This window comes from Somniosus microcephalus, chromosome 13 (assembly GCF_052327205.1).
Source record: "Somniosus microcephalus isolate GS21.2 chromosome 13, FLI_Smic_1.0, whole genome shotgun sequence".
NCBI classification, from domain to species: domain Eukaryota; kingdom Metazoa; phylum Chordata; class Chondrichthyes; order Squaliformes; family Somniosidae; genus Somniosus; species Somniosus microcephalus.
Genome location: NC_140999.1, coordinates 34,741,955 through 35,030,312, shown reverse-complemented (window position 1 = coordinate 35,030,312; position 288,358 = coordinate 34,741,955). Strand labels below are relative to the sequence as shown.

The 288,358-nt window shown below is 46.2% G+C and overlaps 1 protein-coding gene across 1 annotated transcript; it reads left to right on the top strand.

The window, feature by feature from the left end:
- Positions 1–49,236: 49,236 nt before the first annotated feature.
- On the top strand, positions 49,237–197,921 carry zap70 (zeta chain of T cell receptor associated protein kinase 70). The gene is made up of 13 exons (XM_086004737.1): positions 49,237–49,456; positions 101,287–101,747; positions 146,177–146,337; positions 155,538–155,676; positions 160,309–160,390; positions 168,112–168,143; positions 169,828–169,888; positions 171,564–171,741; positions 172,195–172,401; positions 177,991–178,183; positions 181,363–181,503; positions 190,310–190,422; positions 197,210–197,921. Exons 2-13 carry the CDS (start codon positions 101,346–101,348, stop codon positions 197,295–197,297), a joined length of 1,797 nt encoding a protein of 598 aa, XP_085860863.1. The 5' UTR covers positions 49,237–49,456; positions 101,287–101,345; the 3' UTR covers positions 197,298–197,921.
- The last annotated feature ends 90,437 nt before the right edge of the window (positions 197,922–288,358 follow it).

The window sequence follows — 288,358 nt, the reverse complement described above, 5'->3', positions numbered from 1 at the left end:
ATACGCCCACAAGTCACAGCGAACGTTACTCAAATCTCTAAGGACCTGATGAGCACCAAACGCTTCGAGCGTTTCTCCAAATGGAACACTCTCATAAAGACAGTAGCACGCCTAACCCACATAGCTCATACCTTCTCCCAGTCTACACAAGAGAGGAGCTGCCATGGGTGGCACATCTGTCGTAAGAGTCCCTCTGAAGAGGAGCTCAAGAGAGCCGAACTCCTTGTGATAAAGAGTGTCCAACACGAGTGTTACTCAGAAGAGTTGAAGTGCATAGCAGCAGAACGCAACCTACCCCCTCACAGAAGTCTATGGAAGCTGCATCCTATCGTCGCCACCGATGGACTTCTCAGAGGTGGTTCTTCTTTTGTCGCCAGAGGACTCCAGTGACAAGTAGAGTTAGGACTATGTGGAGTCGTTAACAACCCCAGACGGGGGGTGTTCTGGACTTATTACATGCAGATAGCACCCTCTAGTGATAGTTAGGGTATAGCAGTGTTAGTATACTGCAATAGGTCATTTGACCTTGTTCCTGTTTTAACCCAGAAGTAGTATTCCAGAAAGAACCTACTGAGTTATGGAGAATCTCCCATGAGGGATTCTCAATCCTGTGGCATCTCATCTTATATGCTGGGCAGGACGCAATGTCTGTGAGTATCTTTGTTTGTTAACATGATAGCAACTTTGTCAGTGTAGTATTTGACAATACTTTGTTTATAAGAAGTTATTAGTTGTTAGCTACAGAAGTTTAGCTCAAGTGCTATTTAGTTATACAATTAGTCTATTCTATTGTTATAAATATGTTTATATCTTATGTAACATCTAATGTATAGTACTCAGTTCTCTGTATAAAACATACTTTGTCTTTGTTTACAGTTTCACAAATTTGTTCAAGTACAGCTTCAAAACAGCAAACCCGCTTGTCGAAGAATTATTTGAATGAATGTTTAGCTGGCTGGATAACTAGATAGGTGCACGTCTAGCGAGACCAGTACAGTCACCCATGAGAACTGCTGTGCCCTTATTGCACGCATCTCTAATTTCCCGTTTAATGCCTTCCCCTACCTCAGCATTACTGTTTGGGGGTCTGTATACAACTCCCACTAATGTTTTCTGCCCCTTGGTATTTCTCAGCTCTACCCATACAGATTCCACATCATCAGAGCTAATATCCTTCCTTACTATTGTGTTAATCTCCTCTTTAACCAGCAATGCTACCCCGCCGCCTTTTCCTTTTTGCCTGTCCTTCCTGAATATTGAAAAAACCTGGATATTGAATTCCCAGCCTTGGTCACCCTGGAGCCATGTCTCCGTAATCACAATTATATCATATCCGTTTACATCTATTTACGCAGTTCCACCTTATTACGAATGCTCCTCGCATTAAGACACATAGCCTTCAGGCTTTTTTTTTAACACACTTAGACCTTTTAGAATTATTGTTTACTGTGGCCATGTTTGACTTACACCCTTAATTTCTCTGCCTTCCACTTTTGCTTTTCTCCTTCCTGTCTTTTGTTTCTATCCTTTCCTCTGTCTCCCTGCACAGGTTCCCAACCCCCTGCCATTTAAGTTTAAACCCTCCCCAACAGCACTAGCAAACACTCCCCCTAGGACATCGGTCCCAGTCCTGCCCAGGTGCAAACCATCCAGTTTGTATTGGTCCCACCTCCCCCAGAACAGGTTCCAATGTCCCAAGAATTTGAATCCCTCCCCCTTGCACCATTCTTCTAGCCACATATTCATCTGAAATATCCTTCTATTTCTACTCTGACTAGCACGTGGCAGTGGTAGCAATCCTGAGATTACTACCTTTGAAGTCCTATTTTTTAATTTACCTCCTAACTCCCTATATTCAGCTTTTAGGACCTCATCCCATTTTTTACCTATATCGTTGGTACCTATGTGCACCACGACAACTGGCTGTTCACCCTCCCCCTCCAGAATGCCCTGCAGCTGCTCTGAGATATCCTTGACCCTTGCACCAGGGTGGCAACATACCATCCTGGAGTCTCGTTTGCGGCCGCAGAAACACCTATCTATTCCCCTTACAATAGAATCCCCTATCACTATAGCTCTCCCGCTCTTTTTCCTCCCGCCCCGTGCAGCAGAACCACCCATGGTGGCAGGAAGTTGGCTGCTGCTGCCTTCCCCCGATAAGCCATCCTCCAAAGCGGTATACCTGTTTGAGAGGGGGATGGCCACAGGTGACCCCTGCACTGCCTGCCTGCACCTACTACTCTGCCTGGCGGTCACCCATTCCCTTCCTGCCTGTCCAGCCTTTACCTGCGGTGTGACCAACTGATGAAACAAAAAAAAAGTGTGTGATGCATGTCCGGTGATTTCTTCAAGGGAGAACCAGACCAAATACAATAAGTTGAGAGGGGAAGTGAAGATCAAAATTAGATTGGCAAAGAGAGCATATGAGAGTAGAATGGCGGTTAACATAAACGGGAACCCAAAACTTCTCCCGGCATGTAAACAGTAAGCAGGTAGTAAGAGGCGGGGTGGGTATAAAATAAGGTGATACATGCTTAGAGGTGCAGGGCAAGGCTAGAATACTCAGTGAGTACTTTGTATCGGTGTTTACTAAGAAGGTGGATGCTGACAAAATATCGGTCGAAGTGGAAACGGTAGAAGCAATGGAAGTGGTGAAAATTGATAGACAGGATATACTAGAAAGGCTGGGTATGCTTAGAGTGGATTAGTCACCTGGTCCAGATAGCTTGCATCCCAGGCTGCTAAGGGATTGGGGAGGAGATAGCAGAAGGGCTTGCCATAATTTTCCATCTTCCCCAGATGCGGGGGAGGTGCCTAAGGTTTAGAAAGTGGCAAATGTGACACCATTGCTCAAGAAAGGGTGTAAGGAAAATCATGGTAACTACAGGCCGGTCAGTTTAACATCAATGGTGGGTAAAGTTTTAGAAACAATAGTCAAGGAAAAAACTAACGGGCACTTGGAGAGGTTTAAGCTAATTAAGTCGAGCCAACACGGATTTGTAAAAGGCAGATCGCATTTGACTAAGCTAATTGAATTTTTGACAAAGTAACAGGGAGGATTGATGAAGGGAATGAAATGGATGTTGTCTACATGGATTTTTGGAAGGCATTTGACAAATTACCACATAGAAGGCTGGTTAACAAAATTGAGGCTCATGGAATAGGTGGGTCAGTGGCAGCTTGGATAAGGAATTGGCTTAAGGACAGAAAACAGCGAGTTGTGGTAAATGGCTGTTTTTCAGACTGGAGGATGGTAGACAGTGGTGTTCCCCAAGGGTCAGTGCTGGGGTCATTGCTTTTTGTGATATATATAAATGACCTGGATATTGGATTACAGAGTAGAATTTCTAAATTTGCCGATGACACCAAGCTTGGGGGTGTGGCAAACAGTGAGGATGATACCAATTGACTGCAACAGGACATAGAAAGGCTAGCAGAATGGGCAGACAAGTGGCAGCTGGAATTTAGTACAGAGAAGAGTGAGGTGATGCTTTTTGGCAGAAGGAACAGGGAGAGGCAATATACACTTAATGGCACAATTTAAAGAGTTTGCAGGGACAGAGGGACCTGGGAGTTAATGTGCATAGGTCCCTGAAGGTGGCAGGACATATTGAGAGAGTGGTTAGCAAAGCATATGGGATCTTGGGCTTCATAAATAGAAGTATCGAGTACAAAAGTAGTGAAGTTATGCTGAACCTTTATAAAGCGCTGGTTAGGCCACAACTGGAGTATTGCATCCAGGTCTGGTCAGCTTACTTTAGGAAGGATGTGAAGGCCCTTGAGAGGGTGCAGAGGAGATTTAGCAGAATGGTTCCGGGGATGGGGGATCTTAGCTACAAGGACAGGTTGGAGAAGCTGGATTTGTTTTCATTAGAGCAAAGGAGGTTGAGGGGTGATTTGATAGCGGTGTACGAGATTATGACGGGTTTGCATAGGCTAAAGGGGGGATGGTTGTTTCCACTAGTTGATGGTATAGGACTAGGGGACACAGATTTAAGGTTTTGGGCAAGAGATACAGGGAGGAAAAACTTTTTTACGCAGCGAGTGGTGAGGACTTGGAGCTCGCTGCCAACAGAAGTGGTGGAAGCGGAGACACTCAATGTTTTCAAGGGGAGACTCGAGAGGCACTTGAGGGCAATAAACTTGCAGGGCTCTGGGGATAGAGCGGGGGAATGGGACTGACTGGATTGCTCCACAGAGAGCCGGCACGGACTCGATGGGCAGAATGGCCTCCTTCTGTGCCGTTATGACTCTATGACTTCCAACTCCTGTTGATGCACAGATTGCACGCTGCAAGATTCAGTAGACAGCACATGCTCAGAATACGCAGCTATGACTGAAACGTCTCTTAATTTTTGTGAGGTAAAAATATCAAGCTGAGGCTCAGGCTTTTGAGATAGCCTGAGGACTCAAAGTATAAACTGAAATGAAAGTATTAAAAGACACAGAAGACAATTCAAATGGGCAAACAATCATGTTTTTGTGGTTTAAAAAAATTTGTTTAAATTCCATTTTGGACAATTCGGTTACTTAGAAAGTGGTGGTGGAAAATATTTATAATGCATTTAGAGCAATTTGTGGAGAAAAGATGAGAATGGCAAATGATTAGCAGAGCAAGCAGATTCAAATCAGTTTTTCACTATTTCTCTATGACAGGCACTGTGCTCAGAATTATATTGGAAATTCTATTAATGCGCCATCTACTGGCATCAAGGGGAATGGTTCCAGGTGAGAGTAGCAAATAGTTGCTGACATTTTTAATGAGAATGTGCATATGAATATGTATACCTAGGACTATTCATTGGAAGACACAACACCGATACTGATTTTAATAAGATATGGATTCTAGTCTCTCTCCCTAGACATTTCGGCCTAGAAATTTGATGGCGTCGCACCTGTTTTTTGGGCGCTAAATGGGCGCCTAAGCCTCCAATATGGCGGCCAAAAAGTGCACGCTCATTACAAGCCAGAAGTGCGCCGCCTGCCAAATTGGTAGAGGCAAAAAAAAAGGCGTCCAGGGCCCATGCCTGAAACAAGCCATTTGCATATGCCAATAAGGGGCCTAACGTCTGTTTGGGCCCCTGGCTGCATTCATGAAAACGAGATCTGCATGTGGCCTAACAGGAACCGCGACTGTTTTCCATTAAAAAGGTAGGTTTGTTAAAAATACCTGAATGTGGGTATGGGTCGGACGCAAATATACACCCAGCCGGATTTTAAGTTACAATTTAAGTTACAATTGACTTCAATTAAATCGGCTGTCCGACCCAAAACCTGCACCGTTCTTGCTGGGCAGCTTAGATTAAAATTGGGCCATATGTGTAGCAAAATTATAAACTTCCTCCACAGTTATATCAGTCAAGTTATTTACACCACTGCTCATGTATAACACACATTACTGAATTCTGCATTTGCAAAGGAACCCTGGCAGTCTATTAGTAGGGATCTGTAGCATGCTGAGAGCATCACAAGAAGAACCCGGAGGCTGATTTTCATGACATGAATGATATTATGTGGGCTAATGACTTGGGGAGGGCTACTGTCAATCTCAAGCATTTTAAATCCCTTCATAGCCTCGCCCCTCTCTATCTCCGTAACCCCATCAGCCCCACAATGCCTCCCCCCACCCTCCCACAACTGTAACTTTCTCCAACTCTGGCCTCTTGTGCATCCCCCATTCTCTTCATCCACTTTCGCAGCCATGCCCTTCAGACGCATCAACCCCATGTTTTGGAATTCCCTTCCCAAACCCCTGTGTCTCTCCATCTCATTCTTTTCCTTTCAGACTCACTTTAAATCCCATGCCTATATCAAATTTCTCTTTCCACTATCTTTTTGGTACAAATTAAACAAAAAATAAATCTTTATGGTATTTCTGATTCTGCTATTCACCCTACTGAGGAGAGGTGGCTGCAATCAACACAACTTCGGGCATTCTGTGGGTTCATCTAAACACACAGCAAAGTTCATGGCTGCAAATTTAATTCTGGAGGCGGGATAGGGTGGGTCAGCTGGTTTCTGGGTTCCGGTCCCGCCCCCAGCTGCCTCCACTCTGCAGACGTGATTTTCCCTTGATTGGCCTTGGTAAGCCCGCCTGTGGGCTTACCAACCAATTAACATGAAGCGGGTCTGATGACGTCATTTGATGACGCATCATCTGCCGGTTTCCTTAAAGGGACCATGCACAAATTTATTTTGACAGTTGATCTGTCAGTGTTTGACAGCATTGAGGTGCTGCAAACACTGACAATCACTGCACAATGGTGAACACTTGCACCCAGGCTCTCCAATGACTCCCTCCATATGCTTATGGAGGGAGTCACAGCATCAGGGGAGGTTCTCTTCCCTTCCAAGGGCAGAAGAGGCCTCCCCAGGACACCAACTTACCTTAAACCTCCACCCAACCCTCTCTATCTACTTTATCACTTCCCCATCTCACTAGCTACCCCTCATACTCACCCTCATCCTACTGCAAGCATACCAACTAACAACACACAAGGGTAGGCACTTGAGAGGTTTAGCCAATGTCCATGTGAAGTTTCTGGTAATGTGTTGTCATACAGTGTAATATCTTTTTCCAAAAGTGCCCCTTATTGGACAGATCTGAGCGCACATTGAGAAGTGTATTACTGAGTTCCAGTGATTGTTCAGTCATAACTCGCCAGCCCCCCCTCCCCCCCCCCCGCTATAGTGATGAGTGTGCATGGAATGGCTTGGACATTAAAGGGATGCTTCACGGTGCTGGTGTGGGATAGTGTCAACCTGGAGCATCATGTGACAGCCAGGGTTTACAGCATTAAGTGAAGAAAATCTGGCCATGGTGATGCCATCGCTGGCCTCCCGGCCAGCAATTTTGTCAGGGGCTGATGCCCTGTGTCCAGTGCAGCAGCAGGTGGGTGTGGAGGAGGTTGGCGCTCCTGGCGCTGATGCTGCTGCTGTGGCTGGTTGTGGTGCTGCTGCAGCTGCTCTTTCTCCGAATCTGACGCCCAGGTTGAGAGGATGTAAATGGTTCCCATCCCGTTGCTATAGATTTCAGTTGCAGCAAGAAGCTTGCAAGCGCACACTCAAAGTGGCCTGAAATTATTCCAATCACTGCAGATGGGGGTCAGCTTGACCAGTCACAAGGTCAGTAGATTTGCAAAATCTTATCCCAAACCTCCAACAACAAAGTTGTTGCATTTGAATGTCAGCCATGTTACAGGAGCGCTTTTAATGTGCTGCACCAATGACTACAAATCATGTCCTCGAGAAACTCGTCTCCTTGCAGCTGGCCTGTTTCTGGCAAGACGGGAAACAGGAGCCAGAACCACTATGAAGATAGGATTAACAAGGTAGTTAACAGGCTCTTAACTGCCTTAGCTACCTGTCCTACCGGTTCCCGTCGGGTCAGTTTGGGAGCGGCTGACCCAACACTCAAGAAAATTGCCTGGGGGTGGGGTGGAGGCGGGTTGGGTGTCTGAAGCCATTTTGACAGATTTTCATTGCCAACCCGCCTCCAAACCCACCTCCTCAGGGCTATTAAAAATGAGCTCAAAGCCTCACATCAAAAAAAAGGAATTATTAGAACATTAAGATATCATAAGAGACTCAGCAGTTATTTTTTTTTTACTTCAAAATAGATCTTATCTAATTTCTAATGCCATTTTATGCTCTGATACATTTTTGTACAATTAGCAACAATAACATCTGACAAATATTTTTGTGATCTTGCAGCCGCTAAAGGTGTTTCCATTTTTGGAGCAGGTTTAAGTTGTGTACCTTTATCAGTGAGCCTTTGGGTAAGTATTTTTTTTGGAAGTAATATTTTATTTAATTAAAAATATTTCTGCGGGAAAGTACAAATGAATCCACATAAGACATCAATCATGAGAAGCACAGCCCAAAGCAAGACAAGTGTTATTTTACTGTGGAGATTGATGATAAAGTTAAAAATAACTATATAAAGTGCTTAAAAATGATTTAGGTAATTTCATATTTATATGTAATTTTAAACATCTCAATTGCATCATATAATCAGAAAATGTCAGAGTCATAGGTGCCAGGAGGTTTTAAGAAAATAAGTTTTCTATGCAAAGTTAAAGTTTATTCAAAAGTTTGAATTCCATAGGGAGACTATTTGAATACTTGAGCTGTATTTTGCTTAATAATGCTATGCTTGAATTTCTACTTTGATTTCTTCTGATGCTTTAATTTAAATACACATTTAGGGAAAGCTTGTTGATGAAATCTATATTTTTGGGGCATTTCAAAATAATTGTATGCTTTTGAATAATTAAATACAAGACAGGGATAAAAACTCAACCTCCTGAAAAATGTTACAGTAATGGAAATATGTAGCTTTCTGACACAATATTCCCTCTTCTATATTGAGTTACCAGTTATAGGGACAAAGATTAATTATTTACTGAGGACAATGTAAAGGAACACTAACCAACATTGATTACCTAAACACAAATGCTTATAATCATATAAATATCACTATCAGTTAAACCAAATTTTATTGAACTTCTCTCAGTCCAACTATGTTAGTATTTAATTTTATGCTGACAATATGCATTAGATTTATTGTTGACAGTTTGTGTTAGATTTGTACTTATAAGCTAATGTGGCCACACTGACATTTTTCTTTGTGTAAAATTTTGACAGAGAGGATGTAATAGTTCTAATCTGATGTCTACTACGTAGCAAAATGTAGAACATTATATTAACACAAAGCAACTGGTATTAGAAAAACACAAAAATCTAATTACATTTGTTTTCCTCATTTGAGTTATCGGTAAGAAAAGAAAGCAGTGGAATCCACTGACCCCAGTTTTTATTAGCTATTCCTACTGATCCTTAATGTTACTTTCAACAGGTTAATGCCTCCAGTAAGATAGTGGAAATAGAAATTTGATATAGGTGTGTTAATCCTTCATGTTATAACATTGCCAATAGTACTTTCGATCCTTATATTGCAAAGAATTATTTAAGATAGCAGCTTGATCCCGGAATTCAAATAAAACCTATACATACAAAATAAGTGGCTGGCATCTATGCTTGTCAGGTACAAGCCTCTGTACAATTTAAAAAATAAATACAAATTTGATATTTGAAAAATGATGTGATGATGAAGTCTGTGAACTACCAACAGAACAAAATGATAGCAAACACATTTCTCCCGCTAACCCCCAAAATGATAATCTCGTAATCTCAGTTAGAACCTAAAAAATTAGAGAAAAATAAATAAGAAGCAAAGGTAGAAATGAATGAAAAAAACTATAAGAAACATTACCAGCATGAGAGCATCAAGTGTGCAATTAGTCATATCACAGAATTATAAATATACTGCGTAACTTCTGAATAAATGAGATCAAGTCTGGATTTTACTATTGTCAAAGTATTTGTACTTTGAACCAGAAATATTTATATAAAATATAGACATTTCCAAAGGAGTTATGGCGTTCTTTTGTTGATTTGGTCAAATAGTTTTCTTTTGTTAATGACATAAATGGCACAATTAATTACCAGTTCAGTTTTAAACTGCTGTCACCTCCGTGAAGAAAGTAAGAACTATATTCATGCAAATGTCTTGCTTAAATAGCCAATATGCCACAGAAGCAGTAAACATAAAATTGTCAAATAAGATTAAATTCTTGTGATCTTAATCATGCCATTTATCATGCTATCTGTATGCAAATCTTGTTCATTTAACTGGGTATATCTTAACAACATTTTATAATGCCGTATTTAATTCTTTAGGCTTTCAAGCAATTAATAAATAAGTACTTATCCATAAAAATAAGTTACGTTTAGAGCAAATTGATGGAATAAAATTACACTTGCAGCTGTGCAGTTCTTGTAGAAGACACAAAATTACTTTTCTGTTTCCTTTTGGATGCTTTTAACTCACATTTTCCAATATGACATCCACTGATTGCTGTCATTTTATACATATTTGGGCATTTTGTTTATGCCTCTGTTTCTCTGAAGTTGCATTTGATAAAACCACAGCGCATGCATTATGATAAAAATGGTGGGAACTGTTGCCAAGACCTATCTACTTGGTTAGGCAGGCACTTAAAGTCAGATCATTTTACAGACTAGTCCCAGTAGTGCCATTTCAGGGATTTTCTTTTGCGAGATCAGATCCAAAATTAGCTTCTTTTAACTTATTCTGCCCTTTGTGTGCCACCACACACACAATCATTAGTGCAGTTTTATCAAGTGGTAACTAACTATTTTCACTATAATTTCAACATTTTCAGGAGCTGGAATAATGAGGATGGAGTCAAGTTAAGATCAGTAGACACTTTCCAAATTAATCTTGTGACAAAAATATTAATTGGAATGTTAAAAAAATTGCTTTTAGGAGGGAGCATGTGGGAAGAAAGGAAATTGCTAACAAAAAGACTTTGAGTGCCCAAGTAGCCTTACAATATAGCAGAAAATCCGAGTGAATCCTTGACATACCCTTGATCACTTTTCTCTCAGTATCAATTTCATTTCATGTTATCTTAATGAACATTAAACTTATCTGAAATGGTTTGTTCTGTTTCATTCTTTAAAGTGATGAAATTGAAAGTAAGATGTGAGTTAGACTGTCGAAAAAAAAACATTCAAAGGTGGAATGTGGATTCGGCAGCGTTACTAATTAATTTGAGTTATCTGAAGTATTTGTGTGTTTTGCAATTTCTGATTTTTTTGTTCTTTTTACTGTTTAAGTAAAATGTGGCGGTCGTATTGCCTTTTGTGAAATTTTTAAAAGGCTACAGAATGATTGACTGGGCTCTGATTTAAATGAAACACTTCCCCCACCCTGAGTAATGTTGTTTTAAGAGCGTCTTTATTTTGATAGTGTGTCTATTCCATGTAACCGAAGTAATTATTTTTCCTGTAATGCACAGTTCAGAACATTAATCTCTTCTTGCTTATCTATTCTGAAAAACAGCTACTATATGTAAACACTAGAATTTTCCATTGACTCGATCTACTCAGAAACAAGAGCGTGACAGAATTTCTCAGTCATTAGTTAATGGTTTCTTTTTCAACTATGAGAATGATCATTTTTAACAGTAAAAAGTGTAAACTGAAAATGTGTAAACGCTTACTTTATTCAAGGGAAGAAACAGCAACAGCTCCTGGTACGTTAGGCTGCAAAAAAATAGATTTACTTAATGGAGATTTGCAGCTAAGCGTAGTTTGATTAAAAGAAAGATTATGGCTGGTCTAGTGTATATTGAGGATCGCACACCTCTGTTTGTGTTATGCCTAATTATGCACTTCAATATTTCTGTATCAGTAAAGTTTGTCACTTTTTATTTCAACATTAGAATGAATTAATGAAAAAAAAGAATATGTGCAAAACTCTTAGTAGGTTTTGAAGAATGGCCTCCACTGGAAATATTAAATAGTCTTTTCTCTTTTCAGATGCTGATGGGCCTGTTGTACCAGTATTTTCAGTTTTTATTTCAAAGTGTCAGCATCTGATATTTTTTATCCATCAAAGAATTAATTTACTAGCAGTGATTAGAAACAAATTTTCTTCCTAAATCTACTGACAGAGCAGCAGTTTGTCAAATACTAACTTAAGTGACATTGATTTTGTTTGAACATCTATTCCAACAGACTTGCTGTATCCAAGTACTACACACGGAAAAAAAAGAACCACAGCAGCATAGAAAATTATGTATGATTCTTAAATTCTTCGGTGCTGTGTAGTTAGAGCTGCATTCAGCCTGCACTTACCAATTTAGGTCATAAAAAAAAATAATTAGTAACGCTGTAGAATCCACATTCCCCCTTTGAATGTTTTTTTTCAACAGTCTAACTCACATCTTACTTTCAATTTCATCACTTTAAAGAATGAAACCAAACAAACCATTTCAGATAAGTGTAATGTTCATTAAGATAACATGAGATGAAATTGACATACTGAGAGAAAAGTGATCAAGGGTATGTCAAGGATTCACTCGGATTTTCTGCTATATTGTAAGGCTACTTGAGATCGCTATGCTGTATTGATGAAGAAGTGATTTCAGTTTATGATTTTGGAGGCTCAGTAAATGCTATATTTAAAAAGAAATCCTAACTGATACGTATGAACAATGGCGGATAGGAAAGGGCCCTCTGGTCCATCCAGCCTGTGCCACACAATTGTGATACCCTGTGTATCACAACATATATACTCCCCACCCCACCCGAAACCATGTGCTCTGCTGGGAGAGGCGAAAAACCAGGTAAAAACCCAGGACAATTTGGGGGGGGGGGGGGGGCGGGAATTGGGAAATTCCACTCTGACCCCTTTAGGCAATTGAGACTAGTCCAGGAGATCACTCTGACCCTGATAATGTTATGTGGTACCTACTTTTGAATGAGATGATCATTGCCCCAGCCAGAAACAGGTTCCACTCTCGCTTGAAGGAAATCAGCGAATTATTATTGGATCTGTGTACGTTTCAATTAACAGTTAGTTGGTGCAGTGCAGTTTGGCAAAATGACACTAAGCTGCGGGTACAGCACTTTATTTACACAAAACAAAGGAAAGGAATATATATGGGTGTTAATTGGCTGAGCTTTTGGCTACGATAAAATTCCGAAGTGTTTTTAAAATCCTGCTCAAACAATTACAATTTATTTTCTTTTACATTCAGTTTTGACCAATGATTGAGGCCTATGAAAATGTATACTGAAACTTTTAACTGGTTGTGCACGTCTCCCGAGGATGTGTTCCAGAGTTCAGTTCATGTGTCATGCGTGTCAATCGCTGTTTTATAAGCAGTGTCGCTGCCGAATGCCTCACATTTCTGACTGTCTGTGTGCAACTGCAGATGTGGCATTCTGACAGCATACAACGAATGATATATGTAACGGTGCCAGTTGGCTAATGTGTGTAACTTGCGAGAAATTGACATGAAGCTTTTCTTACGCCAAAGTAAGACGGGTAAGTACAAAAATGCTTTGAAAGATTTATTTATCGAGTGTCTTTAGCTTACCCACTCTGGATAAATGTAGACTTCATGCTGGTGTAAAATGTCAATCAGGAATCGAGATTCTGTCAAGATTCACATGTCATAGTTGGTGTAAAAAGCACAGACTTTCCTCAATTAAATTTCAAAAGAACAATAAGTTTGCAACAAGAATCATAACAAAATATTCAAGTGCTGTTGTGGTCATTTAGGATGATCATTGCTAAGTGGTTTCTGCTTTGCAGTAGCACTAAAATTGCAGTATAACTTCAGATTTGGGTCCTCACCTGACTATAGAGGGGAGTGATGGGAGGTCCACTGGACTGGCCAGTTTCATATCACTGGGGTTTGACACTACATGAAGTATAACTACAGTGCAAAAACTAATCTGGCTTGCAAAGTGCTAAGGGGACTCACAGGGCTTCTTGGACACTTCATAAACTTATATAGAACTAACTTAAATATATTGAATGGGGCGCCGCAAACGCCTCCTGCGAAATTCAGCGGGATGTTAGCGGTGGCGCTAACCGTTAGCATCCCACGGCGCTGCCGGTGATGACGCCCCGCTCACACCCCGGTCGCGATCTTCGGTAGCGCCCCCTGAATTACTGCTGGATGCTATGTCTGACGGGGTCAGGGGGGCCTACCTGCGGCCGGGGCAGTGCTATTTAAAGGCGAGGTGCTGGGCGGCCATTTTTGTTGCTGGCCGCCTGCCAGCACCTGCCTCCCCTGCCGTCCCCGGCCTCCTAACCCGCCCCCCCCCCCCTGCAGAGTACCGGCTGCGCTCCATGAGCCTGGCACTTCTCTTGAATGCTGGGCTTTTCTGCCTGCACTTCGACCCCTGGTGGCCCAGCTGGGCCCCGGGTCGCGCTAAGAAGGGGAGGAAGGCTTGCAATACCGTGGCACGTAACGCCGGGATATTCCCTCGCAGCGTCCCAAGAGGGAGGCGGGGTGCTTCCAGTAGCGCCCCGCTTCCCTCTTGGGGCACTACCACTCAATTTCAGCCGCGGGGACACTAATTTAGCGCCCCGGCAAAGTTAGCGTCCCTAATGTAGTGCAACACAATTTTACCCCCTTAAGATTTACCTGTCAGGAGTAGAACTTAATGCGTTCATGTAGTCAAACATCCACAGAGCTCTCTCCTGAATCTGACAGTCCAAATTGCAGACAAGCAGTATAAACAAGGTACCACAGGTATTGGATACTGTCATTACCTTTCAGAAATTGATAGTGACACTATAACTGCATGTCTAATATTTCAATTCAGCTGACAGAATAGTCACTAAAAGATTCTGATCTGATGATGGACTGAGTTTTAAGTTGGGTTTCTGACAGTTTGTCTATTTCCAAGGAATATTAATCTTAGAAAATTACTTTTTGTCCAAATTCCTAATTTTTAATAGTTATTTTCTGGATCTTATGAAATATGTATTAAGTAATGAGAAAAAGAGAAACAATGACAGAATCATATATATCGGGAACAAATCAGTAACAACTTAACATAGCAACTGAAGCACAAAGAAAGATATTATATTAGATTTAGTATTTATCAGTCAACCAGAACTGGATAGTAAACAGAGCGTTGGTGAATAGTTGTATTCTTGTGACCATTATAGAGTTCAATTTAACATTGCAATTTAGGCAAAGGCCACTAATTTTGAGCTATGAGAAGATCTCTAGGGAGGATCAATGAGAACTGGACTCAGAAACTAAAACATTAAAACAGACTGTAATATTATTATCATATATATGTGAAGCGGTTTGCATCGGACTGGGCACTTTATAAACTTACTTGTGGATGCTTTTTGTATTAAGGGTATGTTGAATATCCCACACACTTTCATCTAACATTAATAATTAACTGGATGAGGAGCAGAACACTGGATGAATTTGGACGTGCTCCTTTGTTATTGAGCTCAATACAAGATACAAAGTCAGAGCTGTTATTTGCGCTCTGCACTACCAGGTATACTACAGATTGGTATCTGCAGTATAATAGCATCCTAAGGGATGTGGAAAGCAAACATATGTCTATGGAGGGATGGGGAGAAACACTGCAAGACCAAGACAACAGTGGCTGAATAAGGCGGTCAAAAATAACATCAAGGCCGAGCAGAAATATTTGAAAATCTATGTGAGAAAACAAACAGTAGCGAGGACTCAAAGATATAGAAAAGCAAGATGAGATTGAAAGCAATATAAGAAGCCGGCAACAGAAGATTGCAGATAACAGTGAAGGATCCAAATTCTTTTGGGGCTAAGTATGCGGTGTGAAACAATACTTAAGGGTTAAATGAAATAGAAATATTACAGAGAAGCAGAAAACAGCAGATATATTAAATAAGTTCTTCATATTAGTCTTCACAAATCAATATTGTGCACAAGTTGTACAACTACTGTAGTTATTTTAGATCTAGAATCATAACATATTCAGACCTTAATGACGCATCGTGGGAAGTAAGTGGATATTTTAAATTTAGATTTAAGCAAAGCTTTTGATAAAGTGCCACAATGGTGACTAGTTTACAAGGTCGGAAGGCATAACACAGTTGAAATACTGCTGAAATAAATTGAAAAATGGCTGAAAGATAGGAAGCAAAAGATAGTTGTTTATGGGCAGGATTAGGATGGAAGTAACTAATTTGCAGAGTGCCCCAGGGATCAGTGTGGATGTTACTGTTTATAATGTACATAAATCATTTGATCATCGGGCAGAAACAATACTCTGCAAGTTTGCAAATAACAGCAAAATTAGAGGGATTGCAAACAACAGAGAGCAGGTCGATCAAATAGAGAAAAACAAGGATAGACTGCGAAGTTGATGTGATTTAATGTGGACAAATGCAAAGTCATGAGACTGGGAAAGTATAAGCTAAATTATATTATTCTACAGGACACAACAAAGGAGATGGATTTGGGGATACTGGTGGATAGAATGCTGAAGCCATTGGCACAGTGTACGGCAGTTGCAAAGGAGTCATGAGGATTGGAGGCCAAAGGCGAGGGAGCTGGGAATTTGCGAGGGTACCTGGATAGTTTATCCAAAAGGCGAATAGTGAGAAAAGTGGAATTGGAGGAAGGTAGGAGGACGTGCTAAGGGAGATCGGAAACTGATCAGACATTGCTTTATCTTTGATTGAGACCCTAGCCACTGTGAGGCCACGAAAGAAGATAAGATTGAGGAGGAGGCCAACGATATGGGATTTGGGTCCAGCCTAGTTTCTGGGCGTTCTGGTGAACTCCCACTGAGGCTATTGCAAGTGTATGCCAGAGCAACATTGTATTTTCAGGGCCAAGGTTTGTGACATAAAAAAAGCATTAACAATTACATATTTCATAATAATATAATTAAACTTAAATATAAAAATATCTTTTGTGCCTTTAAGCAGTTTCATTATATTTTTTTACGTGAAGGCCTCAGCTTGGAGTTGACACTATTTGCCAGAGATGTGACTCTTAGATGAAGTCAGATTCTTCAGTCTGATCTGCAATGTGCACAATGGCACAGCGCGCTTCTGTAGAACTTTACCAGTCCAAATGGAAAAATATTCTTCTCAGCCTCCAATAGTATGTGACATATAGTAATAGCCATATATGACTAGCTAATGGAAATATCTACATCCAATTACAATATCAACATGAGATAATATCAACAGATTTACTGTTCAAATACTGCAGCTGACTTTCTGTTTGGTTGTTTTTCAAAATTATTTAAAGAAAAGCGAGAGAATAAATTTCAGAAGCTCTATTCAGTTAAATTTATATTAAGTGTTTTTTTGAAACAGAAGCAGTCTGTGAATGTGAAAGATACTAATGATAACACAACTTCTGTAGCTTTTGGGATGCCACCCTAGCCATAGAAGACATCCTAATAGAATCATAGAATGGTTACAGCACAGAAGGAGGCCATTCAGCCCATCAAGCCCATGCCGGCTCTCTGCAAGAGCTAGTCCCAATCCCCTATCCTTTCCCCGTAGCCCTGCAAATTTTTTTCCTTCAGGTACTTATACAATTCCCTTTTGAAAGCCACGATTGAGTCTGCCTTCACCACACTCTCAGGCAGTGCATTCCAGATCCTAACCACTCGCTGCATAAATTTTTTTTTCCTCATGTTGCCTTTGGTTCTTCTGCCAATCACCTTAAATCTGTGTCCTCTGGTTCTCGAACCTGTCGCCAATGGGAACAGTTTCTCTCTATCTACTCTGTCTAGACCCCTCATGATTTTGAACACCTCTATCAGATCTCCTTTCAACCTTCTCTGCCCTAAGGAGAACAACCTCAGCTTCTCCAGTCTATCCACGTAACTGAAGTCCCTCAGCCCTGGAACCATTCTTGTAAATCTTTTCTGCACTCTTTCTAAGGCCTTCATATCCTTTGTAAACTGCGGTGCCCAGAATTGGAAACAATACTCCAGTGTTTTATAAAGGTTCATCATAACTTCCTTGCTTTTGTACTCTATGGGCTCGATTTTCCAAGCCCCCGAGGAGGCAGGAGTGGTGGGAAAATTGCAGAATCAGGGGGCAGGAACCCATCCCGCCCCCAACCCGCCTCCATGCCAATGTCCCAGGAGGCGGGTACCCGACCTGTGCTGGGAGCCGCCTCCCCGAGGCGGGAAGGAGATTAGTGTTAATTAACTGCCTGTTAACAGGTAGTTAACAGGCAGTTTTTTTGCCTAATCCCTATTTTTAGCCCTGAAGTGTGGGCTGTCCGACGGCTCCAAACCACGCCAAGTTAGCGAGGCGGACCGTCGGTCTGCAGGGGTTGGAGGGGTCGAGATGCCCATTGTGCTGGTGAGTGATGGGTGCATGTGTGCAGAGGTAAGTGTGTGAGGTAAGTCTAAAGTGTTTTAATAAGTTTTACTTACCTTTACTTTCTCCTGCAGGCTTCCTTCCTTCAGTTCTCGGGAATCCCTCAGCTCACCGGCACAGAAAGCAGAATGGCCGCTGAACTGTCAAAAGCTGCAGCCTCTGCTTTCTGGTCTGGAGAGATCTCTAACTGAGTCTGAGTAGAAAGACTCAAGTTAGAAGACAGATTGTCAGTGTTTGACAGCTTCACAGAGCTGTCAAACGCTGATTTTTCATCTGTCAAATGCTCTTGACAGATGAAATGTCAATCGCTGACGTCATCAGTAACCAAGTGTCCCTTAATTGACCTGCTGAGCCCACTGGGCGGGCTTAACAAGGTCAATCAAGGGAAAATAGCGTGGGTTGGCCACAAGTCGATGGAGGTGGGACTACAACCCAAAACGTGGGTGTCCCGCCTCCAAAAGCTCCCCATTGACAAAATCCAGCCCTATGCCTCTATTTATGAAGCCCAGGATCCCGTATGCTTTTTTAACCACGTTCTCAACCTGCCCTGCCACCTTCAATGATTTGTGCACATTTACCCCCAGGTCTCTCTGTTTCTGCACCCACTTTAGGATTGTACCCTTTAGTTTATATTGCCTCTCCTCATTGTTACTACCAAAATATATCGCTTCACACTTCTCTGCGTTAAATTTCATCTGCCACGTGTCCGCCCATTCCACCAGCCTGTCTATGTCCTCTTGAAGTCTATCATGTAGAGTCCGCGCCTTAATAATACACGGACTGTGGGAGAACAATAAAACAGGTATTTACTGAACAGAGAGTAAACGTCAGACTGAAGTACAGAAGCCTGCTAGGGCTTTTTATACAGGTGTGGTCACTGCCGGTACTGCAGTATAAAATCAGTTCTTCTCTTAAAGGTACATACACAACAATTCCTCCCCTTTTAGATAAACAGTATATAACATTCATTTAACAACTAAATAATAACTAATTACAATTACAATTTTCTCGGCACTATATACATCAACTGAAATAATTATTTATAAGTTCAGTCTTTGAGGAGGCTTCCTGATCCTGACTGGATAGCCCCTTTCTCGAGTATCCTGTTCTTGCGGTGGAGTTGATTCTGGCTCATTGTCATTGGTTGGTTCATCAGCTTCCAATACCACTGCTAAATGTACACTCTCAGGAGCCGCAAGCCTACATTTCGTTGTACTGCGCTTGTGCTCTAACAATGACAATAAAAGTTGATTTGATTTGATTTGATTTGATTTGATTTGAGGTAGACGCAACCTGTACTTCGGGTTCATTACCAGGTGCACATGCTCGTGGTATAGGTTTGGCTTGGTCCTGTGACTCTAGAATCTGGTCAGCATGGCGTCTCACGATGCTCTCTCCAACGTCCACTGTGTACATTAGTGGTCCCTGCTGTGTGCATATCGTTCCTGGCTGCCATTTTTCTGTTCGGTAGTCGCGGGCCAAGACTGGTTGTCCTATCTTGAAGCTCCTGGTTGGCTTCTCGTTGATATGCTGGAATTGCTTATCCTCAGCATCTCGTCTTATGTTTGGTTTGAGCAAATCCAGGCGACATCTTAGCCTTCGGTTGAAGAACATTATGGCTGGAGCTTGGTTGGTGACTGCATGTGTCGCATTCCGGTAAGCAAACAGGAAATTATCTACCTTGTGTTGTAGTGGTATGTCGTCGTTATACATCGCCTTTATTGCCTTTTTAAAGGTCTGAACAAACCTCTCAGCCAATCCATTTGTGGCTGGATGATATGGGGCAGATGTATAATGTTTCACCCCATTATCCCTCAGAAACCTCCGGAAATCCTCGGACACAAACTGTGGCCCATTGTTGGAGCAAATCTGTTCTGGCAAGCCATTCCTGGCGAAGATGGTCCGTAGGACTGCAATAGTTTTCTCCGTGGTGGTGGAGGACATTTTGATGACCTCTGGCCATTTCGAATGGGCATCCACGGCGATTAGAAACATTGAGTCCATAAATGGACCAGCAAAATCAATGTGTACCCGTTGCCATGGAGATGAGGGCCACTCCCATGGGTGTAGAGGGGCCTGTGGTGGTGCATTTTGGACTTTCTGGCATCCTGAACAGCTCTTGGTCAGGTCCTCGATTTGTTTATCAATTCCCGGCCACCACACATAAGCCCTGGCTAGGCTTTTCATTTTTACCCCTCCCAGATGACCCTCATGAAGCTCATTGAGCACTCTGTCTCTCAACTTGGGTGGAATTACCACTCGGGATCCACACACCAAGGTCCCCCGGCACACTGACAGCTGTTCTCTCCTTGGCGAGAATGCTGGCAACAGTGAGTTGCCATGTGCTGGCCAACCCTTCACCGTCAAATCATAGACCCGAGAGAGTGTCGGGTCATTTCGGGTTTCCTTCTCTATACTTGAGTTTGTAACAAGCAGACATTCGACTATGGTCGCATGGAATATCTCAACAGGGTCCACTGTAGGTGCTTCCTCTACCGTAGGCAACGGTAGACGCGACAGCTCATCAGCGTTTCCATGCTACTTCGTACCCTTGTACTCTATGTCGTACTGATGTGCCCCTAGAAAAAGTGACCATCTTTGCAGCCGTTGCGCCGTCATCGCCGGAACGCCCTTCTTTGGGTTAAAAATGGAGACCAGGGGCTGATGATCAGTCAGTAGGGTGAATTTCTGCCCGTGCAGATAGTGATTGAACTTCTTCACCCCCCACACCAGGCTGAGGGCCTCCCTGTCAATCTGGGCATAGTTATGCTCGGCTGAGGTTAACGAGCACGATGCAAAGGCTATTGGCCTCTCTGAACCGTCAAGGAATTTGTGTGACAGCACCGCTCCAATGCCGTAGGGAGACGCATCACATGCCAACCGAATCGGTAGTGTTGGGTTGTAGTGGGCCAATACTTCTTTTGAAGTGATTAGGCATTTACATTTCTGAAAGGCATGCTTACACTCATCGCTCCATTTCCATGTTACTCCAGTTTGCAGCAGGGCGTTCAGTGGGTGCAGAATTGTAGATAAATTCGGCAAGAACTTATGGTAGTAGTTCACCAGCCCGAGAAACGACCTCAGTTGCGACACATTTTCCGATGCTGGAGCCTTGACTACAGCCTCAATCTTGTCCGGCGACTTATGCAACCCTTCCTCATCAATCATGTGGCCACAATACGAGATTTGTCTCCTGAAGAACTCGCATTTGGGGCGGTTGACTCGTAGCCCATATTCCTGCAATCTAGTGAGCACCTGCTCCAGGTTGGCAAGGTGTTCACTGTCATTTTCGCCCGTAACCAGGATGTCGTCCAAATAACACTGGGTCCCTGGGATCCCTTGCAGGACTTGTTCCATCGCCCTCTGCCAAATAGCCGGGGCTGATGCTACCCCGAATACCAGTCGATTGTACTGGTAAAGGCCTTTGTGAGTGTTTATCGTGAGGTATTTCCTAGATGCTTCTTCCACCTCCATTTGTACATACGCTTGGGCCAGATCAATCTTCGTAAAGCATTTCCCTCCAGATAGTGAGGCGAAAATATCTTCTATCCGTGGAAGTGGATATTGTACTGTGTGCAGGACTGGGTTCACAGTTACCTTGAAGTCCCCACAGATGCGAACCTTCTTTGGCTCCCCAGGCGTGCTGCTCAATGATTTCTTCATTACAGGAATGATGGGTGTGGCTCACTCGCTCCAGTCCACCTTGGACAGCACACCCGAACGCTCCAGACTCTCTAGTTCTGCTTCAACGGCTGGGCAGATCGCGTATGGCACCGGTCTGGCCTTAAAAAATTTTGGGTTTGCGTTATCTTCGATTTTTATCATTGCCTTTACTCCTTTTAGAGTCCCAAGTCCTTGTTGGAACACCTCTTTCGCGTCAGTTAGAATTTGTGACCGTCGTCCAGGTGTGACGTCATCATCCTTTTTGTCAGTCACAGTTAGCGCCTGAATGGAATGCCAATCCAATTGTATTTTTCGGATCCATTCTGTCAGGGTTGGGGAGCCACGGGGCCGTATAAATACGAGGCCGTGCTCTCCGGGCGAGGTAGGATCTGGACCCAAGTGCAGAAACCAGACAAGAGAAACATATACCGTACTTTGTTTGAACTTTACTAGATTTACACATAACTAGATTAACACAAGGAACACAGCAATATACATAAGAACTAGAGACAAGAGAACTCGAGACAAACACAAAACATACATAAAAACTAGAGACAAGTTACAAGACAGCTAGTCAAGATAGGAACTCAGGACAGCTTCCATGAGGAAGCCCACTTGTCTATACTGAGCTTGCGACAAGCTACCACAAGGGGCAACCAGCTTGCTGAGGCTAAACTCCAGACAAGCTACCCCAAGGGTAATCGGCTTATCAATGCAAAGCTCAAGACAAGATCCCAACGGCTCCCACATAGCAACACGCTAGTCCAAACAGCACCTTACCAAGACAAGCAACTTAACAGAACAAGACTTAAATACATCTTAAATCCAGAGACAAGAACACAGACTTAGATACATAGCTCGAGAGAACTAGAACACAGACTTAGGTACATAGCTCGAGAGAACTATGGCAGCCAGCTTGTGAAGGCAAGCTGCCATAGAGCAAAGGCTAATCACACAGAGCACCTAGTCGAGACAGAGGATATTGTCAAGACTAACTCCCTGGTCCACCCTAGTGAGGACTGAGCAAAGAGTGAAACAACCATAGAACTTATATACCAAGAAAACCAGGTGCAACCCATGTACTGCTAACAAGCTGTTAAGAATTAACACAGGAAGCTAAGGAACAAACAAGTGAAGGTGCCATCTAGAGGTTACAAAAGGAACTGACTGGCACCCTCACACATTCACGTCCCAATAATGGTGGTCCTCCATCTTGTAGTATATATAGATACATTTTCTGTGTTTCCTTGCCGTTGTGTTTAACTGGCACCCTTATTTTTCCTCTGGGGTATACTTTTTGCCCCGTGTATGTCTTCAATACAATGGACGTGTCCTTTAAGGGTATGTGTGAGAATAGCCGCTCATAGTCTCGTCGATTCATGACAGTTAGGGCTGATCCTGTATCCAATTCCATCTTTACTTGGGACCCTGCTATCATGAGGGTGACCCAAATGGTTCGGTGGTCCTCCTTTGCGATCACGTTGTGTAACTTTAGACAACTTAGTCTCCTACTCCCGGAGTCATTATCACTATCCTGATCTTCCGAACTACTGTCTGTCATTTTTTTTACTTTCTTGTACTTTTCCTTAGTAGTTCTTGTAGTGTTGGTTTTCTTTCCCGACCTGCAGACTCTTGCTATATGCCCCATTGTCCCGCATTGCCTGCATACTTTGTCCTTAAACCAGCAGTCCTTCTGATCATGGGTTGTTCTGCCGCAGCGATAGCACTTTTCTGCTCCATACGCCATTTCGGTGGCGCTGTATTCTTGTGGTTTCTGTTGTATTTCCGCAGCTCCCCGTGCTGCTGCTTCGTAGGATACTGCCACGCTGAAAGCCTGTTCTAGCGTCAGGTCCTTTTCCGAAAGTAGTCGTTTCTGGGTTCCTTCACTCTGGAGCCCGCAGACAAACTTATCCCGTAAAGTGTCTGCCAGTCCTGCTCCGAACTGGCAGTGCTTCGATAACTTGCGTAGTTCCGTAAGATAGTCAGCATTGTTCTCATCTCTGTGCTGGTTTCTGTATTGGTTTGTATGTGGGTTCAATGACGACACATTCATGAAAGAGAATGACTTTTTATCTAAAGTATGTTCAACTCAGTTAACAGCATTACAGGAGACACCATCTTAGAGATCCATCTAAAACAAAACTAAAACTAAACTGCTTGTCTCTCACATGCCCTCTGCTGGTCAGGCATAAATAATCAATCAGGCAAATATGCTGGTAAGGCATCATAATCAAACAGGCAAATACCAACACTATTTGCTGATATCATTACATCTCCCTTTCTTAAAACAAAAGTATTTTACTTTTATCTAACAACATGTTTTCTTTGTATTACTCTGCATTTAACTGTAACACTTAATGAACTTACATTATCATTATCATTATCAAGGTTTTTTAACCTTGTTTTGTGTGTTCACATGAAATATGTAAATACACGAGAACTTGAAGAAAGAATAAGATAACATTACTTCCTTCTATAATAAGAGTCCTTAAACTTGCTCAATGAGTCTCTCAGGAGGCTTCACGCGTCTTGAGGACTTTCTGATTGATTGTCCTTGAATCTGAGTTGTTGCCTCAGATGATGATTTCTCAGCTGTGTGATCAGGTTGTTCAACAGTATCAGTCTTTTGACCTGCTGTGTGATCAGGTTGTTCAACAGTGTCAGTCTTTTGACCTGCTGTGGCTGGTCCCATGAGAAGATCTCGATGATTTCTTCGCAGCACAGCACCCTCATCTGTCTGAATGGTGTATGATCTTGGTTGGACTTCACTCAGGACAGTTCCCTTCTGAGTCCATATGTTTGTTTTGTCTTTGAACCTTACTTGGTCACCAGTGTGGAGTTCAGGTAGGTTTTGTGTTCCTCTGTCATAGTAGTACTTTTGCTTTTCTTTCTGTTGTTCTTTGAACTTCCTCACTTTCTCCCCCTCTTTTGTTTTCAGGGGGTTCTCCGGGATGGGTAGGTTTGACCTTAGCAGACGTCCCATAAGGAGTTGGGCTGGTGACATACCACACTCGAGCGGCGTTGTGCGGTATACAAGCATGCTCTGGTAGAAGTCAGTTCCACTGTCTTTTGCCTTGTACATCAGTCTTTTCACTGTCTGGACCGATTTTTCCACTAGTCCATTGGACTGTGGAAAGTGAGGACTTGACGTTGTGTGGACAAAGTCCCACTCTTTGGCAAAGTGTCGGAAACTTGCATTGTAAAACTGGGGTCCGTTGTCTGTGAAGACCTCGCTTGCCACGCCATGTCTGGAGAATATGGCTTTCATACATGTTATCACAGCATCTGCAGTGGTGGTGTACAGTCTACAAACCTCTGGATACAGGGAGTAATAGTCTGTGACTACAAGATAGTCCTTCCCTTGACATACGAATAGGTCAGCGCCTACCTTCTGGTAAGGTCTGTCTGGCGCTGGGTGTGGCTTTAGTGGTTCTACCGGATTGCTTGCTCGATATTTCAGGCATATTGTGCAGTTTGACACCTCATTTGTCACATCTTGGTTGATTCGTGGCCAGTACATCACCTCTCGTGCTCTTTTCTTACACTTTTCGATTCCCAGATGTCCTCCATGGATTCTTTTTAGCATCTCTTTTCTCAGACTCTTTGGGATAACTATTTTACTTCCTTTGTAGATGATGTCTTCGACCACTGATAGTTCCGCCCTGCAGTTCCAGTACTCTGCCATGTCAGGTGAGCAGTCTTGCTTCATGTTGGGCCATCCATCCAAGATGCTTTTCCTCAGTCGTCTCATTGTTTCATCTTTGTTTGTCTCAGTCTTTATGAGCTCCATTTTTGCATCTGCTATGGGCAGTGCACTTGTGATCATGTCCACGTAGGCATTCACTTTTTCATCCATTTTGGTGTTTGCGGGCTCACTTGGGTCAACAGCTCTGGACAACGTGTCTGCTGTATACATCAGCTTACCCGGTGTGTACGCAACATTCAGTGTATAGCGTTGCAGCCTGATCATCATTCTTTGTATTCTAAGCGGACAGCTATTTAGTGGCTTTTGGAACAATGCAATCAAGGGCTTATGGTCAGTCTCTACACTGATTGCTTGTCCTGCCACAAACTGGTGAAATCTTTCACAGGCGTATGTGATGCTGAGCAGCTCCTTTTCTATTTGAGCATATCGTGCCTCCGCGTCTGTCATTGAGCGCGATGCATATGCAATAGGTTGCCAGTAGTCATATTTTTGCAGAAGAACGGCACCGAGCCCACTCTGTGATGCATCTGATGATATCTTGATGGGTCTCGCTGGGTCATAAAACCTCAGAACTGGTTCCTCTGTGAGCAGTTTCTTTAGATCGCTCCATGACTTCTCATGCTCATGATTCCATTCCCATTCTATGTTCTTTTCAGTTAGTCGTCTCAGTGGCGTCATCTTTTCTGAGAGGTTGGATATGAATTTACCCATGTAGTTGATCATTCCATTAAACCTCTGCACGTCCTTTTTGCATTGTGGCTTTGGCATATTCTCAATGGCGGACACCTTTCTGGGATCTGGTCTGATGCCCTCACTGCTAAGGATATCTCCCACGAATGTCAGTTCTGTCACCCCGAGCTGGCATTTCTCTCTATTCAGCTTCAGGTTTGTTTTCCTTGTTGCTTCCAGCACTTTTTTCAGTCTCTCGTCATGCTCAGTTCTTGTGGTTCCCCATACTATGATGTCATCCATTGATGTATCAACTCCCTCCAGGTGCTCATAGATCATATGGATAGTTTTGTGGTACACTTCAGGAGCTGAGGCAATGCCAAATGGTAACCTTAGGAATCTGTATCTGCCAAATGGACTGTTGAACGTGCACAGTCTTGAACTTGCTTCGTCCAGTTTCATCTGCCAAAATCCTGATGATGCATCTAACTTGCTGAAATACTTTGCATTTGCAAACTGTGCCATGATTTCCTCACGTGTAGGAAGCTTGAAGTGCTCTCTCTTTATTGCTCTGTTTAGATCTCTTGGATCCAGGCAAATTCTGAGCTTTCCATTCTTTTTGTCCACAACGACGAGGGAACTCACCCACTCAGTTGGCTCATCTATCTTCTGAATCACGTTCAGGCTTTCCATCCTGTCCAACTCTGCCTTCAGTTGCTTTTGAAGAGCAAACAGAACTTTTCTGCATGGATGTATGACCGTTGGCATACTTTTATCTACTCTGATCGTGTGTTCTCCTGGAAGGCAGCCTAGACCCTGAAATAGGTCGTTGTACTCTTTCATGAGTTCATCATAGACTGTCTCTCCTTCGCTTTCCACAACGAGGACTCTCTTTACCAGGTTCAGTCTCTCACAGGCTTTTAAACCTAGTATGGCCTGCACATCCTTTGGCACCACGATTAATGCTAGCGTGTGCTCTCTGTCCTTGTGTGTCACTTTGACAATGCATCTTCCTTTCACTGGTATATCAGTACCTGAGTATCCTGTCACTTTCACTTTTATTCCATGTAGCTTTGGTCTGGGTCTAATTTTCTTAAAATCAGTCTCTGATATCACATTAACTTGTGCTCCAGTATCCAATTTAAATGGAATATGTATGTCATTCACTTTTAGTGTCAACATCCAGTCTCTTTTTTCTTCTTTGTTTTCAGACACAACATCCACATTGAACTCCTCTATCTCGCTTTCATCTACTGTATGGACCTTGCTTTGTTGCGCTTGGTTCTTACAGCAACGGGCATAATGGTTGTTTTTGTTGCAACTATTGCATGTTTTACCATATGCTGGACACTTTTTTGGTGGATGCTGTGTACCGCATCGACTACATGACTTTCGATTGTCCCTTTCATTTTTGTTCGCTGGCCACGCCTCTTTTTTCACATTGGCGCTCTTTTTGTTAAACGGTTTGTGTCCGTTCTTTCTCACTGCATCCATGTTGCAGCTACTGTCACTGAACAGCTCTTTTGCCTGCGACTTCACAGTCTCTGTAGCCCTACACAGTGCTATGGCTTTTCCCAGGTCTAGATTTTGCTCTCTTAGCAGTCTTTCCCTTAGACCATTATCTGGAATACCACACACCAGTCTGTCTTTTATCAGCGAGTCTGTCAGTCCCCCAAATTCACATGTTTTGCTTCAGTTTCTCAGTTCAGTCACATACTGATCAATAGTCTCACCCGTTTTCTGTACACATGTGAAAAATCTGTGCCTCTCAAACATCACGTTATGTTTAGGTATGCAGTAGGCCTCAAACTGTTCCATTATTTTATCTAGTTTCATATTGTCTCCATCAGCAGCGAATGTGAAGTTATTATACACCTCCAGCGCTTCATCACCCACGACATGTAAGAACACTGACGCTTTCATTTTATCACTTTTCTCGTCAGCTCCGATTGCCGCTAAATACAACTCCAAACGTTGTTTGAATCTCCTCCAATTTTCAGCCACATTACCTGTCAACTGAAGCTTCGCCGGTGGGTGTAAACCTTCCATTTTTTCACTTCGTTAGCTATTCTCCAATGGTAAGTAACGATGTTCTCTTTTGGCTTGCTAATATGTGGAGAGCTGATTTAACTTCAGATTTTTCCTCTTCATCTCTTTCAATCACTTCTGACACCATATATTGGTTTGTATGTGGGTTCAATGATGACACATTCATGAAAGAGAATGACTTTTTATCTAAAGTATGTTCAACTCAGTTAACAGCATTACAGGAGACACCATCTTAGAGATCCATCTAAAACGAAACTAAAACTAAACTGCTTGTCTCTCACATGCCCTCTGCTGGTCAGGCATAAATAATCAATCAGGCAAATATGCTGGTAAGGCATCATAATCAAACAGGCAAATACCATCACTATTTGCTGATATCATTACAGTTTCTTTTATGGAACTTGAATCTTTCTGCTATCAGCAGCGGTGTAGGGTTTAGGTGTTCCTGTAAGATATTAACAATCTCTTCAAAACTTTTCTCCATTGGTTTAGCTGGGGTAATTAAATTCCACAATAGGCCATACGTTCTCGCGCCCATTAAATTTAATAATACCGACGCCTTCTTTCCATTGGCCACCTCATTGGCATTGCAGTACACTTCAATTCTTTCCACATATGTGGTCCAGTCTTCTACCTCGTTGTCGAATGCAGTGATACTGCCACTCTTCGGCATCTTGGGTGATTTAAAATGGCGCCTCCCACGCTTTTTCTTCTTCCCCAATGGAATAAAATGGCGCCTCCCACGCTTTTCCTTCTTCCCCAATGGAATAAAATGGCACCTCCCGCGCTTTTCCTTCTTCCCCTTGCTGCCACGCTGCTCCTAGCATTCTACAGGGTAATGGCGGCGACCCGCGGCTTCGGCGCGTCTCACTTTTCCTTCCCCTCGTTTATTTTCTCTCCGCTGCCCAGTTCTTGAGCACCGACCGTGCCCTGTGCGCTCCACCCTCTCTCTCTCTCTTTCCTCCCGGCAATGCTGCGCGGCCCCTTTGTAGAGCCACTCGATCGAGCTCGAGCCCGCCGCAGTCCGGAAGGGTCAGCGCACTACCTGCTACCAGCACGATTTGCTGGAACACCTTGACTGGGGAGCCAAGCCCAGCTCTCCACAGCCTCTCCCGCAATTCTCCGAACTCTGATGGCTCCTTGGGCGGTTGCCCGCGGTCGACGCCCATTGCTCTGACTTCGACCTCCAAGAAGCTTCTTCTCAGGGAAAGATCCCCGTGAGGTGATGCAGTACTGCAGGTGAGTTCGAACCTGCTCGTCGCCACTGTAGAGTCCGTGCCTTAATAATACACGGACTGCGGGAGAACAATAAAACAGGTATTTACTGAACAGAGAGTAAACGTCAGACTGAAGTACAGAAGCCTGCTGGGCTTTTTATACAGGTGTGGTCACTGCCGGTACTGCAGTATAACATCAGTTCTTCTCTTAAAGGTACATACACAACATATCACTATCCTCCTCACTGTTTACTATACTTCCAAGTTTTGTGTCATCTTCAAATTTTGAAATTGTGCCCTGTACACCCAAGTCTAAGTCATTAATATATATCAAGAAAAGCAGTGGTCCTAATAACGACCCCTGGGGAACACCACTGTATACCTTCCTCCAGTCCGAAAAACAACCATTCACCACTACTCTCTGTTTCCTGTCACTTAGCCAATTTTGTATCCAAGCTGCCACTGTCCCTTTTATTCCATGGGTTTCAACTTTGCTGGCAAGCCTATTATGTGGCACTTTATCAAATGCCTTTTTGGAAGTAAGCCAGGGTCAGCGAGGCGAGCTGTGGGTCTGCTGCAGTGTAAGTGTGCAAATGACAGCTGCAGAGGTGGTGTGTTGGGTGCAATAGTGCACAGGTAAGTATGACAGGTGAGAGAATGTAGTGAGAAACATTTTTATTCTGTTTATATGTATCTGCAGGTGACAAGATTTAATGGTTCTGTTAAGCCTCATCTGTTCGGAAGAATTGACAGGTGGCTTCTGCAATCTCACATGTAGCTGCCATCTGTTTTCTCCTAAAGAGAGAGTCATTGGTGAGCCTGGATACAAGGGCTCATCTTTGGACAGTGATTGTCAGTGTTTGACAGCACCTCAATTCTGTCAAACACTGACAATTCATCTGTCAAAAAATTATGGTGCCTGTCACTTTAACAAAACTGGCAGATGAAGCGTCATACACTGACATCATTTGACACTGGCTTTCCCTTAACTGGCCAGCAAGTCCGCAGGGCGGGCTTAACAAGGTCAATCAGGGGAAAATAGCGTCAGGTCATCAGACGTCGCTGGGGGCGGGACTAGAACCCGGAAACCAGCAGTCCTGCCCCCAACGCACCTCCTCAGGTAAGATCCAGGCCCTAGTGTCATTACAGCTCAGAAGGAGGCCATTCGGCCCATCGAGTCCATGCCGGCTCTCTGTGGAGCAATCTAATCAGTCCCATTCCCCCGCTCTATCCCCGTAGCCCTGAAAGTTTATTTCCTTCAAGTGCCTAGCCAGTTTCCCCTTGAAAACATTGAGTGTCTCCGATTCCACCACTTCCGTTGGCAGCGAGTTCCAGGTCCTCACCACTCATTGTGTATAAAAGTTTTCCCTCACATCCCCCCTGTATCTTTTGCCCAAAACCTTAAATCTGTGTCCCCTAGTCCTTGCACCATCAACTAGTGGGAACAACTTTTCCCCGTCTAGCCTATCCAAACCCATCATTATCTTGTACACCTCTGTCAAATCACCCCTCAACCTCCTTTGCTCTAATGAAAACAAATCCAGCTTCTCCAACCTGTCCTTGTAGCTAAAATCCCCCATCCCCGTAACCATTCTGGTAAATCTCCTCTGCACCCTCTCAAGGGCCTTCACATCCTTTCTAAAGTGAGCTGACCAGACCTGGACGCAATACTCCAGTTGTGGCCTAACCAGCGCTTTATAAGGGTTCAGCATAACTTCTCTAATTTTGTACTCAATACCTCTATTTATGAAGCCCAAGATCCCATATGCTTTGCTAACCACTCTCTCAATATGTCCTGCCACCTTCAGGGATCTATGCACATTGACTCCCAGGTCCCTCTGTCCCTGCACACTCTTTAAAACTGTACCATTAAGTGCAAATTGCCTCTCCCTGTTACTTCTGCCAAAAAGCATCACCGCACACTTCTCTGTACTAAATTCCAGCTGCCACTTGTCTGCCCATTCTGCTAGCCTTTCTATGTCCTGTTGCAGTCGATTGATATCATCCTCACTGTTTGCCACACCCCCAAGTTTGGTGTCATCATCAAATTTAGAAACTCTACTCTGTATTCCAATATCCAGGTCATTTATATATATCAAAAAAAGCAGTGGCCCCAGTACTGACCCTTGGGGAACACCACTGTCTACCATCCTCCAGTCTGAAAAACAGCCATTTACCACAACTCGCTGTTTTCTGTCCTTGAGCCAATTCCTTATCCAAGCTGCCACTGACCCACCTATTCCATGAGCCTCAATTTTGTTAACCGGCCTTCTATGTGGTACTTTGTCAAACGCCTTCCTAAAATCCATGTAGACAACATCCATTGCATTCCTTTCATTAATCCTCTCTGTTACTTTGTCAAAAAATTCAATTAGATTAGTCAAACACGATCTGCCTTTTACAAATCCGTGTTGGCTCTCCTTAATTAGTTTAAACCTATCCAAGTGCCCGTTAATTTTTTCCTTGATTATTGTTTCTAAAACTTTACCCACCGCTGATGTTAAACTGTAGTTACTAGGATTGTCCTTACACCCTTTCTTGAACAATGGTGTCACATTTGCCACTTTCCAATCCTCAGGCACTTCCCCTTCATCTAGGGAAGATTAGAAAATTATGGCAAGCGCTTCCGTCATCTCCTCCCCCAATTCCCTTCGCAACCTGGGATGCAAGCCATCTGGACCAGGCAACTTATCCACTCTAAGCATACCCAGCCCTTCTAGTACATCCTGTCTATCAATTTTCACCCCTTCTATTGCTTCTACCTTTTCCACTTCTACCGATATTTTGTCAGCATCCACCTCCTTAGTAAACACCGATACAAACTACTCATTGAGCATTCTAGTCTTGCCCTGCGCCTCTAAGCATATATCACCTTCTTTGTCGCTAATAGGCCCCACCCCACTTCTTACTACCCGCTTACTGTTTACATGCCGGTAGAAGATTTTTGGGTTCCCTTTTATGTTAACCGCCATTCTACTCTCATATTTTCTCTTTGCCAATCTCATTTTCATCTTCACTTCCCCTCTCAACTTATTGTATTTGGTCTGGTTCTCCCTTGAGGAATTCACCTGACATGCATCATAAAACCTCTTTTTATGTTTCATCATCTTCTCAATCTCCCTCATCATCCAAGGAGCCCTTGCATTGGTTCCCTTACCCTTTCCTCTTGTTAGAATGTACCTAGCCTGTACTTGGAACATCTCCTCCTTAAAGATCACCCATTGTTCCGTTACAGTTTTTCCTGTCAGTCTTTGGTTCCATTTTACCCTGGCTAGATCCTTTCGCATCCCATTGAAGTTAGCCCTATTCCAGTTTAGAAGTTCCACTCTAGATTGTTCCTTGCTCCTCTCCATTGCTAATCTAAATCTTATGATATGATGATCACTCGTACCCAAGTGTTCCCCCACAGACACAAGGTTGACCTGGCCCACCTCATTCCTCAGCACCAGATCCAGCAATGCCTCCTTCCTAGCTGGGCCAAGAACATACTGATCAAGGAAATTCTCCTGAACACATTTCAGAAATTCCTCCCCTCCTTTCCCTTTACCCTAGCATTATCCCAATCGATATTTGGGTAATTAAAGTCCCCCAATATCACCACTCTATAGCTCTTGCATATCTCTGCAATTTCCCTGCAGATTTGCTCCTCTACCTCCCCCTCACTATGTGGAGACTGACAGAATACCCCCAATAGCGTGAGCATGCCCTTTTTGCTCCTGAACGCTAACCAAATGGATTCTGTCCTTGTCCCAAGAACATCCTCTCTTTCCAACACTACAATGTCTTCTTTAATCAGCACTGCCACCCCACCTCCCTTTTTTCCTTCCCTATCTTTTCTGAACACTTTGTACCCTCAAATATTAAGTGCCCAGTCCTCACTGCTTTTAAGCCATGTTTCCGTTATTGCGACATCATATTGCCATACGGCTAATTGTGCTTGTAGCTCACCTTATTCACCTCACTTTGTGCATTTACGTACATGCATTGTAAACCCATTTTTGAATTTTTCATAGTCTTTCTTAGTCTGCTCCTCTCTAATCTACTTGACCAAGTTAACGCTTGTTTCCTTTTGGCATATCAGAAGAACATGTGATGTCTCACTCAAAGGACAGACTTTTAATGTGATCAGGGCCATCTGTTTACAAGTTCTGCTTTTCCATTTTTTCAGGTAATCACAGATACTAGCACTTCCTTATCTGATGATAGCCTCCTGACGTGATTAACTTCTGATTAGTATGCAAGTTCCAATAGTCTTTCTTCTGTCTTACTGCATCAGCTGTTGTTTTTAGGTTTTAGCTCGGTATATTTAACTACAGATGGCATGATGGTAAGGTAGGCAGCAAAGGTGTCAATATCTAAATCCTTACAGACTCCCCACTTTGAGGCTGAAGAACAATTTCTGGTCCCTCATTACTTAATCAATTATGCTAATTCATATTATTTATACATTTGCCATGACAATCGCTGCATCACACGCTTAAGCCAACATGCCAAGATAATGAAAACAATTAATACAATCACTTGTGCTATGACAAAGCACATGGAGATCATTTGATACCATGGGTGCGTTCCCACGTTATAGACCAATTCCCACCACTCTTGATCCCCTAACTTTTGTAGTTGTCGCTCAGCTGCCTCATTGTCCTGTTTCATCTCTACCAGGTGCTGTGTGGATACCTGTGCTTGGGCCAAAATAGCCTTGAGATTTAGGGATAGTAAAGGGATCAGATGCAGGGCATCACAGTCTGCTTGGCCTCTGCCTGCAGTGAAATGTTGATTTAGATCTCAGTTACATTGTGAATTTCGACCCACATAAGGGTGTGATCTCCCACCCGAGTAATTTCCGTAGGGGTCAGGCAGAAGGAAGGACTACTTGTAGGACAGGTCACACCCCCATAAGTGAACGTACTAGCACTAGTGGGGTTGCAGTATCTGACGTAATAAAACTCACTACGCACTTGGTTTGAGTATAAAGCAAGGCTTTAATCAACTTGTTTCAGAACATGGAGGTCTAGTTGTACTTCACTAGTTCCTTGTCTTACAAAATGTCCCTGGCAAGCTGGGGCCAACGCCCGAGTATTTATACTCCTTGGACGGCGCCACCAGCTGGCCGTCCAGCGTTATTTCACGAGTAGTTTCTTGATGAATGATGAGATTTATAACAGTATCTACCTTTATTTTGATAAGCTGACCTCGTCTCTCTCCAACTATTTGTCACTCAGACTGTACATTCTAGACCCTCTTCTCCCATCGTGAACCCACATATTCCATTGGAGCATATCACAACGGCAAATCCAAGACCCTGCCACCAATCGGCAACACAAAGATCACACCCTTATGTGGGTCGAAATTCACAACGTAACTGAGATCTAAATCAACATATCACTGCAGGTCGGCGGCATTCCATTCTTCATGGAGCCCCTTCACTAAATGTTTAGGGTAGGTCTCAAAATCTTTAAGGGCATCCCCTTCTAATGTCCTCACCGACTCCACTCTAAACACTTCCATAGGTTTTCCATTAATATGGGTAGGGTCAATAGCAGGGGCAGGACCATCTTCCCCTTTGTAGTATTATAATATTTCCTGACCAGATAGACATTTCAATATCTCCATTGCTTATCTTGTCATTTGAATTCTTTTCAGTCTAGCTATTGTGGAAGATTGATAAGAAAGCAAAGAGAGGACATGAAAAAATATTGGCAAGTAAAATCAAGGAAAACCCAAAGACTTTTTATAAATACATAAAGAGCAAGAGGATAACTAAAGAAAGAGTAGGGCCTATTAGAGACTGAAAAGGTAACCTTCGTGTTGAGGAGGAAGATGTGGGTATGGTTCTTAATGAATACTTTGGGCTGGATTTTCTCAATGGAGACGTGCTGGAGGCAGGACTTCTGGTTTCCGGGTTTCAGTCCCGCCACCAGTGACGTCTGACCAACCCACGCTATTCTCCCTTGATTGGCCTTGTTACCGGCCAATTAAGGGAAAGCTGGTGACAGATGATGTCAGCGTTCATCTGTCGAAAAAATTTTGACAGATGAATTGTCAGCGTTTGACAGTGTTGAGAAGCTGTCAAACACTGACAATCTCTGTTCTAAGGTGCGCACAGGCTCACCAAGACCTCTCTCCTCAGCAGAAAGCAGATGGCTGCTGCATCTGAGAATGCAGCAGCCATTCTGTCATCTCTGCCGTTGAGATGAGGCACTTTCGGATCCTCAACGGTTGAAGCCTGCAGGAAGAAGCAAAGGTAAGGAAACTTTTTCCAACACTTTACACTCACCTCTCATACTTACCTGTCCACACTTGCACCCATCACTCACCTCTACAGCTGACACTTCGATCCCTCTCACCCCCACAGACCCACTGCTCGCCACGCTGACCCTGGCAAGGTTCGCAGCCGTCGGGAAGCCCACAATTGCAGGCGCAAAATGGGGAAAAGCCTCAAAATTGCCTGTTAACTACCTGTTAATGGGCAGTTAATTGGCTTTAATCCCCTTCCCGCCTCGAGGAGATGGGTCCCTGCGCGACTCGGGGACCCGCCTCCCGGGAAGATGGCACGGAGGTGGATTGGGAGTGGGGTCGGTACCCACTCCCAGTTTCTGCCATTTTCCCAGCAGTCAAGCCTCTATACCCGCCTCCCTAGGGCTGGGAAAATTCCCCCCAATTGCGTCTGTCTTCGCAAAAGAGAGGGACAATGCAGGCATTGTAGTTGAGGAGGAGTGTGAAATATTAGCTGAGATAATCACAGTGGGGGGAATGTTAACCTAAAAAAAAGGTGGGTTTGGAGCATGGGGGTAGTTAAAATGATAAAAATTAGATTCCCGACGTGAACACGCCTCCAACCCGCCCACTTCCAGTTTTAACGGAGGCGGGACGGGAAGCAGGATGGCGACGGGCAGCCAACACGCTCCCAGGAGACGCGACGTCCATTTCAATATTATAATGAGGCTGGAAGCCTCTTTTTTTTTTACCTCCATTGTGTTTTTAATTGCATGTGGACGGTTTTTACACAATTCATAAAACCCGGCTGTTACAGCAAGGCGGGTACTGCTGGATCCAGCAGGTAAGTGCCTTTATACCTACCTCCTGGATCCAGGGTCCCTACCCAACCCAGCCCCATGATCATAGATACATAGAAGATAGGAGCAGGAGTAGGCCATTTGGCCCCTCGAGCCTGTTCCGCCATTTAATGCGATCATGGCTGATCATCCAAATTCAGTACCCTGTCCCTGCTTTCTCCCCATATCCCTTGATCCCCTTAGCCTTAAGAAATATATCTAACTCCTTCTTGAATATATTTAATGAATTGGCCTCAACTGCCTTCTGTGGTAGAGAATTCCACAGGTTCACCACTCTCTGGGTGAAAAAATTCCTCCTCATCTCTGCTCTAAATGGCTTACCCCTTATCCTTAGACTGTGACCCCTGGTTTTGGACTCCCCAACCATCGGGAACATCCTTCCTGTATCTAGTCTGTCTAGTCCTGTTAGAATTTTATAAGTTTCAATGAGATCCCCTCTCATTCTTCTAAACTCCAGCGAGTACAAGCCCAATCGACCCAATCTCTCCTCATACGTCATTCCTGCCATCCCAGGTATCAGCCTGGTGAATCTTCGCTGCATTCTTTCCATGGCAAGAACAGCCTTCCTCAGATAAGGTGACCAAAACTGCACACAATACACAAGATGTGGTCTCACCAAGGCCCTGTACAACTGCAGCAAGACATCCTTTTTCCTGTACTCAAACCCTCTCGCTATGAAAGCCAACATACCATTTGCCTTCTTAACCGCCTGCTGCACCTGCATGCTTACCTTCAGCGACTGGTGCACAAGGACACCCAGGTCTCGTTGCACTTCCCCTTTTCCCAATCTATTGCCATTCAGATAATAATCTGTCTTCCTGTTTTTGACACCAAAGTGGATAACCTCGCATTTATCCACGTTATACTGCATTTGCCATGCTTCTGCCCAATCACCCAACCTGTCCAAATCATACTGGAGTTTTTCGGCATCCTCCTCACAGCACACACGATCACCCAGCTTTGTGTTGTCTGCAAACTTGGAGATATTGCGTCTAGTTTCCTCATCTAGATCATTTATATATATTGTGAATAGCTGGGGTCCTAGCACTGATCCCTGCGGTACCCCACTAGTCACTGCCTGCCATTCGGAAAAGGACCCGTTTATTCCAACTCTTTGCTTCCTGTCTGCCAACCAGTTCTCGATCCAAGACAGTACCTTACCCCCAATCCCGTGTGCTTTAACTTTGCACGCTAATCTCTTATGTGGGACCTTATCGAAAGCCTTCTGAAAGTCCAAATACACCACATCCACTGGTTCTCCCTTATCTATTCTACCAGTTACATCCTCATAACATTCCGGTAGATTAGTCAAGCATGATTTACCTTTTGTAAATCCATGTTGACTTTGTCCGATCCTGTCACTGTTTTCCAAGTGCTCTGCTATTACATCTTTTATAATGGACTCTAGCATTTTCCCCACTACCGATGTCAGACTTACCGGTCTATAATTCCCCGTTTTCTCTCTACCGCCTTTTTTAAATAGTGGGGTTACATTAGCTACCCTCCAATCCATGGGAACTGTTCCATAATCTATAGAATTTTGGAAGATGACCAGCAATGCATCTACTATTTCTAGGGTCACTTCCTTAAGTATCGGAGACCCCCCACGAGTTCCTCTGGTCCTCCTCCCACCAATGATGCTGAGGCCAGCCACGATCCTCCCGTGGCCGGTCATAAACTTCTCTTCACCCACCCCGGATCCTCTCTCCCCCACCCCACGATCTCTGCCTGACCCTCTCCCCGCCCCCCCCCGATCTTTTTAACAGCCTGGCCCGATGCCCGATCTCTGCCCAGTGCCCCCCGCCGATCCTTTTAATGGCCTCCCGGGTTTCCTGACCGCTTCGGATCACCCCCACCCCCAACTCGCACTCCTCCTTAAAATCCAGCCCAGTGAGAGAGGAAATATTAAGGGGTTTAGCATCTTTGAAAGTAGATAAACACCAGGCCCAATTGAAATGTACCCCAGGCTGTTGAGAGAAGCAAGGGAGAAAATAACGGAGGGTCCGACCATCATTTTCCAATCCTCTCTGGCTACAGATGAGGCATTGGAGGACTGGAGGACTGCTAACATTGTACCGTTGTTTAAAAAGGGAGAAAGGGATAGACCAAGTAATTACAGGCCAGTCAGCCTTACCTCGGTGGTGGGCAAATCAATGGAAAGGAATCTGAGGGACAGTATAAATCGGCAGTTAGAAAGGCACGGATTAATCAAGGACAGTCAGCATGGATTTGTTACGGGAAGGTCATGTCTAACTAACTTGATTGAATTTTTTGAGGAGGTAACAAGGAGGGTCGATGAGGTTAGCGCGTTTGATGTAGTCTACATGGATTTTTTTAGCAAGGCTTTTAACAAGGTCCCACATGGCAGAGTGGTCAGAAAAGTAAAAGACCATGGGATTCAAGGGAAAGTGGCAAATTGGATCCAAAATGGGCTCACTTGCAGGAAGCAAAGGGTAATGGTTGACGGGTGTTTTTGTAACTGGAAGGATGTTTCCAGTGGGGTTCCACAGGGCTCAGTACTAGGTCCTTTGCTTTTGGTATATATCAATGATTTAGACTTCAGTGTAGGGGCGTGATTAAGAAGTTTGCAGATGATACAAAAATTGGCTGTGTTGTTGATAGTGAGGAAGAAATCTGTAGACTGCAGGAAGATATCAACGGACTGGTCAGGTGGGCAGAAAAGTGGCAAATCAAATTCAATCCAGAGAAGTGTGAGGTAATGCATTTGGGGAGGGCTAATAAAGCAAGGGAATACACAATAAATGGTAGGATACTGAGAAGTGTAGAGGAACAGAGAGGCCTTGGAGTGCATGCCCACAGATCCCTGAAGGCAGCAGGACAGGTAGATAAGGTGGTTAAGAAGGCATACGGAATGCTTGCCTTTATTAACCGAGGCATAGAATATAAGAGCAGGGAGGTTATGCTTGAACTATATAAAACACTAGTTAGGCCACAGCTAGATTTCTGTGTACAGTTCTGGTCACCACATTACAGGATCGATGTGATTGCACCAGAGAGGGTACAGAGGAGATTTACGAGGATGTTGCCGGGACTGGAGAATTTTAGCTGTGAGGAAAGATTGGATAGGCTGGGGTTTATTTCTTTGGAACAGAGGAGGCTGAGATGGATAAAATTATGAGGGGCCTAGACAGAGTGGATAGGAAGGACCTATTTTCCTTAACAGAAAGGCCAATAACCAGGGGGCATAGATTTAAAGTAATTGGCAGAATGGTTAGAGGGGAGTTGAACTATTTTCACCCAGAGGGTGGTGGGGGTCTGGAACCCGCTGCCTGAAAGGGTGGTAGAGGCAGAGACCTTCATTTCATTTAAAAGGTACTTGGATATGCACTTGAAGTGCCGTAACCTAGAGGCTTACGGACCAAGAGCTGGAAAGTGGGATTAGGCTAGATAGCTCTTTTTTGGCTGGCACAGACACAATGGGCCGAATGGCCTCCTACTATAATTTATATGATTCTATGATAGCTGCTATATCTCATCAAAGGCTCCTTGTTGTAAATGCAAGCTGGGATGCTTTGGGGGTTAAATTGGTTAGCCCCTGAAAACGAGCATGGGTATCGCTAGCCGCGCTGTTAATGGGCTGCACACATCAGCAGGGGGACAATATGGTTACATACTAGCACTACATAAAGCTAGCCTGCACTACTTAAAGCTGGCCTGCACCTCTTAAAGGGAAGGTGCATTTTGGCTGCTGGAGATTCTAAGATCATTGGGAACAGTGTGCTGTGCAACAATCAGCAATACCTGACCGTGGGAGAGAGCGGGCACCAAGGTTTTCAGATACTGCACTGGAGGTCTTGTGAAGGAGATGGAATGGAGGAGAGATGTTCTGTACCATCGGTGGGGGTGGGTGGTGAAACGAAGGCCCTGCAGACACATGTTCAGAAGGCATTGGCAAGCAATAGCGGAGGAGGTCAATGCCAGAGTATAGCGCCAAGAACATGAATGCAGTGCAGCAGAAAGTTTAATTATCTCACATGAGTGGTCAAGGTCAGTGAATGCCATCCTGAGAGAGGACAGCAGCTTCTTGCTCCATGGAGCCACTGCCACTCCCCCGCGGCGGTGTCTCAGCAATACTAGCAATCTGTTGGAGGACAAAATGCTGAACTGCTGTGACACCCTGCCAGTCCCTTTCAATACTGGTAAGCGCAGCCATAATGGCAGCAAAAAAAGAAAGACTTGCATTTATATAGCGCCTTTCACAATGTCCTAAAGCGCTTTACAGCCAATGAAGTACTTTTGAAGTGTGTGGTGATTATTCCTTGATTAGTAAAAGTATTGTGATTCGTTGTTTGTTAACTGCCTTGGGATATGTGTTGTAATCTCATTGGTAGTTGATGATCACATGATGTGTTGTGGCTACCTTAAATTCAGTCCTTTTCTAGCTTTAGTTGGGACTGGATGTGGAAAGATATGCTGCTGATTTTAAAGTTAATAAAGCCTAGCTTTGGAAGGCCAATCTATTCTTTATTTCAATTTATTAACTTTATGGTAGAATGGAGCGATATCTTCAACCAGAACGATTCAAGGCTGACCCCAATTCTGCTGGAGTGGATGATAAATGGAAACATTGGTATTGTACATTTAAAAACTTTTTGGGCGTGTTGGATCAAGAGGCTCTAAATAAGCTGAATATGCTGATCAACTACATTGACCCGGATGTATATAAATATATTTTGCACTGTAAAACTTATGAAGAGGCTATTTCTACATTGGAAAAGATTTTTGTTAAACCAAAGAATGAGGTATTTGCACGTCATCTTCTATCTGCCCGTAGGCAGCAGGTGGGAGAATCTTTGGATACTTATTTACAAGCACTTCGGTGCCTTAGTGTTGACTGTAATTATAAGGCTGTGACGGCTGAAGAATATAAGGACGAATCGGTACGGGATGCTTTTATTAATGGATTACTGTCTAGATCAATTCGTCAGCGGTTGTTAGAAAATAAGACTCTGGATCTTAAAAGTGCTTTTGAGCAAGCTTCTACATTGGATGTGGCTCAGAGAAGTTCAGATTCTTATGCTCTTTTTAATCGGCCTGCGACTATGGTTTCGGCAGTTTCGGATGAAAAGGAATTATGTGGACTTAATGGGAGTGGTTTACTAGATTTTGAAACAGTTTCTACTTCGGCGGCCGTTGCCTCTAGGATTCAGAAGTGTTATTTTTGTGGGAATATCCGGCACCCTCGTCTGAAGTGTCCTGCTCGGGAGGCTGTGTGTAGTAAATGCGGCAAGAGAGGTCATTATGCACGTGTGTGCAAATCATCAGGTTCAATTACCTTCCCTTCTCCTGGTGTGGGAGGGTCTTCCTCCACTACCTCTTCTGTGACTATTCAGCCTTTAGATAGGGCGTTTATTGCATCAATTTCTGCTGCATTTGCTCATGGCCTAAACAAAGCTATAGTTACGGTTCAAGTTAATGGGTTGGAAGTGAAGGCCCTTATAGATACGGGCAGTACTGAGAGTTTTATAAGTCTTCAGTTTGCGAAGGAGAAGCATTTGAAAATTTCGCCTGTTACGTATCAGGTGTGTATGGCTCAGACGACCCTTACTTCACAAATAGCTGGTTGTTGCTTTGTGAAAATGGTTCTTCTAGGTAATACGTATACTGATATACGCCTATCTGTTTTGCCTAATCTCTGTGCGGATATTTTGATTGGACATGATGTGCTTCAGTTACACGAGTCTCTTAGTCTTTCATTTGGAGGGACTAAGCCACCTTTATCTATTTGTGGATTAACCTCTTTATCTATTCCTCCATTATCACTTTTTTCCAATTTGATGTCGGATTGTAAGCCAATTGCTACCAAGTCAAGAAGTTATAGTAGTCAGGATAGAGAATTTATTAATTCTGAAGTTCAACGTCTCTTATTGGAAGGAATCATTGAACCTAGTTGTTCGCCTTGGCGAGCACAGGTAGTTGTCACGACTAATGAGAGACACAAGAAACGAATGGTGATAGACTATTCCCAAACTATTAATAGGTATACTCAATTAGACACGTACCCTTTGCCTAAGATTGATGAGCTTATCAATAAAGTATCTCAGTATAAAGTTTTTAGCACTATTGATTTAAAGAGTGCTTATCATCAGATTCCTATTGTTAAGAAGGATCAACCATATACAGCCTTTGAGGCTGGTGGAAAGCTGTATCAGTTTTGCCGAATACCATTTGGTGTTACTAATGGTGTTGCTTGTTTTCAACGGGCAATGGATGCTTTTATAAGTGATAACTCCCTCTCTGACACCTTTTCATACTTAGATGACATCAAAGTGTGTGGCAAATCAAGGGTGGAGCATGATTCTAATTTAAAAAGATTCCTTCAAGCTGCGGAAAAAGTTGGTTTAATTTTTAACAAAGAGAAATGTATCTTTTCGACTACTGAGGTAAATCTATTGGGGTATATTATTTCGGGAAATAAGATTAAACCAGATCCAGAACGTCTGCAACCATTGATCGATTTACCTTGTCCTACTAATTCTAAGGCTTTGCAACGAGTTGTTGGACTGTTTTCTTATTATTCTAATTGGAGTGCAAATTTTTCACGGAAGATCCAGCCTCTTATTCGGGTTACGACATATCCTCTATCATGGGAGGCCAGGACATGTTTTGAGAATTTTAAAAAGGATATTTTAGGAGCAGTTGTGCATTCCATTGATGAGCAGGTTCCCTTTGTGATTGAGACGGATGCTTCAGATTTTGCAATTGGGGCTACTTTGAACCAAAATGGAAGACCTGTGGCCTTTTTCTCACGTACTTTGAATAATAGTGAAAAAAGACATTCCTCAATAGAAAAAGAGGCATACGCAATAGTAGAAGCATTGCGTAAATGGAGACATTATTTATCGGGGCGACATTTCACATTGGTAACTGATCAAAAATCTGTGTCCTTTATGTTTGATGTTAAACATTTTGGAAAGATTAAAAATGATAAAATAATGAGATGGAGGATTGAGTTGGCATGTTACCATTTTGACATAGTTTATCGTCCGGGGAAGGATAATGTTGCTGCTGATGCACTGTCGAGGGCTTATTGTTCTGTGATTCACGGAGATACGCTTATTAATCTTCACAATGCCTTATGTCATCCTGGGGTTACGAGGATGATACACTTTGTACGCAGTAAGAACTTGCCTTTTTCAGTTGAAGACGTCAAGCGGATGACTTCATCATGTTCTATCTGTGCTCGGTGTAAACCGAATTTCTTTAAGCCTCAACGAGCTCATCTTATAAAGGCTACTTCTCCTTTTGAACGTTTGAGTGTCGATTTTAAGGGACCTCTTCCTTCAACTACTCAAAACCGATATATATTTACTGTTGTGGACGAGTTTTCAAGGTTCCCTTTTGCTTTTCCTTGTGCAGATGTATCAGCTGCTACAGTTATTAAATGTTTGACTCAACTTTTTGTCATCTTTGGGATGCCTGCGTATATCCATTTGGATCAGGGAAGTTCTTTTATGTCTTCCCAGTTGAAGGAATACCTTCAGAGTCGGGGAATTTCGACTAGTAGAACTACCCCGTATAATCCCCAGGGTAATGGACAGTGTGAACGATACAATGGGGTGATCTGGAAGGCAGTTATGTTGGCGTTGACATCCCGGAACCTTAAGAATACACAGTGGGAAATGGTGCTGCCTGATGCCCTGCATTCCATTAGATCATTGCTTTCAACGGCTACTAATGTGACCCCCCATGAAAGGCTCTTTAACTATCCGCGGAGATCTACTACAGGATATTTGGTACCTTCATGGCTTACTATGCAGGGACCTGTGTTGCTTCGACGCCATGTTAGATTGTCAAAATATGACCCCTTGGTGGAGGAGGTGGAGCTGTTGGAGGCAAATTCCCAATATGCTCATATTCGATTCCAAGATGGGAAAGAAAGTACTGTTTCAATTAAAGACTTGGCTCCTTGTGGGGGCCAGCCCTCTTCTGAGGATATTAATAATGGTCATGATTCGGATAATGTGGATGCTGTTACAGATACTACGAATGTTTCCAATCCGATTGCAGATAATCATACTTCTATTAGTCAGCCTTTGATAGATGTTTATGACCGTCCCAGTTCATCTTCTGATGGGATTTCTAATCCGGAAACCGTTGAGAATCGGGATATGGATAGCCTTCCTGTTGAAGATACTTCTGTGCCTTCTGGCGTGGGAGGGCAAGGAATTTCACCAAGGTTAAGAAGGTCGACACGAACAAGATATCCAGTCGACCGATTGAAAATGGACTTTTAAATTGATAGTAATGTTTTAAAAATTGTTGAAATATTATAGTATATTGTTTTAGTTGAGAGATACTTAATACTTATGCGTAATGTTATTATTTGTTGTTGTTCATTTAGTATTGTGTTATGTAAATAGTTTTATTCTCGTGCATAGTTTAGTTGTAAATAATTAATTGTAAATTGTAAAAGCTATTAGGTTGGAGTATATTTTAAAAGGAGGGGTGAATGTGGTGATTATTCCTTGATTAGTAAAAGTATTGTGATTCGTTGTTTGTTAACTGCCTTGGGATATGTGTTGTAATCTCATTGGTAGTTGATGATCACATGATGTGTTGTGGCTACCTTAAATTCAGTCCTTTTCTAGCTTTAGTTGGGACTGGATGTGGAAAGATATGCTGCTGATTTTAAAGTTAATAAAGCCTAGCTTTGGAAGGCCAATCTATTCTTTATTTCAAAGTGTAATCACTCTTGTAATGTAGGAAACATGGCAGCCAATTGCATTCAACAAGCTCCCACAAACAGCAATGTGATAATGACCAGATGATCTGCTTTGTTATGTTGATTGAGGGATAAATATTGGCCCTGAAATTAGGATCGGGGGCTTGCCGCGCATGCAAGCCCCCGATGTGCACTTACCCAGTGCGCCGACATCTGAAGCCCGGGCCTGCTCGCATTTCCTGTCACTGGCCCGGTTCAGATGTCAGCGCGCTGTGCTTACCTGATCCAGCGGCGCAGTTAGTGCGATGTGCTGGCTCGGATCAGGTGAGCACTGTGCAGCCAATCAGGGGAGGGGAAACTCATTCATGAGTTTGACAGTAAGAGCTGTCAAACTCATGAAAAGTATGGGCTGCCAAAACACTACTTTAACTTTAAATAAAATTTTAAAAAACATCCCACTGATTATATTAACTATAAATAAGTTTAAAAAAACGTTTTAAACAATTAATCAATTTTTTGTAAAAAATAAGTTAAAAAAAAATAGGGTCTAAAACTAAACTTACCTTACTGTAAATTCTTTAAAAATAATAAACCTGTGGAAAAAAAATTTCTACATTGTACTAAAAGCCCACTTACCTGAAAAACTAAATACTTACGTCTGGTTTTTCCACGCGTAAAGACCGGAGGCCTTTACACGCGCGCAACTCTGAAAAAAAAAAGGAATTTCACTGCGCACACGCTGCCTGTGCAGTCGCGCGCGCTCTGCCTCTTAACCCCTTGTGTCAGAGGACATGAAATGCCGGCTTTCAGCGCATGCGCTGTGCATGCTGAAAACCAGCAATTCCTCTGGGCACAAGCGTGAGTACCCCGTCCTTACTCACGCGTTGTGCCTGGAATTACTGGGCCATTGGCCAGGATACTGGGGACCACTCCACTGCACTTCTTCAAAATTTTGCCATGGGATCTTTTATGTACACCTGAGAGAGCAGATGGGGCTTCGGTTTAACGTCTCATCTGAAAGGCAGCACATCTAGCACTCCCTCAGTGCTGCACTGAAGTGTCGGCCTAGATTATTGTGCTCTAGTCTCTGGAGTGGGATTTGAACCCACAACTTTCTGATGCAGAGAGAAGAGTGCTATCCACTGAGCCACGGCTGACACTGAGGTTGTGTGGCAAAAGTCTGAGCTTCCACTGCAGCAAACAGACCTTGACTGGCTTCTGCTTGTGCTGCAATGGAAGCTGAGACATCGGCCATCAGACGCTGCATCATGGTTGGGTCCGCAAGTGCGCTAATGGAGTTGGTCATCACTTCCAAGCTGGAAAGGATGGGCTCCAAGCTCTGCGCAAAGCCCTGTGCCAAGTTGGTGCCGGACTCCTCCATGCTCCTTGACATTGCACGCAGGCTTTCTGGCAGGCCTGGCAATGCACGAAGCATTTCATTGTGCATACCTATCAGCCTTTTTCTGTAGCCTGCCCTATTGAAGTGCTCATCTGAGTCCTCTGCAGCAGAACTCGTGTGCAACCTCGTCCTTCGGGGAGCTGGCACCTGCGCTACCCTTGTCCCCTGCCCTGGTTGCAGGCAACTTGTGCTCGGTGTCTCACCATGTGCAGATCCCATGTCTAAGCTAGCCTCTAAAGTACAGAAAACTCTCGTTTAAACGGCACCTAAATATCCGGAATTCTCTATTAACCGGCAAAATTCTTACTCCGAAAACAACACCTCAATAACCGGAAATGTTGCCGAGTCCGAGTCTGAGTCTCCCGCAGTGGCTGAGTTAGTCAGTGGGGGTAGTTCTCCAAACTGCCACTACTCAGCTCCTTGGCGCTGTCGGACGTCCAAACACCTCAATAACAGGAGTCTACTCTTTGTTTGTTAAAAATAGCCTCGGTGGATAACCCTCTTCGTCATCCAGAATTTTTAATCAACCGGCACCATCCCAGTCCCGTCAGTGCTGGATACCAAAGAGTTTCCTGTATGTGGCATGTCAGTATCTGAGCCGGTGGCTGTGAGTGTGAAATCGAGTGACGGTGGTTCTTCATCATCACTGCCTCTTTCCCCCTGCAGTTCTTGCTCCTCCACCACTGCCTGGCCAGGGTGCAGCTCTTGGGTATCTTAAAGGAGAAAGGCACAATGGTAGGTTTATGGTGAGGTGAAGGGGGGAAAGCAAGAGGTGCATGCTTACACCATCTGCAGTTTCTAAATCAGAAGAAATTGTGGGATGAAGGGGAAGTGCGATTTGAGAAGGAGGATTAGGTATGAGGATACCATCATCTTCAATTGTTTCAGCCCCACCACTGGCCACGGGCTCAGCGATGGCCGCTCCACTGATGGTGGCCACTATCTCCTCCATTGGGGTAAGGACATGCAGCCATGCCTGTCCCCCGCTGGTTAACTCCTACTGCTGTTGGTTATGCATCAACTTGTCCTGCAAGAGAGAGGGAAGTGCATCAGTGAGTGACGTGCAATCTGTTTTGGCTGATGTGGCTGCCCTGGATGAATATGGGAGTATGTGCAAGCTGTGGTATGTGGTCGTGAGGCTTGCAGCAGCGGTAAGTGTGTGAGGGTGAGGTAAAGCTATGATTGTGAGGTATGAGTTCTGTTTGATAGGGGTTGTTGGTAGGTGAGTGATGGGGGTGTGGTGCATTGAGCAGTGTGTGAGGCTAATGGTGCAGTTGGTAGCATATGGCATTTGAAGATGAATTCACTGACCTTGACCAGTGGTGTGAGGTCATTGAACTTTTTGCAACTCTGCATCCAGGTCATCGGAGCTTGACTTCTGGCATTGACCGTCATGGCTACCTGCTCCCACTGCCTTCACAGGGTTTGTCTGGAGGGCCTCCTGGCCCCTTGTCGATAGAGGACCTGTGCAGTTTTAGTCACCTTATCTGAGGAAGGATGTTCTTGCCATGGAAGGAGTTCAACGAAGATTCACCAGGCTGATACCTGGGATGGCAGGAATGACGTATGAGGAGAGATTGGGTCGATTGGGCTTATACTCGCTGGAGTTTAGAAGAATGAGAGGGGATCTCATTGAAACTTATAAAATTCTGACAGGACTGGACAGACTAGATGCAGGAAGGATGTTCCCGATGGTCGGGGAGTCCAGAACCAGGGGTCACAGTCTAAGGATAAGGGGTAAGCCATTTAGGACAGAAATGAGGAGGAATTTCTTCACCCAGAGAGTGGTGAACCTGTGGAATTCTCTACCACAGAAGGCATTAGAGGCCAATTCATTAAATATATTCAAGAAGGAGTTGGATATATTTCTTAAGGCTAAAGGGATCAAGGGATATGGGGAGAAAGCAGGGACAGGGTACTGAATTTGGATGATCAGCCATGATCGCATTGAATGGCGGAGCAGGCTCGAGGGGCCGAAAGGCCTACTCCTGCTCCTATCTTCTATGTTTCTATGTTTCTCTCTCCTCCTGTCCACCTCCTCCACCAAGGTCTCCAGTGCAGCATCTGAGAACCTTGGTGCATGCTCTTTCCCCTGTTGCGCTATTAGTCAGTGTTCTTGCAGGTCAGACTCTGTTCCCCAGCCACTTCCAGCACCTGCTCCAGCCAGAATGCGCCTCCCCTTGAAGAGGTTCAGGCTGGCTTTAAGTAGTGCAGGTTAGCTTTAAGTGGTGCTAGCCTTGCACAAACTTGAGCCCTCTGCTGAGGCGCTTAGCCACTCAACAGTGCGTTTAGCGTTGCCTCAATGCTGCAATCATTTAAATTAGCAGGCAGCACAAATTTTGCGTGCTGCCTGCCTCAGAAGCAATGGGCATGGGTTAAACGCGCATTGCGATCCCTGCGCCCGTTTTCGGGGGCTATCGAAAATAGCCCCCCACAGAGCTTACAGCAATTCGGAGAATATAGTATTACACAGAATATATAAAAGTAGAGTTTACAGCAATAATATAGTACAAATATACAGTAATAGAAGATACAACAATATACAGAGTATATATCATTAATACAGATTATGCAGATCATTTCTGTGGTAAGAATGTTAAAACTGGAAACTTATGGTACATTTACACTACAACTATAATGTCATAGCTGTAGCTATAATGTAAATGCAGCCTGAATCCACGCTCAAGACCCAACCTGGCATTAGAGTGAAGCAGAGTGGGACTCAACAGGAGGGGCCTTCACTCCATTTCACTTCAGAGTTAGGTTTTAACATTTGCTTTACACTAATGGTGCAAGGCTGAAACCACTTTGCACTGATGCTAGACTTGCAGTGTAAATGCACTCTAGCCTGAGAAAAGTGCACATTGTCGCTAATATGCAGGCAAAATTGTGATATTTTGACATGTTAAAAAATAAACAACATGCTTGGTACACTTGGCAGTACTACAGTAGGAAGTAGGTCACAGTTCCGAGAAATTGATACTCCTTCTATCTGCCTACAAGTTCCGCCACGTAACCTCTGCGTTTTCTTATCACAACATATTTTGCTGATTATGTCTGAATAAAACGACTTTAGTCAATAACTGCTTTCCCTCATCACATCTGAGGGAATATATTTCACAGTATTTACTAGTTTTGGAAAAGTTACCATTCCATCGCTTAAGGAACAAAGTAAGCAACGTTCGGAGAAAATAATTCGACTTTATAAATGACGTAAAATCTAAACGATACAGGAGGTAAGCTTTCTTGTATGTTCATATACAGTGTGCATTTGTATATCCAGTACTTGTGATGAAAAAAAAAACACTTGTTTAAATAATTTTAAAGAATCCTTTTAGGCTGTGCTATATAATGGCAGAAAAATACTGTATGCCTGTTGTGAAAACAAGATTTACAAATATACCCAGAGCTTTAACTGATGCAGCTAAAAAAATTTTAAAGTGCGATGTGACATTATTGCATCATTCAACCATGTTAAACACAAAAATAGGACACAGCTAGGAAAAGTCGAAACATAAGATTTAGTCTCTTTTAGTGCTTTCAAGGATTATGTAATTGTAGGTAAAAATGGAACCTATCAATTGAAATTAGTTTGATTTTAAATTTATATGAAGTATAGCAAAGTGTCATGATGAAATCATAAAATTCTTTTAATGAGAACCAAATACTTAAAAAGATTTAAAACCTTTGAAAAGATTGATTTTAGCACTTTGCTCAATAAAAAGCCACGGTTTTGTGCAAAGGGATTTCCACATATCACATTATTAAATATTTTTACATATCAGATCCATTTGATCATTTTATACCGTATCTCAGAGAGTGGTTCACCTACCATCTGAGTTATTTTGTTTTGTTCTAGTTTTATTACACTGAAATTCTAAATTGCAGATCGCCATTTATGAAGCATTTTGACCAGATTTCAGAAATATTGCATAATTTTGTCATTATGTTAATATGATGAAGGATCCCTTTTATCACAGGAGAGTGAGATTTTATCAGATAAGCCAATTAAACAAACAACGCTGTAAAGTGACAAATACATACTTACAATAAATTGAACAGAAAGACAGTTAAAACATAGCAATATACTTTGTTTAAAACACAGATGTAATTTCAAGTAACCTTTTCTTGTAGTTTTCAATTTGAATAAAGGCCTCAAATGGATTTGCAAATAGCACCAGATAGCACAGCTTCAATTTTAGGCACCCTCACATTCATAGGCTGTATGTATTACATGCTGATTGGCACCTGCAGGAAATGCCTTACTGATGTATAACTAATATGAGAAAGAAAGAAACGACAATCACTGAATATTAATTTATTTACTCCTGAGTATATTGATGCTGAAAGGTATAACACTTCCGATGGTAGTTAGCTTGACACCATATGGTAAAACTCCAGTCTAGTGTGAAGCCAATTTTTAAAAGTGCCAAGATGGTCTAAGGAATTCCTGGGAGCTGGGTATTCTTTTTTAAAGTTAGTAGAAAGTAAATTTTGCTGCTTGCTCGCTCATAACATTAAAAAAGAACTACCCAAGACTGGTTGGGACGAGCACTTTGTACAAAGCGTTGTAATTGACAATATAACTTGGGGCTGCTGGCTATGCATCACTCTATCCAGATCCCAGTATCTGTAGCGCAGCAACATCTTAAGCGTATTGACCCTGAGATTTCACGGGAGTTGTCCTAATTTCCCACTTTGGTAGGAGTTCAGCTGAGCCCCTGGAGAAACAGCATAAACGGCTTTTCAACTGTTGACATCATTTTTACGGGGGATCCATTGATCTCGTGCCAAAGTTACAGTGAAAGACTGGGCGATCCCCTGTGGAAATTAAGGTCATTGCGATTAGTTCTTAGCAATGATTACGATGGCTGACTGTTATTTCTTATACCTGACTTTTTTATGTTCTTATGTAAAATTATATTGTATAAAATTCTGTACTGCACTTGATAGCACTCAGACAAGTTATAATCTGACTAAATGCTGGCAAGAGTCAACAGTTTGAAGAGATTTACTAAATTTGTCAGAAACTATTTGTAAATATGCATAATGCATGATCCTTTATGCATAAATGATGGAACATACAGTCACATGAAACTGTCTTTTGAAACTGCAAAGCAGAAAAAAATCCACATTAGAAGGAAAGAAAGAAAAGAAAGAAATGATAGAAAGAAAGGAAAGAAAGAAATAAAGGAAAGAAAGAAAAGAAACAATAGAAAAAAAGATAGAAAGAAAGGAAAGATAGAAAGGAAAGAAAGAAACAATAGAAAGAAAGAAAGATAGAAAGAAAAGAAAGAAAGAAAGAAAGAAAGAAAGAAAGAAAGAACTTGCAGTTATATAGCTCCTTTCATTGCTTCAGGATATCCCAAAATTGTTCACAGCCAATGACCTATTTTTGAAGTGCAGTCACTTTTACGTGTCGGCAAACTCGGCAGTCGATTTGCACACAGCAAAGTTCCACAAATAGCAAATGAAATAAATAACCAGTTAATCTGTTTTTATGGCATTGTTTGAGAGATAAATGTTGATCAGGACACTAGGAGAAATCTTCTTTGAATAGTGCCATGCAATCTTTTACCTCCACTTGAACGGATAGACTGGGCATGGCCTAATGTCTCATCCAAAATATAGGCACTCCCAAGAAGACAGCACTCTCTCCATAGAGCATAGAAGTGTCAGCCTGTGTTTAAGTGCTATGAAAATAAAAGTATATTTTTACTACTAACTAGACTATATTAATATAGTCATTTGTGTATAATTTCAGTTACTTTCTCTTTCTCTTATTGTATGTTGTGTGGGAACCAATTTCTGTTATTAAATCTTAATTAATCCAGAAAGGCTTACTAATCCAATGCAGTTCCACAGAGTGTCACAGAGTCAATAATATTTTAGTTAATAGAGGGAGAAGGAAAAGAGATACAGACATGAAAATTAGGACGGTTGAGAAAAATATTAGTTCTAATCTGCTAGCTTTTGGTCTGGGCCCATTTGGGTCCTCACAGCACACGCTCAGACCAAAAGACCCGAGGATCACCAGGAATTGGTCCTCGGGCCTTATTTACATATTCAGGGTGAACTGCTGGCGACTGCTGCACCTCCAGAGGCAGTTTGCTCCACGAGAAAAGTAAATTTTGGACAGCCTGCCTCGCCGGCAGCGACCCTCGGGTTAGGTCTGGGACGTGGTGGGTGGAGCAGGCAACAGGGATGCCCGATTGCCAGGACTATGGAATCAGGGGGAGCACTCCTGCTCATTGTGGCTTCACAGAAAGGGTTTTTTTTTACAAAGAAAAAATATATTTTACCTTTAGTTGGTGGCAGAAGGGGCCTCTGAAGAATTGTGAGCAGCGCAGGCCAGACACCGGCCCCACTAATCAGGAACACATTTTACACAGGGGTCCTCCAACATGCTTTAGGCCTCTAATTAACATATTCAAGGGCCTACTTCTTCCCGGGGTGTCTAAAAAATGGGTTCAAGGCCGGCGCACACGTTTGCTCCCATTTTACGCCTGAAGAACGGGTGCAACACATAGCAATTTTTACCCCGCTATCTTTCTACTTGCCACCTAATTAGACACTAGATAGATGGTGATATAATAGCAAGACAGAATAGAGATACCATAATATCCCTGCAGAAGAAAACAAACGTCAACTTCTGATGACATCATCAGAAAGCTTCGAAGGTTAAATTGTAGTAGGCTCAAAACTACTGCACAACAGAGGTGTTGGAGGAGGATGGAGTGATCAACCGTGTCAAAGGCTGCAGACAGGTTGAGAAGGATGAGGAGGGATAGTTTACCTTTGTCCCAGTAATAAACAAGGAGAGAAAGGCAGTCAGACAGATAATGAAAATAGAAAGGAGAAACCGAGTTAGTAGACAAACAAGAATTACACAGACAAAAATGGTAAGAGGAAGGCCACAAGTATCTGAGAAGGTCAGCGTGACTGGAAAACAGGAAGAGGAAAAGACAAAGGTTAGGAGGCATACAACCGAAATGTACTGAAGCAGAGTGAAAATGTCTTTTATTAAACAGCCATAACTGGCATTTGATCCAAGCCTGCTACTGAAGATTACCATTGAATAAGGTAAAAAACAGAATAAAATCTATATGTATTGAAACCATATCAGGATTAGATAGCAGAAAGAGCTGCTGAAATAATACTATTCCAAAAAGATGAGGAGTCTGAATTTGCTGGAGGAAGACAAGGTAACATAAATAACATTAACTTGTATTTATGTTTTAGCTTTGCTTTAAAAAATAAAGATCCGAGCATTGTTCATCCTTGCAAATGGGATCCAAGCTGCATGTCATTTTCTAATGCTTGACCTGGGAACATGCTACAATATTTGATTTGGACGTTATTGTATGTTCACAAGGAGCAGAAGCCAATACTTCAGAGTAATTTAAATGGAAAAACTGCTTTTTGAGTGATTTCTGCCTTTCAGAACGTTTTGGTGAGAATATTTTATCCACCTGTTGTTCCTTTTGAATTAGATATAACATTTAACAGAAAATCTCTAGCAGAGGTGCCTGCGCAGGTAGAAGTAGAAGAGAGCTGGCTGCTGTTGTATTTGTCAGAACAATGTTGGTGCTTGTTGGAGATTCCTGTATGGTTTTGTTTATCTTTCAAGTATACATTACGTGGGTCTCTCTTGCTCATCCTTCTACAAACCTGTTAAAAAATTGTCTTTGTAAAAGAAAATGTGAACGAATTTCTTTTGCACTTTCAGTAATTATGCATTGATAGAAGCTTAGGGCCAGGTGATTTGGAAGGACGGAAGAATGTATCAAAGGGAAGAATGTATCCAAATATTTATGTGCTGCTGATATTGTGATATTTCACATTTCCTAAGTTGACTCAAATGTTAACCTTCAAGACTACTTTATAGCTCTTGCCATTCGAATCATTAGGAGAATGATTTCACAATGTGGCAGCAGTTTCTTGACTGTGCTAATTACGCTTCATACTTTTGGCATAAATGTGCCCAAGTATATGCACAATCTACAGGAAACTATTTTTCAGTCAGGCCTCAGCACACTGCTTAATTACTTTTAAATCTTAAAGTGAAGTACATGGCAATGCAACTTTTTCTCAGTTCCACAGAAAAGTCAAAATATAGGATTAGGGCACTGAATATTGTAAACACTGCAGGCATAGCAACAACAACAACAACTTGTATTTATATAGCACCTTTAACATAGTAAAACGTCCCAAGGCACTTCACAGGAGTGTTATAAGACAAAAAATTGACACTGAGCCACATAAGAAATTAGGGCAGATGACCAAAAGCTTGGTCAAAAAGGTAGGTTTTAAGGAGTGCCTTAAAGGAGGAAAGCGAGGTAGAGAGGTTTAAGGAGGAAGTTCCAGAGCTTGGGGCCTAAGCAGCTGATGGTTGAGCGATTATAATCAGGGATGCCCAAGAGGGCAGAATTTGAGGAGTGCAGATATCTCGAGGGGTTGTGGGGTTGAAGGAGATTACAGAGATAGAGAGGGACAAGGCCATGGAGGGATGTGAAAACAAGGGTGAGAATTTTGAAATCAATGCCTTGCTTAACCGGGAGTCAATGTAGGTCAACGAGCATAGGGGTGATGGGTGAACAGGACTTGGTGTGAGTTACGACACAGGCAGCCAAGTTTTGGATGACCTCAAGTTTACACAGGGTAGAATATGGGAGGCCAGCCAGTTGGTAAGTTCAATTAAATAGAGGTGTGATATTCATCATCTAGAATCGGGGCAGAGGGTATTTAAAAATAATAATAATAATAAATTTAATTAATTACACAGAATGGGAGACTGCTAGAGGAACTCCGGCTGCGTGTTGATGAGCTTGAGACCAAGCTTCAGACACTGCGACACATCAGGGAGGGGGAGTGTTACCTGGACTTTGTGTTTCAGGAGGTAGTCACACCAATTAGATTAATTGATTCAGATGTAGTCCGTGGTCAGGGACAGGATTGGTGTGACTAGAAGTGAGGCAGGTAAGGGGATCCAGGAGGTAGTGTTGGAGGAGCCGCAGCCCTTGCTCTTGTCCAACAGGTTTGAGGCTCTTACTCCCTGTGAGGATGGGAATGGGGACTGCGGGGAGGATGAGCAACCTGGCCACAGCACCGTGGAGCGGGGTGCCATTCAAGTGGGGGGAGTTAAAAGAAATGTTGTAGTGGTAGGGGATAGTATCATTAGGGGGATAGGTAGGGTTCTTTGCAGCCGAGAGCGAGAGTCCCGAAGGCTGTGTTGCCTGCCCGGTGCCAGGGTTAAGGACATCTCCTCTGGGCTGGAGAGAAACTTGGAGTGGGAGGGGGCGGATCCAGTTGTTGTGGTCCATGTTGGTACCAACGACATAGATAGGACAAGGAAAGAGGTTCTGCTGAGGGAGTTTGAGCAGCTAGGGGCCAAATTAAAAAGCAGAACCACAAGGGTAATAATCTCTGGATTACTACCTGAGCCACGTGCAAATTTGGCTAGGGTAATTAAAATTAGAGAGTTAAATGCGTGGCTCAAAGACTGGTGTGGGAGAAATGGGTTTTGCTTCCTGGGACACTGGCATCAGTACTGGGACAGGAGAGAGCTGTTCCGTTGGGACGGACTTCACTTGGCCAGTGCTGGGACTAGAATCCTGGTGAATTGAATAACTAGGGCTGTAGAGAGGGCTTTAAACTAATTAGTGGGGGGGGAGGTTTTAAGAGAGCGAAAAATAAAAATGACAGCGGAGAAGGCAATTGAGCAAGGTAGCAGAGGGGGAATTAAAAACCAGAGCATGTCAGGAAGGGACAGAATGTATATGATGATAAAGGTAAAGTAGTAAAAGGGGTAAAAGCAGGAATAAATTGTCAGAAAACATATTTGAAAGTTCTTTATCTGAATGCACGCAGCATTCGTAACAAAATAGACGAGTTGACGGTACAAATAACTACACATGGTTATGATCTGGTGGCCATTACGGAAACATGGCTGCAAGATGATCATGACTGGGAACTAATCATACAAGGGTATTTGACAATTAGGAAGGACAGACAGGAAGGAAAGGGAGGTGGAGTTGCTATGTTAATCAAGGATGGAATCACTGCAATAGTCAGAAATTATATTGGGTCAAAGGATCAGGATAGTGAAACAGTTTGGGTGGAGATAAGGAATAATAAGGGGAAAAAGTCACTAGTGGGTGTAGTCTATAGGCCTCCTAGCAGTTGCAACTCTGTTGGTCGGAGTATAAATCAGGAAATGGTTGGGGCTTGTAATAAGGGAACAGCTATAATCATGGGGGATTTTAACTTTCATATTGACTGGACTAATCAAATTGGGCACGGCAGCCTTGAGGAAGAGCTCATAGAGTGTATTAGGGACGGGTTCTTTGAGCAGTATGTAACTGAACCAACCAGAGGGCAGGCAATCTTAGATCTGGTCCTGTGTAATGAGACAGGATTAATAAAAAATGTCCTAGTAAAGGATCCCCTTGGAATGAGTGACCATAATATGGTTGACTTCCAAATTCAGTTTGAGGGTGAGAGAGTTGGATCTCAAACCAGCGTACTGAGCTTAAATAAAGGAGACTATGAAGGTATGAGAGTAGAATTGACTAAAGTGGACTGGGAAAACAGATTAAAGTGTAAGACGGTACAAGAGCAGTGGTCTACATTCAAGGAGATATTTCACATCTTTCAAGATAAATATATTCCACTGAGGAAAAAGGGAAGTAAAAGAAAAGACAGCCATCCGTGGCTTAGTAAAGTAATAAAGGATAGTATCCGACTGAAAACAAGGGCATATAAAGTAGCCAAATCTAGTGGGAGGATAGAAGATTGGGAAACATTTAAAAGCCAGCAAAGAATAACTAAAAGATTAATTAAGAAAGGGAAGATAGATTATGAAAGTAAACTAGCAAAAAATATAAAAACAGATAGCAAGAGTTTCTACAGCTATATAAAAAGAAAAAGGGTGGCTAAAGTGAACGTTGGTCTCTTAGAGGATGAGACCGGAAAACTAGTGGTGGGGAACATGGAGATGGCAAAGACGCTGAACAAATATTTTGTATCAGTCTTTACAGTAGAGGACACTAAAAATATCCCAACACTGGACAAACGGGGGGCAATGGGGGCGGGGGGGGCGGGGGTGCGGAGGAGCTAAACATGATTAAAATCACTAAGGAGGTGGTACTCGGTAAAATAATGGGACTTAAGGCGGATAAATCCCCCAGACCTGATGGCCTACATCCTAGGGTCTTGAGAGAAGTAACGGTAGGGATTGTGGATGCATTGGTGATTATTTTCCAAAACTCCCTGGACTCAGGAAAGGTCCCGGCAGATTGGAAAACTGCTAATGTAACACCCTTATTTAAGAAGGGAAGTAGACAAAAAGCTGGATACTATAGACCAGTTAGCTTAACATCTGTGGTTGGTAAAATGTTGGAGTCCATTATTAAGGAACAGTAACAGAGCATTTGGATAAACATAATTTAATAGGACAGAGTCAGCATGGTTTTATGAAGGGGAAGTCATGTTTGACAAATTTGCTCAAATTCTTTGAGGACGTAACATACAGGGTGGATAAAGGGGAACCAGTGGATGTAGTGTATTTGGACTTCCAAAAGGCATTTGACAAGGTGCCACACAAAAGATTACTGATCAAGATAAAAAAAATCACGGGATTGGGGGTAATATACTGACATGGGTGGAAGATTGGCTATCTAACAGAAAACAGAGAGTTGGGATAAATGGTTCGTTCTCGGGCTGGCAATCAGTAACTAGTGGTGTTCCGCAGGGGTCAGTGCTGGGACCCCAACTTTTTACAATCTATATTAATGATTTGGAGGAAGGGACCGAGTGCAACATATCCAAGTTTGCTGACGATACAAAGATGGGAGGGAAAACAGTGAGTGAGGAGGACATAAAAAACCTGCAAAAGGACATAGACAGGCTAAGTGAGTGGGCAGAGATTTGGCAGATGGAATATAATATTGGAAAGTGTGAGGTTATGCACTTTGCCAGAAAAAATCAAAGTGCAAGTTATTATCTAAATGGAGAGAAACTGCAAAGTGCTACAGTACAAAGGGATCTGGGGGTCCTGGTGCATGAAACACAAAAAGTTAGTATGCAGGTGCAGCAGGTGATCAGAAAGGCCAATGGAATCTTGGCTTTTATTGCAAGGGGGATGGAGTATAAAAGCAGGGAAGTCTTGCTTCTGTTATACAGGGTACTGGTGAGGCCACGCCTGGAATACTGCGTACAGTTTTGGTTTCCATATTTAATAAAAGATATACTTGCTCTCGAGGCAGTTCAGAGAAGGTTCACTCGGTTGATTCCGGAGATGAGGGGGTTGACTTATGAGGAAAGGTTGAGTAGGTTGGGCCTCCCAATATTTAACTGGAGAAAATTTCTGCTCATCCAGTACTCGATGTAATTTAGAGACCGTGGAGGGGTAGTGAGAAGTGGTAGTGAGGTAGAGCTGGGTGTCGTCAGTGTACATGTGGAAACTGACGCTGTATTTTTGGATGATGTCGCCAAGGGGCAGCATATAGATGAGAAATAGGAGGGGGCAAGGATAGATCCTTGGGGGACCCCAGAGGTAATGATGCAGGAGTAGGAAGAGAAGCCATTGCAGGTGATTTTCTGGCTACGATTAGATAGATAAGAATGGAACCAGGCGAGTCCCACCCAGCTGGACGATGGTGGAGAGGTGTTGGAGGAGGATGGAGTGGTCAACCGTGTCAAAGGATGCAAACAGATCGAGAAGGATGAGGAGGGATAGTTTACCTTTGTCACAGTCACAAAGGATATCCTTTGTGACTTTGATGAGAACCGTTTCGGTACTGTGGTAGGGGCGCAAACCAGATTGGAGGGATTCAAACGTGGAGTTGCGGGAATGATGGGCACGGATTTGGGAAGCGACAACACATTCAAGGACTTTGGAGAGGAAAGGGAGGTTGGAGATGGGGCGGTAGTTTGCAAGGACGGAGGGGTCAAGAGTTGCATTTTTGAGAGGGGTGATGACAGCAGATTTTAAGGAGAGGGGGACAGTACCTGAGGAGAGCAAACCATTAACAATGTCAGCTAACATGGGAGCCAGAAAAGGAAGTTGGGTGGTTAGCACTTTAGTGGGAATAGGGTCGAGGGAGCAGGAAGTGGGTCTCATGGACAGGATGAGTGTGGAGAGGTCAAGAGGGGAGATCTGAGAGAAAATGGAGAAAGATGTGAGTTCAAGGCTGGGGCAGGGGTGAACCTTAGAGGAAGTTTGGCCCGGTGGGCTAGGGAAAGGAAGGGAAGTGGCAGCTGAATGGATGGTCTCAATCTTAGAGACAAAGAAGCCCATGAGCTCCTTGCACTTGTTGTTGGAGATGAGTGTGGAGGAGACAGGGGAGAGGGGTTAGCAGTAGAAAATAGTAGCCGGGGGTTATCTTTGCATTCCAAAATGATCCTGGAATAGTGAGCAGTTTTGGCAGACAAGAGCAGGACCCAATAATTCTTTATGTGGTCCAGCCAGATCTGGCGGTGAATAGCTAAACCAGTTGTCCACTGTGGTAAACCACTGTTTGTATTCCTGTTTGTCCTGTTTGTATTCCACTGTGTACATGCCTGGACATGCCTCGGCTGACTCCTCCCACAGGTCCTAGTATAAAGGTGACTGCTCCCCAGCCCTTAGTATCATGGACCGGTCGACCACGCGAGGCAGACCTCCATTCTGTTGTTAATAAAAGCCTTTAGTTACTCTTCTAACTCTCAGTCTTTTATGAGTAATTGATAGCGCATCATCCACCATATCCATTCAAGTCTGCATCCCTTGGACTTGAGGGAGCGAAGATGTAGGCCGTACCAGAGGGAATGGCCAGGGTGAGAGAGAGTAATGTTTTTAATAGGGAATAGGGCATCAAAGGTGGTAATGAAGCTGTGGTTGAGCAGATTGGTAGCAGCAGAAATGCCGTGGTGAATGGAGGGCCAAAGGCTGGACAGTTGGGATTTTGTAAGTGCAGTTGTAAGAGAGTTGGGAGAGAGTTTTTCTCAGGGGTGGACACAGAAGGAAGTAGGATTGGGTGAGGTAAGGGGGATGTGGGTGGAGAGCGATATGAGGAAATCGTGAGAGATAGTCTTATTTTCGATTGACACAGTGGGAGTAGCGAGGCCACGAGAGTTGGCAAGGTCAAGGGGGTGGCCGTGAACATGGGTTGTGGAGATCACATGGAGGGAGAGATTAAGGGAGGATAGGAGGGTTATGAGAGCATGATGAATTGAGATGGAGGTTGAAATCACCGAGGACGAAAAGTCGTTCGGTAAAGAGGCTGAGGGAGGAACGCAGTGAGGATATCTCGGTGATAACATTTTTATGGTACTTGGCTGGGCGGTAGAGATAGAGAATTTTAAATGAAAGGTGAGTGAGTGGAATAAGGTGAGGTGCTCAAAGCAGGAGAAAGTGCCGGAGGAGTAGGGGGACAGGCCAAGTGATTTGGTGATGAGAGCCACACCGCCACCACGGCAGTCTGGTCAGGGCAAATGGTGGATGGTATCGCCGGCAGGGAGGCTTCATTTAAGGGTAAGGTGTCATCACCCCTCAGTCAAGTTTCTGTCAGAGCCATGATGTCGATGCAATCATCCACGATAAGCTCATGGATGGCAAGGGCCTTGTTCACAAATGAACGGGCATTCGGCAGGGCGATGCGGAGAGGGTTGGTGATGGCTGATCCACTGCCCACATCCACAGGGTCAGCGCTGAGAGGGGTGAGTTGGATGGGGAGGAGATTTACAAGATTAGCCCCCCGCAGGTGCGCTGGATGGGAAGGTCAGTCAGAGAGTAGGATGGGACAGTTGGGGTTGCTACTCGTGAGGAGACAGCAACTAGTGCCTCGATGGGCCCTTCAGAGGATGCCAAGAGAGGCACAGAGGGAAGCTGTAGGCTTATCTAAGAGGGAGTCAAACCCAGGATGGCGGCAGCAGAGTAGGAAGGTTGAAGAGTAACGAAGGGTTGGGGTAGGGATTTGGGAGGGCAGAGTATCCAAGAGAGGAGAGATGAAGGGCGGCATGACGACAGGAGAGACCAATCAGGGAGGGATAGAGAGAAAAGAAAAAGGGGGGATAAAAAGGTGGAAATAGAAGTGAATAGCTCGGGTCCAGAGCGGCAGCCAAAATGTGCACGTGAAAGGACACAGGGAAAAACTCATATTACATAGGCCTGGTTATGTAGCAATTATAGGGATGCATATTTCCTGGTAGGGAATAGGTTGGTGACAATAGTAGGGTGTCCAGAGTTAAAGTCGGAGGTCCCGTGGAGGGAAAGAATTGACACAGGTAGGATGGAGTCAGCGCGGAGCATCGACGAACTGTTGTCCAAGCTCGGAGAAAGGAGCAGCAGACGAATGAAGTCCAGAAGCAACTACAGAAAGCACTGACACATAGCTGCTGTGCTTATTTTGAAAAGAAATATTTCAAAATGTATGCAGGGCTATTCATCTCATAACAGACTATGTTATTTGCATATGTTACAAGTTACCATTGTTAATGATCAGACCCTCGCCTGTGAGTCAGAAGGTTTTGGATTCAAGTTCCACTTCAGAGACTTGAGCACATAGATCTAGGCTGACACTCCAGTGCAGTACTGAGGGAGTGCTGCACTGTCGGAGGTGCCGCCTTTTGGATGAGACGTTAAACCGAGGTCCCGTCTGCTCTCTCAGGTGGACGTAAAAGATCTCATGGCACTATTTTGAAGAAGAGCAGGGGAGTTATCCCCGGTGTCCTGGTCAATATTTATCCCTCAATCAACATCACTAAAACAGATGATCTGGCCATTATCACATTGCTGTTTGTGGGAGCTTGCTGTGCGCAAACTGGCTGCCACGTTTCCTACATTACAACAGTGACTACACTTCAAAAAGTACTTCATTGGCTGCAAAGCGCTTTGGGACGTCCGGTGGTCGTGAAAGGCGCTATATAAATGCAAGTCTTTCTTTCTTTTTAAATGCCTGAGAAATATCGGGAGCTACGGTTGTTAATTACCATTAATTTTATAGATCAAACAAGCATACCAGTAACTATAATTGTGATTTAGATAGCTTCACCGTCTGAAATTTCAACTTGTTTCACTGTTACTTTTACAAAATACTTACAACTTCATCTTTTTTTGTTTGAAATGTCTAAATGCTTAATCACCGTGTAGTCATAGAAACATAGAAACATAGAAGATAGGAGCAGGAGTAGGCCATTCGGCCCCTCGAGCCTGCTCCGCCATTCAATGCGATCATGGCTGATCATCCAAGTTCAGTACCCGGTACCTGCTTTCTCCCCATACCCCTTGATCCCTTTAGCCTTAAGAAATATATCCAACTCCTTCTTGAATATATTTAATGAATTGGCCTCTACTGCCTTCTGTGGTAGAGAATTCCACAGGTTCACCACTCTCTGGGTGAAGAAATTCCTCCTCATTTCTGTCCTAAAAGGCCTACCCCTTATCCTTAGACTGTGACCCCTGGTTTTGGATTCCCCGACCATCGGGAACATCCTCCCTGCATCCAGTCTGTCCAGCCCTGCCAGAATTTTATAAGTTTCAATGAGATCCCCTCTCATTCTTCTAAACTCCAGCGAGTACAAGCCCAATCGACCCAATCTCTCCTCATACGTCATTCCTGCCATCCCAGGTATCAGCCTGGTGAATCTTCGCTGAACTCCTTCCATGGCAAGAATATCCTTCCTCAGATAAGGCGACCAAAACTGCGCACAATACTCAAGATGTGGTCTCACCAAGGCCCTGTACAACTGTAGCAAGACATCCTTGTTCCTATACTCAAACCCTCTCGCTATGAAGGCCAACATACCATTTGCCTTCTTAACCGCCTGCTGCACCTCCATGCTTACCTTCAGCGACTGGTGCACAAGGACACCCAGGTCTCGTTGCACTTCCCCTTCTCCCAATCTATTGCCATTCAGATAATAATCTGCCTTCCTGTTTTTGACACCAAAGTGGATAACCGCACATTTATCCATGTTATATTGCATCTGCCATGCTTCTGCCCAATCACCCAACCTGTCCAAATCATCCTGTAGTTTCTTGACATCCTCCTCACAGCACACACGTCAACCCAGATTTGTGTCATCTGCAAATTTGGAGATACTACATCTAGTTCCCTTGTCTAGATCATTAATATATATTGTGAATAGCTGGGGTCCAAGGACTGATCCCTGTGGCACCCCACTAGTCACTGCCTGCCGCTCAGAAAAAGACATGTTTATTCCAACTCCTTGCTTTCTATCTGCCAACCAGTTCTCTATCCAAGTCAATGGCCCAGAACTTGGTGTCGGGGGCTTGCCGCGCGTGCAAGCCCCCGATGTGCACTTACCCGGTGCGCCGACATCTGAAACCTGGCCCGCAGTGGATTTCCTGTCAGTGGCCCGGTTCTGATGTCGGCGCGCTGTGCTAACCTGACCCAGCGGCGTAGTTAGTGAGATGTGCCGGCTGGGATCAGGTGAGCACTGTTCAGCCAATCAGGGGAGGGGAAACTTCATTCATAAGTTTGAGAGTAAGAACTGTCAAACTCATGAAAAGTACTGCACCCCAAAACACTACTTAAACTTTAAATAAAATTTTAAAAAACATCCCAATCATTAAATTAAGTAAAAATAAGTTAAAAAAAATAATTTAAACAATAATTTTTTTTTGTTGAAAAAAATAAATTTTTAATAAAAAGGGTCTAAAACTAAACTTACCTTATTGTAGATTCTTTAAAATAATAAACCTGTGGAATTTTTTTTTCTAAATTGCACTAAAACACCACTTACCTGTAAAAATGAATACTTACGTGTGCTTTTTACAAGCGTAAAGACCGGAGGCCTTTACACATGCGCAAATCCCCCAAAACAGAGGAAATCCAAGACGCACGCGCTGCCCCCTACAGCGCACGCGCTAGCCTCTTCACCTCTTGGGTTAGAGGAGAGGAAATGCCGGTTTTCAGCGCATGCGCTGTGCATGCTGAAAACCGGCATTTCCTCTGGCCAGACGCGTGAGTACCCCTTCCATACTCACGCGTTTGGGGAGGAATTACTGCCCCAATACCTTGCCCCTAATCCCACGTTCCTTAACTTTACACGCTAATCTCTTATGTGGGACCTTATCGAAAGCCTTCTGAAAGTCCAAATACACCACATCCACTGGTTCTCCCTTATCTATTTTACTAGTTACATCCTCAAAAAATTCCAGTAGATTAGTCAAGCACGATTTACCTTTTGTAAATCCATGTTGACTTTGTCCGATCCTGTTACTGTTTTCCAAGTGATCTGCTATTACATCTTTTATAATGGACTCTAGCATTTTCCCCACTACCGACGTCAGGCTTACCGGTCTGTAATTCCCCATTTTCTCTCTACCACTTTTTTTGAACAGTGGGGTAACATTAGCTACCCTCCAATCCATGGGTACTGTTCCAGATTCCATCGAATGTTCATGGTAAACAAAATTTACCCCTCACATGAAGTGAAAGAAATTGTGAAATACTTGCATTTTATTCCCTCAAGAATATAACATTCAAATGCATTCAAAAGGCTATTTTTCAAATGTTAACAACTTTCATTTCCATACATGTATTTCATAGTTTTCTTATTTTAAATATGGAGTAAGTAGCATATCTGATTGATTGGATATCTTAATTCACATTGTTGTGCTTTATAGTTTTACAGGCCAAATTCTATTTCTTAACAATTCATGTTATGTTAAAGTTTTAGCCTTAAACAGGTGCCGTGCTCTTGATTATCACTTTTACAGTTGTGGAAAAGCATTTTCCATTCAGCAACATCCTACTTGTGACCACAAAATATCGTAAGTAGGTATCTGCAAACCATAGTCGCAAGAGTTTGTGACATTTGCCTCCGATTATGCAATTTAATATTATTTATTCAGCATGTTAATGCCAGGCCTTTTCTTGGTATTTAGATTACCAGTTTAACCCAGTAAATACCACATTTCTTTATGGTTCATTTTTGCAGAAAGGCTCTTCCTGCTGCCCGTATTCCTCACAGAAGGCTGTGGAGGCCAAGTCACTGACTATATTTAAGAAGGAGATAGATAGATTTCTAGACACAAAAGGCATCAAGGGATATGGGGAGAGAGCGAGAATATTGTATTGAGTTAGAGGATCAGCCATGATCATATTGAATGGCGGAGCAGGCTCGAAGGGCCGACTGGCCTACTCCTGCTCCTATTTTTCTATGTTTCTATCTCCCAGTATTACTCTGAGTCAGCAAGTGGGGCATGCACAAAATAAGCCTGATGGTGCCTTTCGTGCTGATTTTTTCTGCGCAGTGGCACAGTCACAGCACCATTCTTTAGTAAAAAACTGAACTTTCAATAGGAAACGTTCACTCAACGCTATTAGGAACGGTTACTATTGCGTGGGCACTCGAAGTATGAATGTTACATTTGGGGGAATTAAGATAATCGAAAAAATAAATGTCACGTAAGGTTTCCTTAAAGACATCCTATTTGCAATTAATTTACATAATTCCACTCACCAGACTGTGGAGATTCTGGTTGCTGCTGATTGTTCCAATTGTATTACATGAATTAGTATCAACCTTAGAAGCAATCAAAGAGCACAATCCACATTAAATCTAGTTGTTAATGTAAAGGATATAACTGTGTATCCATAATATTTTCACTGGAATTACATTCTGTATAATTAAGTATTAAGCACATATGTGAACGGCTAGGGTATTCTAGATTTTTCTTATCGTTAGTGGAATTGAACTATAATTACTGCAGACTACTCTGGTCCATCATCTTTGATGTTTGAAAACACAAGCTGTTATTGTATCTTCAGTATCCATCAGCTGTACAGTGACATTTAAAATTACCCAGCTGTGCGATGTTGCCAAGGCTGGATTGCATCATTGTTCACTCTCTCCACCTTGCTGTCAAATGACCAAAAAAAGACTACTGTTAAGAAACAAAAATGAACAGCAAAACTGTTACAAGTTATCACGTGTAACAGAACTGAAGAAACGTTGATATTAGCTTCACCAATTGCATCACTATCATTTATAGTTTCTCCTGGGGTTAATTTTTTTTTTCATTCAAGGGATGTGGACATCGCCAGCAAGGCCAGCATTTATTGTCCATCCCTAATGGCCCTCAAGAAAGTGGTGGTGAGCTGCCTTCTTAAATACAACGGCGTGGCTTGCATAGGCCATTGGGTCTGGAGTCAGACCAGGTGAGGATGGCAAATTTCATTCCCTAAAGGACATTAGTGAACCAGACAGGTTTTTACAACAATCTGGTAGTTTCATGGTCACCATTACTGATACTGACTTTTTATTCCAGATTTATTTAATTGAATTTAAATTCCTCATGGTGAGATTTGAACTCATGTTCCTGGATTACTAGTCCAGTAACATAACCACTAGGCTACCGTTCCCCATATTTATTAATGCTTCTAATAAAGGCAAGAAGAAAAAGGGAAAGAAGAATGACTAAAACTTATAGCAGAAGTTTACCATAACCAGTAAATATTGGAGCAACTTTTAAACCAGAAACAAAATATGTGACAATGCCTATGAGGTATACTGCCTGATAAGAATCAATGAGAATCTGTAATCCACTGCTCCCTAACATGTATCTTCTCTATTTCTCTCTATTTCTCAGTGGTTATTTATATGTATATGCAGCTACTCATTTTGGAAACATTGGCTTCCAATTAGTATTAGGTTCCTGACATTGGATGATAATCAAAATCTTATACTGTCATAGCTCCAGATATATAAGGCCCCAATTTTCCTGGATTGCACTTACACCGAAATTTATACTGGTTTTATTGGTGGTAATAGCTTCTGTCTCGTCCATGGTGCCTCACTCTCAGAGCCTCTTGCCTCTGTTGCTCAACTTCCTCTTCCATTATTATGCAGAACAGGAGTATGCCCATTGGTAAGGCCATTCATAGAAACATAGAAAAATAGGAGCAGGAGTAGGCCATTCAGCCCTTCGAGCCTGCTCCGCCATTCAATATGATCATGGCTGATCCTCTATCTCAATACCATATTCCCCCTCTCTCCCCATACCCCTTGATGCCTTTTGTGTCTAGAAGATTCCAACCGTTTAGTCGATCTGAATGCATGGGGAGGGAGGGGCAGGGATCTGAAAAAATTTGGGTGCATTGAGACAGGCAGCACTTTGATTAAGCATAGTGGTGTAAGAAAAATTCAAAAGGAAATCACTATCAAGTTACACCGATATCAGGTGACCTTGGGCCATCCTGTGCCTCTATTTTTGGGCCTAAATCTCCGCCGGTGCCTTATTTGTGTAAGTCTAGGAAACTCGCATAAGCTAGTGTTTTAAATGGGACGGAGAAATGTAAACGAGCGGCAGATAGCTTTGGCGGTCCTATCTCAGAACGATCGAGGAAATTTGCACGTAGCAATGTTTTTGTGTAAAACCGCCGTCAATCAGTTATATGCAACTTTCCTTGGAAGAAATAACACAGCGCCGCTCTTACATTACAGTTACGCCAAAACTTTCCAGGAATTTCATCATCACAGTTCTATATTGTAGCGTATGTTGTCATTACTGTGTGATTATCAAACAAAATGCCAAGTAGTAACTGTGGACATCTAGGTGTTTTTGTTGTCTTCCAGTCTGAAGTGGATAGAGATAATTAGGCAATGAGTTTTCTTACTCCTGACACTGGGGCTGGGGATTTAGAAACATAGAAAATAGAATCATAGAAACATAGGAGCAGGAGTCGGCCATTCGGCCCTTCGAGCCTGCTCCACCATTCAATATGATCATGGCTGATCCTCTATCTCAAGACCATATTCCTGTTCTCTCCCCATACCCCTTGATGTCTTTTGTGTCTAGAAATCTATCTATCTCCTTCTTAAATATATTCAGTGATTTGGCCTCCACAGCCTTCTGTGGTAGAGAATTCCACAGGTTCACCACCCTCTGAGTGAAGAAATTTCTCCTCATCTCAGTCCTAAATGTCCTATCCCATATCCTGAGACTGTGACCCCTCGTTCTAGACCCCCCAGCCAGGGGAAACATCCTCCCTGCATCCAGTCTGTCTAGCCCTGTCAGAATTTTATACGTTTCAATGAGATCCCCTCTCATTCTTTTAAACTCTAGTGAACACAGGCCTAGTCGACCCAATCTCTCCTCATGCGACAGTCCTGCCATCCCAGGAATCAGTCTGGTGAACCATCGCTGCACTCGCTCTATGGCAAGTATATCCTTTCTTAGGTATATACATTTCCTCAGGGCTTCTCCCGTTCTGCTGCTGTAACTTTGGTGGAAATCCTGTTTATGTGCGTGAACATGGTTTCCGTTGAACTTCTACTGAAGTTACAGCGGTGGAGCAGCAGAAGTTCAGAGAACATTTGCAGCCAAGTGTAAATGATAGCCGCATTTCTTCACACAGCTAGCTGGCTGTTGGAACATGGAATTCTCTGCCGCAGGAAGTGACTGAAGCAGAGGCCATTACATCTTTTAAGGGAAACTGGATAAACATTTGAAGCAGAATAAAATAAAGGGCTAAGGGAAGAAAACAAGGCACTGGGATTAGTTTTGGATTGCTCCAGCAAAGAGCGGCACAGACACAGTAGGTAAGGTGGCCTCCTTCTGCTCTATAAATTTCTAGGCTTCTATAATGCGAAATTATGACATGTTATATTTATAATATGGGTAAGAAGTTCATGCTTTTCTTCTTGTCAGCATTCTTAAGCATGTGACTCCTTCAGGCTGTTTCTGTCCACCATTTAGTATTTTTATTGGCCACACCAAATTCAAATGAAAGTTCATATGAAAAGGGCCATTGTCATTTTGACACTAAATATTAAAGCCTGGATTCAAGATTTTGAACTTTTCTGTACTGAGTTTTAATTGGAGACTTTGCAAAATAAAGTATGCTGTTGAGTTGAAGATTGCTTTTGTGAACTTCGATTTTTTTTTACTAATCTACCACATGGGAGTCTCTGGAATTTTTGAGCAAATAGTTTGCAGATGTTTTGCAAAACACTGATATTCGGAGATAAATTGTAGAGATACAAATTTTAGCTCAGCAAAAACTTTGTGAATAGTGGGCATACAGAATTCTCACAGCTAAGAATCAGGGGAGTAGTCTATTTAAATCATTGTCATCAGAAATTTCTTGCAGTAAAACTGAAAATTCCAGATTGCAAGAGTGCACAAAAAATTCAGACGAGGGAAGCCATTTGGTCTAATTTAGCTTGTCCATTTGGGAACAAAGAACTTACAATCTCCCACCACATCATCAACTATATCTGGCATAAGTCTAAGGTTTTCTCCTCAACTACACTATCTAAGAATAAGATTAAACTGGTGAATGGATAATTTAGAACTGATTTCAGGAAGAACATCCACACATCAAAATGATCAACACTTACAAACATTGCTCGCTGAATACATGCAGAAGTCTTTCCTGATATCAGTTCCAAATTGTCCTTTCTCTAGCTTTCGTCTATTCCTTCTTATTCTCTTGTCTGGAAACAACCACCCACTTTGCAGTATCCCATTGGGATCTTTTCAACAATGTTACTATGGAAGAGTTTAAAGACAGCACCTGGTCGATGAAATGCATACGAGACATGAAATTATTGAAAAGACTATTGTGAACTCAGTGTTTGGCACATGGTTGCATTCCATTTTACTGGGTCCTACCGCCTCTCTACCTTTCTTTCAATCTTTAGAAAACTTCTCAAAACCCATCTCTTCAGCCAAGCATTCAGTCACCCCTCTTAACCACATCCCTTCCTGGCTTGATGGCTGTTTCCTTGAGCCTCTTTGTGAAGCACCTTGGGATATTTTTTACATTAAAGGTTTCATATAAATGCAAGTTGTTATTTTTAGCAACTAAACTCTGTTGACATACTTAGTCCCCTCCTTGCCCTTTCCAGAAATAGAATGATAGCACTTTAATTATTTGAAGATTGCAATGGAATCTTATAACAAGCAAAAAGCATTAAAAGAGATTGAGGAATATAGTGAGAAGGTGGTTAGATGGTATTGATCCCTGAATCAGGGCCACACTTGCTGGGCTGTGTTTCCTATTTCTACATTCTCATGAAGTATTATTAAACTAAAATAAAAACAGAAAATGCTGGAAATGCTCAGCAGGTCAGGCAGCATCTGTGGAGAGAGAAACAGAGTTAACGTTTCAGGTCGATGACCCTTCGTCAGAATCTGATGGAAGGTCATCAACCTGAAATGTTGGGGGGAATTTTAACCCCAAAAAACAGGCGGTTTGGGTCGGGTGGGAGGTTAGTTAGAAATCTGAATCCCGACCCCACCCCGCCCACTTCCGGTTTTAACAGAGGCGGGACGGGGGCGGGCGGCTAATCCGCTCCCAGCAGGCGGTTTGCCACTTAAAATATTATAATGAGGCTGCGTGCCTCATTTTGAAGCACCATTTTAAATTTAACTCTGGGCGGCCAGGTTTCTAGCAAACCTGCCTCGCTAACCCGCCGCGATCAGAAACCCCGCCCGAGCCTTCGAATCTCCTCTCACCCTCCCCCATAAGGCCTCCGATCTCCCCCGCCCCTGGCCATCGATCTCCCCTTGGCCTCCGACCTCACCCCAAGGCTTCCGATCCCCCTTCCAGCCTACCGACCCCGCAGCCTCCGACCCCCCCACCCCCGCCACCGGCCTTCCGATCTCTGACCCCCGACCCCCGAGCCCCCCATCTGGCCCTCTGATCTCTGACCCCCGGCCCCCAAGTCCCCCTCCGGCCTTCCGATCTCTGATTCTCGGCCCCTGACCCCTCCCCTGACCGCCGGTCTCTCCCTCCCTCCTCTCTGCTCCCTGGCTGTGGCTTAGTGCCACAAGCCTACCCACCCGTCAGCCAGCCAGCCTCACAATTTGGCTGGCTGCGGGTGGGAAACAGAGAGAAAAAAAATGTTAATCAGGCCCTGACTTTAATTTTGGCAGGGCCTGAGGGATACCCATTCTCCCAGGTTTCCCGACTGCAATCCAGCCCCCTCACTCCCTCCCCGCCTCCGAGTTAAAATCCTGCCTGTTAACTCTGTTTCTCTCTCCACAGATGCTGCCTGACCTGTTGTGTATTTCCAACATTTTCTGTTTATATTTCCGATTTCCAGCGTCCACAGTATTTTGGTTCTGTATTATTATACTAAACTTGATTAGTGTTTGAAAATACAGTTTTGCAAAAGTCAGAGCTAAACTCAGAAAAGAAAAAAGAATTATTATACTTGAAAAAGATTTGTCTTTTCTCTTAGCAGAAGGAACCATAGAACAGAAGTAGGCCATTCATCCCATCATGTCCTGCTGGCTCTTTGCTAGAGCAATCCAAAATTACTCCCACTGCCCTGGTCTTTTCCTATAGCCCTGTAACTTCTAATGCTTCAAATACTTATCTTTCCTGAAAATTTGCAATTCAAACCCCGATCTTTCTGCTCCTCCACACACTTTAGTGTCTTTCCGTTGAGTGTATACTCCCATTCCTTGGGGCTGAATTTGACTTGTTAAAATTGGCGCTAACAGTGGGGTAATGGGCTCAAAATAGGGTTAGCTGACTTACTACCCCATTAGCACTAATGCTTTGGCAACCACCATTTTTAAAATGACTTCTCCATGGTCGAATGGAGTGCCCACCTGTTTCAGCTGGTAGGCCTCTTTATTATGCAAATTGGATTCCTGTGACATAATTAGAACCCCAATTGCAATTTTAAGGGACAAATGAGTGGAGCGGGCACTGCACATTCTCTGCCCGTGTCTTGGCATTGAACGACTCTAAAGAGGCCGCTGCTTGCCACTCCAAAAATGGCCCTAAAACTTCTTGTAAGTTATATTTTTGTGGAGCCAGAGGAGCAAGATATCCTGCACCTACACTGTGGAATTCATCCATTAATCTAGCTGCCTTGTTATATATTTCCCCACATTCCAAAGCCTCCTTAAAACCTATGGGGGAAAAATTGAGTCACGTCCCCTTTAGGGCGCTAACTTTGCCGGGGCGCTACAAAAAATTAGTGCCCCCGCGGCCGAAATTCATCAGTCGCACCCCAAGAGGGAAGTGAGGTGCTACTGGAAGCGCCCCGCCTCCCTCTTGGGGCGCTGCAAGCGAATATCGCGGCGCTATGTGCCACAACGCCACGCTCTGCGGCACGTCATGCCGCAGTACTGCAGGCCTTCCTCCCCTTCTTAAAGGGGAGGGGCCTTGCACAGCGCGACCCGGGGCCCAGTTGGGCCACCAGGGATCGGAGTGCCGGCAAAAGAGCCCGGCACTCAAGAGAAGTGCTGGGCTCACGGAGCGCAGCTGGCACTGCGCGGGGCGGGGGGGTGGGGGCTGGTCAGGAGGCGGGTACGAGAGAGGGGGAAAGTGCTGGCAGGCAACCAGCAACAAAAATGGCCGCCTGGAACCTTCCCTTTAATTAGTGCTGCCCCAGCTGCAGGTAGGCCCCCCTGACCCTGTCGAACATAGCGTCCGGCGGTAAGTCGGGGGGTGCTACCGAGGATCGTGGTCGGGGCGCGAGCGGGGTGCAGCGCATGGCGATGATGCCATTGCCGGCGGCGCAGCACCGTGGGGCGCTAATGGTTACAGCCGCCGCTAACTTCCCGCTGAATTTCGCGGGAGGTGTTGGCGGCACCGCACCCGGGTGCCAGTTGCTTTGTGCCCCATTAGCGCCCTCTTAGGACGCTAACGGGAGGCGCAAAGCAACTGAAATTTTAGGCCTATCTCTTTAATGGTAGCCTTGGCCGGTTTCCCAACACTTGACCCATACTTTTTCTCAGGTTTAAGCCCCACCCCCACCCCCACCCCCACCCCCACCCATTGCCGGAATGAGTGGGAAGTGGGCTGGCAGGATTAAAATGAGACCTGGCCATTAAAATCGGTCAGCTCTCATTCTTCTGCGAGTGGCTGGAAAATTAACTTGCCAGTGCAGTTTCCTGCCAGGCCAGAGCTATGCTCCAAACCAATTAATATCGGACTATAGAACAACCCAAAATCAACTAATTCCCTTTTGCCAAAGTTATCAAAGTCCAAGTCAGACACAGGCATCACAATTATACTAGATTTAATACACATCTACGTTAACCCATTCTGATAAGGTAAAGCATTGATAATGCAGCAGGTGTATAGTTAATCCTGAGTCGATCTCCTGTGGTGTTGCTCACAGTAAGTCAGAAGATTTGCTGTTTAATAACAGTGGGAGCTTTTATGCCATGTGGGACCTAACATCAGGGCCAATGATTTACATTGACTAAATAAGTCAAATTAGTTTTTTATTAAATGATATTCTGTGATTTTTCCTGGTGCTTGGGGATTGAATTCACAACTCTTGCCCATTATTCTGTGAAAACTGTAAAAGAGTGGCTTTTATTTTATATATATTCCTTTACCTATGTATTCAGCTTCTTTCTTTTACTATTCTTAAAGCTGAGAATACACAGCAAAATGACATGCAAAATGTACCAATTAGAGGTAAAGGTCTTGGGGTTAAATTACAATGGGCCCACTAGCACAGATGTGTCAGTACAGAATCCACAGCTCTTAAATTCTTTATACTTGCCTTTCTGGTTTGAATTGACTCTGCTCAATTGAACTTGGGCTGTTCCAGCCTGCTCTGCCCCTGCTACCTTTGTGTGACCTGACCTGACTCTTTTTGTATACTGGTGAAGAAGGATACAAGGCACTGCTTCTGTTCCTGGCCTGAATCGTGCTTGGCTGAACTGACTGAGGCCAACTGCCTGCACTCACTTAGGAAGGGACAAAGGATGGCCTCTTTTATATCTTAATTCACACAGAGACAACACCCCTTCTGGATTTAAGTGTCAATGGGCAGTTAAGAAGGATTAATTGGGCCATGAGAATCCTTTTCAATGTGACAGTCAATTTTGAAGGGCATATGTCAGAAATTATGGATGTCGAACTTCCACAAGTTCTGATGAGATGGGACGTTTCTGGCCTATTTTCACCTCTTAACATTCCAAAGCACGTTAAACACAGCTAAAACCATAAATCCTGGGCTTTAGTGAATTCCCAAGAGCCATTTCTGCTGGTTGCTTAACCAAGTCCCAAACAAAATATCTTAGCTGTCAACTTCCAGGTTGATGAAAGACTGTTCTATAATACTTGGAGTGCCAATTTTATCAATAATTTCCTAGCTCTCTGGTGAGTTTGTTGCCCTTCAGCTTTCTCATGCAGTTTCTCTTCCAGAATTTATTGTTAACCATTCAGGTTACCCACAGTTAAGTACTATCTTATAGTGTGTTAGCTGTGTCTCAGTTGGTAGCACTCTTGCCTCTGAGTCAGAAGGTTGTGGGTTCAAAGTCCTACTCCAGAGACTTGAGCACAAAAATTTAGGCTGACACTCCAGTGCAGAACTGAGTGAGTGCTGCATTGTGGGAGGTGCCGTCTTTCGGATGAGGCGTTAAACCGAGGCCCCGTCTGCCCTCTCAGTTGGGCATAAAAGATCCCATTACACTATTTCGAAGAAGAGCTGGGGAGTTATTCACGGTGTCCTGGCCAATATTTATCCCTCAATCAACATAACAAAAGCAGATTATCTGGTCATTATCACATTATTGTTTGTGGGAGCTTGCTGTGCGCAAATTGGCTGCCGTGTTTTCTACGTTACAACAGTGACTACACTTCAAACAGTACTTCATTGGCTGTACAACACTTTGGGACGTCCGGTGGTTGTGAAAGGCGCTATATAAATGCAAGCCTTTCTTTCTTTTAGTTCAGGGTGTCCACGATGCTATAATTTCCTTCCGAAACGCCTGTGCCTCTTCACCTCTCTCCTTTAAAAATCTACTCAAAACCCATCTTTATGACAAAACCTTTGGTCACCATCCTAATCCAACCCTGCATGGTTCAGTGTCCATACCTCTACCCTCTTTCCATTTGTGAAGCACCTTGCAATTGTTTTTTTTACACTAAAGGCCCTTTATAAATGGAAGTTATTAAAACCTTGTCTATACCTCATTTGACTGTGACAAAAGGGAACTTTTTTGCCATAGTATTACCGGATATAACTTGGTTGCTGTGACTTTAAAAACAATTTTTAATCCGATGAAGCCAAGCTATCATGTTTCCATAACCTGATTTACAATAAGGCTAGTAGCAAAAAGACAACGGCACACCCTCTTCACACTTGCGAAAAAATTATTTTCAGAGATGGGTAATTTATTGTTTGTTCATTCGTTGTTTGTCATAGGATGTGTTATCATCCATCAAGTGCGCACAATTTTAATGGCACTGAATTCGCTTAGTGGGAGCAAATACGGATTGATTTACTCACCACAGAGGGTGTGCTGACAATCAGGCTCAGTGTATTTGTTATGGATAGAGTTGTATCAAAATATATCAGTTCCAGTATGATCCAATGTTAGTATTATGAAATTCATTGTGGAAACTGTGTGGGAAATGCAACCTCTGGATTAGAATTGCAGTGGTTTACCCTGTGTAGACACAGGTGACGATTTTTCAAGTAGCACCCAAAATGGGCGTGAAGTCAGTGGGACGGCCGCTCCGCCAAATGGGTGCCCCACTGCAGCTCGCCGGTTCTGGGAGGGCAGGAGATTGGCTGGTACCCGTGTAGAGCGGCCGGCTGGCAGATCAGGCTGGGTGAGCTGGATAAAGGAGATCCTGGGGGATAGCCTCAAACGGGCCAGCAGTAAGCCGGAGTTTTTTTATTTTGAGTGCTCCTGCTCTTCCTGGGTCAATCAAATAAAAACTGAAAGTTTCCTGGGCCATATTATGAGCGGCCCTCAGTTGGCCTGATCGATGCCTGGTATAACTGCTTGCATGGCACACACGCTGCCAATGTGTAACTGAAAATTGCGATCCGGCCGTACAACTGGTGTCAGACCCCAACTTGCATATTTAAGCAGCCCCTCCCGCCTGTTTCAGGCAGGGGACCTGCTCACCCGTTTATATGCCTCCCAGAAAATTGCATCAGGTGGGCCTTGGGTGTCAATGGGACGGCTGAGCTGACAGCCACCCTACTTTTCGATTGTTTTTCAGGTGCGAAATGAATTAAAATCACCCCCTTTGCCTTTTGTTCGAGTTTAATGCATTTGAATTTCAGTGAAGACTGATGTAAAATTTCTGTCCCTCAAGCTGCAGAGAGAATAACAATTATTATCGCAATAATGTATGCTCCGTCTTAGTACTAACTGGGCTCCTGCTGCATGGGTAGTCACTGGGGTGTAGTCACTGGAGCACAGTAAGGTTTATAGTGATTCAAACACACTTTATCTGTATTTATCTGTATGCAACCTTTATAAAAACATACAAGTGCAATCTTGAAATAGTTCTGTTCCTCAAAAAGACAAATAAGAAATTGCACCCGATGATTATATGAACGAAGCCAAGTTCTAGTTCTTGGCTCTTTTTTTGAACAGGTCTTTTTGCTTCTCGATACCAAGAAACACAGAATAAAATAAAATTAATAAAATAGTTGTCCGACAGCCAAGTTATACTATGCAGCTGTTTGTGTCGATGCAAAGTAGTTTTGGCTTGCCATGGACACAAACTATCAGGCAATTCAGATATGGAGTCACCTGACTTGTAGCTAGGGATGAAGTACAAGAACAAGTGCAGGAGTTTGTTGTCATGAATGTGTTATTTTGATGTTCAAAATTTGAAAATATTCTGTGTGGGATTTGACAGGGCTAGGGGCGCTTCTTTCGAAGTCATTTTCTTCCCTTTCTTTGGACTCCACATGTCATGCACTCGTCGTGGCAGAAAAGACAGACAGGTGACCTACTTTCAGCCTTTGCCGGTGCCCCTGTGAACTGCCCATTAGGAGCTGTGCGAAAGGTCGTTGGAAATTATTTTCTTGCAAGTTTCCGATTCAGCATGTGAGAAATTGTGGGCACAACAGATCTTGCTCCATCATACTGTGGGTCATTGAATTGAAGGTGCAATATAGTAATTTGTAACCATGTCAATATTGCTTTTGGTTTGAGAGCCATCTACAGAAAGTAAAAAGAAATGGATTACAAAGTGCTCTCATTCTATGGCTCCACAATTCCTGGGGCTGGAGATGATGGAAAGTCTGATTCGCCCGTGGGGGGCTAGAATATGGGGGAAGAACCTGGTTATGCCTTCTGCCTGCCGTCCCCTGTCCCCCCACCCCTTGTGTCCAGGAGGTGGGGCTTTGTTTAGAGTCAAAGGGTTGAAAAAATTATTTTCTTTTCAGCCCTTTTGGCCCTTACCATACTTGCACCAGTGAGTGGACCCCCAGGAATTTGGGTGCCTAGATATTTATCAAGCTAAATTTACCATTAACACCAATAGATCATCCTAGTTCACTACAATAGCCCTAAAATTCCTAAGGGTCTGCTCTGTCAGTGCAAGCGCAATGTAGTGGAACTCCCGGCTGCTCTAGCCCCAGGATAGAGGCACTGTCCCAAATCCTAGGGATGTAGTCATTGACATGGCCAGGTAGGCCACCAGTGCCTGCAAGAGCGCATCAGTGGCACTCACTCTGACCCAACGCTTCCACTAAGCTGCGCGGCTGTGTGGAGGTCCCGTACGGGCTGCTTACTGGCTTCTCAATGGGAGATTTCACAAAATTTTGAATGGGCCGCGCAGCCCGTTAAAGGGACCGCGCACCCAAAAGAAGAGTTGGGGGTTCATTGCTCTGATCCACCTCTGTAAGGCAAACAGGATCATAGAGAAAAAACATTTTGTCAAGTTTTTTACTTCAGAAAGAGCCATTTAACTTCCAGCCAAGGTAATTAATCCTCTCTAGGCCTCAGCTAGAGTACTGCGTACAGTTCTGGTCACCACATTACAGGAAAGATGTGATTGCACTAGAGAGGGTGCAGAGGAGAATTTCGAGGATGTTGCCAGAACTGGAGAATTTTAGCTATGAGGAAAGATTGGGTAGGCTGGGGTTGTTTTCTTTGGAACAGAGGAGACTGAGGGGAGATTTAATTGAGGTACATAAATTATGAGGGGCCTAGATAGAGTGGATAGCAAGGACCTGTTTCCCTTAGCAGAGAGGTCAATAACCAGGGAGCATAGATTTAAAGTAATTGGTAGAAGAATTAGAGGGAAGTTGAGGAGAAATATTTTCACCCAGAGGGTGGTGGGGGTCTGGAACTCCCTGCCTGAAAGGGTGGTAGAGGCAGAATCCCTCACTGCATTTAAAAAAGTACTTAGATATGCACTTGAAGTGCCGTAACCTACAGGGCTACAGACCAAGAACTGGAAAGTGGGATTAGGCTGGATAGCACTTTTTTGGCCAGCACGGACACGATGGGCCGAATGGCCTCCTTCTGTGCCATAAACTTCAATGATTCTAATCTATGATTACCTTAATCTAGTAAGGAGCCTTTCTGAAAGCCTCAAAGGGACTCAGACCGGCTGCGAACTGGTGTGAGTCCCATTCGTGTCCATGAAGGGCACAGATAGTGAAATTTCCTGGGCAAGCCTGGGAACTCCCCTGACACACCCACTTGACATAAGGGGTGGGTGTAAGATCCATCCATGCCGCCCCCGCACCTGAATTTAAAGGAAGGGCCGATCTAAGTAGGCTCCCCGCAAACGAGAATCAGACTTTGTGCCCACTTCAGCCTCAGGAATTTTACAATCAATGTCTCCACTACTCTCTCTTAAGAACAATCCAGAACTCGATCAAGCACAAGGTTAGAATCCGAGCTACAATTAATAAAAGTTGGCCTGATTAACTGGGGGCATATATGTTGACCACAATGATTCTGTCAAAGAAATCCATAACTCTAATGTATTCCCCTCTGTGTCTCTTGCATTGTGTCTCATTATGAACGGAACAGATTTATGTACATTTTTTTTTAAGTAAATAGAGGGCTAATAATGTGTTATAATATATCCAAAGTGTACTGAACTTTAATTCGGGTGACTAGAAAAACAGTACTTTAAACGTAAGTCACGTTCAAGAAAATTTGCAGTTCACTTATATTGAATATATAGCAGAATTAAATAAAGACAGTTATGTTCAAAATTATTAAATTGTGTGTAAAAAAAATCTCAAGTGCATTTTGTATTGCAAGATGAGATATCAGGCAAACAACTGGCCTTTTAACAATATGCAGGAAACCAAAAGACAGGAAGTAACACAACGCTTCTCTGCCTAATTCACGTGTGGTTGAACTAACTTAGCATGCAATGTGCAGGTGCAGCATAAGTAGTTACTGCGTTTTAACAGAAACCTTTAACTTGTAAGAAAATGTTCACATATCATAACAAAACATTGAAGGAATTTAGTTCTGAGAAAAGTTTGGATGTTCTAGTATTCGGTGAGGAACAAAATCATTGCAAGTAAACATAGAACAAAAGTAAAACAGAATACATATGAACATACAATCAAGAATGACAGGAAAAAACTAACTGATCCATCAAGCCTAGATAAGGTGAAGCCTTAAAAAAAAATCAACACTCTCCAAGCCTACATTTCGTTGTACTGCACTTGTGCACTAACAATGACAATAAAGTTGATTATTATTGTTATTCTTGGAGAGGTAAAAAAAAATCAGAGAAAATAACTTAGGCCAATTTAGGAAAAAAACTCTGGTAAATTCCTCTCTGACCCTGAAAGCTATCAAGGGAGCTACTGAAAGGATAAAGAAGAGGGCAACCAGAATGATTGATAGGATGGAGGGATTGGATTATGATGAATGACTACAAAGATCGGGCATGTTCTTACTGGAAAACAAAGGGTTCAGAGGTGATATGATTGCTATTTTTAGGATTCTGAAGGGACTAGATATTGTAGATCATGACAAGCTGCTTCAACTTGTCCAGTACAATAGAACCAGAGGCCATGGCCTGTGCTTGAAAGAGGGTTAATTCAAAACTAATCTGCAGAAATATTTCAGTGTAGTCAATCTATGGAACAAGCTCCCTAAGGAGACAATGGAAGCGAATAGTGCTGATTGATTCAAATGCAAAGCTTTCCATCACTGGGAGTTTTCCTCACCGCATGTCTGTTTCTATTGTAGACTAATTGATGGAGATTGTTTGCCATGATTAGTTAACAGCTCCATTATGGAATTGAGTAGAGTGGATTGGGAAAATAGATTAAAGGGTAAGACGATACATGATCAGTGGTGTACATTTAAGGAGTTATTTTACAACTTCCAAAAAATATATATTCCACTGAGAAGAAAAGGGTGTAAAAGAAAAGACAGCCATCCGTGGCTAAGTAAAGAAATTAAGGATAGTATTCGACTAAAAACAAGGGCATATAAGGTAGCCAAATCTAGTGGGAGGATAGAGGATTGGGAAAACTTTAAAAGGCAGCAAAAAATAACAAAAAGATTGATTAAGAAAGGGAAGATAGATTATGAAAGTAAATTAGCAAAAAATATAAAAACAGATAGTAAGAGTTTTTATAGTTATATAAAAAGAAAAAGGGTGGCTAAAGTAAATGTTGGTCCCTTAGAGGATGAGACCGGGAAATTAATGGTGGGAAATATGGAGATGGCAAAAACACTGAATGAATATTTTGTATCAGTCTTTACAGTAGAGGACACTAAGAATAGCCCAACACTGGACAAACAGGGGGCTATAGGTGGGGAGGAGCTAAACACGATCAAAATCACTAAGGAAGTGGTACTCGGTAAAATAATGGGACTCAAGGCGGATAAATCACCTGGACCTGATGGCTTACATCCTAGGGTCTTGAGGGAAGTGGCGGTAGGGATTGTGGATGCATTGGTAATAATTTTCCAAAACTCCCTGGACTCGGCAATGGTCCCGGCAGACTGGAAAACTGCTAATGTAACACCCTTATTTAAAAAGGGCAGTAGACAGAAGGCTGGAAACTATAGACCGGTTAGCCTAACATCTGTGGTAGGTAAAATTTTGGAGTCCATTATTAAGGAGACAGTAACAGGACATTTGGATAATCATAATTTAATAGGACAAAGTCAGCATGGTTTTATGAAGGGGAAGTCATGTTTGACAAATTTGCTGGAGTTCTTTGAGGAAGTAACATATAGGGTGGATAAAGGGGAACCAGTGGACGTCGTGTATTTAGACTTCCAAAAGGCATTCGACAAGGTGCCACACAAAAGATTATTGCTTAAGATAAACAATCACGGGATTGGGGGTAATATTCTGGCATGGATAGAGGATTGGCTATCTAACAGAAGGCAGAGAGTTGGGATAAATGGTTCATTCTCAGACTGGCAATCAGTAACTAGTGGTGTTCCGCAGGGGTCAGTGCTGGGTCCCCAACTCTTTACAATCTATATTAACGATTTGGAGGAGGGGACCGAGTGTAACATATCAAAGTTTGCAGATGATACTAAGATGGGGGGGAAAGTAGTGAGTGAGGAGGACATAAAAAACCTTCAAGGGGACATAGACAGGCTAAGTAAGTGGGCAGAGATTTGGCAGATGGAATACAATACTGGAAAGTGTGAGGTTATGCACTTTGGCAGGAAAAATCGTAGAGCAAGTTATTATCTTAATGGCAAGAAACTGGAAAGTACTGAAGTACAAAGGGATCTGGGGGTCCTGGTGCACGAAACTCAAAAGGTTAGTATGCAGGTGCAGCAAGTGATTAAGAAGGCCAATGGAATGTTGGCTTTCATTGCTAGGGGGATAGAATATAAAAATAGCGAGGTATTGCTTCAGTTGTACAAGGTATTGGTGAGACCGCACCTGGAATACTGCGTACAGTTTTGGTGTCCATACTTAAGAAAGGACATACTTGCTCTCGAGTCAGTACAAAGAAGGTTCACTCGGTTAATCCTGGGGATGAGGGGATGGACATATGAGGAGAAGTTGAGTAGATTGGGACTCTACTCATTGGAGTTCAGAAGAATGAGAGGCGATCTTATTGAAACATATAAGATTGTGAAGGGGTTGGATCGGGTGGATGCAGGGAAGATGTTCCCGATGATGGGTGAAACTAGAACTAGGGGGCATAGTCTTAGAATAAGGGGCTGCTCTTTCAAAACTGAGATGAGGAGGAACTACTTCACTCAGAGGGTGGTAGGTCCATGGAATATGCTGACCCAAAAAACTGTAGAAGCTACATCATTACATAAATTTAAAACAGAAATAGACAGTTTCCTAGAAGTAAAGGGAATTAAGGGTTACGGGGAGCGGGCAGGAATTTGGACATGAGTCTAGGTTCGGATCGGTCATGGCCCTGTGGGTAGCGGAGCGGGCCCAGGGGCCGTGTAGCCTGATCCTGCTCCTATTTCGTGTGTCTAATTCTGTTAGATGCAGGAGATGGTTCTGTGATAGTGGATTGGCAGTTAGGATCAGATCAGCCATGATCTTATTGAATGGCGGAGCAGGCTCGAGGGGCCGATTGGCCTACTCCTGCTCCTATTTCTTATGTTCTTATGTTCTTATAATGCGATTACCAAGATGGTAGAAGGTGAACTAGATGGAACTTGGGTTGGGATTTTCCTTATCTTGGCGGGTTCAGGGCAGGCGATGTCGGTGGCGGGTTGCGGCCTCGCTGCTGGCTTCATCCTGCTCTGGAAAATGAATTTACATTGATGGGGCTTGTTAAGTCCGCCTAGCGCATTTCCCATTCCAATTAGAGGAAGTGGGTCTGGTGACGTCATTCATGATGCATCATCAGCTGGTTTCCTTAAAGGGACCATGGCCATCTTTCTTTTGCAAACATTGACAAGCACTACACGGAGCTGCAGGGATGCACCCAGGCTCTCCCATGACTTCCTCCATATGCTTATGGAGGGAGTCACAGCACGCAGGGGGGGGTGCTCTTCCCTTACGATGGGTGGAAGAGCCCTCCCCAGGAGACCAACGCAGCCTGGTTGCAAATTGCACAGGAGGACCTGGGTGCAGTGACGCAAACCTTTCAATGATCTCAGTAGATCACGAAACGTTAGTACAAAGCCACACTCAACCTCATCCTGCTGTGCCTCTCATCACATCCCTATCACGCTGTCTTCCCTACCCTACTCCTGCACATCCTTACTCACACCAACTTACCTTGCACCTCCACCCATCCCTCTCTATCTACATTATCACTTCCCCATCTCACTAGACACCCCTCACAGTCACCCTCATCTTAGTCCAAGCATACCAACTAACAACACACAAGGGTAGGCACTTGGGTGTTTTAGCCAAAGTTCTTGTAAAGTTTCTGTTAATGTGCTGTCAAACATTGAGACCTTTATTTTCAAGACTTTCCGTTCTTGGACAGATTTATGTGCACCTTTGGAAGTGGCTTAGTGAGTTGCAGTGAAGGTGAGACATAACGGTACCCCCCGCAATGGTGGTGAGTGTGAAAGGAATGGCTTGGTCATTGTAAGGATGCTTTATGTGTTGGTGTGGGGTGATGCCAACCTGGCGCATCATGTGGCAGCCTGTACAGCGTCAAGTTGAAGTAAATCTGGCCATGGTGAGGCCATCCCTGGCCTCCCAGGCAGCAATGTGATCAGGTGCTGATGCCCTCCATCCTGTGCAGCATCAGGTGGTTGCGGAGAAGGTTGGTGTTGTTGTTGGTGCTGCTGGTGTGCCTGGTGCTGCTGGTGTTGGGCTGATCGTGGTGGTTTCTGAGGACCAAGGTGAGACAGTATGAAGGGCTCCCATGTTGATGGAATAGATGTCAGGTGAAGTAGAGATGACAGAAACATTCTGTCAATGGTGAGAGAGTTCTTCCAATAAGGTGAGAGTGGTTAGAGAGTGGAGAGTGGAAAGCCTGCAGAATCTGTGCTGGAAATAGACCGAGAAACAGCTTGTGGCTGAGGAAAGTGATGATCTGTCAGGTGGGAGCTTTTATTGTACATTTGAAGCTGTCAAGTAATCAGCTGGAGCAATGGCCATTCAACTCCCGCCTCAGGTTCACAGACGTGGTCCCCGAGCAGTGTGGACCTCGTGGGCGAGCAGTTAAAGTTAAAAGGCAAGGTAAAAAGCATTATTAAGGGTCTGTCAACAACCCAATTATTGGTTTAATTGGGTCGCCCGCCTCTGCGGGTCGGGTCGGATTGGAGATCACACACGCCTGTGGGAAAGGCGCATTGCAGTGGGTTAACAGCGGGGTCCCGACCCGCTGTCAAATCAAATTTCCCACCCGACCCGCCACCGATCCTGCCCGCTGACCCCCCCCCCCCCGCTGACCACCCCCCCCACGAGAATTCCGGCATTGGTCTTTTTTCATCTAGTAATTCCAAAGTTTCTATGAGTGCAGTATCTCATATCAGTAATCCCAGCTACCCATCACCGACCTTACTTTCCTCCCATTTCCTCGATGCTGTCATCAGAGCCCTGCTATTTTAATCTGAGACAAATCTGCCCGGGACAGGAGCCAGGTCCAGAAGAGGCCCAGTAAGATGAGTTTTTAAAAATCTTTTTTGGTTTCCTTGTGGGCACGAAGGAGCAGGCGTGCTCCTCTGAGCCCCACAAGGAAATCATGGGCCTCCTCTGTCCCACGCTTCCCTGCCCTGATGGGAATTCCTCTCGCAGCTGCTTTTTGTGTGCTGGGGACCGGTGGCGGTCTCCGAACCGCACAATTTTAATGGCAGACCTGTTTGGTCGGGATGCACCATGCTAATGATGCCTAGCCATTAAAAATCAGCCAAGTCTCCCTACTGCCGTTCCAAGATGAGCCGGCCGTTCACTTGGCCACATTCCTGCCTGGGAGATAAAATCGACCCCATAATATCTACTGGACTACCTTCATCCACCAAACTCATCATATCCTCAAATAATTCAACCAAAGTAGGGAGACAGGAGCTACATTTCCTAAAGCCCTGCTGGGATTCCCTATTTACTGCCATACTCTTCAAGTGATCATACAGTGCATCTCTAATAATGCCTTCCAACAATGTACCTGCAATTGAAGTCAAACTAGCTGGCCTATAATTCCCAGGGTCTGGTTTACTCCCCTTTTTAAATATTTGCGCCGCATGACCCTTACTCCACTCAGTAGGAAAATCTCAAACCGAACAAGCTATTAAATATATGAGCCAATGGCTCGCATAATACACTTCCCACTTCTTTTAGCGCTCTACGGTGAATGCCATCAGGACCAGCAGCACAATCTGGCCCCCTACTCCTTTGGCACTTTCTCCTCCTTTAAGCATCTCACCTTGTTCCACCCCTCTCACCCCTCCTTTTAAATCCTCGTACTCTACCGCCCACCCAAGTACCAGGTCAAGTTTCTCTGAGATTTCTCCACTGCTTTCCTCCCTCAGCCTCTGCACCGAGCGAATTCTCATCCACGGTGATTTCAACCTCCATCTCAACTCATCATGCCCTCTCCCCTGTGAGTTCACTGACCTCCGATCCTCCCTTAATCTCTCCCTCCATATGAACTACCCTAACCATATTCACGGCCACCCCCTCGACCTTGCCATTTCATGTGGCCTCTCTACTCCCATTGTGTCAATCACAGATAAGCCCACCTGATTACTTCTGTGTATCTCTCTCCACTCACATCCCCCTTCCCCCTCCCAGCCCCATTTCCTCTGTGTCTGCCACAAGCCCCAGGAATTATCCACCAATTCACTTACAGCGGCACTTTCAAATTTCCAACTGTCTAGGCTTTGACCCTCTATTCAGCATGACATGTCTGCTGTTATCGATCTGTCCTTGTCCCTACTAAAACCATTACTCTTCCTCACCCTGGTTGTTCCCTCTGGTCTGGCCCTCATCTCCACTCAAGTAAGTCCAAGGGATGCTGACTTGAATGTTTGTGGTGGACAATTGCTTTTGCCATTCATCGCCAGATCTGATTGGACCATATCAAACAGCATCGGGTCCTGCTCTCCTTGGCCAAAACTCACTATTCCAAGATCATCCTGGAATGTAAAGATAACCCCCAGCTTCTCTTCTCCACTACAACCCATCCTCTTAAACCTCTCTCCCCTGCCTCCTCCACCCTCAGCTCCAATGACAAACGTGAGGAGCTCATGGACTTCTTTGTCACTAAGATTGAGACCATCCATTCAGCTGCCTCTGCTGCTCCCCGTCCTTCCCCATGTCCACCAAGCTAAAGTTCCCCTATGGTCCACCCTGCCCTAGCTCTGAACTCACAGCCCCGATTTTCCCGAAGGTGCGGGGAATTGTCGGGTTCCCCAAATGTCGGGTTCCAACCCGAATCTAAATGGGTCAGCCAGCTGCATGCAATTTTCCCTCAAGTGGCCAATTTATTTCCAACGTGTGGGCACCCTTGCTAATTGTCCATTTCCAGTCAGAAAGCCCCACAGTATGATGTCATAATTCGTGGTGCTTTTAAAGTGTCCAGCAAGCTTTTCAACCTCTGCAGGCTTCCCAACCAGTCTTGCAGAATGGCAGAGGAGCCTGCACCAGCTGCTGCCAGTGGCAGAGGCCGAGCTGCCGCCAAATTTGACAAGACGTCACTCCAGACATTGGTGGGTGGGGTAAGGGCCCACAGGGAGGTCCTCTTCCCTAGCTCAGGGAGGAAGAGGCCTCCCAAAGAGACCAGGGCTGCCTGGATGGAGGTGGCTGCAGAGGTGAACTCTCAGGGAGTCACCCGACTGACCTAGATACAGTGCAGGAAGTGCTTCCATGACCTTCACCATACAGGAAAAGTAAGTATGAAGTTTCCATCTCCCTCAACCTGATCCTCATTGCCTTTCCCCAACAGCACTCAGCTTCAGCAATCTCTTCCTCCACATCCCACTTCACAGTCACACCCATGCACCCTTACCCATTCCCTATCTCTCTATGCTCACCTTCACATAACTATTCCACCATGCAGCCCTCACACTGCCTCTCACTCTGATGCTTAGAACACAACTGACAACACACAGGGAGGGCCCTTGGTCTTGCAGCCTCACACCATCTTTGTCTCCTTCTAAGTATCTATGCTATGCAATCTCTACACTCACTCCTGCACTCTCACTCAAACTCCACTTGTCTCCCTCATTGCAGGAAAAGAGAGCTCACAATAGACGAGAGCGTGCGAGGACTGGAGGAGGACCACCCTCAATAGCCCACCTGAGCCCCTGGGAGGAAGCTGTGATGGAGATTGCTGGGGCTGACGTGCCTGTGAAAGCTGGGGCAGGAGAGACAGGAGCAAGCCCGCAAGCTGGTGACAGAATAGTTTCCCATCTCTCTCATTGACATAGCATGAGTCGCTGATATGATTCTGAAGCTACCTCATTTGGACTTATGAGCATATGCCAAATCCAATGTGCAAGTCGCCTTGGCATCACATCTCTAACTCCTTTACTCCCGCACAGGACCATCCGGAGCCCCCGTCCCCACTGCCGAGGAGGAAGAGACTTTGCAGCCAGACTCCTCAGAGGAAGCTCCAGCCTCTGAGGGCACAGCGTCAGCAGAAGTAAGCGCACCCAGCACCAGCGCAGACACTCACACCTCGGGGGGGCCTTCGGGACATAGAGTAGTGTTGTCACCTGGTGTTTCACAGCTCACAAGTGAGCATCAGCAGATTGTGGAGACAGGGACAGCAGTGGAGAGTCCTCGTCGGAGGGCGCAGGCCTCTTCCAGCTCAACTCAGCCGCATGTCGACCCTATGCCTCTGGGTCCATCCGCAAGAGAGGAAGTGATGGATCTCCATGCACAGATGCAGGAGTCTCTGGCAGGTTTTGTCTCCAGGGTCGCTGCGAGTGTGGAGCGAATGGAGGAGTCCATTGCGAACATGAGCAGAGCCTTATTGGAGTCATTGGCACATGAAAGCATCATCTCGGAAAGGATGGCTACCTCCGTGGTAAGGCTGGCTACCGCCGAGGAGAGGAGGGCTGCAGCCGAGGAGAGGCGGGCTGCGGCCAAGGAGAGGAGGGCTGTGGCCGAGGAGAGGAGGGCTGCGGCCATGGAGGAGCTTAGTCGCCAGGGTATCAAAAACATGGTGAGTGCTCAGAATAGAATGACATCTCTTGAGGAGTGATGGGCATCTATTGAGCACCGAAACCAGACCTTCATGGAAGTCCCTCTGAGCAGGACTTCCAGTGCAGGGACGGGTCCCCATGGCCCCCCTGATGTGCAGCAAGGTGCTCTCCAGCCACTTGCAGGCACTGAGGGGGAGCTGGCCCATGAGAGGGAGGTTGCTGGCAGACCTCAAGGAAGTGGGGGCTCCTCTCCACGCGCTCTCACTTCCATGCCACTTCAGAGCCCTCGGACAGAGCCCCGCCGGAGTCCACACCCAAGTGAGATAGGAGTCTCAACCCCTGCACAGCCGCAGGAGCAGCAGACTGCTGGCAAGCCCTCACAGGCTCACCACCCCAGAGGATGCTGGCCAAAGGTGTCGAGACAGGAGCAGCAGCAAAGTGAGCAAGGGGCCTCCACATCTGCTGAAGCCACAGGGGTAGCACTACGCAGGAGCACGCGTAAGAGAAAAATAAAGCACCACTAATCACAAGGGTAGTCACTTGGGTGAGAAGTCTTGTATATAGTTTTAATGCCATCACTTTGTTGTACATAAAAAATCTGGTGGCAACTGCTGGAGTTGTGGCATCTGTCATTTGGCAAATGGGGATTTCACATTGAGGCCTTAGGATTACTTGCAGATGTCAGCAAGCTGGTCCAATAGGTAGAAATGCGCAGGGATGGGCCACTGTCCATGGTCGGTTAAGAAGCAGCGAGGCTACAGTGTTTGAGGTACCAGGCTACGCAAATCTGGCCAGGATGAGTGCGTTCCTTGCATTCCGGCCAGCAATGTTCTCGCGCACTGGTGCTGCTGGTTGATGGGCCTCTGCAGGATGCTCGTTTCCGTCCTCCTCCTCCTCCTCCTCCTCCTCAGCATCATCCTCATCCGAGGCGGCTCTGTGAGGAGCCTCTTGGTCCTGCAGAATCGGCAAGCCACGACGCTGTGCCATGTTGTGAAGCACACAGCTTACCACAACGATTTTGGAGACCCTGACTGATGAGTACTGTAGGGCTCCACCTGATCCATCGAGGCATCTGAAACGCATCTTTAGCAATCCGATGGCTTGCTTGATAATGCATCTGGCGGAAATGTGGCTGGAGTTGTAGCGCTCCTCAGCTTCGTTGGCTGGTCTCCTCACCGGCATCATTAGCCAACTCCGCAGGGGAACTCCGCAGGGGATATCCCTTGTCTCCAAGTAGCCATCCCTGAAGTTCGTTTGGTGGACTGAATAGCGGAGGCACAGTAGACTGGCGCAGTATTTTTTTTTTTCACAGAAACCCCACAGTGCAGATAGAGGCCATTTCGGCCCATCGAGCCTGCACCGACACATATCCCACCCGATCCCCGTAATCCCTACCCCAACACATATCCCAGTAACCTCACGTATTTAATTCCCCTAGCACTAAGGGTCAATTTTTATCATAGCCAATCAACCTAACCTGCACATCTTTGGACTGTGGGAGGAAACCGGAGCACCCGGAGGAAACCCACGCAAACACAGGGAGAATGCGCAAACTCCACACAGACAGTCACCTGAGGTCGGATTCGAACCCGGGTCCCTGGCGCTGTGAGGCAACAGTGCTAGCCACTATGCCACCGTGCTATGAGGGAGTCATGGCAGCTGCCAGGGTACTTGGCACAAACATGCAAAATCTCCTTCTGTGGTCACACACCAGCTGAACGTTAAGGGAGTGGAAGCCCTTGCGGTTGACAAAAACTCCTGGATTGCGATGGGGTGCCCTAAGGGCCACATGTGTGCAGTCAATGGCACCCTGCACCCTTGGAAAGTCTGCCAGCTGAGCTAATCCATGTGCTTGCGCCCTCACACTTGCGCGATCCTGGGTGAAATGGATGTGATTGTGTGCGAGGGCAAAGAGGCCATCGGTGACCTGTTTGATGCAAGTGTGTGCGGCCACCTGGGAGATGCCACTGATGTCTGCTGCTGATCCCTGGAAGGAGCCTGAGGCATAAAAGTTGAGTGCGGTGGTGACTTTGATGGCCACTGTTAAGGAGTGTCGACCTGGTGCTCTGGGCTCCAGGTCTTGCTGCAGCATTGCGCAGATGTCAGTCACTGCCTCTCGCGAAAGTCGGAACCGCCTTTGGCACTGCTGCTCAGTCATGTTGAGGTAGCTCACCCTGTGTCTGTAGACCCTGTTTGGGGGGTATCTCCTGCGCCGACGGCCTTCCATGCGCTGGCCCCTTCTGGCCTGAGCTGCCTCAGGTGGCTGAGCCGCAGCCTGTCGCTCCTGCTGGTGCTGGTGCTGCTGTTGTTGCTGGTGCTGCTGCTGTTGCTGGATCTGCTGTTGTTGCTGGATCTGCTGCAGCCTCCTCTGCTGTTGGAGATCCTCTAATGCCAAGAAGGGAAGGAACAAAAGGCCTCCCATGCTTCTAGCAGACACCTCCGTTGAGGAGGCGCTGAATTAGGGTGCTGAGAGGGGCTTCCCAGGAGCTCACACTGGAGAAGTGTGTGAGGCTCCAACCTTCCACAGCTGTGCCTAACCCTTCAACAAGTTGCCCCAAGCCTTCAGCAACAAGGTTCTGCAGCCTACAAATGCTGGCTGATTACATTTCTTCAGTCCTGATTGACCTGCAGCTGAAAGCAAGCAAGCCAACATTGTTCACGCCAGGTTTCATCAGCGGTGTTCCCACCAGGCGTGTTTTACGTGGGGAAAGGCTGAAAATTCCAAGGGACCCAAAAAAATAGGATTAAACATGCCAATTATTGATCATTAGGCTCCTGCCGACCATTCCCGCCTGCTGCGGGCAGGACTGATTCGGGTTGCGCTGAAACACGGGGGCGAAAGTTGGGCGGGGTGGGGAATCGGGCAGGGGGGGTCGTGACCCCCTATTTCTGCGATTTTCAGCCCCCGCCCGCCTGAAACCCCGCCCGACGGCTCCGGGAAAATTGGGGCCCACATCTTTCTCCTATCTCCCCATATGCCCTCTTCACCTACTTCCACCTCCATAACACATAACATTGTCCATCTCTTCCCCGTCTCAGCTCATCTGCTGCTGAAACCCTCATCCATGGTTTAGTTACCTCTAGACATGACTATGCCAATGCTCTCCTGGCCGACCTCTAATTTTCCACCCTCCATAAACTTGAATTCATCCAAAACTCTGCTGGCTGTATCCTAACTCGCACCAAGTCCCATTCACCCATCGCCCCTGTGCTCGCTGCCCCGTGTCCTAACTCGCACCAAGTCCCATTCACCCATCACCCCTGTGCTCACTGCCCCGTGTCCTAACTCGCACCAAGTCCCATTCACCCATCACCCCTGTGCTCGCTGCCCCGTGTCCTAACTCGCACCAAGTCCCATTCACCCATCACCCCTGTGCTCGCTGACCTACATTGGCTCCTGGTCCGGCAACACTTCGATTTTAAAATTCAAATGTTTAGAACGTTTTACTACCTTAAAGGCGCTATATTATTGCAAGTTTTGTTGCTATTGTTGCAAGAACCTTAATCCTAGCTAGGATTAATTCTGCATTAAGTTCCAAGGATTCAATTTTGACAGCACCTCTATCTGTCATCCTTCAGCAATGAAAACAGATACAAAGGCCGCGATTTCGCCTACCGAGGCAGGTCCGGGGTCACTAGCGTGGTCCCAGCCCACTGCCTGCTCCATCCCGCTCTGTTGAAGTGATTTTACGATGATTGGGCTTGTTAAGTCCGCCCAGCGAGTTTCCCGGCCAATTAAAAGGAAGCAGATCTGATGATGTCATTTGATGACACGTCATCAGCCGGTTTCCTTAAAGGGGCCATGTCCAAATATACTTTGACAATTGTGCTGTCAGTGTTCTGCAGCACTGAGATGCTGCAAACACTGACATGCACTGCACAAAGCTGCATGACTGCACCCAGGCTCTCCCATGACTCCCTCCATATGCTTATGGAGGGAGTCACAACACGCAGGGAGGTTCTCTTCCCTTCCAACGAGCGGAAGAGACCTCCCCAGGAGATCAACGCAGCCTGGTTGCACATTGCACAGGAGGGCACAAGCAGGGATGTCGTCAAGAGGACCAGGCTGCAGTGGCGCAAACCTTTCAATGATCTCAGTAGATCACGAAACATTACTGCAAAGCCACACTCAACCTCACCCTGCTGTGCCACTCATCACATTCCCATCACTCTGCCTTCCCTACCTTACTCCTGCACATCCTTACTCACACCAACTTACGTTGCACCATCACCCATCCCTCTCTATCTACATTATCACTTCCCCATCTCACTCGCCACTCCTCACACTCACCCTCATCCGAGTCCAATCATACCAACTAACAACACACAAGGGTAGGCACTTGGGTGTTTTTGCCAATGTCCATGTAAAGTTTCTGTTAATGTGTTGTCCAACATTGAAATCTTTATATTCAACACTTTGCATTCTTGGACAGATCTGTGTGCATCTTTGGAAGTGTCTTAGTGAGTTGCAGTGAATGGTGAAACATAACGGTATCTGCCACAAAATGGTGATGAGTGTGAAAGGAATGGCTTGGGCATTGTAGGGATGCTTTATGGTGCTGGTGTGGGGTGGTGCCAACCTGGCGCATCATGTGGCAGCCAGGGTGTACAGCATCAAGTGAAGTAAATCTTGTCATGGTGAGGCCATCGCTGGCCTCCCAGGCAGCGATGTGGCCGGGTGCTGATGGCCCTGTGTCCTGTGCAGCATCAGGTGATTGCTGTTGTTGTTGGTGCTGCTGGTGTGCCCGGTGATGCTGGTGTTGGGACTGATCGTGGTCGGATTCTGAGAACTAAGGTGAGATTTTTTTTTTAAGGACACCGATGCTGATGGAGTAGATGGCAGATGAACTTGAGATGACAGAAGCGATCTGGTGAGAGAGATTGTTCCAATGAGGTGACACTGGATACAGATTTTACTTCAAACACTTGTTAGCTGCAAAAAGCTCAATCTGTCTTCCAAATGCAGTAAGCAACAGCTTCTAAACTTGGAAAGTGAACACCTGTGAAATGGAAGCTTTTATAGACCATTTGCAGCTGTCAAGTTAGTAAATCATCCCATGCTGACACAACACCCGACCTCCTTACCTGACGTGATTCCCGAGCAGCAGGGAAGCCGTTGGCGAACACTAAAAATCTAAAGGTGAGCTTAAAGTAGTTATTAAGTCCTTGTTAACAAGCTCTTAATAATCTAAATTGCCTCCCCAGCTGCTTGGTGTCGGGTCTGTTCAACGCTGACAGACCTGACACCTGGGAGACTAGCATTGAGGCGGGTTGACAGCGGGGTCCCAACCCACTGTCAATCATTTCACATTTCACAGCTGACCCGCCTCCAATCCTGTCCTCTCAGCGCCGGTAAAATTCCAGCCAAAGTTTCCATATATCACCGCAGCCATTTCATGGTCCCCAGTCTAACTTGCCCTGCAGAATCTCTCAAAGGCCCTGTGTGGCATTTGATCTCTATCTGACTCCTGACATAACTGAAAGACACCTTACCGTCCTACTGCATCTATCCACAATTCTGGGAGGGAGTGGCCATTAAAAGGGCATTCGATGCCAGCGGAATAGGGAAATAAGTGAGAGGTTGGCCAGTGGTGCATTACCCGGGACCCCTCCTCTGGCAGATGTAGACATATATAGAAACACATAGACATTACAACATGGAAACAGATCATTTAGCCCAACCAGTCTGTGTCAACATTTAATCTCTATGCCAGCATAGGCCTATTGTAGCAGAAGCACCCACCAGTAATACCCATCAGAACCTTCCCCCGTCCTGGAGACTCCAGCGAGCTGATCCCAACCTAACTGCTGGCATCCAAGGTTCACGGATGGTCAGGGCCCACATCTTTTATACTGCAAAATGTTCTGATTTAGCAAAAGTAATATTGATTTATTTTGAAGAAAGTTACACAGGTAAATCTATCTACTGTGACTTTTTCATGAAAGAAAAACAATTTAAGATTAATTTTTAAACTTATCTCCCTAACTGTTTCCATAATTTATAGGTGTAAGGTTCCAATGTGTTTAAGTATATATATGATTGGCAGCTTTACTTGATCTTGAAAGATATTTTGTTTCTAATAAGCATTTTTATTGGGTTATCAAGAACATACGTTCACAATTTATGACACCATTATATATTACTACATATATTTTATGGTGCCATTGTATAATTAAGGGTACAGTCAGAAATATATTTTATGAGCTCATTGTATATTTAGGTGTACAATCACACACGGGCCTCATGTGGAGTACTGCATTCAGTTTTAGGCACCGAATCTCAGGAAGGATAAAGGCATTGGAAGGGATACAGTACAGATTCACCTGAATTATGCCAGGGTTTAAAGCATCAAAATATGACAACAGGTTGCGTAAAGTTAGCTTGTATTCCCTTGAGTTTAGAAGTATGGGGGGGGGGTGGGTGATCGAATTGCGGTGTTTAAAATGATGAAGGGATTCGATAGGGTAGATACGGAGAAACTATTTCCTCTGGTGAGAGAATCTAGCAACATAGAAACATAGAAGATAGGAGCAGGTGTAGGCCATTTGGCCCCTCGAGCCTGCTCCGCCATTTAATGAGATCATGGCTGATCATCCAAATTCAGTACCCGGTCCCTGCTTTTTCCCCATATCCCTTGATCCCTTTAGCCTTAAGAAATATATCTAACTCCTTCTTGAATATATTTAATGAATTGGCCTCAACTGCCTTCTGTGGTAGAGAATTCCACAGATTCACCACTCTCTGGGTGAAGAAATTCCTCCTCATCTCAGTCCTAAATGGCTTACCCCTTATCTTTAGACTGTGACCCCTGGTTCTGGACTCCCTCGCCATCAGGAACATCCTTCCTGCATCTAGTCTGTCTAGTCCTGTTAGAATTTTATAAGTTTCAATGAGATCCCCTCTCATTCTTCTAAACTCCAGCGAGTATAAGCCCAATCGACCCAATCTCTCCTCATACGTCATTCCTGCCAACCCAGGTATCAGTCTGGTGAATCTTCGCTGCACTCCCTCCATGGCAAGAACATCCTTCCTCAGATAAGGCGACCAAAACTGCACACAATACTCAAGGTGTGGTCTCACCAAGGCCCTGTACAACTGCAGCAAGACATCCTTGCTCCTGTACTCGAATCCTCTCGCTACGAAGGCCAACATACCATTTGCCTTCTTAACCGCCTGCTGCACCTGCATGCTTACCTTCAGCGTCTGGTGCACAAGGACACCCAGGTCTCGTTGCACTTCCCCTTCTCCCAATCTATTGCCGTTCAGATAATAATCTGCCTTCCTGTTTTTGCCACCAAAGTGGATAACCTCGCATTTATCCACATTATATTGCACCTGCCATGCATCTGCTCAATCACCCAACCTGTCTAAATCATACTGCAGTTTCTCGGCATCCTCCTCACAGCACACACACCCACCCAGCTTTGTGTCATCTGTAAACTTGGAGATATTACATCTACTTCCCTCGTCTAGATCATTTATATATATTGTGAATAGCTGGGGTCTGAGCACCGATCCCTGCGGTACCCCACTAGTCACTGCCTGCCACTCAGAAAAGGACCCGTTTATTCCAACTCTTTGCTTCCTGTCTGCCAACCAGTTCTCTATCCAAGTCAGTACCTTACCCCCAATCCCATGTGATTTAACTTTACACACTAATCTCTTATGCGGAACCTTATCGAAAGCCTTCTGAAAGTCCAAATACACCACATCCACTGGTTCTCCCTTATCTATTCTACCAGTTACATCCTCAAAAAATTCCAGTAGATTAGTCAAGCACGATCTACCTTTTGTAAATCCATGTTGACTTTGTCCGATCCTGTCACTGTTTTCCAAGTGCTCTGCTATTACATCTTTTATAATGGACTCTAGCATTTTCCCCACTACCGACGTCAGGCTTACCGGTCTGTAATTCCCCGTTTTCTCTCTTACACTTTTTTTTGAATAGTGGGGTAACATTAGCTACCCTCCAATCCATGGGAAGTGTTCCAGAGTCTATAGAATTTTGGAAGAACAAGAGGGCATCGTCTTAAAGTTAGAGCTAAGCCATTTAATAGTGAAATCAGGGAGCACTTTTTTCACACAAAGTGTAGTGGAAATTTGGAATTCCCTTCCCCAAGAAACAGTGGGTGCTGGGTCACTTGAAATTTTCAAGACTGATAGCGATAGATTTTTGTTAGATAAGGGTATCAAGAGATTTGGAGAAAAGGTGGGTAAACGGAGTTGAGGTACAGAACAACTATGATCTATTTGAATGGTGGAACAGACTCGAGGCTCTGAATGGCCTACTCCTGTTCAAAATTCTAAGTCACAGAACTGGGGTGTGCTTTTATGCACCTGATGTTCAGTAATATAGATGTAACTGTTCATTAATATACTTGATAATTCTATAGCTGAGATAGCATCACTTAACAGAACTTTACATGAGGTTTTCTTATTTATTCCCCATGGAATTTCCTGCCTTTCTCTTGATGGCTTCGGGAGAATTGGTAAATTTGGAATCCGTTCCCCTGGTACCTGTTGAAGATTGAGCATGAGCAAAGGAAATCAAAATTGCATCTCTCCGCGATGATACATTTCTCTCACAGGCACCATGCAGTCAGGGTGCACAGGAGTACAAATATATTTAAGGGCACATTTACATTACAACTGTACCATTAATGCCAAGTGGTTTTGCAGTAGTGTAAATGCAGCCTGAATCCAGCGTCATTGCCCAGCCTGACATTAGCACAAAGTGGAGTGAAGCTCTCTGGAGGAAGAAATTACAATCCACTTCACTTAGGAGTCATTTTGGGTCTTCACACCCGATTTACACTTCATAAGTTTATAGCATTGGTACAATGATGAATCTGCTTCACACGGACACTAAACTGGGCTGTAATTCTGTGAGACCCATCCTGGGGGTGGATCTTGTGTAGGTGGAACGTGCACCTGCCTCTTGTTTGAACCCCTGATTCTGTCCCATTTCCCAAGGTCAGGGACACTTAAATATTTTTGGTGTGCACTGGCGCCATTTGTAGCACAGCTGGACTGTCTGGGGGTGATTTTCATTCAGAAGTCGGAAAGGAGGCGGGACTACAACTTTCGGGGTTGTAGTCCCGCCTCCATTGAGATGCAACCAATCCACGCGATTTTAACTTGATTGACCTTGTTGAGCCCGCCCAGCGGGCTCAGCACGCCAATTAAGGGCCACCTGGCAACAGGTGATGTCACAGACTGAAATTTCATCTGTCAAGATGTTTTGACAGATGAAATATCAATGTTTCACAGCTGTTTGAAGCTGTCAAACACTGAGGCCTAGAAATTCAGTGCCCTTAGCGCCGATTTTGCGGCGCTAGAGGGCCTAGCGCTGCAATTGGCGCCGGTTCCTAAATTGTCTGGGGCCCTTCCGTGGCGGTAGACCGGTAGCGCTGCGCCGGCACCGATGACGTCATCGGTGTGCGCAGCGTCCCGGTTGCCGTGGTAACCCGGCCCCAAGCTGAAATTCAGTTGCGCCCGCCTCGCCCGTGGCAGGCGCAACTAAGACTCTGGCAACAGAGTCTTCCCCCAGTGTGCGCCGGCGCATAAAGGTGGAGCGGCGGCCGGCCGCGTTCCCGGCGGCCGCCTGCCCGCACCTCCCTTCCCGGACTCCTGCATTCCCCCCCCGCGGCCCTGATCAGTGTCTCATGCGAGCCCGGCACTTCCCCGAGGTGCCGGGCTCAGATGTCGGGTCAATCCGCCGGACAGTTGTCGGCTGCAGGCAGCTCCTCCTTAACAGGAGGAGGAGGCCTGCAGTTCCCCCGCCTGCCGCACCGCATCGGGTGCCGCAGCGGGGGATTAGCGCCGGGAAACCCAAGTTCACGCCCGTTTTGAGGCGCTAAAGGAGGGTTTTAGCGCCCGCCGCCGTCTGGGCCCGGCGCACCCGAATTTTCGTCGGGCGCTGCCACATTACCGCTGGCGCAAACTTTCTGGCGCTACAGCCCTGGCAAGACCAGAACCCAATTTCTAGGCCTGACAGTCTTACTTCTAACCTGAGTCCTTCTACACAGACTCAGTTAGAAATCTCACCGGCACAGAAAGCTGCAGGCTGTCACTTTTGACAGTTTGCAGCCATTCTGCTTTCTGTGCCGGTTAGATGATGGACTCCCGAAACCTAGAGGAAGGAAGGCTGAAAAGGTAAGTACAGGTAATTTAAACTTCTTTACACACTTCAGACACACCAAACACACTTACCTTTGCACTCATGCACCCATCACTCACCTGAACACCGACATCTCGACCCCTCCAAGTCCTTCAAATCGACGGCCCGACTCCTCTAACTTGGCGTGGTTTGGAGCCGTTGGGAATCCCACACTTCAAGCTTTAAAATAGGGATTAGGCTAAAAACTGCCTGTTAACTACAGTTAATTGGCACTAATCCCTTCCCGCCTCGGGTAGGCGGGTCCCAGTGCGGGGCGGGTACCCGCCTCCTTTGAAACTTACATGGAGGCGGGTTGGGGGTGGGATGGTGTCGGGTCCCCCGAATTCAGGACTTTAACGCCTCCAATCCTGACTCCACGGGCCAATGAAAATCGACCCCTCTGTCTCATCTGGGGGAGAGGAAAATCCAATTGTAGGACTCAACATGAGGACTTGTTTAATTTAGTATGATTGCAATGACACAAATTCTGCTGGGTGACTGAGCCAGATATATGCTTGGGGATGTGTTCTGTCATGTCCCCATATCCCCTTCTCCTGAAGGGTAGATCTGGCAGCATAAAATCCCCCCCAAAATTTGTAGGTGGGTGTATGTAAATCAGATGAGAATGAAGGAAACATGGCCCTCACCGTGGTACCTGCCATATGCCCAGTTTGAATGCTATATAGTGAGGCTGCCTATTATGCCCTGGCATCCAGCATTCAGCGTTTGGTGGAGGGGGCCATTGATGTTGCCTGTGTAAGCATTATCAGAGCATAGACCCCTGGCACACCGGAGAAATTTTTCTAAAAAATGTTTTATGTTCTGTAGGCAGCTCAGTGGCTGCTGCCTTCCCCCTGTTGTAGCAGCACCCCCACAGCCTGTTCTAGTAACTCGCAGTCCCCAGTCCCTGGTGGATGCATGCAAATGCTCCTTGGGCAGGAAAATCAGCCAGGTCATAGAAATGCCCACCAATGTCCAAAAAATGGTCGTTGGAATTTTCTCTAGGTAGGCGGGTTGGAAGTGAGGGCGGGGGCTATGAGGTGGGCGGGAAACCCGGGAGGCCTGATTTGCATGTCAGGACTCCGATTCCTGTCTGCAGCCAGCCAGACTGAGAGGGCAGGGATCGCGGGGGGGGGGGGGCGGGGGCTCAGGGATTCTGGGAGGGTCAGGGATCGCCAGGAGGGGTCGGGGATCGGCATGGGCTCGGTCGGGGATCGGGGGCTCGGTTGGGGATCGGGAATGGGGGGGCAGAGGCTGGGGGTTCGCCAAGGTGGGGGGCCAGCCGGGGATCAGCGGGGGCGTGGGGGGAGAGATCTCATAGTGGGGTTCGGAGGACTGGGGGGGGGTGATCGGAGGCCTCGTTGTGGGGTCTCCGATCGCAGGAGGTGGGCTAGGCAGGGACCCTGTATCCAGGAGGTAGTCACTTACTTCCTGGATGCAGCAGTATCTGCCTCGGTTTAACTGCCGGGTTTCACGAATTTTGTGAAACCCATCCACATGCAGTTAAATTCAAAATGGAGGTGAAAAAAGAGGCTTCTAGTCATTATAATATTTAAATTGACATTCCGACCCCTGGCAGCGGGTTGGCTGCCCTCAACCACCCACCCCCCCCACCCTGCATCCCGCCCCCGTCCCGCCTCCAGAAAACCTGGAAGTGGCCGGGTTGGAGGCGGGATCAGGTTGGGAATCACATTTTTAACAATTTAACTGCCTCCACATTCCAAACCCACCCGTTTTTTTAGGGGAAAATTCCGGCCGTCATTTTCAGTTTCCACACTTTCCCAAAAGTATTCCAGACAGAAAAAAATTCTGTTGCTGAGGAATAATATTTGATTTCTGTATCATATTATCTTCTGCTTCCATTATATTGGATTAAAATTCTAGAAAATTAAGTCTGGAAATAATATGAATATCAGTAGGGTTGATATTAAGCTGCTGATTTTCCTCTGATAAATGCCCAGGGAATGCTCAGTTCATATTACAAAACAGAGAAAATATGGGTGGAGATCCATGACAATGAGTCTCTGGTTGCTTGAGGATTTCCAGGCTGCGTTGGTGTGCTTGCAGCCTGGAGTAGGTGCGAGTATGGGGCTGCTATGCAAAGGAGGCACATTCTGTTCATTTTCCTGCAGGTAAGCCGGGCAAGTGCCCAACTGCAAGGTTGCAGTTGGAGTCAGAAATTGGTGTTAGGCCTTGTGCCCAACTCTGCTCAGATTGGAGGATCTGAGTAGGGTAGGTAGCGAGGCCACGGAGGTTCTGAAAAAGTTTGACTTATTTTTTTTCAGGTCCTCCATCGATATTCGGGCCTGGAGTTGATGCCATTAATGGCCTTCAGGGGCAGTTGGATTTCAGTCCCTGATTCTGGGCGCCCCTGGGGAATGATGGTTCTATGATAATGGTCTGAACCCAGCAATACAGGCAGATTCAGGCAGATTCAGCCCGCTTGATTGGCACTCCATCCACCACCTTCAACATTCACTCCCTCCACCACCGGCGCACTGTGGCTGCAGTGTGTACCATCTACAAGATGCACTGCAGCAACTCGCCAAAGCTCCTTCAACAGCACCTTCCAAACCCGTGACCTCTACCACTTAGAAGGACAAGGGCAGCAGACGCATGGGAACATCACCACCTACAAGTTCCCCTCCAAGCCATACACCATCCTGACTTGGACCTGTATCGCCGTTCCTTCACTGTCGCTGGGCCAAAATCCTGGAACTCCCTTCCTAACAGCATTGTGGGTGTACCTACACCATATGGACTGCAGCGGTTCAAGAAGGTGGCTCACCACCATCTTCTCAAGGGCAATTAGGGATGGGCACTAAATGCAGGCCTAGCCAGCGACGCCCACATCCCATCAATGAATAAAAAAATTAAAAAAATGTCAGGTGCAGCGCACTTCAGGTGCTCTTTGTCTGACAAGCATCAGGCAAAAAGGGGTGGAGGGGGACGAGAAGAAAAATCAGCCTCTTAATTATTTTTAACATGAGCATCTAATAGCCACTGATGAAATCTTCCGTGGCTACTTTTGCTTTTTAATGATGTGAATATTATTCTCACTGCTTCCGCTGTTTTTAATGAGACACAATGAAAAGGTGTCAAAAGCTATCTATTAGAAATCGAATTTTTGTTATAAACTAAACACTTTCGCTGTATACTGATCCTTTTTATTTTTCTTCAGGTACAAGGAGGCCAGAAACAAAGAACTGCTGATCTAAAGCAAGTAAACCTCAAGCAACCATGCGTGATCTTGCTTACAACCTGCCTTTTTTTTATGGCAGCATATCCCGTTCTGAAGCCGATGAATACCTCAAGTTGGGAGGAATGTCTGACGGGCTCTTCCTGTTGCGCCTATGTCTACGTAACCTTGGAGGTTATGTTTTATCAGTTGTCAATGAACTAAAGGTCTACCATTACCCAATTGAGCGTCAGTTGAATGGGACTTATGCCATAGCTGGTGGCAAGTCTCACTGTGGGCCCGAAGAGCTCTGTGAATATTACTCTCGAGATGCTGATGGATTGCCCTCGGTACTTCGCAAACCCTGCCTTCGACCAACCGGAATCGAACCGAAGCCTGGGGTATTTGACAGTATTAGGGAACATATGTTACGAGAGTATGCTCGCCAGACATGGAACCTTGAGGTAATTATTAAACTAATACTTACGGATCAGTTCATAGGTTAATCAAGTCAATCCAGCCCCTATTAGACTTGAACCATTCTCGAGTTCAGGATGTGATTCGGATTATGTAATAGGAATATGTAAAACAATAAATAATTTAAATTAAATACTCTGAAAGTAAGTACAAAAAAAGAAAATTGGAACATGGAAATCCAAAAATTATTTAAAATGACAATCAGATGCCAGTAGTAGACTACAGTTAGAATTAATCTGGAAAATAACCAATAAAACACTCATATCATTTTTGAAATTTCAAAAATGAAATTAAAAAGAAGTGATAGTTCAAATTTTAAGCCTTGATTTTAACGTGGAGCGTGAGTGCACCAAGGCGGGGCTGGGGCTGGCGATAAACTTGCATGACTGCATGGCGGGATTACAATATTGCAGGACCGACTCCTGCCAGGAGGGGTTGATGTGGAGGCCGGCGGGAGCTGGAAATTGCGTGGCAGAGGGCAGTCGCTGGGGACACAAAGAAACGGTCGGCAGCAGTCAGGTAAGCGAATCGAGGAGGGAGGAGAGGGGAGGGTAGGGAGGGGAGGGAGGGTCTGCAGATGATTGCGGTTTAAGGGGGAGGGGGTTTCTCAGGTGATCACGGTCGGGGAGGGGGAGGGGAAGGAAGCCCTGGGCCGATGAGGTCCAAGGTTTCCTAGTGGTGCCTGGTGAAGCACTCCTGCTGCTCCTGGCCAAGAAGGAAACTATAAAAAATTACATTTACTTATCTTCTCAGCCCTCTTCTGGGCCTGCTCCTGCATGGCGCAAGGTTTCCCTGGCAAGGCCAACATGGTTGCTGAACACTCAGGTGTACATCAAAATCTCATTGGGGTCTGGATGACATCATCAGATCCTGACGTTTGCATTTCAATAGGGCTCTTGTCTGCACGGCCAAAGGCTTTGCACACTGACCAAAACGCACCTGTAAAAATAGTGAGTGGTGCATTGATTTTAACCCCTTGCCTGCCCCATTCTCGTAGGGCACGGGGTGTTAAAATTAGGCCTTAAGTGTTTAGTACACACTGCTAAAATTTATTAGTCATACTTCATAAACACTCACCCATGGCTGATTTAATTTACAACGGGCCGTATTTTCCGATCGGAGGCTTCCCGTGTGCAGAGGCCTCCTGTTAAATCCGTGAATCTTGATGTATGGTGTCCTTCAATAAATCGACAGAGACTGCAGAGGAACAATCAACAGGTGTTTACTGGATGAGGGTTACTCTAAAAACTAACAGTACAAATCCCTACTCAGGGTTTATATACAGGTGTGGTCACTGCCGGTACTACAGTATACAGGAGCTGTAAAAAGTAGTTCTCCCCTTAAAGGTACATACACTACAATTCCTCCCCTTTTAGATTAACAGTACCATAACATTCATTTAACAATTAACACTTTTAACATGCAACATTAACTGAAAATAGTCCATTTATAATTTCAGTCTTCGGGGCGGCTTCCTGCTCCTTTCTGGATAGCGCCTTTCCTGAGTGTCTTGCTCTTGGTGCGGAGGCGATTCTGGCCCCCTGTCGTCGGTTGGTTCATCAGCTTCCGATGCTACTGTTTCTGGGGTACATGCTACTGGTATGTCGGGTTCATCACCAGGTACGTATGGGCGAGACATGGGGTTTACTCGTTCCTGTGACTCTAGGATCTGGTCAACATGGCGTCTCACAATGTTCTCCCCAACATCCACTGTGCACATTAGTGGCCCCTGCCGTGTGCATATCGTCCCTGGTTGCCATTTCTCTGTTCGGTAGTCGCGGGCCAAGACTGGTTGCCCTACATTGAAGCTCCTTGTCGGCTTCTCATTGATGTGCTGGAATTGCTTATTCTCAACATCTCTTCGTACATTTGGTCTGAGCAAATCCATACGAGGTCTCAACCTTCGGTTAAAGAACATCATGGCCGGGGTCTGGTTGGTGACTGCATGTGTCGCATTTCTGTAGGCTAACAGGAAATTGTCCACCTTGTGCTGCAGTGGAATGTCGTCATCGCACATGGCCCTTACTGCTTTCTTAAAGGTTTGTACGAACCTCTCAGCCAATCCATTTGTGGCTGGATGATACGGGGCGGATGTGTAATGCTTTACCCCATTCCTCTTCATAAATCTTCGAAACTCCTTGGACACAAACTGTGGTCCGTTATCAGAGCAAATCTGCTCTGGCAAGCCGTTCCTGGCAAATATGGTCAGTAGGACTGCAATAGTTTTCTCCGTGGTGGTGGAGGACATTTTGATCACCTCAGGCCATTTCGAGTGCGCATCCATGGCTATTAAAAATATTGAGTCCATGAATGGACCAGCAAAATCAATATGCACCCGTTGCCATGGAGATGAGGGCCACTCCCATGGGTGTAGAGGGGCATGTGGTGGTGCATTTTGGACCTTCTGGCATCCTGAGCAGCTCTTTGTCAGGTCCTCGATTTGCTGATCGATCCCTGGCCACCACACATAAGCCCTAGCAAGGCTTTTCATTTTCACCCCTCCCAGATTGCCTTCGTGAAGCTCGTTGAGCACTCCCTCCCTTAACTTGGGTGGAATTACCACTCGGGATCCACACATCAAGGTCCCCTGGCATACTGACAGCTGTTCTCTTCTGGATGAGAATGCTGGCAACAGTGAGTCGCCATGTGTTGGCCATCCCTTCACCGTCAAGTCATATACCCGAGACAGTGTCGGGTCATTTCGGGTCTCCTTCTCTATATCCGCGTTAGTTACAGGCAAGCATTCAATTATAGTCAAATGAAATATTTCGACAGGGTCCACTGCTGGTGCTTCCTCCGCAGTAGGCAGTGGCAGGCGTGATAGCCCATCAGCGTTTCCATGCTGTTTCGTGCCCTTATACTCGATTTCATATTGGTTCGCCCCTAGAAAAAGGGACCATCTTTGTAGCCGTTGCGCAGTCATCACCGGAACGCCCTTCTTTGGATTAAAGATGGAGACAAGTGGTTGGTGGTCAGTCAGCAAGGTGAACTTCTGCCCGTGCAGATAGTGATTGAACTTTTTCACTCCCCACACTAGGCTGAGGGCCTCCCTGTCTATCTGGGCGTAGTTACGCTCGGCTGAGGTTAGTGATCGTGACACAAAGGCTATTGGCCTCTCTGAGCCGTCCGAGAATTTGTGCGACAGCACCGCTCCAATGCCATAGGGTGATGCATCACATGCCAACCTAATTGGTAGTGCTGGGTTGAAATGAGCCAACACCTCTTTTGATGTGATCAATTCTTTGCTCTTCTGGAAAGCTCGTTTACATTCCTCATTCCACTTCCATGGTACCCCCGTTTGCAGTAGGGTGTTCAGTGGGTGTAGTACGGTGGACAAATTTGGCAAGAACTTATGGTAGTAGTTCACCAGCCTGAGGAACGACCTTAGTTGTGACACATTTTCCGGTGCTGGAGCCTTGACTACTGCCTCAATCTTTTCAGGGGACTTATGTAACCCCTCTTCATCAATAACGTGGCCACAATACGAGATCTGCTTCTGGAAAAACTCGCATTTGTGGCGATTAGCTCGGAGCCCATATTCCTTCAATCTAGTGAGCACCTGCTCCAGGTTGGCGAGGTGATCACTGTCATTTTCGCCCGTGACCAGGATGTCATCCAAATAACACTGGGTCCCTGGAATCCCTTGCAGGACTTGATCCATTGCCCTTTGCCAAATAGCCGGAGCTGATGCTACCCCGAACACCAGCCGGTTGTATTGGTAGAGACCTTTATGAGTGTTGATCGTGAGGTACTGTTTCGAGGCTTCTTCTACCTCCATTTGCAGGTACGCCTGGGCCAGATCAACCTTAGTGAAGCGTTTCCCTCCAGATAGCGAGGCGAAAATATCTTCAATCCGCGGAAGCGGATATTGTACCGTGTGAAGGACTGGGTTCACTGTCACCTTAAAGTCCCCAGAGATGCGAACCTTCTTTGGTTCCCCAGGAGTATTACTCAATGACCTCTTCATTACAGGAACGATGGGTGTAGCCCACTCGCTCCAGTCCACTTTGGACAGTACTCCTGAACGTTCCAAACCTTCCAGCTCTGCTTCGACGGCTAGGCAGATCGCATAAGGCACCGGTCTGGCCTTAAAAAACTTTGGGCTTGCATTTTCCTCTATTTTAATCATCGCTGTTATGCTTTTTAGTGTTCCGAGTTCCTCCTGGAACACTTCTTGTGCGTCAGTTAGCATTTTTGACAGTCGTCCAGGTGTGACGTCGTCATCCTTTTTGGCATCTACAGTCAGTGCTTGTATGGAATGCCAATCTAGCTGTATCTTCCGGATCCATTCACGTCCTAGTAGTGGTGGTCCTCCCTCTGGCAATACATATAGGTCCATTTTTGGTGTTTCCTTGCCGTTATATATAACGTTCACCCTTATTTTTCCTTTGGGGTAGACTTTTTGCCCCGTGTACGTCTTCAAGACGATCTCTGTATCTCTCAAGGGTATATGTGAGAATAGCCGCTTGTAGTCCCTTCGGTTTATGACTGTTAGGGCTGATCCTGTGTCCAATTCCATTTTCACTTGGACTCCGGCTATCTTGAGCGTGACCCAGATAGTTTGGTGATCCTCCGTTTTGATCACATTATGTAGTTTCAGACAACCCAGCTCCTTGCTTCCGGAGTCTGTATCCCTTTTCTGTTCGTCTGAACTACTCTGCGTCACCTTATGTACCTTCTTGTACTTCTCCTGTGGAGATTTCTTGCTACTGGTTTTCTTTTCTGACTTGCAGAGTCTTGCTATGTGTCCTACTTTTCCACACTGTCTGCACACTTGGTCCTTGAACCAGCAATCCTTATGGTCGTGTGTTGTTCTGCCGCAGCGATAGCACCTCACTGTTCCGTATGCCATTTCATTTGTGCCATATTCTTGCGGTCTCCGTTGTATCTCAGCCGCGCCCCGTGCTGCTGCTTCATGTGATACTGCCATGCTGAAAGCCTTGTCCAGCGTAAGATCCTTTTCTGATAGAAACCGTTTCTGGGTTCCTTCACTTTGAAGCCCACACACGAACTTGTCCCTTAAAGTATCTGCTAGTCCCGTTCCAAACTGGCAGTGTTTCGATAGCTTGCGCAGTTCCATTAAATACGCAGCATTACTTTCATCTTTATGCTGGTTCCTTTTGTGAAACTTAAATCTTTCTGCTATCAGCAGCGGTGTGGGGTTTAAGTGGTCCTGTAGGATTGACACTATGTTTTCAAAATTCTTTTCCGCTGGTTTCTCTGGGGTTACTAGGTTTCGCAGTAAGCCATACGTTTTTGCACCCATTGAATTCAACAATACCAGCGCTTTCTTGTCATCTGGCACTTAATTCGCCTTGCAGTACACTTCAATGTGTTCGACATATGTCGTCCAATCTTCGACTTCATTGTCGAACGCTGTGATACTGCTACTCTTCGGCATTTAACATTTTAAAAAAAAAATTTAAATTTTTTTTTTTGGTGTGGTTAGACCGGCTCAAAATGGCGTCTCCCGCGCTTTCCCTTCTTCTCCGCTGGTTCAAAATGGCGTCTCCCGCGCTTTCCTTTCTTCCCGCGCTCTCCCTTCTTCTCCGCTGCGGCTAAAAAAAAAATGGCGTCTCCCTTCTTCTCCGTGGACGCTGCTCGGCCCTTGAACACTGGCTGCGCTCTGCGCATTTTCCTGCGCGCCTCTCTCGTTGACGCCACTCGGTCCTGAACCCCGGCTGCGCCCTGTGCGCTTTACCCTCTCTCGTTGACGCCGCTCGGTCTTCAACCCCGGCTGCGCCCTGTGCGCCTTACCCTCTCTCTTACCCCGTCGATGCTGCTCGGCCTTTTTCTATGCCGTCGGTCGGCTCCCGCCGTCGCTGTCCAGGAAGGGTCTGCGCCGTACCTGCTGCCAGCCCGCTGCGCTGGATCATCGCGACTGGAGAACCAAGCCCAGCTCTCCACAGCCTCCTCTGCGATGTTCAAGTCCTCTGTGGATGGTCGACGCCCGCACTTCTGGACTTGGCCTTCCCCTTTCACTGCTCTCCAGGAACGAATCCCTGGGAGGTGATGCAGAGTTGCAGGTAGGTTTGAATCCACTCGTCGCCAATGTTAAATCCGTGAATCTTGATGTATGGTGTCCTTCAATAAATCGACAGAGACTGCAGAGGAACAATCAACAGGTGTTTACTGGATGAGGGTTACTCTAAAAACTAACAGTACAAATCCCTACTCAGGGTTTATATACAGGTGTGGTTGCTGCCGGTACTACAGTATACAGGAGCTGTAAAAAGTAGTTCTCCCCTTAAAGGTACATACACTACACCTCCGATCTGGAAAAAATCTACGGACTTACCTGAGGGCTCCCAAGGTGCGGACACTTCTGCTCCTGGGCCTCTCCAAACTCGAAATGCACAGGGCCCACGTACCCCAGAGGTGCATGCGGTTCACAAGCGTCCCGGGGATCACATGGGCCATGGGGAGCCAATAGGAGAAGGGAATCTCCCTTCATACACTTGACAGGTAGACCTGTCAAATATATGAATGGAGATCACCCCAAAAACACAGTAAAACAGTAAAACAATAAATAAATACATTTAAAAAAATCACATTTTTAAAATTTGTTGAAATTACAATAAATTAAATATTTTAAACAAAAATTTAATTTTTTGAAGAAAATGATTAAAGTTTTTCATGGGGCTAAAAATAAACTTACCTTTTTTAAAAGTATTTTTAAATGATAAATGAAAATTTAAAAAAAACTTTTTTCAAATCTTATCCTGGTAAAAGCAGGCCTTACGCTTTTACCAGGCATAAGATTTCTATGGGTTTTCTGCGGGCGGAGGTTCTCCAGAAAGCAGAACTATCCGCCTGCAGAGGCCCTTCTCCAAGGCAGGCGTCCGATCTGTCAAGAGCATTCTTAATAGATCGGAAATGCCGGTTTTCAGTGCATGCGCTTGGCATGCCTGAAACCGACATTTCCGATGTCCCTACGGGTGTGTACACAGCTCGTACACACCCGTAGGGATCGGAATATCCGGCCCATTCACTTTAATTTCCTTAGTCTGTGTATAGAACAACATGAAATACAACAAACTTATTTTTTCACAGCTTAATGTTTTTGAAGTTGTGATGCTCAGTGTTTCATAGTGCTTAACTTCTTGCATTATTGCAAGAACTGCATACGCGTGCAGTGTCTGGCTGGTATTGTACGCTGTCACACGTGTTCCTTTTTCACCTCTGAGATCTAGGTGAAAAAGGAACATATCTGAAATTCTCTGTATGTTGGCTGGATGGTTCCTATTTCAAATAAGCATGGATATTTTCAACCCAGCTTATAGTGAGTGAGAGTCCATTGCAAAAATACTGTTATTATTTGGCACCAATTTGCACTGCTTTGGCAGTATGAGACAGGTGTGGGATAAGAATACAAAATAAAATAGAGAAATTCACACTTGTCAAATAGGTCAGTAAATGATGCAGAGAAAATGACCGTTGGCCTGCAGCTGACACTGCTTTAGGTGACCTGGCACTGGGTGGTAAGAATATGGAATATATTTCAATTAATGTATCGAAGGTTGCTATCAAGGATGAGGAAAGAAAATATATCCTGTTTAAGATCTAGTCCACTGTGCTTAAATGAAGAAGTTAGAATGAAATTTAATAAAAGCAGAAACTGCCAAGAGGAAAGTGCAAATTGACTGCCCAGCAATCAATTGCCTTCCATGGGTTGGGCTTTTGAATTGTTGAAAGTTCTTCACCGACCCTAGCAAAACTGGATGATAGTATCATGTTGACCTTTATAGTGCCCGCTTTGCTATGGCAGTAGTGGAAAATATGATGTACAATGTTATTCTGTCATTACCACCTTATTTGGCTAGACCCGCTCATTTTCTAAAAGTGAAAACATGTTCTATATTCCAATCCCCAGTGATATCACTGACCTTGATCAGCACAAAACACCACTAAAAAGTAGAATATTGTTAATCCTGTCTAAAAATGAGCGTGTGACGTAGTTTTCTTTTTTTACTTGAATTTGAAACAGTGAATATACTGTTTATTTACATTTCAGCTGGGAAATTGCTCCAGTTTATGAATCTACTATCTCTCTATCTCCCTCTCACTACTGATTCTGACCACCGCATAAAACTGCCCCTAGTTCAGTACTGCACTAATTGAAACTCAATTGGCAATCTCACTCAGAGAGGCTACAGGAATATTGATGTTGCAAATGGGAAATGTTACAATGGGGCATTAGGAGTTGCTCTTCACAGGTTAGATTTTGAGGTACATTGTTGGTATAGAGTGAATAGAGTTTTATTGTGCTTTTAATCACTGTATAGCTGACCTTGAAGGGCTTGATACTAGCACAGCAGGGCGGAGGGGAGAGGCTGATTGTCCTTTCCCCACTCACCCCAGCGTAAGTCCAGCAGTGCAGCTGTCACATGCACTCAATTTGATCCCGGCTGAAACTTGATGGTTTTCAGGGTTCATCTACTTCGTATTTATTGGACGAATGTCAGGCAGGATTCAGCACATGTTTCAAATGGGGGGAGAGAGAGAAGTAGCATGCTGATGTGAAGCTTCAAAGGCCTGTAGCTATGTAAATTTAGGCCTGGTGGCTACTGTCAGAAAGAGAAGCCAAATGGCCATGACTCTCACAATGCAGCCCTGCTGCTTGGAGGAATACTGAAATGCATTTACCTGAACATAGCTGCGGATCCGGCCCAGTTTGCATAACTGCTTTCCAGGTGGCTGCCCTGGGGAATCCCCACACAATGGGCTGGATTTTCCCTGCGGAGGCGGGATGGCGGCGGGAGAGCTGGTTGGCGGGTTCCGGTCCCGCTCCCGTCTGCAGCCGCACTCTCAAAAAGATTTTCCGAAGATTGGCCTCGTTAAGCCCGCCCTACAAGGTTCCTGGCCAATTAACAGGAAGCGGGTCTGATGACGTCATTTGATGACGCGTGATCAGCCGGTTTCCTTAAAGGGACCACGGCCACATTGATTTTGACAGTTGTGCTGTCAGTGTTCTGCAGCATTGAGGTGCTGCAAACACTGCACAAAGATGCACGGCTGCACCCAGGCTCTCCTATGACTCCTTCCATATGCTTATGGAGGGAGTCACAGCACGCAGGGAGGTTCTCTTCCCTTCCCATGGGCAGAAGAGACCTCCCCAGGAGATCAACGCAGCCTGGTTGCACATTGCACAGGAGGACACAAGCAGGGATGTCATCAGGAGGGCCTGTCTGCAGTAGCACCAACCTTTCAATGATCTCAGTAGATCACGAAACATTACTGCAAAGCCACACTCAAACTCACCCTGCTGTGCCACTCATCACATCCCCATCACTCTGCCTTCCATACCCTACTCCTGCACATCTTTACTCACACCAACTTACCGTGCACCTCCACCCATCCCTCTCTATCTACATTATCACTTCCCCATCTCACTAGCCACCCCTCACACTCACCCTCATCCTACTGCAAGCATACCAACTAACAACACACAAGGGTAGGCACTTGAGTGGTTTACCCAATGTTCATATGAAGTTTCTGGTAATGTGTTGCCATACAGTGAAATCTATATTTTCAACACTTCACCATATTGGACAGATCTGTGTGCACCTCAAGAAGTGTCGTACTGAGTTCCAGTGAATGTTGAGACATAACCATTGCCCTGTGTCCTGTGCAGCATCAGGTGATGGCGGAGAAGGTTGATAATGTTGTTGGTGATGTTGGTGTGCCTGTTGATGTTGGTGTTGGGGGTGATTGTGGAAGGATTCAGAGGACCAAGGTGTGTTTTTTCCAAAGGCACCGATGTTTCTGTAATAGATGGCAGATGCAAGTGAGATGACAGAAGCGATCTGTCAGTGTAAGAGAGGTTATTCCAATGAGGCGGCACTGATTATACAGTTGGCTCTAAACACTTGCAAGCTAAAGAAATCTCTATATGTCTTACAAGTGCAGTATCCAACAGTTTCTGAGCTCTGAAACTGAACATCTGCAACAAGGCATCCTTTATACCACTGCTGCAGCTGCCAGCTTATCAGATACATCAAAGCAGACTCAACTTATGACAGGGTGAGCTAGCGTGTTCCCTGAGCAGCGGGTAACCCGTGGGGAGCACGTAAAATTGCAAGGTAGCCTCAAAATAGCATTAAATTGGCTGTTAACAAGCCATTTAATGATCTAAATTGTCTCCCCCGCCGCTTGGTGTCGGTCAGTTCTGCGCAGACAGACCCAACACCTGGGAGACTCGCGTGGAGGCGGGTTGACTGCGGGTTTCCTACCCGCTGTCAATCTTTGCTATTTTGACATCGGGCCCGCCTCCGAACCCGCACTCTGAGTGCCGGCAAAATCCAGCCCAATGATGTGGAAGGTACTATGACATCACTCCTGCATCACTTACATTCCATTTGGCTCAGGCATGTGCTTCCTGTAGATCCCAGGAAATGTGTAGCAAGCACGGGTCCAGCAATAGAGTAATAGAGTCATAGAGTCATAGAGTTATACAGCACAGAAAGAGGCCCTTCAGCCCATCGCGTCCGCGCCGGCCATCAAGCCCTATCTAATCTAATCCCATTTTCCAGCATTTGTTCCGTAGCCTTGTATGCTATGGCATTTCAAGTGCTCATCCAAATGCTTCTTGAATGTTGTGAGGGTTCCTGCCTCTACCACCCTTTCAGGCAGTGAGTTCCAGATTCCAACCACCCTTTGGTGAAAAAGTTTTTCCTCAAATCCCCTCTAAACCTCCTGCCCCTTACCTTGAATCTATGCCCCCTTGTTATTGACCCCTCTACTAAGGGGAAAAGTTCCTTTCTATCCACCCTATCTATGCCCCTCATAATTTTGTATACCTCAATCAGGTCCCCCCTCAGCCTTCTCTGCTCCAAGGAAAACAACCCCAGCCTGTCCAGTCTTTCTTCATAGCTGAAGCGCTCCAGCCCAGGTAACATCCTGGTAAATCTCCTCTGCACCCTCTCCAAAGCAATCACATCCTTCCTATAGTGTGGCGACCAGAACTGCACACAGTACTCCAGCTGTGGCCTTACCAGCGTTTTGTACAGCTCTATCATAACCTCCCTACTCTTATATTCTATGCCTCGGCTAATGAAGGCAAGTATCCCATATGCCTTTTTAACCACCTTATCCACCTGTTCTGCTGCCTTCAGGGATCTATGTACATGCACACCAAGGTCCCTCTGATCCTTTGTCTTTCCTAGGGTCTTACCATTCATTGTGTATTCCCTTGCCTTGTTAGTCCATCCAAAATGCATCACCTCACACTTTTCAGGGTTAAATTCCATTTGCCACTGTTCCGCCCATCTGACCAACCCATCTATATCGTCCTGTAGCCTGAGGCTTCCCACCTCGCTATTTACCACCCCACCAATTTTCATGTCATCTGCGAACTTACTAATCATACCTTTTACATTCACATCCAAATCATTAATGTAGACCACAAACAGCAAGGGACCCAGCACCGATCCCTGCGGTACCCCACTGGACACAGGCTTCCAGTCACAAAAACAACCTTCCACCATCACCCTCTGCCTTCTGCCACTAAGCCAGTTTTGGATCCAATGTGCCAAGGCACCCTGGATCCCATGGGCTCTTACCTTCCTGACCAGTCTCCTATGTGGGACTTTATCAAAAGCCTTACTGAAATCCATGTAAACCACATCCACTGCACTACCCTCATCCACACACCTAGTCACCCCCTCGAAAAATTCAATCAAATTGGTCAGACATGATCTTCCCTTGACAAAGCCATGCTGGCTATCCCTAATTAATCCCTGCCTCTCCAATACAGATCTCCACTCCCATTTTTTCTTCCTAACTCCCTAGGAACTGCCACATATGGAGCATTAGTCAGAGGAAAGTCAGCCCTGGGATCGCACAACCTTGATGAGAACAAAATTAAAAAATAAGTTTAAAATTAATAATCTGTGTAAAAGGTTTTATAGGAAGATCTCCCTTTTAAAACTCTGAAAATTGCCATCATATTTGGCATTGCCAATCTCTTACTTTAACAATGTAGATTATTCTATTATTGTCATTTCATGTCTCCTCCTCCGAAAAGCTGGATTTTAAAATGAATTTAATTGGCCAAAGTAAAAATATTGTAAGACAAGTCTGGATCAAAACATGGGCTCTGATGTGACACTGTGGAATACTAACATACATGTTCATCTGACACTCCTTTCTCTGCTATTTTATCCTGTTTAAAATGAATGGATTAAAATAACAGAGGAAAGAATTTCAGATGAACGTGTAACATTTTTATACACGAGTTTCCCACTTTATAGCCACGATTTCCCCAACCTCGGCGGGTCCATGGCGAGCAACGTTAGTGGCGTCCTGACCCCACTGCTGGCTCCAGCCTGCTGTGTAGAATGATTTTACATTGATTGGGCTTGTTAAGCCCGCCCAGCGCGTTTGCCGATCAATTCAAGGAAGCGGGTCTGATGACGTCACTTGATGACGTGTCATCATCCGGTTTCCTTAAAGGGACCAGGCACAAATTGATTTGACAGTTGTGCTGTCAGTGTTCTACAGCACTGTGATGCTGCAAACACTGACAAGCACTGCACAGAGGTGCACGGCTGCACCCAGGCTCTCCCATGACTCCCTCCATATCCTCACAGCACGCAGGGAGGTTCTCTTCCCTTCCAATGGGCGGAAGAGACCTCCCCAGGAAACCAATGCAGCCTGGTTGCACAATGCACAAGAGGACACAAGCAGAGATGTCATCAGGAGGACCAGGCTGCAGTGGCACAAATCTTTCAATGATCCCGGTATATCACAAAACGTTACTGCAAAGCCACACTCAATCTCATCCTGCTGTGCCACTCATCACATCCCCATCACTCTGCCTCCCCTAACCTACTCCTGCACATCTTTACTCACACCAACTTACCTTGCACCTCCACCCATCCCTCTCTATCTACATTATCACTTCCCCATTTCACTAGCCACCCCTCACACTCACCCTCATCCTAGTCCAATAATACCAACTAACAACACACAAGAGTAGGCACTTGGATGTTTTAGCCAATGTTCATGTAAAGTTTCTGAGAATGTGGTGTCAAACATTGAAACCTTTATTTTCAACACTTTGCGTTCTTGAACAGATCTTTGTGCACCTTTGGAGGTGGCTTAGTGAGTTGCAATGAATGGTGAGACATAACGGTACCCCCTGCAATGGTGATGAGTGTTAAATGAATGGCTTGGGCATTTTAGGGATGCTTTATGGTGTTGGTGTGGGGTGGTGCCAATCTGGCACATCATGTGGCAGCCAGGGTGTACAGCATCAAGTGAAGTAAATCTGGCCATGGTGAGGCCATCCCTGGCCTCCCGGCCAGCAATGTGGTGGGGTGCTGATGCCCCGTGTCCTGAGCAGCATCAGTTGATTGCAGAACAGGGTGGTGTTGTTGCTGGTGCTGCTGGTGTGCCTGGTGCTGCTGGTGTTGGGCCTGATCGTGGTCGGATTCTGAGAACCAAGGTGAGATAGTTTCAAGGGCACCGATGCTGATGTAATAGATGGCAGGTGAACTTGAGATGACAGAAGCGATCTGTCAATGAAGAGAGAGGTTGTTCCAATGAGGTGACACTGAATAGAGAGTTTACTCCAAACACTTGCAACCTGCATAAAGCTCAATCTGTCTTCCAAATGCAGTAAGCAACAGCTTCTGAGCTTGGAAAGTGAACAGCTGTGAGATGGGAGCTTTTATAGCACATTTGCAGCTGTCAAGTAATGAGATGATCCCATGGTCATACAATTCCCAACCTGCTTACCTGGAATGATCCCCGAGCAGCTCTGACCCTGTAGGCAACCTCGTAACATGTAAAGGTGAGCTCAAAATACTTCTTAATGGGCTGTTAACAAAGTCATAATGACCTGAATTGCCTCTCCTGCCGCTGCGTGTCGGGTCTGTTCAGCGCTGACAGACCCGACATCTGGGAAAGTTGCGTGGCGGCGGGTTGACAGCAGGGTCCTGACCCGCCGTCAAAAATGTATTTTTCCCACCCGACCCGCCACCGAACGCGCCCGCTGACCCCCCAATAAATTTCCCCCTATAATTCTAAAGCTACGTCATTTCTTGGGATTTAGCGAAACAAATGTTATGAGCCAGAGAATGAGTCCCAGGGCTCCTCGTGAAGGGTGCATACCTGAACGGCCATGAACCATCTTTTTTCTTTACCTGCATTGAATTTCCAGCATTTGCATTTTTTATTTCAGATTTCCAGTATCTGCCATTCTTGCGATTAATCTTAATTATTGTGCACCCTGTGAACCATAGACAGGGAACATTTGAGCCTATTTTACTTTAATGAAGGCCTTCTTGGCATCAAAATTCAAGTACTTAATTGGAGGGAGGAGTTTGAGGTGGTGGATAATGTTGGAGCAAGCATTGATAAAGTGATAAAGCTGTTCAATATTAGAATATTTGAGTTGAGTTCCTTCATGTGGACTGGAATTTAATCTGTTATGCATAAGGCAAAATTGAATCTATGTCAGAGACATAGGGGGAGATTTTCAACTCATAGTTGCCTATTTCTCATCTGTAAAATGGGCAGACCGAAGCTGAAAACCTCGGCCATTGCAATGACGTCCAAGGCCCACCTGATGCATCTTTATATGTTGCCAATAATGAACAAGCCCTTTTAGTGCAGGTCACCTATCTTTTTCTGTATCGTTCACACTAGCAGCCTCTATGCTTTCTTTTCCTCTTCATAATAATTCACCCTGGCACTGAATTGTTTATACACTGGCCTGATAAAAAGAATTTAATTCAACTTGCTTATTTTAATTAACAGATCTTTGTACATTAGTCCAAAACGGGAGATGTTTTAATAACACTTATAACTTTCTGTTGCTTTTTCTTATATGCTTACAAGCTTACAAATTATGCCTGAGAATAACAGCATTTTCTCTACTGACTTAGCCATTGTGCTCCACCGTGAGGTAGGCAGGATCTTGCAATTAGCTAGCATTGGGGCGCCCCCTGGAGGATCATTCTGGCAACAATTTAGATGTAAAAATAAAGCGATCATTGTGACTAAAGTGAAGCTTGCTTGTCTAAGCTTAGCTTTGTAGCAGTCGCTTTAACAGCATGTTGCTGGTTTCCAAAGCTTGAGGGAGGAGCCAAGCCACATTCAAATAAATACATACTGAATTATTTGCACAGAGGGTGTTAAGACTTGCACTTACTTTTGAATCAGGGAATTGTTTTTCAAATTTAACAGGCTCTAGAAACAGTTAAGGTTTGGTTCAATAGGTCCAATAGTTCAAATCTTTGAGTTAAGTTGAGCTGAGTTGAGCTAATTAGAATCTTCAGACAACGAAAGGTTAGACTAGCTATCTCCAACAGTTGAAAAAGGCTGCAAGAAGAAGGGAATACTAACTTTAAAAATACCACTGTTAATTACAAAATAGTAGCTTAGTACATAGATTGTGACCATTTATTGTTTTCATTTGATCACTGGTTATTTTTTAAATTTGTTCTCAGGATATGGGCAAGACTGCATTTATTGCCCATCCCTAGTTACCCCGCGAAGATAGTGGTGGGCCCTGCCTTTGAATTGCAACAGACCTTATGGTGATGGGGTTAGGTAGGAAATTCCAGGATATTGACCAGTGACAAGAAAGGAATGGTAAAATATGTCCAAGTCAGAAAGGTGTGCGACTCGGAGGTGGGTGGGGGAAACTTGAAGGTGATGGCGTTCCCTGGTATTGCTGCTGCTGTCCTTCTTGATGGTAGAGGGTGCAGGGGTGTGAGGTACTGTTGATGTAACCTTGGTGAGTTGCTGTAGTACATCCTGTAGACCATAGATATTCCAGTCTCTGTGTGCTGGTGATGGAAGGGATGGATATTGAGTCCAGCAGCATTCGCACCGATCAAGCAATATTCCCTGTCCCTGGATGGTGTTGAGCTTCTTAAGTGTTGTTGTAACTTCACCCATCCAGGCGAGTAGTGAGTATTCCAGCACACTTCTGACTTGAGCCTTGTAGATGGCAAAAAGTCTTTGAGGAATCAGGAGATGAAGCAGTCACCACAAAGTATTCAATCTCTCCCTGCTCTTGTAGCCACAGTGTTGAAATGTTGATTCAGTTCAGTTTCTGGTAAATGGTGACCCCCCAAGATGTTGATGGGGGGGGGATTCAGCGGTGGTAGTGCTTACATGGAATGACATTGAATGTACAGCACAGAAACCATTCAGCCCAACAGGTCCATGCTCCAAGTGAGCCTCCTCCCAGCCCTCTTCATTTCGCCCTATCAGCATATTCTATTCCTTTCTCCCTCATGTGTTTATCTAGCTTTCCCTTAAATGCATCAATGCTATTCGCCTCAACTACTCCTCGTGGTAGCAAGTTCCACATTCTTACCACTCTCTGTGTAAAGAAGTTTCTCCTGAATTCCCTATTGGATTTATTAGTGACTGTCTTATTTTTATAGCCGCTAGTTCTGGTCTCCCCACAAGTGGAAACATCTTCTCTACCTCTACCCTATTAAAACCTTTCATAATCTTAAAGACCTCTATCAGGTCACCCCTCAGTCTTTTTTCTAGAGAAAAGAGCCCCAACCTGTCCAATCTTTCCTGATAGGTATAATCTCTAGATTCTGTATCATCCTTATAAATCTTTTTTGCACCTTCTCCAGTACCTCTATATCCTTTTTATAATATGAAGACCAGAACCGTGCACAGTACTCCAAGTGTGGTCTAAACAAGGTTCTATATAAGTTCAACATAGATTCTCTGCTTTTCAATTCTATACCACTAGAAATGAGCCCCAGTGCTTTGTTTGCATTTGTAATGGCCTTATTAACCTGCATCACTACTTTTAGTGATTTGTGTATCTGTATCCCTAGATCCCTTTGCTCCTCTACCCTTTTTAGACTCATTTTTCAAGGAGTATGTGGCTTCCTTATTCTTCCTACCAAAATGCACCACCTCACACCTGTCAATATTGAAATTCATTTGCCAATTACACGCCCATTCTACAAGTTCATCAATGTCTTCTTTTATTTTATCACAGTCCTCCTCAGTATTAACTATACCCCCCAATTTGCTGTCATCCACAAATGTAGAAATTATACTTCTGATTCATGAGTCCAAATTGTTTATGTAAATGGTGAATAGCTGTGGTCCCAGCACCAATCCTTGCAGAACACAACTTCCCACCTTTTGCCAGTCTGAGTAACTACCTTTAACCCCTACTCTCTGTTTTCTGTTTTGTCGCCAGCTTGCTATCCATTCTGCTACTTGTCCCCTGACTCCACATGCACTGACCTTAGTCATGAATCTACTATGCAGTACCTTATCAAAGGCCTTTTGAAACTCCAAATATATTACATCTACTACATTACCTTTGTCTACTCTTTCTGTTACTTCTTCAAAGAATTCAATGCTGTTGAAGGTCAAGGAGATCTCTGGGCTTTCTCTTGTTTGTGATGGTCATTACCTGGTACATATGTGGCACGGATGTTATCTGTTACTTGCCAGCCCAAGTCTGGACATTATCCAATCTTGGTGTAAGCTGGCATTATCAGTGCAGTTGTGAATGGAGCTGAACACTGTGGAACCTGAACACTGTGGAGTCCTGATCCTGACCTTATGATAGAGGGAAGTGGCTGAAGATGGTTGGACTGAGGATGCTTCCCTGACAAACTCCTGCAGCTATGTCCTGGGGCTATGATGAATGGCCTCCAACAACCACTATCTTCCTTTGCATTAGGTATGGCTCCAGCCACTGGAGCATTTTCCCTTTTTCTTTGTTGCAGGACTCAATGAAGTGTGTGGTAACTGTACTGGAATCTGCAACAGATCCCACAATTCAGAAGTGGCCAGGATCTGTCAGTGCTTCCTCATTCATGCCTCATCTAGTGGCAGTAGGATGCAGAATCGACAGCACCTTTCATACCAATTTTCAGACTCTGGTAGCTGAGATGTAGGCTGCTGTGTCTCAGAGCTTTCAGGATCTGATAGCTCCCATTAGGCCAGCCAGCTCACTAATCAGTGTGGACACAGATCCAGGGCCCAGTGGAATGACAGTGACTGGAGTCGTCCTGTATAAGGCTACCATTTCTCAGGACAGCAGCACATCCAAAGAATTCGGCCTTGCCCCTCAGAGAACCTTGCAAGTGAGATGTTGGAGGTGACATCAGACTGATTAGGCACAAGCTCCAGAGTTGCAGCCATCAGCGGTTCCCTTCCAGAAGTAAACCACCTCAGTGCATGGGCCTTTTGTATATCAGGAGCAGCCAAACACCTCTTGTGATACTGGACCTCAAGTTGCACCTAAGAAAAGCTCTCCTCCGTGTTATACTTCCTCCAAAGCAAGTAGGTCCATCTCCCAAGAATATCCATGCAAAGGCCTTTTTGATTGCAATGTTGTATGGGGTACAGCAGGCTAGAACAATAAAAGATGCACGCTCTGAAGAATATTGCAGAGCCCCTCCTGACCTATCGAGGCAGTGAAAGTGCCTCTTTAAGACCTCTGTAGCCCTTTCAATGACCACTATGGTAAAGGCGTGTACCTTGTTGTAGCGCTCTTCTGCTGCTGTTTGTGCAGCTGTTAAAGGGATCATTTCATTATTTATGGCAGCAGGGTGGTACACTTTGTTACTCACAAGCCAGCCATTCACAATGGCCCGGATTTTGTAGTCAGCGGTGAAGGCACGTCACTCGCTGTTCATCACACTGACAGCTGCCCACAGACTTTTCGCGGGCTTTTGAGTGGCAATTTGTGGTATTTAGAGATCATTTCCAGTGCGGCGCCCTCTACATGGGGTCTGTGGTGTGTATGAGTAGGGTAATCAACAGCGTCTTTCTTCAACCAATCAGATCCTCACTGAGCCACGCAGACTCTAAACCAGGAAGTATAAACCAGGAAGTGTAAATTAGATTTAATTCATTGTAAAGTCATGTACAGAAAGTGAAATAGAGAGAAAGAAAAATTGGATTAAGAGAGTGAGATAAAAGAGAAAGAAAGAAAGTAACAAAAATGTATTTTAATTTTTTAAAATATCTCCAACACTAATTAAATTCTGAAGGAATGAGACTCCACACTTGTAAGATTACATTTTCAGTGCCAGAGAGGTTTTTTGGCAACAATTATGACTTATCACGCCGTTAAGTGCACCAGCCCTAACTTTTTCTGGCATGTTTAATGGGAAGCTAGTGGGTAAGTACAGCAACTTCACCCCCTTACATGGATTTCAATGCCGAGTCTATCGGTGAGGCACCGGTATAGCGCACCTTTAGAGGAGCAGGGTAACTCAGACAGCAACTTTCAGATTTCTGCGTTTAACTGCGAATGTGCGGACTCTGGAAGCTGCTGTCCGATTTATTCCATAATGACGGTGAGCACTGTTAGCCTCAACATTATTCACAACGCAAAATCTGGGCCATTATATTTTTCCTTGAAGAGCTCAAGCATAACTTCCCAGATATGGCGTACCAATGTGAAAAGCCCTCATTTAAATATTTTTAAATTTGCTCCATGGGCAATGAATCGCGGGGAGATCAAAATAAGGATCATAAATCGGTGCACGTCGATTTTGTGTTGGAAAACTGCCAGAAATGGCTTCTGCCCCAATTTGTAGGTAAGGACATTGGGTAGACTGAATTCTAAGCCCCAGAAATGCCAAAGACAATGAGACATTTCAGGGCCAATGATTAGTTTTTCCACCTTCAAACTGAGGGTAGTGGAGCCATATGCACAATGTGTCATCCGTACCCTATAGTGGATGAGCAAGATAGGCCCTTCAATTTCAGAGATTAATACTCGTATCTCCAACTTGAGTACTTCCATCTCTGACTTTCATAATGTGATGGATGAACAATTGACTGCAGTGGAAACCTTGTTGGCTAAGCAATTTAGGGGCATATGTCTGACATATAGGGGGCAATTTTGTCAATGGGGGCGCGTTGGAGGCAGGACTGCTGCTTGTCGGGTTTTAGTCCCGCCTCCATCGAATTGTGGCCAACCCACACTATTTTCCCTTGATTGACCTTGTTAAGCCCGCCCAGTGGGCTTAGCAGGCCAATTAAGGGGAAGCCAGTTACAGAGAAAGTCAGCGTATGATGTTTCATCTGTCAAAATTTTTTGACAGATGAATTGTCATCGTTTGACAGCTCTGTGAAGCTGTCGAACACTGACATTCTCTGTTGTTTGATGAGTTCTTGTATTCAAGACTCATCAAACCTCTTTTGTGAGCAGAAATTAGATGGTTGTTGCATTGGAGAATACAGCAGCCATCTGTCGCCTCTGCTGGTGAGGTGCGAGACTCTCCGCATCCCCAACTGTTAAAGCCTTCAGGAAGAAACAAAGGTAAGCAAACATTTTCTATCACTTTCCACTCACCTCACACACTTACCTCTCCACACTTGCACCCATCACTTACCTCCACAGCGCACTTTTGGACCCCGCAGACCCACTGCTCGCCTCGGTGACCCTGGCGGGGTTTCCCGACATCGGGAAGCCCGCGCCTCTGCTGGAAAAATGGGGATAATCCTCTTAACTGACTGTTAACTACCTGTTAACAGGCAGTTAAGTGGCTGTAATCCTCTTCTCGCCTCCAGGAGACAGGACCCGGCGCGGGTCGGCTACCCCCGGCTCCTGGGAAGATGGCACGGAGGCGGGTTGGGGGCGGGATGGGTACCCCATTTTCCCGGCAGTCCCGCCTCTAAACCCACCTCCCCAGTGCTGGCAAGATCGCGCCCATAGTCTACTATGCAAGAAAAATGCGGTCAGGTCCGTCAATCTTGGAGAAAGAATATTGTTAGCCATATGGGAGGGTTTGCTCGCCATATAGATGAACATTTTCCTGCCCTCAGACAGATCAGCAGCAGTCATTCGCCCAAGTAGGTAAAGGTAGGATTTTGGCATACAAGACTGTCCCTGATATCGTGTAGTCCTGGCCATATTTCTTTGAGTGTTCTGGTAGAAGGCTAAGAATCCGCCTTGGTGACAGTTCAAGGCACATCACTTCCTAATACTCCACCATCAGGAATGACTCTGATTCCTGCCGCCATTTCCTATCAACATTCTGAAGTTCAATAGCTTTCATAACCCAGATGGCTGTTCAGGGTGTGAGATCTAGACCCCAGTGCTTTAAATGATCCCTTCAGAATAGAAGGTACTGCTTCCCCATACCATGCCTTCGAGGATAGTGGTGTGACAACTGTTAAATACCCGTTCCAAAACATGAGCTGCAGCCTAGCACGCACCTTCCCTCTGCCTCCTCACGTAAAACCTGGTCCTGCCTTCTCAGTACCTGTAGACCACGTTTATTCTAGTCACCCAGGCAAGGGCCCTCCTACATTCTCCATGAACAACCCTGCAAAAGGAAAAATCTCTGCTGCATTCCCACTGACTGCATCAGGCTGGGTAGCAAAATTTCTGCAGGAGCTTGAGGTGAAAATGTAAAAGCAGTAGTCCTGGAGGGGAAGTTTGCCCAGGACATATTTAAGGAATGGTACTATAAAAGCTATAGAATATATGGGTCCACAGGATGGAAGAAATCAATCAATAAATCAATGTTTGAAATTTAAGCAATGTCGTAATGTAGGAAATGTGGCAGACAATTTACACACAGCAAGTTCCCACAAACAGCAATTAAATAAATGACCAGTTCATTTGTTTTATTTTAGGTAAGGGATAAATGTTGACTAGGGCACTGGAAGAACTCTCCTGCTCTTCTTCGAAATAGTGCCATGGGATCTTTTACGTCCATCTGAAAGGGCAGACAGGTTCTCGGTTTAACATCTCATCCGAAAGATGGCACTTCCAATAGTGCAACATTCTCTCAGTACTGCACTGGAGCGATAACCTAGATTATGTGCTCAAGCCACTGTAGTGTATGTACCTTTAAGAGAGAACTACTTTTACAGCTCCTGTATACTGTAGTACCGGCAGTGACCACACCTGTATATAAGCCTTGAGCATGCCTCTGTACTCCCAGTCTTGAGACTACCCTACTCCAGTAAACACCTGTTGATTGTTAAGTTACAGCATCCGTGTAGTTATTGGAAAACATCATACTCTCAGAATCACGGATCTAACAGCCACTGAAGTAGGTCTTGAACCCATGACCTTCTGACAGAGGCGAGAGTGCTACCACTGAGCCAAGGCTGACCCTATGGGAGGGAAGGGAAACCTCAGTGCATGTTGTGTTTTGGTCCATGGCTATTGCCCCACCATGCTATCTGTCCTCGTTACAAGGTGGGCTGCCCTTAAAGGCTGTGAAACTTGGTCCATCATAGCAGTGTTGGAAATGTTGGGGCACTGCTCTGGTTCCTGGTACTGGCATCAGACAATTTGGGAAGTTAGTTAGTCAGTGGAAGGGTTGGTGGCAGTGTGCAGATTGGTGGGGCAGTCTTTGTGGTGGGAGTTTTAGGCTATAACTAGAGGAATTTTGTATTGAATCTGCCTGTCTTCTCTACGGTTAGGAGTTGTTGTTACTACAAGCAGTATTTTTGATCCTGTCTTATCCATCTATGGTGGGGAGGGGGAAGAGAGCATGGTTGTAATCTCAGGCAGCAGACTCCATAGTATTTCTGCAGATGAGCATGTTGGTAGCTCCATTTGGTGTATCCTGAGAGGTGGTACTCACTTGTTTCCCTGAGGGATTCATTCTGTATCAGATTGAAAGTATTAGGAGGAGCTATAGCAGGCAGAGTGAGTACTTCAGTCTGCCCTCTTCCTCATAGTTTTGTCATATTTTGGATGGGGAATTTAAAGGGCTGGCAGCTAGAAAATAAGCTGTAGCAGGAGTGGTGATCTCGATTTTCCAAGAAGTGTTCCACTCACCCAGTTAAAGACTTTAACTAGTATTTTCCCAACAGTTTCACTTCTGATGTTCAAAGCAAGTGTTGGAAACTGCATCTTCCATTTCCAATGAATGAGCAAATTCACCCATACAGCAGTTATTTGCAGGTGTTCTTTCTAATGTTGGGAAATGTTAAATCCGTGAATCTTAAGGTATGGTGTTCTTCAATAAATAGACGGAGGCTGCAGATTAACAATCAACAGGTGTTTACTGGATGAGGGTAGTCTAAAAACTAACAGTACAGATCCCTGCTCAGGGCTTATATACAGGTGTGGTCACTGCCGGTACTACAGTATACAGGAGCTGTAAAAGTAGTTCTCTCTTAAAGGTACATACACTACAGGAAACATTCAGACAGAAACTTGTCCCAAAATGCTACTTTAATAGGATGAATAGGAAAAGACAATTTCCTCTACTTGAGGAGTCAGTGACAAGGATTCATCGGTTTAAAATTGTCACTGAGACATTGGGCTGGAAATTGCGGTTCAGAGGCTTCCCGCGGGCGAATGCTTCCGAACCGCAAGTAAATTCCACACCTACCTGGTTCCTCCGTACCTTCGGATACTCGCGCTCCTGCAGGCGTAGGCCTGCATAAAGGCCCACGTATCCCAGGGGCGCATACGGTTCGCAAGCATCCCTGTGATCACGTGGACCGGCTAAACCAATCAAAAAGGGGGATTCCCATTATGCTAATGAGGATTCCATTTACGTATGGTATCCGAGATCTCTGCGCTGCTCCAATTCTGGCCTCTTGCACATCCCCAATTTTAATCACTCCACCCTTGGCAGCTGTGCCTTCAGCTGCCTATAACCTGAGCTCTGGAATTCCCTCCCTAAACCTCTCCGCCTCTCTGCTTCTCCTGCTTTAAAACCAGAAATGCGAAGGTTTATGTATCAGGAAAGGATGAACAGACTGGGTCTCTTTTCTCTTGAAAAGATAAGGCTAAGGGGTGACCTAATAGAGATCTTTAAAATTATGAAAAATTTTGATAGAGTGGATACAGAGAGAATGTTTCCACTTGTGGGGAAGAGCATAACTGGAGGCCATCAATATAAGATAGTCACCAAGAAATCCAATAGGGAATTCAGAAGAAACTTCTTTACCCAAAGAGTGGTGAGAATGTGGAACTCGCTACCACAGGAAGTGGTTGAAATGAATAGTATAGATTCATTTAAGGGGAGGCTAGACAAGTATATGAGGGAAAATGGAATAAAGGGTTACGCTGATAGTTAGTTGAGAGAAGACGGGAGGAGGCTCGAGTGGAGCATAAACGCTGGCATGGACTGGTTGGGCCGAATGGTCTGTTTCTGTGCCATCGATCCTATGTAATCCCCATGAGCATAATAGGAATCATCTAAAAAACACACTTTATTACAGCACTGAAATAAAAATAAATCATCACATGGTCAAAATTAATTAAAATACAATTTAGTTAAACATTTAAAACAAAAATTCATTTCAAGGGGCCAAAAATAACCTAAACTAATTTTAAAGGTTTTTGTATCATTAAATCATTTAAAAAATGTTATTTTAATATTTATTTAAGCCCTTACGCTGGTAAAAGAAGGCCCTACGCTTGCTTTTACCAGGCGTAAGGGTTTGGCGGGCATTCGCTGGGCAGTAGTTGGGCAAATAACCAAATTCTCCGCCAGTGAATGGCCACTTTCTGCGGATTCAGACGATCTGTCCAGCTGAAACTTGACTAATCACAGTTCCGGGTTTTTGCGCCAACGAGTGAGGATAGGAGAATTTTTTTGTTCGAGCATGGAATGTGTTGCCACAGGGACCAGTTGAAGCAGAGATTATTGCATCTTTTAAGAGAAAACTGGATAAATGTTTGAACCAGAGGAAGATACAACGCTATGAGGGGAGTGCAGGGCAGTGGGTTACATACGAACATACGAATTAGGAGCAGGAGTCGGCCACTCAGCCCCTCAAGCCTGCTCCGCCATTCAATAAGATCATGGCTGATCTGATTACTCCACATTCCCGCTTACCCCCGATAACCTTTCACCCCCTTGCTTATCAAGAATCTATCTACCACTACCTTAAAAATATTCAAAGACCCTGCTTCCACCGCCCTCTGAGGAAGAGAGTTCCAAAGACTCACAACCCTCTGTGAGAAAAAAAATTCTCATCTCTGTCTTAAATGGGCGATCCCTTATTTATAAACAGAGACCCCTAGTTCTGGATCCTCCCACAAGAGGAAACATCCTCTCCACATCCACCCTGTCAAGACCCCTCAGGATCTTATATGTTTCAACCAAGTTAGTTTTAGAAACAGCTGGTAAAGACACAATGAGCTAAAGGAGTTCCTTCTGGGCTGTAAACTTCTATGGTTTTAATTGGATCACCTTAGCCATCTCTATTTCCTACCATAAGAGGGAGCCATTGTTTCCTCTAAGAGCCTGCAGAAAGTTGCTTTCAATAAGGTGCAGCCTCTATTATTTCTTTATTTAACCCCATTAGGAAGTTGTCAATCCAGCACGAAAGGCGCGCCTGGTAACAAAAAAGTAAATCCCAATGTTCATATTAAGCCTCAATTCTAAAAATAGTAGAGGTAAATATACATTGAATAATTTTACTGTCCAAAGGCAGGGCAGGTAGGAATGAATGGGCAGTTGTGTTCAAAGGCACTTATTTCATATTCTGAATTCCTCGTCTTGATTTCTTGCAATTGATTGATTTCATAATGTGTTACTTAACTATTCAGGGGTCCACAATATCTCTAAAGAAGGCTTGCAATGGTAACAATAGATTAAGAGACATTTTTGTCTCTATGTGGCATATCAATGAATAAACTTGGAAAGACCTAGTTCTCGGGCAGGGCACGGTGCCCTACGTGTGGTTTTCCTGTGCACACCAATTCTCTCTTGTCTTGTATAAAACAAAATCATACATCTTCCAGCCTTTCAGTCCCATGCCTTGAAGTAAAGCCTTCTAATTTGTATTTGTCCTAGTCCTAGGAAGAACTAGGAAACGATTCACCCATCTTCTAAATTTACTAGGCACGTACGGGTCTACTTTGACTACTGGCCGACTGACCGGCAGAGTGCGCTGGTTGGCTGCCCATTCCACAAGTCAGGAGTGTGATTGAATACTCTCCACTTGCCTGGATGAGTGCAGCTCCAACAACACTCAAGAAGCTCGACACCATCCAGGACAAAGCAGCCCGCTTGATTGGCACCCCATCCACCACCTTAAACATCCACTCCCTCCTCTTCCACCTAGAAGGACAAGGGCAGCAGATGCATGGGAACACCACCACCTCCAAGTTCCCCTCCAAGTCACACACCATCCTGACTTAGAAGTATATCGCCGTTCCTTCATCATTGCTGGGTCAAAATCCTGGAACTCCCTCCCTAACAGCGCTGTGGGAGTACCTTCACCACACGGACTGCAGCCGTTCAAGAAGGCGGCTCACCACCACCTTCTCGAGGGCAATTAGGGATGGGCAATAAATGCTGGCCCTGCCGGCGACGCACACATCCCATAAAAACGAATAATTAAAAAAAAAATTCCAGCGGCAGAAGCCCCAACAATTCTGAGGCCTCGGCCTAATTTAAATGTGGCAGGGGAGCTGCAGGACGCCAAGCAAACGTCCCGCTGCAGCTCGCCGGATTGAGGCCTCAAGATCGGGCTGGTGAGGCCGCCCGCAAGGGAAGTTGCGGGGGTGGGGGGGGCGACCAACAGCTGTTTGAAACCATTACCACCCCGTTAACGCCAGGCAAAGGCAGTCAAAGTCGAGCCCGTGCAGTCTATTCTTTCAGGGCTGGCAGGGATTTTCCACACAGGAAAATTTCATCATTTCATCCTTTAATGTGTTAAAGATATGGCTGAACAAATTCTGCAATAGCTAAATTTCTGCTGCCACTTGAATTAAGGAACTGGGGAAGCATTAGGGGGAGAAATTGGGTTGTTAGCGCCACCGATTATCGCCTAAAGAGGCCGAAAAGTGGGGCGATAGCCAATTTCTGTTCAGTCGCAGGGAACCGAGCGCCTCGACCCATATTGACCATGCATTTAGCGCCGGCGCAAAATCTTAGCGCGCGCTCGCGGGCGCAGGCTGATCATGACGTCATTCCATGGTGCAACGCCTTTTTAGTGCCCCGGACCGGAAATTGGGTGGCGCCCGCCTCTGTTGCGCCTGACGCTAATAGTGACAGCTCACTGGAACGTTCCCCAGGCACTCTCGGAGTAGGGGGGTGCTGTTTAAAGGGGACACCACTGTTCTGAAAACGTCAGCCCTTTTGTGAATGCAACTTGTTGGCTGGTTTGATATAGTTGAGCAGCTGCAGTGCTAGAGCCTTATTGCCATTCAACCAGCGGTGCCAGAGGACCTTTAGCCCTGTGAACATTACCTAGCTGCTGGTAAGCGCTTACAACCTTTACCTTGATCACTCTTATTATGGGGGCTGCTCTGGAAGGGAACATCCTGCTGCTAGAACATCTTGAGAGGGCACAGAGACGGAGGGAGAGAGGGCCAGGAGTGGCCAGACGGAGGAGGGCCAACAGACGTCGCCACACCAGACCTTACGCAGTGAGGGTTTTCAGACAGCAGTTCTCCTACCACAACATGTCGGAGGAGCAGTGTGTCAGAAGGCTGCGATTCCATAAGGAGGTGGTGACTGAGCTGTGCCAGCTGCTTCAGGATGATCTTCTGCCGCGCATACGGTGCAGGACATCTCTGTTGGTGCCTGTAAAGGTTACTGTAGCCCTCAATTTCTTTGCCAGCGGCTCCTTTCAGGCCGCTACTGGGGACATAGCTAACATTTCCCAGTTTGCGGTGCATTGCTGCATCCGCCAAGTTACAGATGCCCTATATAACAGGAGGCGGCTATTTATTTCGTTCCCTTTGACACCGGAGAAGCAGCAGGAGCGCGCAGAAGGCTTTGCGGCAATAGCTGGCTTCCCCATGGTGCAGGGCGCCATTGACTGTACGCACGTGGCTTTGCGGGCGCCTGTGAACAATCCCGAGGATTACTGCAACCGCAAGGGGTTCCACTCCCTTAATGTACAGCTAGTGTGAGACCACCGGCTGCTGATCCTCGCGGTCAACGCACAATTCCCTGGCAGCAGCCACGACGCTTTCATCCTGCGTCAAACCACAGTGGCAGACCTTTTCGAGGCCCCGGCTCACCCACGAGGCTGGCTTCTCGGAGACAAGGGCTATCCTCTGTGCCCATGGCTTATGACCCCGCTACGTTCGCCCAGCACCCAAGCAGAGGAGAACTACAACTCCAGCCATCAGGCGACGTGGAACACTGTGGAGCACACAATCGGTGTGCTGAAGCAGCGGTTCCGATGTCTCGACCATTCGGGGGGCGCCCTGCAGTACTCGCCGGAGCGAGTTGCCCACATCGTCGTTGTCTGCTGCATGCTCCACAACCTCGCCATCCAACGCACCCAGCCAATGCCAGCCGAGCTTGAAGGACCAGCAGAGGAGGAGGAGGAGGAGGAGGCGGAGGCGGAGGCGGCGGAGGAGGGGGAGGAGGAGGAAGACGGGAGGGTTCCTGAAACTGGAAGGGCCGTTCATCAGAGGCTCATAACAACTCGTTTCTAGGCCCCACTGACGGATTGCTTGGTGTGTTTGGGAGAGGACCGTCCGGTTCACCCAAAGCCTATGAAGGACAGATTAAGTGTAAATAGTTTAGATGTCCAGTGTAAATAAAAAATGTTCTTTATTTTCAACGAAGTGGAGCCTTCCAACTTCATAAAGCAATTGCAGCAGAAAGCAAAACTAACAAAATAACACTTAAGTAACGGCTTAACACATAACTAAGGATTTAACACAAAAGTAACGGCAAAACACATAACTAAGGATTTAACACATCAGCAAGGAAATACAACTTTAATGTCTGCCAAACCTGCGACAGTAACCAACACATCCCCATCATTCACAAGAGCTGTAGAGGGCCTTGAAATGTTCAACCTCGCTGTCTCCGAAGCTCCCTCTACTTTTGACCCCTTGATGGGCTTCGACTTCTCTTTCTGGAACGCCCCCTTCCCTCCCTGCAGCTCCTCCTTAATTGGACCCCAGTGGCTGCATCAAGGCTGGGGGAGGCCTGCTGAGTGGCCGAAAGCGCAGAAGCCCCTGAGGGACGGGCTGGACGACCTCTGGGCTTGGAGGGCCCGGGTGCTGACTGCTCCAACTGCTCATGGGCGGATGCAGTCTGTCCTGCAGGTGGTGGCAGCTGCAGTGGAGACGTGCCAGTGGTGGCATCAGGAATGCTGCCATCCTTAGAGCGGACACCTGCTCCGTGGGCGTGCGACACACTGGCACTCTGACGGGGCAGCAGCGCAGCATGCGCCCCAATCGGCTGGCCCACAGATTGATGCCCTGCTGTGGAGCTGCAAGGGCCCCGGGTAATCCTACCTGATCCTTCAACGGTGGCAGCAGTCAGTGCTCGCGTGGCCTCAATCTGCGCCTGCATGAGGCCAGCAAGTGACTGCGTGGCAGGTGCCAGTGCTTCGATGAAGCTCTGGAAAGTCCTTCCCAGTGCTTCGGTGAAGCCCTGGACAGTCCTTTCCAGTGCTTCGGAGAAGCCCTGGACACTCCTTTCCTGTGCATCGGTGAAGCCCTGGAAAGTCCTTCCCAGTGCTTCGGTGATGCCCTGGACAGTCCTTTCCAGTGCTTCAGAGAAGCCCTGGACACTCCTTTCCTGTGCATCGGTGAAGCCCTGGACAGTCCTTTCCTGTGCATCGGAAAAGGCCTGTGTAATGTATATACCTTTAAGCGGGGGGACTATCTTTTACAGCTCATGTATACTGCAGTACCGGCAGTGACCACACCTGTATATAACACTGAGCAGTAATCTGTACAGATCAGTTGCAGTGTGAGCCACGTTGAGTAAACACCTGTTGTACCGTTCTCCGCAGTCTGTGTCTTATTATACACGGACACAACATTGGCGACGAGGCAGGTTCGAACCTACCTGCAACTCTGCATCACCTCCCGGGGATTCGTTCCTAGAGATCAGTGGATTGGAGGTCAAGGCCAGAGACTCGGGCGTCGACCACGGGCAACCGCCCAGTCATCCAGCAGAGACTCGAGAATTGCGGGGGAGGCTGTCGAGAGCCAGGCTTGGCTTTCCAGTCGAGGTGGTCCAGTGAAACGGGCTGGCAACAGGTAGTGCGCAGACCCTTCCCGGACAGCGGCGGGCTAGAGCCCGACCGAGTGGCACAGCAAAGGGCCGAGCAGCGTCGACGGGGGAGAGAGAGAGAGGGCAGAGCGCACAGGGCGCAGCCGGTGTTCAGGGGCCGAGCAGCGTCGGAGAGAGGGAGAGAGAGATGCGCAGAAACCCGCGAGGCGCCGCCATTGCCACGAGGACCGCCGAGAGCGGCGTTGGCAGCAGCGCAGGAGAAGCGCGCGAAACATACAGGGCGCCGCCATTGCCACGAGAACCGCCAGGAGCGGCGTTGGCAGCAGCGGGGGAGGAAGAAAAGTGTGGGAGACGCCATTTTAAGCCATTGGGAGACGCCAATTTAAACCACACCCAAATTGCCGAAGAGTGGCAGTATCACCGCATTTGACAATGAAGTCGAAGATTGGACTACATATGTCGAATGAATAGAGGTGTAGTGCAAGGCAAATGAGGTGTCAGATGACAAGAAAGCGTCGGTATTGTTAAATTTAATGGGTGCAAAGACGTATGGTTTATTACGAAATATAGTAACCCCAGCGAAGCCAATGGAAAAGAGTTTTGAAGACATAGTAACGATACTAAAGGAACATTTAAACCCCACACCGCTGCTGATAGCAGAAAGATTCAAGTTTCACAAACGGAACCAGCATAAGGATGAAAGCAATGCTGATTATTTAACAGAACTGCGCAAACTATCGAAACACTGCCAGTTTGGAGCGGGACTGGCAGATACCTTAAGGGACAAGTTTGTGTGTGGGCTTCAAAGTGAAGGAACCCAGAAACGGCATTTATCTGAAAAGGACCTTACGCTGGAAAAGGCTTTCAGCATTGCGGTATCATATGAAGCAGCAGCACGGGGCGCTGCAGAGATACAACAGAGACTGCAAGAATATGGCACAAATGAAATGTCATATGGAACAGAGAAGTGCTATCGCTGCGGCAGAACAACACACGACCAGAATGATTGCTGGTTCAAAGACAAAGTGTGCAGACAGTGTGGAAAAGTAGAACACATAGCACGAGTCTGCAGGTCTGGAAAGAAAACCAGCAATAAGAAACCTACCAAAGGAAAGTACAAGAAGGTACATAAGATGACGGAGGATAGTTCAGACAAACAAAAGAGTGATAACGACTCTGAAAGCAGGTAACTGAGTTGTCTGAAACTACATAATGTGATCACAACGGAGGATCACCGAACCATTTGGGTCACTCTCAAGTTAGCAGGAGTCCAGGTAAAGATGGAATTGGACACAGGATCAGCCCTAACAGTCATAAACCGACGGGACTATGAGCGGCTATTCTCACACATACCCTTGAGAGACACAAAAATTATTTTGAAGACGTACACGGGGCAAAAAGTCTACCCCAAAGGAAAAATAAGGGTGACCGTTATATATAACGGTAAGGAAACATCAAAATTAGACCTGTATGTATTGCAAGATGGAGGACCACCATTACTGGGACGTGAATGGATCCGGAAAATACAACTGGATTGGCATTCCATACAGGCACTGACTGTGGCTGACAAAAAGGATGACGACGTCACACCTGGGCGACTGTCAAAGATCCTAACTGACGCGAAAGAAGTGTTCCAGCAAGAACTCGGAACACTAAAAGACATGACAGCGACGATTAAAATTGAAGAAAATGCAAGCCCAAATTTTTTTAAGGCCAGACCGGTACCTTATGCGATCCGCCCAGCCGTCGAAGCAGAGCTGGAGAGTCTGGAACGTTCAGGTGTACTGTCCAAGGTAGACTGGAGCGAGTGGGCTACACCCATCGTCCCTGTGATGAAAAAGTCGTTGAGCAGCACACCTGGGGAACCAAGGAAGGTTTGCATCTGTGGGGACTTTAAGGTAACAGTGAACCCGGTCCTTCACACAGTACAATATCCACTTCCGCGGATTGAAGATATTTTCGCCTCGCTATCTGGAGGGAAACGCTTCACTAAGATTGATCTGGCCCAGGCGTATCTGCAAATGGAGGTAGAAGAAGCATCAAAAAAATACCTCACAATCAACACCCATAAAGGTCTCTACCAATACAACCGGCTGGTATTCGGGGTAGCATCAGCTCCGGCTATTTGGCAGAGGGCAATGGAACAAGTCCTGCAAGGGTTCCCAGGGACCCAGTGTTATTTGGACGACATCCTGGTCATGGGCGAAAATGACAGTGATCACCTTGCCAACCTGGAGCAGGCGCTCACTAGATTGCAGGAATATGGGCTCCGAGCTAACCGCCCCAAATGCGAGTTTTTTAGAAAACAGATCTCGTATTGTGGCCACGTTATCGATAAAGAGGGGTTACATAAGTCCCCAGAGAAGATTGAGGCAGTAGTCAAGGCTCCAGCACCGGAAAGTGTGTCACAACTGAGGTCGTTCCCCGGGCTGGTAAACTACTACCATAAGTTCTTGCCAAATTTGCCTATAATACTACACCCACTGAACACCCTACTGCAAACTGGGGTGCCATGGAAGTGGAGTGACAAATGTAGACGAGCTTTCCAGAAGAGCAAAACACTAATCACATCGAAAGAGGTATTGGCCCATTACAACCCAGCATTACCAATTCGGTTGGCATGTGATGCGTCACCCTACGGCATTGGAGCGGTGCTGTCGCACAAATTCTCGGACGGCTCAGAGAGGCCAATAGCCTTTGCGTCACGATCACTAACCTCAGCCGAGCGTAACTGCGCCCAGATTGAGAGGGAGGCCCTCAGCCTCGTGTGGGGAGTGAAAAAGTTCAATCACTACCTGCACGGGCAGAAATTCACCTTGCTGACTGATCACCAGCCTCTTGTCTCCATTTTCAATCCGAAGAAGGGCGTTCCGGTGATGACTGCGCAACGACTACAAAGATGGTCACTTTTTCTAGGGGCGCACCACTATGGGATTGAATATAAGGGCACGAAACAGCATGGAAATGCTGATGGGCTATCACTCCTGCCACTGCCTACTGCGGAGGAAGCACCAGCAGTGGATCCTGTCGAAATATTCCATTCGACTATAGTTGAATACCTACCGGTAACTAACGCTCGTATAGAAAAGGAAACCCGAAATGACCCGACACTGCCTCGGGTATATGATTTGACAGTGAAGGGATGGCCAGCACATGGCGACTCACTGTTGCCAGCATTCTTGACAAGGAGAGAACAGCTGTCAGTGTGCCGGGGGACCTTGATGTGTGGATCCCGAGTGGTAATTCCACCCAAGTTAAGGGATAGAGTGCTCAATGAGCTTCATGAGGGTCATCTGGGCGGGGTAAAAATGAAAAGCCTAGCCAGGGCTTATGTGTGGTGGCCGGGAATCGATAAACAAATCGAGGACCTGACCAAGAGCTGCTCTGGATGCCAGAAAGTCCAAAATGCACCACCACAGGCCCCTCTACACCCATGGGAGTGGCCCTCATCTCCATGGCAACGGGTGCATATTGATTTTGCTGGTCCATTCATGGACTCAATGTTTTTAATAGCCGTGGATGCGCACTCGAAATGGCCTGAGGTCATCAAAATGTCCTCCACCACCACGGAGAAAACTATTGCAGTCCTACGGACCATTTTTGCCAGGAATGGCTTGCCAGAACAGATTTGCTCCGACAACGGACCACAGTTTGTGTCCGAAGAGTTCTGGAGGTTCTTGAAAAAGAATGGGGTAAGGCATTACACATCCGCCCCGTATCATCCAGCCACAAATGGATTGGCTGAGAGGTTCGTACAAACCTTTAAGAAGGCAATAAAGGCTATGTACAATGACAACATTCCGCTGCAGCACAAGGTGGACAATTTCCTGTTCGCCTACCGGAATGCGACACATGCGGTCACCAACCAGACCCCAGCCATGACGTTCTTTAACCGAAGGTTAAGATCTCACCTGGATTTGCTCCGACCAAACGTACGAAGAGATGTTGAGAGTAAGCAATTCCAGCACATCCATGAGAAGCCAACAAGGAACTTCAATGTAGGGCAACCAGTTTTGGTCCGCGACTACCGAACAGAAAAATGGCAGCCAGGAACGATAGGCACACGGCAGGGCCCACTAATGTACACAGCGGACGTTGGGGAGAGCATCGTGAGACGCCATGCTGACCAGATCCTAGAGTCACAGGAACAAGTCAACCCCATGCCTCGCCCATATGTACCTGGTGATGAACCCGATGTACAGGTCGCATCTACCCCAGAAACAGTAGCATCGGAAGCTGATGAACCAACCGACGACAGGGGGCCAGAATCGCCTCCGCACCAAGAGCAAGACACTCGGGAAAGGCGCTATCCAGAAAGGATCAGGAAGCCTCCCCAAAGACTGAATATATAAATAGACTATTTTCAGCTAATGTTGCATGTTAAAAGTGTTAATTGTAATTAGTTTGATATTTAATTGTTAAATGAGTGTTATGGTACTGTTAATCTAAAAGGGGAGGAATTGTAATGTATATACCTTTAAGGGGGGGGACTATCTTTTACAGCTCATGTATACTGCAGTACCGGCAGTGACCACACCTGTATATAACACTGAGTAGTAATCTGTACAGATCAGTTGCAGTGTGAGCCACGTTGAGTAAACACCTGTTGTACCGTTCTCCGCAGTCTGTGTCTTATTATACACGAACAGAACAGCCTGCGCACTCCTTTCCTGTGCTGCACTGAAGTCCTGGAGACTCACTGCCAGTGTGTCAATGGCTTCAGGCAGCCTTGCCACTGCAGCGATCAGCTCATTGTGCCTGAGCCGAGCCTGGGCGCTCATTTCAGCTAGTGACCGAACCTCCTCTGCGCTCTGTGCAGCAGTCATGGTGGCCTGACTCGGCCTCCGGGGAGACGGCCCCCGAGCTTCCCTTCCCCCCCCTGCGTTGGTGCAGCCCGCTGCTTCCTGGAGCTGGTTCCTCATCAGAGGCACCCACCCCCCACTCCCCTCCAGGGAAGAACTATCCCCACTCTGCAGCTGGCGTGCCTCCCCTGAGGCTGGCATGGAAGGTCCGGCTTCCTCCAGCTGGTCGCCTCCGGACTCAGAGGGCCCGGCTCCCGATCTGGTGATGCAGTATCTGAAAGCAGGGAGGTTGAAGAGTGGCTTTAGCGAGAGGAGAGGTGGCAGCAAGGGATGCAAGATTGGTGCAATGCTATGACATGGGTCCACAGTGAAAAAGCATGCCGGTGGGGGGTCACAAGTGGAAGGACACAGATCAAAAAGGTCATAACCTTACCATCGCCGTGCACAATGGGGTCGGCTGCTCCAGTGGTGACAGGACCAGTCAGGCGGCCGCCAACAATCTGGTGCACTCGCTCCTCCAGGTCCGTCAGGTTCTGGAGGTTTGGAGGTCCTCCACCGGTCCGGAGCTGTTCTCGCCGGTTCCTTGCCAGCTTGGACTGCAGGAGAAAGGACAGGAAATGATGAGACATCATGGCCTCATCTGTCATGTCATGCCCCCCTTGGTGGAATAGCCCTGACATCATGGCCTTATCTGTCATGTCATGCCCCCCTTGGTGGAATAGCCCTGACATCATGGCGTCATCTGTCATGTCATGCCCCCCTTGGTGGAATAGCCCTGACATCATGGCCTCATCTGTCATGTCATGCCCCCCTTGGTGGAATAGCCCTGACATCATGGCCTCATCTGTCACGTCATGCCCCCCTTGGTGGAATAGCCTGACATCATGGCGTCAGCTGTTCCCAGAAAGGGCCATGGGTGCGTGCTGACAGATGGCCAGTGGGGCATGGCGCACCCATTGGCCATAAAGTCAGGTGCAGATGAAGGCATGAAGAGGACTGCAAAAACATCACTCATCCTGACGACCCGAGTGAGGTCGTTGAATTTCTTGCGGCACTGCAATGGAGTCCTGACCACCAGGCTGCTGGAGTTCACCCTCTGAGTGATGGCCCTCCATGCTCTGCAGTAATCCTGCTGACTAGGCCTCCTGCCATTGTCCACGTACAGGAACGCTCGACAGCGCTCCACTCCACCTACCAATGCATCCAATGCATCATCCGTGAAGTGCTCTGCTCTTTGCCTTGCCTTCTCCATCCTCAGAAAGTTTTTTGCGCCAAACAAAACACAGCGCCGAAATTCAGTTCTGCAGGGCGCAGAGTGTGGCTGCTGATCCTTCTGGACCCATCCCTTTAAGAGCTGGCCGGCTCCTGACTCTCTCGTGATCATCGATGATTGACTGCACCTGCGCTGCACCTGGCCGCCCCGATATTGAGTTGCGCCGCCATGTTAGCGCCCTAAGTCTACCGTGCAATGCCTGATTTAGCGCCGCGATCACCTTAGGGGCGCTACGACCCAATATCGCGCTAGGTGGCGCTAAATTGCGCCTGGCGCAAAACTTTGCGCAGCGCCAAGTCTAACGCCCCAAGCGGGGCTATACCCAATTTCTAGGCCTAATTAGTGTTTTGTAAAAAAAAATTCCAGGGTAATCTAATCAGAAGCATCTAATTTTACTAAAGTGGTTGGCTTTCCGTTTGTCAAGGTATACAGTACAGCCTCTTGATTTCAAGAGGGAAAGCAGAAGCATATCAGGTTACTCTGCAGTCAGACAACATTTTTCCATATCTTTCTCAATTATGTCAATTTTTGAATTTCCACTTCTAATTTCACCATGCGGTTTACCCCATCATTGTTACAGACCTCAATTCCATCAACTTGCTCATTTGCCTAAGCTAGTTCCTGTTCTGAAGTAATGATCATTGGTTTAAAATATCTGTAACTGACCAAACAGGTCAATTCAAGCAGATTTAGCCCCTTGTAGCTGTTAGAAGTGTCTGCAGATAACTTGCTGCAACGTGAAGAGGCAAGGGGAGGATGATAGGAGAAGGAGAGGACGGTGTCCCTGTTCACACCAATCCTGTGGGTTAGACTGGGTACAGAGGTAGAGCACAGATTCACCAGAGAGATACCAGGGCTTAAAGTGTGAAATTGTGAGGACAGATTGCATAAGCTTTGCTTGTATTCCCTTGAGTTTAGAAGATTAAGGAGTCTAATTGAGGTGTTTAAGAAGATAAATGGATTCCTCTGGTGGGGGAATCCAAAACAAGAAGGCATAATCTTAAAATTAGAGCCAGGGCATTTAGGAGTGAAATCAGGAAGCACTTTTTCACACAAATGGTAGTGGAAATATGGAACTCTCTTCCCCCAAAAGGCTGTGGATGCTGGGTCAATTGGAGCTTTCAAGACTGAGATCTATAGATTTTTGTTACAACTCACAGAGGCTCTCTCTTCCTGTATGACTTTGGGGGAAAAATTGAGTCGCACCCTCTTTGGGGCGCTAACTTCGCTGGGCGCTACTTTTAGCGCCCCCACGGCTGATTCTCCCAGGTAGCGCCCCGAGAGGGAGGAGGGGTGCTACTGGAAGCGCCCCGTGTCCCTCTTGGGGCGATGCGAGGCAATATCGCGGCGCATTGTGCCGCAGCGCCACGCTCTGCGGCATGTTGTGCCACGGTACTGCAGGCCTTCCTCCCCTTATTAAAGGGGAGGGGCCTGGCGCAGCGTGTCCCGGTGCCCAGTTGAGCCACCAGGGATCGGGAGTGTCGGCAAACGAGCCCAGCACTCAAGAGGAGTCCTGGGCTCACAGAGACCAACCGGCACCTTGCAGGGATGGGGGGGGGGAGCTATACCGGGGCCGGGAACAGCAACAGAGGCAGGTGCTGGCAGGCGGCCAGCAACAAAAGTAGCCGCCCGCCACCGCCCCTTTAACTAGCGCCGCCCTGGCCGCAGGTAGGCCCCCCCTGACCCCATTGGACATAGTGTCCGGCGGTAAGTCAGGGGGCGCTACCAAAGATCGCGGCCGGGGTGCGAGTGGGGCGCTGTGCACGGCGATGACGTCATTGCCAGCGGCGGGGTGCTAACGGTTACCGCCGCCGCTAACCTCCCGCTGAATTTCACGGGAGGCGTTGGCAGCGCCATGCCCGGGCGCTAGTTGCTTTGCTCACCGTTAGCGCCCTCTTAGGACGCTAACGAGAGGCGCAAAGCAACCAATTTTTTCCCCCTTTGTCCCTCTACCCCTGACAATTCACAGAAGCACACTTCCCCTCTACCTTTTAGTTCAGAGGCATTTTCCCCTCTACTCCCAGTTCAGAAGCACCCTCCCCCATCTAAACTCCCCCCCCCTTTCTAATTCACAGCAACATCCAACTTTCTTAATGATCTTTTCACCGCTAAGTCCCAGCCGCAGCTGCTACCCAACATTGTTCTTTCATCCTGGGAGCAGCCTCAGTGTTGCAGGTGTTGAATTCGTGATCTATCAGGAGCCCTGGGATTTCCACTTGCTGCATGAACTCTGCAATATTTTTGCTGTAACTATTCTGAAAATAAAATTCAGTTGTAGAAAGTAAATTAGTAAAGGAGGATCCATTGATGTTGTCCCCATTCCATCATTGAGGCACCCAGGTCCAGGCATTGAACTGATCAGCAGGAAGCAGTGTGCCAACCATCTCCCAGCCACATCCCTTGGTGCTGCTAATCAGCTGTGACTGGCTATACCCCTGAGTACATTGTTCATGGGCAAGGTTTCATATAATTTCCAAAGCTTACAGAGAGGGTCAGGCAGACCATCAAATTCCATGGACGCCTACAAGCTAGGAGCCCTACAGAGCTCCAAAATGGAATTTTGATTAAATTAAAGAAATTAAGGATCACATTTGCTGCTGAATGAATAAATAATTTTCTTTCAAACCTGTTCCAACAGAAATGTGTTTTTAATTTAAAGTAGATGTACAGGGGTGATTTCAGTGAGGAAATATTTACTGGCTGCCAGAACAGCCTACATCAATACTATTCATAGGGCCAAATTTCCTCAGCTGTTCCTCTGGACTTTCATAACTCTGCAAGGAGTCCAGTGAAACAAATCAGAAAAAGGCTGGGACTTGGATATGTCGGGTCTCGATCTGATTTGGGAATACCCACTTGGAAGCAGCCTGGACGTCCGCAGATGGCCCAAACATATATTTTTAAAGTTTTAACATCAGCTCCTTTACACAGTTAGCCAAATGGGGCGGTAAATGGGCCCAGGGTATTCCCCCGACCGATAATTGGCAGGCTCTGGAGTTTCTGTGGCTTTATGGAAAACCACCCATCTCTTCTAACTGAACGCAGAGGTTTTCCAGTATTCAACATTCAAAAACCTCATATTTATTGATAAAGAAGTTGGCTTCAAGTATATTTTGATAAAGGAAGTGGTGTTAATCTTTCTGTTGAGCACCAAGTTGCTTTAATGTGTTTTTCAATGTGTGGCCTCAGATTTCGTCCTGACCTGTGTTAGCTGTGGTTGTTCAATCTTATCATAGGCCCTGATTTTAACTGAGGGCAAGTTTTGGTGGGTGAGTTTTGATGTCAGTTTGAAACTCACCTACTGTAGCAAGAATGAGGCCAGGGTTTTTTTTAACTCCTGGGCTCTTTAAATGTCACCGGTCGACTTCCCATCCGTTTGGGGCAGGAAGTCAGTGGGAAGTGGTGCAAATTCATGTGGCCCAGAGGCCTCCCACCAAGCGCAGGTAAGTCAGCTGCTACTCCTGACCCCAAAAGCATATTTAAAAAAATAAATGAACTAACCTTTTGGGACCCTTTTGGCCCCATTCTGGTTGCTTAATAGATAGATCTGGCAGGAAACTCAGTGCATTTCTCATTTATGTCTACTAGTATTAAATGGCAATAACATCTTCAGGACCCGACATGCATATGCTAAAAAAAAGGCCCACCACCTTTGGGCAGGGGTCTTTGCCACTGTGGTGAAATTTCAGGCCGATCAGCACCCCGCGCGCGGCTCCAGCGCAGTTTAAGTGACCTGGAGGATTTTAATTGTTCACCTGTGCAGTTTCCAGGACCATTCAGCTCCAGACCTCATTACAGCCTTGGTCCAAACATGGACAAAAGAGCTGAATTCCAGAGGTGAGGTGAGAGTGACTGCCCTTGACATCAAGACAGCATTTGACCAAGTGTGGCATCAAGGAGCCCTTGTAAAATTTGAGTCAATGGGAATCAGGGGGAAACCTCTCCACTGGCTAGAATCATACCTAGCACAAAGGAAGATGGTTATGGTGGCTGGAGCTTTTCTAACATCTCTTCTGCATACTTGATTCAAAAAAACTCATTATTTGATATGTGATCATTCTTTTACCTCTTGCCTGCATCCTCTCTCTGGTTAACTTATAGGCTTGATTTTAACCTTAAATCAGGATAGGTTCTTTGTTTTATAGTTACTAGTTAAAGCATGCTTGGGTCTTGGGTGGCCACGGTCAGCTCTCTTGACACAAGCTTGGCCTAGATTTTAGCCCGGAAGCGAGTCCCGTGTGGGGGGGAGGTTGTTGTCAGGTTGGGAAACCCAGAAGAATGGGTTTCCTGAATGTCCTGCAGTTTTTAACTGCAGGGCTCCTTTAAATTTTTTCTGTTGGTTTCTGCCCTCAGGAAGCCTGATTGACAGGCTGGAGACCTTTCGGGCGGGAAGCCTGCTTCACAAGACCACAGCCTACGAGAGCAGTTAGATGTAGCGGAGGAGTGAGAGACATCGTGGGGGGGGTGGGGCTGCGGGGTGAGGAGGGGGAGGCTGTCCTGATCCGAAGGCCTGGGAAACCTGACCAACATGAGTTAAACATAGAGTAACTGTTAAAATGAAGGCAGGCAGCCTCATTATAATATTTAAATGGCCAACCCCCATCCTGCGAGCAGATTGGTCACCTGCCCCTCATCCCGCCACTGAATGTGGCTGGGATCGAGGCGGGTTGGGTTCCTGTTTCAGATTATTTGCATTTTAACCTCTGACATAACCCCAACCCACCCTTTTTTGGGAGTTAAGATTCAGCCCAAGATCATTGTTTATTCCCGTCTTGTTCTCATCCTCACTGAGACCTTTGTGTTATCTCCTACAGTTTACTCTTTCTTCTGTGATCATCGGGCTTTTAGAGCCCAGTCTTGGCATCATTGAACCATTACTTCTTAATTTATCTCATCTTCTGACCTATTCTTTTCAACCATGGTTGTGTTCTGCATTATGATCTGGGGCTTGGTCCTTTATCTAGGTTCCTTAAAAAAAGGAACCTACCATAGTCTTTAAGGCACAGTGGGGTAATTTTGGGCAAGAAATTCGTGGCCTTACTGCCACACCGTAGCGCCATTTAATGGCGCTAGAACAGCAGCCACCGCTCTTTCGGTAGCAACTGGTGGGTCCTGCTGGACAAAATGGCAGAGTTGTGACATAAATCGACGTGCAACGCTGACTTTACATCATAAGCGCAAACTTCGACCCCAGCGCTGAATTCAGCGCTGGATCCTAAGCAGGCCAGGTTAATCTGGCGTGCAAGCAGGCTGACAGTGGCAATGTTTGCAGCTCTTAAAGGGACACACACATCGTTGAGGTACATTTGGATTTAAGATTTTGGACTGGGTTTTTCTGATTTTATTGAAGTGGTGGCTTGCTGCTATAGATGTGAAAAGTTTTTTAAGTGTGTAGGGAGTGCTGCTGGATGCTTGCAAGGGCTCAGATGGTGCATGAAGGCCTTTGAGAAGACAGAACATGCTGCAAATACTCAGCAGGTCACACAACATCCATGAAGAGAAAAACAGAATTCACATCTCAGGTCAAGATGCTGCCTGAGCTGCTGAGCATTTCCAGCATTTTATGCTGTAATTTCATATTTACAGCATCTGCTTGCAGCGGGAAGAGGAAGACATAGAAGAGGAGGAAGCCACAGAGGAGGAATCAGATGGAAGAGTGCATCCCAGACTGCCCCTTTGTGGCTGGGATATCCAGGATGGAATAATCCGCCTCCGGTCGCAGTGACCACAACCCCAATTCCCCTTTCATCTGTTACTGACCATCACTGGGTCACGCTGCTGAAATAAAAGACACCACAAAACCAACTTTCCAATCCACCTATACATGTCTATCATCCAATATGACATCAAGAAATCAACTCATCACCCGTATGTATTCTCTTAGTGAGTGTCTTGTGTGTGCCTTTGCCGATCCTACTGATGTCACGCAGTGCTTCCCCAGTGCCTGCAGCATGGTTGGTGGAAGGCTGCTTACTTTCAGTGGGGGACACTGCAAATAGCCTTGCTGGTTGACCTTGAGGAACTGGTGCCTGGGAGTGTCAAATCAATCTTCTTCTTTAGTCTCCTCTCCCTCTTTTTGGTCACCCACTGGCTTGGCAGGCTGCATTTCTTGGGTGTCTGAAATGAGGAAGGCACAAGGGTGGAGTTGTGGTGATGGGAGGGCAGGAAAGCAAGAGGTGCATGCCAGAAGGAGGTTAATGTGTGAGGGTACTAGCATCTTTTATTATTTCAGCCCCGCTGCTGACCAAGGGCTCAGCCATGCCCCTGCCAAGAATGGCCTGCACTGCCTCCTCCAAGGGGGTGAGGTCAGGCTAGGAATGGGAGATGTGCCTCGTGATTGGTGCAGATTGTTGGTAGGTGAGTGATTGGGGGTGGGGGTTGTGCATTGAGTAGTGTGTGAGGCTCATGGTGTAGTTGGTAGGAGACGGCTTTTGAAGATGCATTCAGTGACCTTGACCAGTGGTCTGAGGTCATGAAGCTTCTTTGGGCACTGGAGCCAGGTGATGGTGGCGACACTGCTGGCAGTGACTGCCTCAGTGATGTACTCCCACATCATTCTTTCTGAAGGGCCTCCTGGCCCCTGTGGGTAGCGGACCTGTCTTGCAGTGTTGACCCCCCCTGCAAAAAGCTGGAATGCTGCGTGCGAGACCCTGGGTGCCCCTTCCCTGGCTTGCTGAGCCATTTGTATTAGTGCTGAGGCATTTTTCCCATTTTTTGTGGTTAGTAAGGGAATTCAGCTTTAAGAATTCAGAATTAAGAATTTTTGCATTGTTTTTGTGTGCATGGTCCCTTTAATTCTCAGGCATCTTCATTGCCCACAATTCCTTGCGAGTTCCACAGCCTCGCTTCCAGAGGCTGTGCGAGGCTCGAACACCGCACCTGCACACAAACTTCGGGTCGGAGGCCTCCAGTAGCGCCACCAGGACAGCGTTGCATGGTAGATAAGCGCTGCACCAACAATCTCCATCCCCCCCCACCCCACCCCCCCCGATGAATTTTGCTCCGTTAGCATTGCGGTCATTTTCAGCGACCGTTAACTCACTGGCAACTTTACTGGCTAAAACGAATTTCTTCCCCTTTGACTTTAGAAAAATGCGTGATATCGGCTCGGCCACCCGTTAAACACCTCTCCCAATTTTGATTTCCATTGAAAATCAGGAGAGGTGTTTAACGTGTGGCCAAGCCATAATTGCATGTTTTATACTATCGGCCAAAGTCAGAATTACCCCTAGTAAGTGCTTTAGATTCTGCTTGACACAATCCCGAAGCAGTGACCCAAGAGATACAGCGAGCAAAAACATAACTAGTGAAATCCAGTTTGAACATACCTTGAAGTATGACCATATTGCATAAAGACACTGCAAAAGCAGCAAATCAAAAAAAAATCATGCATCATGACCACATACTTCAAAAGGCAGCGTATAATATGCTTAAATAAGAAGTCCCGATGTATTCTATTGGAGTAGCTTGACTGATTTTGCTTTCTGATTATGTTTTACCTGCTTGTCTAGTCACTTTCTCTTTGCACAGTACTGACTGAGAAACATTCTTCTCTGAGTCAAAATCTAAATGTAATATTGGGATAAATTCTCCCAGTATGCTACTTTGCTTCATTAGTTTCAGAATGGCCTCCTTCTGTGCTGTAACCATGCTATGATTCTATGGTGGATAAGGGAAGCCTGGTTGATATTGCATATTTGAACTTTCAAAAAATGTTTGATAAAGTACCGCACAAAAAGCTGCTAAGCAAAATTACATCTTACGACATTGGTGGGCAGATGTTAACCTGGATAAAGAATTGGTTGTATTCATATGGATAGGTAGTTATTAATGGTAGACGTTCTACTCGGGTCTGTCACTAGTGGAATTCCACAGGGATCGGTGTTAGGGCTATTGCCCTTTCACATCTTTATTCATGATCTAGATGAAGGCATTGGAGGAACAATCTTCAATTTTGTGGATGATATAAAGATATGTGTGTGTGTGAGGACCTTGGATGAGAAAAATAGGTTGCAGGGGGATTTGGATGCAATGGGAGAATGGTGTTTGTCTTGTAGTCATCTTAATATAGACAAGTGCAGAATTTAGACAGGGGCAATCTCAAACATGAATAGTCCATGCAGGGTTGCATGCTTAAAACAGCTAAATGGGAAAAGGAGCTGGGGGTTATAGTTTGAGTCATGAAAGGAAGCAGCACTTTCAAGGAGTGCTTGCAATGTGCTTGAGTATGTGCGTGTGCGTGTGTGTGAGTAGAGGAGAAGACATTTCTACTATAGAGGTAATCCTGCCATCTAAGAAAGTGGAAAGTAAACATTTGAGATCAAGTATAATGTATATATATTCAGGCCTTTCCTCATTAAATGCTATGGGTTTATCCATTAATTGACAGAGTTTTACAAGTTTGCTGCTAGTGTGGGATTGAATTTTATGTGGTTGTATTTTATTTTCCTTTGCAGGGTGAGGCATTGGAGCAAGCAATTATCAGTCAAGCTCCACAGTTACAGAAACTGATTGCAACCACTGCACACGAGAAAATGGCCTGGTACCATGGTCCCATATTACGCGAAGAGGCAGAGCGTCGACTATACTCTGGTGCACAGCCAGATGGGAAATATCTGTAAGTTTTGGCATTTTTTTCCTTATATATTTATGGAGGAGTGCACATATGCTTTAAATAACAGGATTCAATATGTGATGGGTTAGATTATGGGGACCAGTGCGATCAATGTTGCTGTAGCTCTTGACCCCTCTGCACCACCTCAAACACCAGAATGGAACTGAAAGCCCATGCTGCCACCAAAGTGTCATCAAGCGCCCGATTGGCACGCTGATCAGTACAGTGCTTCTGATATCTGGACATATCAGATGGAAGTATGCCAAAGTCTCATGTGCTGCATGCTGCACAACCTGGCCCTCAATGGAGACATGGACCTGGAGGAACCACAGTAGGAGTCCTTAGAAGAGGAAATGGAGGACAGCCATGAAGAGCCAAAGAGGCAGTGCAACCAACACCTGTTGCAAGCCCCCGATACTGTCTATGTACCCTCTTCATTGCTGCCAATGCTATAGGTCCTGAAAAAGGTATGCATACAATAAGAGCCACAGCTCATGCTGGGGCATAGCCACTGTGCTCAAATGAGGCTGCAAATGCAAAACAGGTGCTGATAGTCACTTCCAGCATACAGCACGCCAAGGGTGCATGGATGCACCATGCAGAACATTGGGGCAGGTATCTCCAAGCTTTGTCAGGTCAGATGGTGAAACAAGAAGGAAGCCAGGAGGGAACTTTGTGAGGTTTAACTTTAAAGAATGGGGAAGATTACAGTAAATATTCCAACGTTCTTCCTCATTCGTTGAACTTCCACAAAGTAGAAAATTGCCAGTGGGGTTGTTGGCTTCAGCTTGTAATGGTGAATCAGAGCAGAGCCAGCAAAAGTGCAATGTCAGGACCCTCCAAGAGCTGCTTAGAGATGGTACACACCTTTTCAAAGAGGAGATGATGCCAGCAATTGGGAAAAGCTGCAATTAATATCCCCCAAACATGTAAGACATGGGAGTGGAGCATAGGAAGACTTACTTACAGATGCCTTTGTGGAGTGTGGGGAGACAAAAGTGGAAAAATGATTGAATGAAAAGAAGGTATAAAGAGGCAACAGCAAAGAAAAAGGGAAATGAAGAAAGTAACCATAATCCATAGGTAGAAGGAGTCCAAGCTGGGAGGAACTGAAAGAAGAACACAATAACCAATATTGAATGTTTGAGAGAAGAAATTCGAGAGATTCTATCTAAAACACTGAGGGGGAGAAATTCAGTAGTGCCTCATTTGGGGCGCAATTATCGGCCGTGCGCAAAGATTAGCGCCTGGCACTAATTATCGCCTCTGACTTCAAACTTGGCTTTTCTCTCCCCTGGAGGCGATTGGAGCGCTAAATCAGGCGCTACACACCTGTCTTAAGGCGCTAACGCCGAGGAGCGAGGCGCTACCTCAGAGCACTGGCGAAGCTCATGTGATGTCAGTCAGCAATGGAACACAGACATACTGGCGCCAGCCAGTTCTTAAAAGGGAGGATCGATCTTGCTCTCCAACCACACCCACACATCTTGGCCTGGAGAGACCTGTACATCAAATCCGCTGGAAAGAACAATGGAGAAGCCATGGGAAAGAGCTCAGAGTGCAGCCCCCATATTCTCTTCTAAATTGATGCAAGGAAGATCAAATCAGAAAGAACCTGCAAAGTGCTGCTCAGTACCCAAAACTCCTCAACACAGCTTTGAATATCTCCTACAGTCTCTCTCTCTCACTCAGAATGCGTGGTGCAAAATTTTCGCCAACAAAAAAAGGCAGGAGGCGGTCGCCTTTAAATAGCGCTCCCCCAGTCCCTTCCCGACTGATAAACGCTCCCTTCAACCTGTCGTTGCTAGCGGCAGGCGGTAAGACAGGGGGCGCCACTCAATATCCGGTCTGGGGCGCTACCGGGGCATTGCACTCTCGACTGACATCACGATCTGCCGGCGCAGGAGATCGTGGAGGCAGTGTTTTGCGCTGCCGCAAAATGTCGAGTTAATTTCATGAGCGGTGGAAACATTGCCGTGCACGGGCGCTAGTTGCTTTGCGCCCCATTAGCGCCCTCTTAAGGTGCTAATGGGAGGCGCAAACCAACCGAATTTTTACCCCTGAGAATCGGAGTGAAACATTGGCCGCGAATTTAATAGAGCTCAGAGGGCGGGTTTGGAGGCGGGTCGGTAGCGAAAATCGGAAAAATTGGCGGCGGGCTGCGAACCCGCCTCCATCCCGCCTCCACGTGACTTTGGCCAGCGGCTCACGACAGGACCCAACACCAAACGGCGGGAGAGGCTCTTAAGGCAGTTAACAGCTTGTTAACTGTTAACTGCCTGGATAATCCTATTTTAACCGCCTGTCCAGATTTTGCAGCTTTTTCTGCGTGCTGCCCGCCTTCAGAAAAATACGCCAGCTGAATCGAGCCGGGTTGAGCGAGGATCTGAATTGTTGGCAGCTGCTCGATCAGCTTAAAAGCGTTCCTGCAATCTCTCATTCTTTCACATGCCACAACTTAGTTCTTTGAGGTTTGGGAGACATTTTGCAGCTCTACTATTATTATGAGTGTTGAGGCTGAAATCCATCTGCAGTGTGAGCTCCTTGGAATACCCTCTGGCCACTTTGCCTGAGCGCAAACAACTTCCATTCCTTGACTGAGATATATACCAGCGGTATGGGAACCATTTATATCCTCTCATCCTGGTCGTCAGATTTGGAGGAAGAGCAGCTGCGGCAGCAATGCAACAAGGCACAGCAGCAGCACCAAGAGCAGGAGTGCCAACCTTCTCCTCACCCACCTGATGATACACAGGGCAGAGGGCGTCAGCGCAGGCCGGCACCTCTCCGTAGGAGATACCCCCAACACCGGGTTTACAGGCAGAGGATGAGCTTCCTCAACATGGGTGAGCAGCAGTGCCAAAGGAGGCTGAGAGTTTCGCGAGACGTAGTCGCTGACATCTGCGCAATGCTGCACCAACACCTGGAGCCCAGAGGAGCGTGTGGACACTCCTTACCAGTGGCTGTCAAAGTCACCACTGCACTCAACTTCTTTGCTTCGGGCTTCTTCCAGGGATCATCAGCAAACATCAGTGGCATCTTCCAATCGGCCGCACACACTTGCATCATGCAGGTTACCAATGCCCTCTTTGCAAAGTCGCACAATTACATCCACTTCTCCACGGATGAAGCAACTGTGACGGCACATGCGGTTGTCTTTGCAATGTGGTACACTTCCCAAGGGTGCAGGGCGTCATAGACTGCACACATGTGGCCATTAGGGCACCCCATCTCAATCCAGCTGTATTTATGAACCGCAAGGGATTCCACTCCCTTAACGTCCAGTTGCTGTGTAACTACAGGAAGATCATCAAGCATGTTTGCGCAAAATACCCTGGCAGTTGCCATGACTCCTTCATCCTGCGGCAGTCTACTGTGCCTCAGTTCTTCAATCCACCAACGCAACTTTCCGGATGGCTACTTGGCGACAAGAGCTATCCCCTGAAAAAGTGGCTCATGACACCGATGAGGAGGCCATCAAACGAGGCTGAGGAGCGGTACAATGTGAGCCACATTTCCACCAGAAGCATCATAGAGCAAACCATCGGCTTGCTCAAAAAGTGATTCCGATGCCTCGACAAATCTGATGGAGCCCTGCAGTATGCACCAGCCAGGGTGTCCAGAATCATTGTCGTCTGCTGTGCCCTGCACAACATCGCACGGCAGCGTGGCTTGGCGCTGCCTGAGGAACAAGTGGCTCAGCGCAGAGCCTCCTCCTCCACAGAAGAGGAGGACGAGGAGGAGGATGAGGTCGAGGAGGAGGAGGAGGCATGCCTTGCGGGGCCGGATGTGGCCAATGCAGCAGCACATGACCACATTGCTGGCTGTCAGGCAAGGGATGCACTCATCCATGCCAGATTCGTGTAAGCTTACGCTTCAACCACAGGTGGCTGGCGGATGGTTATGAATGTGTGGATGACTTTCTTAACACACCATACATCATCTCTCCAATAAACTTGCTTTCCTATCACTCTCACCACCATCATTACAAATGCAAGTCGCCCTGAGCCCTGACTGTGCAACTTCCATTTCTCAGAACACATAGGCCAAAACTTCAAGGGGGAAGAATTTGGTTGGTTAGTGCCTCCCGTTAGTGCCTCCGGGGGGGGGGCTAATGGGGCACTAGGAACTTAGTGCCCAAGCGCAGCAATTTTAGCGCCGCTCGCGAAATTGACCAGTCGTTTTGCGGCGGCGCTAAACACTACCACCACGATCTCCTGCGCCTGTAGTTTGTGATGTCAGTCAAGCGTGTAACGCCCCAGTAGCGCCCCCTGCCTTCGCGCCTGCCGCTAGGAACGACTGATAGAGGGGAACGTTTTCAAGTCAGGAAGGGGCTGGGGGAGCATTATTTAAAGGTGGGCGATTCCTGCCTTTTCTTGTTTTTTTTGGTTTTAACGCTGTCCTAAGGAGTTTTGGCCCTCAGCACCACTTTTGAGGTTCCTAATCACCGAGCTCTTTCCCTGGGCCTTTCCATTAGTGCTTCCAACACAATTGCTTTTGAGGTCTCTCCAGGCCGAGATTCAAGGCTGCAATGAGCAGGGAGTGGCTGGCTAGCAAGATGGCCCCTCCCCTTTAAGAACTGGAAGGTGCCAGTCTGTCTGGCTTCCATGGTAACGGACATCGCCTGAGCTTCGGTAGCGTTCTGAGGTAGCGCCTCGCTCCCTGATGCTTGCGCCTTAAGAGAAGTGTGTAGCGCCTGATTTAGCGCTCAAATCACCTGCAGGGGCGATGGAGGCGAATTTTGCAGCCGGAGGCGATAATTAGCGCCTGCCGCTAAACTTTGCGCCCAGCCGATATTAGCGCCCCAAATTGGGCGATACCGAATTTTTCCCTCAACTCTTTCCCATCACTTTTGTTTAATCACATCATAATAAGGATGGCAATCCATACTTTCCTACACAACAAAATACCCAAGTGACTACCCTTGTGACTATTTGTGTGTTAGCTTCCTCTTACACATGCTTCTACGTGGTGCTTCCCCTGTGGCTTCAGCAGAGGTAGAGACACCTTGCTCACTTTGATGCTGCGCCTGCTTAAATGCCTTTGGCGGGCGTCCTCTGGGTTTGGGAACCTGGGAGGGCTCCTCCACAGTCTGCTCTTCATGCCACTGTGCAGGGGCTGAGACGGTCATCTCAGTTGGGTGAGGAATCTGGGGCTCTGACCGAGGGCTCTGCAGTGGCATGGTCGTGTGAGCGCTTGGAGAGGAGACCACACTTCCTTGTTGTCGGCCACCAACATCCCTCTCATGGGTTACCCACACTTCAGTGCTAGCAAGCGGCTGGAGAGCACCTTGCTGCACATCAGTAGGGCCATGAGGACCCGTCTCTGTACTGACAATCCTCATAACGAGGACGTCCATGTACTTCTGGTGTCTCTCCTCAATAGATGCCCATCTATGCTCCATAGCAGACAATCTATTTAGAAAAGCCACCATGTTCTCCTGAGTCTGGTGACTTATGTTCTCCATGGAGGTTGCCACCTTCTCCATGGCACGTTCATGTGCCATTACCTCCACAAAGGCAGTGCTCATGTTGGAGATGGACTCCTCCATTCTCTCCACACTCACAGTTACCCTGGATGCAAACCATGTCAGAGACTCCTGCACTTGTTCCTGGAGTTCCAGCACTGCTCTCTTTCTGGATGGCCCCAGAGGCACAGTGTCTACATGCAGCTGAGCAGAGCTAGGAGCATCCTGTGACCTCCGACGAGGATGCTCACTTGTAAGCTGTGATACACCAGATGACAACACTACTCTATGGCGCGTGGTTGACACGGCCCTCGACCGTATCCGTTCTATCTCCCACACTTCTGCCCTCACCCCTGCCCCTCCCTCCCGGAACCACGATAGGGTTCCCCTTGTCCTCACCTTTCACCCCACCAGCCTCCACATTCAACGGATCATCCTCCGGCATTTCCGCTACCTCCAAAGTGATCCCACCACCAAACGTATCTTCCCCTCCCCTCCCCTTTCAGCATTCCGTAGGGACCGCTCCCTCTGAGACACCCCAGTCCACTCCTCTATCACCCCAAACAGCCCTTCCCCTTCGCCTGGCACCTTCCCGTGCAAGCGGAGGAGATGTAACACCTGCCCCTATACCTCCCCCCTTCCCACTGTCCAGGGCCCCAAACACCCCTTCCAGGTGAAACAGCGATTTACTTGTACTTCTCGCAATCTAGTATACTGTATGCGCTGCTCACGATGCGGTCTCCTCTACATTGGGGAGACCAAACGCAGATTGGGTGACCACTTTGCGGAACACCTCCGTTCAGTCCATAAGGGTGACCCCGAGCTTCCGGTCGCCTGTCATTTTAATTCACCACTCCATTCCCACTCGGACCTCACCGTCCTTGGCCTCTTGTATTGTTCCACGGAAGCTCAACGTAAACTCGAGGAACAGCACCTCATCTTCCGATTAGGCACTCTACAGTCTTCCGGACTCAATATCGAGTTCAACAATTTCAGATCATAACTTCGGCCCCTATTACATTTTTTCTTGTAATTTTTCCACTCTTTCCCCCCCCCCCTTTCCTTTTGTTTCTCTCTCACACCTGGCAGCTATCTCTTGCCCTGCCAGTACACTTCACACCTAATCTCAGCCTATTACCATCTCGTCTAGCTTCTAACACCTTTTATTGTCTCTTTTACTACTTTTGTTTCTTTTACTTCTTTTGTCCAATCGCAGCCCTGCCTTCGATCTATTTTCTTTTCTTTCCAGTTTTGAAGAAGGGTTCGACCCGAAACGTCAACTCAAATTTCTCTCCACGGATGTTGCCTGACCTGCTAGTTTTTCCAGCATTTTCTGTTGTTATTTCGGATTTCCAACATCTGCAGTATTTTGCTATCGTCTATGTCGTGAAGGCCCCGCCAAGGTGTGCGTATCTGCGCTGGTGCTGGGTGTGCTGAGTCCTGGTGACGCTGCTCCCTCAGAGGCTGCAGGTTCATCTGAGGAGTCGTCCGACTCTTCCTCATGGACAGTGGGGAGGGGGGCTCTCGATGGTCCTGTGGGAGAGTAAAAGCATGAGTTATACATCTGATTTTTAAGTAGCAGACACATCCTATTGTGCAGATGATCAAAAGTCAATCTCTATGTACATCATATCCCATTGCAGTCAATCATGAAATCTAATTGCGAGGGTTGAAAATCTATTCTGTCAACAGCTTCGTCTAGTGCGCCCGTCTCTCCATCCCCCACTGCGCAGCCTCCTCAGCACTTGTCAATGTCGACAGGGATGGTGGGCCTCCTCCTGTCGACGCTCTCTCCCTCTTGTTGTGGGCTATATTTTCCTGCAAGGAGGGACACAAGTGCAGTTTCAGCGAGAGTGATGGAGTGACTGTGAAAAATCCATAACATAGCAGCTTAGAGGGAGACCAAGAGGAAGCTGCCTCCCTGTGCATTGTTAGTTGTTGTCATTGCATAACAGTGAGAGCGAGTGTGAGGGGTGCATAGTAGGATGGTGAAGTGATTCAGTAGAGAGAGAGAGATGGATAGGGTACAAGGGAAGTAAGGGTAAGGTGGGATGTGGAGGAGCAGGCTGACAATGCAGAGTGCTGGTGATGAGAAGAGAAGGGAAGCAGATTGAAGCTAAGTGTAATGTGATACTCACTTTTGATGATCGCAGAAGGTCATTAAACCGTTTCCGGCACTGGACCCAGGTGCGTGAACATAAGGACCTTGCGCTGAACTCCTCAGTAATCTGGCCAGGCTGCCTTTGTTTGCTGAGGAGGCTTCCTCCGGCCATCGGGAGGGAACAGAATCTCCCTACGCCCTCTTACTCCCTACCACAAGAGCTTGGAGGGAATCCTCATTAAACCATGGAGCAGCCTTGGCTTTGGCAGCACTCATTGTAGCCTGGGCCCATTGAAACACAAGCAGAAATGAGAAATGAGAAACTGAGGCTACATGGGCCCCTTAAAAACAACTGCAGCAATGACATAATCAATGGACAGCAACAGACCCGCTCCCACTCATTGGGCCGGGCAGCGTGCACAGCAGGCCTAATGAGGCTTAAACTAAAATCGTAAACCGGGAGCGGTTGAAATCAGCAGCAGGACCGGAACTTGCCCACCAGGCAACCTGACTCCAACCCGCCTCCTCCATTAATTTCACAGCTATTGAATGTGCCCGTCATCCAGGTGTTGAGAGATCCAACGCATCATCCAGATATTGAGAGATCCGGCCTAGATTGATGTTACGCAGTTTACACTCTTCCATAATGTTACGATAAACTAGTATCCTATGCACATCATTAGACACCAGGCACTGATAGCTGGCATCCTAGGAAGGCAGAGAAAATAGCAGAGAGACAATAGCAGAGAGAAAATAGCAGAGACTCTGACCACAATCTTTGAAACATCCTTAGTTACAGAAGTCATCTCTGAGGATCGGAGGGTTTCCAATATAGTAGCACTGCTCAACGTATGAGAAAGGGATAAGCCAGGTAACTATAGACTAGCCATCCTTACGTCAGTATCTAGAAGCCATAATATGAGATAAAATTAATACTCACATAGAAAGATAAAGGCCAGTAAAGGACAACCAATACGGATTTGTAAAAGGAAAACCAAATCTGCCAAATCTAGCAGATTTCTTTGGGGGAATAATGAAGTAGATTGATAAAAGAAATGAGGTGAATATTGCCTATATGGATTTTCATACGGCATTTAATAAGGTGATAGATAAGAGGCTTGTGTAATAAAATTAAGGCATATGGTATTAAAGGGAATATCCCTGTCTCCAAAAAAACAGCATGACACGTGCTGGTCTGAATCGAAGACAGGGGGGGAGTTTAAGGACTGGCGCAGTATGAAGGTCTCATGATTACTGCCAGGAAACTGGGTAAGACCCACGTTATTCGCTGTCTGTGGCCACAGGCCAGTTGTTGTAAAACATGGCTGGTTCTTGAAGGAGATAAAACAGGGCAACATTTGTGCAGTCAATTACACTCGGGGAAATCCAACGATGTGGGCAAGTTCGGGTACTCTCTCCTCCTAATCAGCAGTTTGCATTGAGAAGGCGATGTTAATTCAGAAGGTAATGTGTCATTTCAGGGGCCCTTTTAATTCCAACACTAGATGAGGTACCCAGTTTTCTAATAACCAACGATATCATGGGTAATGAGTTTTTCTGGCGTGTTTTTGCTCTTGCACACAAATTTTAATTAACGGTTTAATTCATTTCTCACATTTTCTTCTTATGTTCTAGAGTCAGGCAACGCAAAGAACCAGGAACGTACGCTCTTTCAATGCTCTACGGAAAATCCGCCTACCATTACCGAATAGACTTCGACAAATCTGGAAAGTTCTCCATCCCTGCGGGATCAAAGTTTGATACACTTTGGCAGGTATATAATAATTGCTCTGAAATCATAATTTTTCAAAGATTATATATTGTTACAAATTAGAATAGTTAGAATGCTGCATTGCAGTACCTGTAACCTACAATAAGCCTGCCATTTGTTATTTAATACAATAAAGCTCACACTGAATGCATGGGTGGATGAGCATGCTCTATTGAGCCGATTTGCAACTCGTGCATATACATCCTTAAAAGCAATGAGGTACTCCATGGGCTAAATCTTAACCCCCAAAAACAGGTGGGTTGGGGTCAGGCGAGATGTTAAAACTTTAAAAATCTTGAACTCGCCTCCATTTAATGGAGGTGGGACAAGGGGCGGACAGCCAATCTGCTCCCAGGAGGCGGGTTTGCCAATTAAATACAATGGGCCAGAAATTCGTGTCCAAATGCGTGAGTACGGTCTGGGTACTCACGCATCTGGCCGGTGGAAATGCCGGCGTTCAGCATGCACAGCGCATGCGGGGAACGCCGGCATTTCCAGTCCTCTGAACGAAGGGGTTCAGAGGCACAGCGCGTGCGGCTGCACAGGCAGCGCTTGCGCAGTGAACTTCGTCGATTTCATTCATGGATTCAGTGAGGGTAAGTCCTTACAAGTTACACTTGAAAAAAGCATGTGTAAAGTTGTTCCAAGGCTGCGGAGGAAGATATATTTTATCGTGGAGCTTCTGAAAGGCAATATTTTTGTTTGGGAAAGGGAGGAAAGTTATTTTAAGAAATGATGAGGTAAGTTTTAAAGTTTAATTTTTTTTTTTTTTAAACGGGTTTTCAGAACGGTAGGTAGGAGGAGCAATTGTGGCTGTGTGAATGGAATGTGAAAATGAGTGTTCTAAAATGAGTAATGTAACATTTCCAGCACTTTTAAGAAAGAAACTTTTCATCAGTAATAAGTAATTATGTATGTATGTCCGCATATATTCCTTTACGTATATGTATGTATGTTTTATATTCCTTTACTTATGTGTATGAATGTATGTTTTTAATTATGATTTTCCAATAAGTTACTTTCTCTGAAAGTCATAATTAAATAATACATTCATACACATAAGTAAAGGAATATATACATAACACGCAAAGGAATATATACAGACATACATACTTTCAGAAGCTCCACGATAAGAAATATCTTCCTCCGCAGCCTCTGGAGCAACTGTACCCATGCTTTTTTCATGTGTAAGTTGTAAGGACTTGACCTCACTGAAAGCATGAATGAAAGCGGTGAATTTTACTGCGCACGCGCTGCCTGTGCAGTTGCACGCGTTCTGCCTCTGAACCCCTTCGTTCAGAGGACAGGAAATGCCAGTTTTCCCCACATGCACTGTGCATGCTGAAAACCGGCATTTCCTCCGGCCAGACGCGTAAGTACCCCGACCGTACTCGCGCATTTGGAAGGGAATTACTGGGCCAACATTTTACATGTCAATAAAATGAAAAATTTAACAATTGCACGATTTGCCCCCTCGCATCTGCGACTGAGGGTCCAAGGAGGTGCATTGCGCAAGAGGTCATCGTCGCACGTATCCTTACACTGTTCCCTTTCGGGAACTGTATGAAGTGGTGGAAGGATTTATGGCCATGATTAACGCTCATTCCGTGACCGTAACCATCTTTGAACCAGCCATTAGGATGGTTAGTCCTATGGCGTGAGGGTTTTATGGGCTCCCACAACCCATCTGAGGGGGGGGGGGCACCCACACCCACGGACGCAAGTATCCCGCTGGATGTCCACCCAGAATTTATAGTTGGAGCTCCGACTCCACTTGCCGGGACTGTCTGGAGTGGGGTTCGAAACCCTACTCCTTCTGGCCCAGCGGCAGGGATGCTTACTGCTACGCAAAAGGCCCACTCCGCACAAAAGGTGACACCCATACGTTTCCTGCGCCTTTTCCCTCCCCGTGACTGGAGCCCTATGCTGCCACTTGAAAGACCAAGCTATCATCTGCCCTTTTTGCGGCGCCTTTGACTTCTCATTACCAATGATGAGCAGGCGCTGCGCCTCCACCTCCTTGAGGAGATTGCTGAGGTCATCATCAGTTCAATTGTGAGTTCTTTTAATGCCGTGAATTGTGCTCATTCCAGCCATTTCACTTTGCTAATCGGATTGGGCCTTTGGCATAGTGGTAGGATCCCCGCCGCTGGGCCAGATCAGGGTAGGGTTTCGAACCCCGCTCCAGACAGTCCCGGCAAGTGGAGTCGGAGCTCCGGCTCTAAATTCTGGGTTGACATCCAGTGGGATATTTGCGTCCGTGGGTGTGGGTGGCCCCCCCTCCTTGTATAGCTTGTGGGAGCCCGTAAAACCCTCCCGCCATAGGACTAACCGCCCTAATGGCTGGTTCAAAGATGGTTACGGTCACGGAATGAGCGTTAATCATGGCCATAAATCCTTCCACCACTTCATACAGTTCCCCAAAGGGAACAGTGTGAAGACACGTATGACGACGACATTGCTAAATAAATAAATGGAATTAAAAAAATTCTTTTAGGGCTTTTAAAAGTATTTAAATTGCTTTAATTCTGTTTAAAACTACTTCAGATTCTTCAAAATAATGTAAACGTTTTTAAAAGTTTATAAAAGTTACCAAAATCTTCAAAAAACTTCCAAAAACCTATTTAAACTGCTGCTTTGCATGTAAAAATGCTTAGCAGCTTGGCAGAAACATTGGGGGCGTGTCCTGTTAAACTGAGACCTCAAGGGGCGGTCTCAGTTGCACAGCGCGCTCCAGGCTTCGCGCTGGCTGCACTCCTGGGCGGCGTGACGTCATACGCTGCCCGGGATTCTTCTTTTTCAAAATCGAATTCCAGGCGTCCCTGGAGGTCAACGGCCAGCGCGTCGGGTAAGTGCAGATCAGGGGCTTGCACGCGCGGCAAGCCCCCGATCTGAATTCCTGGCCCTTTAATGAGTCTGTCAGCCTCTGATTTAACCTGCTTTGCAGGTTTCAATCTGGCTGGCCGGGTTTCCCAGGCCTCGGGAAACCCAGCAACTGAAGGGAGGCGAGGACAGCTTTAGGGAAAAGGTAACTGCTTCCCCCCGGCCGACCGAGCCCCATACCATTAGACCCATGCTGACTATACACCTCCCCCTGGGTCGGGGATCTGACCCCCGCCCCACCCATGCTCCCACTAGCAGCAACAGGTGACTTACCTGTGGCTGGGGCCTCCTCCGTCTCTGTATAAACTTGTCCTTTTCACTGGAGCTCTGCTAAGTTGCCGGTGCTTGTATTATTTAGTGGCTCTTTCTAATGATATTTACTGGGCTCTGATCATACTGCATCTCAGTTTGCAGCCTGTCTTTGCAGACTGAGACTATCAGAGGGCTAAATTCGGTTGATTTGTGCCTCCTGTTAATGGGGCGCAAATCAAGTAGCACCTAGGTGCGGCATCACTAATGCTTCCCGCGAAATTCAGCTAATCCCGCTTGCGCCCTGGCTGTAATATTGGGTGGTGCCCCCCCAACTTACTGCCAGACGCTACGTCTGCTGGGGTCAGGGGGGCCTACCTATGGCCGGGGTGGCGCTAGTTAAAGGGGAGGTGGCGGGCGGCCATTTTTGTTGCTGGCCACCTGCCAGCACCTGCCCCCGTTGCCGTCCCCGGCCCCCGTGAAGGCCCCACCGTGCTACCCAATTTTTACCCCTCAGTCTTTTGGATGCTTGACAAAAACTTCCTTTTGTTGACCATAGAAGATTAGGGGACAGAAGGAAGCCATTTGGCCCATTGCATCTGTCCCAGCTCTTTGCTGGAGCATTCTAAAGCTATTGCCAATGTCCAGCTCTCTCCCCATAGCCATGTGATTCATCTGCTTCAAATATTTTTCCACTTTTTTCTTAAAAGATGCAATGATCTCTGTCTGAACTTCTCAACTGTGGTAAAGCATTCAAACAATCCTATACAGCGGTACCTAAAAGCTGCGTTGAGGTCCAATAGTCGGTAGAGGACCATGATTTAAATATTGTAGTAAGGCTCCCATCTGTTTTGGGCACAAACGCTGGCCATCCATTTCGAGGCCCCCTTGAAGATCGAGTCAGCCGGACCTTTGGTGGCCAGTGGGAGGTTGTTTTTTTAAAAAATTTCCGTCTGACATTTTCAGCATGACTGGGGTGGTAGGCAGATGGAAATCGCCCCCCCACTCATCGTAAACAGAGTCACAGGAGGTTTTTTTTAATTGAATATTAGGATTATATAATCACGCCAATCATTTTGAAATCAAACAAGATTTACGTTGCTCAAAACACAGAGACAATCAAAACTGCCTAAAAGCTATTCTAGGGTTATTTAAAGAAGTAAATTCCATAGCTTCAGAACTCTGTGTAAAGATGTTTCTTCTGCCCTCTGTTGTAACTCCCTTACTTTTAATCTTGTTTCTATGGTCCCCGTTCTTGATCCCTTGACTACTGGAAACAGTTTGCTTCTTTCTATCTTGTTCCATCCTTTCATACTTTGATACACTTCTATCATATCGTCCTATAATCGACAGTCAGAGAAGCATCAAGTTAATTTACCACATAGTAATTAAACCTTGGAGCTGCTATTTTCAATCAACTTGTAACTTTAAATACCTGAATTAACCAGAGTTGCTTGTACATACTTGTCCGATACCACCCTGATATGCATTTTTCTTTTAAAGCTGGTTGAATATTTAAAACTCAAGTCTGATGGAGTGATAAATGTACTACGTGAAACCTGCAATAATCCTAGCCAACCTGCTGGTAAGTCAAGCATCAGCATTATGTATTGTCGTAAGCACATGCTGAGCAAGCAACCTCAGTTCACCTTTTTTCTTACGTGCAGTGAAAGGTAAGAATTATGAAGATAACAGTAATTAACATGTAACATTCCAATAGCTTATTCATTACAAAAGAACCACACCCAGGGGGGTAATTTTCAACTTCTTTGCCTGGGTGGTAATGTGGCAGAACGGATCGCCTGTCGGTTATAGAACTCATCGATTTACATTCCATTCAAAAAATATGTAACAATATGCAGTAAACTTTGTCCATAATGTCCATAATCACTAATATTTGGAAGATGAAAGAGTACGGTAAAGGGGTCATATAGATGGATGTGTTATGGCTATCATACTGACCTAAAAGCCTGGATTTTCTTACGAATACGGAAAGATTTTCCAGCAGACAGTTTAGTACAATGCATTCTTAGAAAGTGTAGCTGACTCCTGTAACCTTGTCTGAACTGGTAAGTGTAATGATCAGTAACATGTCATTCTAGAATGGTACACTAGGGGGAGCTGTATGTTTAGTGGTGGGCTACCCACAAGGCAGTAGTCAAGATGGATGCCTGTACACTAGTTCACATGGCTGAATAAATGACTAGCTCAAGCTAGCTGTTCATAATGAAAACATCTATTTATTTATGAACATAACAGTAAGGTCATTAAACTTCTTCCTGCACTGAATGGCAGTGCATGGGGTGGTTGAGTTGACACCTACTGCCCTGAACATCTCTCCCAATGAGCCCAGAACTTCTCACTTGAGGAAGCCTCCCAAGCAAAGCCTCCCTCTACAAGAGGGGGCACTTCGATATCAAAATCTACAAAGTGGGGGGACAGGGTCCCTGTGCTCTGCAGCAGACCTTTTGTACACGTTTACAGGCAAATATCTCTCCTGTGCATCTGAAAGTATGGTGAATATTCCTGTCCCTTTAAGCTGTTGCAGCAATGTAAACCCTGCAGCATCATGCTATTTTCCATCCCCAGGCGGGCGAGCTACCAGTGAGAGCCATTCTGAACTCCAGATCACCAGAGTATTCAAATGAGGCAGATGGGGAAACTACATGCATCCAGTAACTCTTGACATTGGGTAGGTGGAGGACTTGTCCTGCCATACTTCCAATGCAATTGTGCCACTGAGAAAAATCCAGGCTGAGATATCTCAGCCACTGGTAATAGGTAACTGTAGTCATTGTTATTTTAAATTACCAGGGAATATATCACCATCCAACTACTTTCCAAGTGGGAGAGAAACACCAACATATCTGATAACCTGAGAGAACAAAAATAAAACCAAAAATCTCCAGCCATGTTGTTCCGTAGTGTGATCTGAGGTGAATGTACCAACAATTTTTCCTCCCTCCACTTGGTACTTTTCTTGACAATCTGCTAAGGCCAGCAACTTGCCATTTGAGGAAACGTGAATAAAACCATTAGGTTATCCACCATTTTGACATTGTTCTCTCATTACTGGTTTTAAAAACAATATCGTAACCCATTTGATTCAGGCTAATATCCCTGAAAAGCATCTTTTTCAGATGGTGGCTGAAACAGCTTGCTTCAATATAAGGTTGACAACCCCTTTTCCACAAACAAACATTCAAAAGGAAAAGCTAAATCAAGTTAGAGCAATGTACAGTATTTATGTATTTTTCCCCTTATCCCCTGTTGTGGGTCCCTCCAGGCCAAATGAGCAGAGTAGCGGTGGAAATATTCCCACGCATCCAGCAAAGTTACTGTTGATCTGGTATCAGGAGGTATGAGAAAGTGCCCTGGGCATGACTTGCCATCACATTTCTCTCTTTCATTCCCTTTCCTTCCTGTGGTCAATCCCTACTATCCCCCACTTGCCCAAAGAAAAGCACTGAAACTGGATCTGTAAAGAGGAAACTACATTCCAGCAATTTGTGGAAAACCATATTAAGGCCACGAATTTAATAGAGGAGACGGGTTGGAGTCGGGTTGCCTGGTGGGTGGGTTCCACTCCCGCTTTCGGTTTCAGCCGCTCCCGATTTCCGATTTTAGTTTAATAGCCTCATTAGTCCCGTCGTGCGCGCTGGCCGGTCCAATGAGTGGGAGCGTGTCTATTGCTCTCCACTGATGATGTCATTGCTGCAGTTTTTAAGGGACCCATGTAGACTCAGCCTCTCATTTCTCCTTTCTGCTGCTGTTTGAATGGGCCCAGGCTACAATGACTGCTGCCAAAGCCAAGGCTGCTCCACGGTTCGATGAGGACTCCCTCCAAGCTCTTGTGGAGGGAATAAGAGGGCGTAGGGAGGTTCTGTTCCCTCCCCAATGGCCGGAGGAAGCCTCTTCAGCAAACAAAGGCAGCCTGGCTGCACATTGCTGAGGAGGTAAGCGTAAGGTCGCTATATACACGCACCTGGGTCCAGTGCCGAAAATGGTTTAATGATCTTCTGCGATCATCAAAATTGAGTATCACATCACATTTACCTTCAATCTGCTTCCCTTCCCTTCTCTTCTCATTACCAGCACTCTGCTTTGTAAGCCTGCTTCTCCACATCCCACCTTACCCTTACTTCCCTTGCACCCTTACATATCCATCTCTCTCTCTGTACTGAATCACTTCACCAGCCTACTATGCTCACATGACCATGCCACTGCAGAGCCCTCGGTCAGAGCCCCAGATTCCTCACCCAACTGAGATGGCCATCACAGTCCCTGCACAGCCGCCGGAAGAGCAAACTGTGGAGGAGCCCTCACAGGCTCCCAAACCCAGAGGACGCCCACAAAAGGCATCTAAGCAGGCGCAGCATCAAAGTGAGCAAGGTGCCTCTATATCTGCTGAAGCCACAGGGGAAGCATCATGTAGAAGCACGCCTAAGAGGAAGTTAACACACAAATAGTCACAGGGGTAGCCACTTGAGTGTTTTGTTCTGTTGTAAAGTATTGATTGTCATCCTTTTGTGATGTGATTAAACAAAAGTAATGGCAAAGAGTTGAAGTTCTGGCCTATGTGTTCTGGGAAATGGAAGTTGCACATTGAAGGCTCAGGGCGACTTGCATTTGTACTGCTGACAGTGATAGGAAAGCATCATTTATTGGAGAGATGATATATGGCGTGTTAAGAAGCTCGTCCACACATTCATAGCCATATGCCAGCCACCTGTGGTTGAAGCGTAAGCTTACGCGAATCCGGCATGGGTGAGTGCATCCCTTGCATGACGATCCAGCAATGTGGTCGAGTGCTGCTGCATTGGCCACAACCGGCCCCGCAAGGCATGCCTCCTCATCCTCGTCCTCGTCCTTCTCATCAGCCTCCTCCTCGTCCTCTTCCTCCTCCTCCTCGACCTCCTCCTCATCCTCTTCCTCCACCTCTTCCTCCTCCTCGTCCTCGTCCTCATCCTCCTTCTCGACCTCCTCCTCGTCCTCTTCCTCATCCCCCTCCTCCTCTTCGTCCTCCTCCTCCTCTTCTTCCAAGGAGGCGCTGTGGCTGAGCCACTTGTTCCTCAGGCAGCGCTATGCCACGCTGCTGTGCGATGTTGTGCAGGGCACAGCAGATGACAATGATCCTGGACACCCTGGCTGGTGCATACTGCAGGGCTCCACCAGATTTGTCGAGGCATCGGAATCCCACTTTGAGCAAGGCGATGGTTTGCTCTATGATGCTTCTGGTGGAAATGTGGCTCACACTGTACCGCTCCTCAGCTGCATTTGATGGCCTCCTCATCGGTGTCATAAGCCACTTTTTCAGGGGCTAGCCCTTGTCACCAAGTAGCCATCCGGAAAGTTGTGTTGACGGATTGAAGAGCTGAGGCACAGTAGACTGCCACAGGATGAAGGATTCATGGCAACTGCCAGTGTACTTTGCGCAAACATGCATGATGATCTTCCTGTGGTTACACAGCAACTGGACGTTAAGGGAGTGGAAGCCCTTGCGGTTGACAAATACAGCTGGTTTGTGATGGGGTGCCCTAATGTGCACATGTGCGCAGTCTACGACGTCCTGCACCACTGGGAAGCCTGCCATATTTGCAAAGCCAACCACACACACAGTCACACTTGCTTGAGAAGTGGATGTAATTGTGCACTTTTGCAAAGAGGGCATTGGTAGCCTGCATGATGCAGGTGTGTGCGGCCAACTGGGAGATGCCGCTGATGTCTGCTGATGATCCTTGGAAGGAGCCCGAAGCAAAGAAGTTGAGTGCGGTGGTGACTTTGACAGCCACTGGTAAGGAGTGTCCATATGCTTCTCTGGGCTCCAGGTGCTGGTGCAGCATTGCGCAGATGTCAGCGACTATGTCTCATGAAAGTCTCAACCTCCTTTGGCACTGCTGCTCACTCATGTTGAGGAAGCTCATCCTCTGCCTGTAAACCCGGTGTTGGGGGTATCTCCTGCGGCCAGGTGCAGCCCTGTGCTGATGCCCTCTGCCCTGTGTATCATCAGGTGGGTGAAGAGAAGGTTGGCGCTCCTGCTGTTGGTGCTGCTGCTGTGCCTGGTTGTGCTGCTGCCGCGGTTGCTCTTCCTCCTGACGACCAGAATGAGAGGATATAAATGGTTCCCATACCGCTGGTATATATCTCAGTCGAGGAATGGAAGTTGTTTGCGCTCAGACAAAGTGGCCAGAGGGTATTCCAAGGAGCTCACACTGCAGATGGATTTCAGCCTCAACACTCACAAGATTAGTAGCGCTGCAAAAAGTGTCCCAAACCTCAAAGCACTAAGTTGTGGCATCTGAAAGAATGAGAGATTGCAGGACCACTTTTAAGCTGATCGAGCAGCTGCCAACAATTCAGATCCTTGCTAAACCCGGCTCAATGCAGCTGGCGTGTTTCTCTGAAGGCGGGCAGCATGCAGAAAAAGCTGCAAAATCCGAACAGGCAGTTAAAATAGGATTATCCAGGCAGTTAACAATTAACAAGCTGTCAACTGCCTTAAGTGTCTCTCCAGACATTTGGTGTCAGGTCCACTTGGGAGCCGCTGACCCGACAGCTCCCAAAGTCGCGTGGAGACGGGATGCGGCGGGTTCGCAGCCCGCCGTCAATTTTTCCAAACCGGCTACTTAATTAGCAGTCTTCTTGAGTACTGCAGACGTGCTTGGTCTCATGTATTGCATTGCCGAATTTCATACAGAGAATTGACTTAGTTCCAATCTTTCCTCACCAGGCATGTTATCTTTAAGGTATCTCCAAACATACCCTGTTCACCTCCCCTTCAGGAGGATAGTGACTAATTGGTTATTAAATAACTTGCTTCTCTACAATCCAATCATATTCAAGGCACTTTTTCCTAGATATTTATACTTATACTTATACCTGGCCTCCAGGTAATGTTTTCCTGCAGCAGACATCCTAAATTGCAGAGTTTCCTCATGAGCTATATAAAGCACATTCACTTTCATTGTGTTAGGAAGAGATATGCAGGACAGTTGATGATGTGTATCAGGTTTCCATGTCAGAAAATGCTCTTTTCATAAAGAAATATTCAAAAAGTTAAAGCAACATCTCCAATTTATAAAAGTTTTATATTAAAGAGAAATTTTAGAACTTCCTTGATGGCAGCATTTAAATCTGGCGACGCGGCGGCTTACAGTGCAGCTAGGACCAACCTAAAAAAGGGTATCAGGACTGCCAAAAGGAAACAGACACTGCGGATAGAGGATCATTTCCACAACAACTCGGACTCCCGGCGCATGTGGCAAGGCATCCAGTCCATCACTGACTACAAGAGCAAAAACACCAGCCCCCCGGTTAGCGATGCCTCCCTTCCGGAGGAGCTTAACAACTTCTACGCTCGCTTCGACAGGGACAACAGGGAGCCGGCTACCAAAGCCTTGCCACCCCCGGAAGACCAGGTGCTCACTCTGTCGACCTCCGACGTAAGGGGTGTTCTACGCGGAGTGAACACACGAAAGGCTGCTGGACCGGATAGCATCCCTGGACGGGTACTCAAGGAATGCGCTGATCAGCTGGCTGATGTCTTCACCGCCATCTTCAATCTGTCATTGGCCCAGGCAGTAGTCCCTACGTGCTTCAAGACCGCTACCATTATTCCTGTGCCAAAACAAACGGCTGTGACGTGCCTGAACGACTATCGACCTGTCGCACTCACACCCATCATAATGAAGTGTTTTGAGAGACTGGTCCTGGCTCACATCAAAGCCAGTGTTCCCGCCTCTCTTGACCAACATCAGTTTGCCTATCGTGCAAACAGATCAACGGAGGATGCAATCACAACTGCTCAACACTCTGCACTGAATCACTTAGATGGTAAAGAGACCTACATCAGAATGCTGTTCATAGACTACAGCTCAGCATTCAACACTATCGTCCCCAACAAACTGGCCACCAAACTCCACACTCTTGGCCTGAACACTTCCCTCTGCAACTGGACCCTGGACTTCCTAACAAACAGACCCCAGTCTGTTAAATTAGGTAACCACACCTCCCCCCCCTGACCCTGAACACGGGGGCCCCACAAGGATGTGTGCTGAGCCCCCTCCTCTACTCCCTCTTCACCCACGACTGTGTGGCTGTTCATGGTTCCAACACCATCATCAAGTTTGCGGATGATACCACGGTAGTAGGCCAGATCACCAACAACGATGAGTCAGCCTACAGGGAGGAGGTCCAGCATCTTGTGAAGTGGTGCGCCGATAACAACCTGGCCCTTAACATCAAGAAAACCAAAGAAATCATTGTGGACTTCAGGAAGTCTAAAGGCGGAAGTCACACCCCCATCCACATCAATTGGGCTGTGGTGGAAAGGGTGGACAGCTTTCAGTTCCTCGGAGTCCACATCACGGAAGACCTCTCCTGGTCCCTCAATACCTCCTCTCTGGTGAAGAAGGCCTAGCAGCGCCTATATTTCCTAAGGAGGCTGAAGGGATGTAACCTGTCACCCCTGATCCTCTCTAACTTTTACTGCTGCACAATAGAGAGTATCCTGACGAACTGTATCACAGTATGGTATGGCAGCTGTAGCTACTGTGACCGGAAAGCCCTGCAGCGGGCAGTCAAAACTGCCCAACGCATTACCGGCACCCGGCTACCGACCATAGAGCACATATACCAGAAACGCTGTTTACGGAGGTCACGGTCCATCATCAAAGACCCTACCCACCCCAGCCACAGTCTGTTCGCCCTCCTGCCATCTGGGAGACGCTACAGGTGCATTCGCACCCGTACAACCAGATTTAGGAACAGCTTCTTTCCCAGGGCTGTCATCCGACTGAACTCCACAAATAAACTCTAAAGCCTGCACATCTGCCAATGCACTTTATTATGGTTATGTTTATGTTAATGTATTACAAGCCAAATGTATGTTGAATGTTTAAATGTCTTAATCTAAATGTACACTCTCGGGAGCCGCAAGCCTACATTTCGTTGTACTGCACTTGTGCACTAACAATGACAATAAAGTTGATTATGATTATGATGGGGGGTTTGGCTATGATGCCCTATGCAGTCAAATAGCCCACTAACACTCACTGTCGCAGCTCAGTTATGAACAACGGTCACTTCATTGAGATTTCCGAGAGTGCCCGGTGCCAATAGAATCATACTCCATTAAGGATTGAAGCCATTAAAGAGGAAGGGAAGGGAAAAAACAAGCAAGAACAAAGGAATTGTGCAATTGGGTTTTAGAATACCAATTTGCACAGCCTTACAAAAGCAAGTTTTAAAAAAGGGGAGTGTTAAAGATTTCACCAAAATTCATTTTAATTCCTTTTTATTTCACAGAACCGCTGAGACCGCCTTCACTTCCTCCCAACGTAAGTATATCTTTTTCTAGTACAGCTACATGTTCAACACTTCTGTGTATTGGAATCATGAAACTCTGCAGAACAGATGGCTCATCACGCCTGTGCCAGCTCTCTGAAAGAACTCTTCACTTATTGCAATTTTGTAACATTTTCAATTTTTCTTATTTTTAAGATTGACCCAACTTCCTTTTTGAAAGCTATTGTGGATTCTGCTCCCACCACTGGTCCTGGGGGAAATCCGTGTCTGATCAACCCTCTGCATAAAAAAAAAATCCTCAACTCTCCCTTCATTCTTTTGGTCATGATCTTATATTTATGCCCTCTAGTTACTGACACTGACCAATGTAAATAGTTTTTCTCAATTTAACTTATCACAGGCACTCATAATTCTGAATGGGTCGGATTTTGCTCTCGGTGGTGAACAAATGGATGACCTGAGCTGAAATCCATTTGCCACAGTTTTGCCCACTTACTTAATCTATCAATGTCTCTGTAATTTTATGCTCCCATCGCTGCCTTGACCTCCGTCCTGATCGCTGACTTGACCCTCGACCCGATTGCTGCTATGACCCCCGAGCTGATCACTGCTTTGACCCCTCAGTGTCAGCTGTGGCTCAGTGGGTGGCACACTCGCCTCTGAGTCAGAAGGTTGTGGGTTCAAGTGCCACTCCAAGGAACTTGAGCACATAAAGCTAGGCTGACACTCCAGTGCAGTGCGGAGGGAGTGCGGCACTGTCAGAGGTGCCGTCTTTTGGATGAGACGTTAAACCTGTCTGCTCTCTTAGGTAGACGTAAAAGATCCCATGGCACTATTTCGAAGAAGAGCTGGGGAGTTATCCCCGGTTTCCTGGCCAATATTTATCCCTCAACCAACATAATGACCAGATTACCTGGTCATTATCACATTGTTGTTTGCGGGACCTTGCTGTGTGCAAATTGGCTGCCACGTTTCCCACATTACAACAGTGACTACACTTCAAAAGTACTTCAGTGGCTGTAAACTGCTTTGAGATGTCCGGTGGTCGTGAAAGGCACTATATAAATGCAAGTCTTTCTTTCATTCTCTCTCTCCTGGTCAACCCCTCCCTCTCTCGATGGCTCTCTCAACCCCTTTCCCAGTCACCCCCTCCCAGTCGCTCCTGTCCTCTCCCAGTCACTCCCCTTCATCCCGATCACTCCCACTTCTTGCAAGACCTACCTGAGCCTGCTGCTGACGACGCAGCAGGAGTCTGTAGTTCGCCAGTCTGATGTAAATGAGGCCCGAGGCCCAGTATCGTATTCTTCCCTGTGCCCAGTTTGCACCAGCCAATTTCTAGGCCTGTATCTTTGACTGTTCACTTACCTTTTCAATTTTTATTCTTAGATGTAGCCTCACTTAATTTCGTAGGCCTAGAATTTGCCTAATTTTCTTTCTTTTCAGCCCCATGTTCTGCATCCCAGCCCTCACTGTATTTCTTTCTTCAGCTTAGAATAGGACCAGCCTAAACATCACAGCTGCACTCCAGACCACAGACTCTTTGTGAGCAAGGCCACAGGAGATCTTCTAGTACTTCATTAATACTATTGATGTCTTTGTGTTCTTTAGTGGAAAAACATTATGTAAGAATAACCAATATGTAAGCACTAAGTTTTGCATTTGCTTGTGTGCATACTGATGTTAAAAGTGTTAATAATATCAGTCTTTGACTTTCAGCGACAAAGTGTTGTCAGTCTTGCCTGTAATCCTGATGGATACACACCAGAACCAATTGGAGGTGAGCTTCTAGTAACACAATGTTGAGCTGTACGCAACTGAGGTCATGAAAATAAATGATAGATAACATGGTTGGCAAGTCTTTGTCTAGTATTACTGTTTGTGGTCATATCCACCAAAATGCACAGAGGATTGGCATCTACATTAGTGCCTTTCAGCATTTGAGTAACCTTAATAGGCTTAGCATTAGAAACCCAGCCCAGTGGCACAAAGGAGGAGCCATCAGTATTTGGTGGCAAGTGACTTGTGCCTCAGTGCACACTTTTACCAGGATTAATAGTTAACTGTAATAGGCATAGAAACAGTTAAAGTCGAAATGGTGCGGCAATATGCTGATACATTTCATGGCATTTAAAAAAAAAATCTTTTTTTTTGCCAATTATCTCCCCATCTCTCTTCTGAATGTGTTGGCTCCTTCTTCGCTGGGGCACGGTTCATGGTTTCCAGAAGTCTTCTGGTACCTCACCCCAATTACGATTATCCACTATTCAGCCTTGACTGTGTTATCAGCCTAATTGACTACAGTGAGAAGCAGAACTGAGCCCAATTCTGTACTCGCCCAACACCTAACTATGTAATCAGTTGAAAGAGGAAGCATGCCTGTAGGAACCAGCAAGGGAAAAGTGGCATGAAATTTAAATTTTTTAAAAATCTCTCCTTGAGGCTGTTTAGAAGTTAATCCAGAAGGTTTAATAGGAAACTGATCCACATAAAGAAATCAGGGATTGAGTTGTATATGAGAGGTATTAGTTCATTGATTCCTAGGTTTGCATCTGGTCCCAGAAGATCTAGTTTATTTTGTTGGTGGAATGGTTTTCAGTCCCCAGGCTCATCAGTTTTCTGTCCCTCAAATTCTAAATTTTCCTGATTTTTTGTTGTTGCTTGCTATGCATACATTAATAAAAAGAAACATTTTCTTCAGTGGTAACACTGCTGTCATTTGGGTATCTGACATTGTCTTTCAGAAGTCCTTAGGAGTGTGTCGATATTTGCAGTAGGTCTATGGGAGTGTGTTGATATTTGCAGTAGGTCTATGGGAGTGTGTCGATATTTGCAGTAGGTCTATGGGAGTGTGTCGATATTTGCAGTAGGTCTATGGGAGTTTGTCAATATTTGCAGAAGCTCGATGGAAATATGTCAATACTTGCAGATGGTCTATGGGAACATGTCGCTGCTTACTGGGGACACCCAACCCCCTCTGTCTCGTACACAGAAATGTTTGAAAATCACTGATATAAGGATGCTCCGCGAAATGACCTTGGTCAGTCTCAACCCAGCTCTTGCTGGATATCGGCCTACAGCATAAAACTGCTTATAATTCAGCACTAAATTGGCAGTCTCACTCAGAGAGACCACAGAGATGGGCTGATGTGGGTAATGCAAAATTGACACTGGTACAGCCGGAGATCTGAAACTGGAGCTAGATATATTCTTGGCACAGAGCAGAAAGTCTTGTTCTAGATCTGGCCATGTAAGACCAGAATTGGGAACCTTGATGATGGCATTGGATGACTCAAGCAGTAATAATGTTTCCTTTCCTATCGCTGACATCCCTTATGAGTTCAAAATATATTCAAAGAAATAAAGAGTTTCAAATTTTGAAAGGTTGATAGATTTCCCTCAAACAATGGCATAGTATAAACTTCAAATATTTAATTATTCTGAAAACTCTTTAGGTACAGGACGTCGGATTCTTCCTATGGATGCGAGTTCATATGTAAGCCCCTACAGTGACCCTGAAGAGTTAAAAGACAAGAAATTGTACCTGAAGCGAGAATGCCTGCTAATAGATGAAGTGGAACTGGGATCTGGCAACTTTGGCTGTGTGAAAAAAGGAGTGTATAAGATGAGAAAGTAAGTAATTTATATGCAGAATTAACACATTTCATAATATAACACTTGAAAAGTACCCTGAGGGTTCAGTGAGTTAACCCAGCAAGCAGTGTGGCCATTCAAATCAGCTGTCATGGCCTTCAAGACAGATGGAGCAATAGGCAGAAAAATAAGTTATCAAAGAGGTGAAAGACGGTTAAATAAACCAACATAGCAGCAGATCAATGCAGGAATGAAGTAAATCGTGATAACAGAAAAGTGAGAGCAAGTGGAATGATAATAGGACAAGGTAGAAATTCAGTGGACCAATAGAAAATAAACAAGGAAACTTATTAGAACAGACAAATTAAGGAAGTCATTACAGTTGAAAGAAAAAATAATAAAAAGCGGCTGACTGAGCTAATAAAAGATAGAGAATTATGCACAATCATGAGGTGAGACAACTCCTATTTAGTATATTTATCTTTTATCCAGGAAGCAGATCGATGTCGCTATCAAAGTGCTGAAAAATGATAATGAAAAATCATTAAAGGAAGAACTAATGAAAGAAGCAGAATTTATGCAGAAACTGGACAATCCCTACATTGTGCGAATGATAGGAGTGTGTCAAGCAGAACATCTGATGCTCGTGATGGAGATGGCTGCTGGAGGTCCACTCAACAAATTTCTGTCTGGCAAAAAGTGAGCATTCTGTAATGTGATTTGCTGAGCATTTGAGCAAATAGTATATTCACGGTTATAAGTACACACTCTCTCCATTGAGACACATCCCACTCATCTAAGAATTGAGAGCACAGGTACAGGTTGGCAAGAGTCAATGCTAAAAGCCTCCTCCAAGTTTAACGTAAGGATACTGTTGGAGTTTAACAGGCATGAATAAGCTTCCCACTGCTTGTCCATGTGGAACACTGTTGGTGTTTTACCAGACGACCGAGCTCATTATTGTGACCAAGAGGCGTAGACTTGTCACTGGGAGTTGATATTCTGCCCACCTCATTCCCGATACCACTTATTTGAAATGAGCTAGGCTGTCTGGTAAAAACATCAACCATGCATTGAGCATGGCGGAGTTTCCAAGCAAAACATTCATCCAATCTGTGTTTGATCTCCCGATGTAGAGGAGACCGTATCGTGAGCAGCGAAACAGTATACTGTACTAGGTTGGAAAGAGGTACAGTTGCAAAAAATTACAGCTTTGAATATATTTTGCATAAAAAATTCAAAACTTCTACAGTATTTTTTTATATAATGAAAGCAGCTATTCATAACCAGTCTGAGAGTATTGTCCCTCAACTTCCTCCTGTACACCAGAATTAGGTGGCCAATATCTTGCAGTACTGGAGTATGCCCAGATACTTTGGAAAGGCCTTTTTCATAGAGATGAGTGTTTCTGAGTAACTTAAGAACATAAGAACATAAGAAGTAGGAGCAGGAGTAGGCCATACGGCCCCTCGGGCCTGCTCCGCCATTCAATAGGATCATGGCTGATCCAAATCTAGACTCACGTCCACTTCCCTGCCCTCTCCCCATAACCCCTAATTCCCTTATCTGCTAGGAAACTGTCTATCTCCATTTTAAATTTATTTAATGTTGCAGCTTCCGCAGCTCACTGGGGTAGCAAATTCCATAGATTTACTACCCTCTGAGTGAAGAAGTTTCTCCTCATCTCAGTTTTGAAAGGGCAGCCCCTTATTCTTAGATTATGCCCCCTAGTTCTAGTCTCACCCATCAGTGGAAACATCCTCACCGCATCCACCCGATCAAGCCCCCTCACAATCTTAGATGTTTCGATAAGATCGCCTCTCATTCTTCTGAACTCCAATGAGTAGAGTCCCAACCTACTCAATCTTTCCTCATACGTCAACCCCCTCATCTCCGGAATCAACCGAGTGAACCTTCTCTGAACCGCCTCGAGAGCAAGTATATCTTAAATATGGAAACCAAAACTGCACGCAGTATTCCAGGTGTGGCCTCACCAATACCCTGTATAACTGCAGCAAGACTTCCCTGTTTTTATACTCCATCCCCCTCGCAATAAAAGCCAAGATTCCATTGGCCTTCCTGATCACCTGCTGCACCTGCATACTAACTTTTTGTGTTTCATGCACCAGGACCCCCAGATCCCTTTGTACTGTAGCACTTTGCAGTTTCTCTCCATTTAGATAATAACTTGCTCTTTGATTTTTTCTGCCAAAGTGCATAACCTCACACTTTCCAACATTATATTGCATCTGCCAAATTTCTGCCCACTCACTTAGCCTGTCTATGTCCTTTTGCAGGTTTTTTATGTCCTCCTCACTCACTGCTTTCCCTCCCATCTTTGTATTGTCGGCAAACTTGGATATGTTGCACTCGGTCCCTTCCTCCAAATCATTAATATAGATTGTAAAGAGTTGGGGTCCCAGCACTGACCCCTGCGGAACACCACTAGTTACTGATTGCCAGCCCGAGAATGAACCATTTATCCCAACTCTTTGTTTTCTGTTAGATAGCCAATCTTCCACCCATGCCAGTACATTACCCCCAATCCCGTGATTTCTTATCTTGATCAGTAATCTTTTGTGTGGAACCTTGTCAAATGCCTTTTGGAAGTCCAAATACACTACATCCACTGGTTCCCCTTTATCCACCCTGTATGTTACATCCTCAAAGAATTCGAGCAAATTTGTCAAACATGACTTCCCCTTCATAAAACCATGCTGACTCTGTCCTATTAAACTTTGTTTATCCAAATGCTCTGTTACTGTTTCCTTAATAATGGACTCCAACATTTTGCCAACCACAGATGTTAGGCTAACTGGTCTATAGTTTCCAGCTTTTTGTCTACTTCCCTTCTTAAATAAGGGTGTTACATTAGCAGTTTTCCAATCTGCCGGGACCTTTCCTGAGTCCAGGGAGTTCTGGAAAATAATCACCAATGCATCCACAATCCCTACCGCCACTTCTCTCAAGACCCTAGGATGTAGGCCATCAGGTCCGAGGGATTTATCCGCCTTAAGTCCCATTATTTTACTGAGTACCATCTCCTTAGTGATTTTAATCGTCTTTAGCTCCCCCCCCGCCATTGTCCCCTGTTTGTCCAGCGTTGGGATATTTTTAGTGTCCTCTACTGTAAAGACTGATACAAAATATTTGTTCAGCGTCTTTGCCATCTCCATGTTCCCCACCACTAGTTTCCCAGTCCCAACCTCTAAGGGACCAAATTTCACTTTAGCCACCCTTTTTCTTTTTATATAGCTGTAGAAACTCTTGCTATCTGTTTTTATATTTTTTGCTAGTTTACTTTCATAATCTATCTTCCCTTTCTTAATTAATCTTTCAGTTATTGTTTGCTGGATTTAAAATGCTTCCCAACCTTCTATCCTCCCACTAGATTTGGCTACTTTATATGCCCTTGTTTTCAGTCGGATACTATCCTTTATTACTTTACTAAGCCACGGATGGCTGTCTTTTCTTTTATTCCCCTTTTTCCTCAGTGGAATATATTTATCTTGAAAGATGTGAAATATCTCCTTGAATGTAGACCACTGCTCTTGTACCGTCTTACACTTTAATCTGTTTTCCCAGTCCACTTTAGTCAATTCTACTGTCATACCTTCATAGTCTCCTTTATTTAAGCTCAGTACGCTGGTTTGAGATCCAACTCTCTCATTCTCAAACTGAATTTGGAATTCAACCATATTATGGTCACTCATTCCAAGGGGATCCTTTACTAGGACATTTTTTGTTAATCCTGTCTCATTACACAGGACCAGATCTAAGATTGCCTGCCCCCTGGTTGGTTCAGTTACATACTGCTCAAGGAACCCATCCCTAATACACTCTATGAACTCTTCCTCAAGGCTGCCATGCCCAATTTGATTAGTCCAGTCAATATGAAAGTTAAAATCCCCCATGATTATAGCTGTTCCCTTATTACAAGCCCCAACTATTTCCTGATTTATACTCCGACCAACAGGTTGCAACTGTTAGGAGGCCTATAGACTACGCCCACGAGTGATTTTTCCCCCTTATTATTCCTTATCTCCACCCAAACTATTTCACTATCCTGATCCTTTGACCCAATATCATTTCTGACTATTGCAGTGATTCCATCCTTGATTAACATAGCAACCCCACCTCCCTTTCCTTCCTGTCTGTCCTTCCTAATTGTCAAATACCCTTGTATGTTTAGTTCCCAGCCATGATTATCTTGCAGCCATGTTTCCGTAATGGCCACCAGATCATACCCATGTGTAGTTATTTGTACCGTCAACTCGTCAATGTTGTTACGAATGCTGCATGCATTCAGATAAAGAACTTTCAAATATGTTTTCTGACAATTTATTCCTGCTTTTACCCCTTTTACTACTTTACCTTTATCATTATACATTCTGTCCCTTCCTGACACGCTCTGGTTTTTAATTCCCCCACTGCTACCTTGCTCTATTGCCTTCTCCGCTGTCATTTTTATTTTTCGCTCTCTTAAAATCTCCCCCCCACTAATTAGTTTAAAGCCCTCTCTACAGCCCTAGTTATTCGATTCGCCAGGACTCTTGTCCCAGCACTGGCCAAGTGAAGTCCATCCCAACAGAACAGCTCTCTCCCATCCCAGTACTGATGCCAGTGTCCCAGGAAGCAAAACCCATTTCTCCCACACCAGCCTTTGAGCCACGCATTTAACTCTCTAATTTTAATTACCCTAGCCAAATTTGCCTGTGGCTCAGGTAGTAATCCAGAGATTATTACCCTTGTGGTTCTGCTTTTTAATTTGGCCCCTAGCTGCTCAAACTCCCTCAGCAGAACCTCCTTCCTTGTCCTATCTATGTCGTTGGTACCAACATGGACCATGACAACTGGATCCTCCCCCTCCCACTCCAAGTTTCTCTCCAGCCCAGAGGAGATGTCCTTAACCCTGGCACCGGGCAGGCAACACAGCCTTCGGGACTCTCGCTCTCGGCTGCAAAGAACTCTATCTATCCCCCTAACGATACTATCCCCTACCACTACAACATTTCTTTTATCTCCCCCCACTTGAATGGCCCCCGGTCCACGGTGCTGTGGCCGGGTTGCTCATCCTCCCCGCAGTCCCTGTTCCCATCCTCACAGGGAGTAAGAGCCTCAAACCTGTTGGACAAGAGCAAGGGCTGCAGCTCCTCCAACACTACCTCCTGGATCCCCGTACCTGCCTCACTTCTAGTCACACCACCCTGACCTTAGCCACAGACTACATCTGAATTAATTAATCTAATTGGTGTGACTACCTCCTGATACACAGAGTCCAGGTAACTCTCCCCCTCCCTGATGTGTCTCAGTGTTTGAAGCTCGGACTCCAGCTCTTCAACACGGAGCCGGAATTCCTCGAGCAGCCAACACTTACTGCAAATGTGATCACCGTGAGCATCAATGGTGTCCACCAGCTCCCACATATTGCAGCAGCAACACATCACCTGATCTCCCATTCTATGTAATTAATTACATTTGTTAATATTATTCTTAAATACCCTCTGCCCCGATTCTAGATGATGAATATCGCACCTTAGAAACTATCGGTCGAATATATGTTTGTCACTGAATAGTAAAACAACTCTCAATTCATGTAGTAAAACTAACAAATGAGTCAGTTTCAGTGGTTTACTGAAAAATTAAACCACAAATGATCTGTGCAACTGGCACGAGTTTTTTTGTTTTTTTGGCCTTTTGTTTCATGAGTTACGCATCTCAATGGTCTTTTATTTTTTATTTTTTTTAAACTGTCGCACTATTTGTGCATCCTCAGCCTCAAAGCTGGATCAAATGTTTATCTGGTATCTGTATTTTATTGTTTTTCCTGGAGACATTTTAAAAATATAATTTACTAACATCACCAAATTGCTCTAACCAGGTACCTGTAGTAGGGCTGCACTTTAAAATGGAGGTTTTTCAATGTTATGCCAATCTATTGTGCGATACAGTGACAAAACACAGATCAACATTATCCATGGCTTATTCATAAACTTGGAGACCTCTAGTAATTTAAGCAATTGTCAGGGTCAACTATTTTTGCAGAGCAAAGTTTTACAATAAAAGACCATTCCTGTACATTTTCTAGATGTCTTTACTTTGCCTATGTCTTTATATGACTTTACAATACATGTTAATTTTTTGTTTATAGCCCTGTTCTCGATTTTTTAAAGAAAAGATAACAAAATATCCTTTAGCCTAAGGTACAGTTGTTATATTTATTATTGGCAGGAAACATCTCGAGCAGATGATCTAAAAATACATCTTCCCTAATATATTTTCTACCAGAGATCATATTTCCACAGACAACGTTGTTGAATTGCTGCACCAAGTTTCTGTAGGAATGAAATACCTGGAGGAAAATAATTTTGTGCACAGGGATCTTGCTGCTAGAAATGTCCTGCTGGTCAATCAACATTATGCCAAGATTAGTGATTTTGGATTGTCCAAAGCAATAGGTGTGGACGACAGCTACTACAAGGTAAACTTTCTCATGACAATCACAGTTAAAATATCCACTGAAAATCTGGAGTTGAATAATCAGATAGTATTCTGTGGAATTTAACTCAGAAAATGTCACCAGGTGCAATAGAGAGGTCCCTTCATAGCTGCTAGCAAATATCCAGGGCATATAATGGGCCCCAATGTGTGAATATGCACAGAAATAAAACGGTTAATTCTGTGGGCATTGTATCCTATTAACTGAAGATGGTTTGATTTGTACTTTTTTTTATTCGTTCCTGGGATGTGGGCATCATTGGTAAGGCCAACTTTTATTGCCCATCCCTAATTGCCCTTGAGAAGGTGATGATGAGCCGCCTTCTTGAACCGCTGCAGTCCCTGTGGTGAAGGTACTCCCATAGTGCTGTTAGAGAGGGAGTTTCAGGATTTTGACCCAGCGACGATGAAGGAACGGCGATATATTTCCAAGATAGGATGGTTTGTAACTTGGAGGGGAACTTGCAGGTGATGGTGTTCCCATGCACCTGCTGCCCTTGTCCTTCTAGGCGGTAGAGATCGCAGGTTTGAGAGGTGCTGTCGAAGAAGCCTTGGCGAGTTGCTGCAGTGCATCTTATAGATGGTACACACTGCAGCCACGGTGCGCCGGTGGTGGAGGGGGTGAATGTTTAAAGTGGTGGAACTTATGTTCAGTGTGCAGTTTGCTCACTAACTTGATATGTCCTAAGATGAAGGCCATCACTAGTATGACAGAGGGCTTTTTCTACCAATTTTCTCCACTCTCTCAAAGTCTTTGATTCCTTTCTGGGATATAGGCCTAGAAATTCAGTTGCGTTTGCGCCCACTTAGGGGCGAAAGAGTGGGTTGCGCCGGAAGTTTTTTAGTGCCCGAAATTAAGTTGGGCCCTAACATCGGCGTTAGCCGGTAGCGCTGCGCCGGCACCGATGACGTCATCGGTGTGCGCAGCGCCCCGGTTCCAACGCGATTCCGTTCCGAAGGCCAAATTCAGTTGCGGCCGCCTCGCCCGCAGCGGCCGCAAACAACGTTTGGAAAACGGGGCCTTGCAGCTCCGAGAGGCCGGCGCATAAAGGTGGAGGGGCGGCCGGCCGCTTTCCCGGCGGCCGCATGGCCGCACCTCCCTCCCCGGACTCCTGCACCACCCCCCCGCGGCATTGCTGTCTGACTCCCGCGAGCCCGGCACTTCTCCGTGGTGCCGGGCTCATTTGCCGGGGGAATCCAGCGGCGATCTCACGGCTGCAGGCAGCTCCTCCTTAAGAGAAGGAGGAGGCCTGCAGTACCCCAGCCTGCCGCACCGCATCGGGTGGCGCAGCGGCAGCTGGACGCCTGAAATAGACTTTCATCGCCCCAAGCGAGGCGGCCAAACCCTGCAGTAGCGCCCGCCTCCGTCTTGGCCCGTCGCAACTGAATTTCAGGCGGGCGCTGCGGGAATCCGGGCGAGCGCTAAATTTCGGGCGCTGAAGACCTGGCGGGGCCTTACTGAATTTCTAGGCCAAGATTCCTTGGGCATTGGTTGTCTAAATGTCGAGATGGCCATTATTCATATGTGAGTCTGGCAGTGAATGTTGACACTATTCAACTGTAAGGATATCACAGCTGAGCCAAATTCTATCCTCACCTGCCATATGTACACATCCTCATGAGCTGGGGTCACTGGATTGTGATAAAGAGTGAGTGCCCTGGCCAATTTACTGCTCCCTAATGTGACAACAGCAACTCACATTTATACAATGCCTTTAATGTAGAAAAAGGTCCCAAGACACTTTACAGAGGAAGGGAAGAACAGATGTTGAGCCTTTATGGAGGAGTTAAGAGAGGTGATTGAAAGCTTTGTCAAAGAGCTAAGTTTTCATCAGACTTTTAAAGTAAAGAGTGAAGCAGCGAGGCAGTGAGGTTTAGGGAAGGAGTATCAGAGAGAATATCCAAGGCAGCTGAAGGCTCTTCCAAGACCACCAAAATATTATGATTGAATCCATTACATTTGCATTTGCACACCAGCTTTAACGTCACATCGAAGCATTTTCTGCTTCGCCGCTCTGCTGAAGATGGTGTGTAAATAGTAGATCATATCCAACTTCAGACACAGAACTGCAACATCCAGCACCTAATGGCTAACTTTAGAACTGAAGACTGTGCTATAAATGTGATCTTTTGCAGTTTGGGTTCAAGCAGGGAAGGGAATAAGCAAACATCTGTGAAGCACGTGATGACATCATTATGTGATCTATCACCTCCTACCTGCTGCTAAGGGCTGATAAAGCTTTTGCGCAGTGATCAGGAGTGGGAATTCTAATTTATTTTTCACCTCCCTCGCCTAGGGATACTTAAGCCAACTGTGGGCCCTGTATTGCAACCAGCTCGCCCAGTGCAGACCAGGAATTGAATTTGCTATCTGTGTGTGTCATTATTACAACCACATGTTTCCATATACAGATATTTTTTTTTGCTGGGGCAAATTATCTTTGTAAATTTATCCTATATAAGAAAACCCATATATTGTGTCATATTTTCTTTTGCTATGCAATGAAATCATATTCATGGTTTCTTTGCTATAATTTTCTCTCCTATGCTCCTGTCGGCTCTGATTCATGCAATGGTTCAGCTCCATAGTTGCTTGCTGGCCTGCATGTTGTTCTTTAATGGGAATTGCTAGAGAGTGAGGGCTGGATTTTTCTGATCCCACTCCTTAAGGAATTCCCACCTAGTGAGAGCCCAACACTGGGTCCCAGGAAGATACAGCTCCCGTTGCAGCAGGACCACTGCTATCAGAAGAGGTCTTAAGAACACTTAAAGGGGGCACAGGGCCCCAAAGACTCTATAGAATCATAGACTGCAGGCTTTGGGCTCCCCCAGACCTACCACCATGGTTTACCTGGCAGTCCTGGAGAGTGCATGGGTGGATGGGAGGGACATGGGCTGGGAACCCATGCCCCACCCTCAACACCATTTACATGCAATGAGCAGGGAAGGAGCGGGCAAGAGAAATTCAGATGGTGAGGCAATGGTAGGCCTCACTGCCCAATGTCACCCCCTTATCCATCACCATGCCGCCCTAATTGAAGCTGGAACATTCCTGATCTATGTATCTTGGCATCACACCAAGCACTGAAGTTACACTGAGCTATAGAGGGAGCATTTGTTAAATAATTTTTAGTGAGAGTTTTACTGTTGTTTTGATCTTAGGCTCGAACTGCTGGGAAATGGCCAGTGAAGTGGTATGCACCAGAGTGTATAAATTTCCGGAAATTTTCTAGCAAGGCTGATGTCTGGAGCTTTGGTATTACTATGTGGGAAGCATTGACTTTCGGACAAAAGCCATATAAGGTAAGCTCATGTCATGTTTGGGTGGTATTGTGGGCGGCAGTGGTCATAACTACTTTTCTTCACCTCGGATCATGTTTGAATCCACTCTTCAGGGCAATTGAAGATGTTTCCCATGAATAGCTTTTCAAGATTAGTCCGGTTCAGGCAAACTGTAAATCAGTAAGTAGAAAGTAATAATCTAATTTTAATTCTGGGATCATGAAAATCTATCTAGGATACTGAGATCAAAATATGACAGTTTTATCACAATTTTCCCCCAATCTTCACCCCTCCTTTCCCGAGAGCAGTTACTTATACTGGGCTATGGCTTTATAGGTAGCAGCAGCCTTCCATTGCCTTTCCTAATTGGCTATTCATCACCTGTGAGCCCGCACAGCAAGTGCCAGAAAGCAGCAGGAAGCATTCAAGTTGCACTTTTATCTAACGTCCATACATATGCACTTTATCATGAGTGGTCAGCTGATAGTAATCAATCTTCATCTGTAACAATCTCATCAGGGATGCTGAAGTGAACTAAAGTTTGAAGAATATCTCCACTGTTTCACTCAGTCAGTATGGTCGATAGATCAAATCAGGCACATTCCGGATCTGTGTAGCTCATTAACACACCATGAAGTGCATTTAACTTCTGAACTATCACAGGAGATTTTGTCATAGCTGTTTATCCTTTGCAGAGATTGTTGAAGTATTGCACAGAATGATCATGGTATGGGCAAACCACTGAGTAATTTTTTTTGTGCACATTATCCAGTCATTTCAAATTGCTATTTCAGATTGGAGGTGACTGTAATTAATTATATATTAATTTATGTTGATTTTATCTATAATTGTTCTAGCTTTGTAAAGAAAATGCTTATTTTTCTGACTTTCGTACCCCCCACTATGTCTGTCTTTTCATCCCATTTCATTTGTAGGGTGGACTCTTCAGGTGTTCATCCTGCTGGGGATAACTGTTTCTGGAATGTACTGTCATATGCAGTGCTCTGTTATCCCGTGGGTTTTTCTGGTATTTATGTGAGGATGCCAGTTCCATCAGGATATTTTTTTCATACAAACATACGAACAAAAAAGGTGAGAAAACACCATCAGACCAATCAATACTCACCCTATCCATTAGATGGTGCAACCACGTACATGACCCTCACCAGTCATGTGGGAGGCAGAACAAAACCGAGTATAATGAAAATTGTGGCCAATTTCAGAAAACAAAACCTCAGGGAAATTTCTCCTCGATTCCCTAATGCAATCAAGTAAGCGCCAGGGGATGATGACTACAGATGATGCACTTAACTAGCCTCATTCCTTCCCATATGTCCTAATATCCTTAAGCACAAATGTTTATACAGGACTGGAAAATACAATTTCCATCCATCAGATGAGCTCCACAGTAAAAGGCTTCCTACTCCACTTCATCTCTCTAACTATCTTCTGGCAGAACTGCACAGGATAAGTTTGTACAAATAGCTTGGATAGGGCAGCAGTAAATGAGTTACACTTTATGAGGGAACACTTTCTGGCAGGCATACCTATTACTTGGCGTAGAAAACTTACGTTGTCGACTTTCTTCAGGTCAGCCATTTTGTTTCTGATCAGATCCAGGTTCTCTGGGTTGTGTAGGCAGCATTCACCTGGCTGCTGTCTCCTGTGAGACTTGCTGTATGAGTCTTTTTTGTGAAGATTGCTCTTCTGTCCCATACAGAACAGCTCCTTTCCTACATTTCCTGTGGGCTGCTCCATACTGCATCACCAAGTTGGGCATTGTGTGGGCAAGAAGTCGAACTTTAAATATTCGTCAACTGCTTATCAAGTGCCACCAGCCGTGTGGACGGAAGCTCACCTGAATTATATATGTGGTGGAAAGGGTGGACAGCTTTAAGTTCCTCGGAGTCTACATCACGGAAGACCTCTCCTGGTCCCTCAATACCTCCTCTCTGGTGAAGAAGGCCCAGCAGCGCCTATATTTCCTAAGGAGGCTGAAGGGATGTAACCTGTCACCCCTGATCCTCTCTAACTTTTACCGCTGCACAATAGAGAGCATCCTGACGAACTGTATCACAGTATGGTATGGCAGCTGTAGCTACTATGACCGGAAAGCCCTGCAGCAGGTAGTCAAAACTGCCCAACGCATTACCGGCACCCGGCTACCGACCATAGAGCACATATACCAGAAACGCTGTCTACGGAGGTCACGGTCCATCATCAAAGACCCTACCCACCCCAGCCACAGTCTGTTCGCCCTCCTGCCATCTGGGAGACGCTACAGATGCATTCGCAACCGTACGACCAGATTTAGGAACAGTTTCTTTCCCAGGGCTGTCATCCTACTTGTAAAGCCTGTGGGTTATATGGTGAATTAATACACAGACTACAAGAGTAACTTTAACAGGACTTTACTATTCGAAGGTCAGGGCGAATCTGCCCAATCAATCCTTACACAGCACTTATATACCGGTGTGGTCACCACCGGTATTACAGTATACAGTAGCCAAGACAAAGTAGTGCAACCCTTAAAATAGTTCTCTTAAAGGTGGAACGTTACATACACTACAATCCTCCCTTTTTAGGTTAACAATATATACATATTCCCATTAATATAACATCTTAACATATATACAACTTTATGTGAAACAGTTCACAGATTCAGTCTCTCTGGAGGCTTCCGGACTCTGTCCGGATAACGCCTCGGTGGTGTAGTCGTTTTCAGTGGTGTAGTAGGTTCTTCTGGCAAGGTCGATTCGGCTTGAAGGACCGTTTCAGGTTCATCGGATTCCAGTATTACCGGATCGGAGGTAGATGCTCTGGGTATCTCTGCTTCAACATTAGACGTATAGAGTTGTGGAGTAGGTTGGGCCTTTGTGGATGATTCTATGATCTGGTCAACATGGCGCCTTATTATGTTTTCACCAATGTCCACGGTATACATCAACGGTCCTAGCCTTTTCCCAAAAGTTCCAGGCTGCCATTTCTCAGTACGGTAGTCCCGGGCCAAAACTTGTTGACCTATCTGAAAGGATCTAGTTGGCCTTTCATTCATGCCTTGAAATTGCCGGTTCTCTACGTCCCTTCTGACGTTTGGCTTAATCAAATCCAGCCGGCATCTTATTCTTCTATTGAAAAACATCATGGCGGGTGTGATGAAATATTCCATTCATCACTGCCTGTGACTGTGGTTGGTTTCAGGTTTCAGTTCCCTTACCTCAGTTCCGTCTCCTCACCATTGTATTGTATATTGTAATGTATTGTGTGTAGGGCTCCGCCCATACCTGGCCCCTATGTAAGCAAGCTCAGTCTGGCCTCATATCCAGTACTGCAGACCTCCAGATGGAAGATACCTCTCTCCACTGCGTGTTACCTTCTAAGTTAATAAAAGCCTTGTTTTGTTTCGCTAACATCGAGTCTCGGAATTATTGAGGCACATCAGCGGGAGTTTGGTTTGTGACCGCATGTGTTGCATTCCTGTACGCCAACAAGAAGTTATCTACCTTATGTTGTAGATTTATGTCTTCATTACCCATGGCCTTTATGGCCTTCTTGAAGGTCTGGACAAACCTTTCAGCTAATCCATTGGTGGCGGGATGGTATGGGGCGGACGTATAGTGCTTAACCCCATTGCTTTTTAAGAACTTCCTGAATTCTTCGGACACAAATTGCCGTCCATTATCAGAACAGATCTGTTCCGGCAGCCCATTCCTGGCAAATATGGTCCTTAATACTGTGATGGTTTTTTCCGTGGTGGTGGAGGACATTTTTATTACCTCCGGCCACTTGGAGTGTGCATCCACCGCGATTAAAAACATTGAGTCCATAAATGGACCAGCAAAGTTGATATGTACCCTTTGCCATGGAGATGAGGGCCACTCCCATGGATGCAGAGGAGCTTGTGGTGGCGCGTTTTGGACCTTCTGGCATCCTAGACAGCTCTTGGTTATTTCTTCGATGTCTCCATCAATACCTGGCCACCACACAAACGCTCTGGCTAGGTTCTTCATTTTCACTCCACCCAGATGCCCCTCATGAAGCTCCTTTAGTACTTTCTGCTGGAGTTTGGGTGGAATCACCACTCTAGATCCACACATCAAGGTTCTTCGGCACACTGACAGCTGTTCTCTTCTGTGCGAAAATGCTGGCAGCATTGGTTCGCCATGTACTGGCCATCCCTCCACCGTTAAATCGTAGACTCGTGAGAGAGTCGGGTCATTTCTTGTTTCCTTTTCGATCATGGAATTTGTTACTGGTAGACATTCCACTATGGTTGAGTGGAACATCTCCACTGGGTCCACTGTAGTCGCCTCTTCTTCCACTGGCAACGGTAGGCGCGATAACCCATCAGCATTTCCATGCTGTTTGGACCTTTTGTATTCGATGTCATATTGGTGTGCCCCTAGTAGAACGGACCACCTCTGTAGCCTTTGTGCTGTCATAGTGGAAACGGCCTTGTTAGGGTTGAATATGGACACCAACGGCTGGTGGTCTGTCAGCAATGTAAACTTCTTGCCCTGCAGGTAATGATTGAATTTCTTTACTCCCCACACAAGGCTGAGAGCCTCCCTATCTATCTGAGCATAATTTCGCTCAGCGGAGGTCAATGATCGGGACGCAAATGCGACTGGCCTTTCCGAGCCATTTGGTAACTTGTGTGAGAGTACAGCTCCAATACCATAAGGGGAAGCATCACAAGCTAGACGAAGAGGTAGCGCTGGGTTGAAGTGAGTCAACACTTCCTCAGAGGTAATCAACGCCTTGCTTCTGCGAAAGGCCTTCTTACAGTCCTCGCTCCACTTCCATGGTACTTCTTTCTGCAACAGAGCACTCAGCGGATGCAGCACCGTGGATAGATTTGGCAGAAACTTATGGTAATAATTAATCAACCCCAGAAACGACCTCAACTGTGATACATTTTCCGAAGCGGGGGCCTTCACGACCGCTTCGATCTTGTCAGGTGACTTGTGCAGCCCCTCTTGGTCAATGACATGACCGCAGTACGAGATCCGTTTCTGGAAGAACTCACATTTCTGGCGATTAACTCGAAAGCCATATTCCTTCAACCTGGTGAGCACCAGTTTCAAATTTGTGAGGTGTTCCTCCTCGTCTTCTCCCGTAATCAGGATATCGTCCAAGTAACACTGAGTGCTTGGAATACCCTGTAAGACCTGCTCCATGGCCCTCTGCCAAATTGCTGGAGCCGAAGCTACTCCAAAAACCAGTCTATTATATCGATACAAGCCTCTGTGCGTGTTGATTGTGAGATACTGGCGTGACTCTTCCTCGACCTCCATCTGTAAATATGCTTGTGCCAGGTCTATCTTGGTGAAGTGTTTCCCGCCAGACAATGAAGCAAAGATATCTTCAATCCGCGGAAGCGGGTATTGTACCGTGTGAAGCACCGGATTAACTGTGATCTTGAAGTCTCCGCAGATGCGGACCTTCCCCGGTCCCCCTGTCTTGTTACTTGATGAAGACTTCATGACGGGAACAATGGGCGTGGCCCACTCATTCCAGTCCACCTTCGACAGTACCCCTGCACGTTCAAGCTCCTCCAGTCCTGCCTCCACAGCAGGTCGTATCGCGTAAGGTACCGATCTGGCTTTGAAAAATTTTGGGCTTGCATGTTCTGCAATCTTGATTTTTGCCTTAATTCCTCTCAGTGTTCCCAGTCCCTGCTGGAATACCTCTTTAGCCTCGTCCAATATTCTGGACAACTGTTCAGGTTTGACATCTTTCTTTCCGAAATCTACCGTCATTGTGTTTAGTGAGTGCCAGTCTATCTTTATTTTCCTGATCCACTCCCGTCCCAGAAGTGGTGGACCTCCCTCGGGTAGTACATATAAGTCCATTCCTTGGTGATCTTTGCCCTTGTGTCTCACCTTGACTTTTATCTTTCCGATGGGGTATACTTTATGCCCCGTGTATGTCTGCAATACTATCTCCGTATCCCGTAGGGGAATATGTTTGAATAACTTTTTGTAATCTTGTTTATTCATGACCGTCAACGCCGATCCGGTGTCCACTTCCATCTTCACTTGGACTTTTGCAATCTGCAGTGTGACCCAGATAGTTTGTCGGTCAGCTTCTTTACTCACATTGTGAATCCTCCGACTACCCAGTTCCTTGCTGTTGGGGTCTGAATCCGAATTCAGTTCATCTGGACTCTTCACAGTCACCTTATGTACCTTTCTGTACTTCTTCTGCGGTGACTTATTGTTGCTGGTCTTCTTTCCTGACCGGCATACTTTAGCCATGTGACCAAGTTTGCCACATTTTCTACAGTCCTGGTTTTTAAACCAGCATTGGTTCTGGTCGTGTGTTGTCTTCCCACAACGATAACATTTTGTTGTACCCGAAGTCATTTGATCCACGCTGAGTACCGCTGCCTTCAGCTGTATTTCCGCAGTGCCTCTCGCGGCTGCTTCGTGTGATGCTGCAATAAGGACAGCCTTGTCAAGTGTAAGATCGTTCTCTTCGAGCAGTCGCTTTTGTGTTACTTCCTTCGACAACCCGCACACGAACTTGTCCCTCAATGCCTCTGTCAGATTTTCCCCAAACTGGCAGTATTTCGCTAGTCTACGCAGTTCGACCAAGTATTCCGCGTTGCTTTCCTCTTTCCGTTGCGTTCTCGCATAAAATTTGAATCGTTCCGCCAACATCAGCGGTGTGGGGTTCAAATGATCCTTCAGGACAGCAACAATATCAGCGAAAGTCTGATCCGCTGGTTTAGCTGGTGATAGAAGATGCTTCAATAGCCCATATGTCTTCGCCCCCATTGCGTTTAATAAGGTGAGAGCTTTATCATCATCTGCTATTTTATTGGCCTCACAATATATCTCGATGCGTTCTACGTACGTGGCCCAATCTTCCACCTCGGAATCGAAGTTGTTGATGTTACCATGCTTAGGCATCTTCACTATCTTTTTGAGAAACCACAACGAATTTGTTCGTTACTTTTTTTTTTCCAAAAATGGCGGTTTCCCGCGCTTGTCTTCTTCCCCGCCCACTTTCAAAATGGCGGTTTCCCGCTTCTGTCTTCTTCCCCGCCTACTGGCGGCTTCCCGCGTTTCTTCCCCTGGCGGGAGGGGTAAGCTTTCCTTCGGGCGACGACCGCTGGCTTTTGGAGTTCGCAGCCTGCGCGCCGGCTTCAGTGCGTTCCTTGTTCCCTTTTCTCGGCCGGCAACCGGCGCTGGGGACAACCCGTTGGTGGCGAACAGTTCCAGCCGCTGGGCGGAATCTCGCTCGGTCTCCCTCGCTCGGTCCCGTTCCCCCTTCACTCGGGCTCTGTCTCTCCCTCAGCGGCTTCCAATCGCGCCTCCCAGCCCTCTCGCAGTCCGGTCCTTTCCTCCCCCGGCTGCGGCTGAGTTCTCCGCGGTTTTATTTATTTTTATATCTTCCCGCGCCTTACGATCCCGGTCGCAGCGCCTCGTGGCCTCGGTAGCTGCCCGGCCTTTTTCGCCGGTCGCGGTCTAGCTGTCTCACGACGCTGTTGCGTCTCCCAGCCCGCTTGTAGCCCAGTCTCTCACACCGGCTGCGTTCCCGCTTGTACCGCGGCTTCCGTGCCCTACGCTGCCCCAGTCTCAGCGCCTCTGGGCCCGACTTCTGTCCGGCTCCTTTCCCCCGACCGTGGTCGAGTTCACCGCCCTTCCTCCGTTCTTTTTTTTATTTTTTATTTTCCCCCTACTCACAGTCAACGTGGCCGACTTGCTTCTCGTGGCTGATCGGCTCACTCACCACCGTGGCAGAAGGGACGATCACTGCCTGTTGCTGATGGAAGGCTTCATGTCTGAATTCTTCCTTCTTCCTTGCTCTGCAGACTCGAGTCTTCTCTCAGCAGAATGACGAGGGCGGGTGCCTCCTCTCGACGCTCATTAACTGCTTCGGATGTATCGCTGCCGCAGGGTAAGATCGAACCCGTCGCCACTGTAAAGTCTGTGGGTTATATGGTGAATTAATACACAGACTACAAGAGTAACTTTAACAGGACTTTACTATTCGAAGGTCAGGGCGAATCTGCCCAATCAATCCTTACACAGCACTTATATACCGGTGTGGTCACCACCGGTATTACAGTATACAGTAGCCAAGACAAAGTAGTGCAACCCTTAAAATAGTTCTCTTAAAGGTGGAACGTTACATACACTACACTACTGAACTCCACAAATAAACTCTAAAGCCTGCACATCTGCCAATGCACTTTATTATGGTTATGTTTATGTTAATATACTACAAGCCAAATGTATGTTGAATGTTTAAATGTCTTAATCTAAATGTACACTCTCGGGAGCCGCAAGCCTACATTTCGTTGTACTGCACTTGTGCACTAACAATGACAATAAAAGTTGATTTGATTTGATTGATTTTGATTTGATTTGAATCAGGAATATTGGGGGTAGTAAATGGCCAAGCGAGTCTAATCCTGAAAAACATCTGGAATACACCGTTAATCTCCCATTTGCTCAACTACATCAGCTTCCTGGCTTTTAAGGTCTAAAGATAAGCCATTTAGGACAGAGATGAGGAGGAATTTCTTCACCCAGAGAGTGGTGAACCTGTGGAATTCTCTACCACAGAAGGCAGTTGAGGCCAAGTCATTAAATATATTCAAGAAGGAGTTAGATATATTTCTTAAGGCTAAAGGGATCAAGGGATATGGGGAGAAGGCAGGGACAGGGTACTGAATTTGGATGATCAGCCATGGTCTCATTGAATGGCGGAGCAGGCTCGAGCGGCTGAATGGCCTACTCCTGCTCCTATCTTTTATGTTTCTATGTTAAGTCATCTCTGCAGGTAATAAAAGTGAATCTATTCTGTTTTACAGAAAATGAAAGGCCCAGAAGTTGTTTCTTTTATTGAGCAAGGAGGTCGACTGGACCGTCCTTCTGAGTGTCCAGATGAAATGCACGAACTGATGCAAGAGTGCTGGACTTACAAGTAAGTTCAAATGGATTAATAGATATTTGTCTTCAAATCAATAAGTGAACGATGGTTTATAAAATGTATGAATCTCCTACATCCAGTATTCAGTTTTAATCAGCAAGATGCTCTTTATATCTGAACTCAGACTATAAAGATATATAAAATGCACCACTCTCTATTTATTGTTCACACCACTTCTATTGGCGTAGAACAGAATCCCACCTTGATTTCACTGGACAGAGATGTCAGCACCATATCTCTTGTTATGCCCAGTACAGGGGGTACATAAGTTTCAAATAAGTTGGGAAAGTAAGCTGTGAGGAGGACGCAAAGAGACTGCAAAGGGATATAGACAGGTTAAGTGAGTGGGCAATAAGGTGGCAGATGGAATATAATGTGGAGAAATGTGAAGTTATCCACTTCAGTTGGAAAAGTAGAAAAGCAGAATTTTTTTAAAAGGTGAATGACTGGGAAATGTTGGTATTCAGAGGGACCTGGGTGTCCTTGTACACAAATCACAAAGTTAACAAGCAGGTACAGCAAGCAATTAGGAAAGCAAATGGTACGTTAGCCTTTATTACAAAGGGATTGGAGTACAAGAGTAGAGAGGTCTTACTGCAATTATATCAGGCCTTAGTGAGACCACACAACAACAACAACTTGTATTTATATAGCGCCTTTAACATAGTAAAACGTCCCAAGGCGCTTCACAGGAGTGTTATAAGACAAAGAATTTGACACTGAGCCACATAAGGAGAAATTAGGGCAGGTGACCAAAAGCTTGGTCAAAGAGGTAAGTTTTAAGGAGCATCTTAAAGGAGAAAAGAGAGATAGAGAGGTGGAGAGGTTTAGGCAGGGAATTCTAGAGCTTAGGGCCTAGGCAACAGAAGGCATGGCCACCAATGGTTGAGCGATTATAATCAGGGATGCTTAAGAGGGCAGAATTAGAGGAGCACAGATATCGCGGAGGGGTGTGGGGCTAAAGGAGATTATAGAGATAGGGAGGGGCGAGGCTATGGAGGGATTTGAAAATAAGGATGAGAATTTTGAAATCGAGGCGTTGCCTGGAGTACAGTGTACACAGTTTTTGTCTCCTTACCTAAGGAAGGATATACTTGCCTTAGCGGGAGTGCAACGAAGGTTTACGAGACTGATTCCTGGGATGAGGGGATTGTCCTCTGAGGAGAGATTGAGTAGACTAGACCTATATTTCCTAGAGTTGGGAAGAATGAGAGGTGATCTTATTGAAACATATAATATTCTTAAGGGCTTGACAGGGTAGATTCTGGGAGGATGTTTCCCCTGGCTGGGGAGACTAGAACTAGGGGTCACAGTCTCAGAATAAGGGGTCGGCAATTTAGGACCGAGATGAGGAGAAATTTCTTCACTCAAAAGGGCTGTGAATCTTTGGAATTCTCTACCCCAGAGGGCCGTGGCTGCTTAGTCATTGAGTATATTCAAGACAGAGATCGATAGATTTTTGAAAATTAAAGGAATCAAGGGATATGGTGATAGGGTGGGAAAGTGCAGTTGAGGTAGAAGATCAGCCATGATCTATTGAATGGCGGAGCAGGCTCGAAGGGCAAAATGGGCTACTCCTGCTCCTGTTTCTTACGATCTTATGTTCTTATGGTGAGTATGCTTTTCATGAAGCCCAAAGTTATCACTGTTTCTCTTAGACTTTGAATCCGACCATAATCATATCAGAAAATAAGATTGGAGAAAATGAGAAAAGGCTAGTGATTCAACCTATACAACTAACTACGACATCCAGATCCTTTTCAGGTCCTGATTTAGCTTCTTTAAAATAATTCTTACATTCCTACATAAGCAATTATTTCTGTTCTCACACACAAGATCGCAGTTAGCCTTTTTCAATGTTTTAAATTGAAATGAAGTGTTAGTAAATGTGTGACAGTGGAGTGCGTTGGTGTGGTGTGTGCCTTATCTCTAATGTGTGGCTAAATGTATGCAGTACATTCAAGAATCACATGGCAGTGCTGCTGTTGACAATAAGTGTCTCTTGATCATTATTTTTAGCAGTGGTTTTGCGGTGTCAGAAATACTAAGCTTGTAATATTTTTCACACGTTTTCACAAAAAAAGTTTCAATAAAATACGTTTGAATTCCATATCAAACTTTATAACCTCGTGGTATAATTTGTTTAATTATCAAATATTCTTATGTTTGTCTAAATACAATAGAAAATATCAGTTAGTATGGAAATTGGTTTCTCTGTGCCTCTGCTGCACTGTTTGATACTATCATCTACAGCAGTTCAAACAGGAAACTGCACAGTCTTTAATAACTGGACTCACTTGGCTGCTTTGGCTATTCATACCAATCATAAAATGCAGGCTAAATGTTAGCAGAAAAATGTTAAAGGTGTTTCTTTAAAATATTCAGCTGTTACGTTCCCATTTAATAACTTACTTTACTTTTCTACATTTGTGTTATTAGCAATCAATAGCTTAGCTCTATTCGTTTCTAATGCGAGCACTGATAAATTCCACCCAAGCATTTTCTTCATCAGTTTCCTGCTCGCGTTTTATGATTCTGCAGGAATGGTCAGTCGGAATGATTTCAATCATGCTATTATGGAGGTGCACCAGGTGGAGGCCAAGTGCTTCCCCTCAGGGTGAGGGAAAAAATGAAGGGTTAGTTACCCTGGATTTGTTTTACATCCATTTGGCACCAGTGGCAGAGGTCTGACAGCAGGGTCCGCTGCCCATTTATGTTTGGCTGTGAATGGAAAGGGAGACCGGGTGGGATTATGCAGGTGTAGAGCTGTGTCCTACTTCTTGTAGCACTGATGCTCTAACACTAGGGGGCAGATTCATTGTAAAATCAGGTCTACAGGCCTGTGGGACAGGAGTGACACCATGCATAATTTGGAGGTTGTGGGGGAGGTTGTGCTGCAGGCTTGAAAATGGCATGTGTTTTTTGTATACTGCACCCTCAGGCACATAATAAATCCTTTGTTTGGACCAGCTATATTAAGAGTGTTAAGGCAAGCTGACTTACAAATTACAAAATTTGATTGCAAACTTTTTTTAAACTTTTGCATTCATGTTTGGCTACTTTTTTCTCCTTATATTAGTTTCATTCAAAATTCCATTCTCAGTATTTCTCTACAATATGGTCATTTGCAACTGCAATTCAACTTGCAGCAAACAATGTGGTGAGGATGGGACTCCCTTTAGGTGTTCTGAAAGTGCTGCATAATACAGATATGCTAGACAAGTTCATGAGGTGATAACAAATTCAGGTACAATGGAACTTGAGGCATTTTGTCTGCACCTGTCACAACATGTTTACAGACAAGATCACACCCATCTGAACATGTCAGAGGAGATCTGCCTTCACTGCCTCTGCTTCACCAGAGAGCCTGTTGCAGTAATACCATCTGCTGCAAGCTGACCTGAATGCTCAATATCTAGGTAGCAGCCATGATGTTTTCATTGTGTGGCAGTCCCACACTGTTCGAAAGCTAACTATGAATAGGAAGAATGAGAGGTGATCTCATTGAAACATACAAATTTCTTACAAAGCTTGACAGGGTAGATGCAGGGAGGATGTTTCCCCTGGCTGGGGGAGTCTAGAACCAGGGGTCACAGTCTCAGAATAAGGGGTCCACCATTTAGGACTGAGATGAGGAGAAATTTCTTCACTCAGAGGGTGGTGAATCTTTGGAATTCTCTACCCCAGAGGGCTGTGGAGGCTCAATCATTGAGTATATTCAAGACAGAGAGCGATAGATTTTTGAATATTAAGGGAATCAAGGGATATGGGGATAGTTCAGGAAAGTGGAGATGAGGTAGAAGATCAGCCATGATCTTATTGAATGGCGGAGCAGGTTGGAAAGGCCAAATGGCCGACTCCTGCTCCTATTTCTTATGTTCTTATGTTCTTATGGCTGCTGGCTAACCATTGCTATCCTTTACCATCATGACTGCTGTCACTTTTTAGAACCCCTGAACAGAGACATAATGGTGATACAATGGGCAGGATTTTTCTTCTTTGGAGAAGAGTAACAGTGGTGCAGCCTTCCATGCCCCCCTCCAACCCCGCCGTGATTCGGACTCATTTTCCTAGGTCGGGGGGGTGGTCACTTAATATACATAGCAGGACTGCCACCCTAGATGTTAACACGTTCTAGATGTTAGAAATTGACAGAATACCCAGGAAACCATCCATGTGGGCAGCCGTTATCTCTCCTTGTGTGCGCGCGGTGCAGTGCAGCATGTTACCTCTGGTCACAGTGCTTGTCATGAGCACACCTATTAGGTGTCTACAGTGCAATTTTTGGGCACCACTAAAAGTGTGCCATGCAGCTTTGCCACAATGAGCGATTATGTACAAGAGGAGATCTATAGTGGTTTGAATAGACCCTTCCTGAAGGTGCTGTCGTTTGTGACATGCGTGATAGACCCAATAGAAATATGTACAAAGGTATGTACATTTAGATTCACTTTTCTGATACCAACACTGGAGGACATTGCTAATTTCACAGGCAACAGCCGCTATACTTTAATTTTATGATAATCGTCTGTGCCGGGCTTTTTTGAAGGTGCAAATAGACTGCAAGGATGTTTGTGAAGAAATCCACATGGAATGCAGCCTTCCAACGGCTGCGCTCGACGTGAGAGGGTTAAATTTGTATTTAGCAGCAGTCACCATTCAAAATGCAGAGAGTATTTTAATGCACCTTTTAGAGAAATCAAAGTTTGACAGCTAAAAAACCCTTGAAAACATTAGTGAATCCTCGAAAATCCGCATTCAAAACTGGAAGTTATATTTGAGACTCTTGGGCTGTTATAAGAGGTGCGGAAATGACTGGAATCCTCTGTTTCCTCTGCAGGCAAAAGGTTCACAAATACTGATGTTTAATTTACCTTCTGGCTGTCAAAGTCTTGGGTTGAACATAAACAACAGAGAATAATTGCACAAATTCCAGAACGACTAATGCTTTTTCTGTCGATGTTGTCGTTATCTGCGCAAAAAAGACCGACAAGGGAGCTTTCATTTCTTTTGTTCGGAGCTGTCAGTTGTGGAACAGCACTGTGGTTCATAATATGTCCCCAGAGACGTTCAACAGCGAATTCTCATCCTGCAGAGTGATTGTGCTGTTCAGTCTCCCTTGGGAAGCTTTTGCCTCAGTTGCCAAGTTCAGCAAGTATTCTCATGTGATTGCCCCCTCTGTGGCTTGTGGCAAAGGCAAAGCAAAACTGGAAAGTAAATTCCACCTTTACCTGGGCATGCCTGCTCCAGGCAATGAGAACAAGAAGTATTATTAGGGCTGATATTGCTTTAGACCCGTTTTCGGGCCTGAAATGGGCACCTAGCACCTGCTCCGCTCTGCGCTGCCCCATTTGGCAGACGGGTCTTAAATCAGGTGTTAGGCTCCTCATTTGCATAGGTAAGAGGCATACGCTTGTTTTAGGCAGAGAAGGATGCAGATTTTTAAAAAAAATTCATTCATGGGATTTGGTGTCGCTGGCAAGGCCAGCATTTATTGCCCATCTCTAATTGCCCTTGAGAAGGTGACGGTGAACCGCCTTCTTGAACTGCTGCAGTCCGTGTGGTGAAGATACTCCCACTATATTGTTATTGACGAATGGGATATTGCCGAAGAAACATTACTGCTGCCAAGCAGACTACTCTGCCATTATCTCACACAGGACACAGTCTGAGACTGGTTGAACTAGCTGTGGTGTTACCAAGGAGAAGCAGCAGCAGCCTCATCAATGCCGTCTCCAGCCATGCCAGTGCTGCTGGGTCTTTCCTGTGGACAGCAATAAAAATCTGTGAATTCCTGCCTCTGGTTTCTCTCAATCTGATCCCCGAGCATGTTGAAGCCAGACAAGGGAGCTTCTTGTAGATTGGAGCCCAAGGTTTCCAGGGCAGCAGTCTACATTTTCATGAGAGATATTCCAACCATGCTTAGGATCTGTGCCACAGGTGCTCCTTGGTAACACCACAACTAGTTCAACCAGTCTCAGACTGTGTCCTGTGAGTTGCTCTTGGAGTTGCAATGCACTACATGATAGACTGCAAGCCAGCAAAGCCATCATTGCACGAATTACAGAGCTGTCACGAGTGGACTCCTCCATATTCCTAGGCAGGCCTCGCAGGGTAGTTTTGGACAGTGACTCCTATAAATAATCCTTCTTAGACAGTGATATCCTTTTATAAGCAGCCCCGCCCCTGTGGTGTCCAAATCCCTAGGAAATGCTCCTGAGAAAGGAAACATGCTGGCCCTCTGGTCAACAGGTTCCTGCTCCTTCACTTCTACCACCCCTTCCTCTTCCTAACATGTGCACCGTGAATTACTCAGTGCTTGAATGTATGTCTGAGTGCTCGAGTGGGTGAGTGGCTGACTGAGTCAGTGAGTGAGTAGGGGGAGACGACATTATGGGATAACTATGTCATGCAGCTTAGGTCCAATGAAAAATTGTTTGCAGATAGGCAATGGTTGCTCACAGTGCTTGAAACATGATCTAGACTGCGGGAGTTCCCAGCTTAAGCTTGTGCTATGCTTGATGGACCCCACAAGAAATGTGTGTCAAAGTACTAGCTCTGAGCTTGGTGGAGACTCTTTGCTTCACCTTTCCTCATGCCCTCTATGCTCTTATAGCCAATCAGATCCAGTGTGACCTCTTTAAAGGTTAGAAATTTCTGGGACCCCATCCAGTTTGGATCTGCTCCCCTGACGATGCACAGCTAATGCGATATCTATGTGCACACCACTGCATCGTAACTGGAAAATCAATTATATGTTCCACTATGTTTTCTTTTACAGGTTCGAAGATCGGCCTGGATTTGAACAGGTTGAGAGCAAAATGCGTAACTACCACTATCAGATAACACAGAAGCCATCAACAGATTGACAAAGTACCCAGGATTATATTATACCAGACAAGCGTTGAAGTTACATTTATAAGTCAATGTATTGCTGCGTCTGCTATCCTTGAGAGCTCTTGCCATCAGTAGCTATGAAAGCTTACAGCAGCTATAAGCCTGGAATTTTTTTAGCATACTTTTTGTTAATCACATAATCTAACTTTGAACAAAATTGTTTTGACTTGTTTTTGATGTTAGTGTTATTCAGGGGCCTAGAAATTTGTTTCGGGCGAAGGCGCAAAACGGGCGGTATCGGATCGGCCGTCCATTATACGCAGCGGCTCAGCCCAAAACAAATTTCTAGGCCAGGAGGTTCACCTGGCTGTCTCATAGCAGTGGTGTAAAATACCATAATTAAAAAAAAACTAAAATGTTTTGTGCTAGTAAATTTATTTTACAATGTTGTATTATATTAAATTAGGAATGATACAGTTATATAACAAATGTACGATGTACAAGATCAGAGTTATAATTGGCTTGTTACAAAATTGAATGCGCAGTGTCTCAAGATGAAATGTTCCCAACTTCTGTCAACAATATTTTCACTCAGAACTAAAATAAAAGGAGTACTAAATTCTTTGAAAAGAAAATGGTACATTTGAACCTTCAAACGAGCATCCTCTCAAACAATTCTTGTCACAACGAGTGATGATACTCTTTTGCCTCATACTGCCTCATAGGAAAATTTGAGTTAAAACGTGGGACAGGCAGACTGTTGTAAGCAGGTGCAAGTGCCAACATGGGCTGCGGCCAGATAGTAAATTGACAAACTAGGCCAGATTGTTATGCACTCTGTCTACTTAGTAGAAGGAGGGAAAGTCTCCAGGGATTCTGTTTCAACTTGTACTTCAGTAGACCCTCCACCCAACTGGCTGACTGCCAAATGCTGCTGGTGGAGACCATAGAGTTGCCCTGGCTCACCCAATGCTCTTAGCCAGAGTTCAATATGCGTGAACTGTTGGGAGGCTATGAAGGAAAGAAATAGTTATCAAATCCTTAACAAAGTATAGAAGAAAAAAATAAAGTCAAGCAGAACATATTTGTCAGAAAACTTATTGCAAAATACTATCCTAAAAATAGGGATAGTTCTTCACAACCATGCAATATATACAATGTACTCCACGTGGAACTTGCTGACACATTTTTCTTTATTTCCTCAAAATGGGTTCTGCTTCTCATTCACAGTGTGGAGGAACATGCAGAACAAGCCAGCCTCTGGATTACATCATGAATGCTGTCAATACCACTTCTTGGTCAACTATAAGAGATCAAACTAGGACTCCAGGAAGAGATTCCCTCCCCATTACATATTACCCCAAACAAAACCAACGAGCTCATTGTCTAGGGGGGATGTCCTTAAACTTAGACTTAGGTTTCTTAGTTGGAAATAGTTTCTCTCTATCTACCCTAAAAGTTCCCCTTAATAACTCGAAAACTTCGATCAAATCACCCCTTAACCTTTTAAATTCCAGGGAATACAACCCTAGTTTGGATAATCTCTTGTTGTAATTTAAACCTTGAAGTCCGGGTATCATTCTGGTAAATTTACTCTACTCTCCCTCCAAGGCCAATGTATCCTTTCTATGGTGTGGTGCCCAGAACTGAACACAGTACTCCAGGTGTGGTCTAACCAGGGCTTTGTATAGCTGCAGGATAATTTCTACCCCCTTGTATTCTAGTCCTCTAGATATAAAGCCCAGCATTCCATTAGCCTTTTTGATTATTTTCTCTACCTATCCATAACATTTTAATGATCTATGTACATTGCCCCCTAAGACTCTTTGGACCTTCATTGTTTCTAGGTTTTCACCATTTAGAAAGTACTCTGATCTATCCTTTTTAGGTTCAATGTGGATGACCTCACACTTGCCTACATTGAAATCCATTTGCCACAGTTTTGCCGATTCACTTAATCTATTAATACCTCTTTGTAATTTTATGCTTCCATCCACATTGCTTACAATGCCGCCTATCTTTGTGTGATCGGCAAACTTGAATATGTGGCTCTCTTGTTCAGGGACCTTGGCCCATCACTCACTTGACAACGGAGCATAAAATCCTACAAGGCAGCAGCTCTTAAAGGGCTGTAACTCACCATAAAAACAGAAATGTAGCGATGACAGAAAAGTTCTCTAATTGTTCACTATGGCATAACAGAGACATGTGGACAACACTGCTCTCTTTAGCAGCTGAACGTGTACCAGGGAAATGGCACTTATAGGGGCTGAAGGCCACCCTCCAGTAAAAGTACTGGTGCTAGCTGAATAAAGGGAATTGTAAGCCGAGTCAATCCAATCACCTAGCTCCTTTGTACCTGGCTGCAAATAAGGAATGATCTAGGCTCTGCTCCTCACTTTTGCACACAATTCTTGTGGGATCCAACAAGGAATGCACCAGCCTAAGTTTGTAACTCTCACACTTTCAACCTCCCATGTCAGGCATTGTGAATGACCATTGTGCCTTTGTACACACTCTTCAATTGTGCCTAAGCTGTAAGGTGGAGGTGACAGAAAACAGATGCTCCTCTCCTGTTAGAGGGATTTTCAGTTGGATCAACAACCATAGATTCAGCTCTGTTCTCCTCAGAAACATCCATCCAGTGTTTCTTCTCCATTAAAGAAAGCAAGCATTGTGGAATGTCACACAATGAAGGCATCAATGCTGTTTTCTGGATAATGACCACTGACATGCATGATGTTGGGCTCAAAGATTCACGGGACTTCCCGAACACACCTGCTGTAAATCAGGCAGGACTGCGATAGAAGGCCTATGAGTAGGACTAAAACCCGGAATTGCTGGGTCCTGACCTGGGCTGCTATTTTCCGTGAGACCTTGATTAGAGTTGAACATCTGTTCACTCCAGGTATGATCTCCTGCGTCAGAGGGGATGGGGGAGGGGATGTAGAGCCCATTTGAGGGTTCAGGCCTGGACTGCTGAAGACAGAAGCTTGACGATCTCAGAAATTGGCACAGAGTCTAACCAAAAGACTGCTGGGCCTGGGAGGCAGGGGTTGATGGGGCATTTTCGAACAGTGGGCCTCCACCCCAATACCGCCTCCACCCCTTCCCCCATGGCAGAGGCCTAAGTTGCAGCCACAGTGGCACAGGCACCCACTAGGATTAGTTAATATAGGAAACCTCCCCCTGACCCCATGTACTCTGGCAGGGTCTGTTATGTTCATTAATAACTAGTCGTTTTTATTAAGAACAGCTAGCTTTTGCTAGACACTTTATTAAGCACATGTGGACTAGGTACAGTATCTGTAGAGGCCTCCATCTTGACTGCTGCCTTGTGGGTAGCCTAGTGCATTGTGAGTAGCCCACTCTTATATACATACAGCAACACCTAGTGTACCATTCCAAAATGACAGGTTACTGATCATTACATCCCCCTTTCTTTGAGGTTAAACAAAATCAGTATCAATCAATATCAATCAATAACAACATAAACATCTTCAACAGTCAATACATTTTCAATGTAGTTTTCTTTGTACTCAAAGATGAAGTCTATCAGGCTTTTTTACTTCACGTGTGGATCTTCTCAGCACAGGTAAGTCTGATGTGTTTTCATGAGAGCCTGTATGTGTATTTGTGTTAGATTGTTCTGGTGGTGAGTGACAAGATTCAGTTGCGGCATTGTCATCGATTTGCTCTTCGATAGTCTCTTGTGTTTTTAGGAGGGAACGGCGGTTCCTCCTGAGAATCTGTCCTTCCTCAGTTCTAACAGTGTATGACCTTGGTCCTACTTCCTCAAGAACTGCAGCTTTCCTGTTCCATGCATCTGGATCCTCAATCCTGACAACATCATCCCTTGTCAATGGTTTCAGAGTTTTGGATGACTTGTCATAGTATGATTCCTGTTTCAGCTTTAACAGTTGAAGTCTCTGTCTCAGTTCCTTACTCTGCTTTTCTTTTGCACAGCAGGGTAGTGTGGTATGCAACTTGCGACCCATTAGGAGTGCAGCAGGTGAAGAACCAGAGTCTAAAGGTGAGGCTCGGTAGCTCAGCAGGGCGAGATAAGGATCAGACTTGCTTTCTGTCGCTTTCTTCAGTAGCTGCTTGAGAACTTGAACACCTTTCTCTGCCTTACCATTCGACTGAGCATACAAAGGACTGGATGTGATGTGTTGAAAGTCATAATGTGCTGCAAACTGTTGCCACTCCTTACAGTTGAAGCACGGACCATTGTCGCTAACGGCAATCCTGGGAATTCCATGTCTGGCGAAGATGGATTTCACATGCATTATGACATTGCTTGCCGTGGTGCTTGAGAGCAGCGCCATCTCAGGATAGTTAGAATAGTAGTCAATCACTATTAGATAGTCTTTACCATTTAAATGAAAAAGGTCCATACCAACCTTTTGCCATGGTGCTGTTGGTATGTCAGCTACTATCATTGGTTCCTTTGCTTGTTTGTTTTGGTGTTTCTGACATGTCTCACATTTGCCTATCATGTTCTCAATGTCCTTATTTATGCCAGGCCAATAAACAGTGTCTCTTGCTCTCCTTTTGCATTTTTCAATTCCGAGGTGTCCCTCATGAATCCTTTTGAGCATGTCTTGACGTAGAGCCTGTGGAATGACTATTCTGTTCTGTTTTAGTAATAGTCCACTTGCGACACTCAATTCTGACCTTATGTGAAAATATTTTGGACAGGAACCTTTTGGCCAACCATGATGAATGTTCTCTATTACTGTTTGTAATTCTGTATCTTTTACTGTTTCTTCTGCTATTTGCTTTGAGTTTGTGTCTGACACGGGCAGCGCAGCAGTGACCATACTCACATGAACATCCACGTCTTCTTCAGTAGAGCTCACATGACTCATTGTGGGTGCTCGGGATAGTGCATCTGCTAACACTATGTATTTGCCTGGTGTGTAGATCAGTTCAAAGTCATATCGTTGCAGCTTCATCATGAGTCGTTGAATCCTTGGAGACATCTCATTCAGGTTCTTTTTTATGATGGCAACCAGTGGGCTGTGGTCTGTCTCAACTGTGAAGGTGGGAAGTCCATATATGTAGCCATGAAACTTTTCTAGTCCAACTACCAAGCCTAGACATTCCTTTTCAATCTGGGCATATCGACACTCAGTATCAGTCATAGACCTGGAGGCATAGGCAACAGGCTTCCAATCTTCACCCTCTGCTTGTAGCAAGACCGCACCTAGGCCATCTTTTGATGCATCCATTGACACTTTGATTCTTTTTGTTGGGTCAAAGAAGGTGAGTACAGGTGTGGTTTTCAGCACTGTTTTGAGGTTCATCCACTCTTGTTCATGTCTTTCTGTCCATGCGAACTCATTTGTTTTACGTAGCAGGTCTTGCAGACAGGCTGTCTTGGCTGACAAGTTAGGAATGAACTTTCCAATGAAGTTTATCATCCCCATGATGCGTAGCACTCCTTTTTTGTCAGTGGGTCGGGGCATTTTGAGTATGGCGTTTACTTTTTCCATATCTGGCTCTATTCCTTTACCAGATAGATTATCTCCTAGGAAAGTGACTTCCTGGATGCCAAACTGACACTTGGCTTTGTTGAGCTTCAGTCCATTCTGGCGTATACTCTGTAGCACTTTAGTCAGTCTCTCATTGTGTTCTTTCAGTGTGGAGCCCCAGATGATGATGTCATCAACATGGACCCGAACTCCTTCCAGACCTTCAATTATGTGTTCCATTGCTCAATGAAAGATTTCAGATGCAGATATTATCCCGAAAGGCATTCTGAGGAAACAATACCTGCCAAATGGTGTGTTGAAGGTACAGTATTTGGTGCTCTCTTCATCCAGTTTTAGTTGCCAAAATCCTTGTGAGGCATCGAGCTTTGCAAAGTATCTGGCACCTGACATTTCACTGGTGATTTCTTCTCGCTTGGGAATCTGGTAGTGTTCACATTTTATGTTTGCATTTAAGTCCTTTGGATCCATGCATATTCTTAGATCATTGTTCTTTTTCTTTACACATACCATGGAGTTAACCCAGTCTGTTGGCTCTTCGACTTTCCTGATGACTCCTAGTGTGGTCATTCTGTCCAGTTCATTCTTGAGCCGGTCACGCAGGGGTGCTGGAACTCTTCGTGGAGCATGTACCACTGGCTGAGCATCCTCCTTTAGCTGGATCTTGTAAGTGAATGGTAGAACTCCAAATCCTTTGAACACATCCTGGAAATTATTCACCACAGAATCCACTGAGTCATCTGGTCTGCTTATGGCACAGTTTATACGGTAGACTCTCTTGACCAGTTCTAAGTCCTCACAAGCTTTGTCACCCAGTAGTGAATCAAGTCCTTCAGCCACAACAGAAAACATGAGATGATGCACTTTGTCTTTGACTGTCACTTTAAGTCTGCATACACCTAAGCTATCTATTTTCTGTCCATTATAGTCCTTCAGTAGTACTGACTTTTTCTGTATTTTGGGCTTTTCTTTCATATTGTTAATGTCACTCATACTGATTAAGTTTGCTTTTGCCCCAGTGTCTAGTTTCAATGTAACTAATGCTCCATTTACCTGCAGTGGGATCATCCATTTGTCCTCTTTCACTGCATTAACTTTATGTTCAGCATTGTTAATTCCTGAGGGCTGCACATTTTCTGTATCCTTTTTGATATTGTCACATGACACCATTCCTACAAAACATGTCTCACTTAAATCAGTGTCCTCAATTACATTAACTCGTTGCCCTTTCTTAGTTTTTACTTTTGAAAAGCATTGTTTGGCAAAGTGATTCTTTCCATGACATTTTGTGCACATTTTTCCAAATGCTGGACATTGTTTTAAGTGGAGTTTGTAACCACAGTGTTTACAATTAAAAATTCCTTCCTCCGATTGCTTTTCACTTCTGTTCTGCCCATGTTTCTTCCCCTTGTAGGACACAGCACCGACAGCAGCACTTACTGCAATCGCATCATCATTGATTTCACTGAAAGTCTTGGCATGCTTTTGAGCTAGTTCGCTAGCTCGGCATATTTTCACAGCAATTTCCAATGTTAGTTTGGTTTCTCTCAACAGACGTTCCCTGACTTTTTTATCATGAATACCAAACACAATCTGGTCACGAATCATGGATGCTTTCAGCTCAGAGAAATTACATGTCTGTGCTATCAGTTTCAGATCAGTCAAAAAGCTATCAAAAGTCTCATTTTGCTGCTGTGTCCGAGAACGGAAGATGTACCTCTCATAGTTTTCATTCTTTTTGGGAGAACAATGTGTATCAAACTTCTTTAGCACATCGTCTAATTTTTCTCTGTTCTCCTCTGGATTAAATACAAATGTATTAAATACCTCAATCACCTGTGGGCCTGCAACCATGAGCAGCAACGCTATTTTCCTTGCGTCTGGCTTCGTACCGTACCCAATGGCAGCAATGTAGAGTTCGAATTGTTGTTTAAAAGTCTGCCAATTGTAGTCGACATTTCCTGTGAGTTTCAAACGCTCTGGTGGCTTCAAATTCTCCATGTCGCATTGCACAATATTCAGCAGATCTTACCAATCCTGGTACCATATTATGTTCATTAATAACTAATCATTTTTATTAAGAACAGCTAGCTTTTGCTAGACACTTTATTGAGCACATGTGGACTAGGTACAGTATCTGTAGAGGCCTCCATCTTGACTGCTGCCTTGTGGGTAGCCTAGTGCATCGTGGGTAGCCCAATCTTATATACATACAGCACCACCTAGTGTACCATTCCAGAATGACAGGTTACTGATCATTACAGGGTCAATAGCAGAGATTCTCAGCCGGCAGATTCCGATATTTACATCAGGATTGGCAGTCATGGATATTCGGGCCTGCTGTTTCTGAGGTCAGATATCACCTGAATATTAACTGAGTACAAACCTGATGTTTGCTTGAAGACCGAGGTATTGATACGAGCAACCACATGGGTATCACATCGACTCTCTGCACTCAAGAGGCCCCTGTTCATCTCTTCAAATCTGTGCATTCTGAGAAGCTGATGCCTCCCCCTTCAAATCCATTGACTAAGGGGTCAGGGCTTGGAACTCCCTACGAAAAGAATACCTGACCAGCCTCACAGGGACCCGGGTAACTATGGAGGCCAGCTTGCCAAGGGAGGAGAGATGTACTAGCTTCTTAAACAGCAGAAGCTGGCCTCACTGGGGAGGAGAAGTCCAGACCAGAGAATCAGCCTGGAACCCCCAAAGGTTTCACTAACAGTTTTTTTTTTAATATGAGGGCAGCAACATGCAATGCATTAGCATTGGAAGTGAAATTGAAGATGTCTTATCAGGATTTCAGGGTTCTATGACAATATATTTGATGCCACTAGTTAGTGTTGTTATGTAGGTAAATATGGCAGCATGATCCCACAAGCAGCAATCAAATAGGGAATTCAGAAGGAACTTCTTTACCCAGAGAGTGGTGAGAATGTGAAACGCCAGCAAGGACTGGTTAAGCTGAATGGCCTGTTTCTGTGCCGTATATCCTATGTAATCCAAGCAGATAATAACCAATTAATTTTTTTTGGTGGCATTGGTTAAGGGGTAAGCGTTGGCCAGGACACTGGAGGACATCCCTCCTCTTCTTTGAATAGTGCTTTCGGATCTTTTAAGTTCACTGAACAGATAGATAGCGCCCTGATTTAACGTCTCATCTGAAAGACAGCACTGCCAACAATGCAGCACTTTCTCAGTACTGCACTGAAGTGTCAGCCCAGACCAAGTCCTGACCCTATGACTCTGACTTAGGAATGAGAGTGTCATCACCGAGCCAAGCTGACAGCAAAAATAAAACTAAGAAAGGAATAAGGCAAGCAAGCAAGAACATTTATATAGCACCTTTCACATCCTCAGGATGCCCCAACGTGATCTACAACCAATGGATTATTTTTTAAGTGCAATCATTGTTGTTATATAGATAAACCTGGCAACCAATCTGCACATAGCAAGGTCCCACAAACAGCAAGTGGATGGATGACCAGATAATGGGGTAGATTTTCAGAAAACTGGGGCTTTAATGTATAAATTATCCTATGCATTGACCAAGTTAGTTAGATTAATATCCCAGCTACTCACCAGGTCTTAACCTACCTATTCATATTTCTTATGCTCTCCTGGCTACCCTCCACCTTCTGTAAACTTCAGCTTATCCAAAGCTCTGCTGCCCGTGTCCTACCCTACACCAAGGCCTACTCATCCATCACCATGGTCTTCGCTGACCTACATTGGCTCCCAGTCCCCAATACCTCCAATTTAAAATTCCAATTTTAGTATTTAAATCTTTTCATGGCCTTGCTCCTCTCTATCGCTGTAATCCCCACCAGCCCTACAACATCCGCACCCCCACCCCCCCACTGCCCCATATCTCTCTATGTCTCTGACTTTGACCTCTTGTCCATCCCCCAATCCCTTCACCCCACTATTGGCGGCCTTGCCTTCAACCACCTAGGCTCCATGCACTGGTATTCCCTCTCTAAACCCCTCCACTTCTCCACCTCCCTGCCCTCCTTAAAAATCTTGCTTAAAATGTCCTCTTTGACCAAGGTTTTGGTCACCTCTCCTAAGTTATAATATCTCCTTCTTTAGCTAGGTGTTCATTATTTCCTGACTATTTTCTGACACAAGTTGTCAGCGTTGGCTCAGTGCCAGCACTCTGGCCTCTGAGTCAGTAGGTTGTGGATTCAAGTTCTAATCCAGAGATTTGAGCACATAATCCAGGCTGACACCTTAGTGCAGTACTGAGGGAATGCTGCACTGTCGGAGGTGGTATCTTTCGGATGAGATGTTAAACCGAGGCACCATCTGCCCTCTCAGGTATGGCACTATTCAAAGAAGAGCAGGGGAGTTCTCTCAGTGCCCTTTAATCCTCAACTAACACCACAATATCTCGTTGCTGTTTTTGGCCCTTGCTGTGCGCAAATTGTCTACCGTGTTTCTCAACATTACAACAGTGACTACACTTCAAAAGTACTTCATTGATAGACAGATTTTTGCAAGAAAGGGAGTGAAGGGTTATGGGGAGCGGGCAGGGAAGTGGCTTTGAGCCCAAGATCAGCCATGATCTTATTGAATGGCGGAGTAGGCTCGAGGGGCCAAGTGGCCTATTCCTGCTCCTATTTTTTATGTTCTTATGTTCTTATGACTGTAAAGCGCTTTGGGACACCCTGAGATCATGAAAGGCGCTATATAAATGCAAGTTCTTTCTTTCTTTTGATTATACCCCTGTGAAGTGACTTGGAATGCTTTTCTATATTGAAGGCACTGTATAAATGGAAGTTGTTGTTTGTTGTTATGGCCTTGCAGCTAACAAACAAAAATGGAAGTGTTGTATTAATACACAAAACAGCTGCCCTTTACAATGGCCCAGAAATTCGGGTCTCCATGGGTGAGTACGCACGGGGTACTCACCCGTAGGCTGAATGGAAGTACCGGTTTTCTGCATGCACTGCGCATGCGCGGGAAACCGGCACTTCCGATCCTCTGAACGAAGGAGTTCAGAGGTCGAACACGCGCGCAGGAGAGGCTGCACATGCGCTTTGAACTTAGGTTTTTTTTGCAGGTTTTCCCGGGAGGGTAAGCCTGCAGGATTTACACATTTAAAAAGCAGGCGTAAGGCCTGCTTTTTGCAAGGTAAGTGGTCAATTAATTAAAATTAAAACATTTTTTCCACAGGTTTATTATTTTTAAATATTTTAAAGCAAGGTAAGTTTATTTTTAGCCCTGTTAGAATATAAAATTATTTTTTTCAAAAATTTAAATTATTGTTTAATATAGTTATTTAATGTAATTTATAGTTTATTTAAAAAGTGTGATGTTTTTTAAAAATTTATTTGAAGGTTTACTGCTATTTTGGGGCCCGTAGTATTTATAAGTTTTGACAGGTCTTCCTGTCAATCTTATGAATGGGCTTTTCCCTCCTCCGATTGGCTGCCCATGGCTCACATGATCCCAGGGGACGCATCACACTAACTACGCCCCTGGGACACGCAAGCACAGCGTGCCGGCAGCTGGGCCAGGCCCCGGAGCAGAATTCCACGGGGCCCTACAGCTCAACTGCCGGCGCGCAAGGTAAGTGCAGGTCGGGGGCTTACACCCGCGGGAAGCCCCCGACCCGATATCGGCCAAGGACCAGGGACTGAATCAGAAAAAGAATGAGTGAGTGAGAACAGACATTCAGAAAGAACTATGTTAGAAAGAGATAGAAAAGGGGACAATATTAGAGACTGAAGTTTAACCAAGAATAGCTCAACTGCTTCCTGCTTTATTCAAGATAATTTGACTAACAAAAAAGCCATCGATTCTGCTGAAGTGATTCATTATATTTACTAGTATTAAATGAATCATTTTAGTTGTAGGTTCCTGTTAAGTAAATACCTCTGCCCAAATAGCACATTGTACTGTTTTTAAAACTCTAAATAACTGTCATTTTCTAAAAAGAAATGACGTGGCATTCTAAAATGAACCAAAAAATTTAAATGAATACTCACATCAAACAGTTAAAAAAAATTGGAAATGTTATGATACATACCTAGGACCAAAAAAGTCCATCAGTCCTATCGCTCATTGCACCTGCCCTTCCTCCCCTCAACAGCCAGGGGAGACTATGAAAACACAGCAGCCTGCAGCTAATTCAGGAATCCTATCAAAAGCTCCTCTCAGACCTCTCAAAGGGCAATCAAGCAAGCCCCAAGAGCATTTTTTCCCCCACTGTAACCTGAGACATGACCTTAGACGAGGAGGTTTGGCTTGCAGCTAGGGAAGTGCTATATATTCTTTAGTCATACAAAGAACGGCATGAGTCACTTATTTACCAATTAAGCCTCCGACATAGAATTTTTAATAGAAAGACAGGCTGTAATTCAGGTTTTTTTTTAATACCAAGGAGAATTGTAACCTCACTTTTATATGAATTATATTAATATAATATTAGATATTAACTTGTTGCAGTGTTTTTATTTGAGGTTTCTTTTCATAGTAAGTAAAATTACATTAGCAGCACTTTTTCATGCAGTCCTAATAATGTGGGAAGAATTCATTTGGTCAACAAGCGCAGCAAGATCAAAAACATTTTCTAAACAATTGCACTTAGGGGTGTAGATTCATTGGCACCCTGTTTCGAGCTTGCAGAAAGTGATGAACCTACAACGGGTGCACACACTGCGAGGCCCGAGATTGGCCTGGAATCGGGCCTCAGGCCTCAAGGATATTCATTTGGCAAGCTGCCGGCATCTGTCATATCTCCACAGGCAGCTCGCAGATATGAAGAAATTAATTTCGAGCCACTTGCCTCGCCAGCTGCAATCCAGAGGTAAGTCACAGGAGGGAGGTTGTGGAGCAGTGGGTTGGGGGAGATCGGGATACTATGGAGTTGGGAGAGCACTCCTGCTCCTCCTGGCTCCAAAGCGACAATTAAAAAGAAATGTAAATTTTCCTGAGTGGAGCAGGACCAACTGCAGCTCCACTGTATGATATCAAATTCCAGCAAGGGGGCCTAAAACAGGCATTAAGCCCCTCATCTATCTCTTCTTCTCGATATATATAAAAGGATCCGTCCGTCTGTATGTCTGTCTGTCTGTATGTCTGTCTGTCTGTTTGTCTGTCTGTCCGCTATACACTCAAAAGTTATAGAGCGTACCTACACACATGTTATATCAAAAGAAAGCTTATGATTAGGGGAGTCTCATAGGTGTATTTACTTTTTGGTCAGACAAAAATTGTTTGGACAGTATACAAAAAACTTTCAAAAATCCGCTCATTAGCGGTTGACCAATCCTACCGCTCATTAGCGCTGAGTGACGTGATGGTTGACCAATCCTACAGTTCAGTGACTTGATGGTTGACCAATTGGTGCATCACGGGGGGTGTTTCATTCCGTGTGTGGGCGGGACCTAATCCTGCAGCCTCCTGAAACGTAGCCGCCATTTTTTTCACTGCTTTTACTCAACAGCGAGCGGGGCAGCTGTGGTGGCCCGCTGGAGCGGGAGGTGAGTTGGGGTCACTTGGGCCAGGCCTGACAACCGCTCGGCCCGAGACACAGAGCGGGGGAGCGGCAGCGGCCGGCCGTAAACCGCGCAGCCCTGTAAACTGCCATTTTACAAAAAAGCCTTGGCAGCGCCGGGTCCCCCAGCTAGTTTATATATGTAAGGGGCTAGCACCTGTTTTAGGCAGCCACCAGGGATGCCTGAAAAATCACCCGACCCAATATCAGGTCTGGACTCTTTCAGGTGTCCTTTGGGTGCAGGGCGTTGGTCCTCCGAAATTGGCTCTCATTGCTTCCATAGTATGTCCGTAAAATGGATGCAACAAGGTCGAACTTCCAACCCTGTCATAATTTCTCCATACAGCAACCAGAGTAATCGTCCCCTATTTTACTCTTAAGGATATTTTCACTTTTAGCTTGCTCATTGGTTTGATTATCATGACTTGAAATAACACCTCTTTAAGGTCAAAAGGAATAACTACAGCACTTATATTTCAAACATTTCTTAAAAGAGCCGTTCATAGAGTCATAGGGGGAGAAATTCAGTTGTGAGCGTCACCCGTTAGCGCCTTAAGAGGGCGATAAGTGGGGCGCTAACCAACTAGCGCCCAGGCGCGGCGAGACCTGCGCCTCTCGCGAAATTGAGCGGACATTTAGCGACGGCGCTAAACCCTACCACCCGCTCTCCTGCGCACGCAGATCTTGACGTCATTCCAGTGTGCAACGCCCTTGGGGCACCCCGGACCGGAAATTCAGTGGCGCCCCCCTCCTTTCCGCCTGTCGCTACTAACGACAGGTTGACTGGAACGCTTCCCAGTCGCTGTGGGGCTGGGGGGGGGGGCGCTATTTAAAGGGGGCTCTTCCTGTCTTCTGTGTGGTAGCCATTTTTGGACCACTCGTTCTGAGAGAGAGAGAGAGATTTGCAGAGAGACAAAGGGAGAAAGAGAGACTTCTGCATTGAGTCAACGCTGTCTGAGGTAGTTTTGGCTTCTGCCCATAACTTTGTAGTTGCTTTGCTTTTTCACCGGCATAACTTTGATTGCCCACATATTATGGGGGCTGCAATGGATGGGAATGTCGTGCTTCTCCATCACATTGAGAGGGCACAGAGACGCAGAGATAGAGTGGCAATCATGGCCAGACGGAGGAGGGCCAACAGGCGTCGGTACAGGAGACCTTACCGTCCCAGGGTTTTTCGACAACAGTTCTCATACATCAATATGTCTGTGGAGCAGTGTTTGCGAAGGCTGCAATTCAGCAAGGAGGTGGTCACTGAGCTCTGCCACCTCCTTCAGCCAGATCTGCAACCTCAACTGAGGAGCAGGACGTCTCTGTCGGTGGCAGTGAAGGTAACAGTGGCTCTCAACTTTTATGCCACCGGCTCCTTTCAATCTGCTACTTGGGACATTGCCAATATCTTCCAGTTCACGGTGCATTGCTGCATCCGTCAAGTCACAAATGCCCTCTTTAAAAGGAGACGAGAGTACATCTCTTTCCCAATGACCCCCGACAAGCAGCAAGATCGCGCAGCGGGCTTTGCAAGAATAGCAGGCTTCCCCATGGTGCAGGGCGCCATTGACTGCACCCATGCGGCTTTGCGGGCACCGCAAGAGAATGCCGAGGATTTCCGCAATCGAAAGGGCTTCCATTCCTTGAACGTCCAGTTGGTCTGTGACCACAGACAGCTGATACTCGCTGTCAATGCCCACTTTCCAGGCAGCATCCACGATGCCTTCATCCTGCGCCAGACTTCTGTGGCAGACCTTTTTGAGGCCCCGCTTCACCCAGGAGGCTGGCTTCTCGGGGACAAGGGCTATCCTCTGTGCACCTGGCTGATGACCCCGCTCCATTCGCCCAATACCCCTGCAGAAGAACGATACAACGAGAGCCATCAAGCTACCAGGAACATCATTGAGCACACATTCAGCGTGCTCAAGCAACGGTTCCACTGTCTGGACCACTCTGGAGGAGCCCTGCAGTACTCGCCTGAGCGAGTCTCCCACTTCGTTGTTGTCCGCTGCATGCTGCATAACCTGGCCATCCTCAGGACCCAGCCAATGCCAGCGGGCCTTGGAGCACCAGCAGAGGAGGAGGAGGAGGAGGCAGAGGAGCAGCAGCACCAAGACGGGAAGGAGGCACAAAGTGCAAGGGCCGTCCGTCAAAGGCTTATAGCAAGTCGCTTCCAGGCCCCCTTTGACGGAATGGCTTCTGCCATTCAAAGAACCTAAATGGAACCATGCCGCAATCCCTAAGCCAGTCAAGGCAACAATGAGTGCAAAGAGCAAACATGCACATTTTGAATTAAGACACTTCTTTATTAACAAAACTGTGTATCCTTCTCGCATGACGAAGTAATAGAAAGAAACACACAAAGAAACAGTCAATCACATAACTGGCTTTCACAACCTAGAGACAATGTCCAAAACAGTAACAAAAATATGACCACGATCCTCGGCCTTCAAAAAAACAATGAACCACATTTTGCCACACCTTCTACTTTTTGCCCTTCGAAGGTGATCTGCTTCCCTTGCGAAATTGCCCCCTTCCCACCCTGCAGCTCCTCCGCACCGGGACCCCAGTGGCTGTAGCAAGGCTGGGGGAAGGCTGCTGAGTGTCAGAAACTGAGATTGCAGATGCCCTTGAGGGACGGCCTGGACCAGCTCTGGGCCTGGAGGGCCAGACTGCTGACTGCTCCAACTCTGCATGGGCGGCAGCAGTCTGTCCTACAGGTGGTGGCAACTGCAGTGGAGAAGTGACAGTGCTGGCAGCAGGAATGCTGTCATCCTGAGAGAGGACAGCAACTCCCCGCTCGACCGACACACTGGCACTCCCACGGGGCAGCACTTCAGCATGTGCAGCAATCTGCGGGAGCACAGATTGCTGGCCTGCTGTGGCGCGGGGAGGGCCCCGGGGAAACCTGCCCGATCCAGCGAGGGTGACATCAGTTAGTGCTCGCATGGCCTCAATCTGCGTCTGCATGAGACCAGCCACTGACTGCATTGCAGCACTTAGCGTTTGCGTGGCAGACGCCTGTGCTGCACCGAGGTCCTGGACACTCCTTACCAGTGACTCAATGGATTCGGGCATCCTTGCCACTGCAGCCATGAGCTCAGTGTGCCTTTGCTCCGCCTGGGTGCTCATTTCAGCGAAGAGCTGCACCTTTTCTGCGCTCACTGTAGCAGGACTCGAGGCCATACTCTCCCTCTGGGGCGAAGGCCCCCGAGCTTCCCTACCCCCCTCGCGTTGCTGCAGCCCGCTGGGTCCTGGAGCTTCACCCTCATCAGACCATTCCCCCCCGCTCCCCTCCAGGGAAGGCGTGTCCCCAGTATGGCCATGGGCTGCCTCGGCAGAGGGTTGCGCTGATGGCCCGGCTTCCTCTTCCTCCTCGCCTTCAGATTCACTCCCAGTGGCAGCTTGAGGGCCTGCCTCCTCACCTGGTGAATCAGCATCTGAAAGCAGGGAGGTACAAGGGTGGCTTTAGCGTGAGGACAGGGTGGCAGCAAGGGAGGAATGAGTGCAGCAATGTACTGATTTGGATCAAGAGTGTCAAAGGATGCTGTTGTGAGGAACATGTGGAAGGAGAGAGGTCAAAAAGGTGATGACCTTACCATTGCTGGCCAGAACGGGGTCGGCGTCTCCAGTGGCGACGGGGCCAAGCATCCGACTTGCCACAATCCGGTGGACTCACTGCTCCAGATCGGTCAGGGCTCGAAGGTGAGGCCGGCCTCCCCTGGTCCATTGCTGCTGTCTCCTATTATGCGCCAGCTTGCCCTGCAAGAAAAAGGACAGGGTCTGAGTAAAGATGCAGCCATGATCTTGGCTGAAATGCCTCCCATGGTGGAATAGCCCTTACTGTGTGCAGCCATGATCTTGGCTGAAATGCCTCCCATGGTGGAATAGCCCTTACTGTGTGCAGCCATGATCTTGGCTGAAATGCCTCCCATGGTCAAATAGCCCTTACTGTATGCAAAGTCCTGAATGTGCATGTGAGTTTCCTGAAAGGGCCAAAGGTGTTGGAGGAGTTCTGGGCATTGGGGCTTTCAAGACCCTTTGGCCATAAAGCGAGGTCGAGATGGAGGGATGAAGAGGTTTCTGAAAAAGGCACTTACCCTGACGACCCGAGTGAGGTCGTTGAACTTCTTCCTGCATTGCACAGGGGTCCTGGGCACCATGCCGCTGGAGGTCACTCTGTGAGCCACCTCCCTCCAAGCTTTTCGGTACTTGCTGGGCAGAGGCCTTCTGCCACTCTCCGGGTACAGGAGAGATCGCCTGCGCTCCACCGCGCCAATCAGAGCCTCCAAGGCCCCCTCACTGAAACGCTGCGCTCGCTCCCTGGCCCTCTCCATGGTCCTTGGCTGCAGGATTTGGCAACAGGTCTGTCCAGGCCGAGATTCATGGCTCCGATGCGTAGGGTGCAGCTGCAAATCAAGATCAACCCTCCCCTTTAAGAGCTGACCGGCGCCAGCGTGTCTGTGTGCAATCGTTAACTGACAGCACCTGCGCTGTGCCCGCCCTCTGAGTTAGCGCCTCGCTCCTCCGGCTTAGCGCCTTAAGAGAGTCGTGCAGCGCCTGATTTAGCGCTGCAATCGGCTCCAGGGGCGAAACAGACCAATTTCGCAGTAGGTGGCGATAATTTGCGCCCGGCCGAGAATTGCGCCCCAAATGGGGCGATACCGAATTTCCCCCCCATAGAGTTATACAGCACAGAAAGCGACCCTTCGGCCCATCGTGTCCGCGCCGGCCATCAAGCCCTGTCTATTCTAATTCCATTTTCCAGCACTTGGTCCGTAGCCTTGTATGCTATGGCGTTTCAAGTGCTCATCTAAATGCTTCTTGAATGTTGTGAGGGTTCCTGCCTCTACCACCCTTTCAGGCAGTGAGTTCCAGATTCCAACCACCCTCTGGGTGAAAATGGTTTTCCTCAAATCCCCTCTAAACCTCCTGCCCCTTACCTTGAAACTCTGCCCCCTGGTTATTGACCCCTCTACTAAGGGGAAAAGTTCCTTTCTACCTATCCTATCTATGCCCCTCATAAATTTGTACACCTCAATCAGGTCCCCCTCAGCCTTCTCTGCTCTAAGGAAAGCAACCCCAGCCTGTCCAGTCTCTCTTCATAGCTGAAGCGCTCCAGCCCAGGTAACATCCTGGTGAATCTCCTCTGCACCCTCTCCAATGCAATTACATCCTTCCTATAGTGTGGTGACCAGAACTGCACACATTATTCCAGCTGAGGCCTAACTAGCGTTTTTTACAGCTCCATCATAACCTCCCTGCTCTTATATTCTATGCCTCGGCTAATGAAGGCAAGTATCCCATATGCCTTTTTAATGACCTTATCTACCTGTCCTGCTGCCTTAAGGGATCTATGTACATGCACACCAAGGTCCCTCTGGTCCTCTGTCCTTCCTAGGGTCCTACTATTCATTGTGTATCCCCTTGCCTTGTTAGTCCTCCCAAAATGCATCACCGCACACTTTTCAGGGTTAAATTCCATTTGCCACTCTTCTGCCCATCTGACCAACCCGTCTATATCGTCCTGTAGCCTAAGGCTTCTCTCCTCGCTATTTACCACTCCACCAATTTTCATGTCACCTGCGAACTTACTGATCATACCTTCTACATTCATATCTAAATCATTAATGTACACTACAAACAGCAAGGGACCCAGCACTGATCCCTGCAGTACACCACTGGACACAGGCTTCTAGTCACAAAAACAACCTTCGACCATCACCCTCTGCCTCCTGCCACTAAGCCAATTTTGGATCCAATGTGCCAAATTGCCCTAGATCCCATGGGCTCTTACCTTCTTGACCAGTCTCCCATGCGGGACTTTGTCAAAAGCCTTACTGAAATCCATGTAGACTACATCAACTGCACTATCCTCATCCGCACACCTAATCACCCCCTCAAAAAATTCAATCAAATTAGTTAGACATGATCTCCCCTGACAAAGCCATGCTGACTATCCTTGATTAATCCTTGCCTCTCCAAGTGGAGACTAATTCTGTCCCTCAGAATTTTTTCTAATAATTTCCCTACCACTGATGTTAGGCTCACTGGCCTGTAATTCCCTGGTTTATCCCTACTACCCTTCTTAAATAATGGTACTACGTTAGCTGCCCTCCAGTCCTCTGACACCTCCCCTGTGGCCAGAGAGGTTCTGAAAATTTGTGTCAGAGCCACACACAGCAGCCTGGGATACATCTCGTCTGGGCCTGGGGATTTATCCACTTTTAAGCCCGCTAAAACCGTTAGTATCTCCTCCCTCTCAATGCTAATTTGTTCAAGTATATCACAACCCCCCTGCCTGATTTCTATGCCTACATCATCCTTCTCCATAGTGAACACAGATGCAAAATATTCATTTAAAACCTCACCTACACACAGATTTCCACTTTGGTCCCTAATGGGCCCTACTCTTTCCCTGGTTATCCTCTTGCCCTTAATATACTTATAAAACACCTTGGGATTTTCCTTTATTTTGCCCACCAGTGTTTTTTCATGCCCCCTCTTCGCTCTTCTAATTTCTTTTTTAAGTACCCCCCTGTACTTTCTATACTCCTCTAGGGCGTCCACTGTTTTTAGTCCTTTGTATCTGCCAAAAGCCTCCCTTTTTGTCCTAATCCATTCTTGTATATCCCTTGACCTCCAGGGTTTCCTGGACTTGTTGGTCCCACCCTTGACCTTTACGGGAACACGTTGGCGCTGTACTCTCTCTATTTCCTTTTTGAATGACTCCCACTGCTCTGATGTGGATTTTCCTACAAGTAGCTGATCCCAGTCTACTTTGGCCAGATCCTGCCTTATCATATTAAAATTGTTCTTCCCCCAATTTAGAACCTTTATTTCCGGTCCATCTTTGTCCTTTACCATGACTACCTTAAACCTCACTGAATTATGGTCACTGTCACCAAAATGCTCTCCTACTGACACTTCTACCACTTGCCCGGCTACATTCCCTAGAATTGGTCCAGTACCGCCCCCTCTCTTGTATATGCTGGCTCAAAAAGCTCTCCTGGATGCACTTTAAGAATTCCACACCCTCTAAGCCTTTCACACTCTGACTGTCCCAGTTAATATTGGGGAAGTTGAAATCCCCTACTATTATTACCCTATTATTTCTACACTTCTCTAAGATTTGCCTACATATCTGTTCCTCTATCTCCCCCTGACTGTTTGGGGGCCTATAGTACACTCCCAGCAAAGTGCTTGCCCCCTTTTGTTTTTAAGTTCTACCCATATGGCCTCATTAGAGGAACCTGCTAAGATATCATCCCTCCTTACTGCAGTAATCGACTCCTTGATTAATATTGCGACACCCCATCCTCTTTTACACTCCCCTCTGTCTTGCCTGAAGATTCTATACCCCGGAATATTGAGCTGCCAGTCCTGCCCCTCCCTCAACCATGTCTCTGTGATAGCAACAATATCATACGCCCATGTGTTCATCAACACCTTCAATTCATCTGCCTTACTCGCAAGACTTTTTGCATTAAAATAAATGCCATTCAGCCTTGCCATACTCCCTTGTGCCATTACATATTTGCTCTGCCTTCCAGACTGACTTGTTTTTTCCTCTATATTTGGCTGTGCATCACCCCCTACTATAGCTCCACTCCGTATCCCATCCCCCTGCCAAGTTAGTTTAAACCCGCCCCAACAGTACTAGCAAACTTCCCCGCAAGGATGTTGGTCCCGTTCCGGTTCAGGTGCAACCCGTCCGACTTGTACAGGTCCCACCTTCCCCAGAAACAGATGCAGTGATCCAGGAAACTAAAGCCCTCCCTCCTGCACCAACTCTTTAGCCACGCATTCAGCTGCTCTATCCTCCTATTCCTATACTCACTAGCACATGGCACCGGGAGTAATCCAGAGATTACAACCTTTGAGGTCCTGCTTTTTAATCTGTTACCTAGCTCCCTAAATTCTTGTTGCAGGACCTCATCCCTCTTTCTACTTATGTCATTGGTACCAATGTGAAGCACGACCTCTGACTGTTCGCCCTCCCCCTTCAGAATGCCCTGCAGCCGTTCAGTGACATCCTTGACCCTGGCACCAGGAAGGCAACATACCATCCTGGAGTCATGTCTGCGGCCACAGAAACTGTCTGCACCCCTCACTATTGAGTCTCCTACCACTATTGCCCTTCCACTCTTTCTCCTCCCCCCTTGTGCAGCTGAGCCACCCACAGTGCTGTGAACTTGGCTCTGGCTGCACTCCCCAGAGGAACCGTCACTTTCACCATTTTCCAACATAGAAAAATGGTTGTTGAGTGAGATGCACTCTGGGGCTTTCCTGGCTACCTGCCTGCTCCCACTTCTTCTGAATGGTGGTCTCCCATTCCCTCTCTGACTGCACTTTCTTAAGCTGCGGGGTGATCACATCTAAAAATGTGCTATCCACGTAACTCTCAGCCTCGCAGATACACCGCAGTGCCTCCAGCTGATGCTCGAGCTCCGAAATCCGGATCTCAAGTTGGCCAAACTGTTGGCACTTACTGCACATGTGGTAATCCTGACTGCAAGAAGCGTCTAGGAATTCCCACATGCTGCAGGCTGTGCAACGCACAGGACTGAGGTCCCCTGCCATACTTTTAATTAAAAAACTCTTACCTCAAATTTAAACTCTCGGATTCTCGTGCTCCCGAACTACCTTAACTATGAACTACCTTAAAAGAAATAAACTTAAAATTGAAGAAAAAAAAGCACTCACCCAGTACTCACCAATCAGCTTCTTCCCCTGCGCCAGCGTCACTTTCTGTACTGTGACGTAACTCTCGAATTCTGCTGCCGCTCCTGCTGCTGACGCTGCTCCTTCATTGAATTATGCAAAATCAGGCTGGGTTGCACCCATCAATTTATGCCACTAAATAGCACAAATTAAAAAAGAAAGAAAAACCATAGCAATTCGAGCAAAGGATTAATGCACTCTCCCCTCATTGGTTGGAAACTTAACTGGCTCAAACACAACTCTGTGTGTGTCATTTGTTTCCCTTTTGGTTTACAATAGAAAAAAAATTAATTGGATTTACAATATTAATAATGAACTTATTCTAAGGGTGTTCTTACACAAGTAAGGTAAGCACGCAGGTGCAGCAGACGGTTAAGAAGGCAAATGGTATGTAGCGAGAGGGTTTGAGTACAGGAACAAGGATGTCTTGCTGCAGTTGTACAGGGCCTTGGTGAGACCACATCTTGAGTATTGTGTGCAGTTTTGGTCGCCTTATCTGAGGAAGGATGTTCTTGCCATGGAGGGAGTGCAGTGAAGATTCACCAGACTGATACCTGGGATGGCAGGAATGACGTATGAGGAGAGATTGGGTCGATTGGGCTTATACTCGCTGGAGTTTAGAAGAATGAGAGGGGATCTCATTGAAACTTATAAAATTCTAACAGGACTAGACAGACTAGATGCAGGAAGGATGTTCCCGATGGCGGGGGAGTCCAGAACCAGGGGTCACAGTCTAAAGATAAGGGGTAAGCCATTTATGACAGAGATGAGGAGGAATTTCTTCACCCAGAGAGTGGTGAACCTGTGGAATTCTCTACCACAGAAGGCAGTTGAGGCCAATTCATTAAATATATTCAAGAAGGAGTTAGATATATTTCTTAAGGCTAAAGGGATCAACGGATATGGGGAGAAGGCAGGGACAGGGTGCTGAGTTTGGGTGATCAGCCATGATCTCATTGAATGGCGGAGCAGGCTCGAGGGGCCGAATGGCCTACTCCTGCTCCTATCTTCTATGTATGTTTCTATGACACAAAATTTCCAAAACTAGCACCACAGGTTATCAACTTTTAACAGTTCGAAGAGCTATTCTTGTGGCATGGATTCCGTTCTTTTCAGCCATTTTCTTGGTTCAAATCAGTTTGAAACTTATTTGATATTAAATGCTGTATTTGCATAGAAAATATACGCTTAATTACATATTTTATTGGATAAATAATGGTAAGAATTGTGTGATGGAAATCACGCAATTGGAGTATAGTACCAGTAGGGAGGGCTGCTAAACAGGGCAGAACCTGGATCTGCCAGGTTGCCACAGCTTTTACGCTACCCAGCAAATTGCCTCCAGGAGGGGTCAGGGTGCTTCTTCTGCCTGCCCCCTCCCCCCTTACATCATGGCAGCCCTCTAGGGGCGTGTCTGGGGGTGTTACCCAGGGTATATCCGGTAATTTTGCCACAAGCACTCCGATAGTCCCAGTGAGACCTATATCTGCAGAGAGCGGGGGGAGGTTATGTTGTAGCCATTTGGGGCATAAAATTCAAAAGGGGTGAGCAACACTGTTGCTGTCCTACAGAGGCCAGGTGTTGTGGGAGGGGGAGACATTTCCCATTTTGTCATCGTCAGCCTGAATGGCCTGTTGTTCCCCCATCTTGGAGCATCAGGGTGCTGCTCTATGTGCCCCTGCCTCTGCGGGATGGACGCTCCTGTTGAGTCACTACAGATGCAGACACCCAGCATTATTATTTAAACTACCTCATTCTCGGGATCTGCTGGAAGTTAGTGGCAGGCAGTAGTTTCACCCCGGCATCCATCCTCCGGCAGTGCAGTATCGCTGAAGATTCTGCAGGTTATAATTTCTACAATGAATGCAAATACTTTCTAACACAAAATGTTATTTGTTTGTAAATACTTTGCCACCGTTGATTCTTTTTTATTTTTGCTGGTTATGCTATCAAAAAAGTCTTTACAGGTCATGGGGTACTGACAGCAGCAATCTTGTGATTGTAACAATAATATTAAAAAGAAGCTGAAAATTTATTTTGATCTGAATTTGCAAAATAACAGACAGAAAGAAACTGTTGTACCCTATAACGCAAGTCTGTATGATTTTTGACAATTCAGATTTAGAATTTAAAAAGAAGTTTGAATTATCGAATCATAGAATTTTACAGCACAGAGGAGGCCAATTGGCTTATTATTGTGTCTGTGTCAGCTCTGTGAAAGAGCTATCCATTTAGTACCGTTCACCTACCATTCCACACACCCGTTTAAATTTATCTACTTTCCTTTTAAAAGTTTTCATTACAGATTCTGCAGCTACCATTATTTCTGCAGCACTCCACATCCTAACAACCTTCTTCTATATAAAAAATATACTTCTTATCTTCTGCCCTCATTCTTTTGGTGATAATCTTAAATTTATGCACCCTCGCTGACTCAGTGGAAATAGCTTTTCCATATTCACCTCATTAAAACCCTCCATCATTTTGAGGATTTCTACCAGATCTCTCTTAATCTTCTCTGTTCAATCTACACAATTAAAAATATGACAGACATGGAGAAACCAAAATGTTTTAGTAGTATGTTTCTCTGAATTCCTGATAACTGAATTGTGTAGGGCCCGGGCTCCTATGAAACCTACTTTGTAAACATTTCCAATAGGAATTTGAATGTTGAAATGTCAACACTTAGCTCTTACACTTACAGTTGAGTATGGGTGAGTGCCATGCCACTAGGTGGTGCTGTAAATGAGCATTCCAATGTTAAATGGCTGTAAACACTTGTAATGATAGCAAAATACTGCGGATGCTGGAAATCCGAAATAACAACAGAAAACGCTGGAAAAACTCAGCAGGCCAGGGCAGCATCCGTGGAGAGAGAAACGGAGCTAACGTTTCAGGTCGAGAACCTTCTGACGAAGGGTCTTCGACCTGAAATGTTAACTCCATTTCTCTCTCTACAGATGCTGCACTGGCCTGCTGAGTTTTTCCAGCGTTTTCTGTTGTTATACCTGTAATGATGGCCTGTCACACCAGTAGATTGCACTTTACCATCTCTTCCTCATAAATCATGGAAAATGCTTTCAAATATTTTCACGCACCTTTTTGTTTCTCAGTAAGTGAAATTTGTAATGTCCAAAATATAGTTCCAAGCAAAGTTAAAATTCAAATAATTATATATTTCACAATAAGATAACTACATTTATCCACTGAATTGTTTTTATGTCTTTTAATACTTACATTAAAGTTTTTACTCAAGGGCTTCAGCCTCTCTCAAAGCCTTGGTTTTGACTTGATATTTGAGCTGTTAACTGAATGAAGATTGGGCATTCTGACTATGTAATGATCTCAATTTTTCAGGAAATGGCAGTACCCAAAACACTGAACTGTGGAAATATTTTTCTTAGCCTCTAGCAGTTTCTGCTTAGTTGTTCTTCAAATTTATTTGTAGCAGAGCTGGAGAACAAATTTTAATAGATTTACTGCAGCAGTTTATATTGTTTTTTGTAAACAGAGAGGCTGAGTGTGTGTAGCTGTGTGTGAGAGAGAGAGAAGACAAGCTGGACTGATTACACACTTGTACCTTTTGTTTTGCGTATTGTGACCTTCAGGAACCATATTAAGGCGAGAGAGAGAGAGATGCTCTGAAATTCCGTGTTTACATAATTTCTCATGGGATTTGCCAGTCTCTCCCTGACGTTATGGCAGGAGACCACCCCAACCCTCCCCGCTCACCCATTATGGAATTTCAGGGCCAGACTGTCTTTCCTCATCCTAATTTGACAATATTTTGGGGTTTCTTCCCGTGTAGACCAAGCAGTCTCTCTCGCCTGTGTTCAAGGGTTTTAGAAGGGTTTGGAAACCAGTCTCACTGAAATTCTGAGCTCTTCTTCTGTTCTTCCTTTTATTGTCCTTGTGCTTTTTGGTAGCATTCTGTGTCGGATCCTCCAGTGGAAGATATTCTTGAAAAGTGGGATAAAATAACACATAAGACATCATATGCAGCTAGCTTACAGTGAAAACAGTGATCTAAACACTTTTTAACTTATCTTTTGCTCTTCTAGCCTGCTGTTGCAATCTTCAGTCAGCCATTTTAAGGACGGCACTCTAATTTCCAACCACATTGCTCACATTTTAAACAGGATTTTCACTGGGAATTCTCCAATAGATATGCAAACAGGCTGACATAAAATTCTGTCAGCTTCAGTTCTGCAGAGTATCGGTGGGACGGGGGTGGGGGGCGCGGGGGGAGGGTGCAGCTCCAACTGCATTAACACAAATTGCACCACTCACCATCTGGAATTTTGGGGCCCAGATTTGTACCTTGAATTGGTGCATGTTGCATGTTATCTTGATGTATTAAACTAAAATTTACAGTTTTTAAAGAAAGACTTGCATTTATATAGCGCCTTTCACGACCACCAGACGTCTCACAGCGCTTTACAGCCAATGAAGTACTTTTGGACTGGAGTCACTGTTGTATAATGCGGGAAACACAGCAGCCAAATTGCGCACAGCAACATCCCACAAACAGCAATGTGATAATAAGACCAGATAATCTGTTTTAGTGATGTTGATTGAGGGATAAATATTGGCCAGGACACCAGGGATAACTCCCCTGCTCTTCTTTGAAATAGTGCCATGGGATCTTTTATGTCCACCTGAGAGAACAGACGGGGCCTCAGTTTAACTTCTCATCTGAAAGACAGCATCTCCGACAGTGCAACGCTCCCTCAGCACTGCACTGGAGTGTCAGCCTAGCTTTATGTGCTCAAGTCCCTGGCGTGGGACTTGAACCCACAACCTTCCGACTCAGAGGTGAGTGTGCTACCAACGGAGCCACAGCTGATATTTTACAGATGAATGGACAGAGTTGTCGAACTCAATCCCCATTCCAGTTACCTCGCCTCACACAGACAATTCCATCCAGACCATGCCATGGGCGTTCCATTGGATGCTCTGCTGTTTGTTTGAGAATTGGCAAATGGGGAGAGATTCTGCCTGCCGAAGCAGAGGCAGGTGTGCCTGTATCACAGGAAGGTGCAATGGATACAGCCATATCCCATATGTGTCTACAGATCAAAGCAGTTTTATAGAAATAGCCAATGAACTTTGTCTCACCAAGTTACAAATCACCAGGAAGGACAGAGCAAATCTGTGTTGCATCCTGGTGGAAGAGTTCCAAATCACCTCTCAGATGGGCACTGCTCTGCCTGTGGTTCTGAAAATGATTCCTACATTAAGCTTCGATGCTACTGACTCTTTTCAGAGTGCCACAGGTGGCATTTGTCAAATAAATCAGTTTGCAGAGCACCGCAGCTTCCGGCAGGTAACTGAAGAACAGCGACAGCAAGAGATGGTCCAGCACTTTTACAGAGTGGCAGGAAGTCTGCAACTTCAAGGCCTCATTGATTCCATCTCTGTGGCTATCCGGGTTCCTTCCACAAATGCCACCGCCTTCACAAGGAAGGGTTTCCATTCTGCCAACTTCCAGATCATCTAGGACAATTGTCATGCAGGTAGATGACAGCTACCCTGGCAGCAGTATCGAATCCTTTGTTCTACACCAATCAACAGTACCACCTTTGTTTCAGGGATGGATAGTGCTCAATGGATCGTTAATGGGAGACCAGATATGCTTAGGTATAAAAAGTTATTGTTGTCTGCTGCATGCTTCAAAATTTTGTACTACGGTGAGGCATTGGCATGGATCAGGGCAGGAGGAGTCTCAGAAAGGAGCACAGATGATCCAGACCAAGAAGAACAGTCAATGGATTTGACAGCAACCTTAGATTAGCAGCATACATGCGAAATCCAACAAAACTAATCATCAACCACTTCCCTTGAATTGGCACAGCTCCCCAGAAAAAGTATTTCTGAATCATGCTGTACCTGGACTGACACAAGGAGGAGGAATAGGAGGAGGGCATTGCAGCACCAGCTGCTCATCTTGCTGCCCAGGATGCCAGGGATGCCCTTATTAACGCAAGGTTCTCATCGGTTGCACCAGTGGATCGATGTCAGAACCACATGCAGTGGCCACTCTTCCCGCCCACCCCAAAGCCACTGACGCAAAGTAATCCTGTAAATAACCAGTCACCCCTTGCACATCCCCCCATTGGTCGCCGTCAAATCATGTCTTCCCATTCATCATCAAGCAAATGAAAAAGTAACTTGCCACCCAGCAACCAAGAATGGGCAAGACAGGAAAGTGGTGCAAACTAATAACATTTATGTAATTCTATTAAAGAGCAGAGACTTCACAACATAACATTTTCTCATACACCCATCAGTTCCTTTGAGGATTCGTCATCCACAAGGTCCATGGACTCCTGTTGTATGTGTGAAGGCCTTGGCGGAGAGAAAAGATATGAATTAGTACTGGCAAGGTAAGTATGTTGTAAATTGTCATTATGAAGATGATCATATTTCACTTGCTGTTGAAATCAGTTCAACATGACTCAGTGTTGTATGACATGTGGATCACTGATATTGAAATGTGTCACCAGGTAGCTGAGAAAACCCCCAGCTCCCCATCTCCGATGGGCATGGATGCCGAAATGCCAGTGATCTCCAGCGCATCCTCCTCTGCAGTTGTTAGCTGGGAAATCTGTGGAGGACCCTCTGGTTCTCTCCCTCTCCCTAGTCTTCTGTGCTCTCTACTCCTGCAACGGAGGAAAGACCAGACCTATGAGTTACTGGAATGGCATGTGTTCACCCAATGGATGCAGTGCATTTGGCGAGGGTGACTATCAGGGAGAGGTATGAAATTGCATAAGGATGAGGGTGAGTGACATTGATGGGTGGATAGATGGGGATGTGAGGAAGTGCATAGAAAGAGAAGGATGGGTGTTCTTGCAAGGTAAGTGGGTGTGAGGAATGATGTGATGGAGTAGGCTTGACAAGGGAGAGTGAGGGGGTGTAGTGATGGGCACAGCAGGATGTAGGTGAATGTGCAACTCACATGTGCACTCACCTTTCCTGACTTGCTAAGGTCATTTTATGGCCATTGGCACAAATCTGCTTTAGGTGAACCTATTCTATTGGGATAGCTTCCACCCATCTCAGAATTTGTCCCAAATCCTTCACGGCAGAGCGACTACAAGAGGCCCCAGAGGCTCAGGTAGGCCCCAGTGCGGCATCGGCAGCGGGTGGAGGCGGAGCTGAGCGGCAGAGCGACTACAAGAGGCCCCAGAGGCTCAGGTAGGCCCCAGTGCGGCATCGGCAGCGGGTGGAGGCGGAGCTGAGCGGCAGAGCGACTACAAGAGGCCCCAGAGGCTCAGGTAGGCCCCAGTGCGGCATCGGCAGTGGGTGGAGGCGGAGCTGAGCGGCAGAGCGACTACAAGAGGCCCCAGAGGCTCAGGTAGGCCCCAGTGCGGCATCGGCAGCGGGTGGAGGCGGAGCTGAGCGGCAGAGCGACTACAAGAGGCCCCAGAGGCTCAGGTAGGCCCCAGTGCGGCATCGGCAGCGGGTGGAGGCGGAGCTGAGCGGCAGAGCGACTACAAGAGGCCCCAGAGGCTCAGGTAGGCCCCAGTGCGGCATCGGCAGCGGGTGGAGGCGGAGCTGAGCGGCAGAGCGACTACAAGAGGCACCAGAGGCTCAGGTAGGCCTCAGTGCGGCATCGGCAGTGGGTGGAGGCGGAGTCGGGACCAGCGGGAGCAGCGAGGAGGAGCTCGGGAGAAAACCCGGCGACCAGCGAGGCCCGAGACCAGTCGGGAGCAGTGAGTCGGAGCCCGGTATAAAAACCGGAGAGAGGCGAGGCCCGAGACCACAGCTGGTGCAGTCGGGAGAGCAGGAGGCCAGTAACTGCTGGGGCAGTCGGGAGAGCAGGAGGCCAGTAACTGGTGAGTTTAAAAGCTCACCTTTCGCGGGCTTTTTCTTTCACAGCTGGTGCAGTCGGGAGAGCAGGAGGCCAGTAACTGCTGGGGCAGTCGGGAGAGCAGGAGGCCAGTAACTGGTGAGTTTAAAAGCTCACCTTTCGCGGGCTTTTTCTTTCACAGCTGGTGCAGTCGGGAGAGCAGGAGGCCAGTAACTCTTATATAGGTGGAGCTGTTGCTAAACCCGAAACACTACAGTGTAGTGTCTCCCACCCTTCCACCTCCTCTAACCTTTTAGGAGTTAGGGGATGTTGAAAAGGTAGGTTCAATTTATTTTATTTCAGGAGCCTAACCTAGGTGGAAAAGGTTCCAGGACAGGAGGCGGCAGTGAAAATACAACACCAGAAAACAGGTAGGTGACTGGTTGGTGAGTACTTTCACAAACTTATTCTAAGTAGAATTCAATAATTAAGCTAAATCGTAGTAAATAAAAGGGTATTGTAAGGGTTAAGTCATGGAAGGGCAGCTCGGACCCGTGTCATGCTTCTCCTGTGCCATGTGGGAAATCAGGGACACTGTCCCTGACAACTATGTGTGCAGGAAGTGTGTCCAGCTGCAGCTCCTAGCAGACCGCATGGCGGCGCTGGAGCTGCGAATGGACTCACTCTGGAGCATACGCGATGCTGAGGATGTTGTGGATAGCACATTCAGTGAGTTGGTCACACCGCAGGTAAAGGCTAGCTCAGACAGTAAATGGGTGACCAAAAGGCAGGGTAAAGGCAGGAAGGTAGTGCAGGAGTCACCTGCGGTCATCTCCCTCCAAAACAGGTTTACCGTTTTGGGTACTGTTGGGGGAGATGACTTATCAGGGGAAGGCACCAGCAGCCAGGTTCAGGGCACCATGACTGGCTCTGCTGCACAGAAGGGCGGGAAAAAGAGGGATAGGGCTATAGTGATAGGGGATTCAATTGTAAGGGGGATAGATAGGAGTTTCTGTGGCCGAGACCGAGACTCCAAGATGGTATGTTGCCTCCCTGGTGCAAGGGTCAAGGATGTCTCGGAGCGGGTGCAGAGCATTCTGAAGGGGGAGGGGGATCAGCCAGTTGTCGTGGTACATGTAGGTACCAACGATGTAGGTAAAAAGAGGGAGGAGGTCCTACAAGCTGAATTTAGGGAGTTAGGAGCTAAATTGAAAAGTAGGACCTCAAAGGTAGTAATCTCTGGATTGCTACCAGTGCCACGAGCTAATAAGTTTAGAGAGAGTAAGATAGATAAGCTAAATACGTGGCTTGAGCAGTGGTGCAAGGGAGAGGGATTTAAATTCTTGAGGCATTGGAACCAGTTCTTGGGGAGGAGTGACCTGTACCAAGGGGACGGTCTACACCTGAACTGTGAGGGAGCCGATGTCCTCGGGGTAATATTTTCTAGGGCGGTTCGGGAGGATTTAAACTAATTTGGCAGGGGGATGGGAACCTAGGTAGTGGAAAAGAGGGAAGTCATATGAAGTTAGAAATAGATGGTAGAAAGGTGAGAAGCAATAAGCAAAGGAGAGAAACACAAAGGGCCAAACTAATTCATAATGAGAGTGTGAAAAAAGCAAGCCTGAAGGCTTTGTATCTTAATGCTAGAAGCATTAGGAACAAGGTGGATGAATTAGTTGTGGAAATAGAGGTAAACAAGTATGATCTGATTGGGATTACAGAAACGTGGCTGCAGGGTGGGCAAGGCTGGGAACTTAACATCCAGGGATATACAATATTTAGGAAGGATCGGCAAAAAGGTAGGGGAGGTGGGGTAGCATTGCTGGTAAAGGAGGGGATTAATGCAATGGAAAGGAAGGATATTAACTCGGATGAAACGGAATCTGTATGGGTAGAAATGAGAAATAGCAAGGGGAGGAAAACGTTAGTGGGTGTGATATATAGGCCTCCAAATAGTAATATGGAGGTGAGGGAAGGCATAAAAAGGGAAATTAGAGAAGCGTGCGATAAGAGCACAGCTGTCATCATGGGTGACTTTAATTTACATATTGATTGGACTACCCAAATTAGTAAAAATTCTGAGGAGGAGGAATTCCTGGAATGTTTTCGGGACGGTTATCTGGACCAATATGTCGAGGAGCCGACTCGAGATCAGGCCATTTTAGACTGGGTATTGTGCAATGAGAAGGGACTTATCAGCAATCTTCTTGTACGAGGCCCCTTGGGTCAGAGCGATCATAATATGATCGAGCTCTCAGTCGAGATGGAGAGTGAGGAAATTGAATCAGAGACTAAGGTCCAGAACTTAAATAAAGGGAATTACGAGGGTATGAGACGGGAATTGGGTAAGATTGATTGGGTGGTGTTTCTGGGGGGATTGACAGTGGATAGACAATGGCAAGCATTCAAAGATAGAATGGAAGAATTCCAGAACATGTTTATACCGGTTTGGCATAAAAATAAACCTAAAAAGGTGACTCAACCGTGGATAACGAGGGAAATTAGGGACAGCATAAAATCAAAAAAAAGGGCATATCAACTGGCAAAAAAAAGCACCAGACCGGAAGATTGGGGGCAGTACAGGATACAGCAAAAGAGGACAAAGGGATTAATCAGGAAGGGGAAAATAGAATACGAAAGTAAACTTGCAGCAAACATAAAGACAGACTGCAAAAGCTTTTATCGGTATATCAGGAGGAAAAGACTGGTAAAATCCCAAGTCGGTCCCTTGCAGTCCGATTCGGGAGAATATATAATGGAGAATAAGGAAATGGCAGACCAATTAAACTCATACTTTGGTTCTGTATTCACAAAGGAGGACACAAATAACCTCCCAGGAATATCGACAAACATAGGGACTAATGAGAGGGAGGAGCTGACAGAAATTAGTATCTCTAGGGATATGGTGTTGGGTAAGTTGAGGGGATTGAAGGCCGACAAATCCCCGGGGCCTGATAAACTACATCCTAGGGTACTTAAGGAGGTGGCCCTGGAGATAGCAGATGCTCTAAGGATCATCTTCCGGAACTCCATTGACTCGGGAACAGTACCCGTGGATTGGAGGGTAGCTAATGTTACCCCAATATTTAAAAAGGGGGGTAGAGAGAAAGCAGGGAATTATAGACCAGTAAGCCTTACATCGGTTGTGGGCAAAATGCTAGAGTCCATTATTAAGGATAAAATAGCGGAGCACTTGACAAATGGGGAAAGGATCGGACAGAGTCAACATGGATTTACAAAGGGTAAATCGTGTTTGACTAATCTGCTGGAATTTTTTGAGGAAGTAACTGGTAAAATAGATGAGGGAGAGCCAGTGGATGTGGTGTACCTTGACTTCCAGAAAGCCTTCGATAAGGTTCCACACAAAAGATTATCATGCAAAATTAAGGCTCATGGGATTGGGGGCAAAGTATTAACGTGGATAGAGAACTGGCTGGCGGATAGAAAACAGAGAGTTGGAATAAACGGCTCGTTTTCGGAGTGGCAGGCAGTGACCAGCGGGGTGCCGCAAGGATCTGTCCTGGGACCCCAGCTGTTCACAATATATATAAATGATCTGGATCAGGGAATTGGATGCAATATTTCCAAATTCGCTGACGACACTAAACTAGGAGGAGGGGTGGGCTCTGATGAGGATGTCAGGAGGCTACAGTGCGATTTGGACAGGTTGGGGGAATGGGCGGATACGTGGCAGATGCACTATAATGTGGATAAATGCGAGGTTATCCACTTTGGGGGTAAAAACAGGAGGGTGGATTATTATCTAAATGGCAATAGATTGGGAGATGGGGAAGTGCAGAGGGACCTGGGTGTTCTTGTGCACCAGTCACTGAAGGAGAGCATGCAGGTGCAACAGGCGATTAAGAAGGCAAATGGTATGTTGGCCTTCATATCAAGGGGGTTCGAGTATAGGAATAGGGATACCTTACTACAGCTGTACAAGGTGCTGGTGAGACCGCATCTGGAGTATTGTGTACAGTTTTGGTCGCCCCATCTGCGGAAGGATGTTCTTGCCATGGAAAGAGTGCAGCGGCGATTCACCAGGCTGATACCTGGAATGGCGGGAATGACCTACGAGGAGAGATTGAATAGTTTGGGCTTGTACTCACTGGAGTTTAGAAGATTGAGAGGGGATCTCATCGAAACATATAAAATTATGGCAGGCCTGGACAGGCTGAATTCAGAGAGAATGTTTCCAATGGCAGGGGAGCACAGAACCAGGGGCCACAGTCTAAAAATAGCGGGCAAATCATTTAAAACAGAGATGAGGAAGAATTTCTTCACTCAAAGAGTGGTGAGCCTGTGGAATTCCCTGCCACAGAGGGCTGTGAAGGCTAATTCAATAAATATTTTCAAGAGAGAATTGGATATATTTCTGAAGGCTAAGGGGATTAAGGGTTACGGAGAAAAGGCGGGGACGGGGTACTGAACTGGTAAGATCAGCTATGATCTCAGACGAAGATCAGCCATGATCTCATTGAATGGCGGAGCAGGCTCGAAGGGCCGAATGGCCTACTCCTGTTCCTATCTCTATGTTTCTATGTTTCTATGAATCTGAAACCTTCCCCTCTGTCTCACAGAGCATGCTAAGGGAAGATAGCACAATGCCTATTTGAACAAACTTAAAGAGACAAATAACCCTTTAATTTTAGAGTTGCATAGAAACATAGAAGCATAGAAACATAGAAGACTAGCTGGAGTGCCCGGCCGGTGCCGAGGCTTTTTCGAGGGCATGTTGTTGTTGGAAGAGAGAGAGCGACTGGGGGGGGAAGAGAGAGAGCGACAGGGGGGAAGAGAGAGAGCGACTGGGGGGGAAGAGAGAGCGACTGGGGGGGAAGAGAGAGAGCGACTGAGGGGAAAGAGAGAGAGCGACTGGGGGGGAAGAGAGAGAGCGACTGGGGGGGAAGAGAGAGAGCGACGGGGGGAAGAGAGAGAGCGACTAGGGGGGAAGAGAGAGAGCGACTGGGGGGGAAGAGAGAGAGCGACTGGGGGGGAAGAGAGAGAGCGACTGGGGGGGAAGAGAGAGAGCGACTGGGGGGGAAAAGAGAGAGCGACTGGGGGGGAAGAGAGAGAGCGACTGGGGGGGAAGAGAGAGAGCGACTGGGGGGAAGAGAGAGAGCGACTGGGGGGGAAGAGAGAGAGCGACTGGGGGGGAAGAGAGAGAGCGACTGGGGGGGAAGAGAGAGAGCGACGGGGGGGAAGAGAGAGAGCGACTGGGGGGGGAAGAGAGAGAGCGACTGGGGGGGAGAGAGAGAGAGTGACTAGGGGGGAAGAGAGAGAGCGACTGGGGGGGAAGAGAGAGAGCGACTGGGGGGAAGAGAGAGAGCGGCTTGGGGGGAAGAGAGAGAGCGACTGGGGGGGAAGAGAGAGAGCGACTGGGGGGGAAGAGAGAGAGCGACTGGGGGGGAAGAGAGAGAGCGACGGGGGGGAAGGTGGCCCGATGGACTCCTGCGAAGGAAAGGAGTAAGGGCACCTCCCCCGTCGCTCTCTCTCTTCCCCCCCAGTCGCTCTCTCTCTTCCCCCATCTCTCCCTGCTTTACTCTCTCTCCTCCCCCTCTCCCCCTGTCCTCTCCCTCCCTCCCCCTCTCCTCACCCTCTCCCTCCCTCACCCGCTCTCTCTCCCTCCCCCTGTCTCTCCCTGCTTTACTCTCTCTCCCTCCCTCCCCCCCTTGTCCTCTCCCTCCCTCCCCTCTCCCCTCCCCCTCTTCCCTCCCCCACCCTCACCCTCTCCCTTCCCCGCCCTCTCTCTCTCCCCTCCCCCCACCCTCTCTCTCTCTCCCCTCCCCCACCCTCTCTCTCTCCCCTCCCCCCACCCTCTCTCTCTCCCTCCCCCACCCTCTCTCTCTCCCTCCCCCCACCCTCTCTTTCTCCCTCCCCCACCCTCTCTCTCTCCCTCCCCCACCCTCTCTTTCTCCCCTCCCCCACCCTCTCTCTCCCCTCCCCCTACCCGCTCTCACTCCCCTCCCCCCACCCTCTCTCTCTCCCCTCCCCCCACCCTCTCTCTCTCCCCTCCCCCCACCCTCTCTCTCTCCCCTCCCCCACCCTCTCTCTCTCCCCTCCCCACCCTCTCTCTCTCCCCCCTCCCCCCACCCTCTCTCTCTCCCCTCCCCACCCTCTCTCTCTCCCCTCCCCCCACCCTCTCTCTCTCCCCTCCCCCCACCCTCTCTTTCTCCCCTCCCCCACCCTCTCTCTCTCCCCTCCCCCCACCCTCTCTCTCTCCCCTCCCCCACCCTCTCTCTCTCCCCTCCCCCACCCTCTCTCTCTCCCCTCCCCCACCCTCTCTCTGTCCCCCCTCCCCCCACCCTCTCTCTCTCCCCCCTCCCCCCACCCTCTCTCTCTCCCCCCTCCCCCCACCCTCTCTCTCTCCCCCCTCCCCCCACCCTCTCTCTCTCCCCTCTCCCTCCTTGCCCCTCTCCTCTCTCCCCCCTGCCCCTCTCCCTGTCCCTCCCCCTCTCCCTGTCCTCTCCCTCTCCTCCCTCCCTATTTCTCTGTCTCTCTGACGTCTGTTCCCCTCTGCCGCTCTCAGTTTTTCTGCCGTTTTATGTCTGCGAGCTCGCCGGCCGCTCAGGCTCTGTATGGAAATCATCTTGGCGCCGGTGCCCGATTTGCTACTCCAGGCCCCGCCGTCCGCCCGCTCTCCGGGGCAAGGTAAGAGCCGGGCTCCGGCCCCACACCCACACTGCCAGGGATCAGCACCCGGGGAACCCGCCCGCCGCCCAACGTGAACAACAAAGACCCTCCTCACCTGTCACGGAGTTGAAGTCTCCGAAAGCGGCCACGGTGCCCCGGGCCTCTTCCCGCGTGCATTCAGGAGGCGCGGGGAAGAGAGAGAGAGAGACTGGGGGGGAGAGTGAGACGCCGCCGCGCACCTGCTCCGCGGAGCTCCGTGCCGCCACCGCCGCACCAGCCTTTACTAAGATGGCGGCGGTAGCGACGCTCGGCTGAGGCCCGCCCCTCCAGCCTTCACAGAGATGGCAGCGATCGTGGGCCGCTTGTTGACTGGGGCCGGGAGGTGCCTAGCTCGGGTGTGGGTGCGGAGGAGAGGCCCAGGCTTCGAGGCCTACAAAAACAGTGAAAGGTAGGAAAATTATAGAGGTTAGAGATAAGATGTACAAATTAATTAACTTTTTTTAAAAACAATTTGTGTTTTAAAAGCAACTTTTTTTTTACTGGAAATGTATATTTGAAAAGAAACATGCAGAAAGCGTGAAAAAGAATGGAAGCAAGATGGCGGCTACTCACCTCGGTTCAGAACGATAAGGCCCACCCACACACGCACCAATTGGTCAATCGTCCTGTCACCGAAGCGTAGGATTGGTCAATCGTCCTGTCACTCGACTCTAGGAGGGCCCGCCCGCACGCGCGACGAACCCGCCCCCGCCACGCAGCGATTGGTTGACCGTCGGGTCGCTCGACCGTACGATTGGTCAACCTTAATGACACTCTATGCTAATGAGCGGATGATGAACGGAATTTTGAAAGTTTTTTGGATACCGCGGGCGCAATTTTTGTCTCGCCGAAACGTAAATATGCTTATGACCGTTCCGGAATCGTAAGCTTTCTTTTGATGTAACGCATGTGTAGGTAGGCTCTATAACTTTAGAGTGTATAGCCAGACAGACACACCGAAGGACAGACAGACAGACAGAACGATCCTGTTATATATATATATAATATAGCTGGGGGAGCCCGGCTTTGCCAGGGCTGTTTTGGGCCGGGCGGTTTAAATCGAGTGCGAGGCTTTGGGGCCTCTCTGTGTCCCTCTGTGAATCTGCTGCCGGGCAACATTTTAAATCGAGTCCCAGGCTTTTGGGCCCTGTCTGTGTCCCTCTCTCAATCTGCTGCCGGGCAACATTTCTACCTTTTAATACCTTGAAAGATGAAAGTGAAAGTACTTATAAAACGTTTTTGGTAAATCTTATGTTATTTTTAAAAGAGATACTAACTTTTTCAAAGCTGGATGAGCAGAGTAGTTTGAGCTGGAAGCAGTGAAACAATGGCTGCCACATCCCTGAGATGAAAACGATTAGTCCCGCCCACACACACACACCGATTGGCCAACCATCAGGGGACTGTACTGTAGGATTGGTCAATCGTGACGGCACAGGATTGGTCGAACCTTGACGTCAGTCAATCAATGCTAAGTAGCAGATAATGAGTTTAATTTTGAAGGTTTTTTGCATAAGGCGCGAACAATTTTCGTCCGACCGAAAAGTAAATACGCTTACGACCGTCCCAGAACCGTAAGCTTTCTTCGGAGGTAACGCGCGCGTAGGTACGCTCTATAACTTTCGAGCGCATAGCCGGACAGACGCACACCCAAGGACAGAAGGACAGACAGACAGATAGACAGACAGATCGACTCGTTTATATATATATATAGATAGATTGATAGGAGCAGGAGTAGGCCATTCGGCCCCTCGAGCCTGCTCCGCCATTCAATGAAATCATGGCTGATCATCCAAATTCAGTACCCGGTCCCTGCTTTCTCCCCATATCCCTTGATCCCTTTAGCGTTAAGAAATATATCCAACTCCTTCTTGAATATATTTAATGAACTGGCCTCTACTGCCTTCTGTGGTAGAGAATTCCATAGGTTCACCACTCTCTGGGTGAAGAAATTCCTCCTCATTTCTGTTCTAAATGGCTTACTCCTTATCCTTAGACTGTGACCCCTGGTTCTGGACTTCCCGACCATCGGGAACATCCTTCCTGCATCTAGTCTGTCCAGTCCTGTCAGAATTTTATAAGTTTCAATGAGATCCCCTCTCATTCTTCTAAACTCTAGCGCGTATAAGCCCAATCGACCCAATCTCTCCTCATACGTCATTCCTGCCATCCCAGGTATCACCCAGGAATCTTCGCTGAACTCCCTCCATGGCAAGAACATCCTTCCTCTGATAAGGCGACCAAACCTGCACACAATACTCAAGATGTGGTCTCACCAAGGCCCTGTACAACTGCAGCAAAACATCCTTGTTCCTGTACTCAAACCCCCTCGCTACGAAGGCCAACATACCATTTGCCTTCTTAACCGCCTGCTGCACCTGCATGCTTACCTTCAGCGACTGGTGCACAAGGACACCCGGGTCTCGTTGCACTTCCCCTTCTCCCAATCTATTGCCATTCAGATAATAATCTGCCTTCCTGTTTTTGACACCAAAGTGGATAATCTCGCATTTATCCATGTTATATTGCATCTGCCATGCTTCTGCCCAATCACCCAACCTGTCCAAATCATCCTGGAGTTTCTCGGCATCCTCCTCACAGCACACACGCCCACCCAGCTTTGTGTCGTCTGCAAACTTAGTGATATTACATCTAGTTCCCTCGTCTAGATCATTAATACATATTGTGAATAGCTGGGGTCCAAGGACCGATCCTTGCGGTACCCCACTAGTCACTGCCTGCCACTCGGAAAAAGACCCGTTTATTCCAACTCATTGCTTTCTGTCTGTCAACCAGTTCTCTATCCAAGTCAATACCTTGCCCCCAATCCCATGTGCCTTAACTTTACACGCTGATCTCTTATGCGGGACTTTATCGAAAGCCTTTTGAAAGTCCAAATACACCACATCCACTGGTTCTCCCTTATCTATTTTACCAGTTACATCCTCAAAAAATTCCAAGAGATTAGTCAAGCACGATTTACCTTTTGTAAATCCATGTTGACTTTGTCCAATCCTGTCACTGTTTTCAAAGTGCTCAGCTATTACATCTTTTATAATGGACTCTAGCATTTTCCCCACTACCGATGTCAGGCTTACCGGTCTATAATTCCCCATTTTCTCTCTACTACCTTTTTGAATAGTGGGGTAACATTAGCTACCCTCCAATCCATGGGTACTGTTCCAGATTCCATGTTTAACCCTGCCACAATAAATGGAGTGATATGCCTATCAATTAGTCCAATAAAAGGCGACGAGTTAAGAACGTAACTGAAGGTTTTTATTGGCTAAATAACAGAGCCCACCCTCGTGGGTGATCCGATCCAACAGGGAGGAATACTAGCCAGTCAGCTACCTTTATACCTGGGCAGGTAATGGGCGGAGTCGGAGGTGGTCAGCCCAGGTATAACAGTGCGACAAGAGGCGACCTCGTGTAGTGATGTGACAGTGAGAACAGTGAGAACAATATACAGTGATAACTATAACAGTGGTTTACCACATTCACCCCTTGTTTAGATTAGAGTCCGGCGGGGTGAAGTGTATTACCAGCTCTGGTATGTCAGTCTGTCCGGAGGCTTCGTTAGCCTCTCCGATCGTCGCAGCGGCGGTGTTACATTATCCGGTGTTAAAGCTGGTGTCTGCGTAGTCGGCAAAGGCTCGTGGGGTTCCGGCATGCCGTCTACCTCGGCTGGACTCGGGGGGTTGGGAGGGGGGGGGTGAGGGTGCGAGGTCTCGTAAGGAGACAGTGTCCTCCCGTCCGTCTGGGTAAGCCACATAGGCGTACTGGGGGTTGGCGTGCAGGAGGTTCACCTTCTCGACCAGGGGGTCCGTTTTATGGGCCCTCACGTGCTTTCGCAGCAAGACGGGTCCCGGAGAGGTCAGCCAGGTTGGTAGGGTGGTTCCCGTAGTCGACTTCCTGGGGAAGACAAACATTCGAGCATGGGGGGTGGTGTTAATGGCAGTGCAAAGTAGTGACCGGATGGAGTGCAGCGCAATCGGGAGGACCTCTTGCCAGCGGGAGGTTGGGAGGCCCTTAGACTTTAAGGCTAAGAGGGTGGCCTTCCATACCGTCGCGTTCTCTCTTTCCACCTGGCCGTTCCCTCGGGGGTTGTAGCTGGTGGTCCTGCTTGCTGCAATACCCCTCTCCAATAGGAACTGACGGAGTTCCTCGCTCATGAAGGAGGCGCCCCGGTCACTATGTATATAGTTCGGGAACCCGAACAAGGCGAAGAGTTTGTTCAGGCATTTAATGACCGTGTTACTGGTCATGTCTGGGCAGGGGAAGGCAAAGGGGAAACGGGAGTACTCATCAACGATGTTGAGGAAGTACACATTACGGTCGGATGATGGTAGGGGCCCCTTGAAGTCGATGCTCAGACGCTCGAAGGGGCGGGTGGCCTTGATCAGGCTTGCTCTGTCCGGCTTATAGAAGTGCGGTTTGCACTCAGCACAGATCTGGCAGTTCCTGGTCATGGTCCTGACCTCCTCGATGGAGTATGGCAGGTTGCGGGCCTTAATGAAATGGTAGAGTCTGGTGACTCCGGGGTGGCAGAGGTCATTGTGGAGGGTCTGAAGTCTATCACTTTGCGCGCTGGCGCATGTAATGCGTGAAAGAGCATCAGGGGGGTCGTTCAGTTTACCGGGCCGGTACAAGATCTCATAATCATAGGTGGAAAGCTCGATTCTCCACCTCAAGATTTTGTCGTTCTTGATCTTGCCCCTCAGCTTGTTATTAAACATGAAGGCAACCGAGCGTTGGTCGGTGAGGAGGGTAAATCGTTTGCCTGCCAAGTAGTGCCTCCAGCGCCGTACTGCCTCCACAATTGCCTGGGCTTCCTTCTCGACCGACGAGTGTCGGGTCTCGGGGCCCTGTAGGGTCCTTGAGAAGAAGGCTACCGGCCTACCCTACTGGTTAAGGGTAGCGGCTAGGGCGAAGTCGGATGCATCGCTCTCCACTTGGAAGGGGATTGACTCATCCACTGCGTGCATTGTGGCCTTGGCTATGTCTCCCTTAATGAGGGAGAAGGCCGCGCACGCCTCTTCCGTGAGGGGGAAGGATGTGGTTTTCAGGAGGGGTCTGGCTTTGTCCGCATAATTGGGTACCCATTGGGCATAGTAGGCGAAAAGCCCCAGGGTTCTCCTAAGTGCTTTTGGACAGTGGGGGAGGGGTAGCTCCATGAGGGGGCGCATTCTTTCGGGGTCGGGGCCGATGACTCCGTTCTCTACTACACAGCCAAGGATGGCAAGGCGCGCTGTGTTAAACACGCATTTCTCCTTATTGTAGGTGAGGTTCAGCCGTTGGGCCGTACGGAGGAATTTCTCCAGATTCACGTCATGGTCCTGCCGGTTGCGGCCGCAGATGGTGACGTTATCGAGATAGGGGAAAGTGGCCTGTAGTCCGTTCTGGTCAACCATCCGGTCCATCTCCCGTTGGAAAACCGAGACCCCGTTGGTGACACCAAAGGGGACCCTAAGGAATTGGTAGAGGCGGCCATTCGCCTCGAAGGCGGTGTACTGGCTGTCCTCCGGGCTGATGGGGAGTTGGTGGTAGGCCGACTTGAGGTCGATGGTCGAGAATACGCGGTATTGTGCAATCTCATTGACCATGTCCGATATGCGGGGGAGGGGGTATGCGTCCAGCTGGGTGTATCTGTTTATGGTCTGGCTGTAGTCGATAACCAGGCGATTTTTGTCGCCGGTCTTGACTACCACCACCTGGGCACGCCAGGGGCTGCTGCTCCCCTCAATAATGCCCTCTTTCAGGAGTCGCTGCACCTCAGAGCTAATGAAGGCTCTGTCCCCAGCGCTGTACCGCCTGCTCTTAGTAGCGACAGGTTTGCAGTCGGGGGTGAGGTTAGCGAACAGGGAAGGTGGCGGTTCCTTGAGGGTGGATAGGCTGCAGGTGTTACGCGGTGGGCGGTTTAACTTTCGCTGGTTGTCGACTGTGAGTGGGGGGAGGGGTCCACCGTATGCTAGGGTTACACTTTGGAGGTGGGATTGGAAGTCCAGCCCTAGTATGACGGCAGCGCACAGCTGGGGGAGTACGAGGAGTTTAAAATTTTTATACTCTGTCCCTTTAACCGACAATGTCACGACACAGTAGCCGCTGATGTCTGTGGCGTGCGACCTCGATGCCATCGAGATGCGGCTGCGCGTTGGCAGGACGGGGAGGGAGTAGTGGCTCACCGTGTCTGGGTGGATGAAGCTCTCCGTGCTTCCGCTGTCGAACAGGCAGGTCGTGGCATGGCCGTTGACTTTGATGTCCATCATTGAGCTGGCCAGGTGGTGCGGGCGGGCTTGATCCAGGGTCACGGAAGCAAAAACTCGCCGAACTCGCACGAACAGGCAAAACAGTCGCACCGGTATCGGTCCGGGATAGCAAACGAGCAAAAACTCGCTGAACTCGCACGAACAGGCAAAACAGTCGCACCGGTATCGGTCCGGGATAGCAAACGAGCAAAAACTCGCCGAACTCGCACGAACAGGCAAAACAGTCGCACCGGTATCGGTCCGGGATAGCAAACGAGCAAAAACTCGCCGAACTCGCACGAACAGGCAGGTCGTGGCGTGGCCGTTGACTTTGATGTCCATCATTGAGCTGGCCAGGTGGTGCGGGCAGGCTTGATCCAGGGTCACGGAAGCTAGGGTGTAGATGAGCGCGTCGTTGTCATGACAAGATGGCGGCGAAGATGGCGGCCCCCGTAGTTCACATGAGGCTCTGTTTAAATCGTTTGCCCCGCACAAAGATGGCCGCCCCTGCTGTTCCCATGAGGCTCTGCAGGCTTCGGCTGCCCCGCACAAAGATGGCCGCCCCTGGTTTTCCCATGAGGCTCTGCAGGCTTCGGCTGCCCCGCACAAAGATGGCCGCCCCTGGTTTTCCCATGAGGCTCTGCAGGCTTCGGCTGCCCCGCACAAAGATGGCCGCCCCCAGGGTTCGCATGAGGCACTGCTGGCTTCTGAGGATTTGCTTCTGCAGGCCTTGGAGAAGTGGCCTTTCTTGAGGCAGGTTTTGCAGGTCGAGTTTTTGGCTGGGCAGCGCGACCTCGGATGCTTCTCCTGGCCGCAAAAGAAGCAGCCAGCGGCCCGATCGGGGTTGCCTGATGTCGGGGCCGGTACCGGGGCTAGCGGGCCCGGTCGGATCCGTGATGCAGACGCTGAGGTAGGTCCCGGGGGCAGCGCTGTGAAGGGTGGTGGGGTGGGGGTCGGGTCCGAGTCCCAGGGTCGCGAATAGTACCTGGCAAACGCTTCCTGGTCTTGCTGGGTGGCCTCTAGGGTGAGGGCGAGGGCTTCGGCCTTGTCCAGGTCTATGTCCTTAGCTTCAAGCAGTCTTTGCCGTGTGTAGTCGGAACGTAGGCCTCTCACCAAGGCGTCGCGGACATTGTCTTCCATGTTCGCAGTAGCCGTCACCGCTTTAAAGTCACAGTTCCTGCCGAGTTGTCTCAGCGCTCGTGAAAATTCAGCTATCGATTCTCCTGGCTGTTGCTGGCGAGATCTTAAGAGATGCCTAGTGTACATGTAGTTTACCGGGCTCCGGTACTGCTGTTTCAGTAGGTTGATGGCGTCGTCGTACGTAGTCATGTCCTGGATGAGTGTATATACTCTCGGGCTCGCTTGGGCTTTCAGGACTCTTAGTTTGGATCTCTGAGGGACGACGGCTTCCTCCAGGTACGATTCGAAGCAGTCCAGCCAGTGTTTGAAGTCGTTGGCTGAGTTTGGTGCCTGTGGGTTTAGATCCAGGTATGGTGGTTTCAAGGCTTGCAGCCAAGCCGGCTGGTGTGGCCCGTTGTCTGGAGGCTGCTGTTGCTGTGCTGCTGGGTGAGCTCCTTGCTGTTGCTGTTCATTATCAGACATCTTTAAAATTTAGCCAATAAAATTGATATGCCTATCAATTAGTCCAATAAAAGGCGACGAGTTAAGAACGTAACTGAAGGTTTTTATTGGCTAAATAACAGAGCCCACCCTCGTGGGTGATCCGATCCAACAGGGAGGAATACTAGCCAGTCAGCTACCTTTATACCTGGGCAGGTAATGGGCGGAGTCGGAGGTGGTCAGCCCAGGTATAACAGTGCGACAAGAGGCGACCTCGTGTAGTGATGTGACAGTGAGAACAGTGAGAACAATATACAGTGATAACTATAACAGTGGTTTACCACATGGAGTATAAGTGAATGAATAGCGAATCTACTGCACATGCACAATTGTCCATCAGTCAGGATTGTGCTGCCTGAATTGAACTTATGCAGAGAAAATTTGGACTCATGTACTTGACAGAAATCCTGGAGGCAAGGATGGCTACTCTTTGTTAAATGCTTTAATGTATATCTGTTCATGTAGTTCAATTTTTGCCCACAAGTACATTCATTTTCACATTGAAATATATTCTGTGTACAGTTTGTCTGTGATTCTAATACAACCTTTAATACCATGTGGACACAAAACGGGGGTAAGCGTCCATCCTCTAATTTTAAGAAGAAAGATTTCATTTGAGGTGATCGGCTAGACATCTATTACAAGACAAGAGCCTATTTGTTCCATAAAACATTGGCTCAGTCTCTGGTGCCCACAGCTCAGACAGATGTTCATTGACATCTGCATTGCTTAAAGCCTGGTGCTCATGATCGACTAGGGGTTCATTAGAAATGTCTATGTGATTGCATTGTGAATCCAAAAATTGTGCGTACATTGACTTTGTATATATTTGCAAATTAAAAGTAGCAAGGATGAAAAATGTAGTTGGTACAGATAAATAACAGCTGAGCATCTGTACGTCCAACGGAAACTTCACCCCAAAAAATTCATAGTGCAACTTGTGGAGAAAATTGTGGAGGCTCATTGCACAAAAATGACGCAAACTACTAGGAATATCAATAGGCAAGATCTCCCACTCTGACTCAAACCACATCCCCCAAATTCAGGCAAACAGAAACCAACAAAGATATGAACAGTCTAAGTTGCAAAAAAAAACCCACAAGAAAGCTACGGCAAACCAAGAAAAGGCGTAAGATTAAAAAACATAGCACCAATATGTGGACTTTTCAGCCCACAATACAATGTGGAATTATATAAATAAAGATTGTCTGAACTTTGTACAATAAAGAATGATCAATAAAGCTCTGAATCACACACCTTCTGTGTCTGATGGTCAAAATTAATCATGGCAATATGACACTGTTTGTACAAGAGCATCAAAAAAACTACTGCCACATATTGAACGATTATGACTAAGCTTCCAGAGTGTTGCCTACACAGTTTCTGACAACAATCAAGTGTGTTTTTGCACTTTGTACATGAATAAAAACCTATTCTGTTGCTATGTTTGGAATCTTTAATTACTACATATATTGGTAAATCCATTATTAATAGATTTTAGAGTTTGCTGTGTTTTACTGCATACAGTAAGACTTCCCAGATGAGAATTCCCTCTTCAGTTGGCTATGCTACTGTATATGACATTGTAAGTGGTTCCTTCTCCTGAGCTACCATGCCCCTCCATTTCAAAACTGCAATCCTCATCAAAAAGTCCATCTTCGACTTCACTTTCCTAACAAACTACTGCCCCATCTCTAACCTCCCTTTCCATTCCAAAGTTCTTGATTGTGTTGTCAGCTCCCAAATCCATAGCCATCTTTGTTGCAACTTCATGGTCGATCCTTTCCAATCAGGTTTCTGCCCCTGCCACAGCACTGAAGCGGCCTTAATCAAAGTCAAAAATGGCATCTTCTCTAACTGACTATGGTGCACTATCCCTCCTTCGTCGTTCACGGCTTATCTGCAGCCTTTAATATGGTCGCCAACATCATCCTCCTCTAACATCTCTACTCTAGCACAGTGGGACTACCTTTCTTGGTTCTATTCTTATCTATCTGATCATAGGCAGGAACAGCTTTGCCTTTTGTTCCTGCACTGTAATCTCTAGAGTCCCCCAAGGATCTCTCCTTGCCACTCTACTCTTCCTCATCTACATGGTGCCCCTTGGTGACATCATCAAAATACAGTGGGTCAGCCTCAGCATGTAAGCTGACGATGTCCAAATCTACCTCTCCTCCACTGCCTCTGTGCTGTCAGACTGCTGGGTGAGTCGCAACTTTCTCCAGGCCCCTGCCATTGATTCTATCCCTCTCCCCTGCTACTTCTGTCCCTTGGTATTTGAATGCTATATATTTTTTGTTAGTTCCTGGGGTGTGGGCATCGCTGGCAAGGCCAGCATTTATTGCCTATCCCTAGTTGCCCTTGAGACGGTGGTGGTGAGCTGCCTTCTTGAACCGCTGCAGTCCGTGTGGTGAAGGTACTCCCACAATGCTGTTAGGTAGGGAGTTCCAGGATTTTGATCCAGCGATGATGAAGAAACGGCAATATATTTCCAAGTCAGGATAGTGTGTGACTTGGAGGGGAACTTGCAGGTAATGGCGTTCCCATGCGCCTGCTGCCCTTGTTCTTCTAGGTGGTAGAGGTCGTGGGTTTGGGAGGTGCTGTCGAAGAAGCCTTGGCAAGTTGCTGCAGTGCATCTTGTAGATGGTACACACTGCAGCCACGGTGCGCTGGTGGTGGAGGGAGTGAATGTTTAAGGTGGTGGATGGGGTGCCAATCAAGCGGGCTGCTTTGACATGGATGGCGTTGAGCTTCTTGAGTGTTGCTGGAGCTGCAATCATCCAGGCAAGTGGAGAGTATTCCATCACACACCTGACTTGTGCCTTGTAGATGGTGGAAAGTCTTTGGGGCGTCAGGAGGTGAGACACTCACCGCAGAATACCTAGCCTCTTACCTGCTCTTGTAGCCACAGTATTTATGTGGCTGGTCCAGTTAAGTTTCTGGTCAATGGTGGTCCTCAGGATGTTGATGTTGGGGGATTCGGCGATGGTAATGCCATTGAATGTCAAGGGGCGGTGGTTAGACGCTATCTTGTTGGAGATTGTCATTGCCTGGCACTTGTGTGGTGCGAATGTTACTTGCCACTTATCAGCCCAAGCCTGAATGTCAATCAGGTCTTGCTGCATGCAGGCATAGACTGCTTCATTATCTGATGAGTTGTGAATGGAACTGAACACTGTGCAATTTTCAGCAAACATCCCCACTTCTGACCTTATGATGGAGGGAAGGTCATTGATGAAGCAGCTCAAGATGGTTGGGCCTAGGACATTGCCCTGAGGAACTCCAGCAGCGATGTCCTGGGGCTGAGATGATTGGCCTCCAACAACCACAAACATTTTCCTTTGTGCTAGGTATGACTCCAGCCAGTGGAGAGTCTTTCCCCTGATTCAGTTTTACTAGGGCTCCTTGATGCCACACTCGGTCAAATGCTGCCTTGATGTCAAGGGAAGTCACTCTCACCTCATCTCTGGAATTCAGCTCTTTTGTCCATATTTGGACCAAGGCTGTAATGAGGTCTGGAGCTGAGTGGTCCTGGTGGAACCCAAACTGAGCATTGGTGCGCAGGTTATTGGTGAGTAGGTGCCGCTTGATAGTACTGTCGATGACACCTTCCATCACTTGGCTGATGATTGAGAGTAGACTGATGGCGGGGTGTGGGGGTGGGGGGGGTGTGGTGGTAATTGGCCTCCTTTCTTGAATAGAGGAGTTAGATTATATAGTACCTTCAACATAGAAGAATGCCAAAACATACTTCAAAAAGACGCAATGCAGAACGGATCTGAGTCAACGAAAGAGATATTATAGGGTGACCAAAAGTTTGACTAAAGAGGTGGGTTTTAAATATAATTTTAAAGGAAGATAGGAGTGGAGAGGCAGAGGGGTTTACGGAGGGAACTGCAAAGCGTAGAACCTAAGTGGTTGAAGATATGGCCACCAATGACAGGGCGAAGGGAGGGGGAGGAGCAAAGGAATGGAGAGTTTGGGAGTGGAGTGTTAAAGTGTTAGAGAAGGTTACAGAACAAAGGCCATGTAGAGATTTAAAGAGTCGTAAGCCTGAGGATTGGGAGGGTTTTATAAATCAGCAAAGGATGACAAGGAAATCGATAAAAAGGAAGAAAATAGAATATGAGAGCAAGAAATATAAAAACAGATTGTAAGAGCTTCTACAAGTATGTAAAAAGGAAGAGATTAATGAAAGTAAACGTGGGTCCCTTTGAGGCAGGGACAGGAGAAATTATAATGGGAAATGGCAGGGACATTAAACAAATATTTTGTATCTGCCTTCACAGTAGAAGACACAAAAAAATACCGGAAATAATGGGAACCAAGGGTCTAATGAGAGTGAGGAACTTAAAGTAGCTAATATTAGGAAAGAAAAAGTACTGGAGAAATTAATGGAACTAAAAGCTGACAAATCCCCTGGGCCTACATCCTAGGGTTTTAAGAGAGGTGGCTACAGAGAGAGCGGATGCATTGGCTTTGATCTTCCAGAATTCCCTGGATTCTAGAATGGTCCCCGTGAATTGGAAGGTAGCAAATCTAACCCCCGCTATTCAAGAAAAGAGGGAGAGAGAAATCAGGGAACTATAGGTCAGTTAGCCTGACATCAGTAGTAGGGAAAATGCTAGAATCCATTATTAAGGACGTGGTAACAGGGCGGTGGGGGGGGGGTAGAGAGAGGATCGGGGCCGGCCTCAGCATCATCGGTGGGGTGGGGGGAGAGGCCTCATGGTGGGGGAATGCCTGGGGGGGTGATCGGAGGCCTTGTGGGGGGGTTTCCGAACGTGGGGGGAGGGGGGTGTAGGTAGGGTCCCTGGATCAAGGAGGTAGGTATAAAGCTATTTACGTCCCGGATGCAGCAGTCCCCACCTCGGTTTAACGGCCGGGTTTCACGAATTGGGTGAAACCCGTCCACATGCAGTAAAATTCAAAATGGAGGTGGAAAAAAAGAGGCTGCCAGCCTCATTATAATATTTAAATTGACATTCCGCCGCCTGGGATCGGGTTGGTTGCCCACCCCTGTCCCACATCCGTTAAAGTGGGCTGGTTGGAGGCGGGATCTGGTCGGGAATCCCATTTCTAACACATTTACTTGCCTCCACGCTCCAAACACACCCATTGTTTGTGGGAAAAACTCCGGCCATTACAAGAGGACAGTAGAAAGCCTGATTAGATGGTCTACCCAGACTGCAAAAGAACTTTTGACAAAGTTTTGCACAAAAGCCTATTGTTTAAACTTAAAGCAATTGGGGATTTACGGCCAAGGTAACACTTGGAAATGGATAAGAAATTAGTTGAGAACCCAAAGAACTGGTGTGGGACCTAACTGTTTCTAATTTACATTAATAACTTGGATTCAAAAGCTCATTGCAAACTGATCGAGCTTGTAGGCAATGCCAAATGGAATAGGCTGATGAATATGAGGAAGCAACCAGGGGCCTACAAGAATGAGTTAGGTAAAATATGTAATTAGGTAGAATAGTAGCAGATAAAATTTAGTATGAAAAATGTAAAATATAGGTGACATATGTACTCTAGACAAATGTTGAAATATTTAAGGATGAAAACAAAAATGGATTTAGTAATGACCCATGGAGCACACCACCTCCAAATCTGCTCCAATAAGAACAACAACCATTATCTTTGTTTCCTGTCCATCAGCCAACTTTCTATTCATGCCATTGTCGCGATTCGTGTGCATCACCACTAAATAATCGAGTTCGACTTCGACGAACTATAAATAAGTTGTTTATTTACAAGAACAGGTTAAATACAACAGGTAAGGTAGCAGATAAGATGGCTGACTGTAGGAGCACCGTGGTGTAGGTCTTTCCCCAGCGGGGACGCCACGAGGACTGACTAGAAGTTTCCGAGCTCAACTGCTAGCAGGTTCCGAGCTCAACTGCCAGCAGGCTCCGAGCTCTGACGTCATGACGTCATCACGTTCTTCCTGCCGTTGAGGAGTCACGTGATGGACGGCGTGACGTCACCACGCAGAGTACAGGAGAGAAGCCTGAGTATAGTAACAGATACATACAGTAAGGTAAGTTAAAGGGAATTATGTATCTCAATGTAAGGGACAACCGGTGGTACCGCCACATAGGCCCCCCCAGAATTCGCTTTAACGAAAGTCCAACGATGAGATGGTCTGACGAGCTGGTGGTCTCGGCGGTCGTGCTGTCTCGACTTGGTAGGTGAGGTCTGAAGATGCTGCTTGTGAGTGGATCCTTACGCGCGTCGTGGCGAATAAAGTGTATCCGTCAGGTGAAGGAACATGGAAATGTGCGAAACAGCAGGCCTTGTCAGAGTGACGGTCAGGTTGGGCGGACGCGGATGATCGCTCTGTTGATGTTGGAACAAGTCCTTGGTCTGACGAACCCTGCCGGAAAGCCAAACGAGCGATCCAGAAGGACTTGACAGGCGAGGTCGATGAACTCGCCGACAGGTGAGCGAAACCTTCAGGAGGCTGGAACACGCGGAACGGTGCGTGCCATAGTGCTACGACGTTAACACAACAGAGGGTGAAGAGTTGCTGTGTTGATCAGTGATCGGTGAGGCCAGCAACTTTCACGTGGCTGATCGCAGCCACAGGATGCCCGTTGGACCCGTCCTCGATGAGTGCAGCGTCAGTAGAGGTTTGCGTTTGTTAAAGGGAAAACTGGAGAAAGGGTGGCAATGGTCTGGGTTGTTGTTGCTTTCAGGAGGGGTCAACTCTGTCTGGAGGGCAGCAACACTTGTAACTGTTGTAAATTTAGGTGAACACAGCCGGGAGGGCGGCACGCTTTTTGTTCACGCTGAATCGTGTAGTAGGTAACACAACCAGTAGGCTGAAGGGCTGGTGCGTCGTCGGCGGAGAAGGAGTCGGCGTTTTTCACGAGGGATAGGTCCTCGTGGTTCGCGAGGGATGGGTCCTCGTGCGCGAGGAGTGTGTCCTCGTGTTTCGTGGGGGTGAGTCCTCGTGGTATCCCCGCAGGGCGCGCTCCGATTTTGTGGGCTTGAACATGCTGTACCCCGCGCTTGGAGAGATGTATACTTGCTGTTGCTTTGGACGCAGAGGCGGACGATCCGTGTGGCGGTAGGAAAGATGAGTACGGGGACCGTAAGCAAGTGCGTGGTCGGCGCCGCATCGATGTTCTCGTCGAACGGGGCTTCTACCTTTATAAAGCACGAGGGAGACTATGGCTCCCTGGATTGCGGTAGCGACAGCAAAACGGCTGGTGCTTCCATGGCGTGCTTCTTTTGTGAAAATTGCTCACAAAAAAAAACGGGGTCCGGTTGAGTTTTGTCCGTATCAAATGGGATCTGCTCCAGACTGCGCTTACCTTGCGAATACGTTCGCAAAGACGGGGCCGCCTTTGGGGGAATCGGTGTTAGGCGGTTGCTGTTCCGTGGTTGTTCGTCGGTTGTGCGTCAGTCGTCTTGTGGGAAGACGAGGTTCAGGCGCGCGTTGCTACCGTGAAAATCGTTCACGGATACGGGTTCACCAATTGTAGTGTTGGAATTGATGAGCTCCCGTACTCACGTCATTGGGTCACCAATGTAGCGATTCGTGTGCATCGGCACTAAATAATCAAGTTCGACTTCGACGAACTATAAATAAGTTGTTTATTTACAAGAACAGGTTAAATACAACAGGTAAGGTAGCAGGTAAGATGGCTGACTGTAGGAGCACCGTGGTGTAGGTCTTTCCCCAGCGGGGACGCCACGAGGACTGACTAGAACTTTCCGAGCTCAACTGCTAGCAGGTTCCGAGCTCAACTGCCAGCAGGTTCCGAGCCCTGACGTCATGACGTCATCACGTTCTTCCTGCAGTTGAGGAGTCACGTGATGGACGGCGTGACGTCACCACGCAGAGTACAGGAGAGAAGCCTGAGTATAGTAACAGATACATACAGTAAGGTAAGTTAAAGGGAATTATGTATCTCAATGTAAGGGACAACCGGTGGTACCGCCACACCGTTATATTTCTTCATATGCCATATGCTTGAATTTATGTAGCAGGTCTTCTGTAAGATACATTATTGAGTACCTTCTGAAAATCCATATAGACTATGGGGGAAAAATTCAGTTGGTTTGCGCCTCCCGTTAGCACCTTAAGAGGGCGCTAATGGGGCGCAAAGTTACTAGCGCCCGTGGGCAGCGATGTTTGCGCCGCCCACGAAATTAACTAGACATTTTGCGGCGGCGCTAAACACTACTGCCACGATCTCCTGGGCCGGCAGATTGTGACGTCAATCGAGTGCGCAACGCCCTGGTAGCGCCCTGGAGCGGATATTGAGTGGTGCCCCCTGCCTTACCGCCTGCCGCTAGCAATGACAGGTTGAGGGGAGTGTTTTGCAGTCAGGAAGGGACTGGGGGAGCGCTATTTAAAGGCGACCGCTTCCTGCCTTTTTTTGTTGGTGACATTTTTGCACCACACATTCTGAGAGAGAGAGAGACTTCTGGAGAGATTCAGCGCTGTGTGAAGGAGTTTTGGGTACTGAGCAGCACTTTGCAGGTTCATTTTGATTTGCCCTTCCTTGTATTAATTTAGAAGAGACTGTGGGGGCTGCACTCTGAGCTCTTTCCCATGGCCTCTCCATTGTTCTTTCCAGCAGATTTGATGTACAGGTCTCTCCAGGCTGAGATTCAAGGCTGCAATGAGCAGGATGTGGATGGAGAGCAAAATCAACCCCCCCCTTTAAGAACTGGCCGGCGCCATCGCGTCTGTGTTCCATTGCTGACTGACATCACATGAGCTTCGCCAGCGCTCTGAGGTAGCGCCTCGCTCCTCGGCCTTTGTGCCTTAAGACAGGTGTGTAGTGCCTGATTTAGCACTCCAATCACCCCCAGGAGCGATAAAAGCCAAGTTTGCAGTCGGAGGCAATAATTAGCGCCAGGCGCTAAACTTTGCGCACATTCAATAATTGCGCCCCAAACGGGGCGATACTGAATTTTTCCCCCTATGTCTGCTACATTCCTGTTATTTTTCCAATTGGTCACTTAAAAATAAACCACTTAAAATTATCAAATATGACATGCCTTTAACAAATCTGTGCTGGCTATCCTTGATAAACCCATACATTCTAAATGCTCACTATTTTCATCTCAAATCATGGATTCTGAGTTTGCCCACAGCTGACTTTAGATGAACTGGTCTAAAGTTATCTAACTTATCCTTTTCTCTCTTCTTGAACATTGATGCTAGACTGACAACTCTCCAGCCACCCCGCCCCCCCCCAGCACAATTTGCATTTCTAAGAAAAATTGTAAAATTGTGGTCAAAGCTTCCACTGTTTCCTCAATGACTTCTTTCAAAAGTGTAAGGTGCATACCATCAGGGCCAGATCACCTATTCACTTGAGTTCTGCAAACTTCAAATTTATGAAGAGCTTTGATGAGATAAAGTGGGTAAAAACTATATAGGGCTAGAAATTCGTCCCGGGCGGTGGTGCAAAGCGGGCGGTATCGGATCGGCCGCCCATTATACGCGGAATCTAATATTCCGTTCTATTGCAGTCAATGCAACTGAATATCAGGCGTTGCGTATAACGGGCGGCTGATCCGATACCGCCCGAGACGAATTTCTAGGCATTTGGGCCTGAAAATCTGTGAACCACGATCCTGGCAGTACCTTCCAGCACTGACCCTGCTGGAGTATGCGGGGTCACTCAGAGGGAACCAGCACCACTACTGATGCACCTTCAGTGGCCATGCTGGCAGAATGTCTGGTGCCTCGGTTGTTAAGATATGGGGCGGGGGGGGGGGGGGCGATTTTCCCCAGATGCTTTAGGCGCTAAAGAGCTTCTGAGGTGGGGTCTTAAACTGAAATGTGTTTAACGCAAGATGCCATCTTGGTAAAGGAATTGAAGCTTACGCTAGGAACAATTGTCCGGTGGAACGTTAAGGGGCTGATTGCCACTTAAATTGCCTGCTAGCACTCATTAAGGAGGCTGCATGGCTTTTTGGTGGATAGCGCTTGACCTAACGCCCTCTCCTATCAGCGACCAGCTGATTGGGAGTAAACAAGTTGCTACAGAGGATTTTGAGCGCTACTTAGAAACATAGAAACATAGAAGATAGGAGCAGGAGTAGGCCATTCGGCCCCTCGAGCCTGCTCCGCCATTCAATGAGATCATGGCTGATCATCCAAACTCAGTACCCTGTCCCTGCCTTCTCCCCATATCCCTTGATCCCTTTAGCCTTAAGAAATATATCTAACTCCTTCTTGAATATATTTAATGAATTGGCCTCAACTGCCTTCTGTGGTAGAGAATTCCACAGGTTCACCACTCTCTGGGTGAAGAAATTCCTCCTCATCTCTGTCCTAAATGGCTTACCCCTTATCCTTAGACTGTGACCCCTGGTTCTGGACTCCCCCGCCATCGGGAACATCCTTCCTGCATCTAGTCTGTCCAGTCCTGTTAGAATTTTATAAGTTTCAAAGCGATCCCCTCTCATTCTTCTAAACTCCAGCAAGTATAAGCCCAATCGACCCAATCTCTCCTCATATGTCATTCCTGCCATCCCAGGTATCAGTCTGGTGAATCTTCGCTGCACTCCCTCCATGGCAAGAACATCCTTCCTCAGATAAGGCGACCAAAACTGCACACAATACTCAAGGTGTGGTCTCACCAAGGCCCTGTACAACTGCAGCAAGACATCTTTGTTCCTGTACTCGAACCCTCTCGCTACGAAGACCAACATACCATTTGCCTTCTTAACCGCCTGCTGCACCTGCATGCTTACCTTCAACGACTGGTGCACAAGGACGCCCAGGTCTCGTTGCACTTCCCTTTCTCCCAATCTATTGCCATTCAGATAATAATCTACCTTCCTGTTTTTGCCACCAAAGTGGATAACCTCACATTTATCCACATTATACTGCATCTGCCATGCATCTGCCCAATCACCCAACCTGTCCAAATCATACTGGAGTTTCTCGGCATCCTCCTCACAGCACACACGCCAACCCAGCTTTGTGTCGTCTGCAAACTTGGAGATATTACATCTAGTTCCCTCGTCTAGATCATTAATATATATTGTGAATAGCTGGGGTCCTAGGACCGATCCCTGCGGTACCCCACTTAAAGGTATATCACCTTTTACTGTTCACTTGCTGTTGGAGGTTTGAAGAGAACTTTTGAAACACATCGGGAGACTGTCTGGGAAACTTTATCAAGACTTCACCAACACTCTACCAACATTTATTCCAGGAATTATCTCATCAGCCAAGCGTGAAGTGGGTATCCCTTGTCTCCGAGCAGCCACCCCATAAGTGTGCTTGCAGGTCCAAAGACATCAGGGAGCTTGGACTGCCGCAGGACCAAACTATCATGGCAGCTCCTCGGGAATCTTAGGCACACCTGCACAAATATCTTCTTGTGATTGCACACCAGCTGTACATTGATGGAGTGGAAGCCCTTGCGGTTCACGAATACTCCTGGTTAATCTGGGGGTGCGAGGATTGCCACGTGTGTGCAGTTGATGACACCCTGCACTTGTGGGAAGCCAGCCAGAGACTCAAACACCCCCAAGCACCCGCTCATTCTGACTGGTGTCATTGCAGGCAAAGTTCACATAATTGCCGGCCCTGGCAAACAAGGCATCAGTCTTAATGTTTTATGCATTTGTGGGAGATCTGGATATGTCTCCGGCAAAGCCGTGGAAGGATCCGGAGACAAAATAGTTGAAGACAGTGGTCACTTTGCAAGCCATTGGTAACGCGTGGCCACCAGGTCCAGATGGGAGCAGGTCTTCTTCTAGGAGGCTGCTGATTTCTGCCACCACCTGACGTGACAACATGAGCCTCCTGAAGCACTGCTGTTCCGACATGTCAAGGAAACTCAGCCTCTGCCTGTATGCACTGTGTCGCGGGTAGTGCCACCTGCAAGCTGTACCCCTCTGTGCTGCTCCCCTCTCTGCTGTCCAGCTGCAGGCTGCTGCTGGTGCTGGTCATATTGTTCCTCGTCCGAGGTCCAATCTAAGGCAGCCAAGGCACCACCCATCCTGATGTGATTCAGAAAACCGCCAATGTGTAGAAAGTAAACTCTCAGCAAAAGTGCTGTGAACAAATCCTTTCCCACAGGTAAGAAAAAAGCTGTGAGTACTGAGTATTTATTGCAGTATTTCCATGAGTTTTAATCAGCCCCTTCAATTGCTGTTGTGTTCTCACCTTGTTTTCAATGGCGAGTTTCAGGAAGCCCAGCACCCCTGGATGTGGCGTTAAACTAAAAACTGTGTTGAAATATTGCTCCAATTGAGCGATTAGCATATTTAATAGGCAACCCGCCTCTCCCGAAGGGGTTGAGCTCATGCAGCCTAGCGCTTTTGAGTTCAATGCAGAACTCGACGTGTTGGAACCGGCTTCCCGACGTGCTCACGTTTTTGCCAGATTTAACCCCCCACCCACACCCAAATCAACGTGCTCCTCTAGGTTCAAATTCCCCCATTAAGGCCAACATGATTCAGAAATACCAATGACCAGGAATTAGGTATATAACTAAGGAAGGGCCAGGTTTCTTTTTGCAGGCCCAGGAGAAGCAGTTTGCTTCTGCTTGATGTAGGAAAGTATTCATTTTTCTGGCCATATTTAGCACACATTAATCAAGCTAGCGGGTGTTAATATGGGTTTGTACCAGTCGTTCCATGTTTCTGCAAATCGTAAATCTTCCCCCTGAGAATCTGGTCAATCAATGTGTACCTGTACTTGCGCTGATGGTCAGTTTCACACTTCTCAAACTGCTAATAAACTGCCGAGTCGTGAAGGAAAACAACAAAAAAGGGAATAAATACATCAATTTCTACAGTGTTCTGTGGAAGAAGATAAATGATTGACTTACAGAGTTAACACTTTGCACATGTCTACCAAATATATGCTTCACTATTGCTAAGGATGGTCTTTTCAGATTCAACAAAAATAATATACATTATCACCTTGTATTTTATATTCACTGGTAGCTGGGTTAGGTTAGGTCAGTTCTGACATCAGAAGTGCAAGTTGGATCTAACAATAGGTCTGACAGTAGGAGACAGTTTGCGAATAGAAATGGGGTAGGGTTTGAAATAAAGGCAAAAGCAAAATACTGCGGATGCTGGCAATCTAAAATAAAAACAGAAAATGCTGGAAGCACTCAGCAGGTCAGGCAGCATCTGTGGAGAGAGAAACAGTTAACGTTTCAGGTCGCTGACCTTCATTGGAACTGGAAGATGCTAGAGATAAACAGCTAATAAACAAATACAGAGCCAGAGAAAAGGGGGACAGGAAAAGAACAAAAGGGAAGGTCTGCGACTGGGTGGAGGGCTGAAGTAATTAAATGTTAAAAGTGAAGATGGTGTAAGGCAAAAGGAGGCGATAATGAGATAAGTGTAGAAACAAAAGATGGGTCCAGGGGAGGTATAAATGGCAACTTTAGATTTTAACCACCACTCCCATTTGTCTCGGACAGCAGGTGCTGGTAATGGAGGATGACTGTACCAGAGCCACTCACTCAGAGCGGAGGAGGTGTCAGCTGGTGCAGGAATATGGAGCTTGGCACTGATAGGGATGTGGACATGACGATAGGCCTTCCCCCTGTTTTTACTTTATCTGCCACTATATTGCCTGACTTTGAGCAGAATAGCAGAGGAAATTCAGTCCCTCTTGTCAATAACTGACTACTTTCTTTAACAGTCTTCTCCCATTTGCATCTTCGCCTCCAACATTAAATGTGAGGAGCTTATGGACGTTTTCTGTGCATTTTCCCCAGCCTCCTTCTCCCTACTGCCATTTCCTTTGCCCTGGTATTTTCCTCATTTACACTCAAGCTTTACCAAGTTCAGCAATCTGCTTTTCTAAATACGCTAAATAAATAAATTCTCTCCTTACCCAACTCTTGATCAATTACACTTCCCTGTCACAGTGATTGCATACATTGTCAATGCCTCCCTTTGTACAGGCACCACTCTTTCCACCTTCATCTCCTGCCATCTTCTCGCTCCTCAAAAAGAACACTCACCACTCACCAGCAACCTCTCTTTCCCTCTCTAAGATCCTTGAACACATTCTTACATTCAGCTCCACGCTCACCTCTCTCACAATTTCCTGTTTGAATGCCTTTAGGCTGTTCTCTATTCTTTGCACAACATCCGTGCACATTATCCTTCTTTGTCTTCCTCAACCTCAACAGAAGAAAACCCGTCCTTCTCATAAGAACAAAAGAACATAAGAATTAGTGAGCAAAAGTAGACCATATGGCCCCTCGAGCCGGCTCCGCCATTCAATAAGATCATGGCTGGTCTTCGACCTCAACTCCACTTTCCCGCCCGATCTCCATATCCCTTGATTCCCCGAGAGTCCAAAATTCTATCTATCTCAGCCTTGAATATACTCACCGATTCAGTTTCCACAGCCCTTTGGGGTAAAGAGTTCCAAAGATTCACAACCCTCTGAGTGAAGAAATTCCTCCTCATCTCCCCTCTAGATCATTTGCCAATGATTTTAAATCTACGACCTCTGGTTATTGAACTAATCGCCAGAGGGAATACTTTTTCTCTATTGACTCTATCAAAACCTCTCATCATCTTGAAAACCTGGATTAAAAAGAAAAAAGAAAAACTTGCATTTATATAGTGCCTTTCACGACCACCGGATGTTGAAGTCCCTCATCCCTGGTAACATCCTGGTAAACTTCCTCTGTACTCTTTCTAAGGCCTTTACATCTTTCCTGAAGTGTGGTGCTCAGAATTGTTCACAATACTCCAGCTGAGGCCTAACAAGTGATTTATAAAGTTCCAGCATGACTTCTTTGCTTTTATATTCTATGCCTCCATTTATAAACCCAAGTAACCCATTTGCTTTTTTAACCAACTTGCCCTGTCACCTTTAAGGATTTATGTATATGGACACCAAGGCCTCTCTGCTCATCTATACTTTTCAAAATCGTGCCATTTCTAGTATACTGTCTATCCATATTAGTCCTCCCAAAGTGCATCACTTCACAATTCTGCCATGCGTCTGCCCATTCCACCATCCTGAAGTCTACAGCTATCCTCATCACTATCTACTATGTTGCCAAGTTTTGGATCATCTGTAAACTTTATAATGCTGCTCCCTACACCAGAGTCTAAGTCGTTTATAAAAGTTGGAAAGAGTAATGAACCCAAACTGACCCTTGTGGAAAACCACTGCAAACCACTTCCCAGTCTGAAATACATCCATCCACCACCACCCTCTGCTTCCTGTCACAGAGCCAATCCTGTATCCATACCGCCACTTTCCCCTTAATACCATGGGCTTCCATCTTCTTAACAAGCCTCCTGTGTGACACTTGGCCGAATGCTTTCTGAAAGTCCATATATACAACATCTACTGCACAACCTTGATCGACCTTCTTTGTTACGTCATCAAGGAATTCAATCAAGTTAGTCAGACACGATTTGCCTTTAACAAATCCATACTGGCTCTTATCCTCACCAACATACTGGCTCTCCATGACTAACCCACGCCTTTCCAAATGAAAGTTTATTTTGCCTCTGATAATGGTTTCCCATAACTTCCCCACCACCAACTAGCCTGACTGGTCTGTAGTCTCCTGGTTCACCCCTCTCCCCTTTCTTGAATAGTGCTGTAACATTAGCAACACTCCAGTCCTCTGGCACTACTCCTGTATCCAATGAGGATTGAAAGATTGTGAGCGATGCCTCTGCTATTTCTACCTTTGCTTCTTTCAGGCACCTAGGATGCATTCCATCCGGACCAGGTGACTTACCAACTTTCAGTAATGCTAATCTTTTTAGTACGTCTTCTCTATCTATTACTATCCTGTCCATAACTTCCCTCTCCTCTTTCAGTGTAACATTCACATCATCCGCTTCCTTTGTGAAGACAGATGCAAAGTACTCATTTAATACTTTAGCCATGTCCTCTGCCTCTACGTGAAGATTTCCCTTTGGGTCCTTAAAAGGCCCATTTTTTTCCCTAACTAACCTCTTACACTTTATAGTGGAGAAGTTGGGTGCTGTAACGGCTGTTTTTAGGCGCTATGAGGCCATTTAATGCTTGAAAATGGGGTCCGAGACATGCGCGCATACTTCCAACGGGAAGTGCGCCGGACACCATCTTGGTAAAGTGGCTTGTGCGTGCACACCTAACAACCACCGGCAGCATGCCAAGCAGGCAGAATATGACATCAATCAGCACGGCCATTTTCAAACGCCACGCATCAGCTTATGCCCTGTCTTAACCTCGCACAGCTGAGCAAGGCGTTAAACAAAATGAAGGACCCCCCCACCACCCAGTGCTATTTAAAGGGATCATAAAGTACTTACAGGTTAGTCGCTGGATTATTTCTTCTGGCTGCTGGTGCGATTGTACATGTTTTTGGAGCTTTCCTATACTTGTCTAAAGTTTGAATAGTCTACAGGGAGTTGCCTGGCTGGTGCTGAAGTACATTTTTGTTGATTTAAAATTTTGTTCCAAGTTCTGGAGTTAGCCACTTTCTTCCCCTATATGCTTACAAAATGTTAGGGTTCAATTTAATGTCCTTTCCTGGGTGCTCAATTAGGCTGAACCAGATGAATAGTAATCTCAGTGCCCTGTTTAACCTTGAGAGCACTTATTTCTGGCTCTGTCCATCTCCATTTTTACTTCAACCTCACCACTGCTGAAACCCTTATCCATACTTTTGTTACCTCCAGACTCAATTTCCCAGTGCCCTCCATGTCAGCATCCTGAACTTCCACTCATTCAAATTTCCATTGTCCATATCCTGTCCAGCTCTAAGTCCTGCTCACCCATCACCCCTGCCCTTACTGACTTTATTCGCTCTACATTCCCCAATTAATTGAATTCAGAATCCTTATTTACTAATCCCTTTGTGGCCTCACCTCACCCCACACCTGCAACCTCCACCAGCCCTATATCCGAACTTGCGCCTGTAGGTTTGCTAACTGTCGCCTCCTGTATACTCCAACCCTGCATTTTAATCAGTGACAGAGCCTTCTGCCATCTCGAAGCAACTCTCTGGAACTCCCTCCCTAAACCTCTCCACCTCACTGTTTTGCTTTTGATCATCTCTCCGAACTCTTCTACCGTTGCTCAGTACCCATTTCACCTCTGCCAAGCATTTACTGTGATAATGGTAAAATATAATGCAAATTGTTGCTCTTGTTGTGAGGAAATTCTATTGTAAGGGGAATAGATAGGCGTTTCTGCGGTCGCAAACGTGACTCCAGGATGGTGTGTTGCCTCCCTGGTGCAAGGGTCAAGGATGTCTCCGAGCGGCTGCAGAACATCTTGGAAGGGGAGGGTGAACAGCCAGTTGTTGTGGTGCATATAGGCACCAACAATATAGGTAAAAAGCGGGATGAGGTCCTAAAAGCAGAATACAGAGAGTTAGAAGATAAATGAAAAAACAGGACCTCAGAGGTAGTAATCTCAGGATTGCTACCAGTGCCACGTGCTAGTCAGAGTAGAAATAGAAGGATACTTCAGATAAATACGTGGCTAGAGGAATGATGCCAGGGGGAGGGATTCAAGCTCCTGGGACATTGGAACCGGTTCTGGGGGAGGTGGGACCAGTTCAAACCGGACGGTTTGCACCTGGGCAGGGCTGGAACCGATGTCCTAGGGGGAGTGTTTGCTAGTGCTGTGGGGGAGGGTTTAAACTAAAATGGCAGGGGGTTGGGAACCTGAGCAGGGAGACAGAGGAAAGGGAAACAAGGATAAAAGCAAAAGATAGGAAGGAGAAAAACAAAAGTGGCAGTCAGAGAAATCAACGGTTTAAATCAAACATGGCCACAGTAAATAATAATTCTAATAGGTCTAAGAGCATTAAAAAAACAAGCCTGAAGGCTTTGTGTCTTCATGCGAGGAGCATTTGTAATAAGGTGGATGAATTGGCTGTGCAAATAGAGGTAAACGAATATGATTTAGTTGGGATTACAGAAACGTGGCTCAAGGATGGCCAAGACTGGGAACTCAACATCCAGGGGTATTCGATATTCAGGAAAGATAGGCAAAAAGGAAAGGGAGGTGGGGTAGCATTACTGGTTAAAGAAGGGATTAACACAATTGTAATGAAGGATATTAGCTCTGATGATGTGGAATCTGTATGGGTAGAATTGAGGAATACTAAGGGGAAAAAAACGTTAGTGGGAGTGGTATATAGACCTCCAAACAGTAAGGTGGAGGTTGGAGATGGCATTAAAAGGGAAATTAAAGAAGCATACAATAAGGGCACAGCAGTCATCATGGGTGACTTTAATCTACATATAGATTGGGCCAACCAAATTAGTAACAATACTGTGGAGGAGGAATTCCTGGAGTGTTTACGGGATGGTTTCCTGGACCAATATGTCGAGGAACCAACCAGAGATCAGGCCATCTTAGACTGGGTATTATGTAACGAGAAAGGATTAATTAGCAATCTTGTTGTACGAGGCCCCTTGGGTCGGAGCGATCATAATATGATCAAATTCTTCATTAAGATGGAGAGTGAAGTAGTTGACTCAGAGACTAGGGTCCTGAATTTAAATAAAGGAAACTACGATGGTCTGAGGAGCGAGTTGGGTAGGATTGATTGGGGAATGGCACTCAAAGGGTTGACGGTGGATAGGCAATGGCAAACATTCAAAGACCGAATGGATGAGCTACAGAATTTGTTCATCCCAGTTTGGCATAAAAATAAAACAAAAAAGGTGACTCAACCGTGGCTAACAAGGGAAATTAGGGATAGCATAAGATCCAAGGAGAGGACATATAAATTGGCCAGAAAAAGCAATTATCCTGAGGATTGGGAGCAGTTTAGGATTCAACAAAGGGGGACAAAGGGATTAATTAAGAAAGGGGAAATAGAATATGAGAGTAAGCTTTCAGGGAACATAAAAACTGACTGTAAAAGCTTTTATAGATATGTGAAGAGAAAAAGATTGGTGAAGTCAAGCGTAGCTCCCTTGCAGTCAGAATCAGGGGAAATTATAATGGGGAACAAAGAAATTGCAGACCAACTAAATACATATTTTGGTTCTGTCTTCACAAAGGAGGACACAAATAACCTCCCAGAGATGCCAGGGAACATAGGGTCTGATGAAAGGGTGGAACTGAAAGAAATCAGTATTTGTAGGGAAATGGTGTTAGGAAAATTGATGGGGCTGAAGGCCGATAAATCCCCAGGGCCTGGTAATCTACATCCCAGGGTACTTAAGGAAGTGGCCCTCGAAATAGTAGATGCATTGCTGGTCATCTTCCAGAACTCGATGGACTCTGGAACAGTACCCATGGATTGGAAGGTAGCTAATGTTACCCCACTATTCAAAAAAGGTGGTAGAGAAAAAACGGGGAATTATAGACCGGTAAGCCTAACATCGGTAGTGGGGAAAATGCTAGAGTCCATTATAAAAGATGTAATAGCAGAGCACTTGGAAAGCAATGACAGGATCGGACAAAGTCAACATGGATTTACAAAAGGTAAATCATGCTTGACTAATCTACTGGAATTTTTTGAGGATGTAACTGGTAAAATAGATAAGGGAGAACCAGTGGATGTGGTGTATTTGGACTTTCAGAAGGCTTTCGATAAGGTCCCACATAAGAGATTAGCATGCAAAATTAAGGCAAATGGGATTGGGGGCAAGGTATTGACTTGGATAGAGAACTGGTTGGCAGACAGAAAGCAAAGAGTTGGAATAAACGGGTCTTTTTCCGAGTGGCAGGCAGTGACTAGTGGGGTACCGCAAGGATCGGACCTAGGACCCCAGCTGTTCACAATATATATTAATGATCTGGACGAGGGAATTGGATGTAATACCTCCAAATTTGCAGACAACACAAAGCTGGGTGGGAGGGTATGCTGTGAGGAGGATGTCGTGAAACTCCAGTACAATTTGGACAGGTTGGGTGATTGGGCAGAAACATGGCAAATGCACTATAATGTGGATAAATGTGAGGTTATCCACTTTGGTGGCAAAAACAGGAAGGCAGATTATTATTTGAATGGCAATAGATTGGGAGCAGGGGAAGTGCAAAGAGACCTGGGTGTTCTTGTGCACCAGTCGCTGAAGGTAAGCATGCAGGTGCAGCAGGCAGTTAAGAAGGCAAATGGTATGTTGGCCTTCGTAGCAAGAGGGTTCGAGTACAGGAACAAGGATGTCTTGCTACAGTTGTACAGGGCCTTGGTGAGACTGCACCTTGAGTATTGTGTGCAGTTTTGGTCGCCTTACCTGAGGAAGGACGTTCTTGCCATGGAAGGAGTGCAGCGAAGATTCACCAGGCTGATACCTGGGATGGCAGGAATGACGTATGAGGAGAGATTGTGTCGATTGGGCTTATACTCACTGGAGTTTAGAAGATTGAGAGGGGATCTCATTGAAACCTATAAAATTCTGTCAGGCCTGGACAGACTAGATGCAGGAAGGATGTTTCTGATGGCCGGGGAGTCCAGAACCAGGGGTCATAGTCTAAGGATAAGGGGTAAGCCATTTAGGACTGAAATGAGGAGGAATTTCTTCACCCAGAGAGTGGTGAACCTGTGGAATTCTCTGCCACAGAGGGCGGTGGAGGCCAGTTCATTAAATATATTCAAGAAAGAGTTGGATATATTTCTTAAGGCTAAAGGGATCAAGGGATATGGGGAGAAGGCAGGGACAGGGTACTGAATTTGGATGATCAGCCATGATCTCATTGAATGGCGGAGCAGGCTCGAAGGGCTGAATGGCCTACTCCTGCTCCTATCTTCTGTTTCTATGAAAACTGTGGCATGTGATAATGATGGAAGAAAAATTTGTAACACGGGAAATTATCCCCTTTGATCTGGTTAATTGGAAAATCTTTTATTTTTAAAAAGGTATAAGGTCAAATTTTGCTGTAGCAGGGCATCAAACAGTTTCTGCTGTTAGTTAGACTTGCCTTTGCACATTTAGGTTTTTAAATTTTTTGTGTGGCAAGTTGCTGAAAGTGCGAGCTGATAACATCACAGCGAGGGAAATCGGGCATCTGGGACCTGAGTGAACAGGGAAAGCAACTGCGTATCTGCTTAACCAATCGGATTGAAGGATTGTGAAATTAACAGCACAAGGACTGAGCAGGAAGCGTAAATTAGAGTGGGTGAATTCAACGTCAAATCAGGTACAGAATGAAAAATACAGAGGGGGAAAGAAAGATTGGATTAAGAGAGAAAGAAAAAAGAGAGAGAAAGGAAAAGTGTAAAAAAAAAAAAATTTGACATTTTTAAAATCTCCAACAACAATTAAAACCTGATGGAATGAGACTCCATACTTGTAATATTTAATTTTCATTGCCAGAGAAGTTGGTTGGCAGTAATTAACACATAGCACATTGTTAAAGGGTTACTTAGACTGGATTGGACAAATGAGTAGGCAAAACTGTGGCAGCTGGACTTCAATGTGGGGAAGTGTAAGGTTATCCACTTCAGATCCAAGTAAGAAAATTGGAATATTTTCTTAATGTTAAGAGATTAGGAACTGGGGATTTGGGTGCCTCAGTACATAAATCACTAAAAGCTAGTGCACAGATACAAAAAGAAATCAAAATGTTAATGGAATATTATCTCAAGGCTGATGGAATACAAAAGGAAGGAAATTATGCTTCAGTTGTACAAAGCCTTGGTCAGACTCCATAAGAACATAAGAACATAAGAAATAAGAGCAGGAGTAGGCCAATCGGCCCCTCGAGCCTGCTCCGCCATTCAATAAGATCATGGCTGATCTGATCCTAACCGCCAATCTACTATCACAGAACCATCCCCTGAATCTAACAGAATTAGACACACAAAATAGGAGCAGGATCAGGCTACACGGCCCCTGGGCCCGCTCCGCTACACACAGGGCCATGTCCGATCCGAACCTAGACTCATGTCCAAATTCCTGCCCGCTCCCCGTAACCCTTAATTCCCTTTACTTCTAGGAAACTGTCTATTTCTGTTTTAAATTTATGTAATGATGTAGCTTCTACAGCTTTTTGGGGCAGCATATTCCATGGACCTACCACCCTCTGAGTGAAGTAGTTCCTCCTCATCTCAGTTTTGAAAGAGCAGCCCCTTATTCTAAGACTATGCCCCCTAGTTCTAGTTTCACCCATCATCGGGAACATCCTCCACGCATCCACCCGATCCAACCCCTTCACAATCTTATATGTTTCAATAAGATCGCCTCTCATTCTTCTGAACTCCAATGAGTAGAGTCCCAATCTACTCAACCTCTCCTCATATGTCCATCCCCTCATCCCCAGGATTAACCGAGTGAACCTTCTTTGTACTGACTCAAGAGCAAGTATGTCTTTTCTTAAGTATGGACACCAAAACTGTATATAGTATTCCAGGTGCGGTCTCACCAATACCTTGTACAACTGAAGCAATACCTCCCTATTTTTATATTCTATCCCCCTAGCAATGAAAGCCAACATTCCATTGGCCTTCTTAATCACTTGCTGCACCTGCATACTAACCTTTTGAGTTTCGTGCACCAGGACCCCCAGATCCCTTTGTACTTCAGTACTTTCCAGTTTCTTGCCATTAAGATAATAACTTGCTCTACGATTTTTCCTGCCAAAGTGCATAACCTCACACTCTCCAGTGTTGTATTCCATCTGCCAAATCTCTGCCCACTTACTTAGCCTGTCTATGTCCCCTTGCAGGTTTTTTATGTCCTCCTCACTCACTACTTTCCCTCCCATCTTAGTATCATCTGCAAACTTTGATATGTTACACTCGGTCCCCTCCTCCAAATCGTTAATATAGATTGTAAAGAGTTGGGGACCCAGCACTGACCCCTGCGGAATACCACTAGTTACTGATTGCCAGTCTGAGAATGAACCATTTATCCCAACTCTCTGCCTTCTGTTGGATAGCCAATCCTCTATCCATGCCAGAATATTATCCCCAATCCCGTGATTTTTTATCTTAAGCAATAATCTTTTGTGTGGCACCTTGTCAAATGCCTTTTGGAAGTCTAAATACACTACGTCCACTGGTTCCCCTTTATCCACCCTATATGTTACTTCCTCAAAGAACTCCAGCAAATTTGTCAAACATGACTTCCCCTTCATAAAACCATGCTGACTTTGTCCTATTAAATTATGATTATCCAAATGTCCTGTTACTGTCTCCTTAATAATGGACTCCAAAATTTTACCTACCACAGATGTTAGGCTAACCGGTCTATAGTTTCCAGCCTTCTGTCTACTGCCCTTTTTAAATAAGGGTGTTACATTAGCAGTTTTCCAGTCTGCCGGGACCATTGCCAAGTCCAGGGAGTTTTGGAAAATTATTACCAATGCATCCACAATCCCTACCGCCACTTCCCTCAAGACCCTAGGATGTAAGCCATCAGGTCCAGGTGATTTATCCGCCTTGAGTCCCATTATTTTACCGAGTACCACTTCCTTAGTGATTTTGATCGTGTTTAGCTCCTCCCCACCTATAGCCCCCTGTTTGTCCAGTGTTGGGCTATTCTTAGTGTCCTCTACTGTAAAGACTGATACAAAATATTCATTCAGTGTTTTTGCCATCTCCATATTTCCCACCATTAATTTCCCGGTCTCATCCTCTAAGGGACCAACATTTACTTAAGCCACCCTTTTTCTTTTTATATAACTATAAAAACTCTTACTATATGTTTTTATATTTTTTGCTAATTTACTTTCATAATCTATCTTCCCTTTCTTAATCAATCTTTTTGTTATTTTTTGCTGTCTTTTAAAGTTTTCCCAATCCTCTATCCTCCCACTAGATTTGGCTACCTTATATGCCCTTGTTTTTAGTCGAATACTATCCTTAATTTCTTTACTTAGCCACGGATGGCTGTCTTTTCTTTTACACCCTTTTCTTCTCAGTGGAATATATATTTTTTGGAAGTTGTAAAATAACTCCTTAAATGTACACCACTGATCATGTATCGTCTTACCCTTTAATCTATTTTCCCAATCCACTCTACTCAATTCCACTCTCATACCTTCATAGTCTCCTTTATTCAAGCTTAGCACACTTGTTTGAGATCCAAACTTCTCACTCTCTAATTGAATATGGAATTCAACCATGTTATGGTCACTCATTCCAAGGGGATCCTTTACTAGGACATTTTTAATTAATCCTGTCTCGTTACACAGGACCAGATCTAAGGTTGCTTGCCCCCTGGTCGGTTCAGTTACATACTGCTCAAGAAACCCAACCCTAATACACTCAATGAACTCATCCTCAAGGCAGCCCTGCCCAATTTGATTTGTCCAATTAATATGATAGTTAAAATCCCCCATAATTATAGATGCTCCCTTATTACAAGCCTCAACTATTTCCTGATTGATACTCCGTCCAACAGAGTTGCAACTGTTCGGAGGCCTATAGACTATGCCCACTAGTGTTTTTTTCCCTTTATTACTCCTTACCTCCACCCAAACTGTTTCATTATCCTGATCTTTTGACTCAATATCATTTCTCTGTATTACAGTGATTCCTTCCTTTATTAACATAGCCACCCCACCTCCCCTTCCTTCCTGCCTGTCCTTCCTGATTGTTAAATAACCTGGTATGTTTAATTCCCAGGCATTGTCACCCTGGAGCCATGTTTCTGTAATGGCCACAAGATCATACCCATATGTAGTTATTTGTGCCATTAACTCGTCTATTTTGTTACGAATGCTACGTGCATTCAGATAGAGAACTTTCAAATATGCTTTGTGACACTTAGTTCCTGCTTTTGCCCTTTTTATTACTTTACCTTTTACTCCATACCTTCTGCCCCTTCCTGACACGCTCTGGTTTTTAATTTCCCCACTGCTACCTAAGTCTATGACCCTCTCTGTTGTCATTTTTATTATTTGCTCTCTAGGAACCTCCCCCCCACTAGTTAGTTTAAAGCCCTCTCTACAGCCCTAGTTATATGATCCGCCAGGACTCTAGTCCCAGCACTGGCCAAGCGAAGCCCGTCCCAACGGAACAGCTCCCTCCTGCCCCAGTACTGGTGCCAGTGTCCCAGGAAGCAAAACCCATTTCTCCCACACCAGCCTTTGAGCCACGCATTTAACTCTCTAATTTTATTTGTCCTAGCCAAATTCGCTCGTGGCTCAGGTAATAATCCAGAGATTATTACCCTTGAGGTACTGGTTTTTAATTTGACCCCTAGCTGCTCATACTCCTTTAACAGAACCGGCTTCCTAGTCCTATCTACGTCATTTGTACCAACATGGACCACGACAACTGGATCCACCCCCTCCCACTGCAAGTTTCTTTCCAGCCCAGAGGAGATGTCCTTAACCCTGGCACCGGGTAGGCAACACAGCCTTCGGGACTCTCGCTCTTGGCTGCAGAGAACTCTATCTATCCCCCTAATAATACTATCCCCTACCACTACAACATTTCTATTTACTCCCCCCTCTTGAATGGCCCCCCGTTCCACGGTGCTGTGGCCAGGTTGCTCATCCTCCCTGCAGTCCCTGCTCCTGTCCCCACAGGGAGTAAGAACCTTGAACCTGTTGGACAAGAACAAGGGCTGCGGCTCCTCCAGCTCTACCTCCTGGATCCCCATACCTGCCTCACTTGTAGTCACACCGTCCTGTCCCTGACCATGGGCTACATCTGAATTAATTAACTTCATAGGTGTGACCACCTCCTGATACACAGAGTCCAGGTACTTCTCCCCCTCCCTGATGTGTCGCAGTGTCTGAAGCTCAGACTCCAGCTCATCAACACTGAGCTGGAGTTCCTGCAGCAGACACTTGTCACAGACGTAATCACCGTGAGCCTCAATGGGGTTCACCGGCTCCCACACCTCGCAACAGTAACACATCACCTGCTCCATTCTATGTAATTAATTAAATTTTTTATTGTTAGTTATGGACACCCTCTGCCCGATTTTAGATGCTAGTATCCCCTTTAATTAATTGGATTTAAATTAAATCAATCCCTCTAGTTACACCAGTTAAATGGTTTACCAACAGTCACTCTGCACCAGAAAGGCCTTATTAACTACAACCCACAGAGTTAAAGTTTGAAAAGAGCACCTAACACCCCACTTACCCTAACTCACACTTACTCAAACTCAGAGCACTCTTTGATGACTCACACTCAGTGCTTGCTCGCACTAGGACTGGTCTTTTTATCTGGAGTAGTGCCTTCAGTTTTGGGCACCACACCTCAGGAAGGATATATTGGCCTTGGATGGGGTACAGAGCAGATTCACCAGAATGATACCACGACTTAAAGTGTTAAATTATGAGGACATGTTGCACAAACCTAGGTTGTATTCCCTTGAGTTTAATAGGTTGAGTGGTGATTTAATTAGAGCTAGGTCACTCAGGAGTGAACTCCGGAAGCACTTTAGTGGAAATCTGGAATTTTCTCCCGCAAAAGGCTGTGCATGCTGGGTCAATCGAAACTTTCAAGACTGAGATTGACAAATTAGACAAGGGTATCAAGGGCTAAGGATCAAAGGCAGGTAAATGGAGTTGAGGTACAGATCAGCCATGATCTAATTAAATGGCAGCTCGAGGGGCAGAATGGCCTACTCCTGTTCCTAAGTGATGGCATTGCCTTCAAATGCAGAAATAAAAATGTAAAAATTCTCTGGGGATTACTGTAAAAAAATGCTGCATCTTTAACAACAGATTTTAAATGTTTTATTTATTCTTAACTTGAGGATCAAAAGTTAGCTGTGCACTATAATATGTACAGCCTACTTAATGTGTTAAGGTGAGTACTGTATTACAGTTCAGTATCTAAATGAAAGAACTTTTAGATTTTACAGTTACACATTTATAACACTGTCATTGCAAGTATATTTTTCAGTTAAGACCAACTTCACAAAAAAACTGCAGGAGGTTGAAGTTGTTCAGTGTTTTATTTTTATCCAAGTACGAAGTGTCTTGCATGTTGCTCACCGGGAAATGGGTGGTTTTACCAGCTACTGTCAAAAGTAACGTTCAGTGGGTTTGTGGCCAGTGTGCTGAGATCTGGTCAGTCACACATACATTTCATTGCAATGCACAATACCAATAGTTTCCACTCAATACCATACTTTAAACATAAGCAAGCTTAAAACTAATGTGTGCAGTAACAAAACAATACTGTATTTTTTTAATTTTTGTGCTGCAACATTTAATTTTGTTCTCCCAAAGAAGTCTCACTAAGTGTCAAATTAAATTGAAACATATTTGTGCACAGATGAATATTGTTTTATCTGCCATTTTCATAAAATATGCATATTTGTTTAAAATGACAGTACTTTATTGGAGTTTAAAAATGGAAAAAATAAACGAATAGTTGAGCACTTGCACCACTCCCCCCCCCCACCCCCCCTCCGCCAACACAAACACACACACATCTGCTCCGTTGTCCAATTACAATACTGTTAAGATCGAGCCTATGTCTCCCTTTCACGTTGACTTGCTTTGCTTATTTGGGTTGACTTTATCACTGATAGAAAGATTCCAATGCAAAAAAAGATATCTGAGATCATCTTTGCTCACCCACTCCCCTTGAATCATATTCTATATTGGCTGACCAGAAGTGGTGGTGGTCACAGAAAATTTTACAGTCCAGACTGGATGGAAGAGGATGTGGTGTCCTCCTATGTAAGGGGGCAAAAAAGGCAGAGACAACAAGTGCAATGATCAAAAAACAAATCTTTATAGTCTCATAAATGTATAAGTCTACTGTTGTGATTTTCTCATGCCAGCTACTTGGCTTCTCATTTTCAGTTCCACAGCGTCTTTGCTGCTACTCCAGCACACACCTCCAATTTTCTGATGTCTTTGCTGCTGGCCAGACACACTAGAGGGAATTTTAAGTCCCCACAGCGGGCAGAAGAGGGTCAGTGGGGGTTTAAATCGTCAAAATCTCAAAGGCCAACCCCAACCTGCCGCGCATGAGCTGTTTCCGTTTTAACCGCAGTGGATATTGGGGCGTTCGAGTAACCCGCTCTGAAGAGGCGGGTCCGTAATATTTAAATGAGGATCCGTTGCTAACATTATGGCAATGATTTGAAATTAAGTTCTCCTGCTCAGGTTTCCCGGGGTTCGGAAAACCCGGCTGCTAAAGGGAGACGGGAGCAGCTGGATCCAGCAGGTAACTGCTTTCATAGCACTACTTGTGGGCCAGGAGGAGCAGGAGTTGTCCGACCCCCCACCGCCCCTTCCCCTGCCCAGGCCCCATAAGCATATCTTCTGCTGCGATCAGACGACAGCTTCCCCCTCCAAACCTGAGATCTCTCCCGGTCCCCCCTCCCTCCTGATTGCCAGTCCAACCTCCGCCCGCATACCCGTGATCTCTCCCAGTTTCCCCCCCCCCCCACCCCTGATTGCCAGTCCGACCCACCCACCAAACCCACGATCTCTCCCGGAACCCCCTCCCTCCTGATTGCCAGTCCAACCCTCTCACCAAACCTGCGCTCTCTCCCAGTCACCCCTCCCTCCTGATTGCCAGTCCGACCCTCTCACCAAACCTGCGCTCTCTCCCAGTCACCCCTCCCTCCTGATTGCCAGTCCGACCCTCTCACCAAACCTGCGATCTCTCCCAGTCACCCCTCCCTCCTGATTGTCAGTCCGACCTCCGCCCACCCACCCCGTCCCCCCCATACCCGTGATCTCTCCCGATTCCCCCCCCCCACCTCTGATTGCCAGTCCGACCCACCCACCAAACCCACGATCTCTCCCGGAACCCCCTCCCTCCTGATTGCCAGTCCGACCCTCTCACCAAACCTGCGCTCTCTCCCAGTAACCCCTCCCTCCTAATTGTCAGTCCGACCTCCGCTCACCACCACCCCCCACCTCCCCCCATACCCGTGATCTCTCCCGATTCCCCCCCCACCCCTGATTGCCAGTCCGACCCACCCACCAAACCCACGATCTCTCCCGGAGCCCCCTCCCTCCCGATTGCTGGTCCAACCCGCCCTCCCACCAACCCCGCAATCCCCAGCCTGTCAAACAAGCTGGTGATAAATGGAGTAAAAAAATAATGAGGCCCTGCCATTAAATTCGGTTGCAGGTCAACTGCAGGCTGCCCCCATTGAAACTGGGTGCTGATAGGGAAAAGCTGTGTCTGTGAGTCCTCAGGGGGCAGGCAGCACACAGTGCAACAGTATTTCTTTGTTGTTTTGATGATCTTTCTGGAATCAGTTGTACTGACTTTACCTGCAGCAGGACGGGAATCTTACATTTTAGCACATTTTGGTGCAGGTGCTGGGGAGTGTTTGAAGATTCTTCTCCCTGACTGGAAAATGAGGGTCCCATTGGGGAGTCCCTTATTCTTGGCCTATGAAGAGGAGGTTCTGCTGGATGCCAGAGAGGTGTGACATCAGAGGAGGAGAAGGCAGCTACCCATCATTACTCTGCTATCCAGATCTATCATCCCCACAAAATATATATGGACCTTACTGAGGAGCAGTATCTTCGGAGGCTGAGGTTCAGCAGGCAGCTATGTTAACTGCTTCAGAAAGACCTGGAGACACACTGAAGGGCTCACACAGCAGCTAAGAACAAGTGCATTGAAGCCCATGCCTGCAAAAGAGCCATCATCAAACATATGATAAACCCGTTGAAACAGTGCTTCTTGGTGGCTGGACAGGTTGGTGGCATCTTGTTACATCAACCTGCCAAGGTCTCTGGAATCCTTGATGTGTGCTGCATGACAACATCATGAATCTGGAGGAGCAGCTGCAAGACTTCTCCGAAGAGAAAGTGGAGGAGCGACATGAGGAGCTGAACAAGGACAAGGAGCCACCACTAGCAGCTCTATTATTAGTTGCTTGCGTCATTTGGCACACATTAATAAACAAAACATTCTCATGAAAGAACCTTGCCTGCTATCACCACATTCCTCCTACCATCTTCTCTGACACATAAGAGTGGATTTTCCTGTGACCCATGGAAATGCGTGCTACGTGCGAGCAATGCACTGATATATTGCTACACTGGATGTCAATTCTCTGCACCCCAATTTCCTGCCAGGCTTGTACATGTTGTTGCCCAAGTGGTGGTAACGGCTGGTCCCTCACGATGGTGAAGTTGTGGAACATGCAGCAGATGACAACAAACCTGGATAGCCATTCAGGTGTATACTGCAAAGCTCCTCCGGGCAGCAGTAGCATTGCTTGAGCACACTGATAGTTTGCTCAGTGATGTTCCTTGTGGCAGCTCGGCTTACATTGTAGGTGTACTCAGCAGCTGTGCATGGATTGCTGACTGCAGTCATGAGCCATGTCCAGAGGAGAAATAACTTGTTGCCCAATAGCCAGCCTGTAACTTGGTGGCCTGGCTGGAATAAAGGTGGCACAGGGGACTGGCACAGGGCAATAGATTCATGACTGCTGCCACGTTACCAGGCACAGACATGCATGATGCACTGACTGTGGTCGCAAACCAACTGTACATTGAGGAAGTGGAATCCCTTTGGATTGATAAAGGTGCCAGGCTGTTGTTAGGGAGCACAGATGGCAACGCGTGTGCAGCCAATGGCACCCTGCACCCTGGGGAAGCCTGCCATCCATGCAAACCCGAGAGTTCCCTCCTCCTGCTTCGGTCTGTCAATAGGGAAGGAGATTGTAGTGTATGTACTTTGCAGAAGGAACTATATTCTGCAGCCCCTGTATACTGCAGTACCAGTAGTGACCACTCCTGTATAAAAGCCTGTGTAGTAACATTTGCATAGTAGTTCCAGGTTGCCTCCATTCAGTAAAGATCTGTTATAACCAACTCCTGCAGTCCGTGTCTCAATTATACACGGACATAATACTGGCGACGAGCAGATACAAACTTACCTACAGTCTGCACCACCTCATGGGGATCCATCCCTGAAGCGAAGTTATCAGAGGTCGAGGCCAGAAGGAAGAAAGAAACAGAAGAAACGGGCGTCAACCGTGGGCATCCGCCTCTGAGTCAGCGGAGTTGAAGATTTGCAGGAGAGGCTGTCGAGAGCGGGGCTTGGTTATCCTGTTGATGGTGCTTCAGCTAATCGGGCTGGTGGCAGGTAGTACACTGATCCTTCCTGGGCTGCGGCGGTCTAGAGCTCGAGCGGGTGGCTTTGCAACGGGGCCGAGTAGCGTTGTCAGGAAGAGGAGAGAGAGAGAGAGGGTGGAGCACACAGGGTGCGGCCGGTGCTACGAAGCCGGTCAGCGTACAGACCCGAGAAGAGGGAGGCAAGAGTCCCGTAGGGTTGTTCCGACGACGGGGAAATAATAAAAATTAAACACGCAGAAAGCCGCGAGGAGCTGCAGTTTGCCACGGGAACAGCGGAGAAGACAGAAAGCGCGGGAGACGCCATCTTAATCCAGCGGGGAAGAAGGCAAAGCGTGGGAGGCGCCATTTTGTTAAATTGGGGAAGAAGGCAAAGCGCGGGAGGCGCCATCTTAGATTTCCAAGATGCCGAAGACTGGCAATATCACTGCCTTCGATAATGCAATAGAAGACTGGACCACGTATGTGGAAAGAGTCGAGGTATATTGCGAGGCAAACAAAGTAGCCGATGAGAAAAAGGCATCGGTACTGCTAAACTTAATGGGCGCAAGAACGTACGGCCTATTGCGGGACCTGATTACTCCAGCCAAACTGAAGGCGAAGAGTTTTAACGAAATTGTTGATATCCTATAGGAACACCTAAATCCTACACTGCTGCTGATAGCAGAAAGATTTAAATTCCACAGGAGAAACCAGCATAAAGATGAGAGCAATGCTGATTACCTTACGGAACTACGCAAGCTATCAAAGCACTGCCAGTTCGGAGCAGGACTGGCAGATACCTTACGGGACAAATTTGTCTGTGGACTCCTGAGTGAAGGAACCCAGAAGAGGTTACTCTCAGAGAAAGAGCTGACGCTAGATAAGGCTTTCAGCGTGGCAGTATCGTACGAAGCAGCAGCAAGGGGAGCTGCGGAAATACAGCAAAAGCCACAGGAATACGGCACCCACGAAATGACACGAGGATTTGCAAAATGTTATCGCTGCGGCAGAACAACCCATGACCAGAAGGACTGCTGGTCCAAGGACAAAATATGCAGGCAATGCGGAAAGTTGGGACACATTGCACGAGTTTGCAGGTCTGGGAAGAAGACCAACGACAACAAAAAGGCTACTAAGGAACCGTACAGGAAAGTACAAAAGATGATGGACAGTAGTTCTGAAGACCAGATGAGCGATAGTGAATCCGGGAACAAGAGACTAAGCTGTCTCAAACTTCACAACGTAATCGCAAAAGAGGATCACCGAACCATTTGGGTCACCCTCACGATAGCAGGGTCCCAAGTTAAAATGGAATTGGATACAGGATCAGCTCTAACCGTCATGAATCGACGAGACTACGAGCGGCTATTCTCACACATACCCTTGAAAGAGACATCCATTGTCTTGAAGACGTATACGGGGCAAAAAGTATACCCCAGAGGAAAAATAAGGGTGCCTGTCGAATACAACGGCAAGGAAAGACAGAAATTGTATCTGTACATACTGCAAGATGGTGGACCACCGTTATTGGGATGTGAATGGATCAGAAAGATAAGTTTAGACTGGCACTCCATTCAGGCACTGACGGTGGCTGGTAAGAAGGATGACGACGTCACTCCTGGACGATTGTCAACAATCTTAGCTAACGCCAAAGAGGTATTTCAACAAGAACTGGGAACTCTTAAAGGCGTAACCGCCTCGATAAAAATAGAAGAGAATGCAATTCCCAAGTTTTTAAAGCAAGACCGGTACCATATGCAATTCGCCCAGCCATCGAGGCAGAGCTGGAGAATCTGGAGAATGCAGGCGTGTTATCTAAGGTAGACTGGAGCGAGTGGGCGACACCCATCGTTCCTGTCATGAAGAAAACGTTAAACAATCAGTCTGAGGAGCCAAGGAAGGTTCGCATCTGTGGGGACTTCAAGGTGACGGTGAACCCAGTCCTTCACACAGTACAATATCCTCTTCCAAGGATAGAAGATATCTTCGCCTCACTATCTGGAGGGAAGCGTTTTACAAAAATTGACCTAGCACAAGCATATTTGCAGATGAAGGTTGAAGAATCCTCTAGGAAGTATCTCACGATAAACACTCACAAAGGTCTTTACCAGTATAATCGACTGGTATTTGGAGTAACATCAGCTCTGGCGATATGGCAAAGAGCGATGGAACAAGTCCTGCAAGGAATTCCGGGGACTCAGTGTTACTTGGACGACATCCTAGTGACAGGTGAAGATGACAGTGAACACCTTGCCAACCTAGAGCAGGTGCTCACTAGACTACATGAACATGGGCTACGGGCCAATCGCCCCAAGTGCGAGTTTTTTAAGAAACAGATATCGTATTGTGGCCACGTGATTGATGAAGAGGGGTTACATAAGTCCCCTGACAAAATTGAAGCGGTAGTTAAGGCTCCAGCGCCTGAAAATGTGTCGCAACTGAGGTCATTGGTGAATTACTACCATAAGTTTTTGCCGAATTTGTCCACAATTCTGCACCCACTGAACGCCCTACTACAAACGGGAGTAGCATGGAAATGGAGCGATGAATGTAAGCGGGCCTTTCAGAAGAGTAAGGACCTAATCACTTCAAGAGAAGTATTGGCTCACTACAATCCATCACTGGCGTGTGATGCGTCTCCCTACGGCATTGGAGCGGTACTGTCACATAAATTCCTTGATGGTTCAGAGAGGCCGATAGCTTTTGCGTCACGCTCATTAACTTCAGCCGAGCGTAACTACGCCCAGATTGACAGAGAGGCACTCAGCCTGGTGTGGGGGGTGAAGAAGTTCAATCACTACCTGCACGGTCAGAAATTTACTCTACTTACTGATCATCAACCTCTTGTCTCCATTTTCAACCCTCAGAAGGGCATACCGATAATGACAGCACAACGGCTACAGAGGTGGTCCCTTTTCCTAGGGGCACACCAATATGACATCGAGTACAAAGGAACTAAACAGCATGGGAATGCTGATGGATTGTCGCGCCTACCGTTGCCGACGGTGGAAGAAGAAATTGCAGTGGATCCAGTGGAGATATTCCACTCGACCATAGTTGAATGTCTCCCTGTGATGAATGCAAACATAGAAAAGGAAACACGAAATGACCCGACACTCTCCTGGGTCTATGATTTAACGGTGAAGGGGTGGCCAGCACATGGCGAACCACTGCTGCCAGCATTCTCGCCGAGAAGAGAACAGCTGTCAGTGTGCAGAGGAACCTTGATGTGTGGATCCAGAGTAGTAATTCCACCCAAATTGAAGGGTAGAGTGCTCAATGAGCTTCATGAGGGTCATCTGGGAGGGGTAAAAATGAAGAACTTAGCCAGAGCGTTTGTGTGGTGGCCGGGAATCGATAGAGAAATCGAAGAGATGACCAAGAGCTGTACAGGATGCCAGAAGGTCCAAAACGCCCCACCACAAGCCCCTCTACATCCATGGGAGTGGCCCTCATCTCCATGGCAAAGGGTGCACATTGATTTTGCTGGTCCATTTATGGACTCGATGTTTTTAATTGCGATGGATGCACATTCAAAGTGGCCAGAGGTAATAAAAATGTCCTCAACCACCACAGAAAAAACTATCACAGTCTTACGAACCATATTCGCCAGGAATAGGCTGCCTGAACAGATTTGCTCCGACAATGGACCGCAGTTTGTTTCTGAAGAGTTCCGGAGGTTCTTAAAGAACAATGGTGTTAAGCATTACACATCCGCCCCATATCATCCAGCCACTAATGGATTGGCCAAGAGGTTCGTTCAAACATTCAAGAAGGCTATCAAGGCAATGTGTAATGAAGATATACCCCTACAGCACAAGGTGGATAACTTCTTGTTTGCCTACCGGAATGCGACACATGCGGTTACCAACCAAACTCCAGCCATGATGTTCTTCAATCGAAGACTACGATGCCGCTTGGATTTGGTTAAGCCAAACATCAGAAGAGATGTGGAGAACAGGCAGTTTCAGAATATGAATGAAAGGCCGACCAGGAGTTTTAAGATAGGTCAACCAGTTTTGGCCCGGGACTACCGCACAGAGAAATGGCAGCCAGGAACGATCTGCACACGGCAAGGACCTCTAATGTATACCGTGGATGTTGGAGAGAGCATTGTAAGACGCCATGCTGACCAGATTCTAGAGTCACTGGAAAACGTCAAATCTACACCACGATCCTATACACCTGGTGATGAAACCGAAGTACCAATTGCATCTACCTCAGAATCGGTGATATTGGAAGCAGACGAACCAAACAACAACATTGATCCCGACTCAACTTTGCCAGAAGAACCTGATACCCCAAAGAGGCGTTATCCAGACAGAATCAGGAAGCCTCCTCAAAGACTGAACTTATAATTGCTTAACTTCAACTAATGTATCTAGCAACTGTAATTGTAAATATGTTATTTCATTGTTAATCGAATGTTATGTACTGTTTAGCTAAAAGGGGAGGAATTGTAATGTATGTACTTTGCAGAAGGAACTATATTCTGCAGCCCCTGTATACTGCAGTACCAGTAGTGACCACTCCTGTATATAAGCCTGTGTAGTAACATTTGCATAGTAGTTCCAGGTTGCCTCCATTCAGTAAAGACCTGTTATAACCAACTCCTGCAGTCCGTGTCTCAGTTATACACGGACACAATAGAGATGAAGGTGTTTCTCCTGGTATAGAGAGCCTCTGTGACCTCCCTGATACAGCGGAGTACTGCAAGATGTGAGATGTTGCTGATGTCAGCTGTTGCAGCCTGAAAGAAGCCTGTGGAATAAAAGCTACAGGTAGCGTTGACCATGCCCTGGTTTCAGGCTCAAGTTATGACTGCAGCAGGTGACATACTTCGGAACAGCCTCTTTGGTGAAGTGAAGTCACCCCCTCCCCATACATTACTTCTCAGTAAAGTTGATAAGAACATAAGAACATAAGAATTCGGAGCAGGAGTCGGCCATTTGGCCCTTCGAGCCTGCTCCGCCATTCAATAAGATCATGGCTGATCTTGTACCCCATCTCCACTTGCCTGCACTATCCCCATATCCCTTGATTCCCTTAATATACAAAAATCTATCGATCTCTGTCTTGAATATACTCAACGACTGAGCCTCCACACCCCTCTGAGGTAGAGAATTCCAAAGATTCACCACCCTCTGAGTGAAGAAATTTCTCCGCATCTCAGTCCTAAATGGTCGACCCCTTATTCTGAGTCTGTGACCACTGGTTCTAGACTCCCCAGCCAGGGGAAACATCCTTCCTGCATCTAACCTGTCAAGTCCTGTAAGAATTTTGTATGTTTCTGTAAGAATTTTGTATGTTTCATGTAGAGATTTATTTTGATGTAAGAGAAGTGTTCCTTGAAGTCACGCTGTAGATATGGCCTCCTGCACAGTGTCCTCCTCCTCCTCACTCTCCTACCAGCTTCTCCTGCTCTGTGGTGTCATCCTTGCTGTTCACCCTCGTAGTCTAGCCCCAAAAGCAGCCCTATGGGACCACCCATGCCTGCAGCCAGACTACTTATGAGGCAAAGAGCAACAACAGTACAAGACCAGTAAAACCTTTCTCTGTGGAGACAAAGTAAACTTTCCAGAGTGATACAACATAGCAGAAAATTCCTAGAAGTCAAGCAGCAACCATAAATACTAAAGCAGCAACTAACCTGTAAGCACTACATGACGCCTTTAATTGTGCTGCTCAGGAGGCCTTCCTGCCAGTTAGCGCCACGTTGTGCTGTGAGAGGTCAGCAGGTGGCACGTGAAGTGCTGGGGCGGTTCAAAATGGAAAACGGGTCCTGCACTAACACAGGACACTAACTTAAATATATTTTTCTTTACTTAGAATGCTGCTGGCGTGCGCTCCTGCTACCAATGCAGTCTCCTGTACAAATATGGCGGATGGCGCACTTCAGGCCAGAACGGTAGCATAGTGGTTATGTTACTGGGCTAGTAGTCCAGAGGCCTGGACTAATGAGCTGCAGATTCAAATCTCAAATGTGAGTTCAAATCCCACCATGGTAGCTGGGGAATTTAAATTCAGTTAATTAAATAAATCTGGAATAAAAATCTAGTATCAGTAATGGTGACCATGGTTCAGGGGAGTCCACAACCAGGGGTCACAGTATAAAGATAAGGATCATAAAAACCCATCTGGTTCACTGATGTCCTTTAGGGAAGGAAATCTGTCATCCTTACCTGGTCTGGCCTATATGTGACTCCAGACCCACAGCAATGTGGTTGACTCTTAATTGCCTTTTGAAATGGCCTAGCAAGCCACTCAGTTGTAAAAAACCACCATGAAAAGCAATAAGATTAAAACCAGGTGGACCACCCGGCATTGACCTCAGCACCAGCTACGAACACAACAACGGCACACCCAGCCCAGTCGACCCTGCAAAGTCCTCCTCACCAACATCTGGGGGTTGTGCCAAAATTGGGAGAGCTGTCCCACAAACTAATCAAGCAATAACCTGACATAGTCATACTCACAGAATCATACCTTTCAGCCAATGTCCCAAACTCCTCCATCACCATCCCTGGGTATATCCTGTCTCACCGGCAGGATAGATTCACCAGTGGTGGTGGCACAGTGGTATACAGTCGGGAAGGAGTGGCCCTGGGAGTCCTCAACATTGATTCCAGACCCCATGAAGGCTCATGGCTTCAGGTCAAGCATGGGCAAGGAAACCTCCTGCTGATTACCACTTACTGCCCTCCCTCAACTGATGAATCAGTACTCCTCCATGTTGAGCACCACTTGGAAGAAACACTGAGAGTAGCAAGGGCACAGAATGTACACTGGGTGGGGGACTTCAATGTCCTTCACCAAGAGTGGCTCGGTAGTACCACTACTGACCGAGCTGGCCAAGTCCTGAAGGACATAGCTGCCAGTCTGGCCTGCGACAGGTGGTGAGAGAACCAATATGAGGAAAAAACCTACTTGACCTCGTCCTCACCAATCTACCTGTCGTAGATGCATCTGTCCACGACAGCATTGGTGGCAGTGATCACCACACAGTCACTGTGGAGACCCTCCATCGTGTTGTGTGGCACTACCACCGTGCTAAATGGGATAGATTCTGAACAGATATAGCAGCTCAAAACTGGGCATCCATGAAGTGCTGTGGGCCATCAGTAGCAGCAGAATTGTATTCCACCACAATCTGTAACCTCATGGCCCATCATATCCCTCTACCATTACCATCAAGCCAGGGGACCAACCCTGGTTCAATAAGGAGTGTAGAAGAGCATGCCCGGAGCAGCACCAGGCGCACCTAAAAATGCAGTGCCAACCTGGGGAAGCTGCAACACAGGACTACATGCATGCTAAAAAGCAGAAGCAGCATGCTATATACAGACCTAAGAGATCCCACAATCAACAGATCAGACCAAAGGTCTGCAGTCCTGCCACATCCAGTCGTGAATGGTGGTGGACCATTAAACAACTAACGGGAGGAGGAGGCTCCATGAATATCCCCATCCTCAATGATGGTGGAGCCCAGCACTTGAGTGCAAATGACAAGGCTGAAGTGTTTGCAACCATCTTCAGCCAGAAGTGCTGAGTGGATGATCCATATCGGCCTCCTCCTGAGGTCCCCACCATCACAGAAGCCAGTCTTCAGCCAATTCGGTTCACTCCACATGATATCAAGAAACGGCTGAGCGCACTGGATACAGCAAAGGCTATGGGCCCCGACAACATCCCAGCTGTCGTGCTGAAGACTTGTGCTCCATAACTAGCTGCGCCTATAGCCAAGCTGTTCCAGTACAGCTACAACACTGGCATCTACCTGACAATGTGGAAAACATTCCATGCCCACATGCAGCAAGACCTGGACGATGTTCAGGCTTGGGCTGATAAGTGGCAGGTAACATTCGCGCCACAGAAGTGCCAGGCAATGACTACCTCCAACAAGTGAGCGTCTAACCACTGCCCCTTGACATTCAACAGCATTACCATCACCAAATCCCCCACCATCAATATCCTGGGGATCACCATGGACCAGAAACTAAACTGGACCAGCCACATAAATACTGTGGCAACAACAGCAGGTCAGAGGCTGGGTATTCTGCGGCGAGTGCCTCACCTCCTGACTCCCCAAAGCCTTTCCACCATCTACAAGGCACAAGTCAGGAGTGTGATGGAATGAGTGCAGCTGGATGCCTGGATGAGTGCAGCTCCAACAACACTCAAGAAGCTCAACACCATCCAAGACAAAGCAACCCGCTTGATTGACACCCCATCTACGACCTTAAACATTCACTCCCTCCACCACTGGCGTACCGTGGCTGCAGTGTGTACCATCTACAAGATGCACTGCAGCAACTCGCCAAGGCTTCTTTGGCAGCACCTCCCAAACCCACGACCTCTTCCACCTAGAAGGACAAGGGCAGCAGGCGTATGGGAACACCAACACCTCCAAGTTCCCCTCCAAGTCACACACCATCCTTGGTGTGGAGATGCCGGTGTTGGACTGGGGTGGACAAATGTAAGAAATCACACAACACCAGGTTATAGTCCAACAGCTTTATTTGAAATCACAAGCTTTTGGAGCGCTGCTCCTTCGTCAGGTGAAGTGGAGAGATGCATAAAAACACAGCTTATATAGTCAGAGAATAAACATCTGACATTATTCTCTGACTATATAAGCTGTGTCTTTATGCATCTCTCCACTTCACCTGACGAAGGAGCAGCGCTCCGAAAGCTTGTGATTTCAAATAAAGCTGTTGGACTATAACCTGGTGTTGTGTGATTTCTTACACACACCATCCTGACTTAGAAGTGTATCGCTGTTCCTTCATCGTCGCTGGGTCAAAATCCTGGAACTCCCTCCCTAACAGCACTGTGGGAGTACCTTCAACACACGGACTGCAGCGGTTCAAGAAGGTGACTCACCACCACCTTCTCAAGGGCAACTAGGGATGGGCAATAAATGCTGGCCTTGCCAGCGACGCCCACATCCCAGGAACGATTAATAAAAAAGTGTGCGCACTCTTCCTGCCCATCATACTGGGGACTTAGGCCGTTTACCGCCCGCGTAATGGGGGCTTTGTGGCCGCATTTGCAGGCCATAGTTTTTCCTTTCCCTCAGTGTAATGAGTTTGTTAAAGTTGCATTATGTAATCATGGCAAAGTCTCATACTCAGTAACGATTTGCTCACTGGTCACAAGCCAGACACACACTCCTGCAAGGATCTAATGCATAAAAGAGCATTGAATCGGTATCACCTTTACAGTCACTGCAATTATTTTTTAATGCAAAGGGGAAAAGCCTTGCTAAGGTTGAATGGTGTCATGACATTCATGGAGGTTTCATAGGCTTCCGCAGGAGAAGACGGTGTTTAACAGGACACCGCCAAGTGGAGTACTGCTACAGTACAGGAGGTGACCCAACCCACCACACCCCACCCTGAAGCCCTTTGAGGAAAGGGCAAAAGAGCTTCAGCAATGGAACTTGATAGGCAGGAGATAGTGAAGTGGGCGGGCATGTCACCACTAAGGGTTTGTTCTCTTTCCCTGGTCAATGCTACAGAAAATGTGAACTTATGCTGACAAAAGTAATAATGCAAGCCCAGGATGACACAGTGACAGAATTATTCAATTGCCTTTATACTTCTTCGTCCTTATGACCTAGAAATTCCACGTGGTGTGTTGCATCTTTTTTACATCAGTAGTCTGGAGATGTATTTACACCAGAATTTCTTAAGTCAGCTCATTTGCCCATTGGAGTTCTGATTGATATAAATTCTCTGTAAAACGGGAACAACCTTGCTGGCAAAAATGATAGTTGCCCTAATTACACGATGAAACTGTCATGTTTTTTTCTTACTGCTGCCCTACAGTCGCTTATGCTCCGAAAGCATTCTTCCTTTAAAAGCTAAAACTCAGAAATATGCGTCCCTAGCTTCAGCAGCTGGAGATGAAGGCAACGTGGTTCTCCAAGCAGGCGCTTCCTGCTCTTCTGCCATCATTTTTCCTGGTGCTCTGCATCACCCACTGTGCTTCCCTCTAAGTGATTTTCTAGATCACCCAGGATTGATGGCTTTCTGCTGGTGCTTGCCTGAGTAGAATACAGTGACAGGATGCTAGGTGAGGTGTTGATTAAGTCAAGGCCGGATGGCCCCAATGTAAATTCTTCTGCCATACCTGTGGAATGAAAAGTGGAAGTTGTAAATAAAATCTCCGGAGAAGTGCTTACGAGAGAGCTGCCTTTGTCATGTAGTTGCCATGGCTTGTGTGTCGCTACTTATGGGAGTATCGGGGAAGGAGTGTGGAAGATGGAGCAATGTGGTATAAACCCTGAGATTGGACCAGGCCTCATGCTTCCCAATCTCCTGCCTCCTCTTGCCACTCCTGGCACCTGAAACTGCAAGGCGCACTCCTCAAATGCGGTCAGCTCATGGATGGTTGCTGGCACCCTCCAGTAGAAGCCTTCTGTTTAAGTTGCTTTCTCCGACAAAATAAGACAAAATTTATATAAGGTGTTAAAGGGGGGAAGAATTGGCTCGTGCCCCCTTTGGGGTGATAACTTCGCTGGTGCGATACTTTTAGCGCCCAGAGAAAGTTAGCGCCCCTGTGCCTGAAATTCAATGGTAGCACCCCAAGCAGATGGCGGGGCTACTGGAAGTGCTCCCCCTCCCTCTTGGGGCGCTCCCATTGAATACCGCGGTGCTACGTGCAGCAGTACTACAGGCCTCCCTCCCCTGATTAAAGTGGAGGGGCCTAGCGCAGTGCACACCGGGGCCTTGCTGGACCACCGGGGAGCGGGGTGGCGGCAAAAGAGCCCAGCACTCAAGCGGAGTGCCGGGTTAACGTATCGCGGCCGGCACCCCGCAGGAGGAGGCGAGAGGGGGCAGGTGCTGGCATGGGGCCCAAAAACAATGGCCGCCCGGCACCTGCCCTTTAATTATCGCTGCCCCGGCCGCAAAAACGCCACCCTAACCCTGTTGGACATAGCGTCTGGCGGTAGATATGGGGGCACGAGCCAAGTTCGCAGCCGAGACGTGAGCGGGGTGCTGTGCACGACAATGATGTCATCGCTGGAGACGCAGCGCCACGGGGCGCTACCGGCTACTGTTGCTGCTAACCTCCCGCTGAATTTCGTGGATGGCATTAGCGGCGACACGCCCAGGCGCTAGTTGCTTTGTGCCCCTTTAGCGCTCCGGGGAGGTGCAAAGCAATCAAATTTTCCCCCCAAAATGTTTACATAGACTCTGTCTATACCCATGCTTAAAGATATATTTTGTTTATGGTTTGTGAACACAGAAAGAGAAATTATGCAGGCGCAGGTTATAAAAGCAGTTGTCAAAGGGTTGTCTTGGGCATTCTTGTCCAAGAGAGCTGTGCACACAGAGCTGGGTGAATCTGCTAAGTGGAATGGCTTGCTAAATAGAGTGGCGACGGGAATTTGGTGAGAGTGGGAATTCAGTGCAGAGGGGGAAGGATATGCTAAGTACTTTAAATCGAGAAGCAACAGTAAATAAGTAAATATATAAATAATCAAAGTAATTAATTAGATCTAAGGGGATAAAATTAAAATTAACTAAGTAGAGGATGACAACATTAAAGGGATCTGAATTGCATGAAATAAGAATCTGGTAAACATACATAATTGAATAATAAATAGGAGTAAGGACTAAGCTAAAAACATATATATATAACATAAGTAGATAGACTTTTAAGTAAAATGATGGGACAGCTGAGGCCCATTCCTACAATATCTGTGCCATGTGGAAACTCCAGGACACTTCGGGGGAAAAATTGGGTCGCGCCCCCTTTGGGGTGCTAGCTTGCTGGGGCGCTACTTTTGGCACCCTGAAAAATTAGCACCCACTTGGCCAAAATTCACCGGTAGCACCCCAAGAAGGAGGCGGGGTGCTACTGGAAGCGCCCCACCTCCCTCTTGGGGCACTGCGAGTAAATATCGCGCCGCGGTACTGCAGGCCTTCCTCCCCTTATTAAAGGGGAGGGACCTTGCACAGCGCAACCCGGGTCCCAGCTGGGCCACCAGGGATCAGAGTGCCGGCAAAAGAGCCCGGCACTCAAGAGAAGTGCTGAGGTCATGGAGCGCAGCTGGCACTTCGCGGGGGGGCTGCACAGGAGGCCAGGGACGGCAACGGGGGCAGGTGCTGGCAGGCGGCCAGCAATAAAAATGGGCGCCCGGCACTTCCCCTTTAATTTGCGCCGCCCCGGCCGCAGGTAGGCCTCTCTGACCCTGCCGGGCGGTAAGTCAGGGGGCGCTACCGAAGATTGCGTCCGGGGCGCGAGCGGGGCGCTGTGCACGGCGATGACGTCCAGGCACTAGTTGCTTTGCGGCCCGTTAGCGCCCTCTTAGGGGACTAACAGGAGGCGCAAAGCAACCGAATTGTTAGGCTTTCATGTGTCATAGAAACATAGAAGATAGGAGTAGGAGTAGGCCATTCGGCCCCTCGAGCCTGCTCCGCCATTCAATGAGATCATGGCTGATCATCCAAATTCAGTACCCTGTCCCTGCCTTCTCCCCATATCCCTTGATCCCTTTAGCCTCAAGAAATATATCCAACTCTTTCTTGAATATATTTAATGAACTGGCCTCCACCGCCCTCTGTGGCAGAGAATTCCACAGGTTCACCACTCTCTGGGTGAAGAAATTCCTCCTCATTTCAGTCCTAAATGGCTTACCCCTTATCCTTAGACTATGACCCCTGGTTCTGGACTCCCCGGCCATCATAAACATCCTTCCTGCATCTAGTCTGTCCAGACCTGACAGAATTTTATAGGTTTCGATGAGATCCCCTCTCAATCTTCTAAACTCCAGTGAGTATAAGCCCAATCGACACAATCTCTCCTCATACGTCATTCCTGCCATCCCAGGTGTCAGCCTGGTGAATCTTCGCTGCACTCCTTCCATGGCAAGAACGTCCTTCCTCAGGTAAGGTGACCAAAACTGCACACAATACTCAAGGTGCGGTCTCGCCAAGGCCCTGTACAACTGTAGCAAGACATCCTTGTTCCTGTACTCGAACCCTCTTGCTACGAAGGCCAACATACCATTTGCCTTCTTAACCGCCTGCTGCACCTGTATGCTTACCTTCAGCGACTGGTGCACAATAACATCCAGGTCTCTTTGCACTTCCCCTTCTTCCAATCTATTGCCATTCAAATAATAATCTGCCTTCCTGTTTTTGCCACCAAAGTGGATAACCTCACATTTATCCACATTATAGTGCATTTGCCATGTTTCTGCCCAATCACCCAACCTGTCCAAATCGTACTGGAGTTTCACGACATCCTCCTCACAGCTTACCCTCCCACCCAGCTTTGTGTCATCTGCAAATTTGGAGATATTACATCCAATTCCCTCGTCCAGATCATTAATATATATTGTGAACAGCTGGGGTCCAAGGACCGATCCTTGCGGTACCCCACTAGTCACTGCCTGCCACTCGGAAAACGACCCGTTTATTCCAACTCTTTGCTTTCTGTCTGCCAACCAGTTCTCTATCCAAGTCAATACCTTGCCCCCAATCCCATGTGCCTTAATTTTGCACGCTAATCCTGTATAACCATGTGTGCAGGATGTGCCTCCAGTTGCTTGAACATAGGCTGAGGGTTTGTGAGCTTCTGGAGCGGCTAGGGCATATGAGAGGCTGAGAATTTCCTGGAGCGCACGTTCCAAGAGGTGGTCACCCCGCAACTACAGAGAGTTCAGGAGGGTAGTAAGTGGGTGGTCATCTGACAGGATAGTAAGAGGTAGGCAGTGCAGGAATCCTCTGGGAGTGTGACCCTCTGAAACCGTTTTTCAGTGCTGAATGTGAGGGTGTCGACACCTCAGGGGCAAGCTGTCCAGAGGACATTCACGGCACCATGGAGCAAGTGACTGCACAGGGGGGTACAGCAAAGTGTAGAAATGCAGTGGTCATAGGGGGATTCGATAGTCAGGTGTTTCTGCAACTGCCAAAGTGAGCCCCGCATGGTGTGTTGCCTTCCTGGTGCCAGGGTAAAGGACATCACTGAGAGAGGTGAAGAACATTTTGAGAGGGGAAGGGGAACAACCAGAAATCGTGGCTCATGTGGGAACCAATGGCATAAGGAATGAAAAGGGTTGCGGTCCTGCAGTCAGAATGTCAGGAGTTTGGGAGGAAATTAAAGAGCAGGACCTCAAAGATAATAATCTCTGGATTACTCCCAGTGCCACGCACTAGTGAGTATAGGAATAGTAGGTTTACTTGTGGCTGAAAAAATGGTGGAGGAGGGAGGATTTCAGATTCCTGTGGCATTGAGACATGCCACAGGAGCTAGGATCAATGTCCTCGTGGGAAGGTTAACTAGTGCTATGGGAAGGGTTTAAATTAATTTGGCTGGGGAATGGGCACTAGGATGAAACATTAGAGAGGAGAAGCAAAATGCACAGAACACTGGGAGAGACAAATAGCACAAGAATGCAGAATAGCTCAAAAATAGGAGGGATCAGGTAGAGGGTGTCATAAATCTCATCGAGAAACTACCTATGAAATAACACTGGACGGCCAGCTGGTGGCACCGTCCAAGGGGTATAAATACTCGGGCGTTGGCCCCAGCTAACCAGGGACATTTTGTAAGACAAGGAACTAGTGAAGTACAACTAGACTTCCATGTTCTGAAACAAGTTGATTAAAGCCTTGCTTTATGCTCAAACCAAGTGCATAGTGAGTTTTATTACGTCAGAGGGCAAATACGAGGCAGTCTAAGATGGGTTTGGAGTGCACGTAATGTGGTAATTAAGGTTGGTGAGCTGCAGGTACAAGTCGCCACATGGGACTATGATATAACGGCAATAACAGAGACATGGCTCAAAGAAAGGGAGGATTGGGAACTTAATATTCCTGGCTACAAGGTATTCAGGAAAGATAGGGAAGGAAAAAGGGAAAGGGAATTGATGAAAGAAACTATAGCACCGGAGAAGGAAGATGAATCTATTTGGTTAAAATTAAGGAACAATAGAGGAGCTATTATGCTACTGGGTGTTTACTTTCTCAAGGGCAATTAGGGATGGACAATAAATGCTGGTCTTCCCAGCGATGCCCACATCCCATGAATGAATTAAAAAAATACCATAGGCCACAAAATAGTGGGAAGGAGACAGAGGAGCAAATTTGCAGGCAAATTTCAGAAAAGATTCAAGAACTACAGAGTAGTGAAAATGGAGGACTTCAATTATCCTAATATAGATTGAGATAGTAACAGTGTAAAGGGCAAAGAGGGAAAGGAATTCCTGAAATGTGTGCTAGAGAAGATTCTTGATCAGTGTGTTTCCTGCCCAACGAGGAAGGAAGCAATGCTGGATCGAGTTCTGGGGAGGTGGGCAAGTGGAGCATGTTTCAGTGGTGGAGCATGTTTCATTGGGGAAGCATGTTTCAGTGGGGGAGCATTTGGGAAACAGTGACCATAATATCATCAGGTTTAGAATATTTATGGAAAAGGACAAGGAACAATCAAGCATAAAAATACTTAAATGGAGGAGGGCTAACTTCAGTGAGTTGAAAAGGAATCTGGCCCAGGTGGATTGGAATCAAAAATTGGGAGGCAAAATTGTAATTGAGCAATGGGAGGCCTTCAAAGAGGACATAGTTCAGGCACAGAGTAGACACATTCTCACGAGGGGGAAAGGAAGGGCATCCAAAGCTAGAGCTCCCTGGATGACAAAAGATATAGGCCTAGAAATTCATCTCAGGCAGTGGTGTATAACGGGCGGTCAATGGAACTAAATATCAGGTGCTGCGTATAACGGGCGATCAATGGAACTAAATATAAGGCGCTGCGTATAACGGGCGGTCACTGGAACTAAATATCAGGTGCTGCGAATAACGGGCGGTCCCTGGAACTAAATATCAGGCGCTGCGTATAACGGGCGGTCCCTGGAACTAAATATCAGGTGCTGCGTATAACGGGCGGTCAATGGAACTAAATATCAGGCGCTGCGTATAACAGGCGGTCCCTGGAACTAAATATCAGGCGCTGCGTATAACGGGCGGTCAATGGAACTAAATATCAGGCGCTGCGTATAATGGGCAGTCAATGGAATTAAGTATCAGGCGCTGCATATAACGGGCGGTCAATGGAACTAAATATCAGGCGCTGCGTATAACGGGCAGTCAATGGAACTAAATGTCAGGTGCTGCGTATAACGGGCGGTCAATGGAA

Excerpts from the sequence above, each read along its gene's own strand:
- zap70 (XM_086004737.1), top strand. The coding sequence starts at position 101,346 with ATGCGTGATCTTGCTTACAACCTGCCTTTTTTTTATGGCAGCATATCC. Across the intron at positions 169,889-171,563 it reads CACACCAGAACCAATTGGAG|GTACAGGACGTCGGATTCTT; the intron begins GTGAGCTTCTAG and ends AAAACTCTTTAG. Across the intron at positions 178,184-181,362 it reads TGGACGACAGCTACTACAAG|GCTCGAACTGCTGGGAAATG; the intron begins GTAAACTTTCTC and ends TTTTGATCTTAG.